At 48.5% G+C, this 243,793-nt stretch overlaps 2 protein-coding genes and 1 pseudogene across 2 annotated transcripts; all 3 read right to left on the bottom strand.

Moving 5' to 3' along the window:
* Positions 1-706: 706 nt before the first annotated feature.
* DOC2B (double C2 domain beta) lies at positions 707-125,866 on the bottom strand. Its single transcript, XM_077836864.1, has 9 exons — positions 125,548-125,866; positions 96,262-96,341; positions 70,462-70,536; positions 53,808-53,917; positions 24,345-24,471; positions 21,625-21,782; positions 3,456-3,537; positions 2,128-2,224; positions 707-939 (listed from the first exon to the last, which is right to left on the bottom strand). The coding sequence occupies exons 1-9, from the start codon at positions 125,864-125,866 to the stop codon at positions 803-805; spliced, it is 1,185 nt and encodes a 394-aa protein (XP_077692990.1). The 3' UTR covers positions 707-802.
* LOC144276732 (U6 spliceosomal RNA) lies at positions 62,381-62,481 on the bottom strand (annotated as a pseudogene).
* A 52,057-nt stretch (positions 125,867-177,923) lies between the features above and the next one.
* Positions 177,924-239,115, bottom strand: RPH3AL (rabphilin 3A like (without C2 domains)). Its single transcript, XM_077836866.1, has 8 exons — positions 239,039-239,115; positions 235,706-235,849; positions 233,491-233,620; positions 227,052-227,138; positions 207,096-207,267; positions 188,743-188,856; positions 187,573-187,746; positions 177,924-177,958 (listed from the first exon to the last, which is right to left on the bottom strand). The coding sequence occupies exons 1-8, from the start codon at positions 239,113-239,115 to the stop codon at positions 177,924-177,926; spliced, it is 933 nt and encodes a 310-aa protein (XP_077692992.1).
* Positions 239,116-243,793: the final 4,678 nt, after the last annotated feature.

Here is a 243,793-nt window from a genome sequence, read left to right as displayed (position 1 = left end):
GGTCTGTTGATTTTCTGATCTTTCTTAAATATCAAAACTTCTCTTAGCAAATGTGAAGCCTTATATCATTTCTGGTGAGGCTGCAAGTGCCTACTGTATATAAGGAAGTATGTGTGTGTGTATATATATATATATATATATAGCCTTATATAGCTGCACAGCCCTTTTAGCATACTGGTATACTTCATATAGATTATCAGACAGGACAAGCATTACATTTCTGAAAGAAAAGCAAACAGTCCTCATCGATTATTGGAGAAGATGATCATTTCAAACCGTGATGTTTAAGTGCATTTCGACTGTTCGGGCCCAAACCACAGAAACTGACAACCAGAAATGTGGCACAGTCGCCTTAGTAAAACAGTTCCATTTAATAATGCTTTTTGCTCATAGTAGCTACACAAACAAAAAGTGATCCATTCATTTTGCAAGGCAGCAAGAAGATAATTCAGTATATCAAATAGTTAGTAAATAAGTCACAATTCTAGTGCATGCAGGCCATTTTTTCTCTCAATTGACCATGTGTATGTGTGTGTTGGAGAGAGGGGGTGCTCAGAGACACCTGGGAGAAAACCCGAGGGGATCGCACCCACTGAACAGAGAAAATAAATTGTGTCTTGTTCAGTGGTATTTCCCTGCAGCCTGACCATCAGTTGGAATTTACCAAGCCACTCTTCCTTGCTGACTTAGTATCCTTTTAAATGTAGTAAGTAAACTAGAAGTCCAAAGGCATGAATTGTTCCTGGTTCTGGTTGTGAGAGAGAGCTGGGCTATCTTCAGGGTCCCGGGCCTGTCTTTAGGGTCAATCGCTGAGGATGGCTCCTGGCAGCTCGTTCGTTAGTGTGTGCCAGCGCTCTATTTTCTTGTCCTTGTTTTTCAGGCAATCAAACCAGTGCTTCAGCCGCTCACCTTTGGCATTAATTCCTAACACTACTCCACCTTAGCACAGAGAGAGAGACAGTCAGCTCATTCCACAGAGGTAAGCCAAGCTATGCCAGTAAAGACAGACAGAGAAGTCTGTTACTGACATTTGTTCAGCTATCCAGTGAGATATATGCAGTGTGACATTGCAAAGCTTTCCATGCTCCTTGGTAGCTATTGGAAACAGCTGTTTAGAGGGGCAAGTGGAAAGGGAGTCCTCACTGTCACACACAGGTACATTTTCTTCCTTTTAGTGTGGGTGGATGGGTGGAGGCTGCTAGCGAGCACAATCACTGGATAGATGAAAGCTTCCTGACTAGATTATCCTGGCCCCACTCACTTGGAGCTGGGCGAAGAGGAAGGAGTACATCTTTCAAGCACTGCTAACGGGCTTGGCTCTGTCCCATGCTGCCTTTATGGTGCTGCCCCCATCCTCTGAGTTTAATACTCTCGACAATGTCAAATTACAAGTGATTTGTTTGTGTAATTTGTTGCCCTAGAAGTATCCATCTTGATTTAACAGGTCTCTTAGCGTGGGGGGAGGGGTTGGGCTAGAATCTGACCAAGAAATGGAAAGCCAGTTAAATCACATGCCAAAGTATTCTATGCTCAGGGAAGCAAACATGGAAGCTGGAACAGCCTGCCCTTTTTTAAGGATGGCCCAGAGCGGGACTGCAAATGCCCCTCTCATTCCAAAGGCATAAGGAGGTAATGAATTCTCCTTGGCCATAAATCATTATGGCCACAAACAAAATGACCTCTAAATACTGCAAAGGTGGTTTGAAGCCTTTGCATTCAACAAAGACATATTAAGCCTCCACTGTCACTCGTCTCTGGCTTTCAGAAGAAAAGGCTTTGAAAATCAAGGTGGATGGAGACAGGCTCGTCCTACTGCAGAGTGGGAAGCCAGAGCTGAGCGTAAGGGCTTGTCTACATGAATGCTTAGTGCATGGGAATTACACCCGCCTGCCACACAAGTTCACTGGGGTACTTTAATCTACTCCCATTTCAAAGCAAGGTAGCAAAGTGCACAACAGAATTTATGTGTGTGGCAGCAGGGTCCAATTGGGCAGGCTAGTGTGCGACAGATTTCTACCCCCGCTTGCCATAAGCTAAGTGGTCATACAGACAAGCCCTTAGTTGATTTATGTTAAAGGGCACATGCCCAAAGCAGCTTTAAACTTACTTCAAGAGCATCTTACTTACCAATAAAATCATTTGATTTTCCAATGTCATAATCCCACACAGTGACTTCTAAGGTCTTCTTTGCCAGGTCACCATGCTTTATTTCATAACAGAATTCCTGTTGGGGAGAAGAGATCGAATTCAGGAGGCAACATGTCATCTCCAAAACCCTAGCTATGCTAGCGCAGTGCAGTGTGGTTTTTACAGAGTATCCTCAATGCAGGATCAAAATGTTTCACAGGAAATGCTTGTAAGCTACAGCAATAAGGAAGGTTTGAAGGTGCTATTTAATAGGACTGACTGAGTGGCTTGCAGAGCATGTCAGCTGGATGCAACAGAGGAGCGGTAGGCCAGGAATAGAAGCAGTTGGCTCTGAGGAGCTAGTGCATAAAGAATTGCATCTACTTACTGGGATCACTGCATATGTCCCTTGGTGTCATTTGTTTTCTGGGTCAGGAAAATTCTCATTTAACAATGACTAAACATATGCAAAGGGAGGTGAATCATGAGCCAATGCTTATGCTCTGTGTCACGAGCGATTGAGGAAGAGAGGGCTTTAATTGTATATGACTAACATTCATTGGCCATTCCAGGTGGTCCTACCATGGAGAGACCTAGCAAGTGGTGCACAGCAAGGTTTCTTTTTCACTCGCATTAACAGAAATAGGTGAATGAGAGAAAGGATTATCCAGTGGTTAGTGCACAAGCCTGGGACTTGGGAGACCTGGGTTCAATTTCCTGCTCTACTATAGCCTTCCTGCATGATCATGGGCAAGTCACTTAGGCCCTGACCCTGCTGTTAGACACCTAAATACCAATGAGGATCTGGGGCTCAGTTTCCAGCATGTAAAATGAAGATAGTAGCACTTCTCTACCTCACAGAAGTGAGGAGAATCAATCCATTAAAGATAGTTAGGTGCTCGGAGGTGATGGTGATGGAGGTGGGGCCATAGAAGTACCAAAGCAGATAAAGCAAATCCTGTGCACCCTGCTGCACCAGCATGAGCCAGGCTAGATAACCACCCTCATCCTCACTGAGCGCTTGTGAAAAATACAACTGCATAAACCAGACTTGTGTCCACTTCCATAACTGAGATGGGGATAAGGTGCCTCTACACCAGACCCACTGGGGTGGCAGATGCAAGGATCCCAGCCAGGAGTGCCAGAGGAAGGGTGTTTATTCACTGCTCAGATTGCAATAGAAGTATTTAAGTAAGGCAAGCAGAGGCAGAATATGATTGGATGTCCTGCAGCCGGGGAAACTGATGTGATTTATAGACCTATCCTCTTGATATGTGAGGCGCTCATTAGAGAGAGCAGCTATCAAATACAGTGTGGTGCAAAAGTACCTCATTGAATTCAGGATTTAGTGTTTTCTTTTTCACTGCAGTCTTGTGCTTTGATTTCTTGTCCTCATCTGGTTTCAAGTAGCTGTAATTATAATAAAGACCTTGATCAGAACACACAGCCATCTAGCTGACAGTCAGAATCTCTTTTTTACAAGTTTGACCTAAGTTGTTCCCACAATCAGTTGAATTGTATTCCCAGCTTTGCTGGTGACTCACTGTGTGACTACAGGTAAACTACTGGCCTGCCTTGAGCTATGGCTTCCTGTTTTGTAAAACGGTGGTATTATTTTTTACCTATCGTCGTTGACGTTCTTTGAGATCCTTGAGTGAAAGTCATTGCAGCGGTGGAAGGTAGCCAGTGCAGCGGTGGAAAGTAGCACATTGGCCTCTGACGTTAAAAAGAGGCACTGCTTCAACTCAGCTGAGCAGCTGTTCAGATTCTACTATACACCTTCTCATAGTGCAATGGTTACACCACACTCCAGTCCCTAGAGGCCACTAGAGCTGCATGAACAGCACAAGTGTGCTCTGAATAATTCCTGCCTCCAGAAATGCTGGCTTAAATCCTAGGTAGCCATGCATTAAAGACTCTAAAGTAGAGTACCAGTCCACGTCCAGTGGCACAAATCTAGATCCTTGCTGAGATACAAAGAACATTTATGAATGAGAGAGATTAGACATCAGTACTGCCATCCCCAAGCATTCAAAAATCTTGAGTTGGGTTCCCAGAGTCCCAGTTCAGTGCTCTGTCCTGCTGCCTTCTAAAGGTCATGGTGCCTTCTAAAGAAATAGTCACTTTAAAAAACCCCCACATTTATGCCTGAACCATTTTTTACCTACTAATGTTACAAGCATCCCCTCAACTCAAAGAGGGTAGCAGGAACAAATATACTGGACAGCACTTTGCATGTAGCCAATTTGCTCTGCTCTTTACGTGCGTGTTTCACACAGCAAAGAAAAATAAAATCATACGGGAAGAAGGTGTTGAGCCTGAAATCTTTTAAGATTCACAAAGAGTTAAACGTAGTTAAAGTTGACGCTGTGCCTTTAAAAATCAGTTCTGTTTTCCTCTCATGTTTTCTGTATCTCACTCAGATTTAGGATTTATGCATGAAAACAACATACTTTTCTAACGGCTCCTGCTTCTTAGTCATGCCCTGAAGCCATAATCTACTGTTTGTGTTAGCACAATAGGCAACTGCCAAAATGACTGTGTGGTAATAAACAGGGACTTATGTTACTTTGAAGAATATGCAGCCAAAGCTGATGCGCACTTAAAAAAAATGCAAGGATTTATTTTTATGAAAAACACTCCATTCATAAAAAGCAATTAAGTAAAAAGCAGAAAACATATTGCACAGAAATGTGATTGATTGCTGTGTTAACACCATTACCAAAGCAACACTCGAAGATGCTCTATTCTCATGGTAGATGAATTCTATTTCAAAACTGGGGATGGCCAAAAGAAGAGCTTCATTCAGTGCCTAGAGTGGCGTTGGAGTTGGGACTGGCCATGTGTCTGATGGTGCCAACTCTTACGCTGTCAGGGGATGTGACTATTTCAGCTTTCAGTGGCATAGTAAAAAAAGAGATGGTTGAAGACAGCAGCTGAGCACCCAGAGAAGTGTCTGGAGACAGAGTTTAAAGCTTTTCTCCTACAGCCCTCTCCCTTCCCACCCCCAACCAGGAAAAGTGTGTGGGGGAGGGGAGCTTCAGAATGCCTCTCACATGCACACATTTGGATACCCCAACCCCCAGGCTCAGGGCTTTGTGTTTATGGCATGCAGTGAGGCTGCTTGTTCTCAGTTCCCTGGCCTGGTCTCAGTGCTTGTGGCAGTCACAAAGCATGCCCATTTTCAGATTTTTTGGTCTTAGTAAGTTGTTTGTGGTATGAAATGAGCATGCGCACTCTCAGCAACTCCTCTCTTCTGGTCTCAGGGCTATATGCCTATGACATGCCCATTCTCAGCTCTCTTACAGTCACTGTGCTATGGACCAAGTAGACATGGTCTCAGCACTGTGGCCCAGATCCACAAAGGGACTTAGGGATGGCTACGCTGAATATTGCCACACCTAACTTTTAGATGCTCAGAAAATCACTAGAGCAACAACAGGCTCCCCAAAGACTGAGGTAGGCACTTAGGCTCCCTCTTCACTGAAGGGGGAGAGATAGTGACCTAAAAACAGGACCCACAAAAGCCAGCGCTCAAGGCAGGGAACTGCCTGAGCTAGCCACTGGGAGATGCTGAGAGGGGTGGGTATTAAGTCCTGCCTTTCACACAGGTTAGTGCCTGTGAGCCACACAGGATCCCCTCTCCTGGAGGCAGGGGACTTTGGGGCCTAAACTGTTTCTTGTGAGAGAGTTAGGCAGCTGCCTAACACCCTCAACCAACTGAGGAGAGAGGGGGAAAGAGCCAGAGGCCTTCTATGTAAACTACCCCAGTGGTTTGGATACTTGCCTAGGATGTCGTTCAGTTCCCCAGCTCGCTTCCTGAGGTGGGATTTGAATAGACTTCTATCTCTCCAGTGGGTTTCCTAATCAGCTAAGGGATGTTGTGGTGTGGGTTGCTCCTCTTCTCTTGCTGAAGCTTTAATTAATTAATTGGAGGATGGGCGAGACTGATGGTGGGGGCCCCCCTTCTTGCCTGTTGGAGCTGTTCCGCTTTACTTAAGTAGTGTTTGGGCCAGCCAAAGAGTTAGAAACGCTCCCTAGTCCAGTAGCTGGGGACTTGTTTAGGAGGTAGGGGATTCTGGTTCAAATCCTGGTTCTGCCTGTTAAAGGGATTTGCAGTGGGATTCTTTGCCTTCCAGGGAACTTCTCAGTGAGGTGGGAACGCCATGTGAATCTCCTGGCTTTCTTTGGAGGATGTTTGTCCCAGAGAAGGTGAGACTGTTTGAACAGGGACATCCTGCTCTGAAGTTGCGTGGGAGGTGGGTGAGTACTCGGACCAGTGCTATTAAACATGTTAATAAATTATCTATAAAAAGGCTAAATGATGAGGCTGCAAAATTTGCAGATGATACAAAATTACTCAAGATAGTTAAGTCCAAAGCAGTACTGTTTTGATTACATAGTTGCATCATCAGTTGTATTTAGCTCTCTGCCAATTTTAGTCAAAATTAGACTAAGTTTCGACAAGCTATTGCCCTTTATATGATTTTTTTGTGGTTGACTGGATGCCCAATAACATTTAAACATCCAGTGGTATAGAAAAACTTCACCACTTGCAGCATCTCCATCCACGTTGGGAATGACCATCAGATGTGTGTCTAACGTGTTAGCTATGAAATGTTTCTAGATGATGGGTTACCCCTAAGTGCCAAAAATGTGTACAGGCTGGTAGAATAGACTCAGCTCACACAGTTAGATCAGTAGTATCACCCTAAATGAAGCCAAAGGCCATTTGAAATTAAGTATATCCAAACCTGCTCTAAAAAGGATTAATGCCATGATCATCCTCTGCTGAAAAGGAGGAGGGTCATTACATAGCCCAGAGACCCTGGTCATACCTGCAGCGTGTTCTCACATCACCATGGGCATTGGCAGCCAGCAGCCTTTTGAATATTTTGTATGAAAACAGTCCAAAAGGTGAGTGGCTCTTTCTGGATTCCAATCAGCTAAGAGCTAACAGTGTGATTTTCAAGGCCTGATTTTCAAAGGGACTATCTCCCAGAACTCCAAGGAGACAAGCAGGTGCTTCCCCACAACCAGATTTGCATCGGATAGTAAAATACACAGGAGTATAGCAGCCCCCTTTAATGCCATGGCACCTTTTACAGGGGCGTCGAGCAGGAGTCACACCCACGACTGGCACAGGTGACCCACAGCAGACAGCCAGAGAAGAGTTGTGTGCATCCCAGCTAAGGAGCAGGGTATGGTCCCTCCTGTGCAAATGCCTTCATTTGGTTTCCAGTCCACACTCTGCTTGCTGCTACAGGTATGCAGCCGACAGGGATAGGAAATGGCATAAATATACCTTTAGCACTGGGGGTGTGGGCATTTTTGTCAGACTCCTTATATTCAGGCCATACAATTCTATCAATAGGAGCCTTGTTTTGGGTGTCGCATCACTTTAAAACAGCTCTTTGGGTCTTCCAATAACAGAAGTGTGTTTCGGGGAGGGAGAGCCCGCCCTCTGATGGGGATCGGCACATGGGTGCTAGCCAGCACAGCACGCATGGCTATCACAGCACGCATGGCTATGCCAGCACTTGTCAGTAGAAATTCAGTGACAGAACTCCACAGGGGAATCTAAAGTTAAGCCAAGTTATCAGTGGTCCCCAGTCCCTACACCCTTACAGCCTGTGCCCAGCTGATAAGAGACAACATACAATCTGAAAAGCCCCAGCAGGGCAATAGATCAGTCAGGCACTAATCAAGTTGTACTTGAAAGGGGAGGTCAAATCACATTCAGAAAGATACAGATTTAAAACTCAAATAGAACCCAGATTGGACTGCAGAGGCTGCCACTTCCCCCATGATTTACTAGGAACGCTACCAAAGCTGAGGGCTGTATTCCCCATGTGCTGTATTTATATCCTGACTCCTATTCCAAAGGGGTAAGCAGCAGCACACAAATATTGCATGGAACCCAGACAATATTTTAATATTGGATTGGTCTGTACCATGCACATATTTCCACTGCTCCATTTACTATGTAGGGAAAGAGCTCTGGTTCTCTGGATGCTAGAAACTCTGGATCTGAGTCTTAGTACAATAGTTTTGTATTTTAGGAAGCTCCTTGGAATCTCATTTTCTCAGGCCTGGTCTACACAAGAAAGGGCTTACAGTACAAATATACTGATACAGCTATACAGGCCAATTCTCCTAGTGGAGAGACAGCTTATAGCATCTAAAGAGTTATTTTGCTGGTTTTGCTTATACCAGTTCCCCAAATGAAATAAAATATGCTGGCAAAAGGCCATTTTTGCTGGTATAACAGTCTACACTGTGGGTTTTGCTGTGCAGCTGTGTTGGCTAGGGAAGTGATTTTTTCACACTCCCAGCTGACATGGCTATGCTGGCAAAACTTTTAAGTGTAGATCAGGCCTAAGACCGGCAACTTCAAGAGACAGTGCTAAGGCGGGGGGAGGGAGTTTTGAAAAGAGTACATGTTATTTAGAAGTAAGGGCTTCTCTAAAACGAAATGTAGGACTGGAAGAGACAGATCATCTCAATAGATCATCTCGTCCAGTCCCCTGCACTCAAGGCAAGGCAGAACTATGTAATAGCTAGACCATTCCTGACAGGTGAGTGTCTAACCTGTTCTTTAAAATCTCCAATGATGGAGATTCCACAACCTCCCTAGGCAATTTATTCCGGTGTTTAACCACCCTGACAGTTAGGAAGTTTTTCCTGTTGTCAACTTAAAAGTCACTTGCTGCAATTTAAGCCCATTGTTTCTTGTGCTATTCTCAGAGGCTAATAAGAACAATTTTTCACCCTCCTCCTTGTAACAACCTTGTATGTACTTGAAAACTGTTATCATGTCCCCCCTTAGTCGTCTTTTCTCCAGACTAAAACCAAATTTTTTCAACCTCTCATAGGTCATGTTTTCTAGACCTTTAATCATTTTTCTTGCTCTTCTCTGGACTTTCACCAATTTGTCTATGTCTCTCCTGAAATGTGGTGCCCAGAACTGGACACAGTAACGTGAGGCCTTACCAGCACAGAGTAGAGCGGAAGAATCAGTTCTCATTCTTGCTTACAACACTCCTGCTGATACATCTAGGTGAAAAGTCAGCCAAAGGGCATTTCAGGTATCCTGGATCAAAGTACATTTTCAGAGGAACAAAATCCTGCAGCCTACCATGTTTATCAGTTAGAGACTGGAAGATAAAACTTCACGGAAATAAATCTACTCTGTCCTGCTGGAATCTGCCCTGAGGAATGAGGAAGCCAGCTAAATCACATGCCACTGACTTATGAAATTGGCATCTCTGCTCTACACGCTCTCCTTTAATTGTTTGTAGTTGTCACAGCTGGAAGGGCTTGGCAAGGACAGCCACCGTGAGAATGGCATGGCTATTACAAAGGAAAACAAGACAGTCTGCCAGTGAGACACCAATTAAGTAGGGAGCAGGGAGTACACTGATCTCCCTTTGGTGAAGAAATGACACATTGTTACCTAGATGGGATCACACTCAGAAAGGAGTGAGATGTAGACTTGATGATGCACTAAACATGTGAAAGCTCTTTGCAGGGGGTTAGGAGAGAGGTGTGGGTGCACACACACAATACACCCACCCTACCTCCTCTCCAGAAAGTGCTGAAATAAATGCTGAGTCAACATGTCTTAATTCTCTTAGTTATAACATAGAGAAGACTTGGTTTGCGTCGCAAAAGATTCCAGATCTAATTTTGTTTGTATTCTTTATCTTTTCTTAATAATTTTTCTTTAACTAATTAGATTTTGATAAATTTTGTTTGTAAATTGTGTAATACAAACAATTGATTTATATTTTAACTATTAATGTTATATAGATAATTAAATGTTTCAAGAATAGCTAAGATTAGATAGCAAATGGCTAATATATTATTGGTGGCGGCAATCCCTCTTTCACAGGTGTTTATTTTTTATGGATCCTTTGGTGACTGATGAGTCTGATCCTTGGGCCATAGGCTCATTGGCAGGTGTTGCAGGTGGTGTCATCTGAATAGGAATCTCTAACTATGAGGGAACAGATTTACATGGGAGAATATTCCCCCATGTGCCCACTGTCTGCAGCATTCTTATACCTTCTTCTGAAGCATCTGGTGTTGGCCACTGGCTGCGACAGGACACTGGATGAGGTGGGCCTTGGATCTGACTCTGTCTGGCAATTCCCATGTTCCTAGACATTTCCACAGCAGCCTGTCAGAGCCAGGTATAGATTCAGCCCCACAAGGAGCATGGATCTGCTCAGTTAGGAGGTGCCATTTTATATGTGCACTTCTCTGGCTACACCCAGCACTTTACTCTTCCAGAAGTCTGGTCCTGAAGAATCATAACTCTTGAAACTAAAAACTGTCTGCTTGAAATGCTGCCCTGGTTCTCTTCCCCGACGGAGCCAAGAGCATCGCTAACCCCAACCCACCATCCCCTGCAGCAGATGAAGGAGTCACTGATTTTATTATCTCTCAGAGAAAAAATTGCACTGCATCTGAAAAGGCTGCTGCTCCTAACAAGCCTACTGTCTCTCAGAGTCCATGTATTATCACCCTGGAAGTGCATTCGTTTGGCCAGATCCCTGATGTCCTGGTTGGCTATGTCGCTGACAGCCTCTTGCAGGCCCCCTGAGAGCTGCCACAGCCCGTACTCATCAGGGGACCCACAACTTGGTCCCACATACTTCCAACATGGGAAAATAACTTCGAAACAAAACCTCATTAGGCCTCTCACTACTCTTTACAAGTTTCCCAGGTCTGCTCCAATGGCCTCTGCCTACTAACCACTCCTAGATCTCCCAACAGTCCTTGAATACGACTCCACTGGTGGGCACAGCTATTTGCAGGGGTGCTTGGACGCATGCACATGCCCTACACTGTATCTGCTGGTCTGATAGTGGAAGTTTTTCCACCTTGGTTCAGCTGTTGCTGCTGCCCAGTCTTTGGGGGCCTGATTACATCACTGTGCAGGGGGCACAAGGAAGCATGTTGAGAGCATTCGGTGGAAGTCTCAGAGGGAGAGGGACTGGTGCATTTAGGACAAGGAGAGTCACAGGAATGCTGCTGCTGCTGTGCCTGAAAGCCACTCACCTTATAAACCAAACTGAATATCCTACCGAAGGCAGCTAATGCAGTGGTCCTTCCAATGGTAGGCCTGGAGGAATGGCTCTGAGTTTGGAGGAGACTGCATTCGCTTTCTGCTCTTCACAGCTGGTGAGCTTTTTGTCCCCATCCTCCCAACCCTCCAATAAACTGCAGTCATGCTAAGGGGATCAAATTAAAAAAAAAATTTCATTCATGCTAGTTCATGGAACGGTCGCTTTTATTCAATGTCAAAGCACCCAGTCTGATGCTGGCGGGATCAGGGCCAGAAGCCAGATAGCAACATCTCTGGAATGGGAAAAAATTCCTATTCAGATGGCATCTGTCAGCAAGCAAAGCACTTGCATGCTCCTGCAAAGGGTATGCGGTGTGTTACAGTGCGGCAAAATCTCCAGCAAAGAGCTGGCACTTGAAGCCCTGCTCACTCTGCTGCAATATGTTACTGAGCTTAGCTGCAACAGAGCACTGGGAAAAAATATCTGATCAGATCCAGGGTGAAAACAGAACAGGGGAGCCTGTTCAGCTCATTGCTGCTGAAATCAGTTTGGGACTATAGGCTTGATGGTTAATGGTGCATTAAAGGGCTGGGGTCAGAGATGGTTTGAACAGCTTGTGCAATAGAATTGGGCTCCTTTGTCCACAAGATCTGCATCAGGGATGGGCAACCCACTGTGGTAAGATCCAGCCTGGCTCAAATGTTTGACCCGGAGGCCACTGCACAATCTGCCAACAGGCAGCTGGGCTGACTGGTCCAGCAGCAGCTGCCTCCTGAAACAGAGCAAACTTTGAATGTCAGGATCACATGGTCTGGTGAGGGGGGAAACCAGGTGAGCGGGGGCAGGGGTTAGAGCTACAATTACAGTGGGGGGTGGGGGCACTAGAACAGAACAGGGAAAGGAGAGAAGAGGAACAGGGAGAAGGGGTGAGGCAGGAACCTAGGAGCCATTCTGGAGCCTGTTGATGGCCCTGTGTGGATCCTTGTGCCCCACTGAAGTGGCACAAGGAGTGACAGGCATCTGAATACCTCCCCATTCCCTGTGAGCCCTACCACCTGAAGGATGGGTTGGCCTCCCCCGCCAATGAGGTGGGTTTGAAATCTTCACTGAGATCTCCCTGTGGCAACTGAAGGGTGATGCCCACAGGTCTCTGTCCGTGGGGAACTGCAGACCATGAGAAAGAACAACAGAATGTGCCATCAAGGTGTGGTGTGGTCCATGTCTCTGAGATGAGAGGTTTGATAGCAGATAGCCAGTGGATTTACGGTATATCCTTGTTTATCCAAATGGCGTGGGAGATCCGTTTATCCCACGCCCAGGTATCAGAGAATTGGACAGGCTGAACTACATTTCACTGACAGAGAAATAAAGGGAGTAAAGCTGACATTTATTTAATACTTTGTACTCTATTAAAGTGTAAAACACTAACTTTATTGACGCTGTCCTATCAATTGTCCTGTTGTTGCTGAAATGGGATAGGTCTGAGGGCTTGTCTGCACTTCTAGTGCTGCAGCTGCACCGCTGTAGCACTTAGTGAAGACATTACCTATACCGATGGGAGGGCATCTTCTGTCGGCATAGGTACTCCACCTCCCTGAGAGACGGTAGCTCTGTTGACAGGAGAAGCCCTGCAGTGGACATAGGGCTGTCTACACTGGGAGTTAGGCTGATAGAACTAGTTGCTCTGGTAGTGTAGACCAAGCCTCAGTAAGTGCAGCTGACTGCTCACATCTACTGTACAAATACAAAGCCACTGATTAGCACTAGCAGGTGCTAAGAGGCTAATTGAGAAGTTATTAGCAGGTGATTAAGTAACATAGGGCTTCATGGGGGACACACTGGATTCGGATTACTAGGATTTTCAGATAAAGGGAATTGGGGTAACTGGAATTATATTGAGGCAGGGACTGCCTTGTCCTTCTGTGTGTATTGCCCCTAGCACAATGGGCCCTGATCCTGCTTGGGAACAGGGTCTGGAGTCTGATGGGCAGTACAAGTCAGAAATAACAACATAGCTCCCACCTCCACATGCAGCACTGAGATCTGGGGTGGGGTGAGAAGGAAAAGTCTACATCTCGACTGGTGAAGCACTGTGCAGACCTGTGCCTAGAAAGCTTCCACAGGCTTGGCCGAACCTGCAGCACTTTTCTGGACCGAGCCTGCCAGGTCCTGAGGGATGGCTGCTGTACTGACCGAATGTCCAGCACTAGTTATTGCCAGCCAGCCCTGCTATCTGTCTGGCTAAATTCTCACATGCACGCTCCATGGGGGAAACTAACCCAGAAGAAAATGTTGGCGGGTTGTTTATTTTGTTGCTTGTCCACATCTGTCAGCCTTGTCTTGCTAGAACTGTCATCCATTCTAGTCTATGTTTGTAAAGCGCCTGGCACCTTGGGGGTCCCCCACCTTCCCGAGGGCCTACACACACCACCAGAATACATATCAACAACAACAGAGACAGTCCTGGCCACACCAGGGACCAGGGCAGGCAGTATTGCATTAAGCAGGCAGTGCACATGCTCAACCCTGTTTATTAGCAATACTCGACGCTCTGTTTATCTAAACACAGCCACCACACCTCACTAAAGTCCAGCATTAATCACACTCAAGAAGACAGTCATTTGGAAAAGAGGGAACAGCAGGTATTGGCTTCATCGGGACTGTCAGACCTGCACACAGCTGGCCTGGAGAATAAAGCCCTTTAATGAGCTAATGGAATCGTGCTGCAGGAAGAGTTCCGGATAGTTAGTGGGCGTCCCATCCTCCTCTGCCTACCTGGAGAGGAACAGCTCTATTTGGGAGACATAATGAACTGCTGGGTCTGTAGCTAAGCGACAGCTGGACTCAGGCGCCTGGATTAGACAGGCCTTGCCCACACTGGGAATTTGCCCCAGTTACAGGAAAACCCTTCCTAAACCACAACTAGTACCATGGCAGTTGACCCTTGATTCCACTCACCAGTGCAAATAGCAGCTTTGCCTGTCTACACACGGGGTTTTGATGGTACAGCTCTACTTAGACTGAAAGCTTTCTGGGGCAGAGACTGCCTCTTTGTCCACAAAAAGAAAAGGAGGACTTGTGGCACCTTAGAGACTAACAAATTTATTTGAGCATAAGCTTTTGTGAGCTACAGCTCACTTCATCGGATGCTCAAATAAATTTGTTAGTCTCTAAGGTGCCACAAGTACTCCTTTTCTTTTTGCAGACACAGACTAACACGGCTGCTACTCTGAAACCCCTCTTTGTCCGGTTCATCCAGCCCCTAGCATAACGGGGTCCATAACTAGGTTTCCTAGGTGCTACAGCAATAAAACAATAAATAATAATTAGCTGATGTAACCCTGACGAACTCCAGTGTAGGCAAGGCCATAGACTGGGACTGCAAACTTACCCACTATGGGCACATCTGATCAGCTCCTTCTACATTAGCCACTAGGGGAGAAGGAGAGAAGCATGTGTTCAGATTCTGGCATAATTTTGATAACACTTCTAATCCTGCTACGGGGGATTAGGAGCATAAATCCCGGTGGACTTTCATTGGCACTTGACTCCTAAATCATGTAGCTACTTAGAAATTCCCATCTGTAATAAAAATCCCAAGACCAGGGAATCTGGTGAACTTTGTTTTTCCCCTCTCCCCTTTTTAAATAAATTAGCATCCATGAAATGTGAAGGGTAAAAAGAGCAAGAAACAGAGGTTTAAATTACACAAGGCAGGTTTCCATGTAAATTATTTTGATGCGCTGTAAAATAATCACTGGGGAATAACATGCTTGTAAAGAAATGCAATCTGCCACCATGATGTCCTTATTTGCATATCTTAATGAGATCCGTTAATTTCAATTATGTGGGGGTGGAGTTTCCAAACATAGGCTGGCCAGACTGAACTTAGTTGGCATTTTGTACAGACCTAGCAGCCATGCATCTGAATTGGGGCCCACATACTGCAGGTTGAAAAGGATCTATAGGGTAAAGGCACAGTCTGCAAGGTTAGCATAGGCACACGCATCGTTCTATGGCGAGCCTTGCCTGCAAGACCTATAGTGGCACAAGATTCACAGGTAGCAGCTGACCTGCCTGTTGCTATGCTAGAAGGAAAGGAGCCAGGCAACAGCTGGGATCACAAATGCAAAACCTAGAAGAAATACAGGAGGTTGAGAATATATGTGCCCAGTTAAGAGAGCAGAGAAAGTGCATTTGTTTCTTCAAGTGGATGATGTTCCACAGAGCAGGGAAACAACCACAGGTAGCTTTGGACAGGTTCTCTCTAGTGACAATGGAATTCCCAGAGTGAATGGAATGTTCTTTGTATTCCTTTAGCCTCTTCCACCCTGAGGCTGGGATCTCCAGGTGCTGAGCAGAAACTCAGACTGAAATTTTCAAAACAGCTACAGCGTTTGGTCCCCCAGTTCCTGTTAATTTCCTATGAAAACTGGTTGCACAAATCTGACAGATGGATTTGAAAAATTTCAGCCTTAGATGTTAAGGCCAAAAGGGGCATCACACAGGCCAGAGACCCCAACCTGGTGATTCCAAACTCTCTCACAGTAATTAACCCACACAGCTCCATGTGAGACAGACAAGCATCATCCCCTATTTTAGAAGTCTCCCTTTCAAAGTGGAAACATCAGTCGTTGCTAGAAAGCGAGCCTGCTTACCTGCCCCAGAATGCATTCCTTAAGGGATAAACCGGGGCAACTGGATCGATAGGGGACTATCAGGATGTAGCCGCACTGAGAGTGTTTGCAGTACAAATGGCGAGGTGACCAAGAGGTATTCTCATGTAATTAGAAGTGGTTAGGCTGCTCACAGTTGGCATCACTGCCTGTACAGAACCATTATGCAGATTGGTTTTGCTACTGACATAATTGTCTCTCAGTATGGAACCACAAAATGTCATAACACCTGAGTACCGTGCATTGGACGGGGCTGATCACGTATGGTGAGAGCTACAGAGTGTTAGGCTGCACAGCACTACCCAGCTCCCGTTAGTAATATGATGGTAGCACTAAAGGTCTTGATTGGAGATCAGGGCCCTGCTGTTCTGAGCACTGCACATGTACACACTAGAGACAGCCCCTGCCCTGCCCAGCTTACGGTACGTACCGATACAGATGTAACACCCGGTGAGCGTTACGGGTAGTATAGGGTCTGAGCAGCTCTAGTACTAGCCCGGTTCTTTAGCTCAAGCTGTAGTCTCATGGGTTTAGCACTGGCCCCTCGCTCAGTCCCTGGTGTGGGACAGGATGGTGGCTGTCACAGAACCACCCACCCCGGGGCAGCACTCCATGGCCAGCACGCTTTCCCCCCGACCCTGGCCTGGGCCTTTTTATTTTTTGTTGTGATTAGGGTTTGCAGAATCCCTTTGGCAGGAAGGAAATAAAAGTCATTCCTGTGCTAACGCTGCATGCTGCACCTGCTCTCTGACACAGCGAGAGAGAAAGAAGCATCTCAATTCACATCTCTGTAATTTAGCCACATCGAGTTTATGGTGCACAAATGGTTTGGACCTTCTCCAGACGTTACCGGCGTGGTTTCCCTGGGCAAGAGCCTTTAGCTTCCCTATTTTTTGAAAGCTATTCCCCTAGGAGAATAATGACCACTGGGGGATTCATATAAAAAGCTATTGCAGGTGCTCTGTCACCCTACAAGCATGGAGTGGAATAGCAATGAGGTCAGGGAGCTCATGGGGGTGTACTCCGACTCTGCTCAAACAGGCCATTTCTCCAGGGGCGGGGGCCACATTCCAGCTTTTAGACATCAGTCTTTTACAGGGCAAGAAGCTGGGTCCGGCTTTGCTGAATAACAATTCTTTCCCAGTGAACGATCACAGGCTCTCAAGGTGCAAGACAAAAAGAAAATGTGCCAACAGGCCAGCCCAAGAGCGAGGTGCAAGTACATCTGGGGCCTCCCATAGATCACAACCACCTGCTTCTCTGTTCAGGAAACTGGTGAGCTTGTAAGTTCTGCAACAGAGTCCCAATAGTCCCTCCAGCTGCCTATCAACAATACAATTGGCACAGGCTGGGTTAGGCAGTAGTAATAAGGATGTCCTATATAGCATTTTGCAAACCTCAACATTGGCATACACAGGAATCACTTCATACACTGGCTGAAATGTAGCCACCTCTGGAGTGAAACACACCAGCTGCTAACTAGTGCACAGCAACACCTCCAATTAGGACAGGAAGCCTCTGTCTAACTGAACTGAAAGGGGTGGGCGGGTAGGCAGAATGTAATTACCCACTTTGGGACTGAGCCACAGATACCGGCGTGAGCACACCTGCTCTGCAAAAATAAAAATACCACAGGCTCTTTAGACCACGCCTCTAACACATGTTCAGCAGCACAGTGCACCCGGGGCCCTCTTGGGTATACATGCACCCCCAAAGGGCAAGGACTCAGGAGTGGGGGGAATGCAGGCAGGTGTAGAATTAAGGATCCAACAGGCACAGTGCAAGCGAGGAGGAAGTTCATGTCTCAGCAATGCTGTATTTCTGAGATGAGCAAATGCAATCTACCCTCTCCAACAGGCTCCGTTAGCCCATCTCCTCGGCCAGCCGTGTGCCCCTGCCAAGACACAATTCTGATGTCTGCAGATCCCGGGCTGGAACAGCGGCAGCAGCTGCCTGCTGTTTACAGGTCAGCTGATCCAATTATTTGTTAAGTGGTGGGACAGAGCTGGATGGGGGGCAGGGAGGATCATTCAGAACTGGTCCACTACACGCTACCTGCCCATGCACTATGGCAGGGAGCGGTGGGGGGAGATCATAGGGATACAGGGCTTTTGGCTTTTTCAGCCTGGCTGATTATCTCAGGCCACCTCTCACCCCACACCCGTCTCTGCACATGAACCACAGCCTGAAATGGAATTCAGCATACACTATCGCACCAATGGCTGCGGGCTTCTTGCATCATGGCCAGCACAGCCTGAAACACGCAGGACTCCCTGGTTTGCTATGGGTGAGACTTTCAAAGGGGCTGGGGATGCCCAATGCCCATCCAGGAACTGGATGTCACACTACCAATGGCTCGGAAAATCTCAGCCTGTTTCTACAGAGGCCTCCCCCGTGCCAGGTACTGCACAAACACATCCCTGCCCTGGGAGGTGTCCGAGGCAGTGAGAAGACAGAAGAGGCGGATGAGAGGATCGGGCTGCGGGCAGACAGGACAAAGGAGCAGCACGAACCGGAGGCTGTAGAAGAGACCAGCCGTGTGTACAGTTCACAGATGCCGAGTCGCAAGCAAAGAAATCACCATGTCCTCCTCTGGCTTCCCTTTAGCCAGCACTGTCCTGATTACTTACAATCACCAGCTGCTCTCTTAGCCCTGCAGGTCACTGGCCTGGGGCCCTGGAGGAGGGAGGCAGGAAATTGAGCAGGAGCCAAAATCATAAACCAGGAAGGAGGCACCTGTCTGTGACGGGACCCCGGACAGCTGAGTTCTTACCTGGAACCAGCAGGTGAACGGCTCCATGTCCGGCTCCCAGTCCCCCTAACTCCTGCCCAGGCTCCGAGATAAGATTCACTCTAACATCAGGGCTTCAATATCACGCCCAGTTCGCTCCCAGTCCACAACAAGGTGTGTCCTGGCCTCAGCCTTGTCCTTAGCAGATACCTGTGCACATCACACAGCCCACCCCCCACCCCCGGTGACACATGGGAAGTTTCTCCTCAGGGGAAGCTCAGGGCTGAGACAGCAATGGGGTAGAGGTTAAGAGGGAGGTGCTTTGGCAGAGATCCCAGGAGTGGCTGTGGGTCACAACTGAGGAGCATCAGAAAAACTACATGTGCGGGGGGAGCCAAGGGCTGGAACAGTAGGGGGGCTGCTGGTCAGGAGTGAAGAACCTTCAGAGAACATGTGGGGGATAAGTTTACTGCATCATGTCTTGCTCCATTGGCTGCTGTCTCCCTTTCACAGGCACTGGCTTTCACCCCCAACTCAAAATCAGCCTGCTGCATAGCCCTGTGCTATCCTTTAAAATCTATGTAAGGGAGGGAACTGGCCTGAGTTATTCTTTGGACTGAATCTTTCCAGGCTTCCCCAGCACAGGGAAATGAGCTCGTATTATGCAAACTATCAGGTTTGCTGAATTAATTAGGGCCCTAATCAAGATTAGACATCTCAATTATTCCCCCAAACTCTCCCCTCCCTTCTCAACAGCCAGAGGCCCCTGATATGAAAGAGAGGGAGGAAATTGCCGTGCTGGGGCTCCACAAACACACACACGCCCCCCACTGCCACTGGATCGCTGCAGCTGCTTGTAGCTGTCAGCCACCATGGGGTGATGATGGGAAGCCTCCAAGCCAAATGGCAGTGCCGGACAGACTCCTGGGGTGGGGGATCTGTTGCCCCAGAGATAATTACCCCCAGCTTTGCTGACAGTCTCACACAGCCTCCCAATCAGACTCCCAGGCCCCCCCGCTGCTCCAGGAATTGGACAGGAACAAATGAAAGGGAAGCTGCGACTCATTACTCATCTGCAGGGCATTAATGAGGGAGCCAGATTGGAGCGATGCAAAGCCAGAACCACCGCGACCTTTCCCAGGCATGGTGCATTACACCACATGCTGTTTGGGAGTGCGGATGGGGGACTCCATGCACGCTGTTCTGCTAACCATCCTCCCCATGGTTCAAGGCTCCATGCACCCAGCAGCTCCTCTGGTCCATGCACCCAGCAGCTTTTACAGTGCATGGACCCCCACAATCCCACTCACTGAGAAGATTCTGCTGCCTCCTTAACCCCTTCAGCACCACAGTGAGTCAGCATTCCCATTCCGAGATCCCTGCACCAATTCCCCTCACCCACTCAGTGTTTGGTAAGCAAAATACTATCTCCCAGGTTCCACCAGGAAGGACTCTGCTCTGCAGACTGGTGGCTAATGGCCCATGCTGTAGGTTGGGAAGCACCAGCCCTAGCAGGTTTTTGCTAACACGCCCTCGTAGTGCAGGTGCTTGGCCAGGTAAGTAGCGCACAGACGAATACTCCTGCTTATTCTTCTCCCGGATGAGGAACCTGGCAGCACTAAGAACGCTTTTCTCTGCCATAGCACCTTTGACCCATGGATCTCAAAGAGCTTTACACTGCTACGCCCCATACTGTCTCTCTGAGGGAGGCAAACAAAGCCACCCCTGTTTTTCAAGGCCACACAGGTGAGTCAAAGGCAGAGCTGGTAACAGAACCCAGGAAAGTTTGACTCCCAGTCCCCTGATCTAACCCTCTAGGCCTCCAGAGCATATGCCAAGTTGCCTGATCTGACCACACGTGCACCACTGGATCGCTCAAGTGCTCATCAGTGTGGGTGGATCAGAAGGCAGAGCATGGGTGGGGACAGTCTCTTGTAGGCTCCTCAAGCTCCTCTCAAGGGGTTAAATATTCCTGTCTCATGATATGGGCACCAGCCCTGCATAATGTTTCCTGATTGCCTTGAATAATGACTTAACTGTGAACAATTAAATCATTACGTTAGCTTGCAAGGAAAGTCACTGGATCATGTCAGAAGCAATTGCCTGATCACTGTCCTCACACTGGCAACTAAAATCACATGTGGGACACCTGCCTCGCCCCATCTGTTATTGCGTCTTTATGACTCAAAGAGTGAGGCGGTTCCGGCTCACCAGAACCAGAGGATGTTGCCGGCTGCGGGCGGCACCGAACTGCCTCTGCCCTTTCAAGTGGCTATTTCCCTGCTGCCCCATCGTCTTGTAGCTGTAGCCAGGCAGCTGGGATTCCACAAGAGTTTCGGAACCCTCCCCCACAGTGCCCGTGGGCATATTTAGGCTCCTAAATACCTTTAAAAATCTGACCCTAGGAGACTTAGCACCCACCAGGCACTGGGCTCACTGTAACACATGGGAAGCCTTTTCTGGCTGAGGATGGGGAGGGGAGCGGGTTATTCCAAAGTCCTGGTCAGGGATATGGAAGGGACAATCAGGACCATGTCCAGTTGCCAAGATTTCGCCTGCCTGCGATACAGCAGCCAGGACACACGTCCAGTGGTCGCCTCCTCACTGGGTGGGCTCCCAGGCCTGTGCTACACAGGGGGTCTGACCAGCTGATTGTAATGCCTCCTTCTGGCCGTAGAACTGAGGAATCATTAGGCGCTGGGCACCTCTGGCTCCTGTGACACTCCCAGTCTTCGTGGGCTATCTATCCAGGCTAGGGGCAGCTAACACCCCCCTCCACTCCCCCAGCCTCGTTGGCATGCACCGAGTCAGGAGACGGGGCATCGTCTTCTGGTCCCAGCAAATAAGCCCATGGCCAGGCTAGTTCAAGGCTCCCTTCTCTCCATGCCAACTCTGCACAGGACCGGGGCTGGAATCCCCTGCAACAAACGAAGCCAGAAACAAGCCCTGGCCCTTCCGCCTGGTCGCTGGGGTGGATCGGCCGCCTCCATCTTCAAATCGCGCATCACGTACTTACGTTTTCACGTAGGGATCAGAGTAGCCGTTGGCATCCATGGCAGCCAGGTGTGCGCAGCGGATGATGCCGACCAAGAGACCTTGCTTCTGGGAGCTGTACTTGAGGGAGATGAGGATCCGGCCGCGCTCCTCTAGGGACTTGTCTTCTGTTTTATCTATCTGGGGGAGTTGGGGGAAGAGAAACAAGCACAACTCAGTGAGCTGTTTGTTCCATCCACAGTGAAAATCCCATTGCCACCTGGAGCATTTTTAAAATGTTTTTTTAATATTTAAAAACTAAAAGGAAAGGAAACTTCAAAACAAAAAGTCATTTTGAATAAGACAATTGAAACACTTGGATTTTTTCAGATTTCTTTCCGACTGAAGCAATCTGGCGAAATGGACACGGATTCACACAGTGTTTCGGGGTCACCAAAACTGCATTTTTCACCAGGAACCCAGCTCTAGCCTTCAGCCACCTTGTCTGGGCTGCCCATTGCATCTGATGGACCCGGGCAGTGCAGCTACACCAATTACACCCGCTGCAGACGGGCCCCTCTTGGGCCAGTTCCCTGCTCTGGCGAGGAGCCATCCCAGTGGCTCTTTGCCTACACCCTGGGGTCCGAAAGCTACTAATACCGTAGCTCCACGGGCTGGAAGTCAGGGGCTGCTCAGGAGTGCTGCATGGGAGGGGAAACTCTCCTGGGCCCAGAGCCAAAGTGCATGAAACTCGGCTGACAGCGCTCGCCTGGGGTGATAAATCACTGCCTAGCTACGACGAGGGCAGTTCAGGCCTGTTTGTTATTGCCAGGCCCTGCTTGCAAGCCGGGATTAAAAGCAGGCCAAATGGTAACTAGTGGCACATCTAAGGAGGTTTCAGATTCAGTCACGGTGCCTCCCCCATGCACTCTTGGGCAAGGATTTCCTGGGTAGGGAATCTGGAGATGACTCATCCCAAGGCAAGCAATGTGTGGACTGGGCATGATGAGGCTGCTGGAGCACAAAGGGGATGTGCCTGGTACCCTATGATGACCAAGGATGGGGCGGGTGCAACTGGGCCACCACCCCTCTGTTTGAATGCAACCCTGCACCAGGGCCTGGCTTTGCTCTTGCTCAGCCTGGGATAAGGCTAGTGGCTTCAATGGAGCATCTCCCATTTTAAATGGGTGTGACGGGGGCACGTGGGGAACTGGACCCAGGGAGTTTAATGATCCAATCAGCAGACGGATTGGGAGGCGGAAGGCTGAGGTTTCCAGCTGCCTAAGGACTTGGGAGAATTAATGAGAAGCGGGTGGTTTGGAAAGGCTCAGCCTGCAGGCAGCCTGCTTGCTCTGGCCCCATCAGAGTCAATGGCCAAACTGGCTTTAATGGCCTGGATTTCACTCCAGGGGTCTGACACGGCTCTCGCTCTCTCTTGCAGCGAGTAGCAGGAGACGCTCAGTTGAAGCCAATGCTGCCATTGGGAGGGTAGGACACCGAGGTGGCTGCACACCTCAGTGTATCAACATCCTTCACGGACCACTCGCTGCTGAGCCTACACGCCAAGGAAACACACAGCTCTCTCCGTGCACCTGCCTGGACACCCCAGCGGGACTAGAGACTGCAGTCATCTGCAACCGCCCCCCAGGCCCGAGAAAGGACATCTGCCATGAGACCCAGGAGCCAATAAGCCTTGCTGGGCTGATCGGCAGGACAAAGAGATTGGCTGGCTGTCAGGGCTGCTTAAGGGGAAGAAAAGGATGGATGGTTTTAAAGGACAACAGCATCTGTGATCTGTGTGTCCTGCACAAGTACATGGCTTAATATCCCCAAGAAGTGATCCGCACTGATAAAGGAGTCGCTGCCCAGGGAAACATCCTGCAGCTCTGCTCCTCTTATCCAAAGGTGCTAGTGTGAGCAATTAGCCAGGACACCGGGCAGGATGACCTCTCCTCCCCACACTCTTCCAATGTGAAGAGTGGGATAAGCTGCAAAGCCAGCATTTCTAGGTGATCAGAGTTTAGCAGTTTGTTTATCCTACTGTAACAAGCCTCACTTCCATTGCACACCATGCAACACAGGACTGCAGGTGAACAGACCCCCCCTCAGATGCACACACTCCAAAAGCACAAACCCCAGCCATGTGAGCTAAAGGAGAATCTCCATTAGCAATGCGGGGTTTATGGCACATCGTCAAGTCGTTCTGATTCTATTCAAAAGGGGGCAGCGGTGGCACACCCTAGCCTGCTCATGACCACACTTACACAAGTTCTCCTCCAAGGCTAAATAAGCTATGCTCTGGAGCCCATCACACCAAACCAAGCTGCGCTGCACGAACACGTGAGCTGGAATCTCTTTCCTCCTGGTGCTGTGGAGGGCTGCTGGCTTTGCATCTTTCCCCTCTGGCTGGCCCAAGTCCTTCTAGGCTGCCTTAGCCTGTCAGCTGCCATGGGGGAGAGGAGGGTGTCCTCCACCAGGCTGTTGCTGCTGGCCCCTTTGCAGCCCGGAGGCTCAGCAGCAGCTCTGCTGTTGGCATGCAGCCAAGCACGAGCCTTTAGAGGCAGAACTCACAATGGCCAGGCTGGCGAGGGGGCACTCCCTCCACACCCGTTTGGGGAGAGGGGCCCCCAAAGCGCCTCCTAAGCAGCTGAGGGAGGGCTGAAGAAGCAAAAAGGAGACGAGGCCAAAAGCAGAGCTGATCAGTCAAAGCTACATTCTACTCCACTGCCCGGTCACCCACCCCAGAGCCTTGCCCTCACTCACCGGCAGCTGCTTTTCCAGGCAGATGCTGAAGGTTTTGGTTTGGTTGGGCTTTAGCTTCTTCAGCGGGATTCTCGTCTCCCCGATGAACTCATTGTGGCGGAACTTGTCTTCGTCGCAGACAGAAATTCTGAAACACACACCAGGGGCAGGAGAATCAGTCCTGAGACAGGCTGGCAAAAGAGGAGGGGACAATCTGTATTTCCTGCTAATTGGGGGGTGAACTGAATGCCACATTCAGGGCTAAGCCTTCAAAGCACGGCCCAGACAGAGACTGAAACGAGCGACTCGCCACCCCAACATGAGCCAGATCCTTCACTAAGGGCTACGCGGGCACTGTCAGAAACGGGATGTCTCAGAGGTTTAGCATTTCTCAGTGCAGTGAGGGAAGCTATCTTCAGTGCTCCAAAGAAGGGGGCCCATACTCGACTCCTCCCCATCAGAAAGAGAGGGGAAGCAGAGCAGCCATAGGTGCACATTCCAGGATCATTGAAGTGCATTCCTTGAAGGATCCCAGACCACTTTACAAAGAGTGAATACATGTACCACCATTAAAATGGAGCCACCTCTGGTTTGGGGGGCATCAGCTGATGTACAGCCATGGAAGGGGTGAGACAATGTCAACAGAAGTCCACGGGCAAACTGGGTCCTGCAACAGCTCGTCTGATCTGTAACTCCCTCGCAGAGCGGGAAGGCCAGGGTTTAAACATGAGCCTCCACGCACACAGCGAACTGAGCGTATGCACTTTGGCTGGAAGGCTGCAGTCAATGCTTCTGCGCTGGACCCTGGCTGCAGCTATGTTGACCCTGATGGTTACACTGCGAAGCCACCCCTGATGGCTTTGTGCCAGTTCTTGACTTTTGGATTTCACTCTGCTTGGATGGTGAAACAAGGCTGGTCAGTTTCATTATCCGGCTCCTGTGGCCTAGAACAAACCTAATAGGTGTTGGGGACAGAGCGCTGGGAGAACAGGAGCACAGGCTGAGGTGGGGTGGGGGAGCTGGCCCAGGAGTGCCAGGGAATGAGAGCATAGTTTGCATTAAACACTGTTCAGAACACAAAACCTCCGGTGATGAACTCTTCCCTTCCCCTCTTCTCTGCTTAACACAAGTCCTGCTGCCGAGGCCCGAACTAGCTGACTGCCGCCCAGTCAAACTTTTCACTGCAAATTTTAAACTCAGCCAAGTAAAAGGAGCAAATACAGGCACCTCCAGGCTGGAATCTCACTCCGCCACCACATGCTCTCAATGCTGGAAAGTTAAAGCAGCTGGAAATGTCACCTTGCATGTTGTTCCTCTGCGGCACTGCTTTTAAACAGCTAACGAGACCCAAAATGTAGCTAGAATAACTCAGCAGGCTGACCAGGGGCGATGCTGCGGATACAGCTCCAGGTGGGGGCTTCAAAGCTCCAAGCCCTGTAGCTGACAGACCGAGTTAGACTATGCTCATAGCTCATTTCCTGAGAGTGACAGCGTCAAGGGAACCACCGGCGGCTCTCAAACAATACGTGCTGGCGGAGGCAGGCTGGTGATCAAAGCAGGCGTGGGACTCACGCTCGCTCTTGCGTGTGCCAGTTGGCACCAGAGCGTGAACTGGAATAAGGCTCTCCCATGCTCAGCCCCCCTTGTGAGCAATGAAACACTAATGCATGCAACTCTCCTGCTTGCAGAGAACAATATAATCCGCCTGGCCAGCTCTCCCATACACACACACACATTCTCGCATGGCCCCACCTCAGGGTAGAGGCCACTGGCTCGCTGCCTCTCCCCTTGATGGCTCATTCAATATGCCTGGCCAATTTGATCCACTTTTCATTTGCTGGCAGCTGCAGAGCATTCATCATTCTGGTCAAGGTTGCTCTAAGTTTAAAATTACACACATTAACTTGTTCTGATGTAGCCTACAAGGCCAAAGCCAGACACAGTCACGGGTGGCTCAGAGAGACAGGAAATCCACCCCTACAGTTCTGAGGCATCTTATCAATACCCAGAGAGATGCACAGCAGAGGGGTTCTTCCATTGCCTGAGATGGACAGGTGAAAACTGCCTACTCCTGCACCGGCACTTGGGCTACTGCAGGGGCCATGCTCGTTCGCAGATTACTGGCCTGATCCTGAGCATTTCCACTGAAGTCAGCGGGAGTTGCAGGGTCAGGCCATAGAGCAGCAGGAAGCACTGCCGGGAAAATGGAGTTTGGGCTCCTGGATTCTAATCCCATCTCTGCTACCGATTAGCTGTATGACCTTGGGCAAGTCTTTTAACTTCATGCTCACCTAATGCTTGGGGCCAGCCTTATAGTGTGCTCTGAGATCTACAGATGAGACGCACCATCAAGTGCCAATTTATTCCTATTAATATTTACCAATTTGCATTACAGTAGCACCTAGAGGGACCCAACTGAGATCGGGGCCTCACTAGGCTGGGAGCTGCACAAACCTATAGGGAGAGACAGTCCCTGCCCCAAAGAGCTACTAGTCTACTCTAAATAAACAAGGCAGCCAAGGACAGAGGGGAGGGGGAGGAGATGTGTTACTATCCCCATGTGACAGGTGGGGAGCTGAGGCACAGAGATTGAGTGGGATTTCCAAAAGCACTCCAAGTAGGTCTAACTATGAATGGGTTGGAAAACTCTGGCCCTAAGTGACTCGCCCAGAATCGCGAGTCGGCGGCAGGGCTGGAATGGAGCCATGCCAGTCTGAATCCCAGCCAGGAACTCAGCAAGAAGTAGCTGTGTTTGTATTTTTGGCAGTAGCATTTCACAGACTCATAGATTTCTGGGCCAGAAGGGATCACTGTGATCACCTAGTCTGACCCCCTGTATAGCACAGGCCAGAGAACCAGCATTCCAAGAAAATCTCTGGAGCAGATCTGTTAGAAAAATGTCCAATCTTGATTTAACAATGGTCAGCGATAGAGAATCCACCATGACCCTTGGTAAGTTGTTCCAATGGTTAATTACCCTCTCTATAAAAAATGTATGCTTTATTTCCGGTCGTATTTTGGTCCCCTTCAGATAAGATTTCTCTTGGGGAGAGGCTGATCCATAAAGATCGCAAAGCACTATTGGCAAAAATAAGGCCCTAACAGATTGTTTGCTCCTCAGTACAGAGACCACCTCTGTTTGCACAGCACCTCGTGCAATGGTGTCCTGGCAACTCCTAGGCATGGCCACCGACCAAATAATAAAACAACATTGGTGAGGTCTACTCACATTTCAACTCTGGAACATTACATTCTGCCTAGCTAAATCCTCTGCCCGTTTCATTTGGGTAAAGGATTCTGCTTCACTTTCTGTCGCAAACTGGTTCTGTCCTGCACCTCAGTTGTACCTGTATCTGAGTTGGTGTTTGAAGAGATCCTGCAGTTTAAAAGGTGCCATATAAATTCCTATTTCTTAAGGTTTCCTTGGCTCCGAGTGGAAAGAAATAATAAATATTGAGGGGAAAAATCCATCTGTATCCAGAACACTTTAATTTTTGTGTATGAGAGAAGTTATCATGTGGGTTTTATTAGAATTTTAGAGCCCAGGAGCAGAAGTGGCCACATTAATTTTAATTAAAGAATTCATGCATTCAGAGAGGTTTCACATTTGACATTAAAAACTTTCCCAGCCACCAACGCACAGCTCCCAATCGTTGATCTCCAGGTATTTTTTCTTATGGAAACTATTATTTGCAGGATTGTCTCTTACTATATGTATGCACAGCACCTAGCACAATGGGGCCCCAGCCTCTGTGCAGGTCTCTAGCCACTATGGTAATAGAAACAAACAATTTATGGGCCCAATCCTGCAGCCTGGCCCCCTGAAGTGAATGGGACTCCTCACCTGAGTGGGGATTGGGTCCTACATTTCCAAAGTGCTTTAAAAACACAAACACACTGTTCGTAATTATATGCATCACACTAGTGCTCAGCAGCCCCGATTTGGATCAGGGCCCCATTGTGCTGAATGCACAGAAATAAAAAATAGTTCCTGACAATCCCCAAGGCCCATCATGGATGCTGGGAACCTCACTTCCCTTTCGACTCGGTGTTTGTAAGCTTCTTCGGGGGGGGTGTGTGTGTGTGTGTGTGTGAGAGAGCTCCTTGGGGCTGGCACGGGTGTGTCCGTCTGTCTTCCAGGAGCTAACAATAAATAGGGTAGCCCGGATCAAGCTGTCCTGCAGACTCAAGAGCATGAGTACCAACCTCAGGGCAGACTGCTAAGACCCAGGGCACAACCCCCAAGTGGGCTGAGTTCTATATTTAGATTTCATCAACCAAGTATCCAGTATATATTCCTCAGGCAGTATAACAGCCAAACCATGGAGTCACAGACAGCCCCCTTGGGCATCCCCATCTGTCTCTTCATCTAGACAAGACTGTCTTTATGAGTGATGGGCCCTTGCCCCACGAATCACAGCAATATTCTGGTTATATCCAGTCCCAACGGACCAGTCACTCACCCCAGGTCAATTGCACCTTAGATCTCACACCAAGAACAACGCTAGTAGCCAATCCTATCATAAACTATGTATTGATTTATTAGTAGGAAAAGGAAATAAGAGAATTATTTACAAGGTTAAAGCGGGTAAATGTACACACCCAAATGAGCTAAAGTCTTAAGTTTCAGAAGGTAATAGAAGCAAGCTCTAGATGTCTAGGGGTTTGTTACAGAAGTGGGTGGGTGAGATTCTGTGGCCTGCATTGTGCAGGAGGTCAGACTAGACGATCATAATGGTACCTTCTGACCTTAAAGTCTATGATTCTATGTCCTTTAGGGCTAACGCAGGCTAAGCAACTGAGGATCCCTTGCATAAGCCTAGAAACCCCTTGCCCCCAGAGTCAAGCAACAATGAGGTCCAATTCCTCCTTGTTCCCCCTTCTGCTCTGAGCAGCAAACTCAGCTGATGGGAGGAATTAACTTGCAAGACTCATCTTCATGTGTGTATGGAGGAGGAAGCGGGGTGGAGGGGGGGAGTAACAACAAAGTGTTTTGTCCTTTTCAATGTTCCAGTCTAGCCTGTCTGGCATCGATAGGCCTTCCTTGTCAGGCAGGACACAACACCTTTGGTTGGGGACCAGCATTTCACAGGAGTTAATGTGTCTCTCCTGTCTGGTGGCTTACAATGCAGATGCTCAAATATCCCTTATGCCTTACAATATGGGATATAGGTGGCAGCAACTCACAAGCATTCAATGAAGTCTAAACGCTAAACACATTCTTATAGTTCTAATACCTATTTTAACACCACCAGCACACAGCTGAGCCAGACTGATTCCAGCTCTGTAACTGTCAGCTTTCAATTGAGGCCTGGGGACCTTGGCAATGAGCCACCACCTAGCCTGCCAGCCTCAGAGCCTGATCCCCCATTGTACAGCAGCAGACTTCGAAAGGCCAAGGTTAATGACCCACTGTCAGAGATGCTGAGCATCCACAAGTCCCAGCAAATCAGTGGCAGCTGCAGGTTTGAAAGTCAGGAGACAAGGACCCAATGCAGCCGCCTTTGAAGTGAACAGAAAAATTGGCTTCAGCGGGCTTTGGATCGGACCCTCCGTGACCTGCCCAAGGTCTGAGTGAGTCACTGGCACAGGGGGATGAGGCTCAGGATTCCTGTGGCTGGCGCTAGGCTGGAACGTTGGACCACTGAGGTGCAGAAGTTGCGGTGTTGTGTGTGCAAGGCTTCAGGCACCCAGGCAGTGGAGCTGCAACACCTGCCAGGCACCTTTCGCTGCCTCTCGGAAGCGCTGCCTCTGGCTGAAATTCAGGGTCTGGGGAGGCAACTGCTGTTTGGATGAGGAATCAGTGAAGCAGGGGCAGGGTATCTCCTCTGTGTGATTTGTGAACATTCTCTGCTGACACAAGCTCCTGTTTCCTGGAATGGTACTGGGAACAGACCTGCCTGCAGACAGCTCCCTTGTGCCGGAGTCTCAGGCCAGGTGCCTTTCTGCCTTGTTCCTCTCTCTCACTCTCCAAGGATCCACACAGGCATGGCCCCTCAACAGAGAGACAGCCTATGACAACAGGATTTTGTCTCTCAGTGTAGGAGCATCACCATGTGGACAGAAGCCCTCTCCAGCCAACACAGCTGTGTCTACACTGGGGGATTTGCCAGCATAGCCGTGTCAGTCGGGTTTTTCCACATCCCTGACTGATGTGGCTACGCAATGCAACTTTTAAGTGTAGATCATCAAGCAGCAGACACTCAGCAACACGCACACTCTGTTGCTCACTGCCCACACACCAATTTGATCCCAGCCCCCTAGTTTGAAATCCAGTAAACCCATTAGCTGTACGCTCCCCTCTGGGCCATGTGGCCAGGTCACGTGACTCTGGGTGTCGGCCCTTTCCTTTGGAGGTGAGTGCTTCGGGCACCTGTTTGCTTTAACAATGTTTCCAACCCACGTTGGTTCCAAGACACCTGCCATTAACACCGGGCTTTCATCCCCATAGCTTGGCTGCCTTGCAGTCCATGCAGACTGTCTACAAAGCGTATGCACAAAACCCTGACAACGCGGCTGGGTTTCTCACTCTACCCAAGGCATCCCACCTGGGCTGCCAATGCACATGGACCTTGCTGCTCCTCTGCCTCCGGTTTCAGAGCACGCTCTCACTCTGTGTGTAGGCGAAGAGGGATGAGAGCCCTCCCTGTGCATCAAGATGAGAACAAACTCCCGCGTTTCCAAGTCGCGGAGATAGTTGATGTGATAAGGTTGTCAAATTTATTTTAATTACAGTGGCTCAGTGTTCTTTTCCATGAGGAACTGGGGCCAAAACCAACATAATTGGAATAATTTAAATGTTACGACGAGTGCTTCCATGCATGCAGGATAAATTTTTTTTTGTACAGGGAAGAACAATTTAAAAAAATGTGACCAGTCTAAACGATCAAGGCAGCAAGAGTGCTAATAAATGTGTATGCTAACAATTCCAGAGCCTGTATTAGCAGCTAATGAAATCACCAGAGATTGGTTTATCATACTGGAGTCTATTCTCCATTCCGTGCTGGGGAGCACATTACTAGCAGAATCCAGCAGGGGACAGATTCCCCCCACCTCACCCCCTCTATTGTTTCCCATTAGAATAAACTTGAATTTGGATAGAATTTTTTGAGGTTAAAGCCAAGGAAAGGACCCCAAGGGAACCCTGAAGAAAGTCCCCACGTTAACAAGGGCCGCTTTGCTCCAAGGGAAGGAGAACCCTCTTAGAAGAGATGGACTTAAAGCAAAGCAGCCACAAGTGCGGATGCAGCTACAAAACATTGCAACTCGCCGGGCTAGGGGTTGGGGAGAGAGGAGATGGGGAACTTCTGGTGTAAGAATGGGTCCAGGGGACGGCTCATCTCCAAGGGCTGCATGTGCAGAAATAGCACCTACAAGGATGCTGTCCTAGAACATGCCTCTGGGTGCTAGCAGGTGGGGAGGAAGCCACACCCCAAGCCCTCCTGCTCTGACTCATGCCAGGCTAGCTCACCAGCCTCTATCTTCCCACTCCTGCTCTGCATTGGGATTGCTCAATCTCTGACATTCTGGTCGGCTTTGCCTGCATGTGGCTCCTTGCACCTTCTCTTCCCCTGCTACTTTCATCTAAAGTACTTATCTGTCCCCGACATCCGGACACCTCTCAATGTTTAATGGATTTATCCGCTCAATGCCCAGTGAGGCAGGGCTCTTACTCCCATTGTACAGATGGGAACCAAGGCACAAACAGGGTAAGTGACTTGCCCAAGGCCACACAGGAAGTGTGTGGCAGAGCAGGGAATTGAACCCAGCTCTCCCAAGTCCTAGGCCTGTTCCCTAACCACTGGTCCGTCCTTCCCTTGAGCCTAGACATGTACATAGAGACAATGTAAGCCACCAAGGTGCATGTCTCAGTCCCTCTTTGCTCCTTTCTGGGACAGCAGGCAGGTAGAACAAAATCAGCCCTCCTTGATGCAATACAGAATCACAGCCTGCCATGATGTTATTCCCCCTACAACAGCCGGAGGAGTCATTTCCATTGCAAGATGAAAAGTCACATCGAACTAGGGGCTATGCAGGCAGTCTGTGGCTACTTTAATGGGCCAAGGGATTCTATGGTCCTTCTTTTAACCCTCCCCTTCTTCCTGTGGTAATTGGTTTGCCATTAAGCAGGAGCCCAGTAAGCTTCCCAGACCTCTCTCATGCTTTGCCCGGCAGCAAATTAACAGAGTAACTTAATTACCATGTACTTTCTTTAAGCAATTATTATAGCTGACCTCTTGCAAAAGTCACTTTCCTCAGCTGCTGAGTAAAAACAGAAAGCGCAGCCAGAAGTGCCTATAAAGAATAAGAGTCTGAACTGCCTAGCGCAGGGTATCTCAAACTTTATTACACCGCAACCCTCTTCTGACAACAAAAATTACTACACGACTCTGGGAAGGGGGACTTAAGACCAAGCCCCTCTGCCCTGGGCAAGGGGCCAAAGCCCAAGCCTGGGGGGGGGTGGGGGGGAACAGGAAGCCAAAGCTTGAAGCCCTCAGCCCTGGGCAGTGGGGCTCGGACTTTTGGCTTCAGCCCCAGGCCCCAGCAAGTGTAACGCCAGCTCTGGGTTGACCCACTTTGGGGTCCCAACCCACAGATTGAGAACCACTGGCCTAGCATGTATGGGCATCACCCCCTCTACTGGATGGAAACAGAATTGCTCAGTTGTCTGTCACAGGCCCTGTACTGCAAGCGGGGAATCTCCTTGCGCTCAAGTGATGGGGACTGTAATTCTGGATCTGCGTTCTAGCCCCGCTAGAATCTGCCCTCTGATTCTGAGTGGTCAGGGTGTGCAGAGGAGCGATACCTGAGACGAAAGCCAGGATTTGTTACATATCTAACCTTGCTGTGGGCTTATTTGTTTGCTTATTTCATCCTCTGAAGAATTAATGTGGCAGACTTCAGTAATGAGTTTCTGTTTGCAGAGCGCTTTGGAGCTGCAAAGCCCTGTACAAATGCTAACCTTTTACCAGTTACTACTATCCATGTGAGGCTGGTCCTCACTCCAGAGGCTAGCACTAAGCTCCCAAACGCAGCAGCCTCCCAGCTAGGGGTTTATCTTCCCACCATGGACCCAGAGATATGAAAGACAGAAGAGAGCCATTTGGGTTTCCTAAGCCTCTTGCCGTCAGCACAGGAGTGTTCCCTGGTACAGCCCAACTGGGCCATCTGTCACCAGCTGGAATTGTCGGAGCATTCTCTGCGGTGGCCTGCGAATCACCTCCCCCAATCCTCCAGATACACCCACACAGGGCTCAGCTGCACCACAGCTGAACCCAGTATGGGCTAGTGTGGAGTGGGAAGAGGGCAGCTAGGGCATGCAAATCTCATGCCTTTGGGTACCTTGCTCCTTTAGGCCTCTCTGAAAATCCCAGCCTGGATACTTTGCACCCTACTGACACCTGGGGGTTGGTAAGATCTGGGGCATCCTCCCCAATACATCCCAACTGATGCATTCAGGACTCGCAGGAGGCAACATTATAAGTCAGTCCCTAATGGCTTGTGTGTGAACACACGTGCAGAACAGGGGATAAACTCCACCAGGGGGAGAGAAATCCAACCCCACACCCTGCTGTCCCCCATAATGCTCACGTGCTGAGCCCAGCCCCTGGTTATGAAAAGCACAGGGGTTTATGTAGGCGACTCTCCTTAACTTTAATCACAGCTGTGGATTGGGTAAGGCGAAGGGGAGGGAAAGGTGCATCCAACTGGGATGCTCCCACCCAGCCATCCCCAAGCAGGGATGGGTGGGATATTTTATAGGCAATTCTAGCGGTGTAATCGCCAGGCTCCTTTCTATTTTATGGCGCCTGTGGCTGTCAGAGGATGCTGGAGATCAATGCAGAGCTCCTTCCACCTCAATCGAGCTGCATTAGCACCATTTCCAAAAGCCTTTCATCTCCACAGAATCCAGTGAAACCCCCTTCCCTAGCCAGCCCTGTCTGGTAATGACATCGAGGCCAATTCACTTGAATCGCAAGGCATCAAAGATTGCTTGGATGGGGAAAGACACATAACACCCACACTCAATACACAACTGAGCCAAGCTAGTTTCGGTGCTAGAAATCCACAAGCAGCCACTACCAAAAGGAGGAGATGTAGCTATTTCCAACCTCAGATCTTCTCAGGAGAGATTCAGAGTAGGACTGTTTATGTGAAAACCAGAGAGACAAGGTGGGTGAGGTGATATCTTTTATTGGACCAACTTCTGTTGACGAGAGAGGCAAACTTTCAAGCTTACCCAGACCTGAAGAAGAGCTGTGTGTGGTTCGAAAGCTTGTCTCTCACCAGCAGAAGCTGGTCCAATAAAAGATATTACCTCACCCACCTTGTCTCTCTCATATCCTGGGACCAATACGGTTACAACACCACCGCATGAATCTATGTGAACATTAGTATTTACCTCCGACGAGCTAAATAGTCTACGTAAATCTCAACTTCCTAATTGGTTCATAAGAGGTAATGCTCCCTCTGGTCCTTGGACCTGACCTGCCTTTGACAATGTTGATTCAGAAGTTCCACTAACGCTTCTTTATGTTTTTTTTTCTAAATTAAAACCCCCTGTTACGCCTCTGAAATTCATGGCTGTACTGGAGAGATTTTCAGACACTCCTGCTGCAGGCATGCAGAATGCAGGTCACAATCCATCCTCTGACTTCAGGATTCAGTGAACATTAGTGTTTCTCACCCTTTGAAGAAAATATTGACCAAGCCTCAGTCAATAACGACCTCTCAGGTCAACATATGTTGATAACCATAACTCAGTGCCTGCTTATTACAGATGGGCAATGTAGCCACAGAGAACATAGGAATGGCCAGACTGGATTAGAACCCAGGTCCATCTAGTCCAGTGCCCTGTCTCTGACAGAGGCCAGCACCAGATGCTTCAGAGAGAGGTGGAAGATAGGGATGTAAAATATTAAACAGTTAAATGGTTAACCGGTAAGCATGAGTCTTACTGGTTAACCCACCCTAACCGTTAACCCCAGCCCTGGGCCGACCCACCAGCCGGAGCTCTGGGCCAGGCAGCCGGCGCGACCCCAGCCCCAGGCCGGCCGGAGCAACCCCAGCCCCTCGCCCTTTAATCAGTTAACCAATTAAACAATATAATTTTCATGGTTTAAACAGTTAACTTTTTAAACGATATTTACATCCCTAGTGGAAGACTCCCACAATAATAGATGTAGGATAATCTACCCCCTCACCATTAGGTCTCTTCCTGGTGTCTGATAGTTCTAGATTGGCTTAAGCCCCTGAAGCATGAGGTTTAATATTCCTTCCAGAATTGTTACCACCACTAATCATGACAACTCTGGACCTCCTCCTCCTGGGATCTTTGAGTGACTTGCCCAAGGTCACACAGCGAGTCAGTATCTGAGCTGAGCTGGGATGATCTCTTTGCGTGTGTTCATACAGTGCCTAGTTCAACAGGGCCCCAGGCCAGGATGGGGGCCCTGAGTGTGACCACAATGCAAACACTAAATAATAAAAGAATCTAGAAACCATCCTTCCCAGTCTCCACTTCTACCCACAGGATGCTTCTCCACTACCCCAACATTTTCTACAAGGTAACCCTAAAAAAAACACAACTTGGGAGCCCCGAGTGCCTGCAAGGTCTTTCTTTCCCAGCTATTACCAGGTGACATCAAACACTAGTACCTAGCTGGTTAGAGGTTTAAGCTGCTCCTGACACTAGAATCCTCAGCTGTGGAGAGAGATTTCTCAGACAACAGTGCAGTTTACTGAGTAGCGACAATACCTTTGCAGAAGCGGCTTCATTAAAAGAGCTCTAATTAAGAAAAACGGACAAGGCAGCAGGAAAGCACTAAAATGCACTTGGCAATGGACACCTACCAGGGTGGTCAGTGGGACAAATCACCTGACACACACAGCGCACTTGATAAGACTCACTATGAGCTGAGGCAGCCCCCCAAGATATCTTAAGAGCAAACTGACTCCAGCAGCCTGCAGCCTGGCACAGCGAGCAGCAGTCATGCAACTCCGGGCTGGTCGCCTTGTTACCTTTCCTCTATTGGAATACCCAAGTCATTTGTGACTAAAATAAAATTATTCAGAGCCAAGAGCCAGGCTGGCTGCTTCCTCTCCTGCCTGACCATGCTGCCAGAGAGGGCTCTTATTAAATTGCCTTCAAATGCCAGGGGCAGGAGAACCATGATTTCATTCAGCAATAGATCGAATTTTATTAAATTTTAATGAAGTCTGCACAAGTGCAGCTCCTAATGTCTTGCTTTGGAGAGACCTTCACCACCCAGGCTACCTCGCTTATACCAGTGTGAATCCAGAGTAAACCCACTGCCATTAATGAAGTTACCCCGGCTGAACAGAGACTGCAGACTGCCTTAAATTAATTCCTTTTCATCCAGCTAATAGAAGGAGTCTGCAGACTGCATGTCTTTCCAGCTATAAACTCCTAAGAGGGCTCCAACCAGTTAACTAACAAATGGCTCATTTCAAACTGCAGGCGCTGAAGCAACAGGCCTCCCTGCTTAACACCCAGTGATCAGTGCTTTCCAAACCTGGGGCAGGGGGACAGGATTTGCCCCCAATATTATCACAGTGCAGTTAAACTGCTTTGCAAGTGTGAGTTGTAACAAGTCACGAAACAGAGGTAAAGCAGGCGGAGAGGTGCCAAGGGTGCTGTCCAGGAGGACACCGGGACAGGAGCAATGATACACACTGCCTCAGGCTCTCACACCTTAGAGGGCATGGGCTGCCCGAGAAACAAGGTAGGGGGAATGTCTTTGGGACACCAGGCTTTCACAGCCAGGCCCATAGGACCAGCTTGCACACAAGCTGAGGAGTCTATCAGTTTTCTTTCTGCTTATGGTTTTGCTCTTTTGTACCAGACCTTCAGGAAAAGCCCTTACTGACCGTGATTTTTTCCTTCTGCTGAGCCATGAATCCACCTTCTTGTATTCCAAGAATTCTGTGGGGAGCAAACTGAGGGTTTCCTCTCGGGGTCTGGAGTTCAGAGTGAGTTTAATGTTGGACATGGCCAACCACATCCCAAATATGTTCCAACCCTGCTGATGATGCTCCACCAATTAGGTATCTCCAGCTACACAGCTCTCTTAACAGCAAACAAACAGAGGTGCTGGCTGATTGCACATAATGGCAATAATTTGCTTACAGAGTTTCAGTGGTGCTCAGAGAATTTTCATCTCCATGCTAAATCTATAAATGCCTTTTCCGCACTGGCAGTTAATGAGTCATGTCTTCATTACTTTGCAGAGACCACTCTGAGCTTCAGGAGAGAAACCAGTGGAACGATAAATGCTCACTGCATGTGGAGCATCATGTTCCCTTGCTGCATCTTAAACTGTGATGCTTTCAAAACTGATGGATGTTTACTTGAATCAACTTAAGGCCAAGGGTCCATGCTTCACGCTGTGAGGGCTGAATGCTCCCAACAAAGGCTGTGCATGCTTGCTTATATCAGGATGTCTTGGGCTGATAGCACGTGGTCTGAAGTAGGCTTTACAATGGTCTTAGCCCCCTGGTGAGCCCGCAGCCTGCAGAAGTGCGTGACAGAGGCAGCCTTGCAAGAGAGCGAGTGCAGAGATAAAATGGCAAGGAGCGGGGAGAGGGCAAAGCACACATAAGAAGGAACGTGGGTAGGAAAGAAACAGCTCAAGGCTGTGCGCTCTCAGCAAAAGCGGCTTTGAACAAAGGGTTTCGGATCCATTGGAGGGAAGGAAGGGTCTCAGGCTGAACATGGGATGCTTCGTTCTGTTATTGTGTGTCCACAGACACTGGGCAAGAGGATGGGAGCAAGGGCTACTGGCAGGGTGCCACAACTGGTCCTAGGTTGTATACAATTGTGTCCCCTATGCAGCATCAGGGCCTGCCAACGCTGTGAAAGGATGCTGTGTTGGAACACCTTTTAAGCTGCACAATGTTAACACACACCAATTTTGGGCTCTGCCAGACTCCCTGCATGACAGCAGTTGAGTTACTTTACCTCTCTGTGCCTTAGTATAACAGGCATAATGACACCTCCTTTGTCCTGTCTACTTAGCAAGCACAGGCCAGGGCAGAGACTGTCCCTTACTATGTGTATGACAGGATGGGAAAGGGAACTAGAAGTGCAGGGAAGGAAGCATTTAACAGATGAGAGTGCTTTCAGCTTTCTTAGTACAAGTATATGTTAGATAATAGAAGCTACCGTTGTGACAGAGGCAGGAGGCTCCCAACACTAAGCACAGTGCAAGCATATAACAAATCATAATCCTGTTTAAATTCACTGCCCATCCAGCCATCACGTTCAGTGCCAAAACCCAATTATCCCTGACCAATCAAGAACCCCATCCAGTCCTCAGCCTGTCCCTTTCTCAAATGCCCAAGGACAGTTAACACCTTATCCACCAGTAAAATGCAGCCAACTCTTTACTTTGAGGAAGGTTGGCAAATCCAGGCTCTGACAGTCACAGTGTGAGGCAAAAAACCCTTTAGAAAACAGAAATTCTATGTGTTAAGTTTTTGAGTTTAGGAACCTTCAACCAATCCCCAAGAGGCTGAAAATATGTAACCTATTTATTTAAATTAAGAGGACAGTGTCTTAAGAGATTTACCATTAACCAAGTCAAAACCAGTCGTTCCATTAACCAGTAAAGGGGAAAAGTTGGACCAACCACCTGTTCATTAGTTACTCCATTATCGGAGCACTGGACATGAGTTAGCATCGAGCACCAGGGGGCAGCACTTGAATCTGCATTGGACAGACAGAAAGCCCTCTTTCCTTGTGTTGCGAATGTTGAATGATGCCAAACCATTAAAACTATTCAAACTCAAGTCCCACTAAAGCTGAATTCTCACTCTGAGCAACTCATCAGGATGGACAAAGACAGCAAACAGGGGTGGAGAGAGTCAACCCGCCCACAAGCAAGCCATATCACATTGCTACCGACCAGGTACGCTCTTCACCCAAGCAGAAAGGATCCTGTTGGCTGACAGCTAGAAAAACCTACGCTTTTGTAAAAAAACAGAGGCAGGGTGGGGAATTCCCTCTGGGTTCCAAGAGAATTAAAGCTATTCATCGTAAGTGCTGCAAAGTCAATTCCCTCCAAGGATGCAGTTATTAGCCCATCAGTAAGAACTGGGTTAATAAGATAGCAGAGGCTGCAATGGAAATGGACACAGATGTAACAGGATGAGGTCCCGTCGACATTCTCGTTTGGATACAGCCATCTATCAAGGAGTATCAGGAGTGTTTGTGCCTTTGAACAGAGGCTAACGGTTTCACAGGAGACATGTTAACGTTTACAAGAAAGCTCCAATGCCAGTAGAAACAGGATCTTTCTTTAATTCACATCAGCAACCACAATCCCTTTGACCTGCTCGGTGCACCCGAGTTATTTGCAGGTTGGGATGTGGATGTTAAGTGTGCTAATGTCATCTTCTCTGCCTATCAGGGCTTTTTAAACATGCTATGCTAGAAGTGTATGAGTCTTATATTTCATTGCAGCGAGAGTATCACATCTGTTTGCAGCTCCCCACCTAGCCCTTCCCTTTGGTAACAGATGTAATTCAATTACACTTGTTTGAATTTTATTACAAGAAATCAATGCAATGGATTTTTGTACACTGTGGGTTATAAAATCTGATCCATGAGAAACCGCAGTAGCAGAGCATCTGTCAGAAAGTTTGACTTGGCCATTATGAGTCCTTTAAAAAAAATTCCAGCCCCCTAACCCTAATCATATTCCATCGAGTCTCCCTTTTGGTTTGATGGCTTTTAATAGGGACTTGTTCCTGTCTTTGGCTCCTCGGTTTAGTAACGGTAAGAAGTATCTCTGGAGAAAACGAAGAAGCAAGTGAACAATCATTGCTCATTAAACTTTATGCTCCCTCCCACTGAATCAGGACTTTTGGGTTCTATTTCTGACTACCGCTGACTTACTATGTGATCCCGGGCTCATCACCACCTCTAAATCAGAACGCACAACTGTATAATAGATGTAACAACCTACGTAAGCTTGGGAAGGAGGGGAGAGGCTTGGGCACTTAGTGCGTTCCCATGGGGGTTCTCAAACTTATTCATAGTGTGATGCACATCTTATAGATAGTGCCTCTCATGGACACATCCCTTCCTAGCTGCAGTCCCTCTGTGTCTCTGTGGCAATTTCAGCAGGTGCTTAAATGGAGAAGTAGGTGTTCAGGTTATGCCTAGCTGTCCTTTAAGGACATCTGCCAGCCAGAAACAAGGAGGAGGAGCCAGTGTCAGGTGACCAGCCAGTACACTGGGGACAATGATATGGACTTGCCTTGTGAAGCACTTTGGGATCTGTGTGTGATATAACAGCAAGGTGTTGTTGTGACTCCATGGGCCACTACCAAGGGCTCCACTAACCAAGGCTTAGGGATATCGTCATTAAAGTCAGTAAAGTATTTTGGGAACCTCAAGTGAAAGATACTCCAGAAACATACCCTCTTTCTCCCCCCTCTCCATCTGTATCTGTTGTTTCTCGTCTTATATTTAGATTGTAAGTTCTTTGGGCCAGGGTCTGATTTTTGTCTGATATTTGTACAGCACCTGGCACAGTGGAGTCCTGGACCATGACTGGGGCTCCTGGGCACTACTGTAATACTCCTAATAAATACCAATTGTAATGTACAGCACCTAACAATAGCAGTGGGGTCAGGGGCCATAGCAAAGGTTCCTGGGTGCTACAGTAACAAATAAAACATTAAAAATGTATGTTATTTATTAGATGTACTCAAGATAGTTAAGTGACTGTAAGCAGACTACGAAGAGTTACAAAAGGATGTCACGAAACTGGGCGACTGGCCAATAAAATGGCAGGTGAAATTCATTGTTGATAAATGCAAAGTAATGCATTTTGGAAAACATAATCCCATCTATACATATAAAATGATGGGGTCCAAATTAGCTGTTACCACTCAAGAAAGAGATCTTGGAGTCATTGTGGACAGTGCTCTGAAAACAGTCACTCAACGTGAAGCAGCAGTCAAAAAAGCTAACAGAATGTTGGGAATCATTAGGAAAGGGATAGATAATACAACAGAAAATATTGCCTCTACATAAATCCACATCTCGAATACTGCCTGCAGATCTGGTCGCCCCATCTCAAAAAAGATATATTGGAATTGGAAAAGGTTCAGAAAGGGGCAACAAAAATGATTAGGGGGTATGGAACAGCTTCCATATGAGGCAAGATTAATAGAACTGGAACTTTTCAGCTTGGAAAAGAGATGACTAAGGTGGGATATGATAGAGGTCTATAAAATCATGACTGGTGTGGAGAAAGTAAATAAGGAAGTGTTATTTACTCCCTCTCATAATATAAGAACTGGGGCGGGGGGGTCACCAAATGAAATGAATAGGCAGCAGGTTTAAAACAAACAAAAGGAAGTATTTCTTCACACAACACACAGTCAACCTGTGGAACTCTTTGCCAGAGGATGTTGTGAAGGCCAAAACTATAAAAAGATTAAAAAAAAATTAGATAAGTTCATCGAGGATAGGTCCATCAATGGCTATTAGCCAGGATGGGCAGGGATGGTGCCACTAGCCTCTGTTTGCCAGAATCTGGGACTGGGTGACAGGATGCATCACTTGATGATTACCTGTTCTGTTCATTACCTCTGGGGCACCTGGCATTGTCCACTGTCAGAGGACAGGGTATTGGGCTAGATAGGCCTTTGGTCTGACCCAGTATAGCCGTTCTTATGTATGTTCTTATGAACTGCTCCCATTTGTAAAATTATGCTTTTGATGAGTAATGCTGCTTGTCAAATTTATTATTAAACAAAGATTATAGGCATAGTAGACCAGCACTATAGGTGGCTGAATATTACATTCAATTAATAATTAATTATTTCTTCAATATATTTTTAGAAGATTAATTTTACTACCCAATATCTGACCAGTTCTAATATGTATTGGGTATAGGATTTATTTTATTGCATATCAGATTTAATTTAGGCAATTTGGTCTGCCTATCTACATTTATGCTGTTGCTTCAACAGAGTATAGTATTCTTCACTGGTAGTCCTTCCTGACATGTAGTGTTGCTTTACACTGTTCAAAACAGTAAAAAGCTGCTGCATTACACCCCAGAGGGGGCTGACTTTTAATGGTGGGTAAGGGCAAGGGATAATTGTGCCTGTTGAAGTGAGTACCTCTGAAGTCTCAGGTAATACGCATATAATTAAAAAAATTAGAAATAATAGTTTGGAGCTTGACCCTGACCCTATTCAAGGGGAGGGGAAACCTTCCACTACTGCGAATGGTACAGGAACCAGTGTCCACGCCTTCAATGAAGGGGCTTTGAATTGGGCCTTTCAAAAGCCTCAGCCTCAGGTGTTAGGAGAAGTCCAAAGTGGCTGTCTTATTTTGGAGGGTTGATTCATTAATACTAGTGTCTGTGTCCTTATCTCTAGGAGAGTAAGTACACACTCCATGCACCACTGGGCTGCCGAAGAACATCCCTGTCCTACTATACTTGCCATGGGTCTGTCAGCTGGACTGGACCCATCTGCAAGTGGTGAGTTTCTCCTGTTAGCCCCATGCGTTGTTCTTTAAAAAGAGTTATAATCCCGCCTGGTGCTTACACCCCCCTCCAAGTCTGACCCCCCTCCCTTGGACCATGGGAAGTGATCAGACTGATGAGCAAGCGACGAGAGTTGGCTCATTACGGGATATTCCCCCTGTGAGTGAGACACTCTCATTCCTCACCCTCCAATGTCACTGTCCTTTGGGAAGAGACAGAAGGAGAGAGGGAGGACAGGGCTGATTAAGGAAGGTTTCTCTGCAGTGACATCGCTACAGATGCAGCAATTCCATTCAGTGCCAGGTTCTCAGGAGCAAGGCCCCGGCCCGAACACACTATTCAAAAGCACTTTAAAAACAGCAAGCAGCCAGCCAGCCCAGAGCGGCGATCAACCCAAGGCATCACCAGGACAGCGGGGGTGGTCACCTGGTTTACAAGAGCCATGCAAGTCATGAAACAACCCACTGTCTTGCAAAAAGCTGCCCGGGCTGGATACTGCATGACTGGTAGCTTTCAGCACACTGTCTGCACCAGTCTGTGGCACTGTCCAAATGGTTAGAGCACATAACTGGACTCCTTAGGTTCTATTCTTGCTCTGGAACTGACTTTCTGCATAGCCTTGAAAGTGTCACCTAATCTCTCCGTGCCTTTGGTTACAGGCCTGAATTTTACTTCCCAACATCCCAGGCTGGTGGATGGGTTAACCGTTAGCAAAGCACTTTGGCCTTGATCCAAAGCCCACTGAATTCAATGAACAGGCTTTGGATCAGGCCCTTCAAAATCCTGAGTGCTAAGGCAGTCCATGAAGTAGAAGTGTTATTTTAGGGGGTTGATTCATTAATAAAACCTTCCCTCCCAAGGGAATTTTCTAGGCTGTTTCCTCATTTTATTTCTCTTGTGGAGGCTTGCACTGGCCTGTGGAGCTGGATGAAGCCAAAGCACATCCTCAAAGCGTCGCTGTTCTCTTTTAATGTTGCCTCTTCCCATGACTCAGTTCATTAGAGCAGAGCCACCCCTGAAGCGCTGCTGAATTTTGACCCACTGAGCTGACAATGACCTGTACTTCCCTGGTGCCCAGCCTTCAGCAAGCGGCAATGTTCCTCTGCCACCCTGGAGACACAATGTCTCTGCTGCATTGGGGGCGAAGTGGGGGGGAGAGTAATCTGGTACAGCCCTTTGCAGAGGTGCCCCTACTCTGATCATCTGGGGGTGCGTAGGAGGCAGGTTAGCCATGGCTCTACATGCTCCCACTCATGAGGTGGGAGCATGTGGGAGGGAAAGCATGAGGCAAACAGCCCCTGCTCTCCCCCTGAGTGCCTGGAGCGACAATCCAGGCAGCATTAATGCCTCCATGAAGGAAGCATGTTCACCCCCTGCACTGCTGCATTAGACCAAGGCATGATCCAGTCCATCAACCTTTAAAGCCAAGTATGGAGTCCGCTAGCCCGTGGAGGACTTGGCTTGGGAGGGGAGGAAGATTTTTGGCTTCTGTTCCATTCCTGCTCTGCTGAGTCACCCAGCTTCCCAAATGGCAGGGAGGTGGGGACTGGCGGCAGCTTTGATTGGGTCCATTCTTTTTACATTAAAGAGACTCCAACATCGATTTCCCTGCCAGGCGGTGAATTTCAGCTCCAAAGAGGCATCTGGCAAGCGATCCCCTCTCAAACCAAGGGGGCGTCGCCCAGGTGCTTTCAACTTGTTACAGCTGCCTTTCAACGAAGCTGGGCTGATTAGCATGAGCACATCCGCCGTCCCTGCTGCTTTGAAGCACACGGTTACCCACAGCACGCCAGGCATTTTTCATTAGATTATGGTCATACAAAGAACAGGAGAGAGGCAATATTCAGCAAGTGCTACTTTCACATTAGATTTGCACACACACGCACACCCTGTATGTGGTGTGGTTGTGCGTAAGCTGCAGCATCTTATTTTGCATGCTGTTTTGCTGTTATTTATTTGTATGATAGCAGTGCCTAGAGGCCCTATTGGGATCCCATTGCACTAGGTGCTGTACGAACACATAGTAAGAGGCAGTCTCTGGCCTGGCCTGTGCTTTCTAAGTAGACGTGACAAAGGAGGTGTCTTTATGTCTGTTATACTGAGGCACAGAGAGGTAAAAGTAACAACTAAAGTCATGCAGGGAGTCTATGGCAAGGCCCGAAATTGAATCCCGCTCTCCTGAGGCCCCATCCAGCGCCTTAACCACACGGCTGTCCTTCCTCTTCACGGAAAAGGCAAATGATCTTTCAAGCATATGGCCTGAGGATGCAGTTTACACCTTTGCTGCATGCAGAGGTGCAATATTTCACAACCTTACACCCATTCACCTTATTTTACATCCTCCATGGAAACTCAAGCTGTGAAGGGGAAAAAGGAAAATTTCCATGTTGTAGCAAATCTGTGAGAAGTCTGATCTCATCTGCAGGTTGACAATAAGATAATTCACTAAATAAAAACTGTATTGACTGAATTCCCCACTCACAAGGCAATAGGAAAGGAATGAGCAAGTTGGGAAATATTCTTAAGGAAAATGAGGGCTACTTGAATTTTTTTTTTTTGGCTCCCCCATGGAACTGATAAACAGGATCACTGTGATGGAAAACTTCACTCTGCCATGTTAATGTGTTGGCCACCAAAAACGGTGAACATTTCCATGTGAAATTTTGCTAAATTAATTCAGCAAGGCATGTCAGCACATGCTTAACTTTAGGCAGGTGCATAAATCCCATTGACTTCAATGGGATTTAAACCTACGCTTAAAGTTAAGCACGTGCTTGTCTTGAATGATGAGTGCTTTCGTGAACGGACCCTAGATGAATGAATAAATTAATGTTGGCACGACTTGTAGACTAGTGTCATGGTAGGAGGGATGGAAAGAGTGGGGCACCAGAACAAACCTCAGGCCAGACAAAAAGACTGTTCACTACAGGTGTGAAGAGCTGTGGCTGTACAGAGCAGTGCTGCCCTGCTGATTTCAGGGACTGCAATTCTTTAATTCCTTCCTTGAGCCTCTTCCGGAAAACAAACAAAGCGCCCCGAGTCAAACTTTCCCAGTTTTTGTTCACAAAATCTTCAGGCAGACACGGTGGAGAATCTAAGCCTGTTTAAACCATGGTACATTCATTCTGAGGTTTAGGTTATCTTTGTGGCTCCAGTCGCCATAGTAACATATCAAGAATGCAATTCCCCCTTCCATCCCATGCAATAAAATGCTAATCCATCAGCCCAACTGCTGGTGCAGCAATGCAGAAAAGAGCTCTTAAAGTGCATGCAGGGGGGGAGGAAGGGGGATGCTGGCGAGGGTTCCTAAACTTTGAGCCTTGAATAATGATGGTAGGATGGGCACCTCAGTGACTCAGGGCGGGCAACATTTAGCCAGCTGCTCCTTTCCAAATGGCTGCTTGGCTGGGAGCATTTTCATGCCAGGCATGCAGGCGATGGCAAGTGGGCTTGTAGTCTCTCAACGCATGCTGTCACATCAGCTTTGGGTGGGGATAGATTTGCACTGAATTCAGCTGTGTGGATTCACATACACACACACACACACACACACGCTCCCAGCTGCAGGTATATAAGTCACCCTCTACACACGCTCCCAGCTGCAGGTATATAAGTCACCCTCTAACTAAGGTGGAAGGGAAGGAACTTCCCGCGGGCCGTCTTATATCTTCCCCTTGTGGCATATGGTGCTTGTCACTGAAGGTGATGGGACACTGGAAAGGACCCCTGGTAATTCCTATGCATACAACTCCACCCTCAGTAAATGGAGGTGGAAGGATAGACAATACCTCCAAAGGGGCAAAGGATGGGGGCGGGGTTACATAATAGATAACAGGCTGCTCTTCACTTGGAGCTGGGGGTGAAATTTCCAGCTTGCAGAGAGATGTACCTGCGCTTAGCTCTCATTGAGCTAGCATGCAGCCAGGGGAGGGACAGGCTGGCTGCCCCAGGCACTTGCCTAGCATCTCCGACGGGTACGGACTTGGGGCAGCTAGCCAGGCCTGCGACTTGCGTCACCGCAGCTACGGTGTTGTTAGCCTGCTAGCTGCATGGGAACTAGTGCAGCTACATCTACATCTACCCATGCTGGGAATTACACCCTCAAATCCAAGTGCAGATGTAACCACAGTTAAAATAAGCAGAACTGCTCCCTGGCGGAAGGGACTCAATACTCCCAATGCCAGCTGTAACCCAACGCCTGCCCGGCTTCCCCAATTGCTGTACTGTGGTGCTCCAGTATCAAAGAGAATTACAGAATGGGGCTTGCTGCAGCTGGCAGCTGCTCTCCCCCAGCTGGAAGCTGCTGTCACTAGCTTCCCCTGCCAAGCTCTTTGGCTTGTATGGGTAACGTTTCCTCCTCTCCAGCCTGTCAGGATGCAACTCTGCTTCCTAGAAGATCTGAGGGCAAGAAGGGCAGTGGCATTAGACCTTCAGGAACACGGGGCATCGGTTTGCACAAGTCCACTAACACCCTTTGGAGAGTGGCTGTCCCTGCTCTCTGTGTCCACAAGCAGGCTAGGGTGCTAAGTGCAGGGGTAGCTGGGTGAAATCCTGTGTTATACGGAGAGGTCAGATCTGACCTTAAACTCTATTAATTGATTTGGACACACCCCACAGGCAGGCAGATTTTCTAACCTTTGGGTAGCTTTGGTTGGGCACTAATGCAGTGGCCCCGTTTGCTGACAGCCTGGCTACGTGGAATAAAGGTCACTTGCTCTGGATTTTCCATCACCCTCTGGCAGGGAGCCAGGCTCTCCAGGACCAACAACATCCAAAGCCAAAATCTTTGTCACACTCTGTAGCACCAGAGAAGCGATTCAGCAGTGGGGCACTCTCCCTGCTGGCTCTGTGTTGAGCCAAACAGCCCAGCATGAGCTATGCTCCTGGGAGCAGTGCTGGGGACTCAGGAAGCCCTGCCCCGTATGTGGGGGTCTCTCCACTACCACTGCACTAGCATAGGGAAGTCCTACTCCCATTTTACAGATACAGAAGTGCAAGGAACTTGCCCAAGGTCTCACCATGTTGCACTAGTGGCAGAGCATCCGATGAAGTGAGCTGTAGCTCACGAAAGCTCATGCTCAAATAAATTGGTTAGTCTCTAAGGTGCCACAAGTCCTCCTTTTCTTTTTGTGAATACAGACTAACACGGCTGTTACTCTGAGAGCTGGGACTAGTATCCATGATTCCCAATTCCCATGCTCCAAGCACACTCCACTCCCTCCAAAACGAGAGGGATGGCATGCCATGCAGCTAATCTGAAAGTTGGGGGAAGTTTGGCCCCATTATGGTGTGCCCAGGTTACCATTCAATGCACACCCTTACAGTAGTGACGGTAGGCAATTCGTTACCCCGAGCGTATTGTATGGTTCCTCATGATGCAGGAGCCCAGAAAGGTTTTCAGTCAGTTATCTGCAAACACCAAGAAGTGAGAACTGTATTCCAGGTGCTCCTAGGAAGTGTGGAGCTAAGAAGAGACACAATTTCAATCCTTAATTATCACCTAATTAATTGAGGAAGTTGCAGCTGCAAAGATGTGATCTTAATACCTAACGGGGAAGAGAAGAACAAACTTTCAGAAGTTTGGCTGTTAACTTTTCCTAAAAGGAGGCGGCTCAGAATGTCACATAAGCAAGTGGCTTAAGATTCCGAATTGTATAGAGTGCTTTCAGCCAAGCAGATGTTATTCCTAGCTGAAGGGTTGCTTTTAACTAGAGGATCCACCGCAGCTTTTCAGAAAGCTTTACCATCATCTTAGCATAGTTAGCAACTATATCCATCTCTGGATATCTTATCAAGAGGCAGGGGCGCACGCACACACAGTTGAATTTCACACCCTGTCCAAAACTTGGGTCTTTTCTTTGACCCAGCAGCCTAGGTTATGGCTACATAGCCTCAATGTGAATGTACCCTGTGTAATTGCCCATTAATGGCACGCATGAGATTTCCATAATCGACTACCGGAATTCAAACTCACCACTCAAGCTCCCAGGGGAGTTGCCTCTCCCTGGTATAGGAAAGGGACTGCTCCCATAGTGCAGCAAAGTGTGGGATGTGATATCTAATTAGGTCAGTTAAGTATCAGTAGTGGAGCAATCTTCTCCCACATCCTATGGAGTAGGAAAGGGGCCTGGCACAATGAGACAACATTCAAGCTACAAGAGATTCTCTGCCTGCAGCAGTGAGGGGGAAGGGAAACTTAATTAACACAAATGGAGAATAACTGTGTTTCACATTCAAATTCCATCTGCCTGAATTCTAGGGGGTCCCCATTTACCATAGTGACAAAAAGCCAGGATTAATCTGCTTTGCTTTCCTCCATCTGGGCATCCAAACTGTTCATGAGCTATCCCTAGAAAGCAAACTGATGCACAGATAAAGCCGGAACCTCGCCCTGGTGGAGGGCAATGCCATAAGTGCACCACAAAGCACTAAAACCCTGAAAATTCACCTCTCCTGTAACACCTACAAAACACTCAGTGACAATGGCTAGGACGCGGATGTGCTTGCTGCCACTACTGTTCACAATCCTTCTCTGGCACATGCATGGACAAGACAACTGATTCTCCTCTCACTGACACCTGTGTCACTCCCTGACTTCTGCGGAGTTACTCCCAATTTGTACCAGTATACATGGATCAGAATCAGGCTCAGGAGGCTCAAATGTCTGTGGCCAAATCCTGAGCTATGTTGCATGGATGCGCTGGGGAACATGAGACTCCTCTTCTCCATATGCAACTGCAGGGTGTGATTCCTATCTAGGTTCCTAGCACAGATGGTACTCAGAGGGGTCTCAGCTGCTTGACCACATCCCCACAGGGTCTGGTTTGCTGTCTAAGAGGTGTTACTGGTCTCCCAGTCAGCTAGCAAAGACTGTAGTTGTTATTACATAACATTAGCAGGGTGCAATCAAGCAGCATTAGAAGTTTTACGCCATAGGCTAGAGTCGGAGATGTTACGTAGAGGGAGTAATGTCAAACTTTGCCCAGGAAAAGAGAGGAAAAACAAAAAATCTTTCCGCTGCCTGTGTTGCCCAAGACTGATTCCTGTTAAACAGGCACCAAAGTGGTGGTAAAATAAACCAAAGATCGCCTTTGGAATCTCATCAGCCAGACACTGGGACTCCAACCCAGACGTGGTCCAGAATCTCCTAAGCAACGAGACGGTGACAGAACAAGACCCCAGCTCTGCTCCTCTCAGGCTGTTACATGGGGTCCAGATATCTCATCTCACCAGTCACTGACACTCCTCTGCTTCCTCATATCATTTCCTTTTGTCTCTCTTTGTCATTTCATTGGTGTGGTTATAAGTAAGGCTAAGATTTAGTCATGACTTTTACTAAAAATACCCATGGACAGGTCAGGGGCCATGAATTTTTATTTTTTGTCTGTGACCTGTCCATGACTTTTATTATAAACACCCATGATGACTAAATCTCTGACCCTGGGGCTCTGCTGCTCTGGGGACCCCTGCTCCAGTGGTGGGGACTAACTACCCTCGGCAGCCTGTTGCTCCAAGGCCCCCAGGGACTGCTTTCCCGATGACCTCCAGGGCCAGCCGCAGCTCAGGCAGCTCTGGGGTCAGCTGCACCGGCCACTTCTGCGACCTCCGTGACAGAATCGCAGCCTTAGTTGTAAGTATCAAGATAGCCCTCATCAGCCCTTTACGCCAGTGCTGCCCAAACTTTTCCTTGGATGCCCCCCCTTACCAGTAATGCAATGTGTCTGCGCCCCCCTGGGCCGGGGGCTGGAGCTGCTGCCAGGGCCGGAGCGGAGCAGGGGGCAGAACAGGGCTGGCCAGGGTGCACTCTCCCCACCTGACCCAGGCCCCACCGTGCCCCCCAGACATTCCTCCACACCCGCCGAGGCCCCACAGTTTGGAGACCATTGCTTAATGCATGCTCAGAAGCCTGTGGAATTCACTGCTGCTGGAAGATATAGTTAGATCCTATATCTGGACTCACCAACCCTGGATAATTTAATAACCAACAACATGTGAGGTTGCACCTGTTCAAGCAGGGCAACAGAACCTCATGATTAAGGTTTTCAGCTAACCACCTTAGGGATTGGGAAGGAATTCACAGAGGGGTTTGCACACCCAGCTGCACTCTCCGGTGATTCTAACTGTGCTCCAAAGCATCAGAGGGCGGCTACTGCTGAATGCAGGATCTGGGGGTGATAGAGCATCTGGTATCACCTGGGGCAGCAAATTACGTGCTGAGATGTGATGTAGGAAAATCGTCAACATATACACATAGCTCTTACACAGCACTTTGTAATCTACAGATCTCAAAAGTAGTTTAGTAAATATCATTATCTTCATTACAGATGGGGGAACTGAGAGAGGGAAAGTGACTTGCCCAAGGTCCAACTGTGAGCCAGCGGCAGAACCCAGGTCTCCAGTGCTCCACTCCAATGCTCTAGCCACCGGGCCTGCCATCAGATCGAGATGGTGCCACTCCCCACGTTTTATTAACGTCTTCCCCCCTAAGCATCCCACCTCTGTGGTTCAAATTCTTTATAGCATCCCTGCTTCCAGACTCCTGGAACGGTGAACACAGCTTAAGGCAGCAGGAAGCTGTAACAAAGCCCATTCTCACACGTGGAAGTTGGGGCTCTCGACCCCTGCTGAGGAAAGCCAGAGAGTGGAGGAAAGAGGAAGAGAACCCTCTCTGCCAGTTATTATTACTAATAATTATTTGTGTTGCCATAGTGCGTAGGAACTCCTGTCACGGACCAGGACTCCCTTGTGCTAGAGGTTGTACGAACACATCACCAGCTGACGAGGAAGATGACAGCTGTGTCAGATCCCAAGATCAGGGATGTGCTAGGAATTGTAATTCCACCAGGAGGAGAACAGAGAGATTAAAAACTTTCAAACACGGAGGCTCCATTCCTACACTGCACTTGTCTGATCCCAAGAGATGATCACGCCACCCCAGTGGGGCTGGCCAGATGGCATTTCCTCAGCAAGAAACAATTAAGAGAGCTGATGGAAAGGTGAAGTCTGGATCCAAAACACTTTTTCTTCCCAGTGCATTTCAACAAACAACTCAGCCAGGCATCTTTCTATAAACCAATTTTCACACTTGAACTAGCTGAAAACTTCAAAGGCATGGAGGAAAAAAAATAACAAAACACAGGCTTTCCAGCCTGAGAAACCCACAGCACTTTCAGCATGACTAATATTTTCCATGTGAACTAATAATCTAGAGAGATAAATTTCTCATCAGTAAGTGAGTTATGGATGACAGGCAAGCTCAGAATCCAAATTCACCTACTAGTAAATAACTTTGTTACAGTGATATGTTTTCATTGCTTCCACGCAAAAATAAATTTACAGCATATACTTTAAGTAAAGATGTTCAGAATTCAGCCACGGAGCTAGAAAGCTGTCAATCCTAGATGCGATATGCAAAATCCTTCTTTATTTTAATATATCTTACATTGATTTCCTTCTACATGGAGGAGCTTGCTAGAACGAAGAGATTTACAGATCATATACATAAGGAGTCAATACACCCACCACTGGGATTGAGCACGGCAATGGTTTAAAAGGCCAGAGCTAAAGGTTAATAGAAGTCTCTCCATTAACTTCAACTGCCTTTGGATCAGGCCCTAATAGCAAGAACAAGGGTTAAATGAGTGGGGCCCAGTTAAGCAGAGCCAGTTGAAGTGAGGGGATGTAGTTAGGTAGCAGGGAGTTATCCCAAACTGGAAGTTAGCCAAGACTTTATGGCAAACATCTCTGAGTGGCTAAAGGGACTTCAGTGTTGCATCCCATCGCAAAGGCAGCATTTCCTCACTGCCAGTGCCATGCCAGGTTCAGAAAAAGGAATACCATCTACTGAACACACTGCCACCACTCCCTGCGCTCCTTGACCAGTCAGGACGCTGCTTTGCTTGCAAGATATCAGATTCCTCATTTTTGCCAAGTTAAACCAAGTTCCATTTAGTTTTACAGCAATTTACAAATGCATTTCTGCCCTCCTCCAAAACTCATCTTCAAATAGAGATCAGCAACTCAGCAAGAAGCAATAAATAAATAAGGTATGTTTAGCAGCTTTGGGAATTATAAGGTTAAAAAAATTGCAGCTCAGACCCCAAGTTGATCAATTACGAAGCTTATAATGATGAAATGCTACAGGGCTCTTCACCAGCTATTCAAATCCAGGCAGTTTATAAATCAAATGTCTGTCACCAAAGGGCTGCAATTGATCCCTGCAGGAGGAGTGTGCAAATGAGGGGCCTTGGGAAATAATAATCATCTCTCGATCCGCTGGAGAGAAGGAGCTATAAATGTCCGATCAGGATTTCGTCTGAACAGCACGTGCACAGGTGACTGCTTGACACAGGCCAAAGGGAGAGTTCTGTGTTGTACCCTAATTATTGATATTCCATTATAAACACATCCCAGGCCTGGCATAGCCTAAAAGAACTGCTAGCTACATGGGCTGGCATTTTCAAAGAGGTCTGAAGAAGATAAGATGTCTAGCTTCCAATTATTTTCAGTGAGAACTGGGCACTTACCTCCCTTCAGCTCCTTTGAGCATCCCAGCCACGGCTGCTAGCAGTGAAAGTTTTAGACCTCTGAAGCTGGACGCCCGGTAATCTCAAAGAATGTCACATCTATTCTCAGTTGGTGGGCACCTGGGTGCAATGCGCTGTGTGGCTGACTGAAGGTGCTCAGATTTAGCTGAAATACAATGGGCCTGATTTTCTGGTGCTCTGCACCTTGGCTGGCCATTCACAGCAGTGCAGATTGGTGACAGCAGGAGTATGGAGTGGAGTGGGGATTTTACTGGCTTCCCCTCTCAACGCATCACTGCAATATGCATTCTTTCCCTTCCCACACATAGCTCAAGTGAATACAAAGAAAGCTTTCTTTCCAAATAATGAGACATACGACCCACTCCGCCTGCATCTCCACGAGATGTCCCCAGGGGTACGCCTACCTTAGCGTCTTGCGAACCATATCCTCGTCTGTGATGCCATAGTAAGTGAGGGTCTCATTCCAGGTGGGATTCAGAGTGTTCCGCAAAGTTTTTGTTCTTAGCTTATTTGCCTGGAGAAAGCAAATAATACACCTGGTTAGTTAGCCTGCCCCAGGTAACTGCTTTGGTTTCAGGATGCAGGCAATGAATAAACCCTTGGGAAACGAAACAGTCCATGAAATGATGACACAGCATACCCGAGCAGCTCTCCTTTGGCCCTCAGTTCCAATACATATCTAGCCACTTTGCACCATCCTGCTGATCCTCCCTGCACAGGATGGCAAAAATCCCCCTCAACCAGGCTGGTGCAGCAGATATCTGGAGGTGCATAAAGGCAGTGGCCTTGTGGGTCATTTATAGAGCAATCCAATTATCCATCCAACACCCTGTACAATAAGCAGCAAGATCACGGGCAGCCTGGAAGAGAGCAGTAAGGGACCAGGGACTTCATTTTTGGGGGGGTGACGGGGGAAGAATTAACTCAGGCTTATTTAAAAAAAACCAACAGTTTGCTAGTCTGGATGTTTATGTGCATCCCTGTGTTTAGTGCAGCTACAGTTCCTGTCAGACCCAGAACCGTTTCCTGGATGCACATTTTATTAGATGTGGCAGCTTGTTTTAACTCCAAATTGCAAGGTGGCCTGTTAATACAGTGCTAGGTTGTACTGGAGGGACATGACACAGCGCCATAGCAGAGGGCAATTACCTTCCTAACAAGGCAAGAGGAAACTAGAGAGACATATCAAGGCTTGGTGTTGGAGCTTGTGAGGGACAGTGAGGGTGTTCTACCAAGTTCCACACTCAGTTCCAGAGTCCCCAAGTGTAACACAGCCCCTTTGGGACCAGCTGGCAAAGGGTTCACAGCAACTCCTCACAGGCCTGACCGACTCACTACACTTAGCACACTGCTTTCAAGAAACTGCGCTGGAAAGCACAGCCTAGGAACCCAAGGGACATTGTGACAGCTAAAATGTCACACAGAACTAACATGGGCATGGGGAAAAACACAATGGACCCAAAGCAGCACGACTATGCAGACAGGGATGCTAACCCACCAGTTTCAATGCTGGTGGTCCAATTTTCTAGCACAGAGAAGGCCATAACAGCTAGAAACCCTCAGTCCAGCTCCTGCAGAACAGTGTCAAACCAGGGACAACACCTTGTGCAGCAGGATACTAGAATGTAATTCTAAAACAGCACAGGGCCTTTTCCATAAAGCATTGGCACCATAATTGAGTGTCACTAAAAAGCAAAATGCTGTACCAGTACATCAGATCCATTTCTGAAAATAAGTAACCATCCCAATGAGTATATTTTATTAATGAATTATTGAGATGCTTCCAAGAGCCATTGTCTGGATGGATTTATTTTCCTTTTTTTGTTCTTCTCTCAGTGCACATTATTAAATCATTGCTCATTCCTTGCAAGGCCTTGTGGGAAGTCTGCTCCACCTTGTTACGTGCACTGGCCACACCCTAGGGCACAGAGTTACCCAATACCTAAATATTAGCCTGGAACAGGCACTAGGAAGCTTACTGGGAATGTGTTCCACTCCCAGTGGAGATCACCAGAGCATCCCAGCTGCTTTCTGCCTATGAAATGAGTCAAGGCCCTGGCTTGTTTAAGGGTCTCTCATCAGCATATAAGTCCTATGGAGCCTTGCCAGAATACAGGCTTGTGAGGATCTCATTTTCGTACCCCTTGGCTGAACCACTTGATGAAAAGGCTGCCAGATCATTCAGTTTGCTCCAGAGTTTGAATAAACCCAGTGGTTGCCAATGTAGAGGCCAAAATTAAGTGTCCGAGTCCAAATCCAGATGGTGGAAAATCTGTACTTAGTAGCCCCACACCACTACACTGAAACAACCAGAGTCTGTCTCTTTCCCTCCACTGGCTTCTGGCCAAACCTGCTGAGCAGCAGGACGTTTACAGGTAATAAGTTGCAGAACAGAGAAAAGCCACATCATGAACCACTTCCCCAGCTGGCTTGAATACCGGCACTTTCCATAGCGGTGCCCAGGACAGAAAGGCAATGGAGACGACACCAATCTCCTAACTTCGGGTCTGATCCAAAGTCCATTGCAGTGGGTGGACGGGAGAGTAAAAAGGGCTTCTCCCCAGCTTGCAAAGGATCCACTACCACACCCACAGGCTCTCTCAGGCAGTTTTACTGTCCCCACTTAAACAAAACAAAGCCATATCCTCAGTTTCCTGTGGGCTACAAACCCAAGGATGGTTCCCTTAGGCTTTACCTTTCAGGCTCCCACCGCCTCCCCTCCCAAGACTCTCACTGTCCTGCTGCTCCTGTGCCTATAGCTTCCTAACTCTGACTCACTGGATCTCTCTCATTAATAGGTCTCCCCCCACACACCCCAGCCGCCCCCTTTTAAAGCCTAATTTGGGTCAGCTGATGCGGCACAGGTACACTGGCCCTGCTCCCTCTTAAAGGGCCAGCATCATCCTGGATAGGGACTCTTTCCATTGGCTTTGCTAAGTTATGGCAGTCCTTTACAGAACGAGCCGGGGGCAACTGAAGGGCAGTCTGGCCTGCCACTGCCCATGCTGTACCTGCTCTGTGGAGAAAAGGAGAATGCTGTATCAGGGCCTAAGTCCATACCTAACTGCAAGCAAATGATTGACCCCCAATGGCTTCAGTGGGATTTGTGCATATGCTGTAACAGGATGAACCTCAGCATTTTTTAAAAGCAAACACACTTGCTTAGAATCACGACCAGAGAGGGGACTTCACACTCTAGGACGGTCAACCCTGCATCTTTCCCCAGGTCTGAAGTCCTTTTAAATCATCTTAAAGTGAGACTTGTCAATTCTCTCTTATAATTGCTCTTTCAGGGCACTATTGTAAACTCAGATGATTGTTTCACAACTCTTGCGATAGTTGGTGCTTTTCTCAAAGTCCCAGCTCCTGGAGTCAGGTGATCATGTTAGAACCTCAGATTTTTTTTTTTCATGCAACTTTCTAGCCCTTCTGGTTGCATAGAAAAGCTTGAAAATGTAGGAGGGAAAATCCCACCCAAAACCCAACATTTTTTAAAAAAATATCATGATATTGGGGGGAAAGGAGGAGCTGACTTGTAATTTTTGAGCACTTGGAATTGACAATACCAGGGTAACCAAAAGAAAATACATATGCTGCCATTGTATAACCACTGGGAACAGTAGATGGAATGGTTAGGAAGAATATCCAGCAGAATAAAACAAAAATGCGATGAAGACGGGCAATAAAACTATAAAGCATTAAGGGAATGGATACATAATCCATGTCACTTAAAACAATTTCTAGCTACGGTAGGAAAATACAGAGCAGGAATAAATTGGGTGGAGGCCCTCAGCTGCCCAGAATATGCAGCAATGGCAGCACAGGCCAAACAAAGCCTGATTTAAACAATGCCATCTAGACTAACGGACTAGTTACTTCTGTTGTTCTTTATTTTGGACATCCTATCACACTCCTGGCAAGACTGCACATGGCCAAAGCAAAGGCTGATGTGAACTGCTGATGCAGCAAATAAAAGCAGATGACAGGAAAAGTAGAGGCATTATCAAGCTGTAGGATGGCATAAATTAAGCCTTGCTTTTTATTTCTATTTTTCAATTTACAAAGTAACAGGAACAAATAATGAAAGACGCAACACCAGAGAAAACATGTTCAGAGCTGGGTGAAACCTTGTTATGGGCTGAGGTAAAACCTTCTTCAAACTGATGTGTGAACTCACCCTTTGCTTAAGATAGTTTGTAAGAAACACTTAGGGTGCAACACCTAAAACAAGGCCTAATAGATTCTGCCCAGAAACCAGCACCGCATGGGAACGGTGACCAAGCGGGTGTGAAGAAAGGCAGAACACACAGAAACTGAGAACAGACAAACCCCAAGAGAGAGACAAAAGCAAGAAAGACAAGCCCGTGAGTACAGTGAGATCCTAGAAAAAGCTAGACATAGCTTTTGGGTCTGTCGGCTAAAGAGGCTTTTTTGGCGGAGGTACTGGGGAAGAGGGATGTCAGCGAACGAACAGAATGTAAATTCAAACAAATACAAGGCAATACTTCCTTGCCCAGCGTGTAGTCAGCCAGCGGGGATCACAGACACAAATACTGCTGCTGGGTGTAAGATGGACTAACCAAACCTCATGAATTGGGGCATAAACTCATGACCTCCCAAGGGTTAGGAAGAAAGCCACACACCTCATCACCCACATCTCCCGCACAGAACAGCCTGCTTGACTGGGCATCAGATGTACCCCTCTGCTGGCAGCACATAGTGAGGTGTCGCAGCCCCGCAATTCCAGCTGGCAGGGGGATCCAGAGGGATGATGTTTAATACATTCCCAGGCCGGGCTCATGCAACCACAGCAGCAGAGAACTGGTGTGACAATTGTGCCCCATTGTCTCCACAAATGAAAGAAACTTATTCTAGGGGAAATTTATTACCTCTGCGCACAGCCCATTTAGGAGCAAAAGAGGCTCTTTCAGAGGAATACTGGATGGCAAATGTCCCACCTATCCCCACCCTTCATGGTCCTTTCTACAGCCTGCTTTAAACTTGAGCTGAAAGATGTTCCCGCCAGGGGCCTGCATGAAACGAGTCTGTTGGGTCTCAGGCTATGTCCATGGGGATAGGTGGCCACATCATAGATGCTGCACATCCCAACCTGCACAAGCTGACAGTCTCCTTGGAGAGGGGCTAAGTACTCAATGAAGGCCTGAGACAGAACTTGCTGAGGTCAATGGAAAGATTCCCTTTGATTTAACTGGCCATTGGATCAGGCCCTGGAGAACAAGCCACCTTCCTCCCTACTGGTGGGGCAGCAAAAGTGTGGGGCACCTTGCAGCACCACTCCCTACCATTTTAATCATCTTCAGGAGCTAGAGAGAAGGGGCCTCATCTCCAGGCTGCCGATCCAACATCTCTCTCCAGTGCTGAGTTCACGTAGCCCAAATGAGTGCTCCCTGAACAGTTTCATTCCATCACCAGCTTTCATCTTGGAGCCCAGAATGCCTTCTGGGCGAAAGAAGAAAGCAGAATCCCCGTGCTGAAAGTACGATCGATTTTAAGACAGGCTCTGTTCCCTCTCTCCGTCTGCCTCCTCCTCCTCCCCCACAGTGATAATGATGGATTGAGCTTAATACAACTTAGACCATTTTTTCCTCCCCCTGTTGGGGAGGAGAATGACACATCACTCTGTAGAAGAGGCCTGCTGATTTCAGGTAGGGCTTTTCCATTAATTCCCTGGCAGAGGGACAGGCTGAGCAAGCAACAATTTCCACTGTAATTGGGTGTAAAGTGGGAGAGTTCAATCCTCACTCTGGCCATTTCTCAGCGTAATCAGCTCTGATTAAATCAATACGTAAAAGTTGTCTGCAGAGTATTTCGGATGCATTGTTACATTCATCATCTTTGTTTTGCAAGCTCCACACTAGAGGTAAGCAAGGCACTTAGCACACAAGGAAGTAAAGGGTCTCTCTCATGCTTTAAGAGCCAGCCTTGCTACTCAGATGGACTTGCTCCTTTACAAAAGGCATTCCAGATTCCGGAGCAGTTTTTCATTCCTGTCAAAGAAACTACAGAAAAAAAATCACCCTTCAATTATCTTATCCAAGGGTTAAAAGAAGGCCTCCTGACCAGAAACACCCAACATTCATCAAGTAATCTGGCTTTAAGCTTGGCGTAGATGAATAGGTTAAAAACAACCAAAATTCTTTCTTTATCGTCTCCTAACCAAACTGGAATGTCCCTCCCAGCAGAGAACAGACAGGACTCTACTGTAATTAATATATAAAGGGATATTTTATCAAGACCTCTGAACAGACAGACAGACCGACCCTGTGGTTCCTAGCAACCTGACAAACCAAATACAATCTTTTGTTGTCTGGTGTCACTAAGAAGGTGTCCCTAAATCTCAGCACACACTAATGGCTTGTCTACACTTGAAACACTCCAGGGGCACGGCTGCAGCTGCGCCGCTGTAGGGCTGCAGTGTAAACACTACCTATACTGACAGGAGGGGTTCTCTCCCGGCACAGATAACCCACCTCCCCGAGAGATGATAGCTAGGTCACTGGAAGACTTCTTCCTTCACCTAGCGCTGTCTATGCTGGGGGTTAGGAGGACTTAAATATCTCACTTGTTAAGATGACCTAATTTTCTACGTAGACCAGGCCTAAGCAATCGTGGGATGAGGTTGCTGACTATACTGCACAGAACCTCACCCATGATTCAGACAGAACCCAGAGGCAGCAAAATCCAACAGGCAGGGGGCTGGGAGAGGAGTCCAGAGACCTGGGCTCTGGTTCTTGCCTTTTCCACGGACTTGCTGTGTGACTTTGGCTAAGTCACTTCCCATCCCCTCCCACCTGTCTGTCTTGTCTATCTAGAATGTAAGCCCTTTGGGGTTGTAACAGTCTCTTAGGGCTTGTCTACACAGGGAAGCTATATGGGGGTAAAGCAGGGTGTGAATGTAAACCTTTCTAGTTGTGCCAGTGCAGCTCCTCCATGTGGACACTCTTATTGCAGCATAGGAGAATCTTCTTCCAGTTTACCTTATGTCTCTTTGAAAGCAGTTTAAGCTAAAATGAAAAAAGGCACTCTTATTCCAGAATTGGAGTGTCCACCCAAGGAGCTAGAGTGATATAAATACAGTGGTTATGGAGTTGAGGTTAACTGGTATAACTGGGAAAAGCTCCCATGTACAGAAGCCCTTCCTACATATTTGTACACCTCCCAGCACAACAGGGCTCTAATCTTGTGTGCATTATAGCAGTGCCTACAGGCCCCAACCAACACCACATACCAATCTTTGGCTGGGATCTGTGCAAAACATACCCATGTCTCTCCCCAGAGCTTTGTGCAGACCTGGTTCATTTGGATTCATGTGGATTTAGGCCCTCTAGGATGGGAATGTCTAACTAGCATTTGACCCCTTCTATTTTGTATTGCTCCTTTTGATAGTTTTCAAAAGCAGTCTGGATTTGCCAACACTGCTAAGGTTTGTACAACACTGCTGAGGTTTATTCTACTATCATCACACAGGAAAGTTGGTTGGAAGAACACAAGAGGCTCCTGTAAGTGAAAGGGTCTTCTTTTGATCCTTCGGCTCCACCTAGAACACAAGGAGGGAATTGATTTATATGAACATCTAACACCCTGCAAAACCAATCGTATTTCATGTCAGTCAAGCAGAGCTCCCTTTCAGCATAAAATAAAATCAGTGAATCAACTAGTATGGCTGTCAGGTCAGGAGGCAGCTTAGCTCTTCGAAAGGAAGCCCAAGTGAAAACAATCACTGCCTTGCAGGAGATGTTTCCATGGGGGGCAGGAGAGGAATAAAACCCCACAAGACCGCAAAAAGAAATGATCTTTTCCAGCTTCAGCTGAGGTCGATTGTAATGCCTTGTTCACCTTAAATGTTTCCCAACTGTGTAAAATAGTTTCAAAATTAGACAGGTTCTCGCAAGAGAGATTTAAGGAGGCACTGACAGCCATTTGTCTTCCTGGCAGAGTTCAGATCGTCTCTCTTTCATTTTATTAGTATCATTATCAACGGCACCAGGCATGTCTGGGAGCCACAGGCCAGGGGGAGGACTGGCTGTAAGTCTCCAGGCTCGCTTGGCACAAGATAAGCTGTTTATTAAGGCCGATTACCAGCGTGTTTTGAAAGATGGAGTAACTCAGTCGCAGGCAGGAATTGCATTAGGACAGAACGGCCAAACAAGCATGGAGGAAAACGCATGCTAAACAGTTCGTGTGTGTGTGGAATATTTTTGATCTCTGGCTGCTAGTTTGCATCATGCACTTAACAGGCCAGTGACACTGAAGTTCTGCTTCCCCCAACCCCTGGGAGGTTATTTATCATTTTCAATATATAGGAGAATGCATCTACCATGTCCTCAAGGTGTGGATACAAGAAAAGTAACTCTCTGATCATTCATCAGCTAATGATACAGAAAATCTCCCGGACAAGGCAAGGAACTACACACTTCCTCAGGAAAGCCCTGGGTTAACAGGCCTGAGAGCACCCGCTGAAAGTCAGGATTCAGTCAGAGCAAGGGAGGGGAGCAAGGACATGCTCAGCTCCCAATGTCCAGAGAGGAGTGAGTCGAGGGACTGTCAGCTGGAGGGGTGGCCTCCAAGGATCTAAAACGCACAGTGTTTTATATGGTAGATCAAACATAACATCCTAAATTGTACCCAGCAATTGACTGGGGACCCAAGCATGAAACACAGCCAAGTAAGTTGGCAACACTAACTGAAGCTTCCCATCAGACTCCCAGGAGAAAAGCATTGCAATAACCCACTATAGGAGATCACGAAGGTTCCCCATACAGAGCATTAACCATTAGCAAGAGAACAGAACAGACAACTCAAGAAAAATGCACCACTCACAACAGGGAGACAAAGCAGCTGTGGAGATTTTATTTGCTTTACAACAACAGTGGCCTGCGGTTTGGGGCTTTCCTGGCTGTTAATGATCACCTGGGATTAAACTTAAACTCCTCTGCCTGCTTGTTAATTTTCTTGTTTTAATATGGAACGCTTCACGAATTTGCGTGTCGTCCTTGTGCAGGGGCCATGCTAATCTTCTCCGTATCGTTCCGATTTTTGATATCCTCCCGCCTGAGCCTGCTCTCCCCTATTTGCACGAGCAGCACCATTCAGTGGGAACACTGGGCGGAAGACGGGAGTGGGAGGGATGGCCCACTCTCAGCCACACTCACTGAAGATGTCAGTATTTATTTAATTTCTCAGAGGCAAACTGAACGGGTTATTAAAACATGCAAAGGCTTCTATCCATCAGTGGAGGAAAGGGCTGGCATTTCACTAGCAACCTGTAGAGGGCCCCATGGGGGGAAGGGGTTGCTGGTGCTGTGCCAGTTTTTCCTAGCGTCACCTGAAATGTAGTTAGGCTGGGACTGAGGCATTGTTCCTGAATGGCCCTTGAACCTCCAGGCAGAGGGTTCAAGAGAAGCAGCTCCTAGTGCTTCACCAGGCCCACCAACACATGGAGGCCTGCTGGCTGGGGGAGGGAGGTAGAAGGTTATTTCTTTGTCTTGTGGATCATTCTGGGGGTTCCTCCTCTCTCTCCTATCAATAACGTGACATGTTCTAGCCACACAGATTGACCAGCAGCTCCGCTAGGGCCAATATTCCAGCACCGATCAGCTGACTGGGAGGGAAATGCAACTGATGCCTTTGTATGTAACTTACTGTACAGCATCTCCACACTAGTGCCTCGTGATGAGAGCCGCAATCCAAGAGACTCCTTCCATTGACTTTAGTGGGAGTTGGAATAGGTCCTAGGGTGCGAACCCTTCTCCCACACACCATCCCGTAGTACTGTGGCTCTTCCAACATACTTCACAAACCCAGGCTCTCCCTGGGCAGTCAGGGCAGTGATCCTGGACCTGAGTAAAGCTTACAGGAGGAAATTCAAAAGCAGGCAATGCTCATCCAGGCTTGGGTTTCATTATAAACCTGAAACTTGGGCCTATCTTCCGACAGACAGTGAGTGATCAAAGGCTGGCTGTTTCACGTAGTGGAATGGGCACTGCCAGAAACCTGGGGAGAGCCAGCTGATCTGAGTCAGTATATAATGAATAAATGAGGAGTACTTGTGGCACCTTAGAGACTAACACATTTATTTGGGCATAATAAATATGGGGTTAAAACCCAGTTCATCGGATGCATGCAGTGGAAAATACAGCAGGAAGATATATATACACGCAGAGAACATGAAAAAATGGGTGTTGCCATACCAACTGTAATGAAACCAATCAATTAAGGTGGGCTATTATCAGCAGAGAAAAAAACTTTTGTAGTGATAATCAGGATGGCCCATTGCCAACAGTTCACAAGAAGGTGAGAGTAACAGTATGGGAAAAAATATGCCATCATGTGCCAGCAATGCCCCTCTGCCATGTACATGGCCAAACCGGACAGTCTCTACGCAAAAGAATAAATGGACACAAATCAGACATCAAGAATTATAACATGCAAAAACCAGTCGGAGAACACTTCAATCTCCCTGGTCACTCGATTTCAGACCTAAAAGCTGCAATTCTCCACAAAAAAACATCAAAAACAGACTCCAAAGAGAAACTGCAAAATTGGAATTAATTTGCGAACTGGACGCCATTAAATTAGGCTTGAATAAAGACTGGGAGTGGATGGGTCATTACGCAAAGTAAAAACTATTTCCCCATGCTAATTATGGTATGGCAATACCCATTTTTTCATGTTCTCTGTATTTTCCACTGCATGCGTCCGATGAAGTGAGTTTTAGCCTACGAAAGCTTATGCCCAAGTAAATGTGTTAGTCTCTAAGGTGTCATCCTAGTTTTTTTTTGCTGATACAGACTAACACAGCTGCCACCCTGAAACCTGTCACCATGCAAGGCAGTGAATACATGCTGTGCCTTCTCTCCCAAGCACTTACTAAAGACTATACCATCCACAGTTATAGTCAGACTCCTGCTAGGGCACCTCCGACGCTTAGTTAGTGATCGCTCGGCTAGCTAGCTGGCTTGCCTAGGGAGGTCTGATCTGCTAGAGCAAGTTGTCTCAGACTCTCCGCAGACCATAACAGAGAAGTTTTCTTGCATGCCAGCCACAATGGCCTGGCCCCACCTCTTCTCCCATTCTCCACTGTGCAGACCACTCCTCTCTCTGCCACAACCCCACATCACCGCGCAGCTGCTTGCATGGCAGAGTAACATTAGGAGACCTTTCCCATGCCTTTGTGTAGCTTCTTTCAATGCAAGGAGCAGCCAGAGGCAAAGAGGAGTTAGCACCTCACGCCCAGCCAGCTCTGTGCGTCACCAGTGTGGCCCTGTGGCTCTCATTTTGAGAGCTGTTGCACTGGAGGCATTTACATGCACCCTCCCAACTGCAGGAAGAGAAGAGAAAGGGAAAAAGAAAAAGCACACAGGATGGGACAGAACCACCTAGATGGGGCATCTGTTTGTAATGAGCTGGGTTTCCAGTGATCCCTTCCCAAGCTCAGGTGCTAAGGAGATGCTTTTTGGATATCAGGCGGTGATGGACACAACACTAGCCCCTGAAGCACAGTGATACTTAGACAACGGATGGCAGCGTTTCCTCCTGCAGACCTGGAAGAAGCTGCAGAGAACACAGTAACCAGGAGAGCTGCGGTAGGGTGACAACAGCATGGGCGGTGTGCTAAGCATCAGACCAGTCCTGGAGAGCCAGTGCTGTCATGGTGCCACCACCATCCCCTGACCTGCTGTGAGCCAACACATTACTAATTCATCAAGGAAACCAAGATCAGCAAGAGACAGGGGAAATCTGCCAGTCATCACTCATCACCCAGCAGCTAAAAGGTGCCCCGCTGTTAAGCCCTAGCCCATGACTAATCCTGGTTTGTTTGGTTCATGCCGGGGGTTTCCAATTCACTTCCCACAGCGGTTGTACAAAAGATTCGGAAGAGGTTTGCTTTATGAGGGGGGGGGGGGTCAGGGGGCAAGCCAGCCCACCTAGCAGTGTGACAGTTACCCTGCCTGTCTGCACAGGTAGAATCTAACTTAGACATGCCAGGGTGGTTGGGTGAGGGTAATGGAAGAAGCTCAACTTCCCTTTTCCCCCCACTTTCAAGTTCCTATTTGGGTCACTTTTTCTACTTGCTTCTCCCACCTCCAAAATATAAACACAGCAAGTTTAATTCTGCCCAGTGTCTTTCGTAGCAACTCAGTCTCCCCCAAGTGCAGAAACACAGTTACAGAGCAGGGTGCATACCTGGGCACCCAAATCTCACACCTCGGCACTGAAGCAGGCCCCTGGGAACTGAGGACTGGTACTGACACAGTTAAATGCTCTTTGCAACCTACTGGTATTGGAACACCTACATGTAGGTGCCCAAATTAGCACCTAAATGTGATGCCCAGCCAACTGCTAGTGGAGAACCTACATCCAGATGCCAGACCTAGGTGACCACATGTAGCGAGACAGAGTGGCCTCCCTGTGGACCGGAGAGCGAGGGAGCACTACACTCCCTTTGGTGGGCGGAGCCAAACCCACCCCGCCCCCTGGCCGGAAGTATAAAAGGAAGGCTCTGCAGCTCAGGTGGGCTGGAGCCAACAGATGCCTCTGCCTTGCTGCGGCACCCAGGAGTGGAACCTGCACTCTGCTGCGCTCTGCCCCCAGAGGAGGCTAACGCAGAGGAGTTGCCAGGACTACCACAGGCTGTATACCCGAGGCGCCCGAGGACCTGTGGAGGCCAGAGGTACCAAATCCTGGGGAGGCAGGAAGTCACCCAGGGGCAGCTGATGACTGGCCAGCTACAGGGGCTGACCACGTCTCAGTCGGCTCGGCGTGTTGTGGCTGGATCCCCGCCAACCCAGTGGCGGACCACTCTGCCACTGTTAGGGCCCTGGGCTGGGACACGGTGGAGTAGGATGGACCCGTGTCCCCCTGCCATCCCCATCCCTGGGTGACCGACTCCCCATCTTAGACCAGGAGGCCTATGCTCCGTGAACCCCCCTGCTAGCACCCTAGACGGTCTGCCGGGGTCACAAAGCCCTTTCAGGGCCCCTAGACTGTGTGGGCGCTCCCCCTTACCTAAATCCAAAGACTGTGTGTGTTTGCCAGCTGCCTGAGCTCCCAGATGAGGCTAAAGCCTGCCCCTTGCTCTGCCCTGCCCCAAAGGGCTAGAGCTTATTGACTTGGCATGTCTGCTGGCTGCCTGTGCTGGAAAGCTTAGGCTACATCCTGCTACTAGCCCAGTCCTGCCTATTGCAGGGCTGTGTGCGAACTAGAGACTACACAGGGCACTGCCTAGCCCAGGGACAGGGACAAGGGGCCCAGACTGTTGTTGTTGTGTTTGCCTCTGTCAGACTGTCCCAGAGCTCTAGACTTCTGACCCCTCAGCCCTGCTGGTGCGACCTCAGGCTGAGGACTAAACCCTAAGACAGAGAGGCAGAGTGGCCTCCCTCCCCACTGGAGAGTGAGGGAGCACTACACCCCATATGAAAATTAAGCCCAGCAAATTAAAGAAAACAAGAGCCAAAGTGTTAGCTGAAGGTGTGGAGGGACCGTGTATGTGTGTGTGGGTGGGTGGGGGGGAGGGGAGGGTGTTGGGTGTTCTGGGCAGTTTGTGGAGCAGAAGCAGGTGGTGGGGAGGTATTAAGAGGTGGGCCTAAGACGGAAAAGGAGGAGAAGTAAATGGAGCTGCAGAGCCAGTGATGCTACCCAAGCAATGCGCTGTAATCCTTTGATCAAAGCAGCTTTCCCCTCCATGCACCATTTTAATGTGCCTTGGAGACAAAGGGTTAATACAGACCCTTATTTTCAGGTTGTTTTCCCAAGAGGATCCCAGTTTCCAGACACAGAAAAGGCCTGATGGACCCCTTCCCCTCCGCACCGCAGCAGAATCTTGTCCCCCAGGAGGAGGTGCACTAGGAAGGTTATTCTGCTACCTTCTAAGCAGAAGGTTAAGAACCACTCTGTTGCTGAAGGGCAAGGCAAAGAAGGCATCCTCCTTTTCAAACCCATGCTGGCTCTTCCTTAAACTGTCTGCACCCTGACAGCTTGTAAGGGAGAAGGGGTTGTTCACATCTGTGCTATAATGAGCTCCCTCTCTTTGAGAAGAGCCTCCGACCCCTTCCTAATATGACCCAGTGCTTTGAGGACTGAACTGGAAGCCAAGACTCCTGGTTCTATCTCGGCTCTGCCGCTGACTTCTTGGGTGACCTGGAGCCAGTCACTAGGGGGTGGGTTTTAAAAGACACTGGAGGAAGTTAAGTACCTATGTCCTTTTGATGGGTAATGGAGTTTAGAAGCCTAACATTCAGAGCTTTAGGGCTGAACTTTCTAAAACATCTGTGTGCTTCAGCTACACAATGTGTAAATAGCCATAATGAGGCTTAATCATCTTTGCAAAGCACTTTGAGCTGTGTAGATGAAAGGCCCTACATACAGTAAGTGCACAGTACTACTGCACCTTATAAAAACTAGAAATTTTTGGCACATGAATTTTTTGCAGCAAACAGGACACTCCGAATGCAAGTTATTCTAGGTGCAGCTGCATCGTTTATAAATTCAGCCAATCTCAAGACCGCTCCATTGCTCCTACTTTGCCCCTGCTACTGAAGAGTAGGAAATGGGATAGGAAAGTGTGGAGACTTCCACTTGCTCTTCACTACCTACAGCAGAAATTACATCAGTGGGTTTGCAAAAATAAAAGGGACAGATAATATATACTGATGAAAGTGCTCATGGCTTTCCTTATCTTTAATGAAACTGGAAATGCACCATGGTAAAAACTCCCTCTAACGCCCTGGGAATTATGAATTAATTCAACTGAACTGCAACAAAAATATACCTCCCCAAAAAGGCCTGGCTATTTTGGTGGAAAAGGAGAGCGAGATTAATATTCATTATATATATTCATACAGTATTTAAATTCACCTACTTCATCAGTTACACTGACTTCTCACTACACTGCAGCATCATTAATTACATCACTCGCCAGCAAATTCAAACCATACATATATGGAAATATTTTCCTTCCAGTCTGTAATCTGTTTTATTATGGACTGCGGAGCTTAAAATGCAAAAGAAGAAGAGAAAGGAGCTGTTTGTCCAGAAACGCCCTTCTGCCTGGCTTGCATAGGCTTTACAACACTTCCACACCCAGCTGCTTTCCAGCGAGTTCCTGAACTCAATCCACTCAGCCCCAGTAGTGAGCTAGAGGAGCTCTGCTGGTCATGCCAGCACTGCATGAGTGAACATGCAACTCTAGGCTCACTGTGGGAAGGATTTTCCGTGTTGAGGAAAGGGAGTCTCTGTAGAGTTGTGAACTATGACAGACATAAGCATCTGTATTAGTGACATCTGTATTAGTGACTGTATTAGTGACTGGCAGCCTGCTCTACTGTCACTCAGCAGCTCGCTTTCAGCAGGCTTCTTACTGGGCCCAGGAAGCTTGTGAGCACTTCCATCACTCAAGATAAGTCAGTCATGGACAATGATTCCATGGCGTGGGTCACTATGCAGGCATAACATCTATGCATCTCACTGGTGACCATCCCAGACCTGAGTGAAATTCAATGTACTAGGGATCATCTTTAAAGCCCAGCATGTCTGGGACCCAGTTATTAAAGAGTGTGTCTGCATCTGTTGCAACAGCCAAGAGTTTTTCGATGGTGCGAGTGGCACAGTCTCATTGAAAGGCCTCCCTCTCCTGTTAGCACTTGCTACTAGAGTTGGTCAAAAACTGGATTTTCTTTCTCTGTGACAAATTTAGAGATTTTGAAAACAAAATTCATCCTGGATCAAGATGAAAAGACAAAATTTCTAGTTACTTTAGACTACTAATAGCCTCTCATTAGAAAAAGAAAACCAGATCTGATGACTATATTCCTGTGTAGTATCTCTCTAAACAAAAGCTCACTGGGGTATGGATTATCGTTTTCTTTCAGATATTTACATGGCAAGGATTTGTAAACCTGTTAATAAACAGTCACATCCATTTTTTTCACAAAACAAATTTGCAATTTTGTTTGTTGGTTTGGGGTCAACTCACACACATTGTTTTGATTCTGACCCTTTAAAACAGACATATAGATATACATAAATAAAGTAAATTTCAAAATAAAAAATAAAAAAGCTTCGTTCTGAAAACATCAACATGGGACACTGACATTTCTGAAATTTTTCCAATTTTTTCCTCTAAACAAGATTTTGTTGAAATCTATAGAATTTTGCAAAAAAAATTGGTTTTGTCAAAATGACATTTTAAGACAGAAAACTGTTTCGACCAGCTCCACTCGCTACTCAGATTGCCCATGAACTCCAGATCACGCTACATTTTTTGTGCAGTCAGACTTTTGCCCTGACTGTACCTTGTTGCTTGTGCCTGGTTCTTTCTTTGATTGGAGAGTTTAGGCCCAGTAGACATTTAGGAGGGATACCCTAAACTCAAATCCGAGCTCTGTAGCTTTTGCTGGATGCTGTACTAAGCCCCAAAAGGTGAAAATCCTGGTTCCATTAAAGTCAATGGCAAAAACTCCCATGCTCAGTCTGCTAGGCCTCTCTGGTTTTTGGAAAGGAGGACGTGTTTGATTGGGTAGCTTTGACTTCAATGGTTCCAGGATATCACCCTATGTGCTTCTGACAGAGATGCTTACTAAGATAGTAAATGAAAAAGGTCAATGTACATTTTGAGTGTATGCAATTTAATCCGTGCACCCTTTCACCTATGTCTCTCTGCTGATACCATTGCTTACACGGTCATTCATCAGTGTGCTAACTCAGCCCCTCTCTCTTTAAGGAGAGAGACTCTTTGGGGACTCTCTCTTTTGTTGTACGGTACAGCTCCAAGCACATTGGCAATGCTAGAACATGGATGTACTTGCAAATTGTGCATGCATATTCAAAGGAGGCTTGCTGAAAATCTCCCCCCTAAAATACAGCACATTATTTTACATAGCCAACTTGCACTGGAAAATAAATCCCAACCCACAACAGCAGCATTATATATTGCTATACCTAGTCAGTATATGGTACAATTTCACAAGGCAGGCAGAATTGCATAGCTGAACTGTGCACACGACACAGATTTCAGATGGAATTTAAAAGACAACTCACCTTACTAGCGCCCGGGAGTAAGTGCAATTTGACATATGGATCAGCCAAGCCATTATGATCCATTGGCTTCAGGCCCTGAAGAGGAGATAAAAAAAGGCAAGAAAGGTTACAAAGATTACAACAGAGGCCAGCTCTTTACTAATCCATTTTCTATATCAAGAAATATACCCACCTAACAATTATCTCATTTCCCCGGAACTGGTTGATAGAAATGTATCAATGCCATGGAACCCAAGCTGTGCAGCAAAAAGCCAGACATTCAGAAGTCAAATGCAGGGTGCAATTCTGACCAAGAAAGAGCCTCTGGAAGACTTCACTCCCAGTACTTAGCATTGGTTGTATCACATCCCTGCTGTTATTTTAGTAGCCAATCCTGGCACCCAAATCACAATTAATTCAAGAGTTAGGTAACTCAGCTCAGCAATTTTGGAGATAAAATAACAGGGTTCTGCCGTTCCATAATTGCTTATGTGCAAACACACCTCTGCTGTTGTGGCGGTACTTCAGTGCACACGATGAGGGGCTGATGGCACCTATCTAATCCCCGTTATGAAAGCACCGTGTGAGGAAAGAACAGCCTTCGAACAAGCAGGAAGCTGCTGTCAACTGCCTGATGCTTTATTTGCAATGAGACCCCGGAGGCAAGAGAATATGTAAGTAATGAACCTCTCACAGCCCTTACACTGATTATAAGGCTAGAGGGACCATTGTGATCAGAAAAGCCAGGTCTACACTACAAATCTGGGTTGACACAAGTGATGTTGGCATGAAGCTGCCAGTTAGCACATCGCGTCTGCGCATGCATGCTCGGCTACACACAGCACCGATGCAAGGACTCACCAGGAGTGCTCGTGTCAACGTACAGTCCTGTGCACTATGGGTAAGTGTCCCACTGTGTAACCCACCGCCATCCAGTGCACTGTCTTTTGGGAAGTCTGGCAATATATGGTGGGGCAGAAACAAATTGCTCAGGCCACCTTGACAGCGTGGAGGAAAGATTAAACTATGTACTCAGCAGGTGAGGAATGACAGTTGGATGCACTTTTGGAAGACTGAAGGGACGCTGGCATTATTACTCACAAGGCTGGATCTCACTGAAAAAACATCCCAATGGTTATAGCTGCCTGCTGTGTCCTGCATAACACCTGTGAAGCAAAGTGGGGAGAAGCTGCCACTGGGGTGGAGGGCAAGCTACTGTCTGCTGAACTTGAACGGCTAGACACAAAGGCGATTAGAAGAACTCAGCACGGAGCTATAGAGCTCTGGGAGGCTTTGAAAGAACACTTGGGCAGTGAGCCACAGTAGTGCGTTGTGGTGTACTGTGCTCTGCCTGGCCCTGCTGTCCTGGAGCCTGTTAGGAATTTTGTGGTGCTTGGTGTACATCTGTGAATATAACACCGTCAGTGCTCTCGTTAATCTTGCGGTGCTTACTGTGCATTGATGACGATTACGCTGCGTTTGTTACTGATCCTGTGAGTTGTGTCACACTGCACAGTAACAAATAAGTAGGTGCTTTCAGAACTGCCAGGCACTCCGCAGCATACGTTCGGAGCTAATAAAGAAGACTTATTTTCCAAATAATAGAATTTTATTCAGTAACAAAACCAGCACAAACTAAAATCTGTGCAATTTAAAGGCAAATACATTAAAAACTTAGTAAATTAACGGAAGAGAATTTAACAAGGGGAAAGAACATTCCTGTCCATTTTACCTACACATCTAGCAACCGTGGGTCTCACAGGTCAGTGTATGTGAAGCAGTGGTTCCCCTTAATGTCCCCTCGGGTGGAGTGGGATGGGCAGGAATTGTGGCCCCTGATGCCATGTTGAACGTTGAAGGGGGAGTTGAGAGGTGCTACAATGGAGTTCTCCATGGACTGCAAAGGGAGGCGAACCTGCAATAGCTGAACCTGCAGGACCACAAGAGTCTGCAGCATCTGTGTTTGCTGCTGGAGAAGCCCTATTATGCCCTGGTGCATCTCCCTCTCCTTTTCCTGCCAGGACTTCCTCCTGTCCGCTCTCTCCTTCTCCTGGCTGTTTGCAATGTCCACCCTTCAGGCCCTTTGCTCATGGTCACACCAGGCACCGCAGCCGCTGAAGAGCACAGGCACCAATCGGCCTCCCTTCAGCCCCTGTGCCAACAGAGGGATGAACAAAGCCCATTATCTCTGACCAGGAGAGAGCATGGGTGCATTCTCCCACCCCGGAAGCCTCACTAGTCCTGACATCAGCAACGCAGCTACCCACGCAGGTTACCTAGGTCCTTCCCTGATACCATGTCCCCTTCCAGGCCATATAAACCATCCCCGTACATTCCAGGGAGCTTCCCCTCCTGAGATGGAATGGCCCCATGGAAGCACCACTCTCTCAGATTACTCTCTTATGTGGTTTCCCCACTCTGCTCACTTGCCCCAGTCAGGCTCCTTGCTAGGCTGTGCAGTCCAGATGGTCCTGTATTCCTAAAAGCCACCTGGGCATCCAAACAACTACAGAACAGCAAAGGTCAGCAGTGACCTTTGGAAGTGCAGAGCAAGCAGATCATGTACACGGGGCAAAACCCTGACCACCTCCCATACTGCAAACCCCATGGACCCTGTAACAGGCATTTGCTGGAAAGCTGAATATGTGGGTGGGGGCTGGAGCCAGGCGGATGGTGCCAATAGCCCTAGGGACCATCTGAGCATGGTGAGTCCTTCTTTGTTACTTTCCACGAACACTGAAGTGCATGGCTTCTGCCCACACACTAACAGCTTCGGAAGAACTATTTTATACCTGCACACAGCTCAGGGTATTGAACAGTTCACTCTCCTCCCATCATCCAGTCAGGCAGCAGCAACCATACCATGTGACCCAGTAACCCACCACACCCCCTGCATGACAAAGTATGTATTGTCCAAGTTTAATCAGAGCAAACCACTGGCAGAAACATATTCACATCAACTACTGGTCCAGTGATTGCACACAATGAATAGGTTTGTGGAGATCGAAGCCTGCTTGTGGATAACTCAAAGCGGAAACATTGGGTTAAATCACTGGGATACAATACAATAATCCACCTAGCTCCATACATTGTGCATGACCTCGGGGTGGAGGGGTCCTTTATTCTCACATATCCTGGATTTACAGAGCAAGAGTTCTGGCTGTCTCTGGTTTGAGGGTTCTTGCAAGGAGTATGATGCTTCTTGTGGGCTTGGTGCATGCAGACCTCTCTCTACCCTACAGGGAATGAGTCGAAACAGCATTCTGGTCTGCAGAAAAGTGAATTTTGCTTCTAAATCAGAGCCATATAACCGCCAGTTGAAGGGATGAAAATATCATTGGTGAACACAGGCTAAATGGATTTGCTTTAACAATGTTGCATTTCAATTAATCTCCTCAACCCAGCAAATGAGGAACAAAAGGAAAGAGAACCACTGGAGAAAGGCGATTACATTAGTTATGGAGCCACTGCCTGATAGGCTTCCCAGCTCCGGAGCTAGGCTCATGATACATAACAGAACAGCAGATCTCCTCTATTGTAAAACCTGGGGCCAGATCTTCAGCTAGTACAAACTGGCTTAGCGTCAGTGGCTCTACGCCAATTTATACCAGTCAACGATCTGACCCTATGGATTCAAGAAGAAAATAACAGACGGCAGCATAGTCTAGTTGGTAGGGCACTGGCTTGCGAATTAGAAGAGCTGGGTTTTCTTCCCCTGTTTCCTCTCCCACCCTATGTCTATCATGTCTCTTTAGAGAGTGTAAGTGCTTTGGGGAAAGGAATGTCTCTTTGTATAGCTTTGTCTACACACAAACTTGCATCAGTTTAATTTTGGCTTAAGAGTGGCCTACTTTGATTTAGTTTAAACTTGTTCTCTGTCGACTTAAGGAAAAGTCAATTGGGAACAGGTTTAAGTTAAACTGAGAAAAGCCACTCAAACCAAAATAAGAGCATCCACACAGAGGTTGAACCAATTTAACTAAAATAAGTTTAAATTCACATCTTCGCTTATACCAGTGCAACAACTTTCCTGTGTAGACAAGCCGTGTGTGTTTGTGCAGCGCCTAGCACCATGGTGCCCCAATCTCCATTGATAATAATAAAGAACAGGATGGGAGAGACCAAGCTGGAGTGGGATAAGATAGGGGAGTCTCCAATCTCTGACAGCACGCGTTACTGGTTCACCTGAAGAAGAGCTCTATGTAGCTCGAAAGCTTGTCTCTTTCACCTACAGAAGTTGGTCCAATAAAAGGTATTTCCTCTCCCAGTTTGTCACCATTCCACCTGTCAAATGTGAACTCAGCAGAGCAAGACGATGCCATAATCCACCTCGTAAACCAAACTCACCATTTTCTTCAGCCTCTGACATTTCATTACCAAGCAAATCCATGGGGTTATAATTAGGGAGGTATATAAGACTGTTTATTCCAAGCAGATGGCTGCAAGAGAGGCTTGAGCCAGCACTGAGCTTTACTGACAACACACTGTAGCAGACAAGATTCAGAGCTGGGGATGGGGGTGCAGAAGCATTCTCTCTGCAGTATTTATTCACTGACAGAGAGTAAAGCTTGGGGGGAACTAGAGAGCAACCAGTAGTGCTTGTGATGCATGTGAGCTCAAACCCACAAAGCTGTTACCGTTACACCCAAAGGCCGCAGGTCTAGATACTTTTTGCAAATGATGCAATGATCCAATTTTAGGAATATTTTATGAATATGCATCACCTCATTTGCATTAATCCAACCCACCGTTAACTCCATCAATTCCCATTCTCTTCCCCATCAAATTAAAAAAATCCTCCTTCTCAAACCCATAATTCCTGCCCAGCTCAGTTGCCCTCTGTCAGGAGATAGAAGCAGCAGTAGTAAATATTTATTTTGCCGGAGCTTCCGAACACTCCAGTTGGGATCAGGGCCTCAGGGCACAGGGCATGCACAAACACAGGTGTGAGACAATCTTGGTCCTGAAGGATTTGCAATATAAAGCCTAGAAGCAGCTGCTCAGGAGCACAGAAAAGGGAATCCAAATTCAGGAGTTTCTAAGCCAATTTGGAAGACCAACCTACAACAACATACCATAGCTACCCCACGCTGGTTTCAACTTGGATCCTGGTAATTTGCTGAGAATCCAGCTGCAGGAGGAGAGAGAAATGATGGCTTTATCCCTAATCCTCTTGAATGAAGGTGACTGAAATAGAAAATGGCATGAGTGTAGCTCAGTGGGGCCCGGGCCTCCCGGTGCTACTGCAAAACAGGTAATGAAAGCCATAATCTCTTCTCCTTAACCCCATGTCTTAACCAGAGAAGTTCGCTACTTATGCATGAAGTACTGTGCTAATGAAGAGAATGGCCTGATTCTGCCCCCACTTGCCCCGTCAATCGGGAGTTGCTCTGCTGAAGACAATGGAGTTAACTTGGGGATGGAGGCAACATTGGTGTTCACCACCTGAGAGCAGTTGCTCCCCCATTTACATTAGCTAATAAAATACGCAGGTGAAAGCACCCTCCTTGCACAAATTGTTCCCATCAACCAAGGATCCTAAAGCCTTTCCCAAACACTAAAAGCCCCTGTGAGACTGGGCACAGTATTATCCCTATTTCACAGACTGGCTAATGCAGGGGTAGGCTTAGCTTGACACATGGCTGAGGCTCATTTCTTGGGAGACGGGATTAAGGAGGTAAATGGAGCAGCAAGCTGGAAACAGAATGTCTGTACTAGTGAAGACAAGGGAGGAACCCCCAGGGAACTGTTCACAATGGACAAGAGAAGTCAGGAATGCAAAGATGAGGTAAAGAGTAAGTCGTGCATGGACAGAGCATACTGTACAAGGATTGGTTCCTGCAAAGTGATCAAGCCAATCCCAAAATGTGTGATGCAATGTATGGGAAATGCAATGTAATGTGTCAATGTATATAAAGGAAGAGGTCTGCTGTGTAACTTTGAATGTGTGGTATGCCCTATATCCACTGAGCAACTTCACCTACCTTGTTGTATGCCAAATAAAGGAACCTGAGCGACGAGACTCAAGTTGGACCAAACTCTTGAGGAACCGAGTGAAAGAAATCTTAGGGGAACCCCAACAGCAGGCACAGAGGGAAGAGGGCATTGCAGAGAACAGAGAACCTGAGCTGTAGCCTGCTGAATTCAGTCTGAGTTTTTCTAGAGACATTACTGGGTTTTGGACAAGCCCAAAGTTCAGGAGCTTTGATTCCTGCTGCTTGCCTTTTATCACTAGGCAACATGCCCTTCCTGCTCTCAAGGGGGATCCCCAGTACTGATAGTCCCAGCCCTGGGGGCCAGCCTTGCTCACAGCCTCCCTCTGTAAGGTGCTTTGCACTTGTCCGTCATGCCAGGCTGCAAATAAAGAAGTAAATGAGCGAATCCCTCATGAAGATAGATGGAAGAAGACAAGCCACTTTGTAATTCACCCACTGATTCATTTCAATTAAATTACCTTCAGAGTAGGCTATTAAGGGCTTTTTAAACAGATGCAGCCAGGAAAGCTGAGTGACAGAGGTTTGGAAAATGGTCAGAAGCTCCTGATGTCATTCCTCTCTCCCTCCCAAACTGCTTGATGTGATTTAGGCACATGGTATGGCTAATTTTAGCATGAAATAGACAAGCCCTTGCTACAGCCCAGTAGCTGCAGTTCATGTCTGCTGTGAATCCCCTCCCAGCTGGCCTCAAACACCCCCAGCTCCGAAGCTTGGGCCAATGTGCATCCAGCACTAGGATCAGGCAGCACCCACCAGAGGCCTTAGCTCCATCCCCATTCAAGGCTAGATGATTCTGGGCAGCCTCTATGCATGGGGCAGGGGAGAAAGCACAAGGAGTTCCCCCACCTTCCTGTGCCTGGCATAAGGGCTCGCCAGAACCTCACTGGGGAGCACAGGCCCTGCTCCCAGCAATTGCTCCGGCGGCCTGTGTGGAGGTGTGTCCATCGCGCACACACCACCCAGCAGGGCCAGCTGCTGTGCTAGGTGAGAAACCAGCCTATTCACAGCCTCACGGCAGAATCTTGGCCTCAGAGACACCCAAAGCAGTGCCACAACGAAAGCTCTCGGGTAGCATCCCAGCTCCCGCTGCCCCACCTCTGGAGCAACAAAGCCTTAGAAAAGCTCAAGGTAGAAGTTGAGTCTGAAGCTTAGGGCTCTGGACAGGGATCGGCAGATCTGGGGTCAGTTCCTGCTGAAATGGAGCTTGCAATCTGGGCTGCTCAGTTCCCCAAAGTAATTAACGTGAAGCATACCCTAGAGGTGCCTTCGCTCCAACACGAATGTGCCTTGCCCAGCCCTGCATCCCCACAGTGAAGTGCAGACTCAGCTGCAGCCGATCAGTGTTTAAGCAATACAATCCGATCAGCATAACACCTTCCAATACAAACGGTGGGTGACGTCACTTGGGTTTGCAGTATCAAAACAGGCTGAGAAAAAGTTAGATGGTAAGGATACTGACTGCCCTCACTGGGAGAGTGGGTCACCGAGGCAGCTTTCACGTCTCGGAATCTGAGTCTCCATGCTGGTTTAGAAGGTCAACACATGAAAATATGTTTGACCTCCTCCCAGGCCCCTTTGTCATGCATCACAAGGTCAATGCACTATTTGATGTGACTATCATGACTACTCAGGAAAAAGACGTATGACAGGAATGGCAGAGGTTGGGGGCTCCAAGTCTGGGTGGATGTCCATCAACAGAGCTGCGTGTGGGGAGCTGTGAGTTGAAATTGAGCAGCATCAGCACGGCTGTGTAGAGGCAGCCTAGGACCAAAGTATACTAGGACAGAAGAGTTTAGCTGCATAGACAAAGCTGGCTGATCACACTATGCATGGATCTAGGTGATCCTATTACACCCTGATCCATCTCCTTTTTACACATCAGTGGACAAACTCCTATGGGTTTTAATGTAGTTTCCCATTGGCTTCAACAGAAGTTGGATCTACCCCCACTTTCATGAGAACTCAAATCCATTCAAGCCCAGATTAATATAACAGTTCCCAGGATCCTCCTTCTTCCCTTTTTTAAAGATTGGCACTACATTAGCCTTTTTCGAGTCATCCGGGACTTCCCCCGTTTGCCATGAGTTTTCAAAGATAATGGCCAATGGCTCTGCAATCACAGCCGCCAATTCCTTTAGCACTCTCGGATGCAACTTGTCCGGCCCCATGGACTTGTGCACGTCCAGCTTTTCTAAATAGTCCCTAACCACCTCTTTCTCCACAGAGGGCTGGCCATCTACTCCCCATGTTGTGATGCCCAGCGCAGCAGTCTGGGAGCTGTCCTTGTTAGTGAAGACAGAGGCAAAACAAACATTGAGCACATTAGCTTTTTCCACATCCTCTGTCACTAGGTTGCCTACCTCATTCAGTAAGGGGCCCACACTTTCCTTGGCTTTCTTCTTGTTGCCAACATACCTGAAGAAACCCTTCTTGTTACTCTTGACATCTCTTGCTAGCTGCAGCTCCAGGTGCGATTTGACCCTCCTGATTTCATTCCTACATGCCCGAGCAATATTTTTATACTCTTCCCTGGTCATATGTCCAACCTTCCACTTCTTGTAAGCTTCTTTTTTATGTTTACGATCCGCTAGGATTTCACCGTTAAGCCAAGCTGGTCGCCTGCCATATTTACTATTCTTTCGACTCAGCGGGATGGTTTGTCCCTGTAACCTCAACAGGGATTCCTTGAAATACAGCCAGCTCTCCTGGACTCCTTCCCCTGGGGGACTAACATGAAGGGGAATCCTACCCATCCGTTCCCTGAGGGAGTCGAAGTTCCCCGCTTTCCTGAAGGCCAGGGTCCGCATCCTGCTGCTTACCTTTCTTCCCTGTGTCAGGATCCTGAACTCAACCAACTCATGGTCACTGCCTCCCAGATTCCCGTCCACTTTTGCTTCCCCCACTAATTCTTCCCTGTTTGTGAGCAGCAGGTCAAGAAAAGCTCCCCCCCTAGTTGGCTCGTCTAGCACTTGCACCAGGAAATTGTCCCCTACGCTTTCCAAAAACTTCCTGGATTGTCTATGCACCGCTGTATTGCTCTCCCAGCAGATATCAGGAAAATTAAAGTCACCCATGAGAACCAGGGCGTGCGATCTAGTAGCTTCTGTGAGTTGCCGGAAGAAAGCCTCATCCACCTCATCCCCCTGGTCCGGTGGTCTATAGCAAACTCCCACCACTACATCACTCTTGTTGCTCACACTTCTAAACTTAATCCAGAGACACTCAGGTTTTTCTGCAGTTTCGTACCGGAGCTCTGAGCAGTTTTGTTCAATATCTTCATAAATGATCTGGAGGATGGTGTGGATTGCACTCTCAGCAAATTTGCGGATGATACTAAACTGGGAGGAGTGGTAGATACGCTGGAGGGCAGGGATAGGATACAGAGGGACCTAGACAAATTGGAGGATTGGGCCAAAAGAAATCTGATGACGTTCAATAAGGATAAGTGCAGAGTCCTGCGCTTAGGACAGAAGAACCCAATGCACAGCTACAGACTAGGGACCGAATGGCTAGGCAGCAGTTCTGCGGAAAAGGACCTAGGGGTGACAGTGGACGAGAAGCTGGATATGAGTCAGCAGTGTGCCCTTGTTGCCAAGAAGGCCAATGGCATTTTGGGATGTATAAGTAGGGGCATTGCCAGCAGATCGAGGGACGTGATCGTTCCCCTCTATTCGACATTGGTGAGGCCTCATCTGGAGAACTGTGTCCAGTTTTGGGCCCCACACTCCAAGAAGGATGTGGATAAATTGGAGAGAGTCCAGCGAAGGGCAACAAAAATGATTAGGGGTCTGGAACACATGACTTATGAGGAGAGGCTGAGGGAACTGGGATTGTTTAGTCTGCAGAAGAGAAGAATGAGGGGGGATTTGATAGCTGCTTTCAACTGCCTGAGAGGTGGTTCCAGAGAGGATGGTTCTAGACTATTCTCAGTGGTAGAAGAGGACAGGACAAGGAGTAATGGTCTCAAGTTGCAGTGGGGGAGGTTTAGGTTGGATATTAGTAAAAACTTTTTCACTAGGAGGGTGGTGAAACACTGGAATGCGTTACCTAGGGAGGTGGTGGAATCTCCTTCCTTAGAAGTTTTTAAGGTCAGGCTTGACAAAGCCCTGGCCGGGATGATTTAATTGGTGATTGGTCCTGCTTTGAACAGGGGGTTGGACTAGATGACCTCCTGAGGTCCCTTCCAACCCTGATATTCTATGATAACAATGCGATCTACCATGCTACTTGCCAGGCCGCGAGGAATTCTCCTGAAAAAGATTCATTTTCCAACTGCAAAAAAACGCACCACAACTCTCCAGAGATCAACGGCCTCGCTGCATTCTAGCCATTGCCAATTTCTCCCTGCACCCGCAACATGTAGCTCACGGCAGATCAATAGCATTTAATTACAAGCAGCGCTAATCAGCCTGTCTATTAACTACACGTTAGAACTGTATAGAAATCACAGGAGATAGATCGATTCCACCACCCTTGATACACACACAAAGTGGTTTCCGGAGAGCACTCTGGGCAGTTAAGAGGCAGCCTAGCAACCACTCTCTCAGAGCCTGAGGGCTCCTGCCATTAGTCAAGTTACCACAACAGTTCCCTAGACTGCCTTAGAGATCTAACCATACTCCTGGCCCTTCCCGTCAGAGGATTTTACAGCAGTGTAAGGCGGGGGTATGAATTATCACCCCTATTGGTAGGGAAGACACACTAACCATGGAGGCTGAGAGGGATTAAGAGCCTGGTTTCCAGAAGTCCTGGCCTCCCACATAATTCAATGGATGCTAGAGGTGACCAGCCACTCCGCAGAGGAGGCCTTCGGGGGCTTGCCCAAGGTCACTCAGTGGTGTCAGCGGCAGAGCTGAGAATGGGACACAGCGCTCCCAATTCCTAGTCCCCTGCTTTGGCTGCTAGATAATGGGGTTTCCCTGCATGGACCCCCACTGCCTGACAACGTGAAAATGAGAGGCTGCCAGGCTCTAATCATTAGACCATACTCCCTTTGTACAGCCAGCATGGGCTCTACAGTGCTACCAACCCCAGTTCCAAATGTAGTTTTGCACAAGGATGCACTGTGCATTTTAATAAAGGAAACATCCAGCCCCAGAGTCTTACCTTGGGGTGAAATCATCCCTAATGGTTTTCCTGGCTATTTCTCTTCATTTGTAGTGAGTGTTGCCCCTTGCATGTCATTCTGGAGTGAGCATGCTGAGCCTGCAGCTTCCAAAGATGGGAAGTCACCATAATGTGACAAGTTAAGCAAGCCTTGGCTGGGGGCAGTTTCAATATCCCAGGAGTCTGACGTCCAACCAAATGATATTACCAGACTTTTACAGGGCCTGCTCAAAATTACTCAGAATTTCACAATTCAGGTCTCTGCACTTCTGAGTTGAAAAGGCTCCCTGCAGCCTCTTGCTCAATGAAATGAGCCAAATGAGCCAAAGTCTGAGCTGGCTGAAAAAAGGATTTTTCCAGCTAACATTGCCTCTTCCCTACAAGCTAGCGCTAAGGCAATTGCCTGATTCACTACAACTGGGCTCATATGGTCTTTCCTCTATTCAAGGAGAGAGTGTGTTAACCCTCTCCTCATCAAACACTGACTGGAGTCTGTACACAGGGGAGCACATTCTGCTCTCATTTACCCAGTGTGAATTCAGAGTGACTCTCACTGAATTTACGCTGGGGTAAGTGAAGGTGGAACCGATGAGGAGGCAGCCACGAGAAGATGGATCCTAATGAGATAAAAGTGAATGAATGAAAAACCCTTTGCTGGCACAAACCTTGGCATCTATTTAAGGCAAGTGCAGCTGTTTGGATCCGCTTTTTGTGCTGATGTACGTGTTTCATAAATAAACTTATCTGAAAATATAGGAACAGCATTTGGTGCCTCATCAAATGGAACAGTCCCATTGGCTTAAGCAAACAACAGTAACCCTACTGAGCATTGAGAAAAAGCTGGATAATTTTTATAACCGTCAAGAACATCTGTGGCTATGCATGCTAAGATAAGGCTCAACATCAGAGCTCGTGCTTCAGGGTGTGAGCTACTGGGCTGCAAAGATCAGAAAGGAATTCAATCTCTTCTCCAGCATGGCAGAAATAACAAGGTTTACAATAGGGATGAATGGGTCTCCCTCTGAAGCATCAAGACAGTGACCACTGTCCTGGAGGAGAAACAAGACTAGAAAGGCCAACACTTAGGAAAAAATTCTATGGCATTTAATAGCAATGAAACCAATAGGGTTGTACAGAATTTAACATAGAACTATATGCTTTCTACTGAGCCACCCAAAAGAATTTCTATAGCGGGGTATAATTCTCTGTTATATTCTACAGCAGGGGTTGGCAAACTTTCAGAAGTGGTGTGCTGGGTCTTCATTTATTCACTCTAATTTAAGGTTTCGCGTGCCAGTAATACATTTTAACATTTTTAGAAGGTCTCTTTCTATAAGTCTACACTATATAACTAAACTATTGTTGTATGTAAAGTAAATAAGGTTTTTAAAATGTTTAAGCAGCTTCATTTAAAATTAAATTAGAATGCAGAGCCCCCTGGAGCGCTGGTGAGTGACTCATCCTCTAACATCAAACAGATAGATCTGGACTGAGAGCATTCCTTGCTCTCTCGTCCCAGATCTTTTACTACCTCCATCCTCCAACGCCCTCTGCTAATACATTCGGAATCATGCTCAGCTCTCAGAAAGTGCTTTGTATTTTCAAAGCTCTTTTACAAACTGGAATTCCTTTGCACATCCGTGCGAGGTGGGTGTGTGCTGTTCCCCCCATTCAACAGCTGGGGAAACTGAGGCACGGAGATGGGAAGGCTCAACTGTTTGGCACCCAAGTCCACACTTAGGCATGCAAAGAACAGGCCTAATTTCCAGAGGAACTGAGGACCCCCAGCTTCCCATAGTACACAGCAGCTCTGAAAAATCAAGCCACCCATTATGGATTTAGGAACCCAACTTTAGGCACCTAAAGTGACACTGCAAATCAGCGTCAAGAGCAGGAGTGGAAGAGAGAAGTTCCTGAATCCAAGGCATGCTGCTTCTCCTGACTAGACACCCATTCTTCGCTGCCTGGAAGCGCTGGAGTTTGGATCCTTGCAGAGAGCCAAAAGGCAGACCTGACGCAGGAGAGAAGGGGACATCCATCTACCAAGGCTGTTCAGGTGGCATCAAAGGGCCTAATTCACCACTGCCATAGGTTCCCTTCTCCCACCCTTCTTGTCTGTTTAGCCTGTTAGCAGTTTGGGGCAGGAACTGTCTCATACTATGTGTGTATGCTGCATCTAGCACAATGGGGCCAAGATCTGAGCTGGGCCCCAACAGCTACCATAATGCATGTAACCCGAATGGCAACACTGCGCTATTTGAGCTTCTTTAATATTCAAATCTGCAAAACGCATTTCAGTTCTAATAATCTAAAACATCTGCAGTAAAAAATGGTGACCTACCTTTCGTAACTGCTGTTCTTCGAGATGCATTGCTCATGTCCATTCCCTTCTAGGTGCATTCGCGCCCACATGCACAGTCGTCGAAGATTTTTGCCTTAGGGATGGTGTCCTGGCCGTGGGAGTAAAGATGCGCCAGATCCTTGAGAAACCTGATTGCCATGTCCTGAGTGAAAGCCAACCCCCCTTTCCCCGAAGCAGAAGATGGAAGGCCAAAATGGTGGCCAAGTGGACCTTAATAGATGAAAGAGACAGATCCTGAAGCTTGAAATGCAGAAGGTAGTCCAGGATTGACTGCAGTGAGGCTCGCACAGGCTGAATATCTTGGTCCAAGGTCCGGCACATAAACTGCTTCCATTTGGCCATGTAGGTCGCCCTGGAGGAGGGCTTTTTGCTCCCCAACAGAACTTGTTGGGCATGGGCCGAGCATTCCTGTTCCTCCGCATTCAACCATGCAGCAGCCAAGCCATCAGGTGCAACACTGCCAGATTTGAGTGCAGAAGGCTGCCCTGGTTCTGAGACAACCAGTTTGGTCTGGCCAGAACTGTAGAGTGCAACTCGAAGATATTATGTCAAGCACCCAACGGTCCAAAGTTACTTGTGAATATGCCGATCAAAAGGGGAGCAGTTGATTGAGGAAAAAACAGGAGGATGGATCCTGGAATGTGATGGGAGTGTAACCTCAAAATGCTGGAGATGGTTTGTCTGAGGTGGCCAAGGAGGAGTAATGGGAATATGGAACAGGGATCATGGGCACACCTCAAGGGTTCCAAAAGGCCACTGAGCAGGCCACTGGCCCTGCTTCCACACTGATGCCGTGGTGGATGCTAGACCGGTTTCTGGGGCCAATGGGGATCCTCTTCTCAGCGAGGGGCTGAACTCTGGCTCCAACTCGGACCATTCCCCTTCCGGTGACCAAGGCGGGGCTGTGGAAGACTAAGTCTGCAGGAGGACCTTTGTCAGAGACCAATGCCTAGGGGGCAGAGAGCGGCATCTGTCCAACAAGTGGGTACCGGAGCAGTGGAGATCAGTGCCGCAACAGCAAGACCGACACCTGGGAGATTGTCTAGGCGATAGGGACTTACACCGGGGGGATCTCTGTCAAGATGCTGGCTGGTACCGAGAATATGGAGACTGGTGCCTCAATTCCGGTGTTCCATGCCTCGTGGAAGGAGAGCGTGGTGCCGGAGACCTGGGTCTTCTGGCCAGAGACCAAGGTTGTGGGGATGGGGATATATGTCTGTGATCTGGGAACTGATGGTGCTTCACCGCTCTCTGGGGGAGGGGTCCCATGGCTGGCGGTACCAGCAAGCCCATGAGGTTGTTGGCCGCCTGGGCAGCTTTGGGTGTTGAAGGTCCCAATAGCAGCCAGGGTCCCCTGCCACTCCCAGGAGTCGGATCCTCATTGGGCTAGGGGGTCCGACTGTAGCAGTACCGCCTTGTAGCTCCGGGGCAGGTGGGTGCCCTGAGCTAGGTCCTTTGCCCTTGAGCCCCCTTCCCCTCCTAAAACACCACTGGGGAGCCTCTTCTTTTCCAGCTTTTTGGGCACTGGTGAGGGGGAACGGTGCCAGACAGAGCCTGGTGCCGGCGGGGAGCTCTGTACCAACGCCAAGGTGCTAGGAGTGAAGACCAATCAAGAGGGCTCTGACGCTGGATGGAGTGCAGCCTCCATGAGGAGGGCCTTCAAGAGGATATCCCGCTCCTTCTGAGTTCTGGGACAGTTCTTGCAAATTCTGTACTAGCCTGTTGCATGAAGAACATGGTTTGAAGCCCGGGAACAGGGCATGCCCCGCTCCAGGGCAAAGTCTGAGCCCGGACCGTAACAATTAAACTAATAACAAACATTGAACTAAATGGCTAACTAAGTACCTAAGAACTATATACAAAGAGAACAACAATGGGCTGTTAAGAACTGCTAATGTTCTTGCAATGCAAGACAAGGCTCTCTGACCAACTGTCATGGGAGGGGATAAGAAGGAACGGAGAGCGCATAGGGCCGGCAGCTCCTAACATACCAACGCATGATCGTGGCAGTCCAGAGGGTGCCACTGCTGACTCGACGGATACTGCTAAGGCAAACACCGACGACTGTGCACGTGGGCGTGCACACACTTAGAATGGAACAGCCATGAGCAACACATCTCGACCAAGGACAAAGGTAATGGAATTATGATTTTTATCATGACTGTGTCCCAAGACCATATTCCAGACTGACAGACAACTTCTACCCACTGTTGTCTGAGAATAGGACCTTCATGTTTCTGCTCGTTTTATTTTTCTATCTACTTTTAAAAACAATAATTTTCTAGGGCCCCAATCGTGCAACGGAATCCACACAGGGACCCCATTGTGCTAGGTGGTGACACACACAGAACAAAAAGACACACTGGCTCAAAGAGCTAACAATCTAAGTAGAATTGCAGGATCATGGCCTAATTCCTTTAATGCTCACAATTTATATTGAGGTTACATCTATAAAGAGCTGATAAAGTGTCAATAAACAATTGCAAAAAGAAAAGGAGTACTTGTGGCACCTTAGAGACTAACCAATTTATTTGAGCATGAGCTTTCGTGAGCTACAGCTCACTTCATCGGATGCTAGACATTACAAGCATGTTACAGACCTGAACAGTCTGTATTCCAGCTGGCTGGAAGACATCTGTAGAAGGTATTCTAGATGTTTAGACTCTTGGATTCTATGTCAGCTGATTAACTATTAATCATTTATTAATCCTTTATAAACTATTCATAACTGTGCTCTCAATACAAAGCACAACCTGCTGAAGTCAACTCTCTAATTCATTCTGGCAACTTTTTAATCTAATAGAGGAAAAAAAGAAAAAAAACAAACCCCTGCTGATGAAACCATAGTGACTCAATTCTTGCCAAGCAGAGCCCAGAAGTTGCTGTGTGTCCTGACTTGCCCAGAAGAGTCTGCAGGACACTGCTCTCCATCCCTCTCCACCTGCCACGTGGGCACAAATTGAGTTCCAACAGTAAAAACCACCGTCTGCAGAGTGCGGGGAAAGGAGGGGGCTTCGTTACCTGGCGCATTCTAAACATTTGTCTTATTTATAGACACTAAGGAGAGACTGGTCTGTGCAGAGGCCAGCTCACTGAACTGGAACTTCTGGAGGAAAAGAGCTTGGCGAAAGCTTGTATGGTCCCGTGAGGCCCGCTTCAGTCAGTGGGGGTTGCATGCGGCAGAGTGGCGCTTCCTGCAGGATTGGGGCATCAGGGAGAGCAATGCCAGATGGAACGGCAGTGTTTATCGGGTTTTCATTTCACTTTCTGCTCAACCTCCCCGCCCCACGCTCTAGTAAATTCCATCTAGCCCACAGGCCATTTTGGGAAACGATACCACTCAAAAGCGCTTTTTATTTATTTTGTTTTTTAAAATGCTCAAGCAGTGCCCGGTTATCTATTTCCAGTAGCTCCTACAGATGAGTCACTTCCCCCTCTGTCCTTTACTTCTCCTGCCTGTATAATGGGGACAGTGACACTTGACTGTTCTATGCAAAACAAACAGAGCTCTCGAGTTGGAAGGCTCTGTATAAGAGTTGAGCGTTTTTACCATCTAATTGCCAATAACAATGACGCTTGGCCTCCAAGCGGCACTTTTCAGCCTTCTGTCTCAAGTTGCTTTTGCAAAGACCAGTTGGTATCGTTATGAATCTCACTTTGCAGATGGAGAAACTGAGCCGCCCGCAGAAGAAGTGACTTGCCCAAGATACAGGCCAGAAGGCAGGGGTGGAGCATGGAGGAAGAGAGACTCTTAGTTCAGCCAGAGCTGCCTCCCGAGAGGCACATTCTGTATGACTGAGAACACAACAGGCCTGATTCACAGTTACTCGCGTCCTGAGCTGGTGGAAGGGATGGAATGGGAAGACTTTAAGCCACCTGCGCACTCCCACAATTCAGAACCCATGAAGGACCCTGCCGAGCTTCCACTGTAAATTAAGCAGCTTCAGGACTCTTAGCATCTAAGCATGCCCTAGTCCTGCCTAACTCCCAGAAAACCCTTCCTCCACCTCTCCACTTGCCCAAACCTCCCATTTATCTAACTCACGGCACGTTTACATTGGGAACCCCTGGAAATCAGTAGTGCCTTTTCTTGAATGCCTGGAAAGCACCGAGCATCCTGATGGTCCCGCTGTCAATAAATAATAACAAAGCAAACCCCCTAACCTGTACCAGGAAATGTACCACAGAACACGTGCACTGTGCTGGCTGAATGGCCTAACCTTCCAATGAGTTCAATGGACAAAGGCTGCAGAGGAAAGAACTGCCAGCAATAGGATTCAATACATCTCACGTTATTTGATTCAACCTGCAGTAAATGCAGGCCAGGACCTCCTAGCCCCAGCGAGGAGCAGTTATCAGGACTCAGTATACTCATAAACAGATATAAAACAGCAGAAGATCAAAATAAATAGACAATAGCAGGAGCAGATCAAAGGGGAAGGAGTTTTTATCTAAGAGGGGGTGGGACATGTTCCAAGAGCGGATGAAATACTGAAGGCTTCTAAATGCTGACTGTAAAAGCAGAGATGTAGCCTCAAGGATGTGTCGTGCTGGAGAGACAACAAACTAGACTCGTCCCTGGTGGAGCCTCCATTGATGCCAATGGACATACATGGAGTTGTCCCAACAATCTCCCTGGCCAAAGGTGGTATTACTATTCATTTGTATTGCGGTAGTGCCCAGATGCCAGGCGCTGTACAAACACAAATCATCCAAATGGTTCCCTCCTTATCGACTTACCCGTTCCTCCCCTGCCCCCAATTCTCTCACAATCTGTCTAGATTTGATCACACTTGAAGGCAAAACCTTTACCAGTGACCTCAGCACCTCCCAAATGCATGGAGTATGACAGTCAGCTGTGCTGACGATGTATTGAGATAGCGGATGTAAAAGCAGTGAGGTCACTGGGATGTGAGTTGAATGATGCTGGGGGTACACACTGCTTTTGGATATGCACTGGAGATGGAAATAGAAGCCTGAGGGCATGCTGGAATTCATACTTGACAGCACTGCAGGCTCTTGGAAGGTGCCAAGAATGCAAGAGTCTTGCCACGTAACCACTTACTTCCAGGACTTAAAGGCTTGGGAAGAATGGGGTGAGTCCTGCTGCAGCCTTAACTGTTACCAAGTGCAGCATGTGTTTGTTAACCCTGTACATCTCAGCACAGCTAATACTCAGCCTCCCTCCCTCCCTCTCTGTGCAGGAAGACTAGCGTATACGTATCAGTGCCACAGACAGGAGCCTGTAATAGGCTTCAGCAGCTTTGGCAGTCAAGAGAATGCTCCTTTCCATTAGCTTTATCCAAGCCAAGCTTTAACGTGAATATTCTCCCAATATCTACACACAGTCACACTGGGTCAATCCAGCAAACTGCATTTGTAATGCTATCAGAGCAATTCATTACCGAATACCACTCACACCTTTCAACTGGATTAGCAAGGCTCTGGGTGCAGCTCATGGTCTCTGTGTATATAATGTCTTCTGCAGTTTCCACAGCATGCATCCGATGAAGTGAGCTGTAGCTCACGAAAGCTCATGCTCAAATCAATTGGTTAGTCTCTAAGGTGCCACAAGTACTCCTTTTCTTTTTGCGAATACAGACTAACACGGCTGTTACTCTGAAACCAGCTCTAGGTCTACATCTAGTTCTACATCTCTGCATCTACATAAAAGCTACATCTGGGAGATGGGGGTCCTGACCCTTACCTTTCTGTGAGTGAGTTTTGGCAGCTTTCCCCAGCCAATAGATGAAATGAGGGTGGATGGATGGCACAACAAATAAAACAGAAAAGTGGAGAGAGTGAGAGAAGGATAGAAATAAACAGAACAGTAACGTTTGAATGTCATGGCACAAACAGGCTGAGTTTTAAAGTGATTTTCCAGGATCAAGAGGCCTGTTCCCACCATTCACAGTGCTGTACAGCACCAAACGCAACAGGGCCCCAATCTTGACTGAGGCTGCCGGCAGCGACTGCAGTACAAATAAGGACGCACGGGCATCCCTCATGTTAATCAGAACAGGAGCTCCCCACAGCATAGCAAGGGAGGGAGGAGAATAATAGGAGAGGAGAATCTGCAACACTTACCCTGGTGGAGCAGTGCTTATGCCTGGGAGTCGTCCCAGGATGCCCAGCAGGGTATCTGCAATTCACTGGGACATCTCCCCAGCTATAGCCATTGGGAAAGACCATCATTCCTCCCTGGGTCCATGAATGGAGGCACTGGGAGTGGGAGCCCTTCTACGGCTGGGGATCTGGCCTCTTTCACTGCCTGTATAGTTACTGGACCTTCCCTGCCAAAGCACCCCCCCTCCCGCCCCAAGCCTGAATTTCACAGGATGGCACTAGGCCTCCTGTATTAAAGGGGACAGAACAAAGAGACAATCCCTGCCCACAGAGCTTACACGTCACCCACAACACCTGAATCCTTTCAGGCAACCCACAGCAGGACGCCTTCCCTGCACAGAGGCCAAAGGATGGCACCTCCCCCAACCCTCCTGTTAATCCTGGTGTTCTGACTACTGCTTCAGTCTCACTTCCTAAGAACCCAGTGTCGTGCATGCAGAGAGCAAAGGAGGGTGTGGAAGGGGGAAGCATGAATCCACTCTAAGGGAGCAGGAGGATACGGCTAGTTATCTGGAAATGAGTCAAAGCTATTACTGACCCAGCTACAGGAGTAACGGGCTGGAAACAGAAGCATCAGGCTACATAGGAAAGGCTCCTCCCAGGAGATCACTGACCAACCCACCCAGACACTTGGGGCTTTTCAAAGTCCCTGGACAGCTGGTTCTCAAGAAAATGTCAGCCCAGACCATGGTACTCTGTGCAGTTTGGATCAGCTGTCAATCAGCATTTGGATATTGGGGTGCTTATTCAGAGTGAACCTCTTGCCCCTCACTAGCCCAAACACACAGGATCAACCAGAGGGGCAAAATGGCAGCTTCAAGGTTTCATCTCTCGAAGGGAGCTCCCTCAGGTGAGACCCCAGGCCCACCCCCCTCAGGTGGGATGCCAAGAGCAGCTGCAGCAGCTCCAGACCAGTAGAGTTATTGAAACTTGGCTTCTCGGGAGCCCCAGACTGCAGGTAATTTGATGCATTTGATAGGAAAGTTCCAGCCACAGGAAATTGGTTGGGTGCATTATGTCCTGCCCCACTGCACACTGCCCCTTTCCTGAAGCATATTTTAATAGGTTCATTCATGTTTCACTCTCCTTTATTATTGTACAATGAGCTCAGAAACCGAAGAGTGCTCAATGCAGGGAAAATGGAAGGGCAGCTTTGTGTGCGTCTCCCTTTGTGTGTAAACAAGGGTCCTTGCTGGTACCCAAGAGCTGCCAAGAGCCAAAGAAATAGGAAAAATTCAAGGGGGCCCATACTTTTATACAGCCTTCAGCATAAATTAAAATGGCTCTGAATCCCTTTTTGCCCAGCTAACGGTTCCACAAGATCAGTTGGGGGAAGCAAACCCCTCTGTTTCAGATCCAAGACAGGCTAGGAAAAACAAACCCTCTGTCATTTGGGATGGGCTTAATTTGGTACAGGGAGTTGAGTCTTGTGGAGAGACTGGTGGTAAGATCAAAAGCACTTTCCAGACTTAACAGGCCCTGTTCAGTCATCAAAGAGCCCATCTAAGGTCCTGGCAGCTTGACAGCAGGCGGGGAATGGCAAATGCTGTGCCACTCTTGGCTGGTCACAGACACAACTGCTCTTCTCCGCGGCCAATGACAATGAACCCTTTTGTTTTCGCTGTGGATTTGTCCACATGGAGAACTGATTCCAGAATAAGGCAGGGGGTGAATCTAAACAGCTACAGCTATTCAGGAAGGAGAGTGTTCACACAGGACATGACTCTGTAGTGGCTATTCCAGTCAATTTCCACCTGTAGACAAGGCCTGCCTTTTGCAGTTGGGTCTCTTCCAGCTGCCTCGCCAGGCAGGATGGCTGTGGCACTTCCAAACAATAGGGGCACCTCAAATGGCCTGGAGTTTGGGCTTGTTTCACAGACGCACCTGAGGGTTTAGTCTTCTTTGTCTGTATTATGGTTGCGCTGAAACGCCACATGGGAGCGACATCAGTTCACACCAGCTGCGAATCTGGCTCACTGGCTCCAACGGAGCCGTGCTGACTTACACAAGTTGGGGATCTGAGCCCACCGATTCCAATGAAGCTGTGCCAATTGACACGAGCAGGGGATATGGGATGAGCTCTACAGACAAATCAGTCCTCATAGCTGGTAACTTCGGGCTTCACGTGTGTCTGTCTTTACCCCTTCAACGCCCAGCTGTGTGCTGGGTCTGCCTCATTTTGCACTGATCAGGTGAATAAGGCCTGGGCAGCAGCATCAAGAAGAGGAAAAACTAAAGAAAACCCAACCATGGCCACTAAAGGAAATAGTAAAAGAGTGCAATGGCTGCTGTCAGAACGAGCTGAAAGAGACTGAGCAGGCGGGTAATAAGTTCTGGCCTTACCAGATGGCTTCGTTCTGGAACAGGAATGGGTTCCCCTCTCCCATACCTGCAAATTGTGTCAACTTCTCCTTCAGTCTCACCAACAGTATATATCACTCTCTGCCTTGAGGTCTCCTTCCTCCTTGTCTTCCTCCCACTACAAACCCAATTATAAATATCCTCCTCAGCACAGCTCTCTAAATAAACCAACGGAGCAGCCTGACAATGAGGACTGCTTGAGCGTCAGCATTTTAAATTCACTCACTATGGCTAGGAGGACAGGAAAAGAAATCCCACCATTCATTTCTCTTATTGATCTATAATACCACCCCGAACTCTGCCTCTACAGCTACACCTCTCTATAGCTATAGGAATGCAGCTCCATGCTTTCCATTCAGCCACCTGACTCACACAGCACAGAGATTCATTCAACCGCATTCTCTTTTTTCCCTGCCTCAAGCATGTACGCTGTGGGGGGAGGGGGGACAAATAACATCTTGTATGTTACACATTCATATTAAAAAAAAGGTGTTGGAGGATCAAAAACGGGATATTGATTAGACGACAGGACATCTTCCGACCCAGAGTTTAAGAGGAGGTTTCTTTAAGGAGGGAGGCAGTAATTCTGATGCCTATCACGTTGAGGGGAAAACTGATTTTAGAGCTGGAGATGGCATAGCGGGTACAATATCTGGGCATGTTCTGTGCACAGGGCGGATCGTCGCCTTTGTCCAGAAAGACACAGCACTGCTCCACTATGCACGGTGCTGAAGCAACACGTTCATAGAATATCCACCTGCAGGATGAAATTAAGACCTTTTCCTTTCCAGTGTTTCTTAGGGTTAAAATCTACCTCCTCAGGGCTTCAGGAATCTGTATTTTCTTGTCATTTTGACTTAAAGCTGACAGAACAAATGTAGCACTGCACCACATACAATGGATCAAGCAAAATTTGGGAGGCAACTTGTTAGGAATACTGGAAGCTACTTGATTTCACTGCAGCTGTTTGAGAGGTAAGGCTGGGTGACTAGCAAAGGATGGGACGCATACCATAGGTAGATAGCAGGGTGGCTGTTCTCTGGATAGCCCAGATTACCAGGGACAACCCTGCCAGATTCACACCTTAAATGAGGTCCTGCTATCCTAGATCCTTGTCAGCCAGAAGACATCCTGCTTAAGACTGTAAGCTCTTTGGGGCAGAGACCATCTTTTTGTTCCATCTGTACAGCTCCAAGAACAATGAGGTTCTGGCCCATGACCATAAAGTACATATAAATAAATAAAAACCTTATCAGGCTTGGGTGGGGAGAATATTATAAAACAATTCCCATTATTTTCAGTCCCACTTCGCCACTTACTCCTGGGAGATTAACTCATTCCTTTTGGCAACCACGAGGCAGATTCAACTTGCAATGGATGCCCAAGAGCTGCTTGTACTAGGAAGTTAGCACTCTGGCACTGTCCCCTTTCAGACCTTGTGCTCCTCACAGCAGGGATTAACTCCCTCCATCTGTGAAAATCTCATCACCTTCAATCAAAGGAGGCAGCCAGGAAATCATAAACAACATTCTCCTCCACTCTACAGAGCAGCAATCAGCTGCAATACGGAAAAAATCTATCCTCTCTCGAGATGCTCTTTCTAGGCTGCCAGCTGTTTGAAATGGCCCCCTGCTCTGGCGCAGGCAGTTTAACTAATATGCTGACAATGTACTGACCAATGGCACCCAGTAGGAGGCCAAATTCATCCCTACTGTGATCACAACTGAGCCCTAGTTTGCCTGCAGACACTGACCCCCAGGAGTTAAATGGAACAGTAGAGAGAAGGCAACAATTTCACTTATCCCAGCCACCATCTTTGGTGGCATACCCCTAGCCAGCTTGTCACCGTCGTCTTTACTGGATTATTTATTGCACTGCTCTAGGCTTGGCTATCACAGTCCTCTCACAAAACCTACTGATCGCCTTTCTCATCAACTTCGGCAGGAACAGAATCAGGCCCTAAGTAGGCAGTTTCTGCTCCAAAATGAGCATAAAAACCTAATCGCTTCAATTACCCTGACAGCAAAGGCGCAGAGGCAGAGTGCTTTGTGGCAATGATTAGCAGCATTTAACAGAGCCGTTTAAAAACTGACAGCCGGTCACAGCGTCAAGTAAATAATCATAATGTTGGATTGGTCTCTCTCTAGCTCTCTCTCTCTCTCTCTCTTTTTTTTTTTTGGTATAAATAGCTCTAACCATCTCCTCGATGCGCTAGTTTAAAAACCATTAAAAACAAATGGCCATCAATCTCTCTCTGAAAATGCCACAACAAGAACAACAAAGCCAGAGGGCGGGTAGCTGGGGAAGGGCTGCATGGGCTGGCACAAGTGGTGACTAGAATACCAGAGCCACTGTTAGGATCCTCGGGTGGGAATTCTGAACCTGCAAAGACACCTACCCTCCTCCTCCAGTTACTTGCACATGAGAACAGTAGGGGTTTCACTGCAATGGAACTGAACCCATCTAGTGGCCTAATCACCAAACCATCCCTGCTCGTGCTCATATCTGTACACTGCCATTTCACAGCTTCTTCACACACCACAGGAAAATCCAGGTGCCTAGGGGTCAGATGGCCTAAATGGGTCTCTCTCCATGGATGTCAATTTACACCAGCTGAGAATCTGGGCCTGGTTGCATGATGCTAAGCAGGGCAACGTTGCTGTCAATACCGATGGCCTAGCTACTCTAGTTGGCCATGAACTGTCTCAAGATTTGAGCTAAGAGGTTTTAACTCAAGCCACTCCATCATATGAGGAATCTTTTGAAAGAGGCCAGGGGTTAGATAGGATTGTGAAGGCAAATTCAGACTAAGAACAGGACCAGTGACTATGCCAACAGCACTTCCTACCTCTGAAAACAGACAAATCAAAAGTTTAAGCAACCGGATTTGTTGTTCGCATAGGATACACTAGATCCCATCTACCATGAGATCTCCACCTACTCCCCCCTACTTCTGAATTGCACATTCCCTGGGCTTGCCAGTAGCATAGCTTGTGTCTACCATAGTGGGATCGTGGCAGCTCAATGCCTCTCAACTCAGCTGAGGTGCTGTACAGTACAGAAAGGGTCAATGAGCACCTACCCATGAACTGGGTTCTATGGGATACCTGGCCAAAGGCATCACATGTCCCAGCAGGAACAACCTGAACATCAGCTTTCAGGAGTCCACTGATCTTTTTCTCTGCCAAGTCAGCACCATTGGACATATCACTGCTTGTCAAGGAGTCCTACCTCCTGAAGGGCTGAATCAGCAGAGGGCCATTGGCCAGTGGGGTGATTAACATCAGCAAATGCTATGGGATGAGAGTCAAACCCATAGAAATCTTTCATAGACCAGGGGGCAAAGGAAAGAAAAGATATACAGGAGCATCAAAAACACAAACAGAAAGAGGAGGAGGGAAGCAGGAAAAGGAACGAGTTGAGATGAGGCCAGAAGAAAAAAGAGAGGGAGATGAGGGTAAAGGAAAGCAAGATAGAGAGACAGTGATAGATCAAGGCAAGGGATAGCTACTCATCCTCCCCGCTCCTTTCTCCCTTCAACTCGGATATGAAACCCCTCAGTGCTGCCCTGGAGATTGGAGGGAGACCAGCCATCTAACCACCCACTCTCCCATGAATGCCACAGCATGTTCAGCCCCTGCACCACTCCCACATTGCATTTTAATTTTAGCAAATACTTCAAAAGAGAGAACCTAGAACTCCAGGGATTTAGCTGCAGCCCGTGCAATGGAAATTCACAGAGCATCGCAGCCTATTGCTTATTACAGATCCACGAGTCACTGTCTCCGTAACAGATAGGAGCCAGAGTAGAGGTCATTAGATCTATGCATATTTAATTCTTGCTGCTTGTAGACTAGCATTGAGACATACCTTGGCTTTATTGATTGTGCAGTGGAGAGCATTGTTTTCTTGGTCGTACAGCAAACTGAAATCTAGTGTTCCCAGCGTAGCTGAAAAAGACAAAAGAACCTTGTTAATGTGAGCTGCCCAGCAAATGCTGTTTTTACTCTCACTAAAGGGGACTAAAGTGGAGGACTGCTGGGGAAAGGGACCCAGGGAGATGCAAAAGATTCCGCTACAAGCCTGGTGTAAAATAGCCTGCAAAGTCAGGGCCTGATTGTCAGAGGTGCTGACCAATCCCAGGTGCCGCTGAACTCATGGTGGGTGCTCAGCACTTTTGACAATCGGACCAGACACGTACAACTCCAAGGAGCAATTCACGAAACTCCCATTGGAACCAGGTCGGACACTAGCACATACAATCACACTTAAGACACTGATGCTTTCAGCCACCCACGCCCTAGGCCATGGACATCCTCAGCTGGGTCTAGGAAACTGAGCTCCCAGTCTCATAAAGCCATCTCCCTTGCAGGACGGCTGGTCACCCCTGCTGAACTGGGAATAAGTCCCGATCCTTCTCTCCTGTAACACTGTGTATTATGGCACAAGTTCAACCCACACCAAGCGGGCATAGCACCCCTCCATCGTAATGGGAGCTCCGCCCACCTGTGCCATGGCTGAATTTGGCTAACATAATGTAACTGCTAATTCTCCACCCATTTGATTCCACCCACCCCTGGCAGCCTTCAGCTCCTACCACCCCGATCCTACTCCTCACTCCCCCGCCCCAACAGCCCCCACCTCTTTCACACCCAACCTTGGCAGGGTCCAGCCACCCTACAATCCCACTCCTTGGCAGGCTTCAGCTGTACCCCACACCCTGCCTTCCTCCCAGGTTCCAACAAGGAGCCAGCTCCACTGCCCCCCCAAATCCCATGTTCCAGATTTACCCCAGCCCCACTCCCACCAAGGGGAGGCTTCTGTGCAGGAGGCAAACAGGGTAGGCACCCTGCTGGGATCCCCCCAACTTACTGCAGTGTAATGGAGAGAAAGGGCAGCTGCTGCTGAGCTCAGTGTCAGGGGGCAGCTCCGCCGTGCTCTCACTACTGGAGGGTGCCCTGCTCAGAGCAAACAGAGACTGCAGGCAGCAGCTACCACAGCCCCCTGCTTGACAAGCAGACTTTAGTGGCCAAAGCGGGAACTGCAGACAAAATCCCCCTGGCCGCTGATTGCCAGGCACCTCCCAGACCATGACACTCTTGCTGTTCCTGCGAGCGTTGAGCAAGTGCCGCGGGAACTGGCTCCAGCCCTTGACGGGACACTGGATGCACTTTCAATTTAGGTCAAGGTGCCTGAATATTACAGTGCAGGGCAGGTAGTGAACACACAATACAACAACAAACAATCGTTCCCGACCTTTGGGAGTCAGTGGGCTAGCAAGCACACCCTTCCACCCTCAGGGAAAGAAAGATGTGCTTTACCATTGCATCGCGAGGGCTGGCAGTTTGCAACTGACCCACAGCTATGGGAATTTGCTTGCCTTGTTTGGCCCCAAGCATTCCTTGCAGCTGAGAAAATGGGAGACAAGCTGATAGAACCGCAGAGCTGCCATCTGCGATCACCCAGAATAACGAGTGAAACCCAGAATAACCTTGGCTGCACAGCAGCTTCAACAGTCGGTGTAGCAGATGGGTGCAAACTAACACCCATGACAGCGGCTTCCTTTGAGGGGGGCCCGATCCTACTCTCACTTCCCCCTCCCCTTGCAACCTCGCTGGCCTCATCTACTCCAACAAACTCATTCTTGCCAGCCACCTCCTAATGCTGCTCTTTTTCCAGCTGGGTTTGCCATCGCTGGGGCCCATGAAAAGAAAATCACGAAGGGTTTGTCTACACTGCATCTGGCAGCAAGCCACCCAGCCCGGGGCCATAGCCTTGTGCTAGCAGGGCTCGCGCTAGCATACTAAAAATAGCTATGCAGACATTGTGGCTCATCTCCCCGGGCTTGGCTCCAGCCCAAGCCACAACATTTACACAGCCATTTTTAGCAAGCTAACGCAAGCTCTGCCAGCACTAGTCTGTAGATCTGAGCCAGGAAGCTCACCTCCAGATGCAGCATAGACATACCCTCAGGGATCAGGCCTGCACAAGAGGCCTTAGCTGCATTAAGGGTGCTGTTTGACCACTGATCCCCATTTTATCAACCACAAGTGGCATTAGGAACCAGCAAGGGCAGCAAATGCCCAGCGGTGTTGATAAACGGAAAATCTCCTGGCTTCTCAGTCATGCAATCCAAAGCCCTCTCCTTCTCTGAAGTACTAGTGGGGCACAGCAGGTCCGAGATCTCCCAGTCTTTAGGGAGAGGTTCTGTTCCAGGCCTGTCTCTAGACAGCACATATCATGCAGCTTTCATGTGTTGAGGTTTGCAGGGTGTGGCTCTTGGATCATCGATTACTGGCTCCCAAGGACAACGCAGGTGATAGGTAAAATCCAGAACAGGCATGAGCAGCTGCAGCTCCAGGGACTTCAGTAAGGCCCCTTAATGCAGCCAAGCAGCTCTCAGCACAAGTTCATGTATGCCTGTGCACCTGCGTACATATGTGCATGTAAGCTAAACCCCACTTTGCACATCCCCCTACCCCCAGTCCTGAGGCCACCTGAGAGCTGGGCCAGTTTCCAGCATAAATTAGAGCAGCCAATGGGTAACCACGTTGCTTACAGCCCTAAGGAGCTGTTCTGACAGCCAGAGGATAAGGATGCCCTGGTCTCACTCCCGTTTCCCAGCCACCCTGTGCCAGTGGAAGGGAGGGAGGGCCCTAAGAGTAACTATGGTGGCTTCACACCACTCGAGGATTCCCAGAGGCTGAGGCGACCTGTAGCCAATCCTCTGGGGTTAAGGCTGCTCAGGCACACCAGCCCCAGTGTAGTCCTAGTGTGCAGACGAGGGCCCAGGTCTGAATGAAGCCAGGCACCTGGGAAAGCTTCCCTGAACACAGCAAGATCAGGGGTAACATTGCTCAGCATTTCTGTGCCGCCGAGTTCCCAGGTTCCAACCCAAACACCACGGTTTCCAGTTTAATTCTGCAGAGCCAAGAGGCCTGGGTAAGCATCCAAGAGTCTGAGAGCTCAGAACAGCCAGAGCTCTCCAAGGTTTCCCAAATGCTCTGTGCTCTATTTCATCCAGTCTAACCTAATCTCCTCCATCAGTCTAGCTATCTATGAACCCCTCGTGCGCCCATCACCCGAGTCTAGTTTCTCTCACTTTCTGAGGTTTGTCATGGGGAAAAGTGTCCCACAGCTTTCTGGGCAGCAAATGGATAATTATGGTACAGCGAGTGGGGGGTAATTTTCTCCCCAAATCTGTTCAGAGCAAGTTTTGTTCCACAAAATCCAGACTGGAGTTCCTGGGATCTGGATGTCATTTATCCACATCTCTAAGCTGTGAGGGTTTGGATGAACCGTTCTGATTTTGGCCCATCACTAGAATAAATAACTACCCCAAGGTGAGTTTTCAGAGTGCTCCTGCCATACAAACCTCCTAGGCATAAGATGCACTTGAATCTCTGTACCCTTCTAGTTCCTGTAAAGCTCCTCCTGGCCTGCCTCCCTCAACCCAAGTCTCTTTCAGGCCCTCCATGGTCTATAAATTCAAAACACTCAACACAGCTATCCCCATACCCCCACAAGCTACAGGGGCTCAGAGACCTTGCCCTGTGCACCCCTATCTGCTCCAGGGCCAGCCACAGAAGCAAACCTCCAGCATGTCCCCCTTCAACTGAGTTCTCTCATCCCTTTATACGGATCACCTAAGCCAGGGGTGGGCAAGAATTTTTGCAGGGGGAGCCACTCCACAAATTCTGGTAAGTCGTCACGGGCCACACATTTCTACTATATTAATGGAGGGGTGCGAGGTCTGGGAGGGAGTTTGGGTGCAGGAGGGGGCTTTGGGCTGGGGCAGGTGCTTGGGGTGCGGGACGGGTGCGAGGTGCAGGCTCTGGCTGGGAGGAGCTTACCACAGGCGGCTCCCAGCCAGTGGCATAGCAGGGCTCAGGCAGGCTGCCTGCATGCTGTGGCCCCATGCCGCTCCCAGAAACATCTGTGGCCAGTTGCTGCTGGCACATCTCTGCACACCCCTTGTGGGGAGGAGGACAGCAAGTCTCCATACACTGCCCGCGACCACCACAAGCACCGCCCCCGCAGCTCCTGTTGGCCTGACCTAACCCCTTCTCAGTTCTGGGTCTGATAATTGAACCGGGCTGGCTCGCCCCAGGTGCCCTGGCCCTTAGAGGGGCAGGTGCCCCATGACAGTCCCCTTCCAAGCAAGGTAAGCACTGAGGAGGAGCCACACAATGTGGGGCTAAGAACAGGTATGCTTTAAACACTGTGCTGTGTACTTACCTTTGACCTATCAAGCCATCGCAGATGGTTTAAACAGAGGCACATTAGAATTCACACCTTACGATCCACATTTTACAGAACAGGCACCGAGAAGTTAAATGACTTGTCCCAGGTCGCACATTGAGCCTGTGTCAGAGCTGGGATTACAACTCAAGTCTCCCAGTTCTGACTCCCAGACTCAGGCTGTAAAACTAGACCACATTGCCACCTTCTACTACTCAGCCTAACAGCACCACCCATCGACTCGTCTCACCAAGAGGAAACAGACATTCAGAGCACAGTATCACCACATAAACAGCACCATGAGGTCCCATATTCAGTCCCTCTCAGATCAGACTCAATCAGTTTACAAGATGTTTTTCCTAACTATCCGTCCCATCAGCTTAGCCTGGGATCACCCAGGAGTTTAGAAGACTCGTGTTAAAGAGCTGGTGACTGCCTTACTAGCTAAGGAGTGGATTTTCCAGACACAGCACCAAGGATGTTCTGCGACAGGGGTTGCGCTCTCTCTGTGATATCAGTGAAAAGACCTTTATTGACTTCAAGCAGCTTTGGATTGGGCCATAGCTGAATGCAGGGAAAAGATTAAAAACAAGGGGAAACTGACTTGCTAAATTTAACTGGTTTTAGCATAAACAGTCGGAGGAAAGCATTTGAACACCAGCAATAATAATGATGAGACGGGGAAAATGGTGAATAGGCTTTAATGGGAACAGAATAACATCCTGCGCTGTTGTTGCTTTTTAAACTCTGACTCTGTGTGGTGCCTTGGTTTGGAGTCTAGGCGGGTCTGAGGGCACAAAGGAAATCTGCGTTCCATTCAGCGCTCCAGCCGGATGAGCAGGAGGATGCCATCCGGATTTCAGCACCTATGGAAATTGTAGAGGGTGATTGCCTTGGTATTATTTACACCGCTGCTTCTTTAAAACAAGTCAGAGCCAGATGGCCTGGCTTAGCTGCACTGCTCTGTAGTGCCACATGGGAGATGCAGGTTTGATCCCCCAAGCTGGTTGCTCACAGCCTGCTTTTCAGGGGAGCTGAGCCTGTAATCTTTGAGAGAACACCCGTGCTTTGTTTACACAGGGTCACCCAGACGCTTGTTTATGGAGGGCCAGCAATTTTGTCTGGCTCTTGTTCATTCTCTTTGGAAACAGTTGCATTCTCATGCCCTTTTTCAGGCAGGTTGTAGGCTTCGTTCCCTCCAGCTACCAGCATGAACACTGACCCGTCCCCCTCTCTGTTTCTTTACTTGATTGTCAAGCCAACTTCATCAGCAAATATAACAGTTCATGGGTCAAGCTCTCTGCTGGCTGATGTAGCTCCACTGATTTCAGTTTACACCAGCAAAGAATTTGGTCCCAAATTCTTTAAAAAAAGTCTATCCACTGTCACCCCCAAGATCCTCCTTGTTCCCCAGACTCCTGACTCTCATGCTAAGACGGAAAGTCTACCTCTCTCTGTACCTTGTGTGCTAAGTACGAGTCTCCTACATGGAGGCTTTTCCCCCACAACTGCTGCTAAGTTTCATGTACATCCTTCCTGGACACCAGTATCTTTTACTCCTTCCTGATGCAACTGGGGCAAGGTGAAGTGAGGGCTTGTGTGTAGTTCGGCTTGCCAAAACAGCAAGAACTGAGAACAATTAGCGCAACAAAGTAATTGTGCATGCCCACTGCACAACCACCATCCCCTTGGTACAGTTCACTGCCTGGCCACTGAGCCTAAGAACTGTTCAGGTGTAATAGTAATTACAGCTTACTGTGCCCACAAAGGCACCCCAGAGTCACTAACATTGAAATGCAGCCACCTCTGGGGTGACCTCGAATGAAAGGACCTCACTCTGCAAGGTCCCCTCCAAAGGCCACACACACTGTTTGCAGCGTGCTCACTTCATCTCCTGTGGAAGGATGAAGGGCTGAGCCAGCGCTGCTGGAATCGGAGCTTGTGTCTCCACAGAATTCCAGCTAACCTGATAGCCTCATCGATTTCAAAGCCACAAGTATCTTTACGACTGTCTAGACTGCAGAACGTAAGCTAAAGAATTTCACACAGCGCATCCATCTGCTGCATGCAACAGATGCAGCTACTGAATAAGCCACGCACTCTCCTGGGGAGCCAGGATTACAACCCAGCTTCTTCTGCTCCAAACACACAAGTCTCTACCCCTTAAGCTAGAGAAGACTGCCACAGACTTGGCTCACTGGCCTGCCCCATCCCTGCCACGCACCAGGTAACAATACGTCCCTGGTTGTTATTTTAAAACAGAACCTGCACTGTACGATAATTAATACCTTTTCCCTTTCCAAGGATGTTCTGCCTCCCATGTTGGAGCCCCGAATACCCTGCCCCAACCCCGTTACCCCCTGATTTACATCCTCTGGAGGAGGAGGTGACCCACACTGCAGCTATAGGCACCGTTCCCTTGGGTAAATGGAGTGGAAATTACCATCAACACTGCTCCTGAATCGTCAGAGGGATACAACACGGACAAGAGATTAGAAACAGAGAGAGATGGCTGCTGAGCCTGGAGAGAGGAATTCATTCCTGCTCTTAGTATTATACCTTTTGCCCTGAAGGAAGCAAACAGCGCGTGGCCCTGCCATCGTGTCGTTTGCTATTGCAGATTTTAATGGCCCCAGGTGCAGAATAATTAGCACCGCTGTGAATGCCATTCCGTGCGGTGCTTGTTCTTAATCGGACAGAGGCAGGTGCACTTTGGGCAGCAGCGTCCACTGCCTCAAGCTGAAATGTGCCGCTCCCGGTCTTAAACGTGCACCTGCTGCCAGGAGTCTTTGCAAACACCAGGAGGCTCGAAGCAAACAGAGCTCCAATAAGTAATTTTCAGTCAGGAGGAGTCTGGCATTTCCCTACATGAGAGGATAGCACTATATTAAGATGGACTCAAAATTCCGCCGAGCCGCTCTGTTAAGAGAACCAAACTGATTATTTTCCATCTTGGTAAGAGTTAAAGAATGCTCTGCACCAGAGACCATGCCTTGAAATATGATCCTGTCCATGCACTGACCACATGCCTGTCCATGGAGGTAGGATCAGATCTGTTCCCACATACACATGCTGGAAACGACTCCACAGTAGGCTGAAATAACTGCTCCACACACCTGCTGTAATTTCCACCATTCTTGGCATAAACAGAATGCACATTTGTATATTAACCCCTCTAGCCAAATGATCCACCAATGGGCACTATTCTCACGTCCTGCTGGACCCCAAATGTAAAACTAACTTGAAAAAGATATAAATATTTTGGGGTTAAATAAATAAAAACACAATATATTTTAAACAAATCAACATTCACCTGTTGTACATGCAACCAAGACACTGCAGCACTAGTAAAGTGCATAAGAATAAGAAAGTAAAGCTGACAGGAAACCAAAGTGACAATGAGTGGCCCAGTTTCATGGTCCCAGATGAGTGGAATGCAAAATACAGCAAACAAACAGTATGACTGGTGAAAAGCAAACTGGATTTTTAAATTCCTTTCTCTTCGGATGATCAGATGGATTGTCACTAACCCAGAGCTGTCTGTCCTTTACAATACTTATAGAATATGAAGTAACTGGCTTAATCTGCAGCAGAGGAAATTTAAATTAGAAAGCTTTTTTCCTAATATCTAACTCTAAGGATAGACGCACTGGAACAGGCTTCCAAGGGAGGTTGTGGAATCCCTGTTATTGGAGGCTTTTATGAACAGGTTATACATCTGTCAGGAATGGTCTAGGTTTACTTGGTCTTGCCTCAGGGTGGAGGCTGGACTAGGTGATGGTCCCTTCCAATCCTACATTTCTAGGATTCTATGGTTATCCTAAGGTGTCCCTTTAAAATAGTCCTTCTTCAGAGACTCAGAACCATCTCCCCTACTCCAGCCAAATGAAGCCCTGGATTCTAGCACTTTCACTCATCCCCTAACAATATTTTCCAAAGTACAGCAGAGCCTGCCAGCAGTCCCTCAAGTTCAACAAAGTTTTTTCAGGTCACAAGCTCAAAGGGACATGAACTCACCAGCAGGCACGTTTTCTGTTTGTGCATTGTACACACGCATCTACCCTTTTGAACTCCACCCTCTGATCTAACACCACACCCAATCAAAAAATGGAATCCCACAACTGTTCCCTAGGTAACAGCACTCTCCTCGACATCACATACAGGATTCAGATAATGGAAAGAATCAAAACCAACATGCAAAGCATTTTCAATAAAATTACAAGATTCGGTGACTAGAAGATGAAGTTAGACAAGTTCATGCTAGAAATAAGGCACACATTATTAAGTGAGGGTAATTAACCATTGGAGAGCAATTAAATTAGGGAGGTGGTGGATTCTCCATCACTTGAAGTCTTTAAACCAAGATCAGATGTCTTTCTAAAAGATGTGTTCTAGCTCAACCACAAGATATGGGCTCGAAGCAGGATTTACTTGGTGAAATTATGTGGCCTGTGTTAGTCAGGAGGTCAGACTAGATGATCCCTTCTTCTTTAAAAATCTATGAATTCTGAATGGCTAAAACAATGATAATCTAAGCAATGCGCACATTACAGGTGCTGAGAGGACTTGACCGCTGAGGAAAGAACTGCATAACTCACAGTATCCCTCTCTCGAATTAGGATGCTTGTGTCACTCACAGACCACTGAGGGCACCAGCAGTCATCCAGGCCCAACCATCACGTATATTCCACATGCGTATACTTTCACATACGCACAAATTTAGAGGTGGTGAGTAAAGCAGTGTAATTTAGGGAGTTTAATCAGGCCTACTTGTACCCATTCGAGTGATATCCAAAGGAATCTGAGGGCTTGTCTACACAAGGAAATCAAGCAGAATAGCTATTGCAAAATGAGATATTCCACAACAGTGATTCCAGAATAGCTCTTTATGTGGACACTCCATTCTGCAATAAAAGTGACTTTATTCAGAGAATCAGTTACATGATTCTAACCATATAAATACTGAGCTAGAAGGGACCTCAAGGGGTCATCTCATCCAGCCCCTTGCAGTGAGGCAGGACCAAGTATACCTAAACCATCCTGACAGGTGTTTATTTAACCTGTTTTTCAATGACAGGGATTCCACACGTCCCCGAAAGCCTATTCCAGAGCTTAATGATCCTTATAGTTAGAAAGTTTTCCCTAATATCTAACCTAAAACTCCCTTGCTGGGGATTAATACCATTACTTCTTATCCGTTACTTACTTTAATGGACATGGAGACCAATTGACCACAGTCCTCTTTATAACAGCCCTGAACATACTTGAAGACTTAACAGGTCCCCCCTCCTCAGTCTTCTTTTCTGTAGACTAAACATGCCCAGGTTTTTAAATCTTTCCTCATAGGTCAAGTTTTCTAAACCTTTTACCATTTTTGCTGCTCTGCTCTGGACTCTCTCTAATTTGTCCACATCTTTTTTAAAGAGTAGTGCCCAGATACAGTTCTCCAACTGAGGCCTTACCTGTGCTGAGTAGAATGGGACAATTACTTCCTGTGTCTTACATATGACATTCATAATAATATACCCTGGAATGATATTAGCCTTTTCGGAACTGCATCACATTGCTGACTCTCATTTAATTTGTGACCCACTATAACCCCCAGATCTTTTTCATCTAGCCAGTTATTTCCCATTTTGTAGCTGTGTGTTTGATTTTTTCCTTCCTAAGTGTAGTACTTTGTACTTGTCTTTACTGAATGTAATCTTGTTGCTTTCAGGCCAATTCTTCAATTTATTACGGTCATTTTGAGTTCTAATCCTGTCCTCCGAAATGCTAGCAACCACTCCCAGGTTGGTGTCATCTGCAAGTTTTATAAGCATACTCTCCATGCTTTTATCCAAGTCCCTAATGAAAATATAGAACAGTAGCACGCCCACGACAGACCCCTACATTAAAATGAAAACTTGTCAAGTTCTGCTGACTCAGCATTAGCAACTGGGCTAGTTTGCAGTGGAAAATGGGAGCTATGTCTCTCAGTTTGCTGCAGGGGTGCCCGTTTACCATGAAGGATTCAGCTAATTATAGCCACAACTTATTGCAGAATAATTAGTGTGCTTCCAAATCCACTTTTATTCCAGAATACTGTATCCATGCAGGGAGTTAGTCTGGAACTGTTACTGCAGAAGAGCCCTAAATCAGTATAACATACAACAGAGAGCTCGAAGATGTAAATTAAAGCAGGACGAGGGCTAGATTACATCACCTTGCACATTATTTCTGAATTTGGCCCACAGAGTCTAGTATTATCTAGAGCGTTTAACTTCCTATATCATACATTGCCACGCTGCCAACTACTGGTGGCTGCACTTCAGGAGCAGGTAAGCGATCCCTGCTTATAGTTTGTAAAGCATGTTGGGATCCTGGAGATGAGGAGTTATAGAGACATAAGATCATTATTATTCAGACGCCAGAAAACGGTGGGCTCCATCCAAGTCTTCCACAGCCCTCCAAGCTGTGGCTATAATTAGTTGAATCCTCCATGACAAACAGGCGTCCCAGCAGCAGACTGAGACACATAGCTCCCATTTTCCAATGCCAACTATCCCATCTGCTAAAGCTGAGTCAGCCGAACTTCACAAGTCTTCAGGTCACCTTAGGTGTTGAAGAAATCTCCCAGAATTGGAGTTTGCGTATTTCCATGTGTTTGCTGAGAAGGCCCCTTAATCATTAATTTGCTGAGATCCCTGAATTCTAATTGTCCTGAGTTCAGCTAGAATAGTTTAATCTCATGAAGGGAGCTTTTAGCCTGATGGATTCTGTAATCTAAAAAACAAATTACAGGCTTGGCTTGAAACCGGAATTTGGCCAGGAAATGAACAAACCAATCATCCTCCCAGAAACGACTCTTCACCCTCAGGTGCTGCTGGTGCACAGAAATCCTAGTTCCAGCAAGGCAGACAAAATTTAAAGGAACCAAAACACTGAAGCAGATGCTCATATGTTTCTGTGTTTCTTTTAATGAACAAGTGAAGCATGCTGAGAACTGCAGCTTATCTCCTTGGTGGAAGAATCTGGCCTCCTCTTTATCATGACTACTGAGATCAGCACTTTCTGCCGAGAGGGCCTGAAACTTTTGTTTGTATCCATTCAGCACTACTGTTCCATAAAGGTTGTCCGCAGACAAGTTGTAGTCTACATCCTACAGCACCTTTGCACCATACAGTTAGTTCTAAGAGGCGGCAGCATGACCTAGTGGACAGAGCACTGGACTGGGAATCAGAGACTTGGGTTCTATTCTGCTCTGCCGCTGCGAGACCTTGGGCAAGTCACTTCACCTCTCAGTTTCCCCATCTGTAAAATGGGGCTAATAATACTAGCCTCTTTTGTAAAGGGCTCTGAGAGCTACAGATGAAAAGCTGGGTGAAGATGAGAGATAGGTATTATCACCTTACTAATGTGCTTGAGCAGAACCTCAAGCTAAGCGACTGGCCTTAAAAGTCAAACTCTTATGTGGTGATTGACAATGGGATAGGGAACCTTTTATCTCAAGGCTGGTCAGAGGTCTCAGCACAGTTCTTGGCAGGCAGCTGTCCATATTGGCACCTCTGTTACAGGTCAAACTGGCCTGCAGATCATCCTCAGACTCAACCTTTTAGGGCCTGATCTAGCTCTCGCTGGAGTCACTGGGAGTCCTTCCATTGACTTTAGTGGCTTTAAGACTCCCCCATTGTTAACAATCACCATGTCAGAGCACAGATGCCAATCTAGAAACAGCTTTTGCTCTACAAATGTTATCATTCAGATTGAACAGCTATTAGAGGCCTCAGCTGAGAGCTGCATCCCATTGGGCTGCCCAGACACCCAGGAAGAGCTTACAGCTTACACAGACAAGCCAGGCTAAGAGTGGAAGGGGAAACAGCAGCAAAGGGAGTTGAAATGACATGCCCCAGGATGCAGCAGGTAAGTGGTGGAGCTGGGAATAGAACCCACGTCTCCCCTCTGCCAACCCAGTACGCCACCCACTGGACTACACTAGTTCTCTGCCTTCTGTGAGAGTCATTCATCCCGACAGATCCAGCTCACCTGCTCCACCTAATGTATTTAAGCATTCACAAGATACCGCTCACCTTATTAGCATCAGCTGTCTGTGTGTTCCTTCCCCATCCATACCCAATTTCTCTAGCTCAGCTTCCCTGATATCAGGTGCTGAATCAGTTGTTTCCTCTGGGGTTCCCACAGCCCTTTCCACTCACTGCAAAGCCTCCTTTACCCAGCAACTCAAAGTTAAAGGTCTGGAGCAGTCCACACAGCCAGCCTCACTTTCCAAAACTCTCATGTATACAGCATCCTCTTTGCTGGAAGGGGGGGATAAAAAAGGACCCACCACAAAGAAGTCCCTGGAAGATTAAAGATACTTATCCTGTTTCACTAGCTGTGGCAATAGGTCTATCGGGTGACATCCAGCTGTATTTGTTTTGGGCTCTTAACAGAGAAGCGCAAATGCATTATCATCTTGTCTCACATGTCAAGACACAAAGAGCTAGTATACCCACAGGAAATTACTGAATTTTATATGCCTGACCCCAAAGCATTTTGGAGTAATTAATTTAAAGGACCCTCCATGAGGCATGTGTTTAGTCTTTGGATGGCTATTTTCCCCTTTTTACTGGGTTTTCTATGGGGGTAACATAGCACAAAGTCTGGAATAACACATCAGTCTTCATCTAGAGAGAGGCTCAGACTGGAGCACAGCCCCCACATTTTGGGAGTGCAGAGGGATAAAAGTCAAACTCCCCTCTCTAGGTCAGAACGTGACACTGAGGATCCAGACCCTACCCCTTGTATGCAGACCATTCCCATGAAAGGGTTTGACTGTGCAGATGCACATGGTGTACATGAGAAGGACTCTGTGAAAGACTCCCTAATGCCTCCACCCTCAGCAACCTGCCTGGCAGAAAATTATAATGGCATATCTCTGAGAAAAGGGCTTATAGTGGATAGGATGACAGTTCCTGTAATCATATGTTTACTCGCAGTATATTATTCAGCCACTAGAGGTCTCTGTGTGCTGTACAGAGTTCCAAGCAGGGTGTGGTAAACAAAGGAGAAAAAGCTGGAACTCAAGCTATGGGGGTATCTGTTTGATTGTGTCTGTAGCTATTTTTTTAAATACCTACTGTTTCAGAAAACATGTGGATTCCATATATCATGACCTGGTGCCAGAAGTAAACCTGTGAAAGACTGAGTGTTCATGACTGTAAACAAGATGCCTAAATTTGTTGAGCTGGAGCATCTAAACTTTACCAGACTCGCAGAATGGCCAGAATGGAAGCAGCGTGACACATGCTTTCAGGTGACCATCAAGCTCAGAAGAGAGAAAGGTGGCTTCCAGGTGAGCTCTTTCATTTATACATTGTGTAGAGAAGCTGAGTATGTTTTCAGCACTTATGTGCTGGAGGAACAAACACATCTGAGGGACTGAGACACAGTCCTTAGGAAGTCCGATGGTTGCTTTGTCAGCCGAAACATACCGTCATCCAGGAAAGTACTTGCACCAGTGCAGTACAGAGCCCGGAGAACCAGTCAAAGCATGTGTTAGAAGTCTACTAGGAGTAAGAGGAACACTGGGAATTTGGGGCCAGTAAAAGTGAGCACATTTGGGACAAAAGCATAGCTGGCATTTCTGATAAGGACTTAGAAGATGCCATCAAATTTAGATCTCACACGACAGAATGCAATTGAGATGCCTCTACATTCAAACTATTCAAAGCCAAGAGACGGCAAATGCACTTGAAGGAATATAATATCCCCAACCCAGCAATGGAAGCAGATGGTGCAAACATTCACAGCCAAAATACCTACACCACAGACAAGCAGCAGGTAATCCACAACGTGCACTCAACCTCAGTACTTCCACCCTTTTTTTCAAGTCACCTTTAAGTGATGGGCCTTCATATATCAGGACCTACAGCAGGATTCCTCTATTAGAGGACAGAATTAGAGTCCAAAGCTTATCAACTCTAATGGAAAGACTCCCAATGCCTATGTAGGCTTTGAATGGGGCCGTTAATGAAGCTAAGCAGAATTCTTGCTTGCTTTGTTACTTTCCGCCCCCCGGTTTTTACCAAACGTCACATTTGAGTTGAAAACTAGGATGGTGCTTTTGAAAAGCAAGTTTCTCAAAGATGAAAGGACAGCAATTAGACCGGAAACACTGCTTACTAGACATATTTTAGAAAGTTCTGGGCTATTCCTGGCACTGACCTTTAATCATACAGATTGCAAATAAAAAAAATTAAAATAAAATAAAACAGGCCTCCATAAGGAATTATAAAACTGCCACATAGAAATCTCAAGACAATAGCCAGGATACATTATTACATTATAATTCTGCTCCTATGATAAAATAACCATTAGGAGACCTGAACTCATTAGTAGGTTTTGATCCTTTTTCCATCTATAAACTATGAAAGATTGATGGGAAGGTGCTAGCCAAGTTTGGCATTTAACACAGGATTTAAAAGGGAGATAAATCTGATGTGTACAGGAACGTGGTCTCTTTTATTGGCAGTCCTTGGACATTAGGATTAATTCAACAGGCCACAAAATAATTTACAGGGTGGAATAAAATGCTGATGCATCTCAGAACCTGGCCTTGAGATACCTCTCATCTGTTTTGGAACCTACCAGCCAATGAGGTGTCAGGGAGTGGCAGTTTGCATGGCTATTACTGGCAAAGTCCAGATAAACTGTTTACTGCTGGCATTTCCTATCAGCACGCTGGGTGACTGAGAGGCTGAGGCAGGCAGCTTCTATTTATACCCTCTGAATAACAGGCAAGTACAACAATAAATCTCTATTTGTCTCCTAAACTATTAGGGCCTCAGTTTATAAGGGATGATAGAATGCATGGGCTCTTTCAGACAGCTTTCACTGACCAACAGGTCAGAAAGGTGCAAGGGCGCTGGAATATTGCCAGAATCAATTAAAGCTAGAGATTGCCACAGAATTGAGATTTGGATCTTGAGCATCCCAAGTGAAAGGGACAACCGTTCTGACCCACCTCAGTCTAGACATTAAACAGGCCCTCTATCATCTTGGGACCAAAATGCTTCCCTTGCAATATAAGTCAGGTGCCCTCTTGCTGTATAATGCCAAAGAAGAACTCAGTGCAGCACAAAAGCTTGTCTCTTTCACAAACAGAAGTTGGTCCAATAAAAGGTATTACCTCACCCACCACCTTGTGTCTCTGATACCTTGGGACCAACACGACAACAACAATGCAAACAAAATGTTTTACATGCTCAACTGGCGTCATCGTGGTTCAACCTTCTCGAGGATAAACAGCAGCTAACCAGGACTGCATAGGGCAGAACTGACTGGCTAACCTTGGCCATCCAGCTGGACATGGATAGGCATCATACTGGGTTTGGTTCTGGGCATCTCATTATCAGAGAGACAAGGGAATTCAGAGAAGAGCAAATGAAACAATTAAAGGGCTACAGGGCTTGACTGTCTAGAAAAGATGGAAAGAACTTGCATAGGTGTTACTTGGCTTAAGCAGCAACCAGCAGGAGGATATTAGAACCATCTCAGACTATCTGCAGGGTGTCCATGACACAAAGAAAGAAGAATTATTTAGCCCAGTGCAAGGTGCTGACATTATGTCACAGAATATCAGGGTTGGAAGGGACCTCAGGAGGTCATCTAGTCCAACCCCCTGCTCAAAGCAGGACGAATCCCCAGTTTTTTTGCCCCAAATGGCCCCCTCAAGGATTGAACTCACAACCCTGGGTTTAGCAGGCCAATGCTCAAACCACTGAGCTATCCCTCCCCCCAAATGGGAGGCTATTCAGCAAAGGTGAAATGTTCCTGATGGTGAGATCTATTCAGCTGTGGAATAGTTCCCTGGTGGGATGCGGACGAAGCCCTATTGTTTGGATAACTGGACCAAACTTAGCAAAGCAATTGTAGGAACAGTCTTACTCCAACTAAAGGGGAAGGAATTTATTACTTGAGAGAGGTTCCCCCCTGCCATTCCTATTAAGTTTTACATTTCAGGGACTAACGATTATTGGGGAAAAAACCCACAAGGTTGTGTGGTGGAGAGAAGGGAGGTGTGTACCAAAACATGCTACAGAACTAATTACAAGGGAGTCTGTAAGCTTTAAGTCCCTATACTTATCAGCAATACTGCTCCCAAGATAATCTGCTCATGGATTTTGTGCCAGGCAGATCAGAGGAGCCATGAAAAGACTGCCAGGGGATTGGCTGGATTAGCTCGCCCTCAGAGAAAGCATAGGTTCAGTAACCTTCTTCAGAAACTGGGTTTTTAAAATGCACTATAAAAGATAGGTCCCTGTTCTGCCACTGCTTTAATTCCTCCCCCCATTGGAACTAATTTTTAAGGCCCCGAAAAGCAACAAGTAAAGCTGTGAATTTAGAGCCCCATGCAAATGTCAGTACATGACTCCTCAGAAGGAACGGAGATAATTTACTGCAATTTCAGCCAAGTATTACCCAAGATCTCTTCAGCAGGTAGAGGCTCAGGCGCTCTTGCCTCCGTTTGTAATCTAATTACAGCTCGTCAAGGGCTTTTGGGGGGTGAGATAATGCTACATTCTGAATCAACTGCATGCTGCGAGCTGACATGTAGGTGCATTTGTGTATCTGTTGCACATCCACAGGGTTTTTTTTTTTTTTTTTTTACAGCTGCAAAGCCTGATTCGCCCCGGCTTGCGCTGGTGTAAATCAGGAATAAATCCATGGAAGTTAATGGAGTTACACTGTGTAATCCAGCCCAGCAGTTTACTAGGGATGACGGAAGAGCTGACTGCTTTCTCCACAGCAGCTGTGATTACAGTCAGAACAGTAACACCCTCTACATCTATAGCGCTTCTCATCCAGACAGGAACCCCAGGCCCTTTCCAGACTAAAGTATAAAGGGAGATCTCTCCAGCCCAACAGTGACCGCTGCATGGTCTCACAGCACTCGCTGCGGGTCCGTGGTGGGTAAGGGAGCTGAAGCTACTAGGGATCGAGAACAGTTTGCATATGACACTGCAACTAACATGTCTACCTTGGTGAAAAGTTCCAAAGGACTTCTGGGGACAGATCCTGCAAGGTGTGAAGTGTGCCCACAATACCTCTAGACCTCGATGACCATAAGCAGTCAGGGCTTTAAGGTGGGACTTATCATTGGTCTAACTGCTCCTGTTGAAGTCAATGTGAGTTTTAGCATTGACTCCAAATGGGGGGGGGGGGTGAGGAGGGGGAAGAGTTAGGCTGAAACTGAGTGCTTTTGAAAATCCTGCCCTTCAGACTATCCAAGAGGCATGCTAGCACTATCCTTGGGAATGGGTTCAGCACGGATTCAGAGGACAGGACCCTCCACTGGATTACCAACCTCCCCTTGCTGCAACACCTGATTTTTCCATGCAAGTCTCCCATCCCCGGATTGCCCCTGGTTTACTCCACTGAGCTGGTGAGGTCTGGTAAGGTCAGAGCCCAAGGTGGGCTGGCTACAGGCTCTCTGGGACACAGGAGAAAACATTTCAATTCAGACAGTGCATGCCTTCAAGCAAACAGGAGAGAGCAGGGGTCCTTTCCTGCCTGTGGGAACGGATTCTACTCCTTTCAGCCACAAAGGATGTTTTTCTGTTGACTTCAGTGGAATCAGGAATGAGAAAGTAACAAAACTCTTCAAGCTTCCACCTTCTCAGAAGATTTTTGTTTGTTTGTTTTCCCCAAAAAAGCTTAAGCCTACAGGCTTAATGACTACTTCTCCATTTTCCAGAGGTTACGGACCAAGATAGTGTCGAACCTCTGATGGGCTCCCGCCTGCTGAGCCCATTCTTTGTGTAGCCAGATGATGGAGTGCTCATAGGTCTTCTATCTTCTCAAACTAGGAGCATTCACTTATCTCCTCAGAACAGTTCAGAGATGCAATTATGTTTTACAGTACTAAATGGTCCCTGATGTCATGAGCAATTACACTTTCAGCAATTTCAATTTAGAAATGGCCTTCAAATCTCTCTCTCTTGCTCTCTTTTTTTAATGAAATTCAGCATTGCAATTAACAACCAAAAATATTGCCTTTAGTGTTAAATATAAAGATGAAGAACTTAGCAAGCACTTGGGCTTTGGAATATCTGAGCGATGAGTGAACAGATCAGTCATGGAGCCGCTGGTAAGAGGAGGTCCCTGCACACATGCAATGTGACTCACCAACACAGTACAACAGCAGTGCTGCTGCTAAGGGGCCAGAGGAGAGGCTCACCACCATGCACAGGGGTCACTGACCTCTTCTCAGCATTAAGAGCCACACTGAGAGGAGATGCTTTTAAAGCCCTACCTTCCATGGCGTTTGACTGCTGAGCAACAAGAGAATAACTGCAAAGGACAGAAAATTATCCTGCAGAAATGTAGGGAGGAGGAAATCTTTGATAGCTACAAGCTCATACAAACCAAAACCAAGTGACTGGTCTTCCAGGAGCTGCCTGTGGAAATTCAGTCTCTACAAGCCAAATGAGAGTTGAGGGCACTGAGCACCTGGCAGCCCATAGGGCCTGTTCCTGCAGTGCCCTCAACTCCCATTAACTCCAGCCCTCTTCAGGGTCATCAGGCAGCTGCAGTCACAACTGTGACTCTCCTTCCTGTGCGCACATCCTGCTACCCTGGGCATTTTGCTTTTCAGCACTGGACCTATGACACATTTTGGAAGACCATATCCTTGGGAAGCCTCTTGCTGGCAGCACAGTAGTGGTCTCACTGTACACAGATGCAATTTAATAGCTATTTTTGGTGGACTAATAAAATACAGCACTATCCTTAATGATCACCCATGCCATCGCTGCAGGCATGCTTAACGAAGATGCTGTGCCCAGGAGCACGTGCAAAAAGCTGAGAAGGGGGAAAGGAGGAAGCTGCATTACCTGGGCCTGCTTGAAAGCTTCTTGGAGTTGGCAAGAATCTTCCATTGACTCCAGTAGGCTTTGGCTCAGGGTGGATTTGATTTAAATTATGATTTAAATCACTAGTCAGGAAGACTATTTAATTATGGATTTATACATAAAAGTGCATTCTCGTTGATTGTTATAACCTTAATACATATTCTTCACAACTCAGAGATAGATGAGACCCAAACTGGTGTCTAGTGAGAGAATGGTATTGTAGATCTCAAATCAATGAAGGCTACACTCAGAAAGACCTCAAGACTTCTGGAATATGCTGCTCAAACAGTTTCACTTTTGTTTCTACTGCCTGTCCCTCCCGTCTCACATTTATCTCCAGACTTCTTCTCCTTGTCCAGATCTATTCCTCCCCCAACAATCTTCTATTCATTGAACTTTTTGAAACTTTGCCCTTTTAGAGCGAGGTAAGGGATGGACTCTGTGTACACAAATTTGCAGAGGGACAATTTGAGGTTGTGGTCTATTCTTTCTCACCTCTATATATTTATTTATTTATTTAAAAACATTTTTGCTGTTAACAAGCATGTTATCTCTGGAGACACAACCCCACAGTTTGAGAACTGCAAAATTAAGCATCTCTGATGGTATCTTCTAGACTTAGCACTGAGTTCCATTGGGTAGATAGAAAGATTAACCTTAATAAACTATACAGAAGCCCCTGGAACCCCATAAGATTGGGTCCCTAATCCATGAACTATTGGAACGCATTTACAAAGCTTTTCTTAAACATTACACGAATATATTCTCATACTATAGAATTAGAATTTATAATCCCTATTCCATGATGAGATATCTTTGAGCTACAATTTACCTTAATTAAAACTATCTTTAGATAGGTTTTTTCCTCAAAAAGCATTTTAACCAAAAAAATCCGATTTAAATAAAAAAATTCGATTTTTTTTTAAATCATTGATTTTTATCCACTCTGCTTTGGCTCATGGCCAATGGGAGTAAAATCCATGGCTTGGGAGATGATTATCTCCAGTCAGCAAGTTTGGTTACAGAATCCCTTCTGATCCATGGCTGCCTATTTTGCTACTAGCAATTGCCTTGGAAAGGAGCTTGTCTGGAGTGTTGACCTCCTATACAGCCTCCGCTGAAGGAGATGGGATGAAAAGGTTAACAAATGGCACACTGCAGGGGGTGGGAAGAGCCAGCCCACTCAAAATTAGGCCTATTATTAAGATGATTCCACATGGTCCACTCATTAGCCTGAACTGCTTGAGGCTACTGGCAAAATGGTTCCTTTCTGTGGCAGGCCTGTGCTCAGATCTTCACTGCAGCCAGGAGGACGAAGATGGACACCTGGACAGACATGAGCACTGTGTGCAGACTGCCCCCGGAGATCCTACCTGAGTCTCCCCTCCTGGGGTCTCAGGAGGAGGATTGGGAATTGGGGAGACAGAACACAAGCTAGATTGATCCCCGACCCCTGCCGCTTTGTGGAGGCAGATAACATCAAGCTTTCCTAGATGCCACCCTTAGCTCACACAGAAGATGTCCTGGGGCAAATTCAACCCTGGTGTAAGTGGAGACAGTCTTACATGGTAATAGCACCTGGTTTCTCTGGGGGCTGAGTTTGGCTCACAGCTGGGGACATGTCAGGACAGAAGACGTAGCTGGTATGTAGAGAGGAAGAACAGTCTAGTGATTAAAGTACTAGCCTATGACTTAGGAGATTCAAGTCCTTGCCCACCACAAACTTCCTGAGCGACCTCTGGCAAGGGTATGTCTATGTCAGCAGAAGGGGTTTTTCTCCTCTGAGAGGGGGTAACTAGGCTGACGGAATAATTCTTTCAACAACCTACCGGCATCTACAGTGCAGTTTAGGTTGACTTAACTACATCACAAAGGGTGTAATTTTTTCCACAGCCCTGACTGATATTGCTAGGTCAACCTACGTTTTAGGTGTGGACCAGGCTCAAGTCTCTCTCTGCCTCAGTTCCCTTCCATACACTGGAGATAATAATACTGCCCTACCTTATGGGGTGTTGTAAGGAGAAATGAATTAAAGATTGTGAGGTGCTCAGACACAAAGATAATGGAGGCCAAATAAGCACCTCAGATAGATGGGAATTCCAGCCTGGTCCCACCCTAACAGTTCTCTACCAGGAAAGAGTCTGATTAGCTTAGACAAAATCCATTTACCTCTGAGCTGTTTTGTTGAACGCTTCTCACAGTAGCTACAGTGCCAACAAGTGCCCCCCGAAAACTGCAGCAAAAACACCTCAGAAAGGAACAATGCCCTACTCCCAAAGAAAAGCTCTGAGCCCAAAGGGTACCGGAGCTCTTGGTGAACTACATGTACACAAAAAGAAAAGGAGTACTTGTGGCACCTTAGAGACTAACACATTTATTTGAGCATAAGCTTTTGTGAGCTATTTGTTAGTCTCTAAGGTGCCACAAGGCATCCGATGAAGTGAGCTGTAGCTCACGAAAGCTTATGCTCAAATAAATGTGTTAGTCTCTAAGGTGCCACAAGTCCTCCTCTTCTTTTTGCGAATACAGACTAACACGGCTGCTACTCTGAAACTTGTCATTATACATGTACACAGATCACATTCCCCACCACTGAAATGCAGCCACCACTTAGTGTGGAACATGGCAGCTTTTCAACAATATGCAGCAAAGCTGCACTATGTCTCAGGGTAAGTAGTAAAGAAGATATATATTTATCCCATATAAATGCCTTTCAATCAGTAAAATATCTCAAGTGAAACTGCAAGGGGACTTCCAGGTCTGATTGGTTCATTACTCAAGCTGGAAGCTGGCCAACCCCCTAGGTTTAACACCTCTCTACTTGCAAAAAGGGTCACAAGCTCTTTAATGCACTTAAACCTTGGATTTAACATCTCACTTGTGTGTATAAAACACTTCCATTGCCTTTATGGGCTGCTGGCAAGTTGGACTTGATACAGTGTCAATAAAATTACTATAATATTATCCAAACACCTGTTGAAATCAATGGCAATTTGTGTAGTAAAAATATTCTTTTTGCATAATCTGGATCGCAAAGACAAATGAAAGGTTATTAATAGCAGCAGCAACATATGCTAAGGAGCTGCTTTGAGGATGTAAATATCCTGATCATTTCCAAACTGTTTTCTCTCCCCCTTGCTTATTCTCAGCATCTTTGTTAGCAACTCTGTGTTGTCTGCTAACATTGCCATGTCATCTGTAGATTCTGCATCCCTTGCTACTTTTGTTCTTATCACCACCTTTAAACAGCTGGTAATTAATATCTTCATTATGACTTTGGCTGCTTAATGATTTTCTTCACCCAAAATAAGTGTCTTCCTAAGAAACCTCTCTCAGTGAATCACTTGTAGCAGATGTCACAAGATGCAATACATCAGGATAGGCCTGCGATCTGGGCTAGAAATAATATTTTCTACAGCTGATATTTATAACACTATCATGGCTGAGCTGCGTGGAAGCAAAATTCTTCTGCAGGGCCTTGCAGGTCAGCTTCCTGTCGGAGGAGTTTGGGTATATTCTAAATGTAATTTCCTTCGATTACACATACACACCCACCATGAGACAGAGGCAGGCACAAGTAGCATCAGCAGTCTCCTCTTTCAGAAATCTCAACCCACCTGCCAATGCCCATGTTCCCAAGGAACTACCTCGTCGCAAGAACTGCCTTCAAAAATAAAGTACCGAGCAAACTCTGCGGTATCTGCCACAGCTTCTCTCTGGCAAAGACCAGCGTATCACGAACAACAACGCAGCACTTCTTCAAGAACTAAAAGCTCACTCACACACTGTGAAAAAGAATTATTAAAGTATGTGTAACAGTGCCCTCCAGTGACTCCTGCCTTAACAATTCTGAGAGTTACAGTGTTCCTATAATGCCTACCTATATTGCATTCATATGGCACTTTTCATCAGAGGATCCCAAAGCACTTTACTAAGGTAGCTAGGTATTATCATGCTTGTTTTACAGGTGGGGAACTGCAGCAGAGGATAAGGGACTTGCCAAAATTCACAGACAGTCAGTGATGGTGTCACAAACAGAACCCAGTTTCCCTGGCTCCCAGCCCTATGCCCCAAACACGACGCCATGCTGCTAAGATTGGCTTACTTTATATGTAAACAAAGATATCATTAGTGTTTGACAGACCGTCTGGGAATAACCAATTACTCTGGACTAGCGAGCTGATTGTGCAGCAAAAGGAAACATGAGCAACAGCTGTAACAATGTGAATGCAGCCCTGAGGATGATCTGGCATAATTTCCCTAAGAACAGCAAATACTATAGCAATAATTAATAAGTGATAATAAAATCCATGCCCATGCACTCTTTGCAGTGTATTATAAAGGAAACACCATAGAAGACAGTTTTTCAATCTATTTTGCTTTCTGTACTTATGTTGGTGCCCAGACACCATGGTAATGGGTGCAATACACAGACTTGTTTCACTGGAAGGTTGCAGGCTACTGGGAAGTAGATGAGAAAACTATGATGTTCCAATAAATCTATAGTGAGTTCCTTCCCCACTGTCAAAAAGACATTATGTTACAATTACTTCTGATCCGATAAAATGCCCCAAACTGTGATTTTTTGGGTGTTTGCTTTTTTTTCTCCCCTCCAGTCACTACCCCCTAAAGCTCTTTTCTCCTCAGTTGGTATAAGTGCTTTGACACCTCATTAGCAGCTCAATTATGAACAATGAAAACCATCTGATGAAAACAAACTCAATGGAACAAAGGGTAGTACTTCTCAAAGTCTCAGCCAGATTTTGAACCATGTATAGCAAGCAACCTGAGTACAGGAATAAAAATCCAGCATGTTCCATTGGCACTGAGACCCCACAGAGAGAGATGGACACAGCACCTCCTAAACATGCACAAGCTCATCTGGGAAGTGTCATTATCTCTATAAACTGGTTAGTCTCTAAGGTGCCACAAGTACTCCTTTTCTTTTTGCGAATACAGACTAACACGGCTGTTACTCTGAAACCTGTCATTATCTCTACAAAACACTTTAGGCACAGGGAGGGGGAGTGACTTATCCAAGGTCTCAGGGAAACTCAGAGCAGTGATAAAACCAAAGAATCTTGTTTGAGTCCTAGTTCAGGGCTCCCTTCCACCCCTAGGCTGACAGACATTGCAAGGGCCACTGATGACAATCAGCATTTGCACTTGAGGCTTAAAGCACACTTCTTGACAATGTTAGGCTGTTGGTGTGCTGAGACCACTGCTGAGCATGCTGACCAACGTTGTCTCAATGTTTTCCTTTGCTTCCCTGTCTGTTTCCATCTCTTGTCTTATACTTAGATTGTAAGCTGCCTGGGGCAGAGACCGTCTGTGTGTTCTGTGTTTGTACAGCCCCTAGCATTGCAAAATGGGGTCATGGTCCGTCCATGACTGGGGCTCCTACAAGCTATAATAATGCAATTAATAATAAATAATAATAATTCTGTGGCCCTCAGAGTATAATTGTCTAGTGCTATTCCTCCCTCCAGCTTGCCTGGTGTGCCACGAACTACCCCATTGGGAGAGATTTCTCCTTTCGCCTTAACTTTCTAGCTTCACCCCTTTGATCCATCAGGGATTTTATTCCTCAGTCACAGCTACTTCACTGGCTTCTCCTGCCTTTGCATCAACCTTTCCCTGTGGCCAGAATACAGGGCAAGGGGGCAGGAGACATGGTCTGGGCTTTGCTGTTCCCTTCTCTATTTCTCAGCATCCCCATCTGTAAGCCAGGGATCATGCCCACTTGCCTGTCAGTGGTTTGTGAGGCTTCTTTCACCCCAGTTCGCAAAGTACTTGGTGATCCAGGGATAACTGGTATTGCAGAAGGACCAAGTGTCGTTATAGTATGATAAAGGACCTTGCAAGTGCCCCCTGCCCTGACAAGCATGTCCATTGTGTATGTGATGGTAAGGGCTGGCTCCACACTACTCCCATCTCTCCCGGAGCCTTCCTGACATTTCCCCCTCATTATCTGCTCCACTGGGCCCCTCCAGGCCTGCTCGCTCACTGCAGCTCTCGCAGCCGGCATTCAACAGGCTGATTATTGCCTCTCCTTCGCTGGTCTGTGGGGACTAGAGTTGTTTTCCTCAGCTCCTCCGAAATCTTCCACAGCTCCCTGAAGAGCTGCTGTAACCAGGCCACTGTTCTATTCCCCTTCACTGCAATCTGCGTCTGTTCCCTCCTCTGGGGGCTCTCTCCCTGGTCTATTCCTCCTTGTTCTCTGCCAGTCAGGGCAAAGCCCAGGCTGAGCCTTGGGCCCCTCTCTCCTGGTGGAGAAGACCCAGTGCAGCAGGTCCCGTCCGGTATGCACCATCTCCGGCAGCTGGAAATTCCAATCCCAGTGGTTTCTCTCTGCACCCCTAAGCCTTGTGTCTGGATCACTCCCTTGAAGGAATCCTCGTTCCTCTTTGCTCCTTATGATTTTGATTTAGCAAAGCACCAGAATTAAACACACAGTTCTGCTCTTAAAAGCAATGATGCAGACAGCGGATTTTCTCCCTGCATTCTCTAAGCCTTTGGAAATTTAGAAGAATCTCTAAGAAGTAGACAAGATGTAACTGAAGGCTTCTGCCTCCTGGGCTGAAACCCCGGTGGAGTCCTTACTCAGTCTTTCTTCCCTTCTTGCTCAGCCAAAAAACTCCCCCAACCTCAGTAAGAGTTTGCCTGAGGGATGCACTCCTCTGGAAGGAGGGAGTTGCTTGCTAGAGAAGCAGATGGTTTGAAGGGGGTGTCTAGGAGATAGGTTAGAGTAGATTACTGATGGCGTTTTAAAATGGGATTGGACTGAGGGCTGGAACCTCCACTGTAAGTAGCAAACCCATACTGTCCAGAGAATGGACCAGAGGGGACCTGGCAGGTCCTTCTAGAATGTCTCTTTCTATGATCACACTGGAGACATTCCTATATGGGTGGCAGGGTAGGGGGGCAGGCCAGAAGGCTGAACAGGTCTGTTCCATTTCTCTCTTCTGTCTGAACTGATTCTTCAACAGTGATCTCAGTGGGGGGCCACAGCTTGCTGGTCCACTTGGCCACCTCCTGCCATCTCCAATCCCCCTCCTGCTACCTCTGGAACTATTGGGGGGCAGGGTTGGGAAATACCCCAGTGTCAAAGGAGAACGGTCAAACTGAGAAGAGCAAAAAATAAAGGTGGTGATGAAATAACATCAGGCTAGAAGTAAACCGAGCTGGAAAGGAGACTCTGGGCTACTCCAGAACAAGGCTGCCTGATAATCCCAAAGGGCCTTCTAAACAGAAGGGAGTTACTACCCCCTGAAGGGTGGGTAAATTTCATTATTCCCATTTTACAGGTAGGGAAACTGAGGCACGGATTGGTGAAGTGACTTGCCTAAAATCACACAGTGAATCACTGGCCAAGCCAAGAATTGGAGCCACATCACCTGACCAGACTTTATCCACAGCATCATCCTTCCCCTCCAGGCTGTGCCAATACCCACAGTTCATCCCTAGGGAAGGCTGAATGCTGTTACCCATCACTGGGAGCGTCTCCTTGGAGCTAGGTGAGAAGTGCAGCCATAGGGAGAGCTCTGTGAATCCTCTCTGTGGGAGATAATATCTAGTAATAGACGTTTCCCTGAGTTCCTGCAGCATTCCTGCAGGGCAAGACTTGCATTTCAACAAGAGAGGCTGAGTGCAAGATGTGATCAGCAGCCTGTATCTACCTGATGCCTCACTAGCATTGCTTTGTCATGGTCAGCAAGGAATCTCACAAGCCAGGAGGGAAGCTTTTGACACTGAGGCCCATGTGGGGCAGTGACCTTGCTCCTCTGGGCTGAGCAGATGATGCCTGACGTCTCTTCACTCAGATCATCCAGGGCTTGGCGAGATGCTGTCTCAGTGGTAATGTTATTTCCCTGGAAAAGCCTGTAGAGAGTCCAATCAGCTAGGAAGTGTTCTGACCTTTGGAACCCCAGAAGGTCCCTGTATTGTATCTTGCACAGACACTTTGCTCACAGCACTTACTGCTCCAGGAGTAAAGGCACCAATGCTTCTAAATCATCACTGTTATTTCTATGCCAAGACATTAATCTAGGTGTTCAAGGGCATTCCAGATTCATGCATCAGTCAGTGAAGATGTGAGGTTAAGGTACTGGACTTAGACCTAGGAGATCTGTGTCCAAATCCCAGCTCTGACACTGACTTCCTGTGGGACCTTGGGCCAGTCCCTCAACCTCGGGCCAGTCCCTCAACCTCACTGTGCCTCAGTTTCCAATCCCTAAAATAGGGATAATAATCCTTCCTTCACCAGTCTTTTCTATTTAGACTGTAAACTCGGAGGAGCTGTTCCTTACTATGTGTATGTAGAGTGACTAGCACAATGCAGCCCCGAACTCGGTTGGGACGGTTAGGTGCTGCTGTCATACAAATAACCACCAAGCATTAACTGCTCTGTCACCAGCAGGAAGAGCTTATTAGTTCTTGCATCTTTACTAGTGGAAAAATAACCACATCTGGCAAACCAGCATCAGCAGTTTTGCTGCCACCTGTTATACTGTAAGAAACATATTTTTAACTTTAGCTGCAACAAGACAAACACCAGCTGGCCCACTGGAAACCAGTTTAATTGATTCCATGGTGTCAATGAGAAGGACCAGGATGCCCTTAGTCCTTCCAAATGACTACTTAGTGGGGCGTGGGAAGTGGGTTTTAGAGCCCAAAGCTGAACATCCTGAAATCCTAGCAGCTGATCTTCCAGTAGCCAAGAAAAGAGATGCAGAGCCCCTTAGCACTTTGCTTCTGCATGCATCTCTGCCCCCACCACTAAATGCTCCAATTTCTATTGTCAGGATGAACAAAGATGATCCAATAATTAGAGTAGCAACTAACCCAAATCCGGCTAAAGTTGTTATTAACAGTTTGGCTGGGAGTTCAGCTTAATACTGCACTTTCATCACTTGCAGACCAGAATGGTTCAGCAAGACAGCTCCCAAGCAGAGGGCATGTCCCACCAAACCCGGGTTACAAGGCCATGAACACAGAAAAGAGTAGTTCGGGGTTCTCACTTGCTCAGAGTCACCAAAGGCCAAATTCTGCCACTTTGCCAGCAGTTTGGACCACTGGATTCATACTAGGCAGATTCTGATCTCAGAGGTCGCTGTACAATTTCCAGGGTAACTACAGTGACTTTAAGGGAGTTACTCCAGGGTGATCAGGATCTGGCTCACGTCTGCAGCCTGAGTTTAGCCAGCTATTGGCAAGGAAGCATAGAAGCAACAATAGACGGCTATGACGTTTCTCAAAGAGAAGACTACACCCTTCTCAATGCAGGACCCTAAAGAGCATCTGTAGCTTCCTGGGGGGTCCTCCTTTCCTCCAAGTGAGGCTCAGCACCTCCGGGCAATGTCGGCTCTTAACTGGTCTCCTTCCCTAGTCATCTCCTTGTTTCAAACTTTGAGCCTGAAAGGAGCCAAGCACCCTCAACTCCCATAGGCGTCAACGCCTGACAGGATCGGGCCCCTCTTCATTAACTACAGGCAGCTGCTGATCCAGCCACCCTGTTCAACGCAGCCAGACATCCACGGCTCTAACACCGGGCGGGAAGGACATTGCGGGTGGGGAGGGGTTAAATCTAGCCGCAAACACCCGCATGTAACAAAGCGGTGCCTTCTGCAAGGGAAACACTTAACATGCTCCGCCCGTGCGGCTCCCGCTCCGGAGTTGCCCGAGGGGGGTTGGCCGGAGACTTGCTGGGCAGCGGCCCCTTGAAGAGCCCCGGTCCGCGAGCCTGGAGAGCCCGACACCCCCCAGCGAGCTGAGCCGCGGAGCCCCCGCCCCGACCAGGCAGAGCCGCGGCAACTGGTGGCTCTTTGCAGCCGGGGACCAGGGCACCGGAGGCGCGGTCCCTCCTCCAGCCCTACATGCGCTGCCGGGGGCGGGGGGGGGCTCTCCAGGCGAGCTTCGAGCCCAGGACCCGGCCGGCCGGGGAGCGCCGCGGGCGGGCACTGAGACCCGGGCCGTGGGGCGGGGAGCTCCGGCCAGGGACCGGGGGGACTTGGCAACTTACTGCAGTCGTCGGACTCGTAGCCCTCGGCGTCGGCCGCCTCCTCCTCGGCCGGGCGCGGGGCCGGCTGCTCGGCGGGGCCGCTGGCGCCGTACGCCCCGAAGAGCCGGTCCACGTCCTCGTCCTCCTCGCGGGGCGGCTCGGCGGGGCTGAGGGGCGGGCGGCTGGCGGGGCGGCTGGCGGCGGCGGCGGGCAGGCCGCGCGGGAAGCGGGGGAAGTAGTCGGAGATCTGCTTGATGGGCTTGATGGGGCCGGGGCAGACGTCGATGGCCATGTGCTCCTGGATGCTGATGGTCGCTCTCTCCCCCTTGCGGAGTGTCATGCAGGCGGCTGCGGGCGGGACGCGCCCCCCCGGCGGCGGCGGCGGCGGCGGCTGAGGAGAGGAGAGGAGAGGCGAGGCGAGGCGAGGCGGGCGGGCTCCCGGGGGCAGCTCGGGCGGGCGCTCTCGCCCCTGCCAGCCTCGCCGCGCACCGCCGCTGCCGCCGGCCGCCCTGGCAGACAGTGCCCGCGCCGCCCGCGCGCGCGGGGGGAGAGGGGGCCGGCTCCGAGGCGGCTGGGGGGGGGGCGGTGGGGGGGGGGGGCGGCACGCGGGTGATGTCACCGGCTCGCCGCCAAGCGCTGCACCGGAATGCGGCCGGGGCAGGTGCGCGGCTCGGGGCCCCCCCATCGCCGTGCCCGGGCGGGGCCGCTCCCGCCCCGCGCCCCGCCCCCCAGGGGCAGGGCACCGGCTCCCGCTCCCCTGCCCCACGCGGGCAGCCACGCGCCAGCCTCAGCGCGGGGGCGAGGATCGCCCCTTCCCCCGCGGAGCGGAGCTCGCGGCTTCCTCCGGTGGGGGGCCGCCCGCCCGCCCGCCGGTGCCCAGGCTGGAGCAGTCCTGCCTCGCCTTCCCCTGCAGCCCGGCGGAGCGGGGCTGAGCCGGCTCCGCGGCGCGCCGGGGCTGTGAAGACGCACGGGGACTTCGGCCCAGGTGGGCTGCAGCGCCCAACGGGGGGAGCGTTCACACGGAGCCCCGCTCCGGAGTGGGTCTTGGGCAGCGCACCGCAGCAGGGAGCAAGAACTCCCATGTCCTGCTCTCGGGGGGGGTTCCTCTTCAAGGCTGTTCTGGCTTGCTGCACAGAGATGGTTTGTGGTTTCAGCGTAAAGAAATTAGTACTGCCCTTTGGTCCCTACCCAACAGCCTGGGCTGCAACTGCTGTTTCTGCACTGCTATGAGACTCAGAATATTTTCATTTTGGTCACTGTCCACATGGAAGCCTCAGATATATACTTTGTGTTTAGGGGATTTAGACTGAGCGACCCTATGGTTAGGGGCCAAACAGACAAGGTCAAACTACATGAACATTACAAACAGCAGGAAGGGTAGTTGCTTCTAGGCTTGGTTCTGGCAGTATGTATTCATTTATCCAGTGCCCATTTCTGGGTGCAGCATAGGGGCTGCTTTTGGACTTCAGACAGAATTAGGCCTGATGTCCAGAAAATGCAGCTATTCTCTCATTCATTATATATATAGCCCAAATAATCATTATTTGTATTACTAATGCCCCCTTATTCTCAGTGATTCGTCACAGAGCTTACCTTCCAAATAGACAAGAAAGGGAGGATTTTACAAATGGGGAACAGACACACAGAGGTGAATGACTGGCCCAACCTGGTTTAACCTTAACCAGGAGGCCATCCTGTATCTCCATGTAACCTAGAGTAGTAAATTTATGATTCTTGGAAATCTAACCAACTTGGCAAAGCCAGGATCAGGGGCTAAATGGGGGACTCCCAAGTTCCCAGGAGCAGCAGCAGGTATTCAGAAACTCAGAGGAGGTTGTTAGCATCAGGCCCTAAGGCATGATAGGACTGTCACTACCCACCATGATTGGAAGGGTATGAACAGCACCAAGGTCAGGATACGGTTCTACAAAGAGGATGGAAGTAGGAGTGGGATCAAATTTAGAAAAGGGAAGTTTAGGTTAACTAGTCCCAGCTCTACTAAATTATGGGATTATCTTCCAGAAGGAAGAGATGGGAGCCCTGTCCTGGGGGCCTTTAGAACTGGGCTGGACAAAGTATTAGAAAAATCTCTTGCTGGAAACTGCCTAGATAACCTAATAGCTTTATAGTCTGTGGGACTGATCCAAAGCCTGTTGAAGTCAATGGGAGTCTTTTCATTGATCTTAATGTGCTTAGGATCAGACCTTATGACCTGGAAACTAAAGTATAAGATTATTTACATTAAACTCTTCCTATCAACCAACTCATGCCCTAGCATTTCACTCCCTTGCCCACACTTACACAGGCTGGAATCTCCAGGCCACAGCATACAGGATTATACTGGAGTACTGTACTCAACCAGACTTGCCATGTGCTTCTTTGAGTGTGGATTAGGCTGGCTACATAATCAGGTAGCAGACCTGACCTACACACATGCTGACAAGCCAACAATACAATAGGTAGAGGAGACACAAAAATAGTGAGAGGTATTAATTGGGCCGGGAGACAAAAGCAGGCTTGGGGATAGAGAACCAGTTTCCAGGTAAAGCTTTTAATTCCCACCGTCTGTCTAATGCCTGGAAAGTAACATTATTTGACCCCTAGCTCCAGCAGCATGATTCACTGCTACCGTACTGCACGGACGTTCCCTCTTTACTGAGAGGGGTGAATGTTCCCTTCCTAATGAAAGGGAGGAAGATACATGATCATTTAAATATTACAGAGCGGTCTTCAGCAGCCTGAGAACTCTACTGTGAAAGGAAGAGACTCTCAGCACAGACCCTCCCTGCTGCTATTGCACTGAGAGATCCTATCCTGGGAAGAGTGGGGGAGGGGGACCTTTATCCCTTTGAGAAGATGAAATTGACCAAAGCGAAATTAACATCAAAGCTGTAACCCTATGATGGCCAAGTAAGTACATCAACCCTAATGTACAACTGTATATTGTTGGCAATTACAGCACCAGCTCACTACACACAGTCTTGCAGGTCAGCAACTTGTGTTGCTCCTCAGAGTGACACTAAGCAAAAGCAAGGTTCAGCAACTAATTTCAGATCAAGGCATTGATCGATGTGCTGACATCCAAAGCAAAGAGGTCCTCTAGTAAGCAGAGGACTGGGAGTCAGTCATCTCTCCAACTCTGGCACTGATTCAGGACAGCAATTCAGCACATGCTTAACGCTGAAGTGAAGTGTTATCCTGAACGGAGATGGAAAGTATATGTGGTTAAATCCCAAATCAAAGCCTCTGCCACTGGCTCAGTCTGTGATCTTGGACAAGTCTCTTAACATCTCTGTACCTTAGGGAGATGACTATGGCTAGCGGTCGTACTGCACAGTCTGCTGCCAGCAAGATGTATAAAGATAGATGAAGTGGCTCAAAACAAGAAATAGACCAGATTTGTTTTGTATTCATTTTCTCCTCCCTCCCTCTGTGAAATCAACAGCCTGCTAAACCCAGTTTTGAGTTCTATCCTTGAGGGGGCCATTCAGTTTGTCACAAAGCCACCCCCTTTGTTGATTTTAATTCCCTGTAAGCCATGTTGTCAGTTGCCCCTCCCTCTGTCAGGGCAAAGGCAGACAATCGTTCCACGCCTTTTTTCTGTGCAGACGCCATACCATAGCAAGCATAGAGCCCACTCAGATCACTTTGGCAATTAGGAGCACATTAAACACCACACGCATTATCCAGCAGCATATGCAGCACCAGAACCTGGCAAAGCGAAACCAGGCGAGTAGGCGATGTCAGCGCGGTGACGAGAGCGATGAGGACATGGACACAGACTTCTCAAAGCACGGGCCCTGGCAATGCGGGCATCATGGTGCTAATGGGGCAGGCTCATGCAGTGGAACACCGATTCTGGGCCCGGGAAACAAGCACAGATTTGTGGAACCACATAGTGTTGCGGGTCTGGGACGATTCCCAGTGGCTGCGAAACTTTCACATGCGTAAGGGCACTTTCATGGAACTTTGTGACTTGCTTTCCCCTGCCCTGAGGCACATGAATACCAAGATGAGAGCAACCCTCACAGTTGAGAAGCGAGTGGCGATAGCCCTGTGGAAGCTTGCAACGCCAGACAGCTACCGGTCAGTCGGGAATCAACTTGGAGTGGGCAAATCTACTGTGGGGGCTGCTGTGATGCAAGTAGCCAACGCAATCAAAGATCTGCTTATATCAAGGGTAGTGACCCTGGGAAAACTGCAGGTCATAGTGGATGGCTTTGCTGCAATGGGATTCCCTAACTGTGGTGGGGCCATAGACGGAACCCATATCCCTATCTTGGCACCGGAGCACTAAGCCGCCGAGTACATAAACCGCAAGGGGTACTTTTCAATAGTGCTGCAAGCACTTGTGGATCACAAGGGATGTTTCATTAACATCAACCTGGGATGGCCAGGAAAGGTACATGACGCTCGCATCTTCAGGAACTCTGGTCTGTTTCAAAAGCTGCAGGAAGGGACTTTATTCCCAGACCAGAAAATAACTGTTGGGGATGTTGAAATGCCTACAGTTATCCTTGGGGACCCAGCCTACCCCTTAATGCCACGGCTCATGAAGCCATACACAGGCAGCCTGGACAGTAGTCAGGAGCTGTTCAACTACAGGCTGAGCAAGTGCAGAATGGTGGTAGAATGTGCATTTGGATGTTTAAAAGCGTGCTGGTGCAGCTTACTGACTCGGTTAGACCTCAGTGAAACCAATATTCCCACTGTTATTACTGCTTGCTGTGCGCTCCACAATATCTGTGAGAGTAAGGGGGAAAACGTTTATGGTGAGGTGGGAGGTTGAGGCAAATCACCTGGCTGCTGGTTACACACAGCCAAACACCAGGGCGGTTAGAAGAGCACAGGAGGGCATGTTGTGCATCAGAGAAGCTCTGAAAACCAGTTTCGTCACTGGCCAGGCTACGGTGTGAAAGTTCTGTTTGTTTATCCTTGATGAAACCCCCCTGCCCCTTAGTTCATTCTACTTCCCTGTAAGCTAACCGCCCTCCCCTCCTCCCTTCGATCACCGCTTGCAGAGGCAATAAAGTCATTGTTGCTTCACATTCATGCATTCTTTATTAATTCATCACACAAATAGGGGGATAACTACCAAGGTAGCCCAGGAGGGGTGGTGGAGGAGAGAAGCACCAGGAGGGGGGGTGGAGGAGGGAAGGACAAGGCCACACAGCACTTCAAAAGTTTAAAACTTATTGAATGCCAGCCTTCTGTTGCTTGGGCAATCGTTCTTGGGCATCTGGGTGAGGAGGCTATGGAACTTGGGGAGGAGGGCGGTTGACTACACAGGGGCTGTAGCGACGGTCTGTGCTCCTGCTGCCTTTCCTGCAGCTCAACCATACTCTGGAGCATATTAGTTTGATCCTCCAGCAGCCTCAGCATTGAATCCTGCCTCCTCTCATCACGCTGCCGCCACATTTGAGCTTCAGCCCTCTCTTCAGCCCACCACCTCTCCTCCTGGTCATTTTGTGCTTTCCTGCACTCTGACAATGTCTGCCTCCACGCATTCGTCTGTGCTCTGTCAGTGTGGGAGGACAGCATGAGCTCAGAGAACATTTCATCGCGAGTGCGTTTTTTTCGCCTTCTAATCTTCGCTAGCCTCTGGGAAGGAGAAGATCCTGTGATCCTTGAAACACATGCAGCTGGTGGAGAAAAAAAAAGGGACAGTGGTATTTAAAAAGACACATTTTATAGAACAATGGGTACACTCTTTCACAGTAAACCTTGCTGTTAACATTACATACATAGCACATGTGCTTTCGTTCCAAAGTTGCATTTTACCTCCCCACAGCGCGTGGCTAGCCCCTCCCCCGGCCCCGTGGCTAACAGCGGGGAACATTTCTGTTCAGCCACAGGCAAACAGCCCAGCAGGAACAGGCACCTCTGAATGTCCCCTTAAGAAAAGCCCCCTATTTCAACCAGGTGACCATGAATGTTATCCTCAGGAGAGTGATATCACAGAGAGATAAAGAACGGATGTTGTTTGAACGCCAGCAAACATACACTGCAATGCTTTGTTCTACAACGATTCCCGAGTACGCGCTGCTGGCCTGGAGTGGTAAAGTGTCCTACCATGGTGGATGGAATAAGGCTGCCCTCCCCAGAAACCTTTTGCAAAGGCTTTGGGAGTATATCCAGGACAGCCACGAATGCCAGGGCAAATTAATCATTAAACATGCTTGCTTTTAAACCATGTATAGTATTTTGAAAGGTACACTCACCAGAGGTCCCTTCTCCACCTGGCGGGTCCAGGAGAAAGCCTTGGGTGGGTTCGGGGGGGTACTGGCTTCAGGTCCAGGGTGAGAAACAGTTCCTGGCTGTCAGGAAAACCGGTTTCTCCGCTTGCTTGCTGTGAGCTATCATCATCATCTTCCTCGTCCCCAAAACCTGCTTCCGTGCTGCCTCCATCTCCATTGAAGGAGTCAAACTACACGGCTGGGGTAGTGGTGGCTGAACCCCCTAAAATGGCATGCAGCTCATCATAGAAGCAGCACGTTTTGCGCTCTGACCCGGAGTGGCCGTTCGCCTCTCTGGTTTTCTGGTAGGCTTGACTCAGCTCCTTAAGTTTCACGCGGCACTGCTTCGGGTCTCTGTTATGGCCTCTGTCCTTCATGCCCTGGGAGATTTTGACAAAGGTTTTGGCATTTCGAAAACTGGAACGGAGTTCTGATAGCATGGATTCCTCTCCCCATACAGCGATCAGATCCCGTACCTCCCGTTCGGTCCATGCTGGAGCTCTTTTGCGATTCTGGGACTCCATCATGGTCACCTCTGCTGATGAGCTCTGCATGGTCACCTGCAGCTTGCCACGCTGGCCAAACAGGAAATTGAAATTCAAAAGTTTGCGGGCCTTTTCCTGTCTACCTGGCCAGTGCATCTGAGTTGAGAGTACTGTCCAGAGCAGTCACAATGGAGCACTCTGGGATAGCTCCCAGAGGCCAATACCATCTAATTGCGTCCACAGTACCCCAAATTCGACCCAGCAAGGCCGATTTCAGCGTTAATCCCCTTGTTGGGGGTGGAGTAAGGAAATCAATTTTAAGAGCCCTTTAAGTCGAAAAAAAAGGCTTTGTCGTGTGGACGGGTGCAGGGTTAAATCTATTTAACGCTGTTAAATTCGACCTCAACTCCTAGTGTAGACCAGGGCTGAGCTTCCTCATCTGAAAAGTATTGGAAATACCTTACAAGGCTGCTGTTATTCTTATTTGTATTGCTGTAGCACACGGGAGCCCCTACTGTGCTAGGCTCTATACAAACACAGAGCCAAGAGACCATCCCTGCCCCAAAGAGGGAACAAACTTCATCTGAAGCCTGCTTCCTAAATGAAGAATATCTCTGTGGCAAATTTCAACCTAATCTTCTCATTCAAAAAGTAGGGCCAATTTCTGCTCTGTTACTCCAGATTTACACCAGTGAAACTGATTGTGGAATCTAGTCCACTAATTTCTTTGTTATGGCATTTACAAATGATCCTACCACTTACAGTGGAGATGAGAGTAGCATTTCTAAGGGATCTTTATTTATGGTTTCATTAGACATAAGCTCTGGGTATCCGCTTCTCTGGTGAAAAACAAAACCATACACACCAAGAAACCACCTTCCTGCTGTGCTTGGCAGGGCTAGTCAAGGTCACACATGGTTAGAATGATTTGCTCAAAACTGATCCCATGTTAAAGTTTACCATAAGGCATCACTACAAATAATAATTTACATTCCATCCAAGGACCTCAAAAGCACATTGAAACATAATTGTCAAGGAGAGCTCACTGCACGCTTGTGAGATAAGGAAGTAGCATTTGCCTCATTTTACATCTGGGAAAACTGATGCACAGACTGGTGACATGACTTGCCGAAGATCATGCAGTGAGTCACTGTCAGAACTTGAGAACAGAACCTAGCAAGTCCTATATCCCACTCCCCTGCTCTAACCACTTCCAGGGCTGGATTAAGGCATAGGCACTTTAGGCCAGTGGCTCCTGGAGCCAGGTGGTAACATTAGAATTTCATCTTTCCTTAAAAGTGTCTAGCTCTTGTGGTTGCAAAGAAAAATCTTGAAAATGTGATCCAAGCACACCTGCTGCAATATTGTCTGCCTGAGTCCGCAGAGAGCCTGAAATAATATCTCTGAAATGTGTGAACTTCACAGCGTATTGCAGAGGGCACTAACACCAAGATCCACTGCTCTGGAGGTGCCAACCCAAGAGAGGATTCAATTGGACAGAAGAGAAGAGAAGAGTGCAGTGAGCCTGACCCACCCTCCCAATCAGATCCACCCTACCTGTTGCCCCACTACTCACAAGGGGAGGGGGACCCCTCCTGCCATTGCAGGGTTTGGGGAAGGCACCCCACTAGCCCTGTGTGGGGGAGGGGACCCCTGCCACTCCTGGGGAAAGGTGGGGTGAGACCCTGGGTGCTGTGGTGTGACTAGGTGCCTTAATCCTGCCTTAATCCAGCCCTGCTGTTAGACATGGGCATATTTGTTTTTTCCTTCTAGTGAGCTTCACTACAGTGTGTGTGGAGGGGCGGGGGCGGTGAGCTGAAAGTCATTGTGCACCTTCCTCCATGACTGACTATGGTGCACTACTTCCTAGTGGATGCTCAGCTGTTGGGAATGAACCTACTTCCTCTGAAGTCAATGAGAGTTCGGCCATCCACTACAATGGTATCTTGACGGAGCCCCTTACATGCACGGCACATATCCTACCTGGTTAAACACTCATTGCATTTGCTAAATAAAGCAGTAAGAGCAAGTAGGAAACTTGGTTAAATCATCCCAAGAGGCTTACTACAGGCTGGGCAGATTCAGGCTCCTCAGCAGCATTGTATACATGGCACATCCTGGCCTCCGCTGTTAATCTGTGCAAGTAATACACAAGGTTATCCATTCTCAAGCAAGTCCAGCTAAACACCATCATTTGACCAGATTTAACCAGTAATTACTGGCTGTGAACACTGTGGTAAAATACAGCCCACATGCCTTTGCAAAACAGACACAAACAAAACCCTTTTGAAAAGCCAGTCAAAATGCAAACTGCTGCAAGAAAGAGCCCTCTTTGCTCTCTTTATCACTGCTTAAGATTCATAAACATGGGAATGGATGGAGGATTTTTTTCTGCTTTCCTACCACCAGATCCATCAGCAAGGACATGGGAAAAAGCAAGAGGACATGCTGGTTTCTACATTTTCAGTGCAATTTGGGATGATCCCAGATTAGCCTGTGACTCACTATGACCATATGGTTAATGGCAGTGTTGCCAACTCTCGCAGTTTTGTTGCGAATCTCGCAATATTTGATACTTTTCTTAAGGTGGGAGCATCTGGAATCCAGTGATTACGTGAGAATCTCAGCTCCATTTAAAAATTAAGTTTTTAGCCCTCCTGATTACAGAGAGAAGCTTGAAACTGTGACCCAATTTTACCCTCATGGCTCAAAAACCAAAAGACAATGATAAAGAACCCAAAGATTCTGTAAAACCTACTAATTTCTAAGCCACTCCTGATTTTTGAATGCTCAGAGCTGGCAATACTCAGCACATATGCTGCCAGTTTAATACCTCCCCCTTCACGTAGAAATCCTTCTGCAATGAAGCCCAACTCCTGAATCAAGTCCCCCCTCCGAGCATATGATCACAGCATTGCTCAAAAACTAAGTGGGGTGGGTTTAGTTAGTATGTGAATAGGCAACCACGTATGCCCTAGCTCCCCTAGTGACAGTGGGTGCTCCATCACCTCCCGGCTAGATACCATCTCAGTTCTCAATGAGTTCCTTTACCACAAGCCAACAAACATCCTTATCTTGCTTTTCCGGACTGGAGGCATGCAGCAAGGGAGCTTGAAAGAGATGGATGTATTGAATTTTAGTGCTTATTTGTCAATAGTCAGAAGGTGCCTCAGGTTATCATGTATACAGGGCTGGGAGGCAGAAGGAAGGTTTTCAGAGGAAAGGCTCCAGCCATGTGGTATGTGACGCTGCAGCCTGTGTGCGTGTGTTACTGACATCAGTGGCACTATTACATGTGTGTGGACGACAAGATCTGGAAGCTTTGCTGCAGCTGAAGGTCTGAGAGAGTGTTTCAGGAAGAAGTTTCCTTGTTAAGATTTTAGTTGCCCAGCCATTTCAGTCTGAGACAGGCTGGATTATGACATGCAAATTATCAGTGCTGAAGAGCTCAGGAGAAATGGCAATGAAGTCTTAATTAAACACTGCCTCACTGGTTTGCAGTACAGAGGAGGGGAGTGTGCTGGCCCTTGATTCTTATGGGCTTGCATGCATTGCTCGTCACAGAGAAGGTTAAAGCCAAGACAAATCGATCATGAGGGCAGGCTGGAGGAAGCTCATGGCAAAGAGGACATCGAGATGGTACCTGGTGAAAGTAGCTTCATACCAAGATGCCCAGGGAGCTGTCTGGGAAGGCTCCAAGTTTGCTGAGAGCAGCTGTTGAATCTTTTGCTCTTTACACAACAAAAACAACATGAAGGAACCCCAAGGGCACAACCAGGTCCCAAGTACCCATGTTACCTATCTATACACAAACATGTCAGGCTGGTTACGTACACACCGCTGCTCTGGCAGGATTCTGGAGGTTTCTAACACGTAGAAGACAGCGAGAGATACTCCAAGCCTCACTAACTATTTAAAAAAAAAAAAAAAAAGGAGTACTTGTGGCACCTTAGAGACTAACCAATTTATTTGAGCACGAGCTTTCGTGAGCTACAGCTCACTTCATCGGATGCATACCGATGCATAAACTGCCAGTTTATGCATTGGTATGCATCCGATGAAGTGAGCTGTAGCTCACGAAAGCTCGTGCTCAAATGAATTGGTTAGTCTCTAAGGTGCCACAAGTACTCCTTTTCTTTTTGCGAATACAGACTAACACGGCTGTTACTCTGAAACCTGTAACTATTTAAAGGGACATTACCCTATTCCTATCCACTACAGCACTGATGGTAGCTAAATCAGTTTAGAGACCAGAAGAGACCGTGATCAGATGAGGGATTTTGTTCAGGCATATCTCTAAAAAGAATGAGAGAGAGCATTCCTCCCCACCTTATTATTTGTATCCAGAGGGTTCATTGCGCTAGGTAGAAGAGTCTCTGCCCCACAGCTTACAATCTAAACTCACAAGACAGATGAAATGGGAAAAAGAAGCACAGAGAGGGAAGTCTTAGGTCACTTAGCAGGTCAGTGGCAAAGCCAAGCATAGAACTCGGATTCCTGGCAGCTCCCACTCCAGTGGCTACCCACTGGACCACACTGCCTCTCATCAGCTAATCCAGCTCTCAGTCAATGCACAATGGTTCCCTTTGTCCAGCCCAATTTTAAATGGCCCAAGAAATGTCTTCCAGTGAAGACTGTTCCATGGTCTAATAATTGATCTTCAGTGGTAGAAATATTTTCCTAATAGCTATCCTCTTGTTCCCATTTCAATTCATTGTGTCCCCCTCAGTTATACCCTACCCTGACCCTAGATCCTTAGCAATGGCTTTGCTGGCCAGAACTGCTGGCTTCACTCTTTTCAGTTGCTGTGTCTCCTTTCCTTATGGAACTGTAAACTAAACTGCAGAGTAAACCTGATGTGTCCAAGGGTGGGGTGAGAGTACTGCATAGCATCAATTCCTGCTAGGCTAATTTCATCTGCTCTGAGTGCATCAGCCAGCCCGAGTCAGCATTCAGTGAGATTATCCAGCTGACTTCCCTGAGCAGGTTTTTTCCTGTATTTCCCTCTTATCCTCCAGCCTTCCCCTCTCGCTCTCACTCCAGGATGACGACAGCACCATTTTCCATTTTTTTGCTGGCAGGAGGGATAGAAACCTCACATTTACTCTGGAATCAATACCACCCACAGGGTGTGGGTCAGATAAATAGCAGCGCTCTGGAAGGAGCAGGGTCTTTATACAGGTGTATAGGGCCCAGAGGTCAGATTGGGAAGTGATACAGTAGTACCATAAAACATAGCATAGCATTGTGGGTATGGCCAAATGTCCAGAATTGCTGGATGTCCAGCAACCAAAGAGTTAACAATGACATTTAGGGCTTGGCCCTGCAGCCATGGAAGACCAGGACCTTATGTGATCATCATTAGATTTCAAGAGTCAACACCCATTGAGCTGAATGGGGGCATGAAGTCAATTTATCCCTCTGAGATCAATTCTTTCTATTTGTTTCCAGACTCAAATTGACCAGCACCGGGTCACATTGAGAAGGGTGTCCACCACTTCTGGCAGGGCTGGAAAGGAAAGCTGATACTTTCCATAATGGCCTCAGATTTTAGAAACCTGATGTTTTGGGAGATCTGAACATTAGACTCTTGGGCCACATTTTCAAGAGCTTGGCTTCACAAATTGGGACCAGATTCCCCAAAAAGCCCAGTTCCCATGAAGGCATCATGCCTCTCCATTCACCACAGCGCTTAACCATATGCTTAACTTCAAGCATCATTGGCTTTAATGGAACGTAAATGCACGTTTAAATGCTTTACTGGATTGAGCCTCCTCCCCCAGAATAATCAACACCACCACCATGCTCTTATATTGCACTTTTCATCAGTACTTTTCAAAGTGTTTTACAAAGGAGGTCATTATCCCCATTTTACAGATAGGGAAACTGAGGCACAGAGAGGGGCAGCGCCTTGCCCAAGATCACTCTGATCCATGGCAGAGCCAGGAACAGAACCAATGTATCCTGGGTGCCAATCAGCACTCTAGCCACTAGACCAGATTTTCAGAAGAGCTCCTTGCAAAATCTGGCCCCAGCTGGGAGGTTTCAGCAATTGAAAAGTCTGTCTCTTGGCTCTGATTTGCTGAGATGCTGAACACCCACAACTCCATCCATGGCAGCTGCAGGTGCTCAGCACTTTCTAAAAAAAACCAGGCCCTTGGTTTCAAGCTGGACACCCCAAAACTGATGCACCCCAAACTAGTGACTACTCTGGAAGGTGTTGGTCCAATTTTCATTTTTAAACAAATGCTTAAAGTGTGCAGAATCTGTTGGTGCCACAAGAAAGTCCTGGCAGGAGACACAGCTTCCATCAGACCCTTCTGTGTCCATGATTGTGGTACAGCTTGCTAGTAGGACGTATGGAAACCCAGAGTAAAAACCCGAGCTGAGCCATGCCACATTAGCACCAATTCCAGGCTTGATCCAAAGCCCATTGAAGTCAAAGGGAATCTCCTCCTGGATTTGGATCAGCCCCCTTAGCAGACACAAGCGCTAAGAATACACACACTACAAGGGAGACAAACTCCTGGCCTGCACACTCCTCACTGAGTTTTCAGGGCATAGACACAGCTGCAGAGAAAAGACCATCAGTGCTCCTGTAGTATGAAAATGCCACATGCTGAGCTATGGGGATTCATAAAAACAACTTATTGGTTTCACCAAATTAAAGAGCAATTTGGCTGCATTGAGAGCACATTATAAATACTCCTCAGCCACATATACATCAGACTAATGACGTCCTGTCAAAAGCAATCCAAGCAAAACTTTGCTTACGTGCTAACTGCTACTTATTACTGTAGATGTGCCTGTCACTGCCTCGAAAACGTTTGCACACCTCCATCCTTAGTGCTTCCCTACCCACTTCTCCCCAGGCCCTGCCAGGCAGGAGGGTAATTGTCCTGCTGCCTTCATCACAAGGAAGCTGTAAACACACATCGACTAGCTGAGTGGTGGCAAATCCTGGCTGTGCTTGAGTGAGCCCTTCCCGTTTGGAAGCTGCTGGGGTGCACAGCAAGGGAATGCCTCACACTGGATTTTTTTATGCAAAACCACTCTGAAAATACCATTTTCATGCCCCATGTCCCCTGTTGGGAGGAGTGACATGACACAAGGAACTGTCGGGGGGAGGGATAGCTCAGTGGTTTGAGCATTGGCCTGCTAAACCCAGGGTTGTGAGTTCAATCCTTGAGGGGGCCATTTAGGGATCTGGGGCAAAAATAAGGGATGGTACTTGGTCCTCCTGTGAAGACAGGAGACTGGACTTGATGACCTTTCAAGGCTCCTTCCAGCTCTATGAGATAGGTGTATCTCCATATTAAAAACCTGTGAGCTGCTAAGAAGAAGGGACCAAATTCTGCTCCCAGATCCAGTGGTGTAAATCTGGAATGCTTTTCATACATTAATCTGGCTCCTCAGCTGGTGTAAATTGATTGATACCAGCTTTGGATCTGGCCCCTCGTGATTAGAGAGAATGGCAGGACAGAGATACACTTCTCCCTCTGTTGTAGGTTTTGGAGACGGTAAGTAGGAGGAGAGAAAATGTAAACAGAAACTTCCTGGCAGCAAGATCTACTACATTAGGCCATAGATGAGGGAGTCCTCCCCAAGGAGCAGGAGGAGGAAGACCCATTGCTTAGCCTGAAAATAAACACTAGGAATAGAAAATGTACCACAGGGAGCTGGCCCTCGGCTTTTTCCCCTCCCTGCCTTCTTTGGCCAACAGCTCTGCACTCTTCACTGCTATCTACTGGCAAGAGGCTGCCAATACACCCCGCTGATAAATGGCTCCTGTCAGAGGCAGACAGGCAAGCCCTGAAGAAGTGACCTTGCCCAAGGTGAGTGGAGCCCGACAGCACGGAAAGAGGAAAGACTACGAGCAGGAGCAGCCATCCTAGACTTAATGAGGAAAGGGAGTTAGAGCGATTCTTCATTGTATTCTATGGCAAAGACACCAAGCTGCAGCTGCGCTTGAGAGTTGACATCGTAACCTGCCCCGGACATGAAGTTAGCATGTGGCTGGGAATAATCCCACTGTGAGTTGGCTTTTTTCAAAGCACTGTAAAAGGGAGGCAGTATAGGCCCATGGCTAGGGCTCCAGGCTCGGAGTCAGGAGAGCAGAGTTCCAGTGCAGGCTCTCCCACTTACCTGCTGGGTGCATGTGCTCTGTGCCTCAGTTTCCCCACATGTAACATGATAACTGGCTTCCTTGCTAAAGTGCTTTGAGATCAATGGATAAGGACAAAACATTATTATTCAGACTGAGGTTTCCTTCATAGGGTTTGCCTTTCAGGATAGGATCCTTAGCCCCTCACATCTGGGGTCTTGACTCTGGTGGTAGCCTGTACCGCATGCTTCAGTATGAAGTGAAACCCTCACCTTAGACACTTAGCTCAATTCCTTCCTGACCCCGGCACACTATCACCTTCTGCCTCCAAGATTACACTTACACCTTGCATAAGAACAGGCCATATTAGTAGCTTAAAATCTCATCTCCCTGTTTAAAACCGTTTGATCTGCTAGTATCATGTGGCCATGAGTTTCACAGGATGAACATACATGTAAATTAACTTGGGACAAGCTCATGGTCCCCTTGTTTTCATATCACAAGGGGGTTAAAGAGGAGGGACGGAGTGGGTTTCACTACCAAACCTGTTTCACTACCTGACTCTGTTACATCAACTATTATAGCTGCCCTGGGCAAGGGAGCTGGAGACTGGAGTGAGCCTACCCCCAGCACAGCCCCTGAAGCATGGGCTAGGGAGGCTGGCCTGTGTTACTGGCAGAGTTCCAGGTCCTGTGAGGGTACAGCTGGGAAGGGAGGGGCATCTCTATGCCCCCACTCTCCCAGTCCACGCGGACTAGAGCAGCTGTAAGTGCTGCCATTGAACATGCTCCGTGTCTGGAGCAATCTTACCTCCCTCCTGCCCAAAGAGCAGGGTTTTCACCATGCGTCTAACTCTGCTCCTGGTGTAGTGAATGTGCATTTGATCACGGACTTCAATGGGAGAACAGTTAGGCCAACACTAAGAGCTTTAATTCCATCCAGAATATAGGCAGCTCCCCTCCCGGGAGAAGCCCACCTCCTCCCGCACTGCAAATCCAGCCCCTGCCTCAGAGCACAGCCTTGCATAGTCAGTCATTGACAAGCCACCTGGAAGGGTAACTTTAAACAGGGTGACCAGATGGCAAGTGAGAAAAATCGGGATGGGGGTAATAGGCACCTATTTAAGACAAAGCCCCGAATATCGGGACTGTCCCTATAAAATCAGGACATCTAGTCACCTTAAGTTTAAATGACAAACTCCATTTTTTCTAGCTCTGCAGTTTCTATCCCAGAAGGGGGGTGAGCCAGAGGAGGGGTCTCTGACTAACTCAGAGCATAGATCACATCTCAGAGAGGTCATCTCATACCTACCTCCCCTCCCATTCACAAAAGCTCTGAGCCACCTCCCCTCCCATTGGCCATCATCACGCAGCCAGCCACAGGATTGCTTCCATGGGAAAATAGCTAATGGTTTTGTAGTTTCTTTTAATGCAGTTTAGCAGCTGGAAAGGATGATGAGCCAGCACCATGTGACTTGCCTGCTCCACAGATCAGGACTTGAGAACCTCTCAGCTGGAGGATTTTAGCCAGTGGTGAGAAATTCTCTACCCTGCTCTAAAGTCATGCTCCAGTTATCCTACCTCCCAGGTTCAGTGAGTCACCCTCAGAAGCGATGCTGGCTGGGCACTGAGCCCATTCCATTTCCGATTAGATCTACAATATATTTAGATCTGTTATCTTGTGTCAACCACAGTGAGTCAACATGGTACAATATCCACTCAGACTCAGGAGCCGCACCCCACCCCCAAGAACTTTCCATACCTGTTACCCAGGGAGAGCTGAAATTGCGGCGTTTTGTAGCCTGGGTACCAGCCACGGATGTACGGGCTCACTTGCAGGAGTGTGTTGGCCGATAAGATCATCCACCAGTGGCACCTCTCCAGGGACAACAAGGAGAATGAGCCACAGCTGTTTGCCACATGGTTAGCAGAGACCAGTGTTTTCATGACTAGCCGGGGGTCGACGTGCCAATCACATGCATCATCCTTAGTCTGAAGATTGTGCAATTCCCGCACATGGCGTGGGGGCCATCAGGAGCCTGCAAGGAAGAAGAGTTCATTTCTCAGTGTCTGAGCTCAGAGGAGAGAGCAGAAGCTGCACATATCCCTGGCCCTCTGACAGCTGCTTGGTGACATGCTGTCTGCAGAACTACAGCCCTGCAGTTTTTCCACACAGTCCTGTTATCAATGCGACTAGCCCAGCATGGCACATGCCAGCCTCTAGGACTACACACCCAGCCAGAACCACTTGTTTGGGAGCGAAGAAGGCAGCTCAGGTCTCGTTGTGTCACCGGCCAGGATGGTCTGCTACAAACCATCAGCCCCAGCAGCATATCGCCTCTCCAGTGCGGATCCAGCAGCTCCTTCCCTGTTTTCTCCAGCTGGATGGCGACTGGCCTGTATGTTGGGCTGGCTGGCTGCAATTTTAAAAGCTTGTACTTATGCCCAGCCAGGCCAACATACGGGCCATTAACCAGACAGAGTGGGACGCTGTCAGTTACAGTCTCGAGACCCATCCTGAACTGGATGGGACCCAACTATAAGTGTCACATTCAGGCCAGGTTGGATCTGAAAAGAGCCTGACCCACGCAGGCCGAGATGGTCTCCGAGCATCTCCTACCCAGGGGGTCAACCCAGTGGCAGCAGCTGCATGTACTGCTTCTGTTGGCCATCCCCCTTTTGCTGCACTCTCTCAAAACAAAAAAAGGAGAATGCCGACAGAGATGGGCAATGGGCATGGGGAGCGAGAAGCCCCCACCAGGCTGAGCCCTAAGGATGAGACAGCAGCACTGACAGGTTCTAGGGGACATGTCCGGTTCAGGTTGGGTCTGAAGATGACTTGACACTCGTGGGTTGGGTTCGGGTCAGCTAGGCTCGGCTTGCGTTCAGGTCTGGGCTAGGCTTCAAAATCAGGCCTAGGCTTCAAAATCAGGCCTGAGCAGACATCTAGTGTCAGTATCCTAAATTGCCCCGGACCAGCCCTCTGCGTGCCAGGATAAAAGGGACATTACACATCTCTTTACTCCCCTTCAGTCATTTCATTGTTGGGGGCACAAACCTGCCTGCCTTGCCCACCTACATTACCACCATTCAAGTCAAACTACTCCAGGGATTTCACTTGGGGTTAGCTCAGACCTATCCATCACTACTCAGCCTGAGTAAGGGCAGAACCTAATCAGTAGTCTCGGAAGCACCTTCCCCTTGTTTCCCTTGATGGGATACACAAGGAATACGCAGGGTTGGCAGGTCTCTGATTGCCCAGCTCAGGCTAGCTCAGCGTGGCTCCGAGATGTTCCATTCTGTCAGTTCACCCGACAAAGCCAGCGCGGACGCTCCTGGAGGTGCCAGTCCCCACGTGCAGCATAGCTACATGTAGGATGAAACCCACCATGCAGGGGAGCAGCGCAAGGCTCAAACACCCCTTCATTCTCAACACAAGTACTTAGGTGGTGCATAGGCCTCTGTGCAGGGGTGAATTTCGCTCACCAGTGAGGGCAGCCACTGGATGAGACACCATCCAAAGTGCCCAATCTGGCAGGTTTAAGCAAGCAAAACTCCCACCGACTTCTGTGGGAATGACGTGGGCATATATAGGCTAGTGGGGAAGGCCCTGATTGCTAAGCAGGGGAGGCCCTGATTGCTTTCTCCCCTCTCCACTTACACAGCACTACAGCATCTGGCTGCATCTGTTCCAAGACTGAGCAGCACTCACGTGGAGGCAGCCAAATCCAGGGACATTTTCATTCTCCTTTTCCCCGCCTCCTCTGCTGAGCGCTTGGAAATTTCCCCAATGATTCCTGCCTTTCCTCACCAGGAATTATTGCTACGGAAATACAGGCTGAGCTAGGGCTGATTAATCTCCCTGTCATTGCACACTTACCATCCCTTTTTACAGGCTGCAAAGTCCTGAGTGGTTTTAATTCCAGCTCAGCCATAGCAGGACTAACTAGGTAAAGCTGCTCTCCTATTAGGGCATGGCTAGTAATGGTGAATGTGCTTTTCGCAAGCACTTGTAAATGCCACTGCCTGGGCCACTACTGTTGAGCTAGAGGGTCATGATCTCTATCATAGTTTTTCCACCGGGAATCCAAACAGGCATTCTGCAGGGACCCTCATGCTTCTTCAAAGCCAGGCAAGGTCACAGGCCCTGATTCAGCCAGGGCTGCAAGGAAAGCTGTGGATGGAGCGGAGATGGAGGGACATGGCTCATTTGTAGCAATGATGCAGTGGGGTGGGAAAGAGATGGCTCAAGTAGGAGTGGATAGAACTTTACTAGGAACTATTACGCGGGGGGCGGGAGTGGGAAGGGATGACTCAGTTAGGAACAATACTCCAGGGTGGACAGAGTTAATCTAGGAGTGGTTTCTTTGCATGGGGATGATGGCCCAGAAGAACAGCTTGTTACTCTGCTGTATGCAAGATAATACTCAACTAAGGAGCAGTTACCTGCTGGATCTGATGGTCCCAAGAGGAACCATTACACAGGGAGGGCCAAAGAACAAACCTTTGTTAGGAGTAGAACAGAAGTAAGCAATTTAAGGCAATCCCAGTTGCAGGACAGTGCTTTGTGCCCTAAATTGGTGGGCTTTAGCACTGCGTGGCACCTTAAGGTGCTAGGGACTGGAGGGTCCATAAAGCCTTAGGCTGTTAGATCATTTCACTGCTGGGCTTTGTGGGCTAGTGCACTAGCTGTTAGTGCTAAAGGCACACTATGTCTATCTTGGGTATAAGTCACTACTGTAGCAGCCAAGCCCCTCATTGTTCCAATAGGGAATGGAAGCACAGAGAGATTAAATGACTTGCCCAAGGACACAAACATTTTGTGGTACATCAGGGAATTTAACCCAGGCCTCAAGTCCCAGGTCAGTACCCTAACCACTCGACCATCCTTCCTGCATTCAGGGAATCCCTGGACATGAAAGGGTTAACCTTGATAGTTGCTTGTGGGTCTTGCTCACACTGTGGGCTAGGGTGGGCTAAGCTATACAGTGTTATTGTAACCGAGCTCAGGCAGATGGCAATCTGAAAGCTCCTAGACTGCAAAAGTGACACAGGAGGGTGAGGGTCATTGCTCTTTGCTCCCGTTGGTGTACACATGTGCAGCCCTTCATCCCCTGCACCCCTGTCAGAACAGAGATTTACAGGGGAAGGGAACTGGGCTGGCAAAGTAAACCAGTGCTCCGGCTGCCACCTGGCTGCTATTAACAAAACAGGGCACATCTGCCTTGCTGCCAGTGAACCAGATAGCTCAGCCCTGGTCTACACTAGGACTTTAGGTCGAATTTAGCAGCATTAAATCGATGTAAACCTGCACCCGTCCACACGATGAAGCCCTTTATTTCGACTTAAAGGGCTCTTAAAATTGATTTCCTTACTCCACCACTGACAAGTGGATTAGCGCTTAAATCAGCCTTGCCGGCTCGAATTTGGGGTACTGTGGACACAATTCGACGGTATTGGCCTCCAGGAGCTATCCCAGAGTGCTCCATTGCGACTGCTCTGGACAGCACTCTCAACTCAGATGCACTGGCCAGGTAGACAGGAAAAGAACCGCGAACTTTTGAATCTCATTTCCTGTTTGGCCAGCGTGGCAAGCTGCAGGTGACCATGCAGAGCTCATCAGCAGAGGTGACGGAGTCCCAGAATCGCAAAAGAGCTCCAGCATGGACCAAACGGGAGGTATGGGATCTGAGCGCTGTTTGGGGAGAGGAATCCGTGCTATCAGAACTCTGTTCCAGTTTTCGAAATGCCAAAACCTTTGTCAAAAACTCCCAGGGCATGAAGGACAGAGACCATAACAGGGACCCGAAGCAGTGCCGCGTGAAACTGAAGGAGCTGAGTCAAGCCTACCAGAAAACCAGAGAGGTGAACGGCCGCTCCGGGTCAGAGCCCCAAACATGCTGCTTCTATGATGAGCTGCATGCCATTTTAGGGGGTTCAGCCACCACTACCCCAGCCGTGTTGTTTGACTCCTTCAATGGAGATGGAGGCAATACGGAAGCAGGTTTTGGGGACGAGGAAGATGATGATGAGGAGGCGGTTGTAGATAGCTCACAGCAAGCAAGCGGAGAAACCAGTTTTCCCGACAGCCAGGAACTGTTTCTCACCCTGGACCTGGAGCCAGTACCCCCCGAACCCACCCAAGGCTGCCTCCTGGACCCGGCAGGCGGAGAAGGGACCTCCGGTGAGTGTACCTTTTAAAATACTATACATAGTTTAAAAGCAAGCATGTGAAAGGATTACTTTGCCCTGGCATTCGCGGTTCTCCTGGATGTACTCCCAAAGCCTTTGCAAAAGGTTTCTGGGGAGGGAGCCTTATTGCGTCCTTCATGGTAGGACACTTTACCACTCCAGGCCAGTAACACGTACTCGGGAATCATTGTACAACAAAGCATTGCAGTGTATGTTTGCTGGCGTTCAAACAACATCCGTTCTTTATCTCTCTGTGTTATCCTCAGGAGAGTGAGATATAATTCATGGTCACCTGGTGAAATAGAGTGCTTTTCTTCAGGGGACACTCAGAGGAGCCCATTCCTGCTGGGCTGTTTGCCTGTGGCTAAACAGAAATGTTCCCCGCTGTTAGCCACGGGGAGGGGGGAAGGTTGAGGGGGTAGCCATGCGGTGGGGGGAGGCAAAATGCGACCTTGTAACGAAAGCACATGTGCTATGTTAACAGCAAGGTTTACCCTGAAAGAGTGTAGCCACTGTTTTATAAAATGTGTCTTTTTAAATACCGCTGTCCCTTTTTTTTCCTCCACCAGCTGCATGTGTTTCAAGGATCACAGGATCTTCTCCTTCCCAGAGGCTAGTGAAGCTTAGAAAGAAAAAAAAAAAAAAAACGCACTCGCGATGAAGTGTTCTCCGAGTTCATGCTGTCCTCCCACACTGACAGAGCACAGACGAATGCGTGGAGGCAAATAATGTCAGAGTGCAGGAAAGCACAAAATGACCGGGAGGAGGGGTGGCGGGCTGGAGAGAGGGCTGAAGCTCAAATGTGGCGGCAGCGTGATGAGAGGAGGCAGGATTCAATGCTGAGGCTGCTGGAGGACCAAACCAGCATGCTCCAGTGTATGGTTGAGCTGCAGCAAAGGCAGCTGGAGCACAGACTGCCACTACAGCCCCTGTGTAACCAACCACCCTCCTCCCCAAGTTCCATAGCCTCCACACCCAGACGCCCAAGAACGCGGTGGGGGGGCCTCCGGCCAACCAGCCACTCCACCACAGAGGATTGCCCAAAAAAAAGAAGGCTGTCATTCAATAAATTTTAAAGTTGTAAACTTTTAAAGTGCTGTGCTTAAAGTGCTGTGTGGCATTTTCCTTCCCTCCTCCACCACCCCTCCTGGGCTACCTTGGTAGTCATCCCCCTATTTGTGTGATGAATGAATAACGAATGCATGAATGTGAAGCAACAATGACTTTATTGCCTCTGCAAGCGGTGACTGAAGGGAAGAGGGGAGGGTGATTAGCTTACAGGGAAGTAGAGTGAACCAAGGGGCGGGGGGTTTCATCAAGGAGAAACAAACAGAACTTTCACACCGTAGCCTGGCCAGTCATGAAACTGGTTTTCAAAGCTTCTCTGATGCGTACTGCGCCCTCCTGTGCTCTTCTAACCACCCTGGTGTCTGGCTGCACGTAACCAGCAGCCAGGCGATTTGCCTCAACCTCCCACCCCGCCATAAATGTCTCCCCCTTACTCTCACAGATATTGTGGAGCTCACAGCAAGCAGTAATAACAGTGGGAATATTGGTTTCACTGAGGTCTAAGCGAGTCAGTAAACTGCGCCAGCGTGCCTTTAAACGTCCAAATGCACATTCTACCACCATTCTGCACTTGCTCAGCCTGTAGTTGAACAGCTCCTGACTACTGTCCAGGCTGCCTGTGTACAGCTTCATGAGCCATGGCATTAAGGGGTAGGCTGGGTCCCCAAGGATAACTGTAGACATTTCAACATCCCCAACAGTTATTTTCTGGTCTGGGAATAAAGTCCCTTCCTGCAGCTTTTGAAACAGACCAGAGTTCCTGAAGATGCGAGCGTCATGTACCTTTCCCGGCCATCCCATGTTGATGTTGGTGAAACGTCCCTTGTGATCCACCAGACCTTGCAGCACTATTGAAAAGTACCCTTTGCGGTTTATGTACTCGCTGGCTTAGTGCTCCAGTGCCAAAATAGGGATATGGGTTCCGTCTATGGCCCCACCACAGTTAGGGAATCCCATTGCAGCAAAGCCATCCACCATGACCTGCAGTTTTCCCAGGGTCACTACCCTTGATATCAGCAGATCTTTGATTGCGTGGGCTACTTGCATCACAGCAGCCCCAACCTTAGATTTGCCCACTCCAAATTGATTCCCAACTGACTGGTAGCTGTCTGGCGTTGCAAGCTTCCACAGGGCTATCGCCACTCGCTTCTCAACTGTGAGGGTTGCTCTCATCTTGGTATTCATGCGCCTCAGGGCAGGGGAAAGCAAGTCACAAAGTTCCATGAAAGTGCCCTTACGCATGCGAAAGTTTCACAGCCACTGGGAATCGTCCCAGACCTGCAACACTATGCGGTCCCACCAGTCTGTGCTTGTTTCCTGAGCCCAGAATCGGCGGTCCACAGCATGAACCTGCCCCATTAGCACCATGATGCATGCATTGGCAGGGCCCATGCTTTCAGAGAAATCTGTGTCCATGTCCTGATCACTCACGTGACCGCACTGACGTCGCCTCCTCGCCTGGTATCGCTTTGCCAGGTTCTGGTGCTATATATACTGCTGGATAATGCGTGTGGTATTTAAAGTGCTCCTAATTGCCAAAGTGAGCTGAGCGGCCTCCGTGCTTGCCTTGGTATGGCGTCCGCACAGAAAAAAGGCGCGGAATGATTGTCTGCCATTGCTCTGACGGAGGGAGGGGCGCCTGACGACACAGCTGACAGGGTTGGCTTCAGGGAGCTAAAATCAACAAAGGGGGTGGCTTTACATCAAGGAGTATTTCAGGCAGGACTTCACGGAGGGTTCCAATAAGAAATGGTGCACCTAAGTTATTGTTCTTATTGGAACGAGGAGGTTAGCCTGGCCTCTGATTGATACATGGCTAGATTTACCTCGCTGCACCTTCTCTGTGAGTGACTGCAGCGTGACCTAGAGGAATAAGTCCCCTAGACGGGGGAGGGGGGGAAGCAAATGAATACAAAACAAATCTGGTCTATTTCTTGTTTTGATCCACTCCATCTATCTTTTACATCTTTGGCTGGCAGCAGACGGTGCAGAAGGACTGCATGCCATCCACATCTCATGGCTGCTCAGCAGAAGATGGTACAGTACGACTGCTAGCAATCCGTATCGCCTGCCTGCTTTCCATAAGATGGTTCAATAGGACTGACTGCAGGACTAAAGAGAATGACCTGGTCAAGTCACTCCAAATTTAGTCCCTGCGCCCATGTCTGTCCAGGCACTCCCAGCCAACGTGGCCAGGAGCACCTCGGACATGACGATGACGGCTACCAGTCGTATTGTACCGTCTGCTGCCACAAGGCAAGGGGTTGCTGCTACTGTGTAGCAATGCCGTACCGCGTCTGCCAGCTCCCAGGAGACATAGGGTGACGGTTACCTGAGTGGGCTCCATGCTTGCCGTGGTATGGCGTCTGCACAGGTAACTCAGGAAAAAAGGCGCGAAACGATTGTCTGCCCTTGCTTTCACGGAGGGAGGGAGGAAAGGAAGGGGGGTCTGACGATATGTACCCAGAACCACCCGCAACAATGTTTTAGCCCCATCAGGCATTGGGATCTCAACCCAGAATTCCAATGGGCAGCGGAGACTGCGGGAACTGTGGGATAGCTATCCATAGTGCAATGCTCCGGAAGTCGACTCTAGCCTCGGTACTGTGGAAGCACTCCACCGAGTTAATGCACTTAATGCACTTAGAGCATTTTCTGTGGGGACACACACACTTGAATGTATAAAACTGATTTCTAAAAAACCGACTTCTATAAATTCGACCTTATTCCGTAGTGTAGACATACCATCAGGGGCAGAACAGGGAATTCAGTTGGCCAGCGAGTTCAAGAGGAGGTGAATGAGAATGCAAGTCACCTGGTGGCTGCGTCTAAACAGGCTCTTAGAACAAGCGGCAGGTGGAGATATTAGGGAATAAGCTATTTCCAGAGACTGTGGCGGCTGCTCTGCTAAGCAATGGGGCTTAGCGTAACAGCCACCATGATGCATTTTCTATTCAAAAAAAGAAAAAAGTAGCAAGTTCTTCTCCTTTATTATTTGTGAGCCAGAGCAGGCCCAAACCTACCTCAAGCTGGGGTAAGTTCTGATCCAGATCCCGTCCTCACAGGTGGCTAGTACCTTAGTGGACCTGAAAGCTGGTGGAATGAGCTTGGGGTGGGCAAAAAATCCTACAGAACACATGAGGCACCAAAAGCAGCAATGCAAACTCCCACCGAGTTGCCAAGCCTGGAGGTTACACGGATATCAAGAGGGTGTTTAGACGAGTCCATGCAGATGTGAGCACCCACCTCTGGAATACGGATGCCCTCGGTAGGTAGGGGCACCCCTCACCACAGGGCAACCCTGAACATTCATCTGGCTATTTATTACTGGCATTGGCAGGCAGCATTGCAACAGAGCTGTGGGCTTGGTTTCCTTCACTGCTTGGTTTGGTGCTAGTGTTCACTCAAGGGGGAAAAAAAAAAATTCAACATGCACAACTCAAATAACTCTAAGAATCTGCAAGAAATGTTTAATTTTAAACAAAACAAAACACTAATGGCTAGTTGGTGAGAGTCACTAATGAAAGACCAAACCTCAAGCTATGGCTTCACTTAAACCATTACAGCGGCACAGCTGTGATGCTACAGCCTTCAGTGTGGAGACGACCTACACTGATAGGGGGAGGTGGACCACCTAAGCCCAAGAGGTGGTAGCTAGGTTTACAGAAGAATTCTTCTGTTGCCTTAGTGCTGTCTATGCCGGGGGTTAGGTTGGCATAGCCCCATCTCCCAGGAGTGAGGATTTGTCACACCCCGAGAGATGCAGCTATGACAATGTAAGTTCCCAGCACAGAGCAGCTCTCAGTTTCAACAAAGAGAGCTTTGTCCCCACTCAGACAGTTCTCTTTTATGGATGGACAATCAACCCCAGGACCTCATAGTGCATGGACTCCAGAAGAGCTAGCCTTAGAATCATAGAAGATTAGGGTTGTAAGAGACGTCAGGAGGTCATCTGATCCAAACCCCCCGCTCAAAGCGGGATCAACACCAACTAAATCATCCCAGCCAGGGCTTTGTCAAGCCGGGCCTTAAAAACCTCTAAGGATGGAGATTCCACCACCTCCCTGGGTGACCCATTCCAGCGCTTCACCATCCTCCTAGTGAAATAGTTTTCCCCCCGCCCCAAATCCAACCTAGACCTCCCCCACTGCAACTTGAGACCATTGCTTCTTGTTCTATCATCTGCCACCACTGAGAACAGCCGAGCTCCATCCTCTTTGGAACCCCCCCTTCAGGTAGTTGAAGGCTTCTATCAAATCCCCCCTGACTCTTCTCTTCTGCAGACTAAACGAGTCCAGTTCCTTCAGCCTCTCCTCATAAGTCATGAGCCCCAGCCCCCTAATAGTTTTCATTGCCCTCCGCTGGACTCTCTCCAATTTGTCCACATCCTTTCTGTGGTGGAGGGCCCAAAACTGGATGCAATACTCCAGATGTGGCCTCACCAGTGCCAAATAGAGGGGAATAATCACTTCCCTCGATCTGCTGGCAATGCGCCTACTAATGCAGCCCAATATGCAGTTAGCCTTCTTGGCAACTGACACACTGTTGACTCATATCCAGCTTCTCATCCACTGTAATCCCTAGGTCCTTTTCTGCAGAACTACCGCTTAGCCAGTCGGTCCCTAGCCTGTAGCAGTGCATGGGATTCTTCCGTCCTAACTGCAAGACTCTGCACTTGTCTTCATTGAGCCTCATCAGATTTATTTTAGCCTAATCCTCCAGCTTGTCTAGGTCACTCTGGACCCTATCCGTACCCTCCAGTGTATCTACCTCTCCCCCCAGATTAGTGTCATCCACGAATTTGCTCAGGGTGCAATCCATCCCATCATCCAGATCATTAATGAAGTGTTGAACAAAACTGACCCCATGTCAGACCCCTGGGGCACTCCACTTGATACCGGCTGCCAACCAGACATTGAGCCGTTGATCACTACCCGTTGAGCCAGACAATCTAGCCAGCTTTCTATCCACCTTATAGACTTTCTGGATAGAAGTTAGTGTTTGGTACTGCAGGCACAGCATGCTGAAGAATCAGAGAAGGCAGTGCAGAACGGGGAAGAAAATTGGCAGCATATGATCTCCAAAGGAAGAAAGAGGAGAACCCATGTATCCCCAATGCAGATAGAGGTAAGTAACCGTTTTCAGGCTCTCAGCACAGGTACTACGGCGGAGAATGGTTTGGAAGAGTCATCTGAGGGAAGGGATCAGAAGGCGACACCATGACCAGAAGGCATGGGATGCCTAGTCCTAGGGATGGGGGTTCCACGACCACCACTCCCAAGCGTGCTGCTTGCCTGGAGCTAGAATTCAGGATGTGACGGAGCGTCTGCCAAGAGTGATCAAGCCCACGGACCGCTACCCCTTCCTACTTCTCGCCTTGCCCATGCCCACCGATGCAATAGCTAGCATCAGGACACAATAAGGGTGGAATAAACAAGGGCTCTTGTCTTTTTCAGCTGGTTACCAGCAGTTAAGCAGAGCAGGACAATGGAGACTGGTACTCTATGTCCAGGGTGGGCATCAGGCAGAACGACAGTATCCTTAAGCATAAGCGAAATGCAGTGCTGCTGTAGCAACCCTGCTCCAGGCACGTCAATGGTGTAGTGACTCCTGTGAGACTGAGCAGAATCCAGCCCACTGTGAAGGTTACTGCCCTGAAGCACGAGATCGGATTGCCCGTACACGCACCCATTTCCCTTACTCACATGTATGGAAAGCCACCAACACACCTATATCCAGCCCCTGTCGAGTCCAACAGTGTCATGCTGTGCATGGTACAGACAGAGGCCCCAATCCTGGCTGGGGTACATAAGAGGGGAAACAGTGCCTGTGTACCCCTTCCTTCCACTGTGTCTGGCTACTGGAGGAGACAGACTAGCAAAGCCAGCAATGCTGTAGGCTCCAGTGGGGACCTGGTCCATGGCTGACTAGGTACGGGCTGTGGCTAACCCTAGCATCCACCATTGCATAGCAGCCATGGGGCAGTAGTCATGGGGTTGTGGGGGGGCATGGCGGGCTGGAGGAGAGGTGCATTCCTGGAGACATTATGCCCAGTCCTGACCTCTGCTGGCATATTGCCTCCAGCTGTCCCTGGTGGAGCTTTACCTCTCCTCCCAACCAGAGGTCTGGCTCACAACGACACCCACAGCAGGTCGGCACTTGCTTCACAACTGAAAATCAGACCAGCTACCTGCCATTCACTGAAGGGCTCAAATGGGTATCAGGAGTGATGTGGCAGCTCCAGGAGTTTCCACAAAACAAGGCACCTCTCTCTTCCAAATGGTGCTGCACAGACCCTCCCAACCCCACTCTTTATGGAAACTGCTGAACTCTGAGACCTTTTGCTACCAGGGACACATGACACATTGTCACACAATATGGCTCCAGTCAGAGTGCTGCCCATGGCCTACTGGGTATTGAAGCTCGAGCGGTGATGTCCACTCCCTACTCAAACACAGTCACGGCTAGGCAGAGGGAATAGACATGCTCCCAGAGCTGGAGCAACCCTGCCTGGGTGTTTGTACAGGGTAGGAAGAACCTCCCTCTTCCTATCTGTTCTGTGCACAGTGGCACTGAAAGCTAATAAGGACACAAATCACGACAGCGTGGCAGCATCTAGGCAAGCGGCCAGCTGGACTCCTGCTAAACTCTGCTAGTTACCATATCCTGCTACTCCCCTCTCCATTTGCCTGCTTTGGTTCTCTGGTGCCTCCTGCCTGCCGAGCGTCTGTTCTCTGGGCCAGGGACTGTCTCCTCCATTATTCACGTACACAGTGCCCAGCACAGAGAGGGGTTCCTAGGCCCTCCCATAGGATAAATCCGAACCAACCACTGAGCGTTCAACCTGTCTATGCAGTGCTAACCCCCCGGTACCGCAGAAAGACACATTCTATCAAGCCATAAAGAAAAGCTGGACCGGAGGGTTCAGCACATTCCTCCGCGTGTTACGCTCAATGTACAATGCTATGTAAATCATCATCTGTGAATCCTAGCTCAAGGGAGCACTCAAGGAGCTGACCAAAGCCCAGGAACTGGACAGAAGCGGTCGGACGACGGTGGCACAGAATGTGGGGTATGCTTTGGAGGGAGCTTGTACAACAGGCGGTTGCTGGGGAATGGAAGCCTCCTGCCCTAATTCCCCAACCGAGGGAGGTAGATACACATCTCCCTGTACCTACATGACCCCTATTGACATCACATCTGAGCACCTCCAGCTCTAATGCATTTATCCTCCACTGCCCTGGCAAGGGCTAGTTTCTCCATTTTACAGATGGGGAGCTGAGGCCCAGAGAGACTAAGTGACTCAGCTAAGGTCACCAAAGAAGCCTAGGGTGGAGCAGGGAATTGAACCAAGGTCTGCTGAGTCCCAGCCTACGGCTCTAACTCCTCTGCATCCATGCCCACTTCACAGGGACATTTTCCATTGACTGAGTGGCCTTGGGAGCACAGGTCCTAGTGAACGCCTGAGGGCGGGGCTACTAAATCCCTTCAAAATCTCCCTAGATTGCTTACCATTCTCACCACTAAGTATATTAAGGTACACAACAGCTACCAGGTGGGTTCAGCTCATGGGAAGCAATGGGCATGCTCCAGTGGTTCTCAGCCTTTTCACCTTTGAGGACCCCTACAAAATCTCAAATGACCATGCAGACCCCTTTGGAAATCTTAGACATGACCCCCAGGGTCTGCGGACCACAGACTGAAAAATCACTGCCCCAGATGAAGCAGTTCCTACACAAGCAGAGCTCCCAGAGCTGTGCGTGTTCTCAGCGACTCTCCCAGCCACCCAAGTGAAGACTCACATAAAGCAGCCCGGGACAGGTTCTGCTGGTTTCCAGCTGCAGGAAGATACCAGTCAGCACATGCCAAGTGGGAAAGGGCAGAGGGCAGATCCTGGATCTTAGTCACAGCTGTATGAACACAGCCTATTAAGTCCTGGGGCTGATAGGTGGAGCCCAAAGTAAGCAAAGGAAGGTCATGCCTTAGAAGGAGGGAAGGGCTACAGGAAATATGTATGGGAGACAAAAATAAATGAACAAAAAGGGATGGGGTGCAGGCCATACGGTTAGTGACAGGACACCCAACACAGAACCCCAGACAACACCTGACATGCTGAGGAGTCCAAGGAATCCAGCTGCTGCTCTGCAGACAAGGAGTGACTCCAGATTCACACCAGTTTAAGCAGAGATGAAAACCTATTCCCAGACTCAACGTCTCAGAGAGTGGTCTGGAGGGCAGAGCGCGCTGAGGGGAAGCAGGAAGGCAGAGGAATGAGAAGAGCATATCAGACGGGGAGGGTGAAGAACTCGGGCTGGGATGCTGTTTTCATCCTGTCAAGCTCGTCAGGCCCTTTCGGTGAGACAAAACTCCCGGCTGGCATTTCCCAGCATGGATTAAAGCTGGGTCCCGCAGGTCCTGAGGCAGTGAGCAAGCCTCCCCTTCAGTCAGGTATCAGCTTTCTAGCTCCATCTCCTCAATTATTAAGGACGCGTGGTTGAGGAGAAAAGCTGGAAAATGGGACTCAAGAGCTCCCCAAAGGCTCAGAAGCCAGCAAGCAAAGAGAACCCAACACGGATTTTTTTTAAATCTCAGTTTTCATCTCAATCTCATGATTTTGGGGGCCTGATTCCTCACATGTGGGTTTGGCAATACTGAGGTCATAGGCTGTGGAGCCAGGGGGATCACCCAGGCCATGGCCCAACTAATTTTTGGCCAGGCCAAACCTGAGAGGCACCGCAACCTTGTGTGCTGAATTGCAGTGCCATGCACTCAGATTTGGAGGGGATGGAAGCTCATGGGTCTGGGGTCAGAAGGCAAATCTATGCCCCCCCCCCCACACACATTTTAAATGATGCTCCGCAGCCCCTGACTGAGGACATCATCCCACAGACGGGATCCCTGCCATGGGACCAGGATTGGGCACAATAAAGCCCTGAAATCACATTGGAGTAATACAGTGGCAGCATCAGATTTATGCTACCATAAAAATTAAGTGGGCTCCTTCTCCCCTGACTCACAGTGTAACCTTCAGATAAAGCCATTCCACTATCAAAATGGAACAACGGTAATAGAGTAGAAAGTCCTACAGCCCACCTGCAAAATTACACGGCTAGGAGCATTTAACCAGCCACAGAGCAGCTGTCTGATTGACTAAATGTCCCTAAGTGCTTTTTAATAGAACACTGCACAGACCATTTGCAGAGCCCTTTGGCAGGCCAGGCCCTAACGATCGTGTCAGGTGTGCCCAGGAGGTTTGTACTCATTCTCCAGACATCTCCACTTATATAAATGGCCCATATTTTCTTAACACGTTATTCGCAAATGCAGACATAAAAGACCGACAAAGGATCATGCCGAAGTCCCAACTATCTCCAGAGATTCAGACCAGGAAAATCTTTTAAGCCACTGAAAGCTTTGCTGCAAATTGTAGAGATTTGTTGCTAGCTCTTGGCCTGCGTGACCCAGACGGCTACTCTGCTTTGTCCATGCTGCACTATCCCCATGCTTTAGAGATGCCCAAGATAAGCAGGAGCAGCAGAGGGAGAAGAGTCTCATAAAGGGAAGTTTGTCAGAATGTGCCTCTTCATCAGTGCAAACAAAAGATTTTTCCATTGAAAGCAAGCCAGAGCTCAAACCAGATAGTCTGACACCCGAGCATCTGTCCATCCAATTAAACCGACATGTCCTTGATTCCTCTCCATCCCCACCCCTCCACCAGCACCTGTTTCCTGCGCATTACGAAGTTTAGGGAAGTTAAACAAAAACAAACCCAAACAACCACAAAGCATGCTGTAGAGACCAAGTCTGCCTAGGCAAGGATCAGAGTGGCTGACTGGGTCCTTTCCCACCTCTTAGATCTAGGAAAAGCAGAGAGATTGTTCTTCATAATGGACACAAAGAACCCACATGTTCAGCTAGCCAATCTCAAGCCAGTCCAGTGACCACGTACCCAATTTTACAGATGCAAGCAGTTGGATGTGCAAGATCAACATCAACATCCCCCTCCCCCAAAACCTCATAGCATGAAATATCAGCAGAGGGACAGGGAACAGAGTCTTATAGCAAAGGCACAAACATAGGAGTTAGGAGAGCTGTGTTCTTTTCCCATCTCGGTCACTGACTCCCTGAGTGACTTTAGAGCCATTCACTTATCCTGTTCCCAGTCAGTTAAATGGGGGAGAATATTTACTTACCCCATAGGCGGATAGCATGGTAGTGGTTGGAAAGCATGGTGAGGTCCTTGGACAGAGAGTGACTGAGAAGCACCATGAATCATTAGTGACTTACTGGTTCACATATTTATATTTAATGTAACAAAGTATAAAACTATTGTGTAATACATGCATTAGCTGCATTTCAGACCTTCAAATCAAAAGAAACAAAAAAATAAGCACAGGATAAGTCAGAGAAACCCAACCTTAAGAGGGCGCTAGTGCCCAGAATTGTGTATAGGAGGGGAAGTGTTCATGAGATGGTCTCTCTGTGAGGATGTGGTCCAGGCTACAGAAGGCTCTGTAGGAAGACAGCCAGCTTTTGGTTTTTAAACTAGGAAATGTTTCACACATAGCGACTAGACTGCCGCATGGATGAACAACTGGCCTCTGTTCTTCTGAATGCCTGCTCTACTGCTCAAACACAAGCTGCATTTGCCATTCAGAACAAACTGGAGTGTGAGGAATGGGGACAAACGCCCTGCACTATCTGGACAGAAGACGCTGATCCCATTTTGCTGATTTATTTTACAAACAAGAAAAGGGAAATGAAAGCATTGACAAAATACATTTGCAGATTAAAGTGCACACAGCGTGGCTGGCGAAATACAAGCATCTCTGCCAAAGTAATTAACCTTATGCAGATTTCTACAACAGCCTTTGTGACTAGCTAACACCAGGAGAACCTGCCTCCCTGGAGACTCCAGCCCCTGCGCTTACCATTCAGATGCAGCTCCGGATTCCCCTGTGCCAGCTCTTCTCTGCCACCCCAGCCCTTTCCTCTGACCTCTCCATCTATCTACAGGGCAGCAATAGTAGAAGGGTCCCAGACTTTCTAACAGCAGGGTTTGAGCTCAGGACCCACAGTGCTCTCTGCAGGAGCCTCTGGCGCTGAAGGATTCAGTCCCTAGCCGCTGCAGTGCTCTTCGATCTCTTATGAGGACAAAGAGCCCATCCTCTCCTTGTGTGGTTATGCAATCTTCACCCACACTGGCCGCCCAGTCCCGTTTGTGAGGGTGAGAGAAAGGTAGCTCAGTACGCAGGTCCCACAGAGACAGTAACAGAGCCAAGGCAGTGCCGTTGGAAACAGGGCAATGCTGGTCCATTGGGAATTGGACCTGAGACCCACTCAGTTTATTCCACACTAGATATTATTGAAATACAGCAGCTTCACCTGCAGTGCAAGTAACCCCAGTGACCTTCAGGGGGTGCATGAAGCCTCTCTCTCTCACCGCTGCACCCTTCTGTCATTTTAGCTGCATCTGCTGGGTTGCATGGGTTAGTCTGAACAGAGCAGCTGTCTGCCAGTCCCAGGCCTTTCTGGTGCTCTCATCCAACACTGGCTGTTGGGTCTTCCCAGTCTAGCCTTGGGCGGGCAGACCCTTCGCATAAGCCATGAATCTATTCCAAGAGATCACATCCTTCCCCTACCCCCACCCCCGCCATGCTCGCTGGCTTTCAGTCTCCCACAGGCAGCACCCCACACTCGGTGCTCGGTGTGGGGTGCTTGTTTTCCTTTTCGTCCTGCATTGCAGCTTTCAAAGGCAGAACACACCCAAATAAAAAGCAAGCCTCGTAAATGCATCAGTCTTTCATTGCGCACAGAGGCACTGATCAGCAGCATTACTCGTAAGCCTGACAGCCATACAGACAGAGCATCTGATTCTGGCAGCATGCCACCTGGGGAGCATTCAGCACTAAGCCAGCCAGTTGGAGCCTTGATTAAGTGTTAAATAAACATATACAGTAGATTTTGCTTATTAATAATGCCTCAGATGCCAGCAAAAAGTTGCCATTATCCAGCAGTTGCTAAAAAGTGGAAGGCAGGTTTGTGAGGCTGCAGTCAGGGAAGGAATCTCTGGGATGTACCTTCCCTGGCTGCAGCCCCACGTTTGCCTGCAGGCAGGGCAGTAGCAGGGAAAGGCAAGTTTGTTATCAAACCCATTTTTCACATTGGAAACTGCCACTTTTCACATGGAGAAACTGAGGCACACAGAGAGAAGAAAGTGACTTAACCTCTAGGTCACACAGGGAAATCAATGGCAGAGCCAGGAACATAACCTCGGGATCAGAGGAAAGGGATGGAATGGGATGTTGTTGCATGGACTCCTTGGCTCATTTGTTGAATGGCTCCCTCTGATGTATTAACTACATTGTGTGTAAGTTACCTGGTCTGTGTGGGTTAAACAGCATGATGGTTCTGCATGGGAGCATGTGGAAGGAAATGATGCAATATTTAGCAGTTAAAGCTGAACGGGTGGGAGTCAAGATTGCAGGATTCCTCGCCCTCCAACCCTTTTGCTCTCACTTCCCATCTTAGCAAAGCAGCTGCCAGGGTTCATAGCCATGCAAGAGAGTGTGCAACTCTGCCTTCTCAATTGCTCCGCAGCTGGTAAAACATGGAGGGGACGGGTGGGGGAGACTGTTTGTGAGAACACACAAATTATCTTCACTCGTCTTATTACACTTCAATGGCAAGCCAACAAAAAAAAAAGGCTGTACCAGTGCAGCACTGTTGTTGTTTCTCTTTATAAAACACTCATCATTCCAACCCCGCAGCCTCAAGCAGGGACAGATTGGGAGTAGCGATCAGATGAATATCATTGTGCAACTGCCTGCAGAATAATAAAACAGCCTATAAACCATTGCGACGGTACGACAAATGGTAAGTGAGAGACAGAGCCTCGAGCTTACTAGTTCAAATCCAGCTTTGGCCAATTGTTTGGTGACCCACATGTATTATTTAACATATTTATATTGTAGTAGTGCTTGAAAGCCTCAGCCAGTGCCCACATAGCGCTAGGTGCTGTACAAAACAGTACAGGACCATCCCTGCCTCATCTAATGACTTGGGTAATTCTCAGCTCGCTTCCTAAGGGAGGAATGCCCTCATCAAAAAACATGTAGACCCACAGCACTATAATTGTCCAAGAGGACAAGGCAGACTAAACACCCCTCCTAGTCTTAGAAGAGATGCCATCAGAGCAGGGCTGAGGCACTGTGTTCTGTGTCTGTACAGTGCCTAGCCCAGGGTTGGTACGTGACTGGGGATGCTCGGTTCAGCAGTAATACCGTAGGTGGAGCAGTGTGTGTCATTGCCCAGGCTGTCCTTGGGTAGGGTTGCCACCTCTCTGCTTGCTGGTAACTGGACCCCCAAGACCCTGCCCCTGCCCTGCCTCTTTCCCCAAGGCCCCGCCTCCATTGCTCACTCCTCCCCCCTCGCTGGATAGTGTCCATCTCCCACCCACCCTAGCTAGGCTCCCTCTGCTCCGGGGCTGGGATGGGAGCTGCTGCAGCCTGACAAAGAGCCTGCTGAGCAGGGGCTGGCATGGGTTAATGACCAGGCACCTCCTGCCTCCCACAGTAACCAGACTTTCGGTGTCTGGCCAGTACATCTGACAGGGCACTGCCTGGTCCCCTTTTAAACTGGATTTTCTGGTCAAAAACCAGGCACGTGGTAATCCTAAATGGTACGCAGACACAGAAGTCAAATCCTGGATGGGAGGCAACCCTATAATGTGCTGTGGAGAGCAAGTAGTCCCTTCCTGATGGCCCAGGATCCCAGATTCTGAAAACTGCAGCAGGAGCAATCACCACTCCGGACTAGCCTGAGCCAGCCGGCTGCTCCCACATAAAGAAGTAACATCGAACAAGCTCAAGCTTCAGCAGCTTACTCTTCATGCCACCCATGACCAGGCAATCCTGCAATAGTGAGGAGTAAGGGAAAATGCCAAGGTGGCGGGGAGCCAATTGAAATAGAAGCCATTTGAGGTCAAAACCTAGGCCTAACCAAGTTTCCTATTTAGTACCTTTTAGGCAAGGCTCCCTGGTGATATGAATCATGCAGATCCCTCACAGGTGGAGTTAGAAAGATGGATACTCTTCATTTGCACTTTTTAGCTTATTTTCCTTCCCCCAAGGCACTGCCATAATGGCTGTTTCATGACTGCTTGGCAGCACATCATTCTGGGTGAGACTGGCTGCCTGAAAGTGATCTAGAAATGACACTTGGTCCCCTTGCTGCCCTCAGGAGCATTTAAACCAGGGCCCGAATGCAAGCAGACTTTCCAGAACCTGCCCCTGAGAAGATTCCATCTTGTGGATGAGAGAGAGAATGCAGAGATGGCAAAGCAATGGGCTTGTCCATTAGCGTATGCAGCTAGTGTCCCTTTGCCTTGCTATCTCGCACTGGGGGTGGGGGTGGAAAGGTGGTGGTACTCTTCCATGCTTCACCCACAATATTAGCTCCATCCCCTCGAAATGCTGAAGTGATATGGTAGATTGTGCCAAGGTTCAAAGGTTCTGCAGGGCCACCCACCCATGGTGTTTAAATGCACACTCAGGCTCTGCTGGGCTCCAGGATGCAGCTACCCGTCTATGGGGCACAGACGTCCCATTGGGAAAGGTGGTTTCAATTCCCCCTCACTAGAGCTCAGATAGGCCCTGCTGGGCTTCATGAGCTTGGCTCCTTGACCAGGAGAACACAAAGTAAATGGTGGAATTCGACTCTCTCTATGGTCTGACAGCTGCTTAAATCAGGGGGGGTATCCTGTATATTAGCCTGGATTCTGGAGGGTAAAGATTCTGTTTAGAGACGTGGCACAGGGACTACTCAACAGTGCCACCGCTTGCTTGTGCAATGCTAGTAAAGTCATTTCAAAGCAAGGCAGCACCTTGGGGCGGGCACCAGCCACAAAGCAGCTAATTCTCATCCTTCCTCCCCAGCTTCCAGTTTAATCAGCAAGAATCTCAGCGTCTAGAAGGCAGTTCAGAGAGCAGCCCCTGCTGGGAAACGAGGCTGCTCTGATGGGAAGTGGGAGGCCACTGATGATTAAAAGGAATTTCATCTGGCAGCAGTACTGGGCTAATTACACTGAACTATCCCAATAAGTAGCAGTCAACGGAGCCTTGAGAGCACAAAACCTCATATCTCCCCTCCTCCCCCATCCCCTTCACTAAAAACAGCTCTAATGAGGATGTAATTAATAGAAAAGAAAAGTCTCAAACACAACATAATAGCTATTTACACTGATTAACCTTGAACAGCTTGGAGCCCTGTCAGGAAAGACACCCCACACCCCAGTAGAGCAAAAGCTACAGGGCAACATGAAAGCACATTGAGTTAGCACAGCCTCTCACCTGCAGGCCACTGGTTCAAAGGGAGCGCAGGCCAGCAGCGACTGAACCGTGTTACCATAGAGGGCTGTTTTGTGGCCTACAAGACAAGCCTGGCAGCTCTCATTCCAGTTCCTGGTCATCACATGTAGCCAGATCCAGTGCTACAAGTGGCACCAGCTAGATGCCTTTTGGAAGTCTCATCAGGGAGGCCAATGGATTCTCCTTCCCCCCCACCCACGGCCCTAGCAGTGATCCCTCCCGGTGAGGGGCTGCAGCACTTGGGCGGGAGCAGCAGCAGCTTGCACCACTGCTGCCTGTCCTTTTCTGGGGAAAGATCCTGAACCTTCTCTCTGGAGTCAGAATGGCAGCGGTATTAAACCAGCGTGAGCAGAGAATCAGGCATCAAGCATGGGCTTCCTTCTCCAGGACCATCAATCTGGCACCTTTCACCAGCGTGAGATGGCGTTCAGCCGTCATGAAAGGAGGGGATCACGGGTGAAGGTAGGAAACTGGCAGGCCAGCCTGGTAACATGTGATGCTAGAGAATTGACTTGAGGGGACATGGTGCTTTAACCTGCAATTCCTAGGCAGACTCTCCAGCCCAGGCTGATGCAAACTGATGACTCATTATCATTCTACCCTACAAACCACAGACACAGATTTTTGTCTTTAAACCTTGCGGCTAATATTAAGCAGCCATCCTGATCTTGGGCTGTCTCTGTGTCTCAGGGAACATTCTGGCTATAAGACTTTTAGTATTAGAATATTTACAATACATTCCTCCCCTGGAGCAACTAGACTCCAGCAAAAATGATGGAGCCGGAGAGCTGGGGCGGGGGCATCTGACTGTCAGGGTTAGCAGGTGCTAAAAGCAGAGATCAGCCCTCTGCATACATGGGCAGCTAGGAGAATCTGCACCGAGCTTAGCCATGGTTAGGCCTCTGCCCAGCACCCAAGACTTACAGATCCAGAACTGTTTCCATAACAGCATCAATATTTTATTTTCCCAAACCACATGTTAAAGCTAGTTAAAGTGTCTGAAAGGCAGAGGAGAATGACAGCTCTTTGCAGCCCATTTCCCCAGGTGACTCGCCATTCTTCGTGGGCCATTGCTATTTAATAGGCAAGCTTAAAGTACAGGCTTGGTTATATTTTTTGCAAGAGGTAGAAAGATCAGATCCACATGCACAGATTTTCCAGCCTCTCAAGGTGAGGGTGAAAGAATTCCCTTCCCAAGCAGCTTCTGATTTTGTACAGCCCATTTCTACCCATGCAGTTATTTGCGCATGCAGGTGAACAAGCCCGGTGTTTTGCACACACAGATCAGGCAAGCTGGCTGCCTGACTGCACAGCTTGAGCATCCACAACTCTCTATAGTTTGTAGCAGCTGGAGATGCAGCTAGTGGACCAGCTGAGATACAACTGAAGGGAGTTTTAAACTATACCACCACTCCCAACAGGAGTTGGGCTTTTATAGGTGAAGGCAGAAGTCAGCTCTAGGAATCCTGAAGCCAAGAAAAGGTCACATCCTATAGTCCAATGGTACTGAGCTATTGTTTGGGGGTAGCTAATTAACATTATGCACTATCCAATGATCTTGATCTCCCTGCTCTTTACAAACACTGATTAAGTCTCAAACACTCTGGCAAGATGGGTACCAACATTTCACATATGGAGAAGCTGCAGCACAGAGAAATCAAGTGACTCTCCCCAGGTCAAACAGCAAGTCAGTGGCAGAACGAGGAACAGTATGCAGGAGTCCTGCCTGTCAGTCCTACGCTGTAACCCTGAGACAAACATAGAATATCAGGGTTGGAAGGGACCTCAGGAGGTCATCTAGTCCAACCCCCTGCTCAAAGCAGGACCAATCCCCAATTAAATCATCCCGGCCCGGGCTTTGTCAAGCTTGACCTTAAAAACTTCTAAGGAAGGAGATTCTACCACCTCCTTAGGTAACGCATTCCAGTGTTTCACCGCCCTCCTAGTGAAAAAGTTTTTCCTAATATCCAACCTAAACCTCCCCCACTGCAACTTGAGACCATTACTCCTTGTCCTGTCCTTTTCTACCACTGAGAATAGTCTAGAACCATCCTCTCTGGAACCACCTCTCAGGTAGTTGAAAGCAGCTATCAAATCCCCCCTCATTCTTCTCTTCTGCAGACTAAACAATCCCAGTTCCCTCAGCCTCTCCTCATAAGTCATGTGTTCCAGACCCCTAATCATTTTTGTTGCCCTTCGCTGGACTCTCTCCAATTTATCCACATGCTTCTTGGAGTGTGGGGCCCAAAACTGGACACAGTACTCCAGATGAGGCCTCACCAATGTCAAATAGAGGGGAACGATCACATCCCTCGATCTGCTCACTATGCCCCTACTTATACATCCCAAAATGCCATTGGCCTTCTTGGCAACAAGGGCACACTGCTGACTCATATCCAGCTTCTCGTCCACTGTAACCCCTAGGTCCTTTTCCGCAGAACTGCTGCCTAGCCATTCAGTCCCTAGTCTGTAGCTGTGCATTGGGTTCTTCCGTCCTAAGTACAGGACCCTGCACTTATCCTTATTGAACCTCATCAGATTTCTTTTGGCCCAATCCTCTAATTTGTCTAGGTCCCTCTGTATCCTATTCCTGCCCTCCAGCGTATCTACCACTCCTCCCAGTTTAGTATCATCTGCAAATTTGCTGAGAGTGCAATCCACACCATCCTCCAGATCATTTATGAAGATATTGAACAAAACCGGCCCCAGGACCAACCCCTGGGGCACTCCACTTGACACCAGCTGCCAACTAGAAATGCTCTCTTAAACCTATGTTTGTAGGGGGCTTCAGAGATTCAAGATCAGGAAGTCTGAGCAAAATCTTTCAGCAGGTCTAAGAAGCTCCCTGTTGACAGGTTTTCTTCTTTTAGGGTCTGGAATGAAAGGCTTCGCTTTAATGGCAAAGTCAAATGGCAAACAAATTCTGCCATGTAGAATGGCTGCTATGGCATCAGCTTCTTCCATCTCAGTTATGGGTGGGATTTTTACCACTGGCCACACCACTGAGAATAAAAGGAATGAGCAGAGAAGGGCAGGCTGGGCACTGACAGCCCCTCTGATCTTGCTTGTGTGTACGGAAGGGGGAGGCTGCTTTCTGAAGGGATCTGCAATAATGGTTCTCTCGATGTGCAAGAGACTAGTAGGAATACAAAAGAAAACATCGCTGCCATTCAGCCCACAGGGAATCAGTCTGATCAGAGCCTCGGGCTAGAGCCCTGTACAGTTTGTACAGCTCTGATGCACGCCTTTCGGAGGTGAGCAGTGTGTTGGCACCTTGACAAAGCTGTACAGTGCATCATTTGGGAGGAAGGCAGTTAGAAAATAATGCCATGAAAAGGGATCGTGGTCTGGAGCCCTGGATATCCACCCAACTGAGCGTAGAACCCCCCACTTCCCTGAGGACATGAGCCTGTGAGCCAGAGGGTTCAGGCTAATTTGGGACTCTGTAGGGACCTCTACAATTAGATCTCTGCAGACCTAGCTATCACAGGTGCTTATCACGTCCCTCTCCCAACCACTGTAATATCTGAGCACTTCACCGTCTTTGTACTTATTCTCACACAACATCCCTGTAAGGAACAGAAGCACTGCATTACCCCCATTTACAGAATGGGGCACAGAGACTAAGTGACTTACCCAAGGTCACACAGGAATTCTGTTGCAGAACAGGGAATAAAACCTGGGTCCCAGGCTAGTGCCCTAAGCCCTGGACCATCCTTCTGCCTGCCACACCCATCACAGTATTGAAGCGCTCACTTATAAAACTGTAAAACGCCTTGAGAGAAGATGTAGGGCGACAGGCTGCCTCCATGCATGGGCTGGATGCAAGAGCCTCTGCTCAGCTGACATCACCAGCTAGCACCAACCATACTCTCCACAGCCACAAACCTAAGTTCTGCGTTTTGAAGGCAATTGAACAGAATCTGCCCCATGGCTGGGAGGGTTAATGGAGCTGCTGTCCAGTTACTCAGGTAACGCCACTGACTTCATGCCACCAGCACCAATAGCACCGAATCCAGCCCCCGTTTATGTTGTGCTATCACTGACAATAAACTAGAGCCCTTTCCTGCTACTTGATGCTGCCACTTCTCCCCCGTACTGTCACTTTCTTCGCCCTGGAGCCTCGGCACAGACGCCAGCAGCTTGGGGACTGCGTGGTCCAGGCCGCAGGTGTTTGCTAGAGGTGTGCTGAACTGCTGCAGTATGCTATGCTCAACTCTGCAGCAGCGGAAGTGTGTGTGTGCGGGGGGGGGGGGGGAGGGGAACAAGGAGAGAAGCATCACAGGCTAGATGGGAGAGAGACATCAGGGGAGCAAAGGAACCAGCAAAGGGAAAACAGGTTCGTGGGGCAGAGGGGAACAAGTCACAGCCAGTGTTTCTAAAAGCTAATCTGCCTCCACAGCTTTATTCCAGGGCAGAGGCACAGGGTATTCTAATGAGGATACCTTGAAAGCAAACAGTCATTAAGTCAAAAAGAAAAGGAGTACTTGTGGCACCTTAGAGACTAACCAATTTATTTGAGCATGAGCTTTCGTGAGCTACAGCTCACTTCATCGGATGCAAAATACACTGCATTTAGCCGTATGGAGTGGAAATCTATCAACTGCATGAAAAAACTTGCACAGATACAGACAGACATCATCTTCCTTTCCAAATGCAAACAGATGGACATTGTACCAAAATAGTATGCATCCGATGAAGTGAGCTGTAGCTCACGAAAGCTCATGCTCAAATAAATTGGTTAGTCTCTAAGGTGCCACAAGTACTCCTTTTCTTTTTGCGAATACAGACTAACACGGCTGTTACTCTGAAACCAGTCATTAAGTCAGACTGTCTCAACCAGCTGCTAGACCATCCTGTGTCGCTAAACCCTCCACCCCAGTTGGAGCCCTGCTATATAGGAGGGAGATCCAGATCTGATAAAGGCTGAGAACCACTGTATTAAGGAACAGACCCAGACAAACTGTATTAGTAAGGTTACGATCTTATCACAGAGGTCATGGAAGGCACAGATCCGTGACTCCTGAGACCACCATAACTTCAGCCTGCAGCAGCTGGGAGCTGCAGGATCCCCTGGAGCTCTAAGCAGGCAGGCGGGGGAAAAGACCCCAGAGCTGAGCTCCCCATTTTGTCACGGATATTTTCTTTATTGCCCTTGACCTGTCTGGGACTTTTACTAAAAATATCCATGACAAAATCTTAGCCTTAGGCATTACCAGACTGGGAAAGTGAGGTTTATTGGCTGCACCTAGATTACACTGTAAATTGGGGGCAGATCAGGGAATAGAATCCAGGAGTCCAGACCCCTGCTCTTTCCACTACTACAACACATACTAACTTACAATCTAACCTTTAAGGGTTAATAGTTCCTCTTATGCATCCACCCCATACTTGCCTCTCAGCTATGCGCCTGTTAGTAAGAGGTCCATAATGCCCTGTGATGCAAAAGGATGCTAGACACATCCATCCTCTCTAGAACTTAAATGGATTTAGTAAGAAGTCTGCTGTCAGTTACAGAGGATACAAAGTCCACTGAAGTTATCAGGGGCTGCAGCAGATGTAGACAGAGCCAAATTCTGTTCTGTCATAAAATGGTATTAAATAGACCATTTACATTAGGCTTAATCAATTTCCAAGAATAAGTTACAAACCGGCTAAGAATGGTTTGCACACAGAGGGGCCATCTGCTGCTCTTGGTTGCTGTAGATCTGGTGTGACTCCATAGGAGTCAAAGGTATTATTGAGTATCAGGGGTAGCCGTGTTAGTCTGTTTCCACAAAAACAACAAGGAGTCCGGTGGCACCTTAAAGACTAACAGATTTATTTGAGCATAAGCTTTCGTGGGTAAAAACCCCACTTCTTCAGATGCATTGGATTATTCTGCATTTCCACCAGTATCTGAGAGAACAGAATTTGGGCCCTGGGTACAAACCCCACACTTAGCAACTAAGGCCTTTATTTATTCCTCCCTTTACATTATCAATGGAGAATGTGACCAAATTAACTTAATTATTTAGCCTAAAATCAGAGCATACAGGGAGTGACTTGCATATTAGGCTTGGCTAGTTCAGGATCAACTCTGCCCTGCTGAACTAAGACAGCTTCAGGAATTCGAAAATACAAATATTTCCAGCAATAAAGTACCAGATGGCCAGATTCCCATCTCCATTTTGGGTAAATTGCTTCAGATTTACATGGCTGTAATAGTAGAATTTGGCCCTTCAGACCTGGTAGCGTCTAGTGCTGATGCCAGTAGTTTTTCAGCAAGAGTTTCTTTCTGCATACTGCAAGGAGCTGAGCCCTCCAGCCCCAAATCAGCAGAGCATTTAAGCACAACATGACTAGCCCCACCGAAATCAGTGCCAAAAGACAAGCGTGTGTATTAAGTGCTCTGTTGGACTGGGGTCACAATGCCCAGCACCTGGTAGGATAAGCCACAAAGACAGAAACCAAGTGATCTTAGCCTTTCTATTTTTAATCAGAAAGAAATTGATCTATTGATTAAAGGGACTACAGAGAATGCCACAAAATGCTTACAGGTGCAGGGTGTGTGGGAAGAGAGAGAAGTGGAATTAATGAAGGCTGTTCATTGTGCACAAGATAAACGTAATGACAATCAAAATGCCTTTCAAATGCAACTTGCTTCTTCCAACCCCCCACATAAATACAAAACGCCACCCACTCCTGAGTGAAAAGCAAGCACCATTATCCATCCATGATTATCTGAACAGCTTTATATGTCACACAGAAAGAGGGCAAAGAAAAAAAATGCTATTGATGAATGCAAATAAATCCACAGAACCTCTGCAAAGCTCCACCACATGAGCACCTAACCTCCTTCTCCAGGGGATTTGAATTAATTTACTCCAAGGTGCAACTTGCAGTCAAACTGGAGCAGAGCGCCAACTTTTCATGCTACATAATATTCTCCAAGGGACACATGGAAAAGCAGCTCAGGAGATGGAAATGTTAAAAAAGCAGCATTACAGTACATTAGCTTTGGATTTTTACCATTAAGATAAGAAGAAATATTTCTCCCATGAAAGAGGCGGAGTGGGATGTGTATAAATATTTGTGCGCGTGTCTCTGATGCTAAGCTTCACTGGCAGACACACATCTTGGTGTCCTAATCTTTAAACTGCAGCATGGCTCCATGGGAATCAGGATTTCAGGTTTATGTGACTGCATCATTCAAGACTCACCCTTTAAAAAAAAAAAAAAAAAAAAAAAGGAAACCAAAAAACTGTCACCCTCCTGAAAATTCACCCTAAGGAACTCACTGTGTGTCCTAGAGTCCCACCTGCCTTCTAATGGATGGAATTGCTCAACTGTGTGTCATATGGCCTCTGCAGTTAATACTGGAGAGTCTCCTTTAGCTGAAGCAGGAGGAGCCTGCGCTTTTGGAACAGGAAGATCTAAGTTCTCCTCCTGTTTCCCCCATGACATTCCTAATAGCCCCTCCATGTAATCAAAAGGTGGAGCCTCATGTTGAGGACAAGTCCAAACTGGGAAACTTGAGCCAAATGACAATCAGTTCCCCTATTATCAACCCCAGATTCCCCCTCAAAGCCATGAGTTTTGGGTCAAATCAAGAACAACTGGGTTATTCACACAGTGCAGAGTCCAATGGCAGCTGGAAATGATCTGCATGCTAAACTAGGAGAAGACTTACTTGGATAAATTAGAGTTAAGACGCACAGGGAGGAGGAGATTTCACACAGTCTAGCACCAGACTGTGTCTACACAAGGCAGGGGGACTGGCAGAACTTGGGATTAAATTTACACTGTATGAAGTTAAACCGTTGCCAAAGGGTTACATGGACCCTCTTGTTTCAGTATAAGAATAGCTTATTTTGGTTCAGTTAAGCCTGTTCCTAATCAGCTTCAGCAAAACCAAAATAAGCCACTCTCATACTGCAACAACTCTGTCCATACTGCCTTTAGCATCAGTTTGGCTAGAGAGATTTAAATTCACACCTGAACTTATACCAGCATGTTACATGACTCACCATTCTGGAGCACCCCTTCTGGTCAGACCCAGTGTTGCAGCACTTCTGCCTCTGTGTCCCCACTCTGATCTTCAGCCTCTGCCAGTCAAATCACTTTAAAGCATCCAACCCCTTCCAGGGTAACAGAGTCCCTTAGTCCAAGTCAAACACAGTATTGTGGAAAGGCGTGCCCCAGGGTGCCCACTCATGGGCTTGGGTGGCCCTGCAGGCACCTTGCCTCAATTTCCAAAAATAACTCACAGCTGCAGTCTTTAAAATATCATCCCCCTTTTCCTGGACTCTAAACAGCAGCCGCCTCCCAAGAGAGGCCCTTTAGCCCCTCTTCAGTTCAGAGTTTCACAGCCCTGCTCCTGGGGACTGTGTCCCAGCTGAGTTCTTTCCCCCAGGCTGGCAAGATGGCTCCCTCAGAAACTTTGGGCTGGGAGCCTCCTTTTGATTCACTTGCCCTGTCAGCTAATCAGTCTCTTAATCCTTCCCAGGTGGGCCTAATTACCCCCCCCTACACTTATGTGCACTGGCTGGGCCCCATCCACTCTACAAGGCCCCAGGCCCATAAAGCAACAATGGGGGGGAAAGGAGTAGCCCCATGGCTTCCCTCTCCTAGAGGCTGACCGCTCCAACAACTGCTTCAGTTATTTCCCAGCCTTAATCTGCCTCCCTGGAACCATGGAGCCAGCTAAAGGGCCTCTTGCTCTGAAGGCCTGTTACAAACATCTGTTACAAACATCAAAGCAAACCTTGGGCCCTGCGTGACTCAGCTTTCAGACCCTTCTTTACAGGCAGGCTCCCAGCGGCAACAGCCTAACCGCTGGTGCCTGGGTTCCAACCATTTGGGATGGGGCCTGGTCTACCCTTCCCCTCAGGGCGTCTGTCAGGCCACAGCTCTCAATCACTTCTGAGCTCCAACCTGGCTTCTTGCCTCACCTGAGAAGATCCTGTGCGCTCACCCCCAACCTCTGGGCTTCCCTCCTCTTCGTCCACCCCCCCACAGCTGTTCATCCTTTTTTCTTCTCTGGCTGCCCTCTCTCCTCAGACTAGCTACAGCCACAAGAAACCTCCTGCTCTTCCCCAGCTAGTCTAGCCTGCCTCTTCCCTGCTGGGGATTCTGACAGGGTTTCCCTGCCCGGGACCCTGCCTCCAAGCTTCCTCTTCCTCCTTTTAAGTCTCACACAGTGCATAGGTGCAGTGACATAGGGCTAATTGCACAGGGCTGGCTGGCCCAAGCACGTCACTTCAGCTCAATTCTCAAAGGCATTTAAGCCCCTGAGTTCCACTGTAATCAAAGGTATTTAGGTGCCTAACTCCCACTGAGGATTTGGGCCTTGGTTTCCCTGTCCCTCAGTTCCTCATCTGTGCAATGGGGATAATAGCAGTGCCCTGATAAATACATTAAAAGGTTGTGAGGTGCTCAGATACTGTAATGATGGGGACCATAGAAATCTGTAGGAGATTCCCTTTGTTAGTCAATCTTCAGAGTAAAGGCTGCATCTTTTTCCTCAAAAGCACCATGAACATTTATGGTGTGATTTAAATATTAAATGCTACTAACAATGATGATGATCTGGGCTGCCTTTGAACCTGTGACCAAGCGCAGATAACGTGAGAACGGCCACACTGGGTCAGACCAAAGGTCCATCTAGCCCAGTATCCTGTTTTCCAACAGCAGCCAATGCCAGGTGCTTTAGAGGGAATGACCACCACAGATAATCAAGTGATCCATCCCCTGTCGCCCATTCCCGGCTTCTGGCAGAGGCGAGGGACACCATCCTTGCCCATCCTGGCAAATAGCCACTGATGGACGTATCGTCCATGAATTTATCTAGTTCTTTTTTGAACCCTGTTATAGTCTTGGCCTTCACAACATCCTCTAGCAAGGAGTTCCACATAAGCCATTACTAACACCACGTGCCAGCCAGCCCCTGCTGTTTCCCCTGCGTTTAACTGCAATTCTTGTTTGCAGCGCTGGCGTAGCCACTTTGGTCCCCGGATATTAGAGACACAGGTAGGTGGGGTAATATCTTTCAGTGGATCAAAGTCTGTTGGAGAAAGAGACAAGCTTAGCTACACAGAGCTCGTCTTCAGGTCTGGGGAAGGTACTCAGTGTCACAGCTGTTAACTGCCCACTTCACTTTGACTGGGCTCTTGTGTTAACTTCTTATTGGTCCCACCTTGTATTTAGCTGTAACACTCTGAAGACGAGCTCTGTGTAAGCTCAAGAGACTCTCTTTCAACTGTAGAAGTTGGTCCCATAAAAGATATTACCTCACCCACCTTGCCTCTAACTGCAATGTAAGTAATGCCCTCAGCAGCCAGTCAGTCAAACCCACCGCCTAGCACGCTTTCTACCGCACGTACCTGTGGAGACGAGGAGTGTCATCAGAAGAACGTTTTTCATACTGGAATCGAAGCAACTGATGGAAGCATTGGATAGAAGCTGAAAGGAAAGGCTGCATGTAAAGGAAGAGAAGAGGAACCTTTCAAGAAATGCCAGGGCCTGGGATGGTGACCGACACTTCACACCCTGCTACTGTGATTGAGAAATGATCTCATTTGCAGAGTTAATACTGGGACTTCAATTTACAAATGAACTATAAAAGCTACCCAGAGACTATCTGCCATTTTAAGGCAATAATGGTAATCACCACCACCTGTATGTGTTAAAATGGAATAGTCAAAAAGCTCTGATTGTCAGCCTGTTGTCTTCAGCACCTGATTTATTAATGAGCACTCACAAAACATGCATTAGGGTTGCCAACCCTCCACGATTATCCTGGAGTCTCCAGGAATTAACGATTAATCGTTCATTAAAGATTATGTCATGTGATGAAACCTCTAGAAAGACATTCAACCAAAATTAGCAATCCTAGTTGGCAGCCCATTTGCTTCAGCGTAAGTTCAGTTAAGTAACTATAATATATACGTGGGGATTTTTTTCAACCAGATTAGATCCTGAAGCTTCACTACTTTAAAATGAACAATGAGGGAAACATTTAAGTTTGGTAGTTCACGGCCAGCATTTTCCCACCTCAAAGATGGCAGAGCTGACTCCCCTCTATACTTGACCTCATGGTGAGAGGAGGGTGAGGGAGGAGGGGAGAATTATAGGAGCTGCATAGTACTTGACAAGCTGCATCCTCAAGCCAACGACAGCACCCAAGCACCATCGTCAGAACAATCGCAACAGCAATTTGCAAGATGAGTTTAAAACGGAAAAGCAAAACAGGTTTAAAAAAGCCATTTGAAACCTTGAAATTAAATGCACGGTGGGACAAAAAACACACATGTGTATATCTAGCTATATAGCTTTATTGAACAATACTGTAGATGTTTCTTGGTGGAGAATATTAAATAGACCCTAATTGCCAGACGAGTGACAAGCTTCACAAGGCCAAGAATGACGACTCTTTGCAGACTGGCAATTACTGCTGTATTATGCTTAGTGCTTTCAGCAGAGAAAGAAACTCTACAAAAAGGCTAAAAATGTACCTGTGGATCAGCTTCCATTGCCCCATTTAGATATCTAAGAGGTGGGAATACAGAAAAAACAGGACCTTGAGGTTCAGCATTCTTGTTAATTACCTGTGATTCACGAGCCCGGTGCTGGAATTAGCTCCCTGCTGGAAGCAGCCTGAAGATTTGAAGAATATTTGTAACTTGGGAACAGAGAAATTTTGTATTATTTCAGGAAGGCCAGGCAGTTGGTGAAGCATCAAAGCTTTAATATGTCCAATTCTAAAATGTTACACAACACGATGAGGGAAGGGAGGGACACACACAACAACCTATTAAATGGAGACCCATTCACATTCCCTTTCCTTCCCTCCCCACCCCCCAACTAAAAACACAGGCATCTGTTACAAGTTATAAAGAAGATAAAGACCTGGTTGAAGACGTGTAAACACACATTAGGGTGAAGTACACCTTTGAGATGAAAAATCTCGATCGTGAAAAGTATTAGCACGGAGTTGTGCATGTCTGCATACCGCATTTGAATGGGTGGATGTCTACACTTCAAGCTGAAGATGTAAATTCCAGTTCAAGGAGCATGCTAAAAATAGAGCATACTCACAGTTGTGGGACAGTTGCCCTGAGTATGTATGTGGGATCGCAGACTGGCGCTACAGCAGCTATCCTCTATTTTTAGCATGCTAGCTTGATGAGAGCTAGTGCAGGTATGTCTCCTTGAGCTGAAATTTACACTTTCCAGCTCCAAGTGTAGACATATCGACAATCGACATGGATTGGGCCTGGGTCTTCTCTCACTTGAGGCCTGGATCCAGTATCCACTTCAACAGGTTCCAGATCCGACTCTGAATCAGGGACAACTCTGCTGAAGTCAACAGAATTACACAGGTGTGAGCAAGGGGGGTGAATAGGGTTTTGGGACAGTATCAGCCTCACGTCTGTGCTTAAGCAAGAGTGTTTCACAAAACAATGTTAACTGAAGCATTTTCAGGATTTAAAGCAACCCAACAAACCAGTGAGGAGTATGTCAGGAGTAAAACATCCACCCTGTAGTGCTGGCGATTTATATGTGCTGGTGAACAAGAACCAAAGAGCGAAAGTGGCTGTGAAACACAACAAAACTGACTTGGCGGTTTTCATTGTCCAAGCTGAGTGAAGTATAACAAGGAAACAAACAGAATGGATGGTGAAAAGGAAAATTTGATTCTGCCTTACTAACGCAAAGTGGTGGTAAATAAGAAAGAGAAGGAAACTGGGTTCTAAAAATCTGGGGTAACAGTTTCAAAAGTGCCCAAGAGACTTAGATGCTTAAGTCCCATTTTCAGAAGTAACGTAGGCACGTAAGGCCAGATTTTCAAAGGTATTTAGGCACAAGAAGATGGAGATAGGCGCTTTTGAAAATCCCATTTGGCACCTAGGCGTCTATCTACATCTTTAGGTACCTAAATACCTTTGAAAATCTGGCCCTACATGTCTCATAACCTCATAGTCTCATAACCCAGACCAAAAGTTAAAATGCCCATCCTGTAGCACATCACCCCAACAGGCAGCACAAACAGCAACAGCAGGGTGCTTGGTTGGATGCAAAACCACTTGGGGTTGGGAGCCCCAGTATCTGATCTCATTTATCTTTATACTATAGTCATTTGTAAAATCCAATGTGTGTATATGTACATTGCAGGGTATTTTCCTATTAAAAACAAATATTCCCCCACCACCCCAACCTCATATAAATACCCCAATTTCTGCAAGTCTGCTCCTCAGGAGCAACCCTACAAAAACAAACTGATATATAACTCTATAATCAATTAATGAGCTGGGAAGGAGGAGGAGAAATTGTTTAAACTGATCAGAGTGGCTAGTTTACAAAGGGGAAGGTGACTCACTAGTGGCAGTGAATTGCTTTTGAAGTGATCAGTCGTCCCTGGACAGCACTCTTTGGAGTCTCTGGATCCCTTCGCAGAATATGTCCTCATACAAAGCCCTCTGAAGTCAACTGAAGGACTCCCATTCATCTATGGGCTTTGGCTCAGGCCTTAAAATGCTTGATCACTTTATAGGAGTCATGGGCTTGGCCTCTAGGCATCTGCCAGACATTGGGGAAGAGTGTATAGCTCAGAGAAGAGGTGGGGATGGCACCAGACTAGCAGCTCTCTCCAGGTTAGATCAATGCCAAAGACCCAAATATTAGCATGTAAGAAATTGCAGCCAGACAGATGTATGAGATCTGGGGACAGCAAGGAGAAAACACAGACCTGGCTCCTTCCACCTTCACAAGGGAAAGTAGCTTTCTTTTTAGAAGACATGGCTGAGCTGACTGCCCATTGCCATCCAGGTGCCATCAGGGCATGAGTAGGACTCTCCCACTAAAAGGTAAAACACACACAGTTGGCAGCACAGAGAGAGGCTGCTCACAACACTGACTTCAACACACCAGAAACTGGAAAGGAGAGGAAACATCCTACCAGAGACAGATTAAAGGAATCGCACCAGCGATCCTCTTCCACAGCTCCCTTCCTCTCTAAATAAACAACCATCCCCAGGAGGCAGCCATGTTAAGAAGGTCCCTTGGAAGGGAGGAGGATGGAGTGTCATCACACCAGTTAATGGGGATACCCAATTAAAACAGTAATAAACCCAGCAATAACTGTGATGATAATACTCAGGATGGAAACCTGGCCCCATGGAAGTTGGTAGCAACATTCTCATTGACTTCACGAGAGCCAGGATTTCACCCTCCCCTCTTAGGGAAGTTCACCCCGTGCAGAGAAGCAGCACAAAGCTACGTGCCACTCACACGCTCTATTTCAAGGGCTTTCCTGGGCGTCAGTGACGTGCAGGCCTGTGTGTGGGGGTGAATCTCACATAGCGCTGTTCACCTGTGGATCTCAAAGCACTTCACAAAAAGCAGGCAGAACTCTTTTACAGAAACCATTTACAGGCGAGGAATCTCAGTCACAGAGACGCACAACGTGATTTGCTCAAGGTCACTCAGCGGCCCAGGAATACAACACAAGCATCTTGACCCTAGTTCAGTGCTCTCACCACGCTGCACTGAGATGTCCTTACCAAGATGAGTAAGTGCTGGGCTCTCCATTGTACGGAGGGGGTGGGGGGGGATGGCAGGAAGGGTGGAGAAATGAATCTCAGTAGAAATACTAATACACAGCTGGCTGGTTACTATGGTGTCACCTTCTCCCTTCCTCACTCAGAAGAGCATCCCTCCAACCCAAACGTTTCCCATTCTCCTGCAGCCAGCAGGAGGCAAAAACAAAAGCAGGACAAACTACGCCGAGTGGACAGCAATGTCTCTTTCCAGCCGACAGCAAGTAAATTAAGGTCTGCGTGGAATCATGGCGACTCAGAAGCCACAGAATGCTGGGGTTCGCTCCATCCGTGTGGAGAGTACAAGACTGGATGTGTCAGACAAGCGTGTTGGATCCAGGTGAAGCAGTGAGACATCGACTCCCATCAACACCAGGGACTCGGGTGGATGCGTCGTTTGCCTTTGAAATAAATAAAGACAAAGATTTGGTAGGCTGTGGGAGGGGGAGCAGCTTGACACAATTATTTTGTGTTGCTTTCACCTCCTCGGCGTCATTTGAAAAGCTCGCTAGGAACAGCAGTGATGAGAATGACTGTGGATCATTACGGGGGGGGTGGGGGGCCTGCATCAGCAGTCTAGCCCCATTAAACTTTATTAAAGGAAGCAGAGCTGAGGAAGGAGAGAATGGGCGGGAAAGAAAGAAAACAGAAGGGTTGCTCACGGAACAGGAGAATTGGTTGAGCTGCCTTCTTCACTGAACTCCTGGGAGGTACCGAGCCTCAACTCCCAGGGTTTCAAAAGGAATTTACGATGTCGAGCACTTTCATAGATTCACAGCGTTTATGGCCAGAAGGGATCATTAGCTCATGTAGTCTGATTTCCAGCATATCACAGGCCATTAAATTTTACCCACATACCATTACATTGAGCCCATGTGACTTCAGTTAGACTAAAGGATTTCAGTCCTCAGGAGAGTAAGCTACTGTGTGTGCCACAGAAGAAACTGAGGTTCCCTCAGGCCCCTGTGATGGCATGAAATTGATTAGATGAGATGTACCCAGACGATGCTAGCAGGCGACTTGCCCCACACTGCAGAGGAAGTTGAACCCCCACGCCAAGATCCCTGCCAATCTGATGGGGGGGGGGGAGATTCCTTCCCAGCCCCACATCTGGTGATCATTTTGACCCTGAGGACGTGAGTAAGAGACATCAGCCTGACATCTAAGAAAGAGAACGTTCTGTACCACCTCACATTGGCCCATGCCAGCAGTGTTCTATCTCCAGCTGTGGCTGCACCCTGATGCATCAGAGGAAAGCGACCCGCCCACACCTCCAGCAGATTACATCTAGCTAATTGTGCACTGGGGAAAAAATCCTTCCTGACCCTTACAGGCAACTGGCTCAAGCCCTGAAGCATGAGCTTTGATTATAGTTACTGTCTTAATCAGTCAATTTGGTTCTTTCTAAGGCGCAGGGATGAAGGGAATGAACAGAGGGATTCACAGACTCCACAGCCAGAAGGGACCACTGCAACCACCCAGCCCGACCACCCCCAGCCATAGACCTTCTCCTAGAAGTTGGATTAAAGAGCTCCATCTTAAAGACTCCAAGCCACAGGGAGTCCGCCCCCTCCCCTGGTAAGCTGTTCCAAGGTTTAATTATCCTCACAGCTAGGAGACTGCATCTTATTTCAAGGTTGAATGCCTCTGACTTCAGCTTCCAGCCATTGAATCTTGTTATGCCTTTGTCAGCAAGGCTGAAAAGCCCCAACGATCAGATCTCTTCTCCATGCACAAGCACCTACACAGGGTGAGCAAACCACCTCTCACCCTTCTCTTTGATAAACTGAATAAACTGAGCTCCTTAAGCTTCATGTCGTACAGCTTGATTTCCAGCCCTCAGATCATCTTTGTGGCCCTCTTCTGAACTCTCTCCAGTATTTCCACATCCTACTTCAAGGCCCCTGACTAGGAACAGTATCCCAGTAGTGGCCTAACCAATGCTGTGTAAGGAGATCACTTCCTACCTCTGCTTGATAGTCCCTTTTACACATCCAAGGACCACAATACCCCTGTTAGCCACAGCACTGAGAGCGCTTCCCCTTCCCCTGCTGGACCCCGAAGCCCAAGCCCCCCCGCCGCCGGCACATGGCCCCCCAGTCCCCGAGCGCTGCATGAGAGGTGTGACCCCCCCAGTCCCTCCCGAGCATAGAATCATAGAATATCAGGGTTGGAAGGGACCTCAGAAGGTCATCTAGTCCAACCCCCTGCTCAAAGCAGGACCAATCCCCAATTAAATCATCCCAGCCAGGGCTTTGTCAAGCCTGACCTTAAAAACTTCTAAGGAAGGAGATTCTACCACCTCCCTAGGTAACGCATTCCAGTGCTTCACCACCCTCCTAGTGAAAAAGTTTTTACTAATATCCAACCTAAACCTCCCCCACTGCAACTTGAGACCATTACTCCTTGTTCTGTCATCTGCTACCACTGAGAACAGTCTAGAGCCATCCTCTTTGGAACCCCCTTCCAGGTAGTTGAAAGAAGCTATCAAATCCCCCCTCATTCTTCTCTGCCACAGACTAAACAATCCCAGCTCCCTCAGCCTCTCCTCATAAGTCATGTGTTCCAGTCCCCTAATCATTTTTGTTGACCTCCGCTGGACGTTTTCCAATTTTTTCACATCCTTCTTGCAGTGTGGGGCTCAAAACTGGACACAGTACTCCAGATGAGGCCTCACCAATGTCGAATAGAGGGGAACAATCATGTCCCTCAATCTGCTGGCAATGCCCCTACATATACATCCCAAAATGCCATTGGCCTTCTTGGCAACAAGGGCACACTGCTGACTCATATCCAGCTTCTCGTCCACTGTAACCCCTAGGTCCTTTTCTGCAGAACTGCTGCCGAGCCATTCGGTCCCTAGTCTGTAGTGGTGCATGGGATTCTTTCATCCTAAATGCAGGATTCTGCTCTTGTCCTTGTTGAACCTCATCAAATTTCTTTTGGCCCAATCCTCTAATTTGTCTAGGTCCCTCTGTATCCTATCCCTACCCTCCAGCGTATCTACCTCTCCTCCCAGTTTAGTGTCATCTGCAAACTTGCTGAGGGTGCAATCCTCGCCATCCTCCAGATCATTTATGAAGATATTGAACAAAACCGGCCCCAGGACCGACCCTTGGGGCACTCCACTTGATATCGGCTGCCAACTAGACATGGAGCCATTGATCACTACCCGTCGAGCCCGACAATCTAGCCAGCTTTCTATCCACCTTATAGTCCATTCATCCAGCCCATACCTCTTTAACTTGTTGGCAAGAATACTGTGGGAGACCATGTCAAAAGCTTTGCTAAAGTCAAGGAATAACACGTCCACTGCTTTCCCCTCATCCACAGAGCCAGTTATCTCGTCATAGAAGGTAATTAGATTAGTCAGACATGACTTGCCCTTGGTGAATCCATGCTGACTGTTCCTGATCACTTTCCTCTCCTTTAAGTGCTTCAGAATTGATTCCTTGAGGACCTGCTCCATGATTTTTCCAGGGACTGAGGTGTGAGGCTGACTGGCCTGTAGTTCCCCGGATCCTCCTTCTTCCCTTTTTTCAAGATGGGCACTACATTAGCCTTTTTCCAGTCGTCCGGGTCCTCCCCCGATCGCCATGAGTTTTCAAAGATAATGGCCAATGGCTCTGCAATCACAGCTGCCAACTCCTTTAGCACTCTCGGGTGGACCGCATCTGGCCCCATGGACTTGTGCTCATCCAGCTTTTCTAAATAGTCTCGAACCACTTCTTTCTCCAGAGTGCTGGTCACCTCCTCCCCATGCTGTGCTGCCCAGTGCAGCAGTCTGGAAGCTGACCTTATTCGCGAAGACAGAGGCAAAAAAAGCATCGAGTACATTAGCTTTTTCCACATCCTCTGTCACTAGGTTGCCTCCCTCATTCAGTATGGGGGCCGACACTTTCCTTGACTTTCTTCTTGTTGCTAACATACCTGAAGAAACCCTTCTTGTTACTCTTAACATCTCTTGCTAGCTGCAACTCCAAATGTGATTTGGCCTTCCTGATTTCATTCCTGCATGCCCGAGCAATATTTTTATACTCTTCCCTGGCCATCTGTCCAATCTTCCACTTCCTGTAAGCTTCTTTTTTGAGTTTAAGATCAAAAAGGATTTCATTGTTAAGCCAAGCTGGTTGCCTGCCATATTTACTATTCTTTCTACACATCGGGATGATTTGTCCTGTAACCTCAATAAGGATTCTTTATAATACAGCCAGCTCTCCTGGACTCCTTTCCCCCTCATGTTATTCTCCCAGGGGATCCTGCCCATCAGTTCCCTGAGGGAGTCAAAGTCTGCTTTTCTGAAGTCCAGGGTCTGTATTCTGCTGCTCTCCTTTTTTCCTTGTATCAGGATCCTGAACTCGACCATCTCATGGTCACTGCCTCCCAGGTTCCCATCCACTTTTGCTTCCCCTACTAATTCTTCCCAGTTTTGTGAGCAGCAGGTCAGAAGAGCTCAGCCCTAGTTGGTTCCTCCAGCACTTGCACCAGGAAATTGTCCCCTACACTTTCCAAAAAACTTCCTGGATTGTCTGTGCACTGCTGTATTGTTCTCCCAGCAGATATCAGGGTGGGCAGCCCCCCACAGCCAAGTGCCAGGTGGCATGGCCCCAGCACCCGGGGGTCCCCCAGCGGTGAGCGGCCCCAGCCACTGCAAGTCCCAGCCGCAGGCCAGTGGTGGCTGCCCTAGCCCCAGCCCCAGCCCCAAGCTGGCTTCATGGAAGATGAGCAGCTCACCTGGACTGGGGCTAAGGGCAAGCAGGAGTTGCCTCAGGGGGAGCATGGGTGGGGCCACGCCGGGCTGCTTGGGGAGGCCCAGCCTCCCCCACCCTATGATATGAGCCGTCCATGCATTGGATCCTGCCAAGATAGAATTTAGCCCTCCTGGAGGGCTGGGGACAAAATGGGAATCACGAGACAAACCCAGTGGAACCCTGCACAACCCACTCTCTGCAGGGGGAACCTCCTTCTGGTGATCAGCAAACCCCAGGGCACCACAGAGCCAGGGCTGGAACAGAACAGCCAGATTCCCTATGGGCCGCACTTGGACTGCGGCTTTTTTCCTCCCCTTCATTTATAAAATACATGCCACGGCTCAGGGTGCATCTGCAGAACCTAACCCTCCACCCCAGTCATCGCTCCCCAGAACTCAGGCCACCCTGATCCTCCTCTGGTAAGACAAAGGGCCTAGCACTGGGCCCTAACAGGCAGCATCCTCACGAGATTTAATCACATCTAAACTTGACCATTTGCAACCTGAGTCAGGCAGCACGCCGCTGACTGGTCAGTGAAAACAAGTTACACTCAGCGCCAAGTCGTTGGCCAGCCAGCGTTCACTCAGGACTAGAATCAGAGGAAATGCCAGCCTGGGTCGGACCAAGGTCCCTATAGCCCAGCAACCTGTCTCTGACTGCAGCCTGCACCAGATGAACCCTGCAGCAGGCCGTTTTAGAAGGAAGCCATCACTGGGGGAAAGTTATCCCAAGCCCATTGAGCTGGGTGATGCTGAACATGACATGTCCTGTCTGCCCTGCCTCAACAGCCATGGGCAGCATGGGGCCAGCTAATCTGATTGTTAAACCACAGTTACACTTCCTAGAGAAAAGGAGCCCCAAGCCTCCACAACCTACTGTGCCAAGGCAGTGGGAACTGGAGCCTCCTCTGTCCCCATGTACTTATGGGGCTCCCCTCGCCTGAACCTCTGAGCACAGACCACACCCAGCCCTAGCCTCAGAGGACACTAGGGGCCAGATTTCCAGATGGGCTGAAAAGCACCTGTAGCTCCCAGAGGGGTTGCGGGTCTCGGCGGTTCTCAGGATCAGACTCCATTACCGCCCACTGTCCCAGTGACCTTGACTGGAATGGCAAATCACGAAGAGAGATAGACAGACTGACCCTGCTAGCCAGAACCGAAGCCCTGCAAGAAGGGGCAGCAGGGCAAAGTGCAGCCCACATCCTGCTAGAAGCAGAGGGCAGCTACCCTTCATCTCCTGGGCTTGGGGGAGCAGCACTACCTCACAGCTGCCCCTCCTCTTTAGCTTGAGCTTCCCAAGGTCAGCAGCCGGTGCACTAAGGAAGCCCGTGCATTTGCTGGTGTAATGCATTCCCACTGGCTGGCCGTGAATCGCACAGAACTGCCTCTGGCTAATAGAGTGGGGCACTCTCTCTGTGAAGCTTTGGCAGCAAGCACCGCCCCGCTGAAGTGTCTGCCATGGCTGTCACAGGAGGACTGCTGGTGGAGACAGTTGCTTGCTCAGCTTCCTGCTAGCTAAACAAACCTGTTGGAATAAATCGCTTCAAGACGCACTTGCAGCAGCAAAAGCTCACTGATTTAGGCGGCTCTGTGAGACCTTTGGGAATGGCAGCAGGGCCCACCCAGCAGGCACCAGGCAGCCTAAGGTCCACGATCACTTCCTGCTGGGCTAGCGTCCAGCTCACAATCCCAGCTAAGATGTACCCTTTGCTGCCACTCCCAGCAGAGAAATCGAGGACTGGATTGGCCACAGAGACAGAACACCTCCTTTCTCCCCTACATGCAGTTCTTTGACACTTGTCTTACGCGCCCATCCCCTCCTCGTTCTGTTAACAGCAGCCTCCACAGATGTCACCACGCTCACTCCATAGAGTAGAGAGAAATACAGGTAATGGCCACACTTTTCAAGAGCCTCTTGTAAATTTTGGGGTGCCCAACTGGAGATGCCTCAAAGGAGCCTGGTTTTCACAAAGTGCTGAGCACCCATTCTCTGAAGTCCAGGCCTCTTTATGGCATCTCAAATTGGATGCCCCAAAACTGCAGTGTCCAAATGCACTCATTGCTTCTGAAGATGTAGACCCCTGTGTTTAGAGATCTAGGCACAGATTCTCAAAGCTGCGGAGGGGATCTGGACACCCAGTCATTTTAATGGGAATCAGGCAGTCAAATGATGTGGCTTGGAAAAGTTCAGCCACAAATGTTACAAATACACTGGAAGTTCCTGGCCTTTTTCACCAGTCCCTTGTCTTCCCCTACAACCAGACCGTTGGCCATGCCCCCTTCCCAGCCCTCTCGCCTCCCCCTTCCCAGAGCCGGAGTGGGAGAGCTATAGACTGTCAGGGTCAAATTGCTTTGGAATCATCACAGGAACTCTTCAGCAAGATAGCGACTCAGGATTTGTTCTTAGGATGCGAAAGGCAGCTGAGAGTTGCACTTTGGTACAGAATTAGAGAAGAGGCGAGAATGAGATCTGCATTAAAAATAAAATAAAAAAAGAACAACACTTAAGCTACTGCTATGAGACACAAGTTGGTACCGTTAGAGTGTTATAGAGCATTGTATTGGTGTCTCTCTCCTTTTCTCTTTGTTTACCAGGTACCGGTGGTTCTCTTACATGTACCCCTGGGGGTATGCCAAGGTCTTTCAGGGGGTAGGTCAACTCATCTAGATCAGTGTCGTTTCTGAACTTACAGGTTGTGACCCTCAGGGACAGGGGTGTCACAGGATGCATTGTGGGTCAGAAGTTCAGGGCCAGCATTAGGAGGTGGCAAGCAGGGCAACTGCCCAGGGAACCATGCCACAGGGGGTCCCATGAAGGTAAGTTACATGCTTCAGCCCTGGGAGGTGAGGCTTGGGCTTTAGACTCCTGAAAGGGCCACAGTAGTCAGGAAAGGTTGAGAACCACTGACTTACACCACATGGTTGGCGAGGTGGTGGGGCTTGTGCATTTATTATTGTGGACTATGGAATGTATGATTTAAACTACTCATGAAGGTGTTGTATAGAACACAAGGACATCATATGTGTATGACAGTATATTACTGACAGCTGTGTTCATGCATAATGTACCACAATTGCTATTAAACTCTGCACACACCACATTGCTGCAGCATCTCCCTAGTTTTGGGAATGCTACTGTCATGTTAATGGCTTGCAGAGCCATTCATTTTAGGATCATGTCATCTGTGCACAGTGGAGAAAATTGTTTTTGGAGGGTTGGAACCCAGAATTGTTTTGGAAGGAAACAGAGCTTTAAAAATTAAAGCAAAAACCCTTTCCCAAACCTGCAGATTGTGCTTTATATAATGCCTTCAAATGAGAGAGGCCCGGCAGGGGGTGTGAGGATAAAGTACTCAGCCAAGGAAACAGACCATACACATGCCAGACCGACTGTCTCTTGCAATCAACAGAAGCAGCTGAATAGTTTAGTACATGGCTGGGATCGCTGAGGTATCTGCATGAGTGCAGGACAGAAATGGAGCCCGAGCCTGTTCGCTCTAGACACAGCTGATGTGCAGGCTGGGGCATGATCCCCCAGCATGCCTGTAACACAATGTGTGTCTACACACCCAAGTGCTGCCAAGGGCACATACCGTTTGGATGAGGCTTGCTTTGGGCACACCTGGCAGCGCCTCTGCTGTGCCACTCCGCACTGCACTGGAGCCAGGGTGAGCAGGGATCCCTGGTATGATTAGCCCTGAGGGTGGAAGTAGTCCTCCAAATGCCATGCCGAGGGGCACAGGTCACTGCTTAGATGGCCTGTCTAATCTAACCCCTACAATCCAATGCACGGGACGAGGTGGATGCTTTGTGGCCCACAAGGCTCCCACGCTGGCGTGAGACGCTGCATTCTGCTCCCAACAGGGCCACCAGCCTGCAGTCAGCTGTCCACAATCAAATCAAGTACAAAAATCAAACAGACTTGGGCAGAAACGGCTACTGCTCCTCCCCCGCCCTGCCATCGCCAGGGTTATGCAAGTCACAGCAAAGAACTCATCCACCGAAAGAACCAGTGTCTGAATGAAAGAATTCCAGCATGCACGGTTCTGCGGCAGGAATGGGAAGTGAACGACCTCAGGCCAAAAAGAAGGTACTTTGAAAACGTTTTCTAGTTGGCCATGCAAACCTGACTGCCCCTCCTCTGAGCCAGGATCCCACCTACACCCTAGGCGGCTATTTTCGCGGGGCACATGCTTTAGTAGCCCAGAGAAAGTCGCAGTCCTAGATACATGCCATATGTCACCCTGAACATTCATTTGCCAGGCAGTGCAGGACCTGACTGTGAGAGGTTAACCCCCGCATTTCGGGGTCCGATTTTATACAGCAGGGAGGGAGGATTTTTAAGCTGATGACCCCCAGCAGGCCAAGTGCGGGAAGGAGGTGGCACAGGAATTATTGTTGCACTGGGTGATCAACCTCTTCACTATTCTCTCAAATCTAATTTATACCTTGACACACAAGCCATGAAACTGACTCAAGAACCAAAAGGAACGGTTGCCAGAAGGGTGACAGGAACAGCTGGGAGGGAGAGGTGTTAAATGATAACCTCCGGGGTTACTGTGTATATAAATGTGAACTGCAGAGAGAAAATATATGCGTTGCTTCCAGCTGCTCCAGATCAGAAGTGAAAGCAGCGTGCAGATCTGCTGTCACACTCAGCTAATTCCTCTGAGCTTGCTGGGGATGAAGTGGGGAGGTCAAGTTTACACTGCAGAGGGTTGGGAAGTGACTTGTTTTAATTTACAAGCCAGCCGGACATATACGAAGCATTTTATTCCCCCGGAAAACACCTGCATTTGCACTTTGCTTCAACAAAGTTCAGATCCATGCTGCTGCAGGTGCAAACGCTGGGATTTAATGGGCAAACGTAGGAGTGTTTGGGGAAGTCCCATCACTGGGGAAAGTCTAGTGTGACGAACAGAGCCTGAAAGTCAGCCATGACCTTGGACAAGATGCTTAGAATCATAGAGTTCAAGGCCAGAAGTGACCACCGGATAATCCGGTCTGACTTCCTCTATATCACAGGCCATCACCACCAGCATCTGGCCCCTAAACCCCGGGCTTCTCTGACCTCACGCAAGGGCCACACGCGCCTCTCTGACAATGCTGGGCATGGACTCCAATTAGAAGCGCATGGGGGTTTTCTCAGCAGCCTTCTCTCAGCTCAGTGGGCCGGGCTGCCTGCCTGGGGGGTTCAGGAGGGGTGCTGTGCCATGTGCTTCTAGAGAGGAAGCCAGCCTGGGGGCATTGATGCCTTTCACTCACCGCGGGCACTTCTGCTGGCATCGCTGTCGCACTCCTCTGCCAGCAGGTCATTCTGGCAGCTCTCGGTAGCACTTGGGCCTCCCCTGCGCTCGCTGCCCAGGCTGCTGCGGCTCTCCGAGAAGGCGTTGGAGTGGGTGCTCCCGCTGGGAGTCCTGGGGGAGTCGCTGCCAGCCACTGCAGAGACACAGGGGAGAGGTTTGCTGCAGGGCTGTCTCAATCTGGGGGAGCTGCTGGGGTTTATGGGTGTGCAAGGGGCTGTGTTGCTGGCCCTAGACATCCACAGAGCAGACACGAGGCCAGCTTCCCACACCCACCCTGCCAGCATGCCTCCTCCTGACCCGGGCAGGGCCCATCGCCAGGAGCTCAGTCTCCCTTGCCACCCTGCTCCAGTGGTAATTCTGATTACTGTGGAGTCATGTGCACGAGGAACCAGACTGAGTTCTCCAGGTGCCCAACCCACCCTCAGATGGGAACCACTCACATTCCCTCACTGCCAGCCTGGGCGGGAGGGACTCCTGGGTCAAATCGCTCTTTTATATTTGCTGGCACCAGGCCTGCCCTAGCCCGGTGTGATATGCTACCCCACGGAGCTCACCACCCAACAGGCAGCCACACATCCAGCTTCAGAGGTGGAGAGGCCAACACCAAAGCAATGCCACTGTTTTGATGTGAGACCATACACCACAGGTTTGAAACACACTCCCACATATGGGTGGGGAGTGAGAGCTGAAAGGCTTCGTGGCTGCAGGGATTGGAGTGGCAGGAGGCTGGTCCCTTTAGCAAACCAGCAACCTCACCACGGTGGGACGACTCTTCCCATCGCCAGTCCTGCCGAGGCATCCTGTCTCCCATTATTATTAATTAACCACTCTAGTCCAGTCACACTCAAGGGCCCCAGCTGGGCTCAGGGTACGGCTGTGCCATACACTCTGCAAACACACATGATGGAGATTCTGTCCTTCCCCAAGCAGGCTCTCAACTTCAGCACTAGCCCGTAATTTCTGGGGGTAGCCAGACCCTCAGCTGACGTAAAGTGAAGCCAGCAGAACGATGCCAATTTACAGCAGCTGAGGAGTTGGTCCAGGGTGCACAGTAACAATTGTCACCCTACGGTACATTTCCATCACCCATTTCCGTGCCCACATTCAGGGGTAACAGCCGATTCCTCACCTGATTCCGCCTGATGCTTCCTGATCTTCAAGCCCTTGGACCCCCCAGGCAAGGACTTGTCATCCAGACTAGAGGAGCTGAATTCTGAGTCACTCTCGCTGTCACTAGAAACCACTGGAAGAGACAGAGAGGGAGGGGAGTCAGAGCCATTCCCAACGTTCACAGTCCTTACCGCAGAGGGCCAGATGGAGCCGAAAGACAACACAGAAACATAATGACTTGAAGGCTTTGTCCACACTAGCACGTCTGTCAATAACATTTTTGTTGGTCAGGGGTGTGAAAACAACACAAAAGCGCCGGTGTGGACAGTGGTATGTCAGTGGGAGATGCTCTCCTGTTGCCACAGCTACTGCCGCTCGTTAGGGGTGGTTTAATTATGCTGGCGGGAGAGCTCTCTCCTCCTGGCATAGGGCGGCTACACAGGAGACCTTACAGTGGCATAGCTGCAGTAGTAGCTGTGTCCTTCTCCAAGGTGCGATTCACCTGTAGCTCCCACGCAGCTGTTCACACTTGGTTGGGCTTTCCTTTCTATAGGGGTTTTACGATTCAGGGCAGCGTAGGGGTTTTACAGACTCAGTTCAAGTACTGGCCCAGTCACCTAGCACTCCTCCCGCCCCCTGCCACTGGTTTGCAGCACAGCTGCACAGATTACATAGAGGGCCACGTGGCCACAGCCTGTCCTCATGCTGACCTGCACTGACAACGCAAGCAGCCGCCCTGGTTTCAATGGAGTGAAGTGCCACTCAGCGGATCATAGTGTGGGCCACGGTTTCTATTTATGGAGTGCTTTGCTCATGAACAGCGATGGAAGTGCTGCATAAGCACCCAAGGAGGTGGCACAGTCTAGCAGGCAGAGTGGTGACCAGGCTAGGGAGCCAGGAGAGCTGGTTCTAGTCCCATTTGACTTGCTCCTGTGAGAATCTTCCTCTCTTTGTTCTCCAGTTCCCCATGCGTGAAGTGGGGACAATGATACCAAGAACTTGTCTTCACATGGAGTTGTTCCTGAATGACTCTGGGTGTGGACACTCTTATTCCAGAATAGGAGTGTCCACATAGGGAACTATTCTGGAACAGCTGCAATGCTTTCAATTCACATCCTACCTCCATTCGAGTTAGCTTCCACATGTAGACGAGCCCTAACTCTCCTTTGTGAATCTATGATGAAAAGTGCCAGTTAAATCCTCAGTATTACAATGTCAATCACATTCGCTTCTATTCTATACAGGGTTTCCCATGCTCATCATGGTAGTATCTGATCCGAGCACATTCCAGTCATGCATTCAGCCACCTTAATCTATCACATGCCGTCTATTCTCTCATCCTCTCCCCAGAAGAAAAATTGTGTGCAGAGGAGTGTCTTGTTTTGGCAGGTGTGGCTGGTTGGTTGGTTGAACCTGTTGCTGTGTATTTATATCAGAGAAGGCAACATCAAAGCAACGCACCTTGGACTTGGAGTGGAAAGTGGGGAGGTTTGGGATGGTCCTTTGTTCCCGGGGGAGTTCGTTCCATCGCCTCAGCCCACCCCCAAAGCAGGTTCTGTCTCCTGCACCCCGGTGAGCTTCATCCTTATTGTTCAGAGTTCCATTGGGCCAGAGGACCAGAGCTGTTGCCCGTGGTTTTCATCACAGAGCTTTAATGACCTTTTAGATGTCCTGAGCGCTCCAGGGAGCTCCTTGAAGAGAAGGCCCAAGACCCTGACCTTAATTTGAGTCTGTGGAAAGCCAGTGTAGAGAGCGAACGACAGACTGGCACATTCCTAGTAGCCCGTGCTGCTGGGGAAACACGCCGCAGCTTTCAGCACTAGTTGGGGTTTTCTAAGTGCTGCTGACTTTGTGCCAGGTATATCACATTGCTGTAGTCCAGCCAAGTAGTGACAACAACGTGAATCACTGAGGCCAGGTCTGGGTCACCGGGATGGGATGGCATTTCTGAGGCAAGCAGAGATGTTACAAAGCATTATTCACGGATGCCATCATGTGAGAGCTCAGGATCAGGGAGGAATCCAAGAGGAATCCTAGACTATAGCCTGCACTGATCAATTGTGCGTGTGTATCTTCAACCAGTGGAGACTGCACCATGGCGGCACGCTCTTCAGAACGCTTCCCTCTGCCTGCCAGCATCACCTCAATCATGCTTGCTCAGGTTCAACTTACTGACAGGTTCACAGAAATAGTCGCTGGACGAGACCTGTTTGCCCATCCCCTGCCCAGGGCAGGAGTGCTCCCTACAATGTCTGTTCTGGCACTCTGCCTATCCTGCCTCTAGACATCTACCCAATGGGGTTCCTCGCACTTTCCCTGAGAGGCTAATCCACGGCTGGACAGCAAGGGCATCCCATTCAAGGCTGCTTTCATTCTCCAGTGTTTCGCAAGCTCCATTGAGAGAGCCTCTATTTGTAAAGGGTGCTCCTTGAAGGGGTAAAGCATTCCCACTTTCCAGCTGGAATACGCAAGCACTTCTGCTCCTTCAATCCCATAAGAAAATCCATTGTAGCTGCCAGCTGCTTTATGTCGAGTGAGAAAGGAGCTGTTGCAAAGGACAGCCTTCCTGGCTCACCCCAGCCCAGAGACTTTGGGATGGATTTGTCTCCTGGATTGGTTGGGTGGCTTTTGCTCATTTGATTCAGGCAGGTATATCTGCAGCCCAATAACCATGGGCTCATTCTCAAATATGGTTCAAAATTCCTTGTGGCAAGTGTGAAGTTAGCTCATCTCAGCCTTAAGAGAGTCAAAGTGACAAGCTGAAACATCCCCATAAAGAAAACTCTCTCTGGTAAGCTTTTCTATCACCATAATATCTGAGCATCTTGCCAAACATGCAGGGAGTCACCCCTGCGAGGTAAGAAATTATCATTATCCCCAGCGAGAGGCAGGAAAACAGAGGCACGCAGATTAAGTAACTGGCCCACGATCACCCAAGAAGTTGGTGGCAGAATCCAGGGCTGCTGGGTCCCAGTCCCTCAACCCTGGTACCAGCAAGGTGACTACAGAACTCCAGCACAAGGAACTGGGCACAAGTTATGTGTCCAGCCTAAGGAAGAATATTAACGAGCCACAGGTTTTGGGCCTGGGGCCTCACAACGGGCCAAGCACCTTTGAAATCAAAGGGAGGTAAGGGTGCTCTGTGCTTTGCTAGATCAGGCTCTTGATAAGCTAGCTATGCTCGGACAGCGTGGGCGAGAAAGAGCAACGCCCAGACAGGTCCTCACGGGAGCAAGTTCCTCCAGAGCCTCCTGCCCCTCACCAGAAACCCGAGTGAGCCCAGAAAACAAAGCATACAGTGGGTGGCTTTCAGCCCTGTGCCGAGAACCAGCACTACATCTATGCAGCAGTTCAATCCCACGGATGGGCCCACGGCCTGACCCTCTGCGCGGGGGGAATTTCACCCTAAGCCCCATCCCAGCACAAGGAAAAGTTCAGCTGTCTGGAGGGTACAGAAAGGACTGAATATATAATGGAGGATAAATGGAGCTTCCCCCCTCCCCCAGGTCTTTGGGGGAAGAAGCTTGCCTTGCTGCCAAACTGTGCACTGTAGCTATTCTCCAGATCAAGAAAGGACATTTTTGCCCATTGCAGAGAGGAAGAAGAGCCCAGTGGTCAGGGTGCTAGTCTGGGATTCAATTCCCTATTCTGCCACTGACTCTCTCTATAACCCTGGGCAAGTCACTTGGTCTGTGGCCACAGTTCCCCACCTGTACAATGGAGACAGTGGAAATGCCCTGCCTCACTGGGATATTGGAAAGATAAGTGCTTCAGAGACTGTGAGATGTTCAGATATTATGGCAATGGATGATATAAAGTACCTAAAACAGGGTTGTCACCTTTCACCAGCACTCAGATTAACACACGTGCTTTGCAAAGCTACACACTGATTTACATTGTATAGGACAGAGGCAGGACAAGGGCTAGTATATTTCCCCGCATGCAGGCAGGCTGTTGAACTGTTCCACCAAGGTCCTCTGCGAGCATTATCGCGTACAGGCAGCTCGCTGTAGGACATGAATTTTTTTTACTACAAAAATTTTAATATCTAAAATAAAGCATTTCTTGAGTTATCATCTCTGAGTATATTAAACCTGGCTGCTGGCATTATTGGAAGGCTATAGAAATTGACCTTGCTGCCAGCTATCTTCACAGGGCAATCTTGATCGGAATGTCTCTGCGGAGCTGAAGAGCGAGTGCAGCCCGCCAGCCAATTTTCTCACTCCAATCAGCTTGTTCCTCAATTGCAGCAACTCTTATTGTGTTTACGATTCACCCTCCTGGACTGGCCCAGACTTCAGCTGTCTAACCGTGCTGTCAGAAGTCAGTCGCACCTCTCATCTGCTTTAATAAATTCTGCTGAGAAAGGAGCCATGCATAGCAGAGACCATAACTGCATTACAAATGGGAATGCACCAGCAGGCATGGATCTTCTGTCCAAGAGCCTTAAAACAAAGGGGTTTATTTTGTTAAGAAAAGTCATTACCAAGAATCAACCAGGAATGAAAAATCGCAGGTCAGTCACTATAAACCACAGGCCTCAGCTAATTGTCCATTCCGATTCTATGGCCTCCGGTGGGGAGTTTCACAGAAGCCCATGGGAGTTAGGCATGCAGTTCCCACTGACAGTCACCTAACTCCCTCAGGCACTCCACCCTCCAGGTTCTACTGCTTGGTTTTTATAAACACAGAAATGTCAGGCTGGAAGGGACCTTGAGAGGTCACCTAGTCCAGCCATCCGCACTGAGGCAGAACCAAATAAACCAATAGCATCTCTGTGACAGGTGTTAGTCTAACCTGTTCTTTAAAACCTCCAATGACAGGATTCTTCAACCTCTCCTGGAAGCCTGTTCCAGAGCTTAAATACCCTTCAAGTCAGGAAGCTTATCCTAATATGTAGCTTAAATCCCCTCCCCCATGCTGAAAAGTAAGCAGACCCTTTGAGGTCTATTACCAAGGTGTTTAGATTAACAAATTCTTCCATCTCTGCTCCTGCCTCCTACAGCCACTTAAAAAGAAAAGCGGGTGGGGGGTTATTTGGGAGAGGTCTCCTTTATGTCTTGCACGATGCAGAGGTGACTGTTAAGGAGGGCCCACTGATGAATCAAGGGGAGATGGTTTTATCTTGCCACCCTGTTTGGCTTGAAATGCTCCAGCGAGGGACTGCTTGGGATGAGACAGATATTAATGATTGCAAGACACCACTGGTGGCAGGAGCAGCCCACTCTGCTCTAGTTTCCACTGCTGCTGTTAGTGTAGATACACCCATAGTGCTGATGTTTCTTTTTAGAAGTAATTTTTCTCCCAAGGCTGCTTGGCTTGTTGCTGGAGCATTGCAGTGCCCAGACAACATAAATCTGGCACTCAAGCAGATGCTGATATCACTAGGAGTCTTCGGGGTGGCTGTATTTTCAGAGCATGTGACAGCTATCTTTGTCCTTCATCATCTCGTTCAGACTGAGATTGTGTTTTTAAGCAATCCTTTAGATTTGGCCTCTGCTGCATTTTGAATGAGAATGGACACCCAACTCCTAATCTGCTTTTGGTAATTAAAGATCTCCATCAGTGTCCCATCTAGCAGCCTCTGCCATCTTCCATTCTCCTCTATCCCTCCGCTCCACCTCCAGGATCTTCGGGTTCGTAGCCTCCCCCCTGAGCAGACCTGGGTCAGTTTTACTGAGCCTGTTCAAACCCTGTGACCAATCATGAAACCAACAAGAGCCACATGCATTTCAGATGCTTAGGAAATCTGTGAACACTAGACCTGTAGCCCCCAGAACTAGCATCTCCCCTACTGCCCTCTGATCGGCAGGTGCTGTCTTCTGGCTGGCAGGGAAAGTTTTTGGCAATAAAAAGACTCTGGGACCTCCAATTTTTCCCCCTTCAGTAAATGCCTCCCATGCAGAAGCCTGAGTAGAGAGCCCAGAAGGGCCTTATAGCATGCACTGAAACTCAACAAATCCTGGCTTCGCCATCCCAACAGGAGAACCATACTGCAGAGCAGAGCCGCCTCCGCTGGCAATCAAGTTCTAAGTGTCAGTAAAATCTTGCAGGTGCTCCATGGCCACAAGCTCTGGGGATGAAGACCGTGGTAAACAACTTCACTCCTCTGGCACAATGGAACTCTCTACAAATAAGGGTGAAGCTCATCTGCTTGGGAGACATGGCATTCTCAGGGGGTGGCCTGGGATGGAGCAATTAACTCCTCTGGGAACTAAAGACCATCCCAAACCTCTCCACCTCCCACTCCAATTGCCAGGCACAATTCTTTGACCTGCCGTCTCTGACATTAACACATGTATATTTCAGAAAACAAAACCTAAAACCCTACTGCACCAGACACGCCTCTCCCCCAGAGAGAGGATGAGAGAACAAACACATGACAGATGTTGGTTACATTGCTGAATGCCTGACTGGAAGCGCTCAGACACTGGAAAGCAATATAAGAACCTATACAGAAGAGAATACATAATACCCCACAGCTAGGAACTGTTGCTTCAACACGCTTGTGAAGTGTGTGATGTTCCATACACTCCTAGTGAGTTGTCTACATGGAGGATAATAGCCTACTACTGCTGCCAGTTCATGGAGTTACTCCTTTAACTCCTGTGATAGAGATGTGTGCTGTGTTTTTTTTATAGTCCTGAGTTCAGATGCTGCTCCTGATCCCAGCAGATGGTCTTTACATTATCAAGAGCATCCAAGCTGGTTTTAGGTATTGAGGGTGTAGCAGGGATACCAATAGTTCAGGACCACATTACGTCTTAGGCCAAGTCTATGCTCAAAAGTTAAGTTGACCCAGCTACGTTGCTCAAGGGTCTGAAAAATCCACACCCTGAGTAACGTAGTTAAGCTGACCTAGCGCTGTCTACACCAAGGTGTTTCTCGAACTTCATTGAACCATGACGTCCTTCTGACAATAAAAAAATAGTACATGACCCCAGGAAGGGGGACCAAAGCTCCACCGCCCTGTGGGTGGGGCTCAGACTTTGGCTTCAGCCCCGGGCCCCAGCAAGTCTAATGCCAGCCCTGGCAACCCCATTAAAATGGGGTCCCAACCCACACTTTGAGAACCACTGGTCTACACCCAGGGTTAGGTTGATGGAAGATGGATTCCCTGCACGGATGGGAGAACCCCTCCTTTCGCTGTAGTGAGTGTCTACACTGATGCACTGTAGAGTTTCAAGCGTATACTAGCCCTCGCTCTTTCTGCATAGTTCTAAAGTAGGTGCAGGGTCCGGTGAGTGCACGTACATGTCTGCCCGGAGAGACAGAATTTTGAAAACTTAGGAGACGAGAGTTTGAAATCCGTCCTTCCCTAGGATTTACTTGTAACTGAACACAAAGCCAAAACTAGTTTTATGTCTCAATGAGGCAAAGGCAATTCTCTCTATTTATGGTCCACCAAAGGCCTGTACTAAGTGATTTTCATGTCCCATTTTCCAAAAGTACTTGTGTGGGGATCCATGACAAACATCCCCCACCAAGGAAGCCGAGAGCCTTCCCCGTGAGTGCTGGGTAGCGCCCTGGCAGATGCAGAGGGCTGCTAGCTGGTTTTCCTTTGATAATTGGTTGTGGCTTATGTTGATGCATGAAAACAGATGAGTGCAGGATAAGCTATCCGGCTGTAACGTGACAAAATGTAAAAGGCCTGAATGAAGCCTTCCCAGCACAACAGGAGAGGAGAGTCACTGCTGGCTTCAGAAATGCTGCAAACAGCAATAAATCATCCAAGGTAATTCCTGGGCTAGAACTCCAAGATTGCCTGTAAAGAGCGAGGGCTGGGGCCAAGCAAGACAGCGAAGAGGCATCACGAGGCACAGATGCTCAGCATCTGGAAGCCAAATTAAAAGAGAGCAGCAGCCCAGCCCAACAGATAAGGCAATGAAGAGGGACTCTGGTTCCACTCCCAGCTCTGCTGTGTGACCTTGGGCAAGTTACCTGGGTGAGCTCTCTCTGGTTCCGTTTCCCCTCCAACCCCGTGTTTGTCTTGTTTAGACTGTGAGCCTATCAGAATGGGGCCTGGATCTCAGCTGTGTGGGGTCTCTAGGCGCCAACATAATAAACCAACAGTTTCTGTTGATGCCTACTGATCTGAAAGACTGACTCCTATCCACACTCTCCTGGGCACCAGGACATCTGAATCTGGGGTGAAGAAAGAGAAATCAGGAGGGATTTTGGGGAGGTTGGAGAACCCAGACAGACATTTATGAAAAGTCAACATGCCCCTTCCCTTCGATAGCCCTGTGAATAAGCTCTTATTAAAGATAATACCTGACACTTGAATAACACCTGTCACCGAAAGATCTTAGAGAGCTTTACAAACATTAAGTAACTAAGACAACACACTGTTAAAAAGGGATAAATATAGGGATTACTTCTCCTGCAGCCACGTCTGGAGCGGAATACAATGGCTCTTTTAACAGCTCATAGCAACACTACACAATAGGTCAGGAAATGAAGAAGAATACTGTACTCTAATTAAAACTGCAGGAGGATTTTAGGTAGACAGACCAGAAGCCAGTTGAAATTTGGCAAAGACAGCAGAGTCAACACCATTACTCTTAAGAAAAAGCAGCAGACAACAGGTGATCAGGACCTTGGCCTTCTGTCTCCTGGCTGCTGTCAGAGGCACAGCGCCCTCTGAGCCCATGGTGAAATCTGACTGAGTGGGAAGAGCAGAATGCCTCCTGCTGATTCACCTGTACCATACCATTCCCGGATGCTTTCTCAAACAAGTGCTGACCCAGCAGACCCTGCTTGGCCTGGGAGGACAGCACAAGGTTTTGTAGTCTCAGAAAAATAAATCAGACAAATCCCTGACTGCTTTTGTACCCTCTAGACTGCAACGGGATGGTCTTACCAAGCAAATCCTTCACAGCGGAGGTGGGCACCAAGTCCCACGCATTCGAGCTGTGTTTACCAGTCGAGTGTAGCTGAGTGTTGACATCATGTTTTTAAAGAGCACTTTCTGAGCTCTTTCTCCTGGAGCAATCAGCCCCAGGTACTGTGGGGGAGAAGTGTCTAACAACAGCAAACCCCCATAAAATATCAGGGGAAAGGTGCAGAGAAAACACCTGCTTAGCTCACACTCACAGGAAAAGACCAACTACAAACTGCAAGTGCCACTGGGGGCAGCCCTGACGAGTGACGCGTTCAGGGATGCAGGGCCATGCAAGGTGCCCTGTGCCATTGTTAGACCCCAGGTTCCTTTGTGCACAGTGCAGTTATGGTGCTGCGACTGCAAAGGACAGGAGGGATGTTTTCTTTGGAAAGAGGCAAAGGTGGCAGGCACTGGAGAGGGAGGCAGAGAGGCTGATCTTGGGGTAAGTCAATCTAAGGCACTTCCATGGCCCTCCCAATCTTTAATGTATTTCTCCTCACAGCCCCTCTGTGATACAGGGCAGGGCTGTTAGGCACGGAGAGGCTAAGCGACTTCCCCAAGGTCACACAGCATATCTGTGCCAGAGCAGGGAACTGACCCTCCAGCATCCCAGGCTAGTGCCCTAATCACCAAATCAGGCCTCTGGAGATTGGTGTTCAACTTTCAACTTCCCCATGGGGCCTTAGGAAGCCATTTGATCTGTGTGCCACAGGCAGTGGGTACTACAGTGATGGAGGCCATATCAGTACCTGGGTGGAGAGGGGACAGGAAGAGGTGGAATGAAAGGAGGGGACAGGTAGAGGGTTTGACGGGGGGGGGATGGCAAAAGAGTGGTGTGGTGGCTGAGGGGGAAAGGAATGTTCTGGGGGAGTCAAGTCCTGTTGATAACAAACGATTTTTCACTCTTTAATTGAGCATAACACACATTAATTGAGTGCCACAACCTGGGGATAGAATTCCTGCGCAAAGACGCTGCAGGACACTAAGCTGCATGGTCTGGGCCCACAGCTGCTCTGTGCTGCCTGCAGAGTGACTGACACATCAGCACGTCCCATGGCAACAGGACTTGTGCCCATTGTTAGAAGAGACAAGAGCTGGAGAACATGGCTGTGTGAAATTCTGATACCACACACGATGCCACTGCTTAGGGACCAGACCCTTATTTTGGACTCCTTTAATTTTTCTCCTGCAGGCTTCAAAGGTGCCTGAAGAAAGTGTCTGCTATTAATTTGGCACCTCTCCCCTAACTGCCCAAGCCCCTCCTTTCCCATTGCCAACACCCAAAGGCTCCATCATAGCTAGCAGAGCTGTCCTCGAGGACAGGAAACGTGCCTGCCATTCTCATGGTGACAATACATATTTGTGACTTAAATAATAGCAGAGTTCCCACGCCAACTGCTTGTTTATTACAGAAAACCTAAGGGAACAGCAAATCCTGGTGTCAGCGAGGGAGAATGGGTGCGCACAAACTCTTGCTTTTCTTCCACGAAGCATACTCGCAGGTGTCAGGCCGTGAGCAGTGACCAAGCCCGTTTCAATGGCTTTGTACCTCCCTCACCCCACCACCCCCTTCAGCTCAATGTCCCAAACAGAGGTCCATTTCTGGTTGGCTTTCTCCTTCCCACCCCAGGTCTTCATAGATGGGCACAGGACACAATATACAGTTACCAGGATCCTACACAGATCCCTTATGGAGTTGGGGGTAGGGGTGGGGGGAATGAGGAATGGCATTTTAGTTACGCTCCGCCCATGATCCTGAACTCCACCCACTGAAGTAAGCTTCACTCACTGTCCCAAAACAGCTGCATGCGTCTGTTAGGGGAAGCAAAGGCTTTAACATGGCTTCAGAGTCACTGAAGTGAGCACGGGGGTAGCTTGCTCCTGTCTGAGCTGCTGTTTCAGAGGGCAGGACAAAGGGTCACACGCAGGGAAAGTTTCTTCACAGCCAGGAAGGCTAGAATTATTTTTGTGTTAAAAGGAACATTTCAAGTCCTGGGGTGTTGGACGGATTTGTTCACAATTCAGCTGGGCCGTCAGAGCTGGTAAACGTGGGTCACATGTTGCAATATTTCACATTTACACAGTGCCCTTTATCCCAAGGTTCACACACCCAGCACTGCCAAAATGCAGCCTGCTCTGGGCCGAGGCTCAGCAGCCGACTGGCCCTGAATGCAGATGTTGGCCAAGGATACGTGGACAAACCCCTGATCTTCTGAAACATGCCTGGCTGGACATGGGGTTTTAAACTCTTCCTTGAAAAGCCTCATGCACAGCTAACAGGTCCACGTTGCTGGAATTCACACGAGTGGTTCCACCAAGCCTAAGGATTTCATTTGTGATGCTTAAACCATTGAGCCATCCCCTCACCCCTCAGCAGTCACAGTGCAAGAACAAGTCATTGCTTGGGGATTGATCACACTGACAGGCGGGAGCTTGTTCTACCTAGGTCCTTCTGTGGCCCCACCGCTGTAGTATCTGAGCAATTCGGCCTCTACTGCATCTCCCTCAACGCCCCTGCGAGGTAGGGCAAGGCTATCATCCCCGTTTTACAGATGGAGAGCTGAGATGCAGAGAGACCGAGTGACTTGCTCCACATAACACAGGGAGTCTGTGGAAGAGCCTGGAATTGAACCCAGGTTTCCAGAGACCCACTGGATCATCCTTCCCCTCGGATCAGCGCATGGGACTCAAAAATCAGCCAACCGACCTAATCCCCATGTGACGTTATTCAGCAGCCACAGCAACTGCTTGGTGTACTCTGCTGCAGGGGCTTTTACCCGAGTATTGGAACATACACAGCTAGAATCACCAATAGAAACCTTTCTCTGGGGTATGTAAAATATGATGTGACAAATGTTCACCTCAGTCTGACAGCCAGGATGAGGAGCCCCTTATGCTGGGATATGACAGAGATTTCACCTTCCGGACTTACTGCTGCATACACCTGAGCTGTCAAACTACCCAGCTACAGGAGCAGGTTAATTATGCTCCTGCTGTCAAGCAGGTTTTTCCTTTAATTCACCTTGATGCCAAGGCTTGATCCCATGTCTCCTGTGCTTTGCTTCAGCTCTTCAAAAGCCTGGAGGACTGAGGTCACTGCAAAGCCTCACAAGAGGCATTTGTCTGCCTTAAGCCAATGATCTTCCCCTTACTGTCGCCCAAGGGAACAAAAAGCCCATTAGGAGCAGCCTCAGAAGTTAACCTCTCTGATTTTGCTAGAGAGGCAGGTACATTAATGCCACGATTCCTTTCTGAGCACATCTGCTCAATAGAGGTGGGATTTTATATGGCGGCCATACTGGTCTTGTGTGCCCTAGGCTTTGGAAGGTGTTGGCTAACACACGTTAACCGCCTGGTAGCGGTAAGACATGTGCCACTAACGTGTTAAACTGGTCGAGTTTGCCAGCTGAACATGTGCCAACGGCATTGTCTTGTCTAAAGCAGGCTGTTAACATGTGTTACCTAGCACCTTCCATACCCTAGCCCAGATGAGATGTGGCTTTCAATTCATGCTGGTGACATAACTGCAGCTCATGGCTGGCTGCCTAGCGGATGCCAGCTCAGCACAGGGCCTAGCAGCCTGATTATCTGAAAAGGCTGCACTGAAAGAGGCAGGCAGAGCCAAAGGGAGTGGGTTAAACATCTGAGCAAGAGGAGCCTGGCAACAGGAGCAGAGAGGGACAGAGTGCTAACGTGTGGGCACCAGAGGGGTGGGAAATCAGAGTGCAAATGATTTATGGCTCAACTCATTCACCTGGAGAACTTCCTCTACCTGGGCCTCAGCTCCTCACCTGTAAAACAGGAGTAATGACCCTTCCTTGCTCATCCGCTTTGTCTGCCTAGTCTAATTAGGCTAGGAGCTCTTAGGGGCAGGGACTCCCTCTACCTGTGTGCTTGTACAGCGACCAGCATCATAGGGGTGGGGGGACTGTCTGTTACAGCTGGGGAGGGCAGATACCATACGACACATGGGAAGGGGGCCGGAGGAAGCAGATCCCCAGCAAGATCCAGCCTGCATCAGGGAAAGGAAGGTTGTACCCACACTGGAGATGGTGATTTTGTGGCAACCACAGCTCTAGAGGCATGTTGGAGAAGAACAAAGGAAGAAAGCGACAGGATAGTAAATGTGGTAAGGACCAGTTTGAGATTATTTCTCCCATAAATCACAACAAACCACGGATCTGTAGGCGCACGAGAAAGGAACAGCACCGCTTGGATCAGTGAAGGGGCCCGGTTTATCAAAGTGGCTTTGTTATTCCTGGGCTGCCTCTTCACTGCTGCTGGTGCCTGCATGGTATTTATGGGAGCTCCTTATTCAAAACAAACTTGCCAGCCTACTCTGAGAGCAACGTCCAACTTGAGCATCCCTGCCTCTCTTCTGACGTTTCTACCAGCATTTGAAACAGAAAGGCCTTCGCGGACAGCAGTGGGCTTCAGAAATGTACTAATAAATATCAGCCTGTAGAATCAGTCTGAATGTAGGAAGGATGGAGTATGTTTGGGTAGGATTTTATTACACTAGTTGCATCTCTTAGACTGAAAACTCTTTGGGGTAGGGTCTTTTTAATGGTTTCTGCACAATATGCACGGACAATGACAGCGGTAAGCAAATACGTATTAGTAATGTTGTTTACACTTGCAATTATTTTTCTGGAGAAAGGCCAATAACTGTACCCAGCACCATGCGAAAGATGACTCCCAACACCATTTTGCCTCCATTTAACAGATGGAGAAACTGAGGCATCATGGCTAAGCTACTGGCTCGCAGACAGAGTCAGTGCCACTGACTCACAGTCCCGTACTCAGATCACAGCTCTCTTTAAAGAAATAAATGACGAGTAGCTCATTTGGGCTGATTCCTCTACTTCACCAATGTGTGGTTTTCCACCTCTCGTTTCACATGCACCTTCTACGCACCTCAAAAAGAGTGAAATGCTGATCGTGCCAAAGGCTTTGGCACGGAGATGGACGTGATGGGTACCCCGAAGGAAGCCATCTATATCTTCACTGTGAACAACATTCAGAAGAGAGAAGCCAAAATTCATTAGAGGTCTGATCTCCCTTGCACTGAAACCAAGGAGAGATTTTGCCACTGACTCCAATGGGAGAAGGACCAGAGCCTACAGGTATGTCTATACTGCAAGGGGGGGGGGGGGGGGACGACCCCTGTCCACCTGAGTCAACAGACTCCGGCTCACAGGGCTTGTGCTATGGGACCAAAGAGAACAGCGTAGAAATTCCTGCGATGGCTGGAGCCCAAGCTCTGAAACATGGAGAGGATTTTGGAGCCCGGGCTCCAGCTCCAGCAGGAATGTCCACACAGCTATTTTTAGTCCCGTAGCACAAGACTCATGAGTCCAGTCAGCTGACCCAGAGACTTGTGGCCATGGGTTTGGTTTTGTTGTGTAGTGTAGATGTACCCAAAGGGATCATTTGAAAAGTCACTGGAACAAATTTTGCTCTCAGTTACTCTGGCATAATTCCATGGTAGCCCCATTAGCTGCAACAGACCCCCTCCAGATTTACACTAGTGTAATAGGGTAGAACCCTACCTGCTTACTATTTCATTAGGACAAATATAACCTTTTTAGTTCCCGTATCCTACCTGTTACAATCCAGGACAAGACACCCGGTACAAGAATAAGCTTCCAGGGTACTGGTTTTAGGCACCCTGGGCTCAATCCAAAACCTGCTAAAGTCAATGGTAAGACTCCCACCAAATTCAATTAGCTTTGGATCAGCCAACCTCTTAAAGGAAGAACATTTTAGTTGAGGTACTCGGCGTCCTTAAATACATCACTTGGTCCATTTGCCAAGACAACCTCCTCTAACCCTCTCCTGGGTGAAAACACAACCGGCCGCTCTTGATCAATTTTGTCTTTAATTAGGAAAATTTCAGTAGGGGCTGGGAGTGCTACCTTAGCCTGGGCCTTAATATGATGTTAGCAATATCAAACCCCCAAGACTCATTATTAAAAACGCTATTTCCTGCATTAACACTGATGAGATTTAGCCCCAAGCATGAGAGAAAGAGTACTAAGAACACTTCAAAGTTCCCCTGATTTGGAAGGCTTAATGGTAAGAGACAGAGGGACAGTGAGAGCAGGCAATTCTGCTAATCTGCACTGGAAAGAAACAGAGGGGAACCAACACAACATGGTGGTGCTTTAGTTCTGCAGCATTGATCAGCCGGTCCACAAACGAACCCAGCAGCTTGGCTCTCCAAAGACACCCAATTGTTTGTCACCCCGATGACACTAGGGAAACCAAGTTCCGCTGCGGCTGTGATTAACAGCAGAGCTGGGTGTGACCAAACAAAAGCGGCGGCTCGACACAGCAAAGGACAACAGCAAAGGCAGCGACTGGGGGATCGTCTGTGTACGTGGAGGATGCGAGGGGGACAGGGGAAGCGTTATAGTGCTGGAATGTGTGCTCTGCGGCCTTGGGAGAGGCACTTCTGCCCCACAGCTACCACATCCAGACACTCGTTCAGAGGGTAACAGCACAGCACACATCCTATTTGCTGATGGCCTCAGGGCCAGACTGAGACATGCCTGGGGCCCATTTCTGGGCAGGACTACCGGTTGAGGCCCTGACACCTCCTTGCCACTCACCAGATGAGAAGGCCCACGGCCCCCAATATGCTGGGATGGCAGTGCTAGGGGGCCGCGACAGGGCAGGCACGCCCCTTCCTGCCTCAGTTTCTCTTCTCTCAGGGCCCTTTGAGAATTCCACACAATCCGAAGAGGTGTAAGACTATCCCCTGTTGGGGTTCCACTTTATTAAAGCCAACTAAACATGAAATAAAGTCTGACCCCTTGGGCTGATGAGATGCCCAGCCCTCCTCTTTGAGACCTGAGGTCTGTGGGAGCATCTCTCTGAGGACCACCCTGAAACTGAGCCCTGATGGCTTTTTAGCAGGCCCAGGTGCTTGTTATTCAATGAACTACCCAGAGGGGCTTATTGCCCTTTCATTAGCTTGGCATAGGCAGCCTGGACCTGGATTCCCCTTGACTACCGGTGACTCCAGCTCCTCTCCTATTCCCTCAGAAGAGGGTTTTATACCACTTCCAAGGCAATATAAGGTAAACTTGGAAAAATGCTCCCTTCTGCTGGAATATGAGCTTCCACAAGGGAAGGTATTCCTGTATAACTATAGCAGTATAATTATATCAGTAATTCCCCAATGTGGACAAGCCCTTATTCAGTACCTGTTAAGTTTTGCTGGAGAGAGAAAGTGAGTCTTTCATTTTACCTAAAAAGAAAAGGAGTACTTGTGGCACCTTAGACACTAACAAATTTATTTGAACATAAGCTTTCATGAGCTACAGCTCACTTCATCGGATGCATTCAGTGGAAAATACAGTGGGAAGATTTATATACATAGAGAACATGAAACAATGGGTGTTATCATACACACTGTAAGGAGAGTGATCACTTAAGGTGAGCTATTACCAGCAGGAGAGCGGTGGGGGCGGTGGGGGGGAACCTTTTGTAGTGATAATCAAGGTGGGTCATTTCCAGCAGTTGACAAGAACGTCTGAGGAACAGTGGGGGGTGGAGGGGGGGAATAAACATGGGGAAATAGTTTTACTTTGTGTAATGACCCATCCACTCCCAGTCTCTATTCAAGCCTAAGTTAATTGTATCCACTTTGCAAATTAATTCCAATTCAGCAGTCTCTCATTGGAGTCTGTTTTTGAATTTTTTTTTTGTTGAAGAATTGCAACTTTTAGGTCTGTAATCGAGTGGCCAAAGAGACTGAAGTGTTCTCTGACTGGTTTTTGAATGTTATAATTCCTGACATCTGATTTGTGTCCATTGATTCTTTTACGTAGAGACTGTCCAGTTTGACCAACATACATGGCGGGGGGGCATTGCTGGCACAGGATGGTATATATCACATTGGTAGATGTGCAGATGAACAAGCCTCTGATAGTGTGGCTGATGTGATTAGGCCCTATGATGGTGTCCCCTGAATAGATATGTGGACACAGTTGGCAACAGGCTTTGTTGCAAGGATAGGTTCCTGGGTTAGTGGTTCTGGTTGCTGGTGAGTATTTGCTTCAGGTTGGGGGGCTGTCTGTAAGCAAGGACTGGCCTGTCTCCCAAGATCTGTGAGAGTGATGGGTCATCCTTCAGGATAGGTTGTAGATCCTTGATGATGCGTTGGAGAGGTTTTTGTTGGGGGCTGAAGGTGATAGCTAATGGCGTTCTGTTATTTTCTTTGTTGTGTGGGCCATGCTAGAGCCACCCACACTAAAGCATAGGAGCCTCCAGGCCAGATAAGAACATTGATCCGTCTACTTTATCTGCTTCTGGCAATGACCAATGCTTCAGAGGATGGCAGAAATCCCAAGCTCTTTGTAGGCTGCTATCCCAGGGCTGGGGAGGAGTGCACTTTCATACCTATCCGTTTGTGCTGTGAACCCCTTCTGCACTCCACTGACGCACACGAGCTCCAGGGGAATGAAGGCCAACAGCTTCATTTCACCAAGCCTGAGACAGTTCGTTCAACTCCTCTCTGAGCCGTCTGCCTGGAAACAGTTGTCAACCCGTGCTGCACTCCAGCAGCAGTTACTATCCTGCCCAAACATGAGCAGGTGCAGATGGCTCGGGAGGATCCGCAGAGCCTTTTGCCTCTGGACATGGGGCTAAATTAGCAGACACTGAACATGGTCACCGTCTACCAGCTAAATCAGTGGGAAAGGTTAAATGTGCTGGTGGAACGGATGGGATGCCGCAGCCTCGGTCTCAGCAGATAGATGCTACATCACAACCAATCCTTCTATTTGCAGCCTCGGCAGAGGGCTCAAGGATGGAATAGCCAGTGGTTCTCAGGCGCCAGTCCCTGAGACCTTCCTGATGCAGTTTATGAAGGCAGCAAGCCAGTTTCTGGTTATCAGAAAGGGTGAGAAACGCTGGGAGAGACCACAGAGGTTTGAACGCCCCTCTATCCCCTAGCAGAACAGCCCTTAACTTCATCTACATCACTTTGGTGTGGAAGAGAGAAGGATACAGGGTCTCAGACAACAGAAGCCAGCCTCTCCCGTTTGGAAAAGCAGGCATCTCTTATCAGTGAATGATCCCACTCATCTGCTCATCTGCGAGCTCTCCTGCCTGTAATAAATGCAATGTGCACACCACATGTACAGAGCAGCCACGCCCCATCTGGCCTCTCTCTCAGTCCTGTAATCAATCATTATTAGCAAGGATTGTGGGGGGAGGGTGAGATGAGCAGTGCGTTGCCTTGCACGCACTAATAATCCCTTGTGGGAGGTGGGGCAGTATCATTATCCCCTAGCTACAGGGGGAAACTGAGGCACAGAGTTTGGGGAAAGGATTTGAGTCACACATTGCGCGAGTGGCAGAAACCAAGAGCTCCCAGTTCCATATGCTAATCACTAGGAAACACGCACTACTGCACCACTGACTCGCTCCCCGTCCTCCCAAGACAGGAAAACACAGGGAAGAAATTAACGACTGACCTCTCCCTCTGGCCCAGGTGTAGGAGCGGTTGGTCTCGACGCCCTTCACTTCTTGCACATCTGGCTCGGCTTGTCGAGGCCGCAGGTGCAGTTCGTTGGCTTTGGTGGTTTTCAAAGGCATTATGTACTTAGGCAGCCCTTTGTAGAACCATGCACCGGACCTCTTCCAAACCTGTTCAGAGACAGAGACGCGTTTACCCATCGGCCAGTGCATGTTCATAGCGGGAGCATGTGGGCTCAGAGACTGCCCCATCGACCGTGCTAGGCCAGCAGGCTTTGGCTGGCTAGCCCTAACACCAGTTCCCTGGAGCAAGTTATTGTGTGACCATCAGGACATCCCTGTGAGGATAACGTTATCACTGCTAGAACGACATTCCTTTCCCCAGGCCCTCCTCTGAAGCTCCATCTCTCTCCTCCCAAGACAAACACCAAAGGAAGGAGAGTTCAAAAGGCTCATCTGGAGCAGACTCAGCAAGCTTTGCAAGGATTGCCAGTCAGACCCACTGCAAGAACTCGGTGACCCCCGGGGCACCCCCTGCAATGAACAACCTCCCCCACATGGCAGCAACAGATTATCAGAGATTTCAATAAACCAGATAAATTCACATTAGAAATAGGGCACAACTTTATAACAGCGAGGTCAGGTTAGCTGATTAGCTACTGCAACCAGCTAGCAGGGGAAGCCGTGGATACTCTGTCTCTTGAGGTCTTGGTGGGATGCCTTCCTGGGACGTGCTTTAGTCAAATAAACTCCAGGATTAACAGGATGAAATCCTATGCCCAAAATTTATACCCCAAGCTCTCTTCCCACCAGGCCAGGAGGAGGACAAACTGCTACCTGTCAGGTGGGGCCAAATTTCTTTTCAACGAACCTCCCATCCCTTTGGCCCATCTCCATTCGCTCTTTCTTGCTGCTGAATATAACAAATGGAAGCCCCTACCAGTACCTAGTCTGGGATATCCCCTATCTGTACACATGCTCTCACTAGATAGTCTACTGGTCCCTTGTGGCCTCAAAAATCTATGACAAGACACAAACCTCCTGCAACAAATAGATCTGAAAGAGCATGCTCGGCTCAAACAGGAAAGTTCCATTAGCTTCCAACACAGCTACTCATGTGCTTAAAGTAATAAATGGGCCAAAGAGTGTTGCTGCATCAGGACCACTTTGCTTTTGAGTCCTAAGGGACAATGCTAACAAACCCCAACATAAAATGGATGCAAGCGACAATATTTCTGCAGTAGTAACAACTGGCTTTTGGTGCTGCATTGTGGGGGCTTGACGTTCATCTTAAAGAGGGATTCCAGCTGAGACCATTTAGCAAGGGTATACCTGCACCTGCCTCCTCTGGAGGAAGGCTGCTACAACTGACATGCACTTGGTGAACACTCTGGGGGCTGTTGATAGACCGAAAGGGAGGACCGTGAACTGATAATGTTTGTGGTTGACCACAAACCGTAGGAATCATCTGTGCGCAGGCTGAATGGCTATGTGAAAGTATGCGTATTTCACGTCAAGGGTGGCATACCAGTCTCCCGGAACCAGGGAAGGGATAACTTCACCATGAATTCGTTGAGTCCTCGCAGGTCTAGGATGGGACTGAGACCCCCCTTTGCCTTGGGGATTAGGAAATAATGGGAGTAGAATCCCTTGCCCCTGAGCTCCTAAGGAACCTCCTCCACTGCTCCTATGGCAAGGACCACCTGGATAAGGAGTTGCTCGTGAGAAGGGTCCCTGAAGAGGGACGAGAAGGGGGTGTGGGAGGGAGTGGAGGAGCAGAAGTGGAGAGAATATCCCACTTCTATCATGTGAAGGACCCAGCAGGCCAATGTTATTTGGAATCAAGCACAGAAGAAGTGGAATAGACGATTCATAAAACAAGGGGAAAGGATCCAGTGTCGTGGCAGGTGCGCTGTCTTCGGGCACCCCTTCAAAAGGCCTGCTTACAGCCCAGTGAAGGTTGGTCAGACCTTGGCCCTGCCCAGAAGGGGGATTGGAAGGTTTACGTCTGCCGTTTCTGCCCATGTCTATAAAAATCCTGCCTCGGCTGAGGAGAATATGGGCACTGCTGCTGCGGTTGGAGCTTGAAATATTTTCGTTGGGTTGCCGGCGTGTGCATGCCCAACAATCTCATAGTTGCCCGGGAGTCCTTTAAGCTGTGCAGCTTGGAGTCTGTTTGCTCCAAAATAACCCTGTGCCATCAAATGGTAGGTCCTGCAGAGTTTGCTGCAGCTCCTGGGCAACCCGGACACCTGTAGGCATGAGCTCCTCCTCATGGCTATTCCTGAGGAAAGAGTATGGGTGGCCGAGTCCGCGGAGTCTAACAAAGCCTGCAAAGAGGTCCACGCCACTGCCTTCCCTTCATCAACAATAGCCGAGAACTCGGCTCTGGAGTCTGGTGGAATTAGTTCCCTATACTTCAACATGAAGTCCCAAAAGTTGAAGTTATATCTACTGAGGCTAGCTTGCAGGTTAGCAATCCTCAGCTGCAGGCCACCAATTGTGTACACCTTCCTGCCATCCTTTTCGACTCTTTGGATTTAGGGGCTGGCCCCTGCTGCCCCCATCTCTCTTTCTCATTAACTGCCAGCACTACCGAAGAGCATAGTTGCGTGTGAGAGAACAGATACTCGTATCCCTTAGAGGGGACAAAGTACTTGCACTCAACACCTCCGGCTATAGGTGGGATTGAAGCAGGGATCTGCCACAGAGTCTTAATATTTTTCTGGATCGTCTTTATTAGTGGCAGAGTTACATGGGATGGACCCTCTGATGCGAGGATGTTGACCATGGGGTCCTCGGGTCCTCTGCCTGTAACCCCATGTTGTGGGCAATCCTCTGGAGAAGGTCCTGGTGGGCCCTGTGATCAACTGGAGGAGGGCCCGAGATTGAAGCTCCTGCCACCGCCTTGTCTGGGGACGAAGATGAGGAGGCCAGAGGTGGAACGGGGTTCTCCTGGCCCTTGGGCTCCCTGACCTCCCCGTGGACAGAGTCTGGGGCCTCTGTGGCGACTGTAGCCATGGTGGCAGTAGCCCAGCCTTGCAATGGGTCTTGCCTTGGAGTCACCTCAGTGGCGACCTGGGCCAGCGGTGGGGCTTGTGCCAAAGTCACCTCGGATCCCCAGGGCATAGGTCAGTCCTTGGCTGGCTGGGGTGGTTGGTGCTCAGAGGCCACCGAGTGGGAGCCCCTGGAAAAGGAGCTCTGGGCCTGATGGTAAGCCCAGGGGGTCCAAAAGGGCCACCGAGCCGGAGGCTGCCACTGGAAGTGCCAAGCCACTGGTTCTTCCCTCCATCGCCTGTCAGATCTGTGTCGGCTGCTATGGGAATAGAAGGAGTCACCATCCAAGTCTGATGAGACAGATCTTAACTGGTACTCGAAGGGTACTGTGCCAGGCACCGGTGCTGAGCTGATGATGCAGAGGACTGGTGTCGAGGGGCCCGTGCCGGTCCTCTCTCAGAGCCAGGGATTGGTGCCGCTCCGTCCTCTGTGCCAGGGAAGAGAAGCAACGTCCCACTGGTGTCGGGAACCCAGAACAGAATCCGGTGCCAGAGCCTGGTGTCTTGGTGATGGTGATCTGGAGCAGTGCCCAGGCAAATGGTGCCAGGCAGGGGAAGGCGACTGCTGCATCATGCTCGGCTTGCTTCTAGATGGCGCCAGTTGCGACGGTGCCGAGGCTTATCTTTGACCGCTGGGGGCTGAGGAGCCATCATGGCAATTAAAGCTCTGGCAGCTTCAAAAGTGTCTGGGGTGGAGGGTAGCTCTAACTCCTCCACCTGGCACTGCTCCTCCAGTGAGTTGCTGGGCACCAGACTTGACGGTCCTCTTGGGGGAACCGAAGTCGACAGTGCCGACTCTTGCTGCTTGGGTGCTCCTTCAAGGGACGCACTAGTGCGGTGCTTGCCGGTCCCACTGTTTTCGGCACCGGGGAGCGCCCCCTGTTGGCTTTTCTATGCTGCTTGTATGGCATCAGTGAGTGCAAGTGGTGCCGGGTTGTCTCCTCAGTGTGCGGTGCCAAAGCGCGTTAGTGCCGAGGGTCTCTTATTCCAGAGTCCTTCCTCGGCACCGTGTCAAGTACCGATGCCGGGGCAATCTCCGTATGGACGCGCTCGGTGCCGGGCCCTGGTGGTCCTCAGCAGACTGGGGACAAAGAGCAGATTCCACGGGCAATTGCTTACGTCGGAAATCTTTTTTGTCCTGGGGCGGAAAGCCGTGCAGATCTTACACCTTTCTGTCTGGTGTGTCTCCCCCATACACACTTCAGACTTGAGTCGTGGGGGTCACTCGTTGGCACTGGTTTACTGCAGGCTCAGCAGTGTTAAAAGAGGAGAAAGCTCAGACAATTCAAATGTGCTGCTGGCATGGAAAGGGCAGTAACCTGTAATCTCTCTCCAACTTAGTTTTTAATACCAACATTGTGATGAAGCAACCATGTTAAACATATTTAACATAAAGTGTGGGGATTCAGAGGAGATACGCAGCAGAGAAGAAGAATAAATACCGGAAAATGCAATTTCATTTGTGCCTCCCAGCACACAGAATAATGAACTAACGAGACACGCTGTCCAAGAAAATGTGAATATATTACAGATATATTCCCACTGCAGTTGCATCAAGTACTTGTTCAAATCAAGTACAGATCAAATACTTAAATATTTCATGCAGAATGTGAATCTTGCAGTTCTGCTTGGAGCTGATGCAGCTGACAGAGGAAATAGCCATACTTGGTGGTTCTTATTGAACTTTTCATCCGGCGTTCCCAAAACACTTTGCAAATGTGGGTCTCAATACAAACAGCGGTGCAATAGTGGGCACGCTTAATTTCATCAGGGATTCTGCAACTTGCATTTTTACAACAGGGCATAATCAAAGGGTGCTTGAAATGCTCGATGATGATAACAGTGTTTAGCATTGCTAGAGGACTTTTTACTTGCAGGGAAGAATCAGCATCATCCCTGTTTCACAGATGGGGAAACTGAGGCACAGAGAAGTGAAGTGATTTACCCACGGTCTGATGGTAGATTAGAGGCCAAGTGGGGAACAAATCTCAAGTTTATCGATTCTCAATCCAGTGTCCTCTGCGCTGATCCATGCTGCTGTACCAGGTCAGCCCTGGCGTAGCGCTGATTATTTTTAGTAAGCCAGCTGCACAGGCCTCTAACATGCTTGAATGTGAAAAGATTTGAGGGCTGAAAATGAACCACGAGAGCAAACAGCCACCAGTGACTGGACCAGAAACCCCCTTCTGAAGCATGACTGACCCTGGGTTGAGTCGTGAGCTGAGCCACTGTGCACCTCCATAAGAAGAGGTGGATTCTGAGAGGGCAGGGGCTAAAGAACTGTGGTTCCCAATTCCTTCCCCAGCATAGCGACAAAAACAATAGCAATTAAGCAGAGTTATGCTCCAGACAGCCAAATCTCTGACACCTGCCCCCCACTTGCTAGCTAATAAAGAACATGTTTGTCATTTCACATTGCTCCTACAACATTGTCTCTGCTGATAAATATAAGAGGGAGTGGAGACTTTTCGAGGGAGCTAGCATCTGGGCTGCCAGCATTGAGAGCACGCTCTCTCACTGACATAGTGCTGTGCACACCGGGGGTTAGGCTGATAGAATTATGTCGCTCAAGGGTATGGATTTTTCACACCCCTAAGGGACACAGTTATAGCGATGCAAGTCTGTGGTGTAGACCTGGCCTCAGACATGGGCCTAAAGTCAGAGTGGATACAGTTTCACGCAGCGGAAGCTGAGTCTGCGGAAAGCCTCCCCAGCTGGCTGCAAAAGGGCAGCGCTGCCTCTGAGGTCCAGCCTACGAAGAATGTGCCCCTCACCTGTATTAGGGGCTATGACCTAACATAAAGCAACAGCCCACACTCCCTTTCCATGGTGCCTCTACACTACAACTGCAGGCATACCCACAGCTAGCTAGCTTTAATCTAGCTAGCAAGACCACCAGGAGCAGCAAAGCCGTGGCAGCAGGGGATTCAGGGACCCTGGATAACTATTCTGGTGGCTAGCCCCCACTCCAGTCCGTGCTGAAGAGGTCACTGATATTGTTATCAAAGCTAACTCAATTATGTCTACACATACTGCGATCCCACCTCTGACTGCAGTGTGAGCATAGCCTAAACTCTCATGATTTTATCGCAAGTTTCATCTGATGTTTAAGTTAAAGCCCCAGCTCCTGGAGTCAGGTGATTATGCAACAATCCCAGCTTTTTTTTTTTTTTTTTTTTTTTTTTTTAACAGCTATGAGAACTAGAAACTTCTTTTAAAAAAAGAAAGTATGAAAATGGAACCTGCGCTCACCCTAGGGTGTCTCCTACAGGCTCAGAGATCAAATATACAGAGCCCCAATTTTCTTTTAAATAAAAAACCTGATGGTTCCTAAACCAATCTCATGATTTTCGAACAGCTGGGATTGATGATACAGAGCGTTTCCATGTATCTGTTGTGGGAGACAGAAGTACTCCGCTTTTCTCTTTATTCATTCAGCTCTGAATATGCCAGGTCTCTGTAAAATACCCAACAGCAAGGGGAGCCAATACCTTCAAGCAACGTACAGTCCCAAGTGCACCCCCACTGAAGTACACACTGAAAGGATCATAGTAAGTAAAGATGGATCTACGCATAGGTTTTTGTCCTGTTATAACTAGACTGGCTTAGAAACTGATACAGCTGAATAGGTATAACACGCCATGGATTACACACACACACACACACACACACACACACACACACAAACCTAGTTACAGCAGTACAAAAACGTGTGTTTAGACCAATCCCAACACAGAATGAAAACAAGAGAGTTTATCCACTATTAATTCCATACACTCAGCTGTGTTACTGGTAGGCACAATGTCTGAAATAGTCTATGCTTTATATTCTTTTCGAGCCAGGACACATGACGTTTAGCTCTACTGGCCATGAATCAAAATCATGGACACAGCAAACAGGCCAGCAGTGCAATCGATGAAGATGAAAGAGCATGACTCTTGATTAACTTTAAATAAAATACACCTGCAGTGATGCTTCAAAAATAAAAGACAGCATATAATCCTTCAGTTTGGGTCTTTTAATACTGAGCTTTATGCTTTCCAAGGAAAGCAGTGTTTACTCTCGCTGGTTACACAAACATTCGGAGGGAACTCCTAGCCCCACTGACGTCAATGAGAGTTTCAGTGGGATCTGGATTTCACCATAGGACTGCTTATCAGGAGAGATAGATAGCGAAACTGTTCAATATATAATAGCACTGAGCTCGTACATTGCTATTTTTATCCACAGCTCTCAAAGCGCTTAAAAAGGAGGGTAAATCTCATCACCATTGTAAAGCTGAGGAAACAGAGGCACAGAGATGGGATGGGACTTCCCAAGATCACCCAGCCAGCAGGAAGAGAACCCAGGCTGCCTGCCTCCCATTGTCCAGTTCACTATCCTGTGGGCTGCTCTTCCTCCCTGCCCCTAAACTCTCAGGCTTTGCTTGTGGGCCACAATATCGTAAGAGAAACGGTTTTGTGTTTCTGTGGGCAGACGCACGAAGGATGAAGTTGATGTTGAACAATGACACCGGCCCTATTTGGGCTCAGGTAGACCTGCCTCGGGGGAGATTTTGTTCACCCTAACCAAATTAAAATACTGGACAGCAGATTCAGCTGTTCATTATGGAAAACAATTTAAACAGCCATGTCTGCAACGAGCCCAGAACATTCACTGTGATTTTATAGCTCTGCTGTTATTCCCATTGCAGTTGCATCGAGTACTTGTTCACGTTACAGGAGGAGAGTTGCAACCAGGTACTTGGAGACAAATGTCTATTTTATCCAAGTCAATTTAGCCTCAGCTGGGAAACTTAGAAGCCACTCGAGGTGGAGAAGCGATCCCAACCCAGCCAATTCAAGGAGGCTGGGGTGCTACACCTGGACCTGCAAAGGGCTTCCAGAGAGCAAGAGGAGGAGAAGGGTGTGACTGGGTCAGGCTGTGCCTGCAGAAGGGAAGCCATGTGGTATGCTTAAGGTGTGCCCAGCCTGGGCACATTACACAGAACTGTCCAGAGATGGAGTGTGATTGCCTAGACTGCTGTGACAGCAGGACCATGTGGTGGGGATCCACTCAAAGCTGGGGGCAATGACTCTCCCCCTTGGTATCCCAAGGCCAGCACCACCCCCTTCCTCTTCTGGAACAGAACAACTGGTACTAGATTCCTATGGGGTGGGGAAGGGACAAGGAGGAATCCTTGGCTCCTGGTCTCAGCAGCTGCTCCAACCAAGGAGCACAGAGTTGCTGGGGCAGCCAAGCTGCAACCCACTGATGCAGCCTTCCAGAGGCCACCTACCCGCCAGTGCCAGTGCAGGGGTTTGTTAGGAGGTGAAGAGAAAGAGCCAGGTTTCTAGACAGGCCATCTCTTGTTAGAGTGCACTGCCTGGTAGAACACAATTACTCTGGGGACAGAGAGGAGGGACCAAGCTGCACTAGAAGAGGGTGTATCTGTACCTAATGCACACATTCTTCTGCTCTAAGGACGGCAGCAACACCTGCGTTCTAGTCCCAGCTCTTATGCAGATTCCTTTACTGGCCTTGAGCATCTCTGGACCTCCTGGCCTCAATTTCCCTATGCGTAAAACAAAGATGGCAGTGGTTTCTTAATTAGCATCTGTGGTACTCTTGAAAGATGCAAAGCCTTATGTAAATGCAAGCTCTTGTATTACACTGCACTGGGATAACATTTATTATTGATGCCCATGTGTGGGATGTGCCTGAACACTCATTTCAATTCAACCCTACGGCCCGGCACAAGGAGGATAAGCTACACAAGCGAGCGCTCTTTAGTTTCATTGTTTGCCTTCATCTGCTCTTCCGTAACGTGGAGATTTCCAATTCCATTATTTACACCCAGCTGTCTTTACTCCTACCTTTAGGCATTGGAGGACAAGCAAATTGAAGGGCAGCAAAACTGCCATTCTGCCATCACTTACTGAATAGCAAAATCAACCGCATCTCTGACCCAAGCATTTGCTACAATACAGTGGCTGCTGGGCTTCAATTATTCTGCATTGCACCCTCAATCAGGCCTCCATTATGTCATGGGTCTGTGATGGAGAATGTTATTTTAATTCTATACATTCACTCTCAGCCCCCAAAATAGTATCTCTGTATTTCAAAGGAGTTCACCAATAGCAAACAGGTGCGTGGCCCTTGGATTGGATCCAGAGTAACCCAAAATAAATGATCCTCTGTCAGCGGGGTATTTTGCCAAAAACCACCCCAGGAAAGGCATAACCCTTAGCTATGGCCATTTATAATGAGCCTGGGAGGAGATGAAATATGTTCTTCCAGAGCAGCAATCTTCCGCCTATTTGTGGTTTTACTGTGATAAACCAAGAGATGCAGCCAGCCTTGAAAACGTCATTTAGCAAAGAGAGGTAAAAAAACAGAGGGGGTTGATGAAGCCAGGATGGAGCTTTTGTTAGGTTCCTGATGGCGTTTCATTCTCCTTGAGATTGAATGGCTGGGCTTTTTTTTTTTTTAAAGATTTCCCCCTTTGCCCCCACTTAAGTTGTTTTCGTTATCACTGTGAATATGGCTGTGTCAATTCAGATGTAAATGTGCATGAACGCTTCCAAGAGGATTTTAATTATGATGATAGCATCACTAATTATTGATATATAAATATAGAGAGATATAAAGTAAGTGGTAATTCAGGAAGGCGCTTGGTAGAACCTGACAGGATCAGTCAAAGCCAGCCAAAGTACAGCGCTAATGGACCATGCAGGACTCAGAAAAATAACAGGAAGGAAGGCCGTTTGCCCACCAGGACAGGCATGGAAAAGCACTGTGGTGAGTTGGGGCAGCCTCTCCCCCACACATTAAGATGGGTATTTCATGCCAGTTGATAGACAGCCCCTGGCCCTGCCCTGGGTGGGAAATCGTGAGACCCACAGAACTGTGGGTACAAGGAATCACAAGGTGAAGATTCTCATTCTCACACCAAACTGTCTTTCAGCAATGGAGGACGGCCTCCAGGCAACTCGAGTTGTCACAGCACAGGCTTCTGGGAACCACACCTGCTGCCACAAATGCCCTGATTAGAGCCCTCAAGACCTGGGCCTTATTCCACCGATAGCTGTCACAACAAGTTCCACTTGTGCCTCTGCCAGTGAACCAACTGTGCCGGCTGTGCATCTACACTACCCCGGCATCCTTGAGAGCGGCTTACTGCTTTACCAACCTCAGCCAGGTTAGCAATTGGCCTTGTTACAATCCCCTTGCTGACAAGAGTCTGGATGGAAGAGGGAGAGCTGCCCTATCAAGCCAGGCGATGGAGATAGCTAGATTACATGCTTGTTTACGGAGAGAAATTTGCTAGACTGGATCAGTCCATGGGCCTGTCCTATCCAGTCTCCTGTCTGGGGTCTCCTCAGAAGCAGGTTAGATGTAACTCCGGCTAATGCTCCTTGCCAGTTCTGTGATGCTGCACATGGTGCAGGGGTGAAGGGTAAGACTTGCTTTCAGATCCCCACAGTGATGAGCTCGGCCTCTGGAACATGAGATTGGACTGCCTTTATCTGAGCCCGCATTGCTACAGATGGCACTGTGGGCTGTACACATCATCCAGGTCCCATTTAAAATCCATCTGTAGCCTTGGATGCATCTGTTAGGAAAACTTGCCCAGAAAGAACAGTGCCTTTATCACAAGTGCTAAGCTACAGTAAACAACACCGGGGAGGGGGGCAGTGGCACAGCTGGGGCTGCTTGTGTGTCACCGAGAGAACAGTCGTAGCCTAATGCAGATCAGATCAACTGCATTTCACGGCAAGAGACACAAACCCTCTCCTTCCACGGCAGGATGGGAATGCGGATTGCACAGCTGATCTTTGATCAGGAACTGTATCCAGGCTCCATCCAGTTTACCTGCCCGTGTTATTGCTCAGCAGCACTTTCGCTCATGGGTGGGTGCGTGCATGCGTGTTATTTCTGCACACAACACTTAGTAAAATAAGCGCTGCTGAACATGGTGTTTTGCTTCTGGATGGCTGGGACACCAGCCGCAGGCAGAATCCATTAATCACCGCAGCTCTCCAGAAATAAGACACTGTGTCAGAGGAACTTGTTCCTTATTGCTATTCAAAGCAGCCTGCTCAGCAGATGCTTCAAGGAAACAGAGCAATGAGGACTCTGAATGACTGTGTCTGAGATTTCCAAAGGGGCCTAGGGGAGTTGGGCACTTAACTCCCATTCAAAGTCAATGTAAATACCAGTCTCTGTTATTTGGGCCTTGTTTTCGGCCCAGGCCCATTGGGGAGCTAACTGCAGTCGTGGCCGTGCAGATACCATCTCCCCTGCACTGTGAATGGCTCCAGCGTGCGAAGGAAAGGAGGGAGACAGTGAGACAGAACAGGTGCCATTGCAGAACTACACGGCCTCCTCAGTGCAGCAGGAGGATGCTCTCTAGGCCAAATCATCAGAGTCAGAGACCGAATTAACCTGTTTTGCTTCTCCATTCCAGCAGCCAGCCAGAGCAGGCTCGTTCTGATAGAAAAGGGACGTTTTCCAGGCAGCCAGGGGAGCTTCAGGCTTCTAAGTACAGGAGATCTGACTTGAGGTAAACTGTCCTCTGAGTGTGATTCCAGTAATGCCCAGGACAAAGTGACGTGACCCAGCAAGTCAGTGGCAGGGCGAGGAACAGAACCAGGGGCACCGACTCCCAGTCTGCTGCTGTCCCTCCCAGATGTCCCGACTGACAAAGTGTCCCCCTCCTCCCCAGCCTCCACGCCCTTCTGCAAGGGCATTCCCAGTGGCTCACCATATCACCTGGCTGCTAATTCAAGGGCAGGTATCCAGTACTAGCATGCAGTGAGGCAAACCATCGTGGGTGCTCACAAGCCCTGGTACTACTTCTCGCGAGTCTGAGGCAGACTCAAAGTGCAGAGCTGCACAGTCATGCTCCTGCCCTGAGCAAGCGGTGCTGTGCCACTGCCGAAATACCGTGCCCACCACTGGGCCACAAGAGCCATTCTCCTGTGTGTTACTACGGCATGTCTGGGACCAGGTGATGCTTTACGGGAAACCATGTGTCTGCGTTATGCCACACGCGTAGTGAGGACATGCACCCAAGGCGGCACTGCTGGCTTTCTGGATGGATAATTTGGACACTTCCGTGTATTACCTTGGAAGCAATCAGCAGCAGAGAGCAAAGCTTCCATTCCCATTAGCTTCTCAGTGCCTTCTGCTCAGTTACAGCAAAAAGCCTTCTGTGGAACCCACCTCTGTGCACGGCAAGCATCCATTTGGAATTCAGTTTTGGACCCACTGCTAATTCCATAGCTCTGGCCTTCAACCAGCATGGGTGCATGAAAGGCCATGTTAATGCTCTTATTCCAGAGCCACTGTTCAAAGGCAGATCAAACGTGGGGCTGAATGTGCAGCCCCCCGGCTCTCCTTCATCCACTGAATCTTAAGGGAGGATTTACAGACTTGCCTTGGTGAACCGTGACACAGGCAATGGGCGTGAAAGCACTGATGTTGTACATATAGGAAGCAATGCACAGCTATGCCACATGCGTTAAATTAACACACCACCACACCCCCAAAACAAGCACTCAGCTGACATGACAGCACCACATGCTGCTAATAAACAAAACTAAGCTTCATGTCCTTACTGGGCCAGTGACTTTTGTTTAAAAGCAACCCGTTTCCAAGCACACATCAAACAATCTGTAGGATTCACAATGGGCTAAGCAGGGAGGGAGGTGTGAAGATGTGCTGTGTTGAGCACTAGTCATTAGGAAAAGGAAGCAGCTTTAGAATGACCTGGAAGCAAAAACCTCCCTTTGTCCCCTGAGCCCTCCAATCTCTCGCTGTTCAATTATTAGGCAGATGGCTAAGAACACTGTGTCATCACTTGCCCAGCAGCACGCTCCTGTCCCAGCCTTGCTACCGATCCCTTCGGAAGGAATATTCCCCTAGAACAGATTGGCACAGACATGGTGTGTGAGTTTGTGTGTGTGCGCCCTTTCCGCTGCAGAATGGGGCGCGGGTCATCGACCGAGCATAGCCCACCTAATCGATTTCCTGCCATTGCAGGGGCATCCGTGCCATCTCAGTCTCTCTCGTTCTCTGCCGGTGGCACACACAACAGTTTAGTCTCCTGAGGACATAAGTCTGTACAATGGGGTGACAGAACTTGCCCACTTTGCCAGGCGGTGGGGGGTTCAGAGTGGACACTGACCAATGCTGGGAAAGAGCTTGGCTGAAGAGACTGGCATAAAAGTACAGAGGCTCATTGTTTTCTCAAGGAAGCATTTTCCTTGAGGGCTGTGCTGCAGTTCATTCTGTACATCTCATGCTCCAAGACGTTTCACAAGGGATTTAAAACAAGGACATTTTCAGTCACCACAGGCTGATAGACACCGTCCTCCCAAGCATAGCGGCAGAGAGGCACATGCTATTGCACCTCCCGATCCCACCTACACAAATAACCCATTGCTCAGAGAACAGAACTCCGGGTAAACGGTGTGCGTCTCTCAAGCTGCAAAACACACAAAAACGCCTTGAGAACAGAACACTGCTAAGCAAGAAATGACTGAAAGTCCCCTCCTCTGCACAGATACACACAGCAATCATCGTGCATTTCAAAAGGGAACAATGGTAAAATAATTCATTTTCTCTGTAACCCACCACTCCAGCCTAATGCACTAGCGGGGTTTTAAATGGTAAGGCAGTGGAGGGAGAAAAGCAGGAAGGGGAACATTTGGGATGCCTGGAGTTATGGTTTTATCCTGCTGTCACTTAGAACACAGGACTGGGCAAGAGGGGGCAGAGTGCTTTATACAAGATCAAGGTGATTTACGCAGCTTCTGGGTCAGACCGAAATAAAAAGGCTATGTGGTTGCTCCCAAACTCAGCCCCAAGTCAGGAAAGCACGCCCACTTTGGGGAAGTAATTAAACTGGGATTTCCGGGCATGCTGCAAGTTAAGCGCGTGATTCAAAACGGCCCTGGTTTGAACCACAGGCTTTGCTTGTGCCAGCATTTTCCCACCTCTGTACTAGCATCAAAGTAGCTCCACCAGTGGAAGAGCTAGCGTCGAGAGGGCGTCGCTGTTTTTACCACCAGAACATTTCACTGAATGGGGAAGGCAACCTAGTGAGAGACAATGTGGAAAAAGCTGAAGTACTCAATACTTTTTTTGCCTCTGTCTTCACAGACAAGGTCAGCTCCCAGACTGCTGCACTGGGCAGCACAGTATGGGGAGGAGGTGACAGTCCTCAATAGTGAAAGAACAGCTTAAGGACTATTTAGAAAAGCTGGACATGCACAAGTCCATGGGGCCGGATCTAATGCATCCAAGGGTGCTGAGGGAGTTGGCTGATGTGACTGCAGAGCCATTGGCCATTATCTTTGAAAACTCGAGGCAATCGGGGGAAGTCCCAGAAGATTGGAAAAGGCAAATATAGTGCCCATCTTTAAAAAAGGGAAGAAGGAGAATCCGGGGAACTATAGCCTCACCTCAGTCCCTGGAAAAATCACAGAGCAGGTCCTCAAGGAATGCATTTTGAAGCACTTGGAGGAGAAGAAGGTGATCAGGAACAGTCAGCATGGATTCACCAAGGGCAAGTCATGCATGACCACCCTGATTGCCTTCTATGATGAGATAACTGGCTCTGTGGATATGGGGAAAGCGGTGGATGTGATATATCTTGACTTTAGCAAAGCTTTCGATATGGTCTCCCATAGTATTCTTGCCAGCAAGTTCAAAAAGTATAGATTGGATGAATGGACTATAAGGTGGATAGAAAGCTGGCTAGATCGTCGGGCTCAACGGGTAGTGATCGACGGCTCGATGTGTCTAGCTGGCAGCCGGTATCAAGCGGAGTGCCCGAGGGGTCTGTCGTGGGGCCAGTTTTGTTCAACACTTCATTAATGATCTGGATGATGGGATGGATTGCACCCTCAGCAAGTTTGCAGATGACACTTAGCTGGGGCGGGCGGGGGGGGGAGAGATATGCTGGAGAGTAGCGATAGGGTCCAGAGTGACTGACACAAATTGGAGGATTGGGCTAAAAGAAATCTGATGAGGTTCTACAAGGACAAGTGCAAAGTCCTGCACTTAGGATGGAAAAATCCCATGCACTGCTACAGGCTGGGGACCGACTGGCTAAGCGGCAGTTCTGCAGAAAAGGACCTGGGGATTACAGTGGACGAGAAGCTGGATATGAGTCAACAGTGTGCCCTTGTTGCCAAGAAGGCTAATGGCACATTGGGCTGCATTACTAGGAGCACTGCCAGCAAATCAAGGGAAGTGATTATTCCCCTCTATTCAGCACTGGCGAGGCCACATCTGAAGTACTGCATCCGGTTTTGGGGCCCCCACTACAAAAAGGATGTGGACAAATTGGGGAGAGTCCAGCGGAGGTCAACAAAAATGATTAGGGGGCTAGGGCACATGACTTATAAGGAGACGCTGAGGGAACTGGGGTTATCTAGTCTGCAGAAGAGAAGAGTGAGGGGGAATTTGATAGCAGCCTTCAACTACCTGAAGGGGGGTTCCAAAGAGGACGGAGCTAGGCTGTTCTCAGTGGTGGCAGATGACAGGACAAGGAGCAATGGTCTCAAGTTGTAGTGGGGGAGGAGTAGGTTGGATACTAGGAAATACTATTCACTAGGAGGGTGGTGAAGCGCTGGATGGGTTCCCTAGGGAGGTGGTAGAATCTCCATCCTTAGAGGTTTTTAAGGCCCAACTTAAAGCTCTGGCTGGGATGATTTAGTTGGGATTGGTCCTGCTTTGATAGCAGCACCAGACAACACAGTGCTAAAACACAGGCAGCCAAAGGCACCTTGTCTATGCCAAGGTTATGCAACACCTCTGGTTGAGCAATCCGTGCAGCTATTCTGGAGCTGTCCCTTCAGCATAGACGAAGACAGCACTGACTGAGTTAATGCAAACCCCGGCTTGCCATGGTCTACATATGGGGCCAGTGCTGATGCTGCTACACCAACAGCTGTCTGGGGGCTATGTGGAGTGTAGACCAGAGCTAATGCTCCCACCATGGCTAAATCGGGGCCAGCGTTCAGTAGAGGTGGTAGGGCAGGGCCCCATCAGAGCTCACCAGTACACGAGGCAAGGATACGTAGAGAATCCAGCAAAGGAGCAGGGAGTCAGCAAAACAAAACAAAAGGCAGCAAAATGAGCTCCATGGAGCCCTTTCAACAACACACACAGCTCGCTGTCCAGTATCTCTCTTGTTCCTTGTTACACTGCTCAGACAGACAGAGTACTGCAATTCACTCAATTTGCATTCCTCCAGGGAGGCCACAGTAACACCCCTGCTGGGTAAGCACCAGTCAGGCCAGGCATCCAGATAGATAAGGTGCTGCACCAGAGCTCTGCATGCCAGTCTAAGAGCTGGCCCAGCTCTAAATCCTGGGACTGACCTTGAAGGTGCTGCCTGGAAGGGCCCCGGCTATCTCAGAGATGGGCTAGGCTCTCCACCATGGAAGTGGAAACCAGCAGCCCCCAGCGAGGAACTCCTGGGAACTGGAAAGGAGAGAGCAGATGCCCAAGCCTGCGGAAGAGACTCAGCTGAGTTGCAGCCCTACCAGTCACTGGGCGTGTGCAAGATCTCTCCCTACGTGGCCAGTGCTGGGCTGTGGCTCTGTCTGAGGCTGGGGAGGGCATACTCAGGTGCTGTTGTGATGGATACCTGCACGACATCAACGATGACACAGGCAGCATCCTGAGCATGGAAGCACATGGCAACTAACGGAGACTCCCTCACTCTGCACGCAGAGGCTGCTGAAGGGAAAATTTTGTTTGGCAGGGAAGAGAGCCCAGGTTTATAAGATTTAGTAAATCGGCTTCTGTGCTATTTAGTCCACAAAGGTTCCCCACAGTGGATCCAAATTCCTTCCCCCTCTCACTTGTCAGCATAGCACAATGAGGTTAAGAACTCCATAAATATCATGCACAGATAGCCAGTAATTTTCTGAGCCATGGCTCTGGCTGACACCAGAGTGTTGATGAGGTGCCGAGAGCTGGCTAGCTGGAGGCATCACATATGGAGTGTGTCTGCTGGGGGCACGTCTCCTGAATGCCACAGAGTGGTGTAATAATTGCAGGCCACCCACCCTTGGGTCTGCTAAGACAGGGATTGAATGGGGAGTGGTCTGAGCACAGGACTGGAAGCCAGGAGTTTTGATTGCAGTTCTGAGACCAACTCTCCAGGGCCTTCGGCAAGTCACCTAAGTCCCAATGCAGCAAACACTTAAGCGTGACATTAAAGTTAAACACGTGCTTAAATCCAGCTGACTCAGTGAGATAAGCACATGCTTAAGTGCATTGCTGAAGCTGCCTTAAGTTCTCTGCCTGCTCCCAACTTGTCAAACAGGGATCTATAGTTCCCTCCCACACCAGGGGACTGTAGAAATTCACTGCTGTTTGCAAAAGGCTACAGTAGCTCTTAGCTCCATGATATCACAGCCTCTGAGCCACCTTCTACGACTGGCTCGAGCATGGCACATACTAGGCACAACCCCAGCACTGCCAACTGCAGGAGCCTGCTTGCCACAGCACCACTCTCACTGCAGTACTAATAAAGCAGGGAAGAAGGACTTGTTTTCTGGGCATTAGATTTTTCTCTAATTCCTTTGCTTTTTGAGGCAGGGGAGGAATATCGCAAAATGGGTTGGTAGCCCAAGGCACGTCATCGGGGCAGAGGAATCGTATAATACAGAACACCAGCTCTTACATAGCACTTTTCATCAGTAGATCTCAAAGCGCTTTTACAAAGGTCAGTGTCATCGTCCCCATTTTACAGACAGGGAAACTGAGGCAGAGAACAGTGATGTGATTTGCCCGAGATCACTCAGCAGCAGCACTGGGAATAGAACCCAGAGCTCTCGAGTCCCCCTCCAGTGCTCTTTGCTGTGTCACTATCTGTTCTGCCACTTTGCTGTCCAAGGTTGCCCAAGCCATTACTTTTCGCTGGCGAGCAACACGAAAAGAAACCGAAGAGACAGAATTTGGGGGGGAAGGGGGGAGAGGGGAGGAGATAAGGCTATTTTACTGTATGTCTAAGAAGAAAGGTTCCATCAGTTTTCATTAGACAGAGAAGCACTTTGGTTGGAGCTGTGGTTTCAGCTACAGAGAAAGCTCTGAAGGTTATCGTCACCTGGCATGCTGGGCACATATAACACTTATTACTGGACATTTTAATGTTCTTTTCTGTCTAGTGATCATGGCTTTTATTATTTTTATATAAAGACTTTTTAAAAAGGCAGTTAAACCAAGATGGGAAAAGATAATGCACGGGAAAGAGAGAGAGTAAAGCCAGAGACTGATTTCAGTTCAGCTCCAGCACCCGGCTCTCTGTAGAGCACAAAGCATGCCTTGACTTACGTTACAAACCTGGACCTGAGTCAGGGGAACAGAACATGTGGATGGCCCACTAGCTTGAGAATTACCTCCCTGGAGATCACTAGAGGCTCATCACTCAGCACGGCCTTCCTTTTGTGAACCCAGAATTATCCACACAAGGCGTCCACGGACACTGAGCTAGAGCTAAATGTGAGCTTGCCAATTACACCCGCACAGAAACAACTTTTCCATTTAAAATCTAGGTACACAGAGTTACGCAGCTGCCAAACGACTGCAAGAAGGGTTTTCTTGGGCCAAGTTAGTTCTGCAATTTGTCACACTGGCGCATCTTCACCTATCGGACACAGTTCCATGTTTCAAGATTTCATCTACACTTTTTGGGGTTAGTTTTCGCAGTTTAAGAGGCCCTATTCTGATCTATGCAACCAAAGCAACCTCTGGAAGAGCTATCTGTAGAGACTTTGCACCCCAAATGCCTCACTCGGAGCCAAACAGATTCTAGAGATGGCTGGGGCAAAGATCCCCCAAGAACTAGATGCAGTTTGATGCTTCTGAAACTGCCATACAACTAAGGGGATATCTACACTGCAAAGAGAGGTGTGACTGGAGCATGAATAGACACAGCTGAGCTAGCTTCAATCCAGCTAGCACAAATAACCATAGCAGCCAAGGGGTGGCAGGGTTGGCTGTACATGCCCACTTGGGACCCTGGGTATGTATTTGAGTGACTATCCTACCCTGCTGCAGCTTCACTGTTATTTACTGGAATTAGCTAGATCATAGCTTAGCTTGGGTATGTCTACACATTCTGCAATCACACCTCTGACTGCAGTGTAGACACCCCGGAGTGCTAAGCAGATGACAAGAAGGGAAGCATTGGCTGGGCTTTAGAGTTCAAATGGGACTGGGTTAGTGTGTGGGTTTCATAGGTGTAGACGCTTAGATACCATAGTGAAAGGCACTTGATAGACAGAGAGTCAGATCTGAAGCCAATGGAAAGATTCCCATAAACTTCAGTGGGCTCTGGGTGAGGCCCATGGTTGGGGGATGCCAGACATTAAATAATCGTGGAAGCAGTCTAGGACTCTGCAACACAAAGCCCCAAGGTGGAAATTACAGTGCTTTTGCTCTGGAACCAGTAGGACAAATATCACTGCAGCTATGTGATAGGTTTTCTCTACCACTATGTAAGGGCCAGCACTGTGCAAAGTGGTAGTCTTATTTACACTGCCTACGGAAAACCAGCGGAAGGGCAGGGAACAGAACCCACGTCACCGGACTCCCAGTCCGGTGCCCTACCCACCAGACCATGCTAGGTGTCCCCTATGGCCAATGACTCACCAGAAAGGAAGCATTAAGAGATCCACCACCACTACTCCTCCCGTCTCCCTCAGAAGCTAGACCTCTTGCCTCAGTGTGCCTCTGTCAGGCTAACCTGACCATGAGCTTAGTATCGCAAGTCCACCCACACTCCCTCCCCCTCTCTCGGAGGCACAGCACATGAGGTTCTGACACCAGGCATTTATTTCTTACACAGATTTATGTTGGGGAAAGGCACCGCTCTCCCTTGTAGCTCTTTACCTCTCTTTGTTCACTGCAGATTTTGCACAGCCACAGAGGGCGTTTCTGGGTCCCAAGACTTTCAATTCCACATTTGGTGCAGACTTTCTGAAAATAAGAAGAGAGAAAGAGAAGGACACAAAACAAAGTCAATAGCTCCAACTCCTCACAATGCCACTCTGAAGGCAAGTTTCCCCCCAGAATTTAGGTTCTGCAAAAACAATTATTTTGATGCTCCTTTCATTTACACCAGCGTAACTAGTGATCCCAGGGGAGTCACTCCTGATCTACACTGGAATCAGTGAGAGGAGAATCCGACCCACTGCCTCCAGTTGTGTTACTCCTGATTTAAACATTTAAACAAAACCTGAGACCCTCAGAAATATTTCCCAAGTTGGGTATTTTTTTACCATGATCCCCAAATGAAGTAATCATTTCCCTACAAACTCTAAGACCCAAACATAGCAGCACTGAAACTGACAAGAAACACAAATGAAATGATCTCATCCATTTTCACTGCAATATAAAAGTTAAACAGGGAAAAACTGTTAGAGTTTTAAAATTCTTTCAATTTGAGTAAGTCAGGTAAAAGAACCCCACCCTCCCTATGTGATTTTTTAACCTGACAGTCTCCCTTTCAAAAAGTGGCTGGGCAGTTATTGATTCTCTGCTGATTTGGAAATGGAGTAGACCATACAAACAGGTGTATTTCCTGGAGACAACACCTGAATAGCATTTTATGGAATCTGTTTCTGCACAAGGAAACTTCCATGTCTCCACTGGCATAACAAGTCATTTAGAGCTTGAATCATCTAATATACTCTAACAAAGCTGATGCATCTCAATCTTGGTCTACAGTTTGAATGAGGAATGGGACGGAGCCTTTGAGCCTCTTTGGCCATCACAGCAAAAGCCACTCACCCAAGGGCCTAGGAGAGCAAAATCTTGTTTACAGCAATGCAAATTAAAGCCCCCAGTTGGGATTTTACATATTCCTCTGCTCTGCCTCAAGCCCTGGTCTGCGGCTTGGTTTTCCTTCCCATCTGTTGTCCATATAGGCGTAAGCTCTTTGGGGCAAGCACTCTATGTGTCTGCACAGCACCTGACACAATGGGACCCTGATCTCGGCTGGGGCCTCTAAGCACCAGCTACTGTAATAGAGATAATAAACCCACTCTATTAGTTACACAAAACAACCCCAACTGGTTCTTCCTTCCCGAGTTGGGATTTCAAGCAGAACATGCAGAGCCACAGCTATCTGCCATAGGTGCGAGCCACTGACGGGGAGAGCAGACAGCTTGGCCAGGGATGGGGAAATGGAATCTTTTACCTTGGGGTCTGTCATAAATATAAAGGGAAGGGTAAACACCTTTAAAATCCCTCCTGGCCAGAGGAAAAACCCTTTTACCTGTAAAGGGTTAAGAAGCTAGGATAACCTCGCTGGCACCTGACCAAAATGACCAATGAGGAGACAAAATACTTTCAAAGCTGGAAGGGAGGGAGAAACAAAGGTTCTCTCCATCTGTGTGATGCTTTTGCCAGGAACAGAAAAGGAATGGAGTCTTAGAACTTAGTGAGTAATCTAGCTAGATATGCGTTCGATTCTGTTTTGTTTAAATGGGTGATAAAATAGCTGTGCTGATTGGAATGTAGATTCCTGTTTTTGTGTCTTTTTGTAACTTAAGGTTTTGCCTAGAGGGACTCTCTATGTTTTGAATCTGATGACCCTGTAAGGTATTTACCATCCTGATTTTACAGAGGTGATTCTTTTACTTTTTTTCTTCAATTAAAATTCTTCTTTTAAGAACCTGATTGGTTTTTCATTGTTCTTAAGATCCAAGGGTTTGGGTCTGTGTTCACCTATGCAAATTGGTGAGGATTTTTATCAAGCCTTCCCCAGGAAAGGGGGTGTAGGTTTCGGGAGGATTTTGGGGGGAAAGACGTTTCCAAGCGGGCTCCTTCCCGGTTATATATCTGTTAGACGCTTGGTGGTGGCAGCAATAAAGTCCAAAGGCAAAAGGTAGAACAGTTTGTACCTTGGGGAAGTTTTAACCTAAGCTGGTAAAAATAAGCTTAGGGGGTTTTCATGCAGGTTCCCACATCTGTACCCTAGAGTCCAGAGTGGGGAAGGAACCTTGACAGGGTCTAAATTGGCAATGAGCCGATAATGTAACTTACCCTTATTCCAGCCACAAGTGGGGCTTGAACATGACCCTCTGTCACTGGAGCTAAGGGGCCCAACTCCACGATTGATACCAATATAATCCAAGAGGCTGACAAAGAGCCCTGCAGTGCATCAGGTGATGGAAACATTGCTGACGGTCCTATCTCACCCTTGGCCCAGGACTCCGATCTCGCTCCCAGCTAGTTTGGGACAGGGCATCTCCCGACTCTTCAGGTGGATGAAAACAGCATGGCCATGTCCCCCTCTTCTCTGAGCCCCCTTCCGTTCACTATATAGCTCATAATACAGGCTGGAGGCAGCTCTGCCGGCATCGCTCCAGCAGCATCAACCAACCAGCATGCAAATGCAGCCCCTTGTGGGCAGAGTCAGCTGAGGACAAACGGGCCCGAGAGACCAAACTCCACTCCACGGTTCCAGAACAAGGTATCGGAGCCGCCCACAATGGAGGGAACAAACAACTGTGCCCTGTACGCTGTGCTCTGCATGGCCGGCCGGCCAGCCAGCCGACATGGAGGCAGCTGCGGGGGGGTGGTGGGGGGAGATTAACTGGAGAAAGCACTAAACAATTCCACAGAGATACTGTTCTTTGTTTCTCCCCAATTCTCATCCCTCCCCTCTGCTGTGAAATAACTAGTAACTGGCTGTCCCCACTTGGAATGGGGCTGTCAGGACTCAATGCCTTGCCACACAAACTGACAGGGACAGTAGATTTAAGCAGCAAAGGGTGCAGTCATTACCCATTGCCCATTTCACTGCACCCCAACCTCCTCCTCTCTCTGAAGACTGACTCAGAAACTCAGCCTTTAATACACTGGCAAATTTAAAATGCCACATGGCATAATGCATTCAAATGCTCCCCCTAGTGGAGATTTGCAGAACTTTTATTCAATTTTAACTCCATATTTTAACACACTGGGAGTTTGGGGTTTTTGTTTTTGTGTTTTGTTTTTCTCAGACTTGCTGGAAAACTGGAATCTTAACCCAAAAACCTCACTGTCAGGTTCTGAAGAAGCCTCAAATAAATAGGTATGTGGATTTGCAGACACTTAAAAATAAACCCTGTCATTCATTAGCTGAAATGCCAGACTCTTTCTTCTTCACCTATTACAGGTTTATATTTATGATATGTTTACGATAGTCATTATTGACACATCCTTAGTACGTGGAATATCAGACTGGGTCTCATTGCTGTTATTGCTGCATGTAGACTATGCATTTAAATGTTATGCTGATTTCACACTTGTTGTGTTGTATTTATTTCTGAAATAATAAAAACTCTTTAATATTGAAAAGAAACAAATTCTAAACCAGAAGGTAGGACCGAGAAAACCCACAGGATTCAAAGGGCTGGCAGCCTCTATATTTTGCAGCAGCAACTCACTTAAGATGTATTCATTGCTCTGTTTCGTATACATTATGTTGCATTCATTACCAAAATTCCTGTTATTGGTCTACATGTGGAGGGTGTTGGGATTCCAGTGAGATGGCAGCATTAGCAAGAAATTTATGAACTTCAGAAATCCATAATCTCCTGACAAGTCACTGCTTATTGCACAAAACATGGAACAAGTGACAGAGCTCTCCTTAGGGGAGGGAGCATGAAGTTATGTTACATCTTTCTACCTGCTGAGGCTTAAGAGTCTGCAGTACATTATGCCTGGTCACTACCCACCCCTACCATGCTGCTGAAAGTGAAGTAAAAGAAACCAACCATAAGCCCTCAAACAAGTGGCATCGAGTGCTCTCAAAGCCTCAGGAGTCCTCACAGCAAGAGGTTCCTATCACCATACAGTTGCTGTAAAATTCACTAGAGTTCTTCCCTGAATTCCCAGCTGACCTTTTCTGATTGGTGTCCAGTGAATTCCTGACTAAAGGGGAATTGTCTGGAAAAAACAAATAACTTTGCCCTTGGACAGGCCTACCATGCAAGGATCTCAAGGTGCTTTAGGGTTCCCAACACACCCATGTGCCCTGCAGTGAAGGTAAAGTTATTATCCCTGTTTCACAGAGGGGGTAGCTGAGGGACAGTTCATGCAACCCTCTGCCCCATCCTCAGCACGTGGGACTCACTGGAAGGTGGACCAGAAAATGCCCCAGTAAATAGACGTTTCCCTGCAGTTCTAAGCTAGCTGGTTGTGGATGTGCTGAAAGCAGGATTTTCCAGGGGAAGAGGGTGGGGAGCCCGGCATGTCCTGTTATTCTCCTCACTTGAAATGAAGGAAATAAATAGCAGTCTCCCGTCCACTGGCCCTTATCTCCCTATGAGCAACAGAGAGTTGCAGGATTTGTGCCCAAGCTACCCGAGTGACCTTTGCCTTCTGCTCCACCAAGGACAGTTGCTCAGATGACCCAGTTTGCCCCATCTCTGTGCCCAGGATCTATGTGACCAGGCCTTCTCAGTTCAAGGACCACCTCCACCATGCAGGTGCCTCCTTTGTTACATCTTCTAGGGGGATTATCTTCTTCCTTCCGCCTGTGTTCCGAGTTGAGGATCTCTCTGAAATAATCTGGGCCTTGTGGTTCACATATTGGCACACACTCACCCCAGCACTGCTGCGAACAGTTGGGAAATCAATCTACATACACCTTCTGAATTCCAGTTTGATTTTATTAACTCTCTGTATCCTTCCTTGTGTCTTAGAACTTCACTGAGTTCTCATTGTGCTAAGGAGGCAGAGCAGTGGCACCTGGGTTGGGTGGGTGGACTATTGACATTCGGCCTAGATCTAACAGTGCAATACAATGGGTATGTTAAAGACGATGGCCAAAATAAGAAAAGGAGTTCTGTCCAGTTGGGCTGGTAACTAAGCAACAGCTTGCCTAGCAGGGGACTTTGTCGGGTGCACTTTTGGAGGAGAAGGCATGTGCGGGAGGGGGATTGAATCCCAAAGGATACTTAGGAGTGGTGAGGAAACTGAGGCAGGGAAGGGCATGCGGTATAACTTGGCATAGCCTGCGTGCAGTCTAAAGAAAAGAGTAACTGTTCTGGAAGCCTTTGCAAAGCCTGTGTGTCCTGTGCTTCAATTATCACATGTTCCTGGAGAGAGGAACAGTAACCCAAGGCACCCACAAGGCTGGACCTCTGCAGCACCATCTGCTTAAGCTATTGGGATGTCTTAGGGGGTCTGCACTGGTCCTGGGGCCTCGGGCAGCTGGACTATGAGGTCCCACTTCCATGAAGGGGTAACAGAGAGTCTGTGCCCAGGGGTGCGCCAGTGGGACCAGAGAGACAGTGCTGGAACCTGCCCAGGCCAAAGGAAGACCGAGAGGACCGCTGGATGGGTTGCATGCTGTGGGCTCCATGTGGCCACCTCCCCTGTAGTGGTGGGACTGGGGTCCATGGAGCAGCTCCAGCTGCCACACAGGCCTCACTTTAGCCACTGCTACCTAGAGAGGATATTGCCAATATGGGTGGCTCCCTTCAGCCTGCTTACAAGGCTGAGCTGGGCCCTGAATAGACAGCTGCTCCAAGCCAGGTGCCTATGCTCATGCTTCCCTGTGCATGTCACTGAGGCAGAACTATGGAAAAGGGAGATTTCTCCCAGGGCAAGATGGGTTTCAAGTGTATGAAAAAAGCAACATCCCAGCAGAGGCTCTCAGACAATGTGGTGGTTGCCTTGGAGATCGTCATCTCCGCAGCTCTCCAGCTTAACCCCTTGGTTGCTGGAGTCCGGACAAGCAGTGGTCTCCCATCCAAGTATTGCACTGCAGCAAAAACCCTGCAAACTGAAGCCCACCATCTATTTCAACAGCACGGATGTCACTGGGACAGCAACATGCTGTAAGCTTGCAGCAAAGATTTAACCGTGTACCAGCCAGGGGGATGGCTCAGGGGACTACATATTAGCCCTGAAATAGCTGTAGTTCCAAAATGGATGGATCTGAAGTAGAGAAACTGAGCACCTTGCAGTTACAGGGCGGACGTTCGGATGAGACCTCGATAATGAGGCGCATGGAGTTTGCTGTGAGAGTTCCCCATTGAGCATAATTGCTGCCCCCTCCCCCCACTGTTTACCTAACTGATGTCTTCCACCCCAGATGTAGCTGCAGTTCATTGGGGTTCTAGACACAGGGCTTGTAAAGCTCTTTTGGGATCTTGAGGGAAATGAGAGATATTAAGGACTGGGCAGGGACCAGATACTTTGGGTTTTTATGACAAAGCACCCCACAGTTAAACGCTATTCAGTCAGCTACCACCCTCACCCCTGCAAGATGAACCCGAGCTGGATTAGCCTCCTGGGTATTTATTGGAAAACAAGATGCCAGGAAGCTCACCTTTTTGCAATCCTGACAGAAGACTGATGTGGTCCCCAGCAGACCCAGCAGCTCACCACAGAGTAAGCACTGAGACAGCCCATTCCCCATCACGTTCTTCCTCATGTTTTCCAGCCGCTCCACCAAGCGCCTGTAGGGGAGCAGAGATTAGAGGAGATGACTGTGGAATTACTGCAGTGAGGCAGACTCTGTAGGGAGGAGCATGGGCTAGTGGTTAGATCTGGACACCTGGGTTCTGTTCCTGGCCCCCCACCCCTCTTTGTGAGGCTTTGAGCAAATCATTTAATCCTCGTGACTCGGTTTACCCACCTGCAAAATAGGAATAACAACACCCAGCTAACATAATATAATCAAACCGGGGACAGCCATGTTATATCCCTGGCTTGGCCCGTGAGTGCAGAGCAGAGAAGTTATGCTCACAGTGTATGCAGGGGATGTTTCAGCATTCTAACGAAGGGTGGCTAATAGGGTAGCTTCATACGGGTTGTATGGCCTTCAGCTTGCAGCACGGAGCAAAGGTTTCGCGCCTTTGGGACCCAGATGGGCTTTAAATGCGTATGTCAGAAAGCAGGGCTCCTACAGGAAAACAACCCAGCCCAAAATGAAGGGCACAGAGGAAGCTGGGTAATCCCCACTGGCAACAGCTCAGGTTCTAGGACATTACCATGGGCTGCCAGTGCAGGGTGCAAGCTATGGAGACACCACCCTATGCCTGGCTGTGAGGTGGGAAGCCCAAACTCTGAGGCCACAGGACCCCAAGCGGGATGGGGAACACCAGCAAGCCTTTGCATTAATAAATAGGCTGCTTTCCATGCAAAAAGAGCAAAAGTCTGCTTGTGAGGGTTCCACAGCAGCTGGAGTGGGAATGCAGGGGCTGTCAACTTGACCACAGAACATGGATGGCGTACAGAGCTAGGATTATGGCGCTAGCTCACCAGCACTGCTTCTATTTATACATGGAGCAAAACAATAATAATGCAGTTTATCAAAGGCAGAAACCAGCAGCAGCTGTGCATGTGGGTGCACTAAGGGAGAAAAGGCAAGGCCATTTTTTACCCACCTACGTTCTCATTAGGACCAGAGCCTCATAAAGCAAGCCAGGCACCGATGGGAAAGCAAGGTCTGTTTGGAAGGGGTGCACACCTTATAGTGAGGAGGTTGGGCCAGACAGCAGAGCCATAAGGAGCCATCGCTGCTGATTTTGTAACCCGTGGCCTCCACATAACAGAACTTTAAAGAGTTAGTAGAAGAACTTCAGCGAGGACTTTAACAAGCAAGGGGCTGGTGCTTAGAGGGACCTAGGGCTTTCCACCCTTAGCTCACCAGCCAAGTGGGAGCGGTTACCATCTGATGCTTGCACAGTAGCTTTCACATATGATGGGGCTTACACCACACTCTCACAAAACACCACCGTGGCTAGCACTAAATAGCACCCTCCCCAAGGTCCGGGCATGTCAGTTTCCAGGGAAAGGTTCTGGCAAGTCGGGGGAATTTTGCACAAACTGTGCCTAATCCAGGGGTCTTCCTTTCTCCTCACCCTTTAACAACAAGCCCCCAGTGGCTTCCTGCTGGGCGACTCGCCTGCTTTGATACAGTCAGGTGCAGGGTTAACACTGTCCCGTCTGCCAGGCCAGTCCTTCAGCTTAGCCAAAAGTCAAATGAAACATGGCGCGGCGAAGATACCGACAGACGAGGATGGTGCCAGTGAATTAATGACTCCGGCTAACAAACCGTTCCCAAGGAGTCAGCCAGCCAGAACACTCCACACTCACTGCTCTGAGCAAACAACCCCAGAGAATTCCTGGGCAGCCAGAGACGGTCACCCGGGAGTTCTGACTGCAGCCCCAACAGCAGCTGTGCAGCTCAGTCTGGTTCCTAAGGCCTTGGCCAGAGCCATACGTGTGGCTAACGTAGCCAGGCCAAGCTCACCCCCCAGCTACACGAGGTGTTGCCTCAGTGGCTGTAGTCAGAGCAAACCCCTGGTCTAGACAATACCCAAGTATGGGAGTGAGAAGAGAGCCCCTGTCCTGCCTTTCGCCCAGCCCGAAGCAGAGCTAGACAGACTGGGTGAGGGAGCCACTGACGGAACTGATGCTCAGCCTGTGTGGTGATTGGACCACAGCAGGACCGGAGAGCCACCCTCCTAGGATGGATCCTATGCCCTCCTCCAGGGAGAAATAAACAGCAAGTCATTAGCTGGGAGGGGCGACCGTACCCGATTCGCTGCTGCTCAACAAGGTCCAGCTTCTCTGCCCTGCGGATGACCTCCAGGATGACCTCCAGCTCCTTCGGGTTCAGCACCTGCGTTTTCCTCTGCTTGTCAGTCTGGTTTGTGTGCACCGACCAGCCAGTTTGGAGCCTGCAGGGTGGGCAGTGTCACACTGAAGGCTGGAACAGCACAGAAAGCCTCTGCCATGCCCAGGTGCTGAGAGTCTGGGAGCCTAGAAAATCACAACCATCGACTTGCCTGCAGAGATGCTGGGTCCCAAGCAGGAATCTATTGACACGACTGTTTCACATCCTGCACTTCACCTTTCCCGTAGGGCTGAGAACCGATCTCCTGCCACTAACCTAACTCCTCCCGCCCTTGGATTCCCCTTCTTTTGAGCAGGTCTAGTTTTCATTTTACACCTGAGTGTCATTACCCCAGGTGGGGTGTCAACAGGAGAAGGAAGCATTGTCTAGTGGTTAAAGCAGGGGTCTGGGCCTAAACTTTCCAAGATGGACCAGTGATGTTAAATACCTCCATTTTCCACTGCCCCTAAGACACCTTAGAGCAGTGGTTCTCCACCAGGGGTATGCGTAACCTTAGGGGTACACAGAGGTCTCCCGGGGGGCACATCAACTCATCTAGATATTTGCCTAGTTTTACAACAGGCTACAGAAAAAGCACTAGCGAAGTCAGTACAAACTAAAATTTCATACAGACAATGATTGTTTACACTGCTCTATATACAGGTTGAACCTCTCTAGTCTGGCACCCTTGGGACCTGACTGGTGTCAAACCAGAGAATTTGCCGACCCACAGGAGGTCAATGCAGAGTGCCAGCAGGTCTCCAGAGGCACGGGAAGAAGGAGTGGGGGATGCTGTAGCAGGGAGTGCCGGATTAGAGAGGTTCAACCTGTATTATGCACTGAAATGTAAGTACAATATTTATATTCTAATTGATTTATTTTATAACTATAGGGTAAAAATCAGAAAGTCAGCAATTGTTCAGTAATAGTGTGCTGTGACACTTTTGTATTTTTATGTCTGATTTTGTAAGCAAGTGGTTTTTACGTGAGGTGAAACTTGGGGGTACGCAAGACAAATCAGGCTCCTGAAAAGGGTACAGTAGTCTGGAAAGGTTAAGAGCCACTGTCTTAGAGGATCCTGATTTCCAGAAGCGCTGAGTGCCCCTGCCACACACACACACTGACAGGCTCCTTTAAGGCATCTCATGCTGGGCATCCAACATTATTAGGTACTTTTGGAACCACAGGCCTGGGAGTTCATCCCCAGCTCAGCCACTGACCTGCGGGGTGACCTGGGGGATGTCACTGTCCCTCCTCTCTGTCAAATGATTTAATTCTCCTACCCCTCACAGGCTTACAGGCCTAACTCACTAGCATCTCAGTAAAGGGTTCTGAGACCACTAAATGACGTTAGATATGCTCGAGCAGCACAGAGTACCATGATAACATGCGGCTCAGTGCCAGATAGCCGACCCTAAGGGGAGCTCCACAGCAGAGACTGCAGGAGGCTCTGTCCTGCCCATACAACGCTTACAGCCACAGTCCTGTCCAGCTGGGCACTGTTATATTTTTAAGCCATTTGAAGCTGACCCCCAGGAGGTTCAGCTGGGAGCAAGACTGGGGGCAACAGGGCGCAGGCTGTTGCCAAAGGAAAGCAGCTAGAACAAATACAATTCAAGCCACTGACTTATCCCAGTCCCCTCCCCACCAGCAATCTGACTTGGGGGACAAAACAAGATCAAATGACATGTGCCTCCAAACAAAAGAGCAGGCACCAGCTGGGGGAGGCCATGAATTATAGATGGGGTGCTGCTAGGACTGGCTTTTGCATCCACCAACTTTGCTTATTAAATATAGGGTCGGTGGTGGGAACTCAAAGGAGGGTGGGGGTTGCAAGCTATTGCGCAGGAAGGAAACTCCAGACAGCATCCAAGCACAGGGCTGCGCCTCAAGAGGCATCCGAGCAGCGATTCCTGTGGCTGCCCTCAGGGAAGCCAAATGACATAGTTGGCCTCCACAAGGCAGCTGCATTGACACTATAACACCTGGAGCAGGGCAGCACTAGGGGTCCTGGCAGATTTCACAAGCTAAGCAAGGTCAGGTCATTACATGGATGGGAGACTGGCTGGGGCAGGTAGGTACTGCTCTCAGTGGGGCGGGCAAGCCACTAGCTGGTCCACATTTGGCCCAAGGAGGGGGGGGTGGGCTGCACTGCAGTGACACACTGATCACTGCACAGCTTGTGTATCAGTTTCAGATTTTAGAGCACGTTCAATCCCTTTAGGCAAGGAGGAGTGATAGCAGCGATGCAGGATGTTATTACGCACCTGCCCTCCTCAGCACAGGAGCAAAGCCACCAACTCCGAGGAAGCTCAGGTCTCACAGGGAGCAGGAGAGACCTCTCCCCTCCTACTCCTGCCCAAGCCGGGTCTGAAAAGCAGCCACAGCTGTGGGTGTGGAGAGACCCAGCTCTCCCCTAGTCTCTAGATCAGGCAAAGAGACAGGGCATGACCCTATCATGAGCAGGGCAGGCTGGGAACCCTCTCCATGGTCTGGAATGAGAGCTAGGGCTTGGGCTACCCACAAACCAGAAAGAAAGTAACTAACTGGGTTTTGATCCGCCCCATTACCTACTTGGCTGCAAGTGTGTCTGTGGGCAGCAGCTGTTCAGAATGGAAGTGTCCTATGTCCACTGAATGGCTCTGGTTTTCATGTGCTAATCCCACACTCAGACTTGCATGGGGAGAACATAAAACGGTTCCAGTTTGTGTGTGGACCAGCCCTGGGCAGGGTGGAAGTCAGTCTGGTGAAGGAAAACCCTCACAGGGCTGGCAAGGGAAGCCAGTTTGGAGGGATGGATTGTGGGGGGGGAGGAGGGGGGTTTCCACTGGTTTCCTCTCGCATGGCCAATAATAAACTGGGTTTTGGCCTATCTATGCGGGTACTTATATGCACCGTAGCATCTGAGTGCCGGATAGCCTTTAACGTATGTATCCTTACAACACCCCTCTCGCTTGCCTCAGAATACACAGGAAGCTTGAGGGAGAGCCAGGAATTGAACCCAGGGCTCCCAAGCCCCAGACCACTGCTCTAACCACTGGAAAATCCTTCCTCCCCAATTACAGGCTTTGTCTTTGCAGTTTGGATGCTCTGAGATCCAGGGGCCTTGCCTCACAGGCAACTAGCACCACCCCTTCTGCCCGAGACTCACAGCCTGAGAATCAGCCTGGGGGCAAGAGTAAACCCTGTAAGAGATCACGCTCTGTGGCCACTGCTGTTAACAGAGAGAGGGGGAAGAGCAGGAAGCACTCACTTGGCTCTCAGCGCCAGCTGCCGGTCATTGGGACACACCCACTGATCACTGCCGTTGCCAAAGATAGTATCAGCCATGGCAGGAAACTGGAGAGAAGGCCGGAGGAATCACACCTGTAAGAAAAGGAAACAGCACCAAACAACTAAGTCAGTCATTAACCAACGCCTGCCTAGAGTGAGCACAGCCCAGGGCTCTGCTCAGAACCCAGCTCCATGTGCTGCTCTCAGCAGCAGACGACAGAACATGGGAGCAGAGCTTCAGCGTTCAGATCCAAGGGCAGAGCTTGGCTCGTGGTCTGAACACATCAGGGCACTAACCAAGGGCAGCGCTCATGTACCTTTGCACAGCAAGACTCAAAATCTCAGGAGAAACTCACTCCTCAGAGCAGCGCACTGGAGAGCTGGGACCTGACGCTGGGAATGGGCAGGCCCAGGAGGCTAGTGCTCTGCCCTGCCATGCAGGAGACATGCGTTCTGTTTTTGTGCCTGGACTCTTATTGCCCAAGGCCAGCAAAGGGCTGGTGACAGATTCTGCACGACTGAGTAAGTTGCATTTTGATGGTCCTAAAAGCATGAAGCCAGGAAAACCATCTACGCCAAAACTTTCTTGCCACACTGATCTGTGCTGCAAGAATCGTGGCCTCTTTGTCCTTCCACAAAATGAACGTTGGCTGCCGCTCAAAACACCAGAATGTGATCGCTTTAGACACAACCCCTGTACATGCCAGACCATCTCTGTGTACCCATTACAGCCTTCCAATGGAATAGCCAGCGATGAACTGCGGATCATTCCATAATCAGTGATCACTGTTTAATTCCAGACCAATGCATCCACACAGAGACAATACTAGTTAACTCTAGTCTCTATCTGCTGCTCCAGGGGAGGAAATTATTTGTCTTCAACAGCTGCTATAGGCCTGTAGATGTTCTGGGCAAAAAAACAATTGAGGCTTTAAGCTGATCTACATAAGGAAATGTATTTAATCAAGATGGCAGGTTGGCTAACAGGTGAACATGCTGCACTGAACAGCTTTCTCCAGGTGTAATTTACTTGCTTTCACCTACAGCTCTCATCAGTAGCCTGTGCTTTGTGGATGCTGAGGATTTTATACACAGGGGCTCGCTTATCATATTGCAAAACCTTGTTGATTTGGCCCAGGGAAGCATACAGACAAACTCTTTCATAAGAAGTGATTTAAGCTTGAACTGGTTTTCTAACATTTCAGGAACACCAGGGTAATCAATGAGAGGGGAGGAAATGTGAACAGCTGCTGGCTCTATGTCCCTCCTGGCTTGATCTATATAGTTTTGATTCCAGCTGGGACAAGAAAGAAAAACATTGAAAGACTCTTGATCAAAGTACATTGTCTACAGTCAATAAAAGCTCCCAAGTCTTTTCACCAAGCTTGTCTATCATCCAAGTGCTCTCAGCCAGATGACACAAGACATTCCCCAAGCAGCAGTTTCAGAGCGAGAGCGCGTAGCTGTTTGCTCTCCTGAATCCCCAGCAAAATGCTGTAAAAGTGCCGGTAGGTTTTTGCAGTTCCTGCTGAAGCGAAAACCGCTTGGCACTTAAGAGTTATCGGGTCCATTTATTTTTTAATTTACAAAATATGCCTGATGCCAGTAGCTCAGGGAGTGCACGCTTCATTTAATGCACTGGATTTTATAAACAGTGTTCAAACAAAAAAACCCACTCTCTGACGCCATCTGGATCCTCCCAACTTTGCACTACACCTTCAATGCAATATACTCTTGCTCTATCAGACCAGCAGAATCAAGGGGCTTCCCCTGAGAATGTGTGTGTAGATGTTTGCATCTGGGGACGGTTAGCTTGATCCCAGCTGCTGCAGAGACCCAAGGGGGGAGGGAGGTGTTATTTGGACAGTATATAGTGTACATACAGTGGCACTTCCCATCAGGTGAGCTCAAAGCTCTGTGCAAATATTAGTTAGGCTTCACAACTCCCCCCACCTGGTGAAGGAGGTGAATATCATCACCCCATTTTACTGACACATAAGCTGAGGTAGAGAGAGGGGCACTGATCAATCAGGAGTCCTGTCTCATGGGTCCACGCTCTCACTGGAAATATGGACTATGGGAAGAGAGTTTGCAATCATTTGCCGTAAACTTCTAAACCCTAAAGGAGTTTTAAAGCGAGATATAAATCTTGGGGCGAGTGCATTCCGGGGTGCGATCCTTGGAAGAAGAACTGCACAGCAGGTGTGGAATCTGCTCACAGACCAAGCATGCTGCAGAGCGCACCAGCACTCTGGAAGGCAGGGTCTTCACTGCTATGCATATTAACAGTTGAGGCTGAACTGCAAAGCAGTAGTACGCGCACAGGTTCCTTGTGCTAGCTGCTTGATAGCAGCAAGTTCTGGGTTCAGCATTTATGCTCGGCTTTGGGTGCCAGTGACTGACAGGGAATTCCCCTTCGCATCCCAGTAGGGCTGGCAGAAAAGCCACAGACTGCGCTAAGTAGTAAATCAAAGTAAACATGACATGTGTGCCTAACGATGCTCCGTGCACAGCACAGCCGAAGGCACCCCACACCAGGGAAGCAGGGAGGTTACATGTGGGAACTTTCACTAGAGTTTGTGGATGTCCATTGCTTAAGTGGGGAGAGAATATTTCCCTCTGCATTGGAATCAGCCCGCTTCTCACGTCTAACCTAGATAGGCCCCGCATGAGAGGGACGGAAAGACAGACATCTAGGCCTATAGAGAAGCCAATGTAGTCTGCAGGGTCTGTAGCCTGGATTTTCAGAGGTGGGTACATCTACCCTCATCACCTGGGAAGACTCACAATGATGCACGTAAGCAGGGCAGTCACACTCATTTCCACTGGCCAAAACCTACAGCTTTCAAGTTTATCGTCCCTGATTTAGCAGCTGGGAGGATGTCGTCTTCCGCTCCTACAGAGCAATGCCACATGAGAGGCAGCATAATGGCTACGGAAGGACAGGAAGAAGCACGGAATCACACGTGCTCAACCTACCTAGATAATTCACGGGGTGACTCAGAGCAAGCTCAGAAGGCTGCACGTCACCCTGTAGAATAGCATGGGAAACAGAGACCCCAAAGGTAACGAGCTGGAGCACTGTCAGGTGTTTCATGTCATTACTGCATCGTCACTTGTCTCATAGTTCATCTCACCCAGCCAGGAACATATGCCCTTTCTATAGTCAAAAAATATCTGAGCAAGAAGCTGTGACCCATCTCCATCTCCATTCCACCACACACGTCTCCAGCGGGATAGTCAGACTTGCCTATCCCCAGCTAGATGCTAGCAAGGAAGGACCTGGGCTAGGAGAACCAAGCCAGGTTGGTTACAGTAAAAATCCACCCAAATCACCAGCTGTTTGAGAGATCACAGGTAAGTATCCATATCCAGTAGACCTTTTCTTCTTTGTATCAACTGCAGAATTCCTACTCTGTTGTCTAGGTAAGCAATGGGACAAAGCACAACTTATGCTTCACACTGAAGAACTGCAAAGCACCCCTCTGGATTACCTTACTGCTCTGAGGTCTGACCAGCCTAGAAATTAGCAGCTTTGTAGCCAGGCTGCCTGTACAATCTGGGCACGGCTCAAAGAGCATCAAACCACTTACACTTTGCAATAATGCCACAGGCTTCTAAACAGACAGCAACTCAGGAGTCAGATTCACTCCAGTTGAACTCATGTGTGTGCAAGTTAACACTTTATTGCCTGGATTAATACAGGACACGGTGCAAAGCACATGACCTTCAATACGATACAAAACGCGGTAGCACTTCAAGCAACTGCTAGCTGTATTACAGGTTGCTTCCCCTTTGGGGAATAATTGCATTAACGAGCAATCACATTGCCAACACACCAGTTACCTCAGCTACATAGGGATGAGACGTGAAAAGCACACTGGGAGTTTTACCTCTGACTGAAATGGGGCCCAGATTTCACCCGCTGTGTGCTAATCTCCACAACAATAAACATACCACAAATTGTGTATGTCACTGTGAGATTTCCAGTTACACCTGGCAATAAAAACATTACAGGTCTCCACTTCAAAACCCAACCCTTCAATAAACACCCTCCATTTTAAGATGTGGCTTGAAGTTTTGATTTTATAAAAACTAAGAAAACCCCACAGATGCTAGTAATTTTTACCATGACTTTTTCTTCTAATCCAGTTTGTTTTGAACAAAAATGCCCTATCGTGTTTGCAATGCTAGCATTGCAGCCCTGCCAAGCTGACTGTCTACAAAGAAAAATAAAACAGACATTGATGGTTTTCACAGTCCTGAGATGCAAAAATTAAACTGTCAGCATAAACAGGACCAAGACTATTGGTTCTGCAAAATGCTCTCCATGTTAATTATCAAAGATGATATTAACCACCCCCAACCAATTGTAATCATCTTGTTTACAATGTCTGATGTTTGATGCCATAGCATCTGTCAAAAGAACTTCTAGTGCCCCTGTCCTGTACCAGTATGACCACGCCAGGGGCTCCTGCTGTTCAGTTACAATAAGATTGTACGCAGATCACAATGTGCCACCACCACAACAGGAAGAGAAGGTCTCCACTTCATTGCACTTCTGGAGGCCTCTTTGCAGCTAAGCAACCTTGTGCCTCTTCAGCCGAAAGCACAAAGGGACTGAACAGCAGAAAAAGCTTTGGCGGACACAAAGTCAAACCTGCTATACTGAGCTGCCTGTGGTCAGGTCTCTCCAGCAAAGCAGCTGTTGCATAAGCACTAATATTAAGTATAT

Source organism: Eretmochelys imbricata, chromosome 17 (assembly GCF_965152235.1).
Source record: "Eretmochelys imbricata isolate rEreImb1 chromosome 17, rEreImb1.hap1, whole genome shotgun sequence".
NCBI lineage: Eukaryota > Metazoa > Chordata > Testudines > Cheloniidae > Eretmochelys > Eretmochelys imbricata.
The sequence above is the reverse complement of the archived record's forward strand: the minus strand, read 5'-3'. Positions and strand labels throughout refer to the sequence as shown.

What these genes read in the sequence shown, in the direction of transcription:
- DOC2B (XM_077836864.1), bottom strand. Translation starts at nt 125,866, where the DNA reads ATGACACTCCGCAAGGGGGAGAGAGCGACCATCAGCATCCAGGAGCAC. An exon ending in ATGGTTCGCAAGACGCTAAG is followed by an intron (nt 24,472 to 53,807) that starts GTAGGCGTACCC and finishes TGTGTGTTTCAG; the next exon opens with AATTTCTGTCTGCGACGAAG. An exon ending in GCCTGGAAAAGCAGCTGCCG is followed by an intron (nt 21,783 to 24,344) that starts GTGAGTGAGGGC and finishes CAACTCCCCCAG; the next exon opens with ATAGATAAAACAGAAGACAA.
- RPH3AL (XM_077836866.1), bottom strand. Translation starts at nt 239,115, where the DNA reads ATGGCTGATACTATCTTTGGCAACGGCAGTGATCAGTGGGTGTGTCCC. An exon ending in CACCTGGGCCAGAGGGAGAG is followed by an intron (nt 188,857 to 207,095) that starts GTCAGTCGTTAA and finishes TGTCTCTTCCAG; the next exon opens with TGGTTTCTAGTGACAGCGAG. An exon ending in GAAGCATCAGGCGGAATCAG is followed by an intron (nt 187,747 to 188,742) that starts GTGAGGAATCGG and finishes GTGTCTCTGCAG; the next exon opens with TGGCTGGCAGCGACTCCCCC.